Below are 262,500 nucleotides of genomic sequence, written 5' to 3' on the forward strand. Positions count from 1 at the left end.
AGATCAGTTCTGAGATCAACAAAGAGATCAGCTCAAAGATTAGCACAGAGATCAGTTCTGAGATCAGCTCAGAGATCAACAAAGAGATCAGCTCATAGATCAGCTTTGACATCAGCTCAGAGATCAGCACAAAGATCAACAAAGAGATCAGCTCAGAGATGAGCACAACAAAGATCAGCACAAAGATAAGTTCAGAGATCGGCTCAGAGATCAGCACAAATATCAGGTTTGAGATCAGCTCAAAGATCAGTTCAGAGATCAACAAAGAGATCAGCTCAAAGATCAGCACAGAGATCAGCTCAGAATTTAGCTCAGAGATCAGCTCAGAGATCAGGTCTGAGATCAGCACAAAGATCAGTTCAGAGATCAACAGAGAGATCAGCTCAAAGATCAGCTCAGAGATCATGTCTGAGATCAGCACAGAGATCGGTTCAGAGATCAGCACAGAGATCGGTTCAGAGATCAACTCAAAGATTAGCACAGATATCAGTTCTGAGATCAGCTCAGAGATCAACAAAGAGATCAGCTCATAGTTCAGCACAGGTATAAGCTCAGAGATCAGCACAGAGATCAGTTCTGAGATCAGCACAGAGATCAACAAAGAGATCAGTTCAGGGATCAGCACAGAAATCAGTTCAGAGATCAACAAAGAGATCAGTTCAGAGATCAGCATAGAGTTCAAAGAGATCAGTTCAGAGATCAGCTCCAGCCCTTTAACTCTCTCCTGCTGTGTGTTTGTGTTGTATTCAGTCGCCAGGTTTCGAAAAACAAGAAGAAGTCGTAGTAAAGGAGCTGGATGAGCCGCAGCTTATCTTTTCTATTTTTGTGTATCTTCTCTCCAGCTCTGTGCCCTCCACTCTTCACCTCGTCGCTCTAACCTCAAACCCTGATCTCAGGCAGCATCCATGTTGCTGCTGTTACTAATCACCTCATTGCTGTTTTTCTGCACTGTTTTTAAAGGTTTTGTTGTGTACCTGTGTTGTTCCGTCCCTGTGTGTGGTTCTGGTTGTGTTTCTGCACTGGGGATGTCGTGGAGAACCATAAACCTCACTGACAGTTTGATTGACGGCTTTAGAGCTGTTTGCTTGGACATTATTTAATTAAACCAATTTACATTTAAACTGATATGAGGTCAGTGTTTTTGTGCGTCTAACCTCCACTACATCCCTAATTTTTAATTTTTCTAACAATGTATGCTGTTTTTAAATAGTTATTTTTATTTTATTTCTGAGTTTCTAACTTCACACAGCCATATTTTGTAGAGTTATCATTCATTCACTCCTTTTAAGCCTCATCATTCCAATGAGGAGCAGCATTTCAGTGTCATTATACACTTTAAAGCACAGTTAAATTCCTGAGACTGAAATCCCACAAATCTGTAAAGTTCATCTTTAGTGTGAAAATGAGCATCAGCTCACTTAGCTGTTAGCTGTTAGCCTGTGACAGTGATGTAATCAGAAACTGTTACTGTGGTGTGTTACGAGGCATGCGTTTCCTTGTGCTTTTATGTTCGATTCGTGTGTGTTGAGTCGTGTGTTTGGAGGTATGTGCGTTGAGCTGTGTGTGCTGAGTTGTGTGTGTTGAATTGTTGTGTGTTGAGTCATGTGTTAAGTTGTGTGTGTAGAGTCATGTGTTTTAAGTTGTGTGTGTTAAGTTGTGTGTAGAGTCATGTGTTTCAAGTTGTGTTGACTTGTGTGTGATGAGTCGCATGTGCTGAGTTCTGTGTTGAGTCGCGTGTGTTGAGTTGCGTGTGCTGAGTCGTGTGTTAAGTTGTGTGTGATGAGTTGTGTGTTGAGTCATGTGTGTTGAGTCATGTGTTGAGTCGTATCTTGAGTCATGTGTGTTGAGTCATGTGTTGAGTTGTATGTTGAATCATGTGCTGAGTCGTGTGTTGAGTCGTGTGTGCTGAGTTGTGTGTGTGTTGAGTCGTATGTTGAGTTGTGTGTTGAGTCATGTGTTGAGTTGTTTGTTAAATCGTGTGTTGAGTCATGTGTGTTGAGACGTGTGTGATGAGTTGTGTGTGCTTTATGTTGAGTTGTGTTCATTGAGTTGTTGTGTATTGAGTCGTGTGTGCGAAGTTGTGTGTTGAGTTGTTGTGTGTTGAGTTGTGTGTGCTGAATTGTATGTTGAGTTGTTTTGTGTTGAGTTGTGTGTGTTAAGTCGTGTGTGTTGAGTCGTCTGTGTTGAGTCGTGTATGCGTTGAGTTGTGTGTTGAGTTGTTGTGCACTGAGTTGTTGTGTGTTGAGTTGATGTGTACCATGTCCAGGTTTAGCTTTTGCCCTGCATCATAAGACTGACAGAACCATGCTATAAACATGCTTTATTACGAGCCAGTTCCTGTCACGGTCAGTAGTGCTGAGGACAGTCCTGTATTTCACATGTTGTTTTTAATAAAACATTAATAGAAATGATGTTTGTGAAAGTCGGTTGTTACGAGGTGACAGCAGTCTTCACCAGATGTTCTCATGACAATCCTGAGACACGCTGCAGCCTGTCCATCTTTTAACAAGTATACTGTCCTAAAATATCTGCTAACCCAGCAAGCGGTTAGCAAAACTTTAGCATGTCACATGGCTGATGTGCAAAATGCCATCAAATGTTATGACAGCTGCCGTGACGACGGCTGCTAATGATAACAACACAACCACTGATTATTACACACTACGAGAGGAGAGTGTCACATGCAGAAAGTTTCAGTCTCCAGAAACTTTTAAAGCATTTCAGCACAAGATATAAGCAGGCGCACAGACGATAGCATGCTAATAAACAGCTTCATCTCTGAGCCACTGATCAGCTATTATAATAACTGCTGCTATTCATAATTCTTAAAGAACTGTTTCCATGCCGACCGTATTCCTCTATACCTTAGATGCCATTTTTTTTTAGAATTACTTTCCTTGCCTTTTAAAACTGAGTGTTTCACCGATGTTATTCTGTAGCAGAAAAAGTCTGACTTTGACTCGGCACAAACAAGCATGCGGGTTAAGACCTGAATGAGTTAGAGCTGTGGTGTTCCTCAGCGGGATGAGCTGAATGTGTGTGACGCAGGGAAGAGGATTAGCGCCAGACTCTAGGATTCACCACCGGTTCGGTGGATTTTGATGAATTTCTTCTTTGCCCTGTTTTGTTGTCCGTCTCTTTCTGTGTGCGTCCGTCACTCCGTCCCTCCCGTCTCGTTCTCCTGGTCGTTTGCAGTGGCTCGTTGGAGAAGTGTGAGGCGGGAGGGGGGACAGGGGCCGGCCCCAGTCGCAGTGACAGCTCCAGGAGTGTAGAGGCAGGAAGCAGCAAGGCTGGGAAGTGGCAAACCGTCAAGAGCCACATGCACTCCGGCATCTTGAGGCCCAGCAAGTGAGTGACAGCAAATAGGGCCAAGATACAAGCTACAGACTTGAAGATTCTCACACTCTCACTGACTGACGCACTATTCACAGGAAACTCGAGCTCAGATCATTCCTGAGTTAAAAGTCTATTTGTTGAAAAATAAAACTGACAGCCAAGACATGTTTAGTGAAGAGGTTAAAGGAAGGAAGTGTGTGTTTCTCACCTAAATCCACAAACCTGCGTCACATTTCACTGGTAGACAGTGATGTAGTGCTGCTAGGAGCCTGACTGCGGCTCGTATGGTGCACAGGATTATGGGAGGTAAAGATTACAGGAAATCAAACTGTTTCCTAATCCACATCAGCATTCCTGAGACGTTCCTCAAACCGTTCCTGATGCAGTTTGAAAAGAGAATTTATGGGTGATATTTTGGGCAGATTTCCGTCAGATATTACTTCATTAAACTTTAAGCTTGGCTGATCAGCTATTACAATTAAAGAAAATAACAGTGTGTATTTTATTAAAGATGATGATGGTGATGTCTGCAGGTAGCAGTGTGTGTGTTCACACACTGAGAAACACATAAAAACCTGATCAGAACTAACGGGTTAATGCTGAACATTAGTGCAGATGTTTACACACCACTACAGGATTATCTTCTCACAGCGGAGGAGAAACGAATCCTTTTAATTGAGATCTTATTAAAGACATTAGGCTGCTGTTAAGGGGAAGCATCGAAGCTTTCTGAGTGAGTTGTAATGGATTTGTGAAACGTAGCAAGACACCTGAAATGTAGCAGTTTTCATTTTTCCTTCATTTGTTAAAATTCTTATTGGTTGTTCCACATTATTATTATTATTATTATTATTATTATTATTATTATTATTATTATTATTAATATGTTCTTTCACATTCTTCTTCTCTCCCTTCAGTAGTTGATTCTGTTTTTAGGAATATACTGTATGAGTCACTCTGACATCATCACCACTCTGACATCATCACTCTGACATCATCACTCTGACATCATTACTCTGACACTATCACCACTGACATCATCACACTGACATCACCACTCTGACATCATTACTCTGACACTATCACCACTGACATCATCACACTGACATCATCACTCTGACATCATCATCACTCTGAAATCATCACCCCTCTGACATCATCATCATTCTGATATCATAACTCTGGTCATCGTCACCCTGACATCATAACTCTGAAGTCATCACCACTCTGACATCATCATCACTCTGACATCATCACTCTGAAATCATCACTCTGACATCATCACTCTGACATCATCACTCTGAAGTCATCACTACTCTGACATCATCACCACACTGACATCATCATCACTCTGACATCATAACTCTGAAGTCATCACTACTCTGACATCATCACCACACTGACATCATCATCACTCTGACATCATAACTCTGAAGTCATCACTACTCTGACATCATCATCACTCTGACATCAATCCAATCTGTTTGATTCCCTTGAAAGTTGAGCTGGAGGAATGAAGAGGATGTGAAGGGACTTTTTTTAACACTTCAGTAGTTTAGTACAGTTTCTGCTGCACGTGTGGTATTTACTGTATTTCTTCATTTCTCTGCAGTTAAAAGTGGATTTGATTTTCCAATCATTTTTGTGAAGGTTTCAGTCCAATCTAAAAAGTCTGAATCCATTAACAAGAACTGTTGTTTTTTTCTGGATTGACAAAATGCCTCATGTTTCTAGTCAAGAATTCTTCATTAAAATATTGAGAAATGGATCAAAAGTCACACAGAGCGTGAATCCGGCTGCTTTCAGAAGGATTTAGTTTGGTATTTTTTAGAAAACGTTCATGTACGCCGCACATTTTTTCAAATTCTTTGTGGGTGGAGCTTGATATCCTTGACCCCATACCCCATGCCCCCCCCCCAAATTGAAATTTTTGAAATACTTTGAGTCAAAAACAACAAACATCTTCCTGCATGCTGGCTTTAATATCAGAACCAAAATCAAATTAAACCTTTCAAATCACACAATATTAATTTTTTTAAAAAAAACCTCTTGATCTGAGCTCGCGATCACTTTCCTGCAACACTGATGTGTGTGTTTTTTCTGATGTCCTGTCAGAAGGTCAGCTCTTTTTAAAGGAAGACATATTTCCAGTGCTGGAGTGCCTGCTCTCTGTCAACAACCCTTTCTAATGTAAATGAAAGACTGGACGTTTTTTTTCCTGATGGACACCAGAATGTCCTCATGAAAGCAACCTAGCACATGGTGATGTGCCACTCTTAATGTTCCTCAGCCACATGGAACGTGGATTTAGTGAAGAATGAGTTCTTGTTCTTGATGAACGGAATAAACAGTTCTTGCTAGTGCACTCAGAGCCGACTGTGTTACTCACTCAGCTAATCAAACTACTGTAGATCCTCAGTGTGTAGTCTGTCCCCAACACACACACACACACACACACTTTCAGCAGCATGAAAAAGGAGAAAGCTGCCTTTTTTTTACTGCTGTTGTGTGGAATAATGAGAGAAGGGCAGTCAGAGGGCAGAGTCTGAGTTATTGCTGACATTAATTCACTTTGTAAAAGACACTGATCGCAGCTGCTGCGCCGCCTGAGCGCTGTGACAGAAATACAGCCTCACTTAGCCACTGGGCGCTGAATTCTCCAACAGCTTTAGCATCATCACGGCGGCTCACTGTTTATCCTGAACACACGCCAACAACAGTGCAGTTACAGGACACACAGATTATCACTGCCCATATGATGACCTGAAAAGATAGAGAGAGAGAGAGAGTTTGACAAGAAATAAATACTATTATTATTATTATTATTATTATTATTTTAAAAGTTTACTTTTACAGTGAGAAATTAAAAACTGTCAGTGTTAATTTTTAATGTTTTATTTGTTCATAAATAAGTGAACAGTGACAAAGAGTGAGTGTGTGTGTAGAAATGTGGACATGTCTTTGTGTCCATATATGGAAGTGTCACAGTAATAAGAATGAGGTCATATTTTACTAATTAGCTATCTGATATTTTTTTTGTCCATAATTATCATTGATAACACTAACTAGTTAGCTTAGAGGATGAAAAGCTTTATGACTCATCAGGGCTCGAGGACATGGCCAGTCCAGTCTGTGGTCAGTCCGAGCCTCATCACGGTGTCAGTTATCCGCTGCTGCTTAACTTTGTTCTCTCTCTCTTTTTTCTTCATCAATCCATCGTTGCCTGAAATGTCTCTTCTCTCTCATGTTGGAACTCTGTCCTCGTCCTCCTCATGCCTTTGTACCCTTACCCCTCTAAAATATCCCTTTTCTGCCCCTCTTTTTTCCCTCCGTTTTGCTCTCTCATCTCCCTGAGTTTCCTCGTTCCTCTCCTAATCCATGACTCATTGGTCATTCCCTTCACTTTACACCCTCCTTCTCCTTCGTTCTTCTATATGTGGTCTGCAGTTTTGGGGACACGTCCCCGCTGTCCACAGCATCCACTTTGGAGCACATCGCACCATCGGCGTGTCGTCCACGGCCACTCGTCAGACAGCAGAGCCTCCAGCAGCCCCTGACCCCCCGGCCCCCTCCGCCGCCCAACGACCCTCCTGCCACCTCACAGAGCCTGGGGCAGTTACACAGTAGCTCCGGGGGCGGCGGGGGGCAGCGGGGGGGCGCAAGACCGGGGGCAAGGGGCAGCCCAGCCGCACCCGGGGCATCTCGCTACAGAGCGGGCGCAGGGGCACGGTCCCGCTCCAACCCGGGCAGCTGGGATCACATGATGGGGCAAATACGCACCAGGGGCATGGACGTCAAATCCTTCTTGTGAGTACATGACCTGAAATCTTATTTTCTTATTCTCTATTGTCTCTTTATTACCCACTTTACCACTTTATCCAGTTTTACCCTTTAACACTTAAAGGTGTTGGTCATCTAAAATAGTGTTAGCTATTCCTTCCAGAAGAAGGTCACCTGCAGTGTCCAGTGTGGGGGGAAAGTCGTCCTCAGTTCCCCAGGGTTCTGACTGTCTTTCTTATGTACTTGCAATTTCAAAACCCCTCAAAATCCAGGAGATTGCGTATCTGCATCTTTATATTCTTGTTTAGAAACAGTTTTGAGTTATTGTGGGTGTGCGTTTGTCAATGTCTTGTTGAATCATCTTTCTGTTATTGAGATTAAATTCTTCTCTAATGAGTCTAATATCGCTCCATTCATGTTCTCTGATGCTGTTTAATGCCCAAAATAACTTCTGCAGAGAATCAGCTCCATATCATGATGCTCCCACCACTGCTTCACTGTTTGTTTGTTTGTTTGTTATTTATTTGATTGGGTTTTTAGTTTTAGTTTTTGGAATCATACACACAACCCTTCCTTCTCCAAAGCTGAACTTTCACCTAGTGAGCTCTAGTTTTGCGAGAGGTCAGGTATCAGATTTCAGGTGGAAACATTAGTGGACCAGTGCAAGACTCGCAGTTTGAGGTAGGAAGGTAAGCTAAAGGTGCAGGTACAGCATGGCTCTCTGAATTCTGTGCGTTAATGTGATTCATAAGAACACAACAAAGTAGGGTTTGATCTTTTGAAGAAGAAGCCTTCATTATTGGGAGTGGAATTCTTTTCTTAGCATTTCCCTGCTGAGGTCAGAGCACAGGGGCAGCTATGATGCAGCACCCTGGAGCAGGGAGGGCTAAGGGCCTTACTCAATTGCCCAACAGTGGAGCTTGGTGGTGCTAGGGCTTGAACCCCAATCCTCCAATCAACAACCCAGAGCCTTAACCACTTCAGCCACCACTGTTATTATCCAAGTAGGCGGAGAAGAGATCATGGTTTGTCCTGCATGTTGTTGATGAGGCCAGTCACCTTCTGTGATTTGCAGCCAATCACCTTCTCAGCAGAGTGAATGACACTAGTGGGAGCTTCGTGCCAGGTGGTGATGGAGGAGGTGAATATGGACTCGATAATGGATATCTCCAGTTCTGGGAGATCTGGGAGTCCAGGGTTCCAGTTTTGAAGTGTTCCACAAATCCAAACGAAACAAAACCGCCTACTGTTATTTCTGAGCTCATATTCATTTGCAACACATTATCTCTTATCTGTAATCACTGTATTTCAGTACAGCCATAACTCCCAGAGCCATACGTAGATGCAGATATGACTACAATACAGCATTCTTTTATTTTTTTTTGTTGCTGTTGTGTAGTATGTAGCTGATGACACCGCCCTGCTGTAAATAAGAGCTCAGTCTCATTAGGTATGTCACAGTATAAATAAAAAATAAAATCGTAGCTTTTTATCAGTATTGCTCTCACAGCGTGTGCACATCCACACCATCTGCAAAACCCTGTTCCTGTCACTGCCGCTAGCTCCTCTTTAGCCCATGAATATGCATTTCACCGCGCGTATATCGGGACTGGGGTGAATTATAAAGACGTCCTTTAAGCCTCGCACGTCCACCAGCATTGTGTTACCTTGATCACTTTCGCTGTCAGGTTTTCCTTTTGCTTTGTCGTCACACCTCAACCGTTGCACAGCATCTACAAATCAAGCAGATAATTTTTTTCTGATAATTTACAATTCTCTTTCTTTCTCAGTCGGTCACAGAGTCGCTAGGTTTCTCAGTCTGGTTTTGTACTAATCACAGCTACCATTTGCGTCACATCATTTGTGGCCTCGGTTTCCTCACAGGCAAAAATTCTATTCTTTTTTTTTAAGAAAAATGATTCAGTTACAGAGGACACTGAAAAGCAGAGACAGGTTTTGCATTTTGTTGGATGAGAAAATAATCATACAGTAAATGTCAGTTCTATTGCTTTATTAGAGAACAGCAAGCTTTTAGAGCTATATTAAAGTGCATTGTGTGTTTTCGGTGCATGAGTGCATCACTGTTGTCAAAATGTGGAACGTTTTTTAGGCTGTAAATTTGTTAGGATACAAAGTAAACAGGTTTTTTTTTAGCGTCATGTGTTAGCACAAGCCTTCCCAGAGAGACAGCCTGATATTTCCAGAGCCTTCAGAGCTCAGAGGTGTGTAGTGAGTCTGGTGCATTGTGGCCATCCTGATTGTTATACAGAGCCTCAAGCAGTTTCTGATTATTACAGGCGGAAAGTGGAGTTTATGGAAACAAGTCTGCTTCCTAACCCTTTCTCGATCTTTCTTAGTAGGCTGGAAATGAAAGGATATACTTTAAGGGTTATGAGGTTAGCAGAGTCCTATTTCACGCCTCTTAACTAGCAGGTACAAAGCAAGTGAATGCTTCCTTGTGCATGAGCGTACGATGTACGATTCAATTCAATTTATTTGTATTAGCGCTTTTAATAATGGACATTGTCTCAAAGCAGCTTTACAGAAGTATAGAAAATGATAAAAATAAAGATAAGTTAACATTTAACATCTGAGGCGACGGTGGTGAGGAAAAACTCCATGAGATGATATAAGGAAGAAACCTTGAGAGGTACTAAGCTTAGAAGAGAACCTCATCCTCATTTTGGTGACATGGGACACTAAATAATGTAAATGTTGATAATGTCCTTTCTACAACAGCAACCATGAGCTCTAAAGGAACTAATTGGTCAGTGTAGTTTCTGAGTTCATTATAGACTTAGCTCTAATTCTTTGACTGATGGAACAGCAGTTCAGAGATGGCATGATAGTGTCCACAGCAGTCCCCTGGGTCACAGGCTGTCCACGCAGATCTATCCCCAGCAGCAGTGAGCACCACCAAGCCACGAGACTGCAACCAGGGGTAGATTGTCTGATGATCATTACTGCCATCTCACCCTTAATATATGTATATATATCTGACCACACACTCGTTATCTGGAGCTTAATGACCGTCGTCCTGTCCTCCACAGCTCGACTAACCTCCTGTTGTTCCTTTATACCTCTGTCAGTGTGTTTTCTTCGCTATTACAAGAACTTACATTACAATGCTGTGGACACCTGCAACTTCCACTAGATTTTTTTTGTTTATTACCGTCCAGTGTTTAAATCATCTCTCAGTGGTGTGCTGTGTGTGAGTCCAGGATTTGAAGCTGGACTCAGAGTCAAATAGGAAGCCAGCATCTTAGACCTTAGCTTGAACAACATGATGATCACACATCCCCCCTTTAAGTGTAAGTACCTTAAGAAGCTTTCTCGTGTGTGTGTGTGTGCGTGTGTGTGTGTGTGTGTGCACTACACCTTCTCTGATGAGTGTCTCTGCCGACAGATAAACATGTTGGAGAGGTACACTCACGTGTCCAAGTGTGCCAAGGTCATATAAACCACTGATATAAATCACTACTCTGTGTGTGCATGTGTGTGTGTGTGTGTGTGTGTGTATCAGTGGTGATCTGCTGTTTTCAGCATCATTACCCCCCTCAGCTTACTGCCCCATACGAGAGCTCCAGCAGGCAGACCAAAGGAGAGAAAAAAAATCTGTCCATGACACACTGATGTAGTGAACACACAAACACACACACACACATACACACACACACATACATGCACACTGATACACTGAGACAGTGAATACACACACTCTGATATAGTGAACACTGGGGTTGCAAAGGTGGAAAACTTCATCTCGGAATTTTGGAAATATTCCAAGTTGGAAACTTAACAGGAATTTACGGGAATTTATGGGAATTTATTTAAATTATTGAAATTTGGGGAAATTCATATAAACTGTATATACAAACATAAATATAAACATTTTGTTTGGTCATAAGCTGGCATGCAAGCAAACTAATGCATAAATGAGATTTTTGCCTTTGATTTAATTGTAAGTATAACTTTAATTCACTTTAATAGTGAACACACACTCTGATACAGTGAACACACACACTGATGTATAATGAACTTTAATTCATTCTTTCACTGAAAAACACAAAAGCAGAAACGTTGAATGTAAAAAAAACATATTTTCCTATGTTTGCTGTAAAATGAAAGCATCCCTCACGAAAATGAAAAAATGAAACAGCCTTATTTGTCACATATACAGCACAGTGAAATTCTTTCTTCGCAGATCCCATCCTTGGAGGTTGGGGTCAGAGCGCAGGGTCAGCCATGATACGGCGCCCCTGGAGCAGAGAGGGTTAAGGGCCTTGCTCAAGGGCCCAACAGTGGCAACTTGGCGGTGCTGGGGCTTGAACCCCTGATCTTCCGGTCAACGACCCAGAGCCTTAACCCTTTCCCTTCCAATAAAAGTCCCATTCAAAATTGTAATCTTCGGGTTCAAATGCAGAACTGTGGCAGAGTGTGTGTTCACTGTGATACAGGGAACACACACTGTGATATAGTGAATACACACACTGATATAGTGAACACACACTATGATATAGTGAATACACACTGTGATATAGTGAACACACACTATGATTTAGTGAATACACACTGTGATATAGTGAATACACACACTGATATAGTGAACACACACTGTGATATAGTGAATACACACTGTGATATAGTGAACACACACTGTGATATAGTGAATACACACTGTGATATAGTGAATACACACACTGATATAGTGAACACACACTGTGATATAGTGAACACACACTGTGATATAGTGAACACACACTATGATTTAGTGAATACACACTGTGATATAGTGAATACACACTGTGATATAGTGAATACACACACTGATATAGTGAACACACACTATGATATAGTGAATACACACTGTGATGTAGTGAACACACACTGTGATGTAGTGAACACACGCTATGATGTAGTGAACACACACTATGATATAGTGAACACACACTGTGATATAGTGAATACACACACTGATATAGTGAATACACACTGTGATATAGTGAACACACACTGTAATATAGTGAACACACACTATGATATAGTGAACACACACTGTGATATAGTGAATACACACACTGATATAGTGAATACACACTGTGATATAGTGAACACACACTGTAATATAGTGAACACACACACATACCCTGTGATATAGTGAACACAGACTGTGATATAGTGAATACACACACTGATATAGTGAACACACACTATGATGTAGTGAACACACACTGTGATATAGTGAATACACACACTGATATATGAACACACACTATGATATAGTGAATATATACTGTGATGTAGTGAACACACGCTATGATATAGTGAATACACACTATGATATAGTGAATACACACACTGATATAGTGAATACACACTGTGATATAGTGAATACACACTGAGATATAGTGAACACACACACACACCCTGTGATATAGTGAACACACACTCTAATATAGTGAACACACACACACACACCCTGTGATATAGTGAATACACACTGTGATATAGTGTACACACTCTGTGATATAGTGAATACACACTGTGATATAGTGAACACACCCTGTGATATAGTGAATACACACTGTGATATAGTGAACACACACACTGTGATATAGTGAACACAAACTATGATAAAGTGAACACACACAGACTGTGATATAGTGAACACACTGTGATATAGTGAACACAAACTGTGATAAAGTGAACACATACACTCTGATATAGTAAACACATATTGTGATATAGTGAACACACACACTGTGATATAGAGAAACACACACACTGATATAGTGAATACACACTGTGATATAGTGAACATACACACTGATATAGTGAACACACACTGTGATATAGTGAATTACACTGTGCTATAGTGAACACACTGATATAGTGAATACACACTGTGATATAGTGAACATACACACTGATATAGTGAACACACACTGTGATATAGTGAATTACACTGTGCTATAGTGAACACACTGATATAGTGAATACACACTGTGATACAGTGAACATACACACTGATATAGTGAACACACACTGTGATATAGTGAATTACACTGTGCTATAGTGAACACACACTGATATAGTGAACACACACAGTGATATAGTGAACACACACACAGACTGTGATATAGTGAACAGACACACTCTGATATAGTGAACACACACTGTGATATAATGAATACACACTGTGATATAGTGAACACACACTGTGATATAATGAATACACACTGTGATATAGTGAACACACACTGTGATATAATGAATACACACTGTGATATAGTGAACACACACACAGACTGTGATATAGTGAACACACTGTGATATAGTGAACACACACTATGATATAATGAATACACACTGTGATATAGTGAACACACACACAGACTGTGATATAGTGAACACACACACAGACTGTGATATAGTGAATACACACTGTGATATAGTGAATACACACTGTGATATAGTGAACACACACACAGACTGTGATATAGTGAACACACACTGTGATATAGTGAATACACACTGTGATATAGTGAACACACACTGTGATATAGTGAACACACACTGTGATATAGTGAATATACACACTGTGATATAGTGAATACACACACAGACTGTGATATAGTGAACAGACACACTCTGATATAGTGAACACACACTCTGATATAGTGAACACATATTGTGATATAGAGAACACACATTGTGATAGTGAACACACACACTGTGATTAGTGAACACACACACCCTGTGATATAGTGAACACACACTGTGATGTAGTGAACACACACACTCACTTTTATCACAGGGTGTGTGTTCACTATATCACAGTGAACACATGTAATGTTGTGAACACACACACTGATATAGTGAAAACACACACTCTGATATAGAGAACAAACTCTTATATAGTGAAAACACACACTCTGATATAGAGAACACACTCTGATATAGTGAAAACACATGCTCTGATGCAGAGAACACACTCTGATATAGTGAACACACACACACACTGATATAGTGAACACACACACTGACATAGTGAACATACACTCTGATATAGTGAACACACTCTGATATAGTGAATATACACTCTGATATAGTGAACATACACTCTGATATAGTGAACACATACTCAGATATAGTGAATACACACACACACACACACTGACATAGTGAACATACACTCTGATATAGTGTATATACACTCTGATATAGTGAACATACACTCTGATATAGTGAACACACACACTCTGATATAGTGAATACACACTCAGATATAGTGAACATACACTCTGATATAGTGAACATACACTGTGATATAGTGAATACACACACAGACTGTGATATAGTGAACAGACACACACTGATATAGTGAACATACACTGTGATATAGTGAACACATACACTGATATAGTGATTACACACTCTGATATAGTGAACATACACTGTGATATAGTGAATACACATACACTGATATAGTGAACACACACAAACTTATATAGTGAACACACACACTGATATAGTGAACTCACGAAAACTTATATAGTGAACACACACACTCTGATATAGTGAACACATACACTGATATAGTGATTACACACTCTGATATAGTGAACACATACACTGATATAGTGAACACACATACACTGATATAGTGAACACACACACACACTGATATAGTGAACACACACAAACTTATATAGTGAACACACGAAAACTTGTATAATGAACACACACTCTGATATAGTGAACACATACACTAATATAGTGAACACATACACTGATATAGTGAACACACACACACACTGATATAGTGAACACACACAAACTTATATAGTGAACACACGAAAACTTATATAATGAACACACACTCTGATATAGTGAACACATACACTGATATAGTGAACACACGAAAACTTATATAATGAACACACACTCTGATATAGTGAACACATACACTGATATAGTGAACACACGAAAACTTATATAATGAACACACACTGTGATATAGTGAACACACACTGTGATATAGTGAATATACACACTGTGATATAGTGAATACACACACAGACTGTGATATAGTGAACAGACACACTCTGATATAGTGAACACACACTCTGATATAGTGAACACACATTGTGATATAGAGAACACACATTGTGATAGTGAACACACACACTGTGATTAGTGAATACACACTCTGATATAGTGAACACACACACCCTGTGATATAGTGAACACACACTGTGATGTAGTGAACACACACACTCACTTTTATCACAGGGTGTGTGTTCACTATATCACAGTGAACACATGTAATGTTGTGAACACACACACTGATATAGTGAAAACACACACTCTGATATAGAGAACACACTCTTATATAGTGAAAACACACACTCTGATATAGAGAACACACTCTGATATAGTGAAAACACATGCTCTGATGCAGAGAACACACTCTGATATAGTGAACACACACACTGACATAGTGAACATACACTCTGATATAGTGAACACACTCTGATATAGTGAATATACACTCTGATATAGTGAACATACACTCTGATATAGTGAACACATACTCAGATATAGTGAATACACACACACACACACACTGACATAGTGAACATACACTCTGATATAGTGTATATACACTCTGATATGGTGAATATACACTCTGATATAGTGAACATACACTCTGATATAGTGAACACACACACTCTGATATAGTGAATACACACTCAGATATAGTGAACATACACTCTGATATAGTGAACATACACTGTGATATAGTGAATACACACACAGACTGTGATATAGTGAACAGACACACACTGATATAGTGAACATACACTGTGATATAGTGAACACATACACTGATATAGTGATTACACACTCTGATATAGTGAACATACACTGTGATATAGTGAATACACATACACTGATATAGTGAACACACACAAACTTATATAGTGAACACACACACTGATATAGTGAACTCACGAAAACTTATATAGTGAACACACACACTCTGATATAGTGAACACATACACTGATATAGTGATTACACACTCTGATATAGTGAACACATACACTGATATAGTGAACACACATACACTGATATAGTGAACACACACACACACTGATATAGTGAACACACACACACACTGATATAGTGAACACACACAAACTTATATAGTGAACACACGAAAACTTATATAATGAACACACACTCTGATATAGTGAACACATACACTGATATAGTGAACACACGAAAACTTATATAATGAACACACACTCTGATATAGTGAACACATACACTGATATAGTGAACACACGAAAACTTATATAATGAACACACACAAACTTATATAGTGAACACACGAAAACTTATATAATGAACACACACTCTGATATAGTGAAGACATACACTGATATAGTGAACACACGAAAACTTATATAATGAACACACACTCTGATATAGTGAACACACACACTCTGATATAGTGAACACACACTGATATAGTGAACACATACACTGATATAGTGAAGACACTCTGATATAGTGAACACATACACTGATATAGTGAACACACGAAAACTTATATAATGAACACACACTCTGATATAGTGAACACACACACTCTGATATAGTGAACACACACTGATATAGTGAACACATACACTGATATAGTGAACACACTCTGATATAGTGAACACATACACTGATATAGTGAACACACACACACACTGATATAGTGAACACACACAAACTTATATAGTGAACACACGAAAACTTATATAATGAACACACACTCTGATATAGTGAACACATACACTGATATAGTGAACACACACACACACTGATATAGTGAACACACACACTGCTAATATGAACTTCTTCCTTTTGTAATATCTCATTTAGACTAAAGAAGCAGATCATCATGGACAACATCATGTTTAAAAAAATACATTCATGGAAAGTGAATATACACTTTAGATTACATGTGTATTACAAACCGCTTCTGATGTACAGTTCCCTTTCCTCTTTTCAAACTGGTCCAGTTCTGCCTCCCACAGAACCCAGCGCTGGCTCTTCTGCAGCGTGACACCAAACTGTGAGCTGAGGAAGAAAGTAACTAGTGTAGAATTCCTTCCTACTGTTTTTAGCTCGGTGCTTTTCTATTTTTGTAGACGCCGTGTTTCTGTGTCCTTGTCAGAATCTACATAAACGAGTTAGTTTGGAGAAGTGAAACAGCGGATGATTTCGGCATGCAGGACATCCTGGATGATTGACAGTCTCGCACATTGCCTTAGAACATTCATCTGCAGAGCAGAACTGTGGAATTGGCTTCTCCAGGAAGGACCCATGCGATGCTGCTATTAAATCTGTCCAAAAAAAGAATATTTTTTGAAGTACTCTGGAGCTGAAGACATGAACTGGATTATTTAGAAATGCTTATGATGCTTACCAGATGAATTATTATATAATCAGTTAATGAAACTGACCAAAAAAGACAAGAAAACCAGCAGGACGAGTCTGAGGAAAGAGTGAGTCACTACAGTGTTCAAGGACCATCAGGAGCTGCAGGACTGTGCATGTGTGTGTGTGTGTGTGTGTGTGTTAATTACACACAAATAAATACTTCATTAGAACTACAAATCTCCATTCTGCTGCTTTCTAGAAATAAAACCAAACTCCACATGTATAGTTTTGTTTTGTTTCTTTTGTCTGTCAACTTATGACATTGTATGTGAACAGAAATATTGACCCTGTTGCATGTTTACACCCAGATTTCCCCCAAATTTTCTCATAAGAAATTATGTAAATGCAGATAATCCGTTCTAGCCACCCAACAATATGAGTAATATTCCCAATACGAAGCATAGGTAAACTGTACGGCTGCTTACAAAGAACTGACCCAAGCCAAGCATTCCATGTCAAGTGTCCTCACAGGAAGTCGTGCCACCAAGCTTGGTCTAAAAATAGAACAGACCACCCACACCACCAATCTGTCAACAAAAAACACCCAAAATCACCTAGCTTTTGAACGCATGCTGAAGGCAACATTGGTGTCTTGGGTTGGCTCTTCCCTAACAGCTTTCACTGACTGAAAAAAAAATCATAAACTTCAGTTGGCTTGGCTTTCCACTGACGCTAACAAGTTTTGAATGGCTCCCGGACAAACGCGCGACTTAGCTGGTTGTTCGGTTCTTACGCCGAAAATGCTTCATATGCCGATGCAAAATTTAAATTCTTAAGATAAAAATTAATTAAGGAGGACATTCGTATGCTGAGGTTCCACAGTATATAAATTTAAAAATAAAAAACTTTTGACAAAATTATTGGCATCTCAACGATATTGACAGATTTGGGGAATTTTGTTTCGAAGTTGTTTCTCCACTTCGCCTTCACTTTCAGGTGAGGTACATCACAAGCTACATGTTGCAGTGTGTAAAGTTTATAATTGTTTTTAATATTGTTTTTAAAATAAAAAATAAACTAAAAATAATATTGTTTTTAAAATAAAAAATTAATTACAAATAATATTGTTTTTAAAATAAAAAATAAATTAAAAATAATATTGCTTTCAAAATAAAAAAAATAAATTAAAAATAATATTGTTTTTAAAATGAAAAAAATTAAAATAATATTGTTTTTAAAATGAAAAAAATTAAAATAATATTGTTTTTAAAATAAGTTTTTTGTTTTTTTCTGCAATAATTAACCTTGTGAAAGTGAAATGTGTGTGATGTGAATTAGATTAAGTGTCCAATTAAAATAGTATTTAAAAAATAAATGTTTAGTATGTTCTGTTCGGTGGTAAAACATCAAATCGACGTTTAATCTCCTGCTCTGATCTTCTTTTATATCACTCCATCAGGTTTCTTACTTTCATTTCTTATCTTATCTTTCTTTAGGGAAGGTAAGATGGTGGTGTTGTCTCTGGCGATTGGCCTGGCCGAGCAGGATGACTTCGCCAACCTGCCAGACCTGCAGGAGAAACCAGCGAACCAAGAAACTCCTCCTGGAGACAAGAGGTAGAGTTCAGCGCTTTAGAGCTTCAGGTGTTTCGTGTTTGCCGAGCATTTTTGAAAGCTAGCTACGAGGTGACATCATCAACAAGCGTGCCATCTAAACACGTTATGGCATCATTTATTCCAAAACTTTGGATTAATAATAATTTCATCGCCGTACAAGTGACTTCTGCACCTCAGACACAACACAGTATTGAGTCATTTCTACTGAGAATTAATTGGAATAATATAAAAAGTCCACTAGTGATAATTGGAAAATGAGTGTGTCTGTGTGAGTGTGTTTAATCTAGACAGATATTTTAGTCACTGCTCCTCGGCCCCACAGAAATCATTGTTTACAGGAAACAGTCATGTTTTTCAGGGATGTTTGTGTTCTTGTGTCTGTGCACACATAAAAACTAAAGAAATTAGTTTGGTTCAAATCAAGCTTTAGGTTTTGTGTCTTTCTTTAAACGCCATTGTGTTCACTGAGAAGAAAGACGTAGAATGCTTCTCAGTGTGGCGGATCTCATGGACCTTTGGTTTGCAGTCGATGTTAAATATATATATTTAATAGAATAGAATATTTAATACACAGAACCAGCATAAAATTATGCCAGGTGAAGTGAATAAGACTGATGATCTCCTCATCATGGCACCTGTTAGTGGGTGGGATATATTAGGCAGCAAGTGAACATTTTGTCCTCAAAGTTGATGTTAGAAGCAGGAAAAATGGACAAGCGTAAGGATTTGAGTGAATTTGACCAAAAGGGCCAAATTGTGATGGTTAGACCACTGGATCAGAGCATCTCCAAAACTGCAGCTCTTGTGGGGTGTTCCCGGTCTGCAGTGGTCAGTATCTATCAAAAGTGGTCCAAGGAAGGAACAGTGGTGAACCGGAGACAGGGCCTTATTAGTTACTGGAGACTTTCACCTGTTCTCCTTCCCATAAACACAAGTCCAGATATTTGACAGGAATGTACCGTTCCCTCTGGATGCAGTTCAGTCACATAACCCAGTGGATGTTAGCTTAGCTAGCAGAACTGAAACTGACAGCAGAATAATGATCAGCACTTCCTTTTGTGTTGGATGATGTTCTAACTTAAATGGCACCGTTTCCTTGGCAACACTCCAACACCAGCATCTTAATTTGGTCCAGGCCCAAAATTTTGAAGGACATTTAAACACCTGCCCAAAACCAGCAGCCTGAAGAAGTCAAAAACACCAGAGCCCGAAAGAACTGAACCAAATCCCAAAATACTGGAGGCCTGAAATCAGCCCATGAGCTCATGCTGGGTTCATCAGCCAGAACAGAGAGCATGATGGGATGGCACGGGGAATATACAGTTCAAAAGTCTTAGCACCTTTATATTAGTAATAGAAATTTGGGTCTGTAAAAAAAACATTTCCAAAAATTCTGTTTACAAGCTGAAATACATAGAAGTGTTTTTTATGTCAGTAAAATAAAAAAGTAGCATCTTAGATAACAAACTGTTTTTCCTCTGTTTGTCTGTCACTCTGTCTGTCTGTCTGTTCCTCTGTTTGTCTGTCACTCTGTCTGTCTGTCTGTCTGTTCCTCTGTTTGTCTGTCACTCTCTCTGTCTGTCTGTTCCTCTGTGTCTGTCTGTTGCTCTGCCTGTCTGTCGCGCTGTCTGTTCATTGCTCCATCCTTCTGTCACCCCGCCTGTCTATCTGTTGCTCTGACTGCCTGTCTGTCACTCTGTCTTTCTGTCACTCTGCTTATCTGTCTGTCACTCTGTCTGTCTGTCACTCTGTCTGTCTGTCTCAGATCCTCAGAAAACACTTATTATTTTAGACCATACTTTATACTATATACTAAATAATGCATACTGATATTCCGACACGTCTTTCACTGCATGTATTCCTTCTCGTTTAGACTCACAGCACCTCTCAGTCTTCTGTTCTTTATTTTATTGCTCAACCTGCAGATTTCATAGCAAAATGATTCCAGATTTAATTGCTGTAATTAATTCTAATAATACTGTTTATATTACCTTACACGTGTATATATCGTATACGTTTATATGTCTGAGAAGATATTAATAAGCACAACACTTGCAGGATGAAGTATGGATCCAGGATAATATCTGAGTGGATAAATTGTCTAAATCTATTGTTATATTGAGATTTGAGTGAGACCCAGCACTGTGGAGTTGCCGGGCAACAAAAACCTGGTGAAGACCTTGAACGTTCTGAGTTTCTGATTTCTTCACTCAGAGGTTAGAGGGAAGCTCATTGAGCAGGATTTCATTCTGAAGAGCAGAGTGTGGAGATGTTGATATGGAAGCAGGATCTAACAGCTGAGATTATTAAGGAATTGCAGTAATTGCTGCTAGAGGCAAAGGCATGGACGAGGCTGTTTGACTCTCAGCGGCATGAACACACACACAAACTAGATGTTAATAGGGCCAGGAGGAACGTTCATTTCCATAATACAGGTGTGTGTGAGAGAGAGAAAGGACCAGCTTGTTAGCAGTCAGAAATATCTAATGATCTTCAGCTGGGAATCACATGCTCCAGAGAGCTCGGAGTGGCTGCAACTGGTGGCAACCTGTGATTAACAGCCCACTGCTTCACACATGTATCTGCTCTGAAAAGCTGTTGGAGGAACCACGGGCTTTGTTAGAGTGCAACTTTATACACCTGGGTTCATTTCATATCTATAATAAGTCCCTTTGTTTCCCAAATACAGAGTTTACACCTGTGTATACAGGCCAGTCTGGAAGGTCCCTGTTGAGGCAGAAGACGTTATTCTCCATCCACCTGATCTTCACAGATACAGGTTCTCCAGGTTTCCATGAGGCTGCGGCGTTAGCAATAACCAGTGTTGAACTTTTGCTTAACCGAACCTTTTTCTCATGGATGTGCAAGGAATAATTCAATTATTTCGATCAGGTGGAATTTGAGGTGTGAATTTGAGTCTCTTCTTTTTGCAGCAGGATGGAAAGCTGTAGGTATCATTTATTTAAGAAATGTATATATATATACAGACAGGTCATAAATATTTGGACACCGACAAAGTTTATGGTTATTGTAGCTGTCATCCTATCACACAATACTGGATTTGGAATGAAATAAAGCTCAAAGTGCAAACTTTCTTCATTAATAAGAGGATTGAACATTATAGGAATTCAGCAGTGCCCCTCCCATCACCCTCTTTGACAGGAACCATAAATAAACATCATCATAAATGAAATCATCATCCTTAATTCTTGGTTGCAAATCTTTTGCATTCATTGACTGACATTCTGGAGCCCAGAGACGTCACCAGATGCTGGGTTTCTTCCCTGGTGCTGATCTACCAGCTCTTTACTGCAGCTGTCTTCACTTCCTGTTTGTTCTTGGAGCATTTTATCTTCAGGTTTAGCTTCGGCGAACTGGATTCAGAGCGAGAACATTTTCACTTCTCTCCGTCCATCTGCAAAGCGAATTCTGATGAATTTAGAAGCTTTTGGCTGAATGCGAGCACACGCTATATCGCTCCACACTGCTTTTCGTAGCAGTCACGTCATCAGTAAATATAAGGGAAGCTGCCGTAAACACACCCACACCGAAGGATGAGATGCTACGCTTTAGATTATGAGCAGTTCCTTCATTTCTTCATACGCCTCCTTTCCCATCATTCTGCTACATGATGATCTACACCGCATCCCTCCAGAGAATAGTGTGCAGGCTTGTTTTTTTTGGCATTCTGATCTATCTATTTTTGAGCCTCTGGTGAAGCCTTTTTGTGATTGTTGACTTTGACTTTGGGCTTCATCTGGCCAACTGTTGTGAAATAGTTTTTCTCCAAGGAAAGTAGTCATACTCCATAGCTGTTTTTTTTTTCATGGTCTTTCATTGTTAGGATAATTTACATTTGTTGCTATCTCTTTGGTAAATTTGTTTAGCCTAATGATGGCTTTGGATTTCTGATTGAGAATTAACAATAACAGACTCCCAATGCTACACAATGCTTCTAGATGTTTGCTTAGATGTAAGTGAAATAATGAGGGACTAACACAATAACAGTTCTTAATGAATAAAAACTATTCTTTTACCAATAAGTCTTCATCACAACTGAAAGACGAAGAAGAAGAACTGAGGGCCTTTATTATCACCACGTGTACTTTACAGCACAGTGGAATTCATTTCTTTGTGTATTCCAGCTGTGGAAGTTGTGTTCAGAGCGCAGGGGCAGCTTTGATACAGCACCCCTGGAGCAGGGAGGGTTAAGGGCCTTGCTCAGTTGCTCCCAACAGTGGAGTTTGGTAGTGCTGAGGCTTGAACCCTGATCCTCCAAGCAACAACCCAGAGCCTTAACCACTTGAACCACCACTGCCCCGTATAAAGAAGGCACCATAGTTATGGCAAAGCTTAAATCATATAATAACTGAAGATGTCAATTTCCCATAAAAAAAGTAGGAGCGTTATGAAGATAAGATAGATGATACCTAAATACCTGAAGGATCCCAGTGAAAGATTTGGTGAGAGGCAGAAAATGAGAGCAAGATTAAGTAAGAGAAAACTTTACAGCCAAAGAGAGCTTTTACAGCCTCCTCCACTGGGAACTCGGCTCTTATTTAAACCTCAGATACTCAGATTTAAAATAAAATAATCATCTTGATCATGCGAGCCCCATCCCACTGCCCCCTTTTTCCAGCCCCATGGTGTGTGTCCCAGTTTAAAATGAATCACACATCTCAGTCTCTAATCTGATGCAGCTCACTTCTCGGCTTTCTCTGCTGAGTGGGAGTGTAATTATGATGAAAAAGAGTGCAGTAAACGTGTGTTGTTATAAACCATTTTGTTTTCTTGGCACAGCTGTTTGCCTGCGAGTTAATGGTTGCATTTTGTTTGCATTCAAAGTGAAACCGTAGATCTCCATATCAGAGCTCTGTAGAGATAACAGTGTTGTTCTGTTCACAGTGCAGTGAACCACTTGAAGAAAAAATAAATAAATAAATAATGAAATCTTTATTTAAACATATTTCCAAACGATGTAGCTGGTATGAGTAGAGAGTTTCCATCTTCATGTCATCTCAGTTTCAGCCATCTCCAGGAATGGCTGAAACCATCCAGCTGAAAGTTTTCTGCCAAATTGGTATATAATTTAAACACATGGTTTTGATAAGTATACTGACTGTAGCACCTTGAGTTGAGGAAGGGGACGATATGGTGTTACATACACACTGCACTCTTATTTTGTCTTCTTTGCTTTATGTGTGCATTATCACTGGAGCACACAGTGTGAGGGATTTATTTCAGGTGAATCGGTGATTCTGTAGGTAGCTAATTTATGCTAGTTTATGTGGGTGTGTGTCCTTGGCTATGGCACATGAGGATTAGCTTGGAATAGTGCAAGTTAAGCAGAGATGTTGTGATTGGCCAGGCATTGATTAAGAAATTGAAACCGTGCTTAAAGACTCAGAGAAATGGTTGCAGCCTGTGACTTGCACTTGATGGGCTCTGTTACAACTCCAGATGAAGTCGACTCAAAATGATTCGTTTTTTGGAGGGGATGATGATGATAACTACAGATAACAGCCCGTAATATGTGTCTATGAATCCTGTCACCTTCTTTAGGGAGTGGAGTATTCACCACATTACATTTACAGCATTTGGTAGACAGCCTTATCCAGAGCAACTTACACTTATCTCATTTTTTTATACGACTGAGCAATTGAGGGTTAAGGGCCTTGCTCAGGAGCCCAACAGCTTGGTGGACCTGGATTTAAACTCACCACCTTCCGATCATTAGTCCAACAACCTTATGAACTGAGTTACCACAGTAACAGTAACATCATCACATCACCATTACATCATCACATCACATCACATCACATGACCACATTCCATCACCAAATCACATCACCACATCACATGACCACATTCCATCACCAAATCACATCACCACATCACATCACCACATCACATGACCACATTCTATTACCAAATCAAAACACTGCATCACATCACCATATCACCATGCCATCACCATCACATCACATCACATCCTTACATCATTCAGTGTGAACTGTGATTCTGTGGCAGTAGATAAACTCCATGCTTCCTAATCATTAGGGAAGTGCAGACCAAACAAGAAACCAGTAAGAGATCTCAGAGAAAGGTTCTCTCTCTCTCTCTTTCTCTCTCTCTCTCTCTCTCTCTCTCTCTTTCTCTCTCTCTCTCTTTCTCCCTGTGTCTCACACACACACTGGATTGTTGTGTCATTTCGTCAGCAGATGCAGCAGACCCGAGACAGACAGCTTAAATCACTGTCGGAAAAGTTTTTCCCATCTCTTTCATACACATATTGTCTCTGTCTCTCTCTCCCTCCCTCTGTCTCTCTCTTTTTCTTACACACACACATAGGCAATGGCCAGGGAGGGAGTGCTTGGTATCTTCATACTTATGAAATGGAAATAAACACAAGTGTGACAGCAGCAGCTTTAAGAAGCTCTGCCCTGCATATACATGCCTCGTCAATCTGTCTCTAACACTCATGCTAACGTATGCTAAGCTGAACGCTTCAGAGACCACATATGAGAACAGCGGGTTAGCGACTGTGTGGTAAGGCTAAGCGATGCTAGCGTGACCCAGTGCTTAGCCTTTACATGCTCTAGCACTCCATTTAGAAACCTTTATCCAGGACTCTGAAACACAGAGTGAGATGAAGCTATCTATTATTATTATTAGTAGTAGTAGTAGTAGCATTTTATTATTATTATATGAATCATTATACCTCATATCTGGTACAAAAAGCTTAATAATAATAATAACAACAAGCAAAAGACAGTAGTTGCATAATCCTACACTCTTAAAGACTCTCCATTTCTGCATGTGTGTGTGTGTGTGTTCAGCTGGTCTCTATAAGGCAGTGGAAGATAATTGAATGGAAATGAGATGGAGGTGTGCAGTGGCAGGTGTCCAGCTAACTAACAGTGACGTGTGATCAAAGGTGAAACACACAGCGCCGGCGCCGTCATTCTGATCTATTTTTAAACCGTTTCTCATAAAAATACTGAAAATGCTGCAGCTTCAGCCAGCAGAGGAATGTGACTTTAAAAAAAAAAGCAGATCCTTCCGCATTGTCTCCTGTGCTATTGTTTTATTACCTTTATTCTTTTCTATTTTCCGGCGGGGTTTTTTTTTGTTAGCGTTGCATGTACTTTGCCATTCTTATGGTATTATTCCGCTGTATCGGTTATTGAGATATATTTCTAATCATGGAGACATTTGATCTTGCTGTGATCTTGGGAATCCATTGGATCTGTGGATCGAGTAGTTCAGTCACTCAGTCGGATTGATTGCAAAAAAAATCACAACTAGGTATCATGGACACCAGAAACAATTCCCCTCCAGACCACCAGAGGACACCATTATTCATTTCTGTTGATTGTGCTCATTGTATGTCTTGTTGTTCACTTGGTTATAGTTTGCTTGAGCATTAAACGTCACCTGCATATGTTCATCTGTGTTTGTGATTTCTGTTATGTTCAAGCTTTCCTAGCCTAGCCTAGCCTTCTGTCTGTGTTCTTTTATTTATTGCATATTGAAACCTTCTGCCTTCAATTCCACTAGCACAAATGAGCCCCGGGTTCCTAAATGAACATGTGAGAAACATCATTGTATGCCAAATAGAAAGATAGGTATTTAAACTAAAACAAATGATTGTCTATATTTGACCTTGCTGTGAATTTGACCCTGTTTGGATCGATTATAAGGTTATAACACTGATAGTTCATATAACTCCTTCAAACATCCATCCACTGAGACAACTTGGAAATACACTATATTGCCAAAAGTATTCGCTCACCCATCCAAATAATCAGAATCAGGTGTTCCAATCACTTCCATGGTCACAGGTGTATAAAATCAAGCACCTAGGCATGCAGACTGTTTTTACAAACATTTGTGAAAGAATGGGTCGCTCTCAGGAGCTCAGTGAATTCCAGCGTGGAACTGTGATAGGATGCCACCTGTGCAACAAATCCAGTCGTGAAATTTCCTCGCTCCTAAATATTCCACAGTCAACTGTCAGCTGTATTATAAGAACGTGGAAGTGTTTGGGAACGACAGCAACTCAGCCACGAAGTGGTAGGCCACGTAAACTGACGGAGCGGGGTCAGCGGATGCTGAGGCGCATAGTGCGAAGAGGTCGCCAACTTTCTGCAGAGTCAATCGCTACAGACCTCCAAACTTCATGTGGCCTTCAGATTAGCTCAAGAACAGTGCGCAGGGAGCTTCATGGAATGGGTTTCCATGGCCGAGCAGCTGCATCCAAGCCATACATCACCAAGTGCAATGCAAAGCGTCGGATGCAGTGGTGTAAAGCACGCCGCCACTGGACTCTAGAGCAGTGGAGACGCGTTCTCTGGAGTGACGAATCGTGCTTCTCCATCTGGCAATCTGATGGACGAGTCTGGGTTTGGCGGTTGCCAGGAGAACGGTACTTGTCTGACTGCATTGTGCCAAGTGTAAAGTTCGGTGGAGGGGGGATTATGGTGTGGGGTTGTTTTTCAGGAGCTGGGCTTTTAGTTCCAGTGAAAGGAACTCTGAATGCTTCAGCATACCAAGACATTTTGGACAATTCCATGCTCCCAACTTTGTGGGAACAGTTTGGAGCTGGCCCCTTCCTCTTCCAACATGACTGTGCACCAGTGCACAAAGCAAGGTCCATAAAGACATGGATGACAGAGTCTGGTGTGGATGAACTTGACTGGCCTGCACAGAGTCCTGACCTCAACCCGATAGAACACCTTTGGGATGAATTAGAGCGGAGACTGAGAGCCAGGCCTTCTCGTCCAACATCAGTGTGTGACCTCACAAATGCGCTTCTGGAAGAATGGTCAAAAATTCCCATAAACACACTCCTAAACCTTGTGGACAGCCTTCCCAGAAGAGTTGAAGCTGTTAGAGCTGCAAAGGGTGGACCGACGTCATATTGAACCCTATGGATTAGGAATGGGATGTCACTTAAGTTCATATGCGAGTCAAGGCAGGTGAGCGAATACTTTTGGCAATATAGTGTATAACACACAACAGAAAAATGTCCCTGCCCATCTACATGAACCTTTACTCTATACATTAATGAACCATGAAAGCAGAAAAGCTGTGTGTGAGACCTGTCCGTCTGAATCATTTTGATGTACAAAAAAAGATGATAATGTTTAATCCATCCTTACACCAGACCGTGGCTTGACCTCGGGAAGCACTGACCGGAGCAGAAGCTAAGAAGCAGGTTACTAAAGGCTGCTCCTAACATCAACATGCTTCTCAATGCTAATGCATAGTGTATTAGCATGTTAGCTTGTGGAAAACAGTAGTGGCTCTAGACAGCAGCAAGCAGGAGCTGAAATATTCCCCCCAAATCTGATGTAAGGGAGACTTGAGAGCCATACATAGTACTAAACCAGAACCTCACACAGGAAGGTTCTTCAGCCAGTGATTTCAGATGGGATCAGGAAAGTTTTTTAACATTTTTAGTCAGTGCTTATTTTTGCTGTGTTGAAAAATCTGTTGCTTTCACACACTGCTGTCGCATTTGAAGTCCTTTGCTCTCTAATGAAAAAGGAGAAAGGAGAAGTCAGGTATAGCAGCAGCTATACTTTTTTACTGATCAGAGATAACATAATGACCACCTGATTAATACTGTGTTGGACCCCTTTTGCTGCCAAAACAGCCCAGACCCATCGAGGCATGGACTCCACTAGATCCCTGAAGGTGTGCAGTGGCACCAAGATGTTAGCAGCAGATCCATTAAGTCCTGTAAGTTGAGAGGTGGAGCCTCCATGGATGCTTAAAGGATACTGACCACTGCAGACTGGGAACACCCCACAAGAGCTGTAATTTTGGAGATGCTCTGATCCAGTGGTCTAGCCATCACAATTTGGCCCTTCAAACTCAAACTCGCTCAAATCCTTACACTTGTCCATTTTTCCTGCTTCTAACATCAACTTTGAGGACGAAATGTTGACTTGCTGCCTAATATATCCCACCCACTAACAGGTGCCATGATGAGGAGATCATCAGTCTTATTCACTTCACCTCTCAGTGCTCAGAATGCTAGGCCTGATCGGTGTATATTATTTTTGGAATGCTGAGAGAAAAAGCCAGAGAGAAGCCACTTGTGATATTTGCTTCATCTCTGTTACACAGTCTCTTCATCCTCTTGTTTTTGTTCTACTACATCCTACTCACAAGACTTCAGATGTTACTCCAGACTCGTTGTGTGTAGGATTAAGTAGTGTTTATCTTGTTTCTCATTTCTCCCTCCTACATTCCCTTCTTTTTCCTTCCTCCTGGTTTCCTGCCCTCGTCCCTTTGTCTTGAGCTCTGCTCTGATATTAACACGTAGACGTCAGAAAGTCATCTTGTCTTGAACGAGAGATGTTTGGGTGCATCCTTGGTTTTCGATGAAGGATTAAAACCTGAGCTCCCACTCCTCTTACACAAGTGCTCGTCCTGAATAACACACTCACCCCCACACACACACACACACACACACTGCCTCATAACAATGCATCTAATCACAAACAGACATTTTCCACATGTGTTTCTCAGTTTTTAGCTGCTTTTTACACTCAGCGTGTCTCTGAATCGGCCCTGATGATGATAACAGAGTGAATCATTAATGCCGTCATGTGTGTGTGTGTGTGTGTGTTTCATAGTGATTAGGAATGCTGAGTGTTTTATTCCAAGCTCATATGTTACATGGTCTTTGCTTCTGTGATGCAGAATGGACTGCATGTGTGAAGCGCATCGTTGTGGTACCGAGCCTAAACTTTCCACCAAAAAAAGACAAGATGTTCTGTAAAAAGGTTTTAACTAACCTCTAGCAGTCGAGAAAATGTTTTATTTATTTATTTTTTTTATGTATACTACTCATTTAAAAAGACAGAACCAAAAAAAAAGTCCATCACAAAATAAGGCAGCGTGTGTGTGTGTGTGTGTGTGTGTGTGTGACCTCTTTAGTCTCCGTCTAAATTATTTTGATGTACAAAAAAGGATGGAATAAGGATGATGATAATGATGATGATGTTAAATCCATCCTTACACCAGACTTGACCTCAGGAAGCATTGACCGTAGTAGAAGCTCAGAAGCAGGTTACTAAAGGCTAAAAATCTCTGGACAGAAAGAAAAAGCTTTGTCTTCTTCGAGTGAAACGGTTGCATAATCGCGCTTCGTCCTGAAGGAACGTTACGACAGCAGCATCCTGACTTTCACTCCCACGCTGAGCGAAGAACTGCAACAAAACAAAACAAAACAAAAAAAAGGTTAAGTTCGGACCTCTTCAGGAATATTTACATTTAGAAGAGCAAATCCAGTCTTTATTACTTTCGCTCTGTCTTGCAGATGTAAAGCCTGTTGCTGTTTTTTCTTAATGAATCTCTGAAAAGTGTACTCATTAGCGAGCGACTCGAGGCACTGTGTGTATTTCTGTCAAACTCAAACAAACAGTGTGTATGCAGGGAGTCATTTATATTCATACTGTTGTCTCAGAGAGATTGCAAATCTGCTAACATGGCTTATAGTGAAGGAAAGGAAAGTCTATCAGCATGGTTTCATTCAGACAATACTAAACTGATGGATCAGTATGGAAGAATAGCTCATACTATCAAAAGCATACACCGATCAGACATAACATTCTGAGCAGTGACCGGTGAAGTGAGTATCTCCTCATCATGGCACCTGTTAGTGGGTGGGATATATTAGGCAGCAAGTGAACATTTTGTCCTCAAAGTTGATGTTAGAAGCAGGAAAAATGGACAAGTGTAAGGATTTGAGCAAGTTTGACGAAGGGCCACATTGGATCAGAGCATCTCTGTTCTGTTGTAGAAAGGACATTAATCAGCTACAGTTACATTATTTTCTGTTTAGTGTCACCCAAATGAGGATGGGTTCCCTTCTGAGCCTGGTTCCTCTCAAGGTTTCTTCCTTATTCCATCCCAGGGAGTTTTTCCTTGCCACCATCGCCACAGGCTTGCTCATTAGGGATAAAATAGTTTAATTATTAAATGTAATGATTTACCCTTATTTCTAGTTATTTAGTTATTTTTATTTTCATTTTTCCCCTCCCCTTTCTCTGTTTTTCTTCTTTTGTAAAGCTGCTTTGAGACAATGTTCATTGTAAAAGGGACTATACAAAATAAATTGAATTGAATTGAATCTCCAAAACTGCAGCTCTTGTGGGGTGCCGGTCTGCACTGGCCAGTATATATCAAAAGTGGTCCAAGGAAGGAACAGTGGTGAACCGGAGACTCATTGATGCACGTGGGGAGCGAAGGCTGGCTCAAATTGGCTGTTGCTCAAATTGCTGAAGAAGTTAATGCTGGTTCTGATAGAAATGTGTCAGGATATACAGTGCAGGATGGGTCAGGGCTATTTTGGCAGCAAAAGGTGGACCAACACCGATATTAGGCAGGTGTTCATAATGTTATGCCTAGGCTGTGTATATAAAAATCCAAAACTGAAATCTCTTATTGAGATATGTTTACAGACTGCAAATGAAGCTCAGGTTTGCTCTGATGATCTGGAAATATTTTCCTGACCCCACTATAGTGCTGTGTAGAGGGTGCGATATTAACTCAGGGCATGTGATTATTTAGTCAGCCTGATTATTTAGAGAGCTTATTTTAAATGTAAAATTATTATTATTATTATTATTATTATTATTATTAATATTATATATCATTAAATATTCTTTTTGCTATATTAGTTAGTCAAAATAACACAGACTTCTGTTTTTTTTAGCTTTACCCTGATCTCTCATTTCATGCTCCTAGCTGCCTGCGCACTTTACCTTTTATGGAGTTTTATGGGTGTCACTATATGCAAATGAGCTGAGCCATGAACATTTACATACAACTTTAGAGCAAGATTGAAAACGATGATATTCTTATTAGTTATAAATTACAGGAGCTCTAAAACGGGAGTTAAATTGTACTTTTAGGGAAAAATCTTGCTTTTTATCAGTTAAAAACAGATCAGGCGAATGTTTTTAATTCGCACCCCAAATCTTTCCATTGTTCAAAAATATCATCGGAAGGAAATCCACCACCTTTACAGAGCCAGTGAGAAGTATTCCAGATGACGTGACTGAAGTGTAATCAGTGATATTACACAGATCCGGTCCCTTCATCATTAGACTCAAATGCTTCTGGCCACCTGTGGAGATGAAGATAGACTTACAGTATCCATTATTCCTGAGAATTAGCCTGGAAAAAAGGGAGAGCGGTACTTTTCTGTAGTTTGATTCGGCTGCACTGGTCACACTGACCACAGATCATCATCATCATCCTCCTCATCATCATCATCATCATCATCATCATCATCATCACTCCCCGCAGAAAATGACACTTTAATGCAATTTCTGATGGAACTACTTTCAAAATGGAATTGAGTGTGTGTGTGTGTGTGTGTGTGTAGAGGAGATGTTATATGCCAGATTCTAGCCCTGCGATTTCAGCTAACCGATCAGTGACCCAGATCATCCCTCGAGCAAAGGCCACCGAAGTTACTGCAACTCTTTTGACACCTTGTAAAGACGTGATCACAGGAAATCTTCCTGAGCGTGTGCTGTAGACACCGTGTGAGGAACATGTCAGTCATCCCATGGTGTTTGGAAGTCTCTTGTGTTTGATCATTCTTGCAGCCGGGAAATGATGCATCTAGACTGTATTGGTTACATCACTGGATCTTCATATGGTCTTCACTGGGGATCAAAGGAAAGGAAAAATAACTGCAATGACTACATCAATACCGGATCACTGGTCACATTCTGAGAAAATCATCAATCTAACACGGTGTGGAGGAAACACAGCAAGAAGAGCGCACAGTAAACACCTTAATCTGTATGAAACTCCACAGAGAAGATCTTAAAATGTTGAAGCGAATGCCATTTTGGTATTCTGTCATCATCACTGCTGAATGCTGGATACTGATTGGTCAGAAGGTGCAGATTAATGGTCAGTTAGATTTGAGGTTTCTGAGAAAACATTAGGGCTGAACTGTCTTATTCATGATGTTAGAGATAAGTCATAAACCTATTTGTCATGTTTCATCTGCTCTATAATATCAGAGCTCTGAGTCTTAGCTTAATAGTGACCCGTATTGATGTGAGGCTAGCATTAGCTACTTCACATGCTGGTTAGTACTTATTATTCATCACCATGTCTTTTCTTTGGTGTAACTTTCATGTTCTGTAGCTTTCCTGTCCTGTGTAGAAGCGATGAGTTCACCAATACTGAAATATTTTACTTGCAGTGTTGTTGATTATGAGAATCAGAGGGTCAAAACCATACAGTTTAATAGAATGCACCTTGTTATCTCCTATAGCTAACAGGATCAACACACACACACACACACGCACACACATACATTTTTTATTTGGATTATATTTTTAGCACCTCTATGATCCATGAATAGTGTTAAAATGTGTGTGTGTGTGTGTGTGTGTGTATAGAGAAATGCTGACTGAGAAGTGATAGTTCTCTCACACACACACATTTTTGAATTATGATTCATTGGCATATATGCTGATGTAAATTAAAATGTGTGTGTGTGTGTGTGCGCAGATGCCAACCTCCTGGTTTTCTCTGATTAATAACACTCACAGATGCTCGGCGCCCCCCTCCGCCGACTCCATGTTACTGCAGGATGCTTTATAAAACATTTCATTACACTGATTTGAGGTAAAAGTTCTGCTACTGTTGAAATAATTTCATTGCCACAGACTCTGGCTCTGAACACGTCATCTGGTGAAAATATAACCAATAAATATTTTACACATCACTTTTTTTTTCTACAGCTGAAGAAAAGGAATAGCTAGCTAACTTAGCTAAATGTTTTAAGTATGCTAGGTTTGTGAGCGAGTTAACATGCTCATCCTCAATCATACACGTTATTAGCTACTTAGCTCACATACACTATATTGGCAAAAGTTTTGGGACACCCCTCCAAATCATTGAGTTCAGGTGTAGTTTTTCAGGGATTGGACTCGGCCCCTTAGTTCCAGTGAAAGGAACTCTTAATGCTTCAGCTTCATACCAAGACATTTTGGACAATTTCATGCTCTTTGTGTGAACAGTTTGGGGATGACCCCTTCCTGTTCCAACATGACTGCACACCAGTGACCAAATCAAGCTCCATAAAGAACCCCATAGAACACCTTTGGGATGAATTAGAGTGGAGACTGTGAGCCAGACCAAAACTGGGACGTCTGCCTTTACATGCACATGAATGTAATATGGAGTTGTCCCGCCCTTTGCAGCTATAACAGCTTCAACTCTTCTGGGAAGGCTTTCCACAATGTTTAGGAGTGTGTTTATGGGAATTTTTGACCATTCCTCTAGAAGGGCATTTGTGAGGTCAGGCACTGATGTTGGACAAGAAGGTCTGGCTCACAGTCTCCACTCTAATTCATCCCAAAGGTGTTCTATGGGGTTGAGGTCAGGACTCTGTGCAGGTCAGTCAAGTTCCTCCACACCAAACTCACTCATCCATGTCTTTATGGACCTTGCTTTGGTCACTGGTGTGCAGTCATGTTGGAACAGGAAGGGGTCATCCCCAAACTGTTCCCACAAAGAGCATGAAATGGTCCAAAATGTCTTGGTATGAAGCTGAAGCATTAAGAGTTCCTTTCACTGGAACGAAGGGGCCGAGTCCAACCCCTGAAAAAAGATTTGGAGGGGTGTCCCAAAACTTTTGGCAATACAGTGTAGCTTTCATTATCTATTCTCTTTTGAACATAATCCTTACTGACATCTTGAGTTTAATACAGAGCTTTTATACTGACCAGCGAGTCCAGCTCGCTCAGCATGCTGTGCTGTGAAATCTCCACAGCTTTTGGGCTCAGAACATTATCATGCTGTTTAATATGCCTTTAAAGCTGAAGGAAGCTGATGGATTGGATCAGAGATCCTCATAGGACTTTTATCATGGACCTGCTTTCCTTTGATTTAAAAACCTTCTGACAAAATTCATAAACAAAATCATACTTTCAGGAATAATGTGGTTATTTCCTGGTCTTGTCCTAAGGCTGGTTTGTATCTGAGAACAGCATTGTAACAGTATTGTATATACACTGACCGCTCACGTTTGCCTGCAGAGCCATCGGGAACAAGGCCAACAGCAGTCCTAAAGGTCAGACCCCAGATGAGAGCAACCGCCGCACGGACCCTAACTCCTCCGTCTCTGACCTCGCCAACTCCGTCACCAGCGACATGCTCATGGTAAGAACAAACAACGTGTGGAGAAGTGCTTTTGTCTGTTTTGTGGACCATCTGCTTCATCCATCTTTAACCAGTTTTGAGTTGGATAAAACTTTAACCACATGATGTGATAAGTAAGGGGTGGAAGTGGTGCTTTCTCTCTCCCACTCCAATCACACACACACACACATGTTGAAAAGAGCTGTTTCTGGGGAGAGCCTGGTAATTAAAATAGAAGCACATCACCATGGGGGCAGTCAGGAAACATCTTTACCAGGTCTGTCTGGCATTATGTGGGTGGCATGGTGTTCTTTCTTTCTGTTTTTTTTTTCGTCCATGCCTAATGATGGTGTTTCCACTTGCAGCAGTGAACTTTCCCCAGACTCTGATTCCAGCTTTGGCTAATTTAACAAGTCACTCGCCCTTTCTTTATTAATTTGTTGCCTGGAAGAAAGAACTCCTGTATCTTCACTTCCTGTTGCTCTGGACATCACCTCATCTGTTGACCTTAAACCTCTGCACAATTGCTTTATGTTAGAACTTTGAAATAAATATCTTTTTTTTCCTACAGCTCTGATTTCCAGGGTATAGTGGTAGAGTTCACATAAAAGCCACACCCATGTCCAGGCTAGACCACAGCCACTTACACACACACACACACACATACACACACACTTATTTATTTATTGTACATTTACTGTAAAATTCATCACCTCTGAAGCTTTGTGTAGCTTTGTTTCTCTAAAATGTGAGTGTGAAATAGAGAGAAAAAGCTGAAACAAAACACAGTCTTTCTCTCTCTCTCTCTGTCTCTCTCTCTCTGTCTCTCTCTGTCTCTGTCTCTCTTGCTCTTTGCCTCTCTCTCTGTCTGTCTCTCCCTGTTTCTCTCTGTCTCTCTCTGTCTCTCTGTATCTCTCTCTCGGTCTCTCTCTTGCTGTTTGTCTCTCTCGCTCTCTGTCTCTCTATTTTGCTCTTTGTCTCTCTCTCTGTCTCTCTGTCTCTCTCTCTCTCTGTCTCTCTCTCTGTCTGTCTCTCTCTCTCTCTATCTCTGTCTCTCTCTCTCTCTCTCTCTCTCTCTCACAGTTGTCTCCAGGCTCTGAAGAGGAGGAACATGAGGGTCCAGTGTGTGAGAAACTTGGTCGAATACAGTTCAGCGTAGGCTACAGCTTCCAGGACTCCACACTTACCGTGAAGATTCTTAAAGGCCAGGATCTACCAGCAAAAGATTTCTCCGGAACCTCAGACCCGTTTGTTAAAATCTATCTGCTACCAGACAAGAAGCACAAACTGGAGACTAAAGTGAAGAGAAAAAACCTGAACCCTCACTGGAATGAAACTTTCCTGTTTGAAGGTAAACAATCTCTCTCTCTCTCTCTCTCTCTCTCTCTCTCTCTCTCTATCTATCTATATATCTATCTATCCATCTATCTTTCTCTCTAACTCTCTCAACATCTCTATCTTTCTCTACATCTCTCTCTGTCTCTATCTCTCTCTATGTCTCTATCTTTCTCTCTATCTCTCTCTACATCTCTAACTCTCTCTCCATCTCTCTCTACATCACTATCTCTCCCTCCCTCTCTCTATCTCTCTCTGTGTCTCTCTCTCTCTCGCTCTTTCTCTCTCTCTTTGTGTGTCTATAAAATTCATAATACTTCCACACAGCTATTATGACCATAATCTCAGTTTTTTATCTCGCTGCATATTGTCCAGAAAACAGAGTTACACCCTTTACTTGATATTATTATTATTATTATTGTTGTTGTTGTTGTTGTTGTTGTTATTTAAAGAGGGTTAAGCTAGTGGATCTGAAATTGATTCACAAATCACGACCGTGGAATTATATTGGTTTCCCTCTGATGTCTGTTAGAAATAAATGAATGTGCAACAGATGGTGCCACAGCTATCCGTGGTCAGGAGTCCAAGAGAGCAAAAGTGTCTGAGGGGAGGGGCTTGGTCCGTCTGCTCTGTCCATCAGAGCGATACTGGTCCGTTACTGGACATCTGTGAGCTCAGAGAGGAGCTGGCACATTTATGTTAAAAAAGATAGTTGTTACTGAATCAGTGTGATGGCCAGCTTGTGGTTAAGAAATCTGACCAAATATGGGGTAAAGAAGGAGTTAATATTCTAGTTTTTGATAGTACATGCCATCGGGTATACAGACGGGTGAAAAAAAATAAAATAAAAAAATCATGGCTTTCGGCTAGCATGGTTTTGGGCCAGTTCTTTCAGCAGAGGAAAAGGTCATGTCACTTCAGAACAGAACTCATTTTGACTGATCATTTCCATCCTGATGGGATTCCAAAAATCACACAGCCATCTAAGGATCCAAAACAAACCTTGTTTTTATGTCATATATATAATAAATTGTGTAACTTTAACACCAACCCTGTGACTTTGTGGTAGAAGTGCTATTCCGGTATATACAGTCATTTGCTGCTGTCACCTCAAGTGAAAACACTCGCTTCAACAATTCAACAAAACCAACTTATAGCAGTGGCAGAAAATTTCCAGACTGTCACCAAACTACATTCAAGCTGAAGCCTAGCTAGCTGATATTTCAGCAGTGACTGATGCAGACTGAGCTAAAAATATTGTGTAGAAGGCAGCCAGGTTCAGAAATATCTGTATTTGTCGCCTCATGCGTGTTTCTGTTCCAGGTTTCCCGTATGAGAAGGTGGTCCAGCGCACTCTGTACCTGCAGGTGCTGGATTATGACCGATTTAGCAGGAATGACCCCATCGGTGAGGTGTCCATTCCACTCAACAAGATCAACCTTGCTCACATGGAGACTGTCTGGAAAGAGCTGAAACCGTGCAGCGATGGCAGCGTGAGTCACATCCAGCATTTCCGTATGTGTGCAATTCCTTATTTAAAAAGGAAGGAAAGTGGACAGAATCAGATTGACAGAGCTCAAAAGGAATTAAAGATAATTGCTTAATCGTGTTTTGGCTCGCTGGAATAGTGATGCTCAACCTTCAGGCTTCACGCTGCTCACTGTCACCAGTCTAAGCCAGCAAAGCATACAAGCAAGTCATTAGCCTGTCACCGTACACACTTCCCAGGTTACAGTGAGCCACAGTCTGTATAATAGGCCTCATTCAGGGCTGTAAAGATCTGAGGTTAGCGCAAGCATGTGTCTTCCTCCTCACCCGCTGAGGTGCAAAACATACTGACGCTGAGGTGCTGAGGTTAGCATTATCATCCGCTTTAAGGTAACTGATGCTGTAATTAATACACTCTCCTAACAGCCAAGCATGAAAATATCACCATTTTACATCTACACTCAAGGATGTTTATCCCTAATGAGCAAGCTTGAGGTGACGGTGGTGAGGAAAATCTCCCTGAGATGATATGAGGAAGAAACCTTGAGAGGAACCAGGCTCAGAAGGGAACCTCCTCCTCATTTGGATGACACTGGACAGTAAATAATGTCCTTTCTTTAACAGTGGCGGAACTATAGAATTGGGAAGATATCTTGATCTTGGGTCAGGTTTGTAAGCAGGATGTCCTTCCTGACGCAACCCTCCCGTTTTGGGACCAAGCGCTGAGAGTTAATCCCTCATCGGTTGGGTCGATTCCTGTCTCTGAACCACCAGGGAACCAATGGTGTTATTATATATCTATATAAATTTTAAATTATCTCTGGATTTGCTATCTCTGGTCAAATTGTGATGGCTAGACCACTGGATCAGAACATCTCTAAAACTGCAGCTCTTGTGGAGTGTTCCCGGTCTGCAGTGGTCAGTATCTATCAAAAGTAACCTTTAAGTCCTGTAAGTACCCATGGAGGGCCCACCTCACAACTTACAGGATTTGAAGGATCTGCTGCTAACATCTTGGTGCCAGATACCACAGCACAGATACCACCAACACAATATGAGGCAGGTGGTAATAATGTTATGCCTGATCGGTGTGACTCAGCAAGTAGCTTTGTCAGCTTCACAGCTTCAGAGTCCCTGGTTTGATCCTGAGCTCAGGTTACTCTCAGTTCAGAGATTGAAATGTTCTTCTCGTGTCTGTGTGGGTCTCCGGTTTCTTCTCAAAAGCATACCATAAGTTGATTAGGTACTATAACTGTCCCTGTGTGTGTGTGTGTGTGTGTGTATGTGTGTGTGTGTGTGTGTGTGTGTGTGGTGGCCTGTGAGTGTATTCCCATCTTACACCACCTTCTGGATCCTTCCTGAAGATGAAAGCTGTGTAGATAATGACATGATGGTGAAGCTACACTGACTGCTGTTGTGTTGTTTTATTGTTGTTGTTTTTTTCTCATCCAGAACCATGTGATTCTCTGTGATGTTCACTAATCTCTAACTCAAAATCCTGCTTCCTTCTGAAACAATCAAATACTAATGTGTGTGTGTGTGTGTAGGGGAGTCGAGGTGACCTATTGGTGTCGTTGTGTTACAATCCCACGGCTAACACCATCACTGTGAACATCATAAAGGCACGCAATCTAAAAGCCATGGACATTGGCGGCACCTCAGGTGAGTCTGTAAACCGTGCACCAGCTCACTGTCAGCATCAGTGAGGAACTTAAAGGAGAAGTTCAGTTCCAGAACAAAACTCTACAAATAATTTCCTCACCCCCTCGTCATCCAAGATGTTCATGTCTTTCTTTCTTCAGTCGTAAGGAAATGATGTTTTTTGAGGAAAACATTTCAGGATGTTTCTCCATGTAGTGGACTTCAGTGGTGCCTGTGAGTTTGACCTTCTACAATACAGTTTAAATGCAGCTTCAAAGAGCTCTAAACCTCGATCCCAGCCCAGGAAGAATGCTCTTATCTAGCCACACCATCGCTCATTTTCACAGAAAAATAAAAAATTTTATACTTTTTAACCAGAAAAGCTCGTCTAGCACTAGATCTGAGATGTGCGTCCACAACGCTACGTATTACGTAATCACGTCGGTAGGTCACGCGTGACGTAGGCGGAGCTACAGACCCGGTGTTTAAAAGGCAAACTTACAAAAACCAAGGAAGTGCAAATAAGTCACACGCTCTTTATTAACAAAAAGGTACATATAACTTTGCGTCATTTCACACGCAACAACTTCGAAGCAGTCCTCCTTCTCCATACTAGTAAACACTGGGTCTGTAGCTCCGCCTATGTAATTTCTTTACGACTGAAAAAAGAAAGACATGAACATCTTGCATGACAAGGGGGTGAAGAAATTATTTGTAATATTTTTGGTCTGAAAGTGAACTTCTCCTTTAAGCACAATAAAATGTACAGCTGTCCTTTATGTGATCACAAGTAGCATGAAATCCTGCTTTAGAAACAAAATGAGGTAGCAGTAGACCAGTGCCAGGAGGAAGTACAGTTGTGTAGCTGTAGTTTTTATTAGTGTTAAAGACACAATCAGGACACATTACTGACTCTAGCCACTAGTATTATGCATTCTTTATATAAAATTGAGTGAAATGTGTGTACACTGTGTGCACTTTAGACCCCTATGTGAAAGTGTGGCTAATGCACAAAGACAAACGAGTGGAAAAGAAGAAGACGGTCGTAATGAAGAGGTGTCTGAACCCAGTGTTTAACGAGTCCTTTCCTTTCGATGTTCCTGCTCATGTGCTGAGAGAGACCACCATCGTCATCACAGTCATGGATAAGGACAGGCTCAGTCGAAATGATGTCATAGGCAAGGTACTGTTGTGAGGTTACAGTCTCATACACACATATACATTTCTCCTGTGAGTAGGGTTGCCAGATCCCACACATAATATCTGCTGTATTAATATATATTATGACTGATATGTCTCCTGTGTGTACGGTTGCCGGATTCGACATACTGCTTAATTAACAGATATTATAATTTATATTTCTCCTGTGAGTATGGTTGCCAGATCCCACTAATATTATCTGCTTTATTAGTAGATATTATTACTGATATTTCTCCTGTGAGTAGGGTTGCCAGATCCCAAATAATATCAGCTTTATTAGAAGATATTGTGATTGATATTTTTCCTGTAGGTAGGGTTGCCAGATCCCATATATAATATTTGCTTTATTAGTGGATACGATGATTGGAATTTTGTCCTGCAGAAAGGGTTGCCAGATCCCACATATATTATATGCTTTATTAGCAGTTATGATTGATATTTTTCCTATGAGTAGGGTTGCCAGATCCCACATACACAGTATCTTCTTTATTAGTAGATTTTATGATTGTTATTTCTCCTGGGAGTAGGGTTGCCAGATCCCATGAAACTATTCTCTCTCTCTCTCTCTTTCTCTCTCAGATCTATCTCTCATGGAAGAGTGGCCCTGCAGAGGTGAAACACTGGAAGGATATGATGGGCCATCCTCGCACTTTCGTTGCCCAGTGGCATGCCCTCAAAGCTTAATGGACCCACTCAATATCCCTGCCCCAAGATTAAACCCACACCCACAAGCCCCTGTTAATATGCACAAGCTTGAACACGGGTACCAAAAGCCATCCAACATTTTCTCCTTTTCTGTCTTTTCTTCTACGTGTGACTTCTTTATCTAGTTCTTTCCCGTTTTTCCTGATTTGCACCTGCTAAGATTCCTCTTTCCCTTTTTGCCAAAAAAAGAGGCTAAGCACTGCCAAGAAGATTGTAAAAGTCCTGTGTTATGTAATGGAAAGCAGGCTTGTCTTCCTTCAGATTATTTATTTTGACTGTTCAGTTGTCCGGGGAACAACCCAACGTCCAAACCAGGACGATGGGACTTCCAACCAGCCGAAAAAAAGTTCTGCCCTTCTACTGCCATGTTTTTGTATTCCTTCCTGCATTCCTCATATCCCCCTCATGAAGATCCACATGGATCGCCTCGCAGTGCAATACTTGATGGACGGAGAGATGAACTCTACTTGAACCTCTTCACCATCTCTTGCCGGTTTTTACCGGCACCAAGTGTAGAAACCCATGTTTGCTGGAATTCCTTGTCATATGTTTGTACCGTGGGTGCCGTGATGTGACAAAAAAAGTTGGTGTTTAAAAAAAAAACTTTCTTTTTATGGCTGGATAAAAGGCTTACGGCGTTTGCAGACCTAATTTGTTTTGAGTTTTGGTTTGAATGAAAATGGTGGGAACAATTTTTGTCAAGATACAGATAAAGTTGGTGAAACCGGGATGTTCCTGAATCCGTTTTCCTTCGTTGTGCCCGGATCAACTCCTGAGCCACTTAAAAACCTCCTCCAGAGCATGAGTTATTGTGTAGCTGTACATTTCAGTTTCTAAATATAAAACCAAATCTGAAATTGTTTTGATATTGATCATGCATTACTTTTATTATAGGGTGAAATGAGGACGGTTAGGGTTTATAATTCGTAGCTAGGTAGCCTGCTGAGCTGAGTGGTGCTACACATCCTAACATAATATTTTCAATGATCAGCTGGTCAGTAGTTTTCCTCTGTGGATGCTGAATGCTGAGACCTTTAAGTGGCTCAGGAAAGGGCTGTTGATACTGGTACAATGAAGAGTTCACCCAGGAATGGGTGAACTCTAATCATGCTGATTAGCTGAGCTCACACATCTGGATCTTTATGTGAATCAGATATCTTTATTCTTAAATCAAACCTCACCTGATTTATATCCGTACCTTCAGCTGCATCCACCCAAACCAACAGATACCAGTCTGATACGACCAAAAGAACCAAATAATGAAGCGCCCTCGGTGCAAATTACAATCCAAAAGATGCAAAACATTCCAATAATATATCAGGCAGGGCAGGAGGAGAAGGACTTTTCAACTTCTTGTTGTTTTGAAGTCGATTAAAAGGCTTCCATGGAAGAGAGGTTATGTGATTGGTGGCAGCAGGGTGTGTGTGTGTGTGTGTGTGATATTAGACCAGTAGAACTGCACTATTATTAGCAGCTGCAAACCTGATGCAGTGTGTGTGCTGCATCACCCGCATTATTTTCTTAACCAGATCACTGCCAGTGTTAAACAAATCTTCTTAGTAGAGTTTATTTTTTACGAGCCAAAGTAGTACTTTAAAACAAAAAAAAATCCCACCTGCTGAGCAAAGGATGAGCTTGAAGGGAAGTAGCAGTGCAAAAATATCATGTATCTCGTGTGTGAAAGTTGTAATTTATCCAGTCTTTGTCCTTATGTCTGACTAGTGTAAGTAAGAGAGGTAGATATGTGAATGTTCGTAACAGGAGCGAACCGATTCAGGTGGAACTCGGCTCATTAATGCCGCTTAAAGCAAATTAATAATAATAATTATTCTAGAATCCTTATTTTACATTCCAATAGTTTACTGTATTTTCTGGATCGTAACCTTTTTAAATGATGCGAAGGCTAGCTTGTCTGGATTGAAATCACAGCATTCCTTCATTCCGATTGCTAATTTTGCTAGCACTGGTTTGAGCTAACAATGCTAACAGATTTAGCTACGGTAAAAATGCAGCGTAACGTAACGAAACAAGGGTAGTGCCGTAACCGTGACAAAAGTTTCTGGTCTCATTTGTCTGTATCTTGTAAATGAAGGTATGATACATATCAGAGCAGGCACTACTGTTAGCTTGGTGCTAATCAGAAATAGCATCAGAAATCTCACAGCAGTGCTAGCGGATTTTTTTTTTGTGCTAGAGAGATTCATTGTCCAGAAAGTACAGTATCTATTGTTGCTCTTTAAATAGACAAGTATAAGCTGTGTGTGTGTGTGTGTGTGTGTGTGTGTGTGTGGCTTGAGGGCCTCTCATGTTTGACTTTTGGGTTCTTTATTTATGGAACCTCTGGGTAGTGTTCCAGTCTCTACAGTAGGCATGTTATATTTTTAGATCTCTGACGCTTCATGAATTCTCTCAACACTTTGTCCTGGAAGATAGCCTAGCTCCTTCTAAATTAAATGCAGATATATTTGTTGATTTAACATTATCACATGTTGCCTTTAATAACATGAATTGTGTGATTTTGGTTATCGGCACAAAACCTATGGTGGCCGAGAAGTGCAAAACAAAATCAGAAAACATAAACAAATCCGAAAAACAAAATAACAAATCCGGAAACAAAACAAATCAGAAAACAAAAACAAAACAAACCCGGAAACAAAAACAAAACAAATCCGGAAACAAAACAAATAAAAAAATATTTAAAAAAACAAAGCCAAAAACAAAATAACAAATCAGAAAACACAAGGAGAATTCAGACAACGCGGGAAATAGTAGGAATAGTTTTTGTGAATGGAATTCTTCCCTCTGATTGGACGAGACATCTGTCACTCAGGATATACAGGAAGTAGGAAATTATGTATCTAACTTTATTTCTTGTACATGTGTAGAGTTCTGCCTTCACTTTAAACCAGTTTTTCTTTAAATCTTTTAAAGACAATAACAAACATATATTTATCTTTATTAGAGTTCATTCAGCGCTACTGTGAGGAATACGGTGTGATGTTGGATATACTGATAGTGTATCATGGAGTAAAGATTAGTTTGTGATCTCTAAAAACACACCAGGAATGTTTCGGAGACCAAACTATTCCAGATTAAAGGATGTAAGGAGCGCTATAAGAGCAGAGCTGTGTTCATACACACACCAATCCACTTTCTACTGCTGCAGATACTGCTGGACTTCCTGTAGATCCTGAGAGACAGAGGTCTCGTCCAATCAGAGGGAAGAATTCCTTTCGCAAAAACTTTTTCACCTACCTTTTTCACTTTGTTTGAATCGTCCTTGTGTTTTCTGATTTATCATGTTTTCAGATTTGTTATTCTGTTCCACTTCTCAGACACCGTACTCTAAACGTTCTCTAAATAGTGATCTAAATAATTTCTTATGTATGAGAGAACCTTAGCAGAAATGAAATGAGAAACAAAACTACTGGTATAATTTTCCTAAAACAAAATAATACAGTAAACCTGGTTAATACAGGTAGCAGAAGATGGGTATTAAAGGAATATTTAAGATAAAAAATTAAATACAATTCTTCTCCTTATCCCAAGTAGAGTCCAGCAGCCAAACCACCTTTGTTCAACGTTCAATAGTTTCTTCTTTAGTTTGTTGCTGAAGGTGCTTAATAAACACATCTTCATCTACTTGCTTCAGGTGACTTTAAGCTGTGGAATAGATTTCAATTAAATTTGTAAAGTATGTCACATTATCATAAAACAATTCCAGTTTAATTATATTGTGATTATAAAACATTTCACTGAATTTTTAAATTTGAATTTTTTTTTATATCCAACTTTAGATTGCTCTAAATTGCGTTAAAGGGAAAACCTAAAGTTTCTGGTTGAATATATATGCTGTATTTCATTTATTAGCTGCATTAGAATCATCACTCACGCTTGTCTTGGTTGTTTGACTACATGTGTAGTGTTGCTTTGATGAGAACAAATTCCTGACAGCGAACTATTTCATAGAAGAGACACACAGTGAACACAGAGATGATGAATCCTGGGAGTAAATAAGAAAGAAGGAGGTAGGATTCGCACCAGTGTACGTCTGCAGTCACACACTCGGTGTGTCTGGAGTATCTGTAACATCGCACTGACATTTCGTCCTCCATATTCTGACTGGAAGTGTCAGGCAGGAAGGGTGAGAGACATCAGGCGTGAGAATCTCTGGCAGGAATCTCTTGCTTTTTATCCTCCTTACGCGTAACGAGCTGTGACAAGCACGACCTTCGCCATACTGGCTGGGAGAGCTGAGCGTGTTAAGGACAAATCCAGGCTGAAGTAAAATGATGGCATGGTAGGGAGGAGCTGTCACTGGGAATTTAGATGGAAAAAAAAATGTGTAAAAGAAAATTGACAGGCCAAACGTTTTCCCTCACGTTGCAGGAGTTTGCATTTGATCAGGTTTTAGCGAAAGCTATGAGATTTCTGTTTTTATTTATTACAGTGGATCAGATTATCAATGGGACAAAACTTCACATGCTCTTTCTTAGTATTCTGTATCCGTTCACAAAACTGTGCTGGAAAGTTCTTCTCATTCTTCACCACAGAACTTGTGTAACTCGGTCAGGACCTTCTCAGGACCCTACAGACACATTTTCTCTGGGTTTCTTCAGGTCAGGGCTTTGTGATGGCCACTCCAATACCTTCACTGTGTTGTCTTTTAGCCATTGTGTTACATTCATCCTGATGGAAGATCCAGCTAGTAACTTTCTGACTGATATCTTGAGATGTTTCTTCAGTATACTTCTACTTATCCTCCTTCCTTTAGTTTCTGTGAACCAGTAAAACACGATGCTACCAGTCCCATGCTTCACAGTTAGGATGATGTTCTTCAGATTAAAAGCCTCACCCTTTTTTCCCCCCACACACAGAGCTGACCATTACGCTCTAACAGTTATGTCTTTGTTTCATCTGACCAGAGAACACTCCTCTACAAGATTAGAGATCTCCTTCACACTTCACTCTGGCTCTTTTACACTGCTCCTGGAGAGGAACTTCTTCCCTGAACACCAGTCTTTAAGACCATGGTGATGTAGGACTCTCTTGATGCCTCCAACTCCTTCAGCAGTTCCTTGGTTGTTGTCAGTTGAACCTTTCAGTCCAAAAGCCTTTCAGTTCTGGGAGTTCCTTTTTACTGAATGCTGCATCTGTGTGTTCACAAATGGTTTATATTCTTATACAGATGTTCATACAGATGCTTGTGATGTCTTCAGGTGTTTGGATATTGCTCAGAAGGAAAAGCCAGGTCCAAGATTTTGTTTCTGAGGTTTTGGGAAAAAGCGCTGACTCTAAAGGTAGAGCCTTAAATACAGCAACAGCTCGTTTCCAAATGAACTCCTTCTTGTAACAACTGTCCACTCAGAAACTTTTACATTTCTGGAATCGTCCAGATTGTTTAAGAGACAGTGAACTTTGGGGTATGTAAACTTTTGGCCCACTGGAATTCTGATATAGTGAATTAAAGCTGAAAAAAATCCCATTCTAATGAACTGTTTTGAAATGATGCTGATGTAACTGACCAAAACTGGGATTAATATCTTTGACGTTTAACCTAAACCTAGTAGATGAGATGAGGTTAAAGTACTGAACTTAAAGTACTAAAATGTCTGTTAATCTCTTTCATTGAATACACAGGACATGAATAACCTAAATTCCTAGGCCACTTCCAAGTGGAAACTCAGGGTGAGGTGAGTGTCATAGAGAACACATTATTTACCTTCATTGGGACTTCATAACACATGCATAAGTACTGCCTGAATAAACGTGTTATAGAAAGCTCCATTTTTTTTCCACATTATGACTTACTTTGTCATATTTTTTTCATTTGTTTGTCCCTCAGCCAACACCTTGTGTCCTCAGGTTAGCATTTATCCGTACATTTAGATGCTTCATGAAGGTTTGAACAGAAGCCTGTACAAAAATAAATAAATAATAATTATGAACCTATTAAAATAAGATTTTAATTCATTCATTCATATTTTTCCCAATTTAAAAAATATTCCTCTGCCTCACAATGTAACAGAAAGCTTTGGTTGCTAAGCATTTTTAATCTCAGACACTTTTTATACTTTAAAGCTATTCTTTGAACATGTGTGTGTGTGTGTGTGTGTGTGTGTGTGTGTGTGTGTGTGTGTGTGTGTGTACAGGTTGCAGTATTGTTAATGTTGTGTGTTTGGATAATGAATCCCACCCTCTCTTACTTCCCTTGATCAAAAGTTCAGTATGTGATGTGCACAATATAATTTGACATGTTGATTTATTTTGGCATAAATGTACAGTGTACATACGTATAAATGTGTATATAAAATGAGGAAACCAAAAAAACGCTTCTATCTTTATTGTATTCATTTTATAAACTTTGGGGTTTTATATATTTATTTATGTCCCTGCTTGACCAAATGAAGAAAGACATGAAACAGATTAAAGGAATAACCAAGAGGAAGGTGGTGTAGTAATGAGGTTGTAACAAAGGATAAACACACACACACACACACACACACACACCCCAAATACTGGAACATGTAAGAGGAAAATGAAGGGAGTGGGTGTCAGCTAAGCCCAGGTTCACATGTAGCATGAGTTTAGTAGAATGAACACCATCTGAATGAAAGAGAGTCGTAGTGTGCACAAGAGAATCAAAAGTGGAAAAAACACAGTATGATGGAGAGTCCTAACATGACTAACCGTATCAGAAATAAAGTCTCCAGACAGAGACAAAACAGGGCCAGAACCAAGCAAGAACAGGGGCAAGCCCAGAACAGGGCCAAGCCCAGAACAGAGCCAGAACCAAAACAGGACCAGGCACAGAACAAGGCCAGAACCAAAACAGGACAAGAACTTAAACAGGGCCAGGCACAGAGCAGGGCCAGAACCAAAACAGGACAAGAACTTAAACAGGGCCAGGCACAGAGCAGGGCCAGAACTAAAACAGGGCTAGAACCAAAACAGGGCTAAACCACAAACTAGGCCAGCTCTGGGCTAACCTTCAGGATAAACTGGGTTCCTACTTACCAGAATCACTCATTTTGCTTTGGCTCCATCCTCATATGGTGGCAGATAAACGCCTGTATTTATTCCCACAGGATGAACAGAATGAATACAGTTCTGCTTCAATATTAATAGAAAGTGAGCTCATTATTATGTGACTGGACATGAATTTATCCGTCCCCAATGTGTTACTATGAATCAGGGGTCTACCTGTAGCTCACAAGTGACGTGTTGGAGACTCCTGATTTATAAAATAATATTAATTAATAAAGTAACAGAACATGTAAATAAATGGTACTGATAATATGACATGAGGAACTCTCGGCCACCTTCATGTTGTTAAAGTGGCGCTCAAAATATTGCTGTAAATATTACTTTTTCGGCTGTTTCACACACAAAGATTTGAGTTTAAAGATTTACATTTTGATATGAAAAACCTGGAGAATGAGACATCACACACACACACACACACACATCCAGGTAGTATCAGCTGACCATCTAGCCATGGTTGTTATTGAATGTAGAGGGAATTATGAGTAGATGAGCTGGAGACTGGTCTAAATGTCCAAAAATAGCCCAGTTGATATTTTTTGATATCCTGTATTGCTGGAACACCATAAATATTTTTTATTCACCATATTATAAATCTTCTCATATTTGTTTACTAAAGTCTGGTTTATAAGATGATCTGCTCGTGCTGACCGGTCCACCCCTGACGCTGCATCACAAACATTATGTTCCTTTGACTTATACTGGCCTAAAAGCAATTCTGTAATATTTCAGGCTGTAAAAACATTCAAAATTAATGAATATCTGAAAGAATATTCATGAGCACCTTTAAGGACGTCACTTTTCAGGCTGGCCAGGAGCAGACCGAGTGCACTTCACGCAAGTGGATTAGAGGAAAAAAAACAAAAGGCTTAATCATGTGACGCAGCATTTCCACAGAGACAGATGGTGTAGAGGTCAGGATGATCACACAGCACGATTTCTGCTATTTAAAGCCACGTCTCACCTGCAAGCCAGGTGATATCACACGTCAAACCTCACTGAGGAGGAGAGTTCAGTGTGGACTTTGGGGGCAAATGAATAGCAGAATGAATTCTGTCTCACTAAAGGCAAGGTCAATCCTACGTTGAAAAGACGTTCAGCGGTTAGGAATTCACAATTTTTCTTTTTCCAGCAGTTTAGGAGATCTTTATACCTGGATTTAAGTGTATGAATAAATATATAACCACATTTTGAATTTGCAGACCTCAATGAGGTAAAGTGCAACCATTAGCAAATTTCATTTAGTATTATTTTTTTGGGCCCAGTTTTCAGCAGAGCTATACCGCCCTCTGGTGGAGGCTCAGCAGTTCTACAAGTTCAAAATGAAACCAAGGGATTAGTAAAATTTTATTAATCTCAGGCACGTTGTGTTACAGCAACGTGGAATAAACATAAATTAAATACTCACAACGCCATGGATTTAATATGGAGATCTGTACATTATATTCTTATTATGAGAGAGCAGAAGTACGAGCATATTGATTTGTTGATTGTAAGATAAGAATCTTGTATTTTTGCATGAAGCAGATTTGTACAGTAGCTGTCATGATGACTAAAGGAGGGGCATATGAAAACAGAAGCAGAATGAAAAAAGGCTTCTCAGCGTCCCAGAAAACAAAAGAAGAAGCAGCTCAGAGTTCTTCTGCCACACGGTGAGCAGCCGAGCACGCCCGTCACTGCAGATCTCCATGACGGTAAGTCTTTAAAATAAAATGAACCTGTAATATTTGACCACGTTTACACCACTGGTCTTTTTGGTGTATCAGTACTCTGTATCCTGTGCTTTAAATAAGAACAGATGATGATAACGATTGTGTTTATGATATTAGCTGATGATTTTTAAAGAGTGTGATGATGTTTAAGAGTTTTATCCATACCTGCACCATGTGTCCTGATAATCAGCTATAAAACAGCAGTTGTTGTCATTTTGCTGTAACTCTGCTTCTTCTCATTTTCAGCCTCACACAGAGGATTGAAGACTTCACGATCCATCTTCAAGAACGCTCGCAGAACGCTGGGCAGGTTCTTCTCCAACATCTCCAAGACCTTCACCAGCTGCTTCAGCTCTCCAACTGCTGTGTCAGAATAGACCTGTACCCGGTGACCATTGACCATGTTACCATGGTAACAGATAGCAGTGACAGAAACATTAGCAAAAAGAAATAAAACAAAAAAAATAACCTCTGATAAATAAATAAACAAACCAAAAACTAAAATGGCTTTGTGTCTATTGGATTATTCTAATACTGAGTTTTTCTGCTTTTTATCTCATTTTTCTATTCTAGTCTATTCTACACATTTTGAATTCACTTTCTACAGATATGAATAACTTTACATCTATTAGTGCATTTAGCTGTGTGTTTATTTGTAAATGTTTATAGGGTGTATTTAGATTAGATTAGATTAGATTAGATTAGATTAGATTAGATTAGATTAGATTAGATTAGATTAGATTAGATTCGATTCGATTCAACTTTATTGTCACTGCACATGGGGACAAGGCAACGAAATGCAGTTAGCATCTAACCAGAAGTCCAAAGCAGTAGTGAAATATCAACATATGTACAGATATACAGACTAAATATACTATATATATAATCTACAGTGCTGCTTGAAAGTTTGTGAACCCACTGAGCTGTTCAGACTTTTCTGTTGTTTTACCTTGATTTTCTTATTTTATCATCACCTGCCTTTTATAAATTAAATGTCAGATGTATGTTGATCAGTTGCATATGTTTGTTGAGGGAATTTTGTGAATAGCCAAAAAACTACATAAAAGATGGAATTATTGTATGTGCAAAAGTAAGTGAAGCCTGACCTGCATTGGTAAAGTCCAGTGGGTAACAGATTCAGGTGAAACACATTTGGGTGCTTAATTAATCAGTTAAGCAGACCAATCAAATTAGACATCCTTAGGAAAGTGATTGAGCAACACTGATTAAAAGAGAGAGGAAACCAACCAAACCACTGTAGTGCTAAGGAGTCAAACAATGCCAAAAAAAAAGGAGACATCAGAGGACATCAGGAAGAAGGTGGTGACAGCCCATCAGTCTGGGCAAGGCTATAAGACCATCTCCAAGAGATTCCAACGCCATCCATCCATCCGTAAGACAAATCATCTACCAATGGATGGCATTCAACATGACCCCAACTCTGCCTAGAAGTGGATGCCCATCAAAACTGTCATCAAGAAGCACCAGAAAAATAATAAATGAGGTAAAGGCCAACCCACACGTCACCTCTAGAGAGTTGCAGACCTCTCTGGCAGCATCTGGGGTAAATGTACATGCGTCTCCATCAGACAAAATTTGAACAGACATGACATTTATGGGAGGGCTGCTAGAAAGAAGCCTCTTCTCTCGAAAAAGAACAAAGCTGCCCGTTTCAAACCAGAGGCCTTTTGGAAGTCCATTCTTTGGACAGATGAGTCCAAAATAGATTTATTTGGTCATAATTAAAGCCACCATGTCTGGAGAAAAGCCAGCACTGAATTCCAGGAAAAGAACCTCCTCCCAACAGTGAAGCATGGTGGTGGAAATGTGAAGTTCTGGGGCTGCTTTTCTGCCTCCGGGCCAGAGTGACTCCATATTATTCATTATTCACTGTCAAGAATCCACTATCGTCACACCATGTTACTGAAAAGAAAAAGGAATTTAGTGATCTTGGCCCACGACAAATCCAAACAAATACTTTAGACATGGATAAATTTGTAAGGATCTTTGCCAAGGGAAACAGGAGACTAATGCAGTAGACAGACGGATGTACAGAACAATAGCTAAACAGATTTAAAAAATATAACTGATATATAGATAGAACTGATAAACTGTACATATAGAGATTCAGGTTGCTTTTGGTTAAGTAATAAAGTGTAGAAAAAACTGCCCCTTTAAAATTTTTTTAAGTAAAACATCACATTAAAAGTCTCATGATGAAGTCTGTGACCAATGAAATTTGAGGTGGGTGTGGGTTTGACCTTTCGTCTGGGAGTGGAACAGTCCTTTTTGGGACCATAGCCTGCTTGAACACACTGCTAGCAGAAGGTAAGATAAATTTCACCTTTTAACATGTTTAAATTTAAATAACTTTGTATAAGTAATATCTGTGATGTGCATGAATATGTGAAGAAGCATATTTGATTGAGTAAATATGCTTTTTGTCTTTATTTATATACTAAAATGGTAGTTTTTTATTCATTGCCTCAGGGCAACATTGTGCAGTTAGACCACTTTTGTTTGAACAATAACATGCTCATGGATGGAGATGTGCAGGGATGCATAGTTATCACCATAATCAATTTTTTTGCTGTATTATCTACTATTATTCACAGGAAATGGATGCACGGGTGTAAGGAACATGATCGAGCAGTTAGTCTCATTCCTTCCGACAGTGAGGACAGTGAGCTTGAGGAGAGTGAGGAAGAGTGGACCCCAGAATCAGGTTTGAGGAAAAGTTAGGAGATCAGGGTTCAGTCAGTAGAGTAAGATACTGCATATAATGAACGTGCGTGTATGTGTGTGTATGTGTGTGTGTGTGTGTGTGTGTGTGTGCACGTGCACACATCAGTGGGTGAAGAGAGGTATATGACCTATTCTAATTTTATGCTTCCTGGTTTCTTTGAAAAACAGATGGCCTGTCTGATGACAATGGGTCTGTGGATGAAGAGGAACATGAAGATGATGAATCAAAGGAAGATGTTCCACGCTTACCCCGGTGGAGAACACCCCACAATGCCAACATCACTGATTACCCAGAATGGCACGCCAACCTTCCAAAATCAGACAATATCATGTCTCCCTATGAATACTTCAAGATGTTTTTTTCTGAAGACATTCTGGAAGTAGTTGTAGAGCAGTCAAATTTATATGCCATTCAGTGTGACACCAACAAGCCCCTTAACCTCACTACTAAAGAACTGGAGCAGTTCATGGGTACAGCAGTGTACATGTCGTTGTTTGGATTACCGGGCACCCGCATGTTTTGGAACAAAGTTCCGAGTGTCCCAGGTAGCTGACACCATGGCACTAAACAGATGGGAGTTCATCAAAAAATCCTTGCACTTCAACAACAATGAAGTGAGACAAGGAGAAAATGATCCACTCCACAAAATCCGACCACTGGTCACTCATCTTACCTCAAAGCTGCAGACGATCCCAGTGGATGAGAAGCTGGCTGTAGACGAGCAAATGGTCCCTTTTAAGGGAAGAAATAGCCTCAAGCAATACCTGCCAGCAAAACCAAAGAAATGAGGCTACAAGTTACTCATCTTGGCTGGCTGCGATGGTGTTCCGCACAAGTTTGAGATCTACACAGGGAGAGTTGTGCAACCCCCTGAGCTGCCAGATACCAGGGGGGGCATTTTACGATCGATATATTATCAGGGACCCCAAAGCTCCCAAAAACTAGGGTGAAATAATTTTTTCCTCCTAAAAAAAAAATTCATGCCATAGAGGGTTAGGAATCACCGATATTAGGGCACTGTTAAAAGAAGAGGGGAGAGATCCACTAGCATATGCCTCATTATATACTTCTGTTAATTTGGGTGCAAGTAAATCTATATACTGTTTATAATATTCAACCGGGAGCCCATCTAACCCTGCTGACTTCCCATTCCGCATAATAGATACAACTTTTCTGACTTCCTGTTCTGTTATTGGGCCTTCTAACATATTCATCTGCTCTAGGGACAATTCAGGCATTTTAAGCTTGCATAAAAACCTAAGCAGTTCTTCCTGTTTAGGACTAATATCAGAAGAGTATAAATCTTTGTAAAACCTCTGTACTACGTTATTTATCTCCATTGTTGATGTTACTATTGTGTTTCCTTTCTTAATAGCTGTTATTAAATTACATGCATTCTTTTGCTTCAGCTGTCTCGCCAGCAGTTTACCAGTCTTCTCCCCTTCCTCACAGAAAGTAGTTCCCAATCTAAATAAGGCGTATTCCACCTTTTTTATTATAAATTTCCTGGAGTTCAAATTTGAGTTTACAAATATCTTGATATAATTGATTTGAGAAACATTGGTATAATTCTTTTTCAAAATTCTTAATTTTGTTATCTAATTCCTGTATTCTGTCCCGATCCTCCCTTTTCCTTTTAGATGCATAAAACTATCTTCCCTCTGAAATATGTCTTAGATGCTTCCCATTCAGTTGATCTTTTATCAGTACATTGCAAAAAAAGACTTTAAATCCTCCTTTTTCATGATACCATCTATCTTAACAAGGTTACCTGTACCACTGGCAGAGAAGCATCCCCATAGCATGATGTGACCACCGCCATGCTTGACCGCTGGGATGGTATTCTTGGGTGATTCTCACGAAACCATTGAAACACCACGGCACTAATGATTTTAAATATAAAATGTGTAATTTAGTAATATAAAAAAGCATCAGAATAAAGACAGTACTGTTCTCTATCTTGCACAATGTGGAATTTCAACATGAGAATGAATTATTTTTCTATTTTACTGCATTTTCTGCTGAAATTCTCATTACCGCAACGCGTCCGGCTGTGTCTGAATGTGTGTTATGTTTTAATTTTAAACAAATTAACATAAAAAAAAATTAGGAAAAAAAATAAATGGATGTTCTACTAGATTATTCTAGATGACAGAAATATTTTTTACTGAATATTCATGTATAATAATCATGAAAAAAAGTAGGAAAATGATGTGTCCATGCCTGATGTTCTCATCCTCTGCAACATTTTTTGAGGACTGTTTAAACACACATACAGAATGGAAATAAAGTTTGATTATGAGTGATGGAGCACATGGGACAGTTACTTCAAGATGGTGACCAGTTAAGATCATCTCTTCATATCTCTCCAGTTAAATCTTAAATATTCTATTGTCAGAAATTTAACACCACTTTTTGATTATCATTACCCAAACAGGAAGTTTTCTACATTTCGAAAATTTTTAGAGTTACAGTTTTTTTATGAAAATGTACTTTTATTGAGGTCTAATTATATGCATTGAGAAAAAAATTGTAAAGCCATCATGGCTTCTCTATTGTTAGCAAAACATCCTGAGGCACCTCCTCCTCCGCAACACCATTCTCATACACCGCAACCATTTAAGGCCAGTTGTGGTAAAGAGAAGATATGTTTCAGGAATGAGAATTTAAGCATATTGTTTATGACTTTTAAATATCTCTTATGAATTTAATATTAATTTCAAATTTCCTAAATGTTATTTTGCTTTATGATTTGTTTCATTGTAGACAGTCAGCAAGTGAGAAAAAAAAAGCTTTAGCAAAGGCCAGGGTGACAAAGTTCAGGGAAAAATTCTACAGAAACCCAGAACTGCTGGAGGAGTACAGAAGAGAGAGAGAGAGAGAGGTTAGGTTTGGAGATGTTACAGCAGGGATAATTAGCAAAAAATACCATACAGTGTTAGGAAATGTACATGAGAGTACACACACACACACACACACACACACACACACACACCCCTTCAGCCACTACTATAACAGGACTTTGGTGCTGGATTGAGTGTAGTGGTCATACTGTGGGAAATTCCCGCCACACTAAGGCATGGAGGTTGTGTGATTCTTAAAGTGGCAGCAGCCTAATAAAAACAGTTATTTGTTCTTCTGTTTGTAATTTGTTTGTTTTTTTTATTTTCTTGTTTACTTTACTTTTCAATTCATTTAAAAGACTAAAATTAAGCTCTACCCCACCCCACAACTTCAGGCCCAGTATAGAACACACACACACACACACACAGAGTAAGCATCAAGTCTGTATTATTTGATGATGTATACATAAAATGTTTTTCCCCATGTTATGAGAATAATTTAATGTAATGCTTTCTTTCCGCTTCCAGGAATCAAAAACGAAAACATGGTAAAATGGTTCATGTTTTTTAGGTAATCGTTGAAATGTTGTCCTGTTTATTCCTGTTTTAATGTTTTTCTTAATTTTTTTTTTATTTTTGGCTTTTGTATTTTTGAAGCACTGGACAATAAAACTGTTTTGAACTTGAATGCATGATTGTATAAATATTATCTGTTTCTTTCTGCATTATCTCAGACTAGTATACAAGTCTCAGTATAAAACTCAGACTAGTATACTTATTATCATTACCGAAATAATTAACCTCATTACCGAAACCTATACATCATTACCGAAACAGATGTTTATTAGATGTTAATTTAATTAATAGAAATACAGTACTTTGATTTTAAATGCATGTGCAGAATCTTAAAATTATGTTCTTTCAGGTTTGTCACATCATTTTGAAAAAATCTCAGGTTTCTTCGAAATATTTAACAAAACATGGTTGTAAATTGTGGACGGTGTCAGTCAGAAATCAGTCAAAATTTTAAAAACTGTTAAACTAAAAATAAATATTATTTCAGAACTTGAAGTAACTGTGCATGACTATTAATAATCCACTTTTACAACTGTGAAAATGTATTTACTTTTCTGACAGTGTTGATGTTTTCACACTGTTGCAGTAATGAGATTTTTTAGGACTTATTTTGGAAAGTATGTTCAAAAAAGTGTTAAATGGTAAGTAAAAGTTTTTAAATTAATGTTCACAAATATTCCAGATTTTGTTGCTAATGTCTGAAAATAAAAGTTAATTTAAGCATTTTTAAAATTTTCATGTTTGAAATTTTAAAAGTGAGCATCAGAATTAGACCATGGAAGAAGCTGGCCTGGTCTGATGAATCACGTTTACTTTTACATCACGTGGATGACCGAGTGCCTGTGCGTCTCTTACCTGGGGAACACATGGCACCAGGATGCACTATGGGAAGAAGGAGAGTCGGTGGAGGCAGTGTCATGCTCAGGGCAATGTTCTGCTGGGAAACCTTGGGTCCTGCATCCATGTGGATGTCACTCTGACACGTACCACCTACCTAAGCATCGTTACAGACCATGTACACCCTTTCATGGAAACAGTATTCCCTGATGGCTGTGGCCTCTTTCAGCAGCATAATGCACCATGCCACAAAGCAGAAATGGTTCAGGAATGGTTTGATGACCACAACAACCAGTTTGAGGTGTTGACCTGGCCTCCAAATTCCCCAGACCTCAATCAAATCAAATATCTGTGGGATGCGCTGGACAAACAAGTCCGATCCATGGAGGCCCTACCTCGTGACTTAAGCATGAGCATAAGTATAGGAAATATTGACGCAAAGTTAACCCAAAATGTTGGGGCTGCCAGGTTATAAGTATATGGATGTGGCAAACAAGATCCAGCCATCCGTATAATAAACAAAAAACAAGTTCATTATGAAAGAGCCAGTTATGGTAACAGAAGCGGTGATACAGTGACATCACAGCACAGTGGACATTCTGTTGTCAGTAAATCACCTCAGAGAAAAGATCAACATGAATCTGGTCAGTATAATGAATGTGGTCTTCCAAAAACTGTACAGCATGTGTACGGTGCCAAGAATCCAGTTAAAAGACGAATTAAAAATCTACTGGCAGGAACTCTTCGACATTAAACACTGCTCTGAATGTTTTAAAGTTTCTTGAAAGCAACAAATTTGTATTAAAAAAAATTGTATTTGTAGTGTTTCCGCGTGATATCGCCGCCCCACGCTCCATACCAGTAGGTGGCGGAATATGCACCTAAAGCTTGTTTGCGTACCGCCATCGAAGGAGACAGAAAGAAAGACTTAGCTTTAGCCTTTTAGCGCTTCACCAATAGTCGTGTATTAGCCTGATCACGTGACCATGGCTGACGCTACGTCCGGCTCCCGAGCCCGGTCCACTTCCTTTCCGCCTGCACGCGCTCTGTGGTGAACACGCGTTACCTCATTACTCTCTCGCGAAGTGAGTGTTTTAATCTAACTCTTTGTTGGTTAAAATGATCCAAATAAATTCTCTTGTGCTCATTTTGTGTGTGTAAAGTTACTGGATGTGTCATGAGACCGCGCACTTGATGATGTCGAGCTGGAATTATGCGAAAAAGAGCAGTTTCTCACATTGCCGTTAGCTTTAAGCTAATCGCCAGGTTAGCTCCTGGTATATATACACACGGGGTGATCTGAGGTTCGAGGAATATTTGTAGAACTAACCACTGACAAAAATAAAAGATATAAGATTAACAATGAAACTTTTTTTTGGGAGTCTTAAACCTTAATCCCTAATACCGGTAATAAAAATCAGTAATGGAGTTTATCTTTCAGATTGTTCTGGTGATTAGTCTGTATTTTGCGTGTCGGATGATTGTAAACTGGTCTAAAATAAGCTTATTAGTTTAATTATTACTTCTAACTATTACTAAAGAGTAGAATTGTGTATGTTGGAATAGGAAAAGAGCAGCATTCATACACATGGATACAGGTTACATTATTGTGCTGTGATTTCTGACCGGCCCTGTGTCCTCTTCTTTTGTTTCCTTTAATAAATAAAGGATGCGTTACGTAGCTGCTTACCTGCTGGCTGCCCTCGGTGGCAAAGAGAACCCCAGCGCCAACGACATCAAGAAGATCCTGGATAGCGTCGGCATCGAGGCTGATGACACTCGCATGGGGAAGGTGAGCAGTGGAGGAAATGGTCCTGCTGTATTTAAAGAGAACTGTTCAAGTGTCATTTGCTTTAACATAAGTGTAGCTTCATTTTGACATGATTGTGTAGTTACACCACAGAACAGTACTCAAATCTGTCATTTCTGTATAATGGTGAACAGGTTTAAGATGTCTTTAGTTGTCACAGATACATTACTGCACAGTGAAATGCTTTCTTCACATATTCCATCCTTGGTTGTGGTCAGAGCGCAGGGTCAGCCATGATGCAGCACCCCCTGGAGCAGGGTGGGTTGCTCAAGCGCTCAACAGTAGCAGCTTGGCAGTGCTGGGGCTTGAACCCTGATTTTCTGGTCACAGCCCAGAGCTTTAACCACTTAAGCCACTACCACCCCCTAACACGTTAACACGCCATACCTGTAATGCCTTACTGTTTCCTATAGTAACGTATGCAGGTACAGTGAATGTTCCATATTAATAGATTTAGAACATAGAAAGTTTGATGTGGTGACTTGTTTGGAGATATGTTTATGGAAGGAGTCTCCAGTGTCAGGACCGAGATAGGAGAAACTCCCCTTAACCATCCTGCAGCTATGAATTAACAGAATCGGATGTTTCTTGTCCTTTGTACACGTGCTGTCCATCTCAGCTGTGTGTGGTCATCAGGGAAGCTTTAAAACAGTGCGTCTGTTTATACAGCAATTCTGTTTGTATTTAATTTTCACTACAATACCACAATTTTGTGTGTTTAGTTGATATACAAAAGTAATCCGGTGTGATCCTCTTAGAAAACCTTTGGAAACTTTCTTGCGATTTCCTATGCATTCTTTTACATGCTTATTTGTTGTTGTGCTTTGTGCCAACATGAACAGAATAACATTTTAATTCTATTTGTGTTTTAACAGGTCGTGTCCGAGCTCAGTGGCAAATCGGTTGAGGATGTGATCGCTCAAGGTGAGTCGCACTCCATCGAAATTTTAACTTTTTCCTTCTGGGCAAATCGTTTAAAGAAGGCCCGAAGGTGTGAATTTGTTCACATGACTTCATTCATTGTGAGATTCATTTTATGATTAACAAAACTGAGGAAATTAAAGGATTCTCTATCCAGGAGTTGTTACAGGTTATCTGACCTGTGGATAAATGAAATCTAAAATTATAATGGATGATGTAGAATCAATTGAAATGATCATGTGCATCAGATCAATGTGGGTAAAGGTCTGCATGCGAAAAGTGTCTTATAGATTAGACTCAGAGTTTCTGATAGTCTGTAGCTGATCTAAAACACTTTGATAAAATTTACACTTTAAATCTTTACGATTGTCTGTACATTAATTATGCAATGTTTTACTGATCCCCTCTCTCCTGTCTCTGGCAGGTTACAGTAAACTGGCCAGCGTGCCAGCTGGTGGCGCTGTTGCAGTGGCGGCATCCGGTGCTCCTGCTGCTGGAGGTGCAGCAGCTCCTGCAGGTTAGTGTGGCTCTTTTACACCCCTGACATCTGCACCACATGGTCATGCCAAGATACTGTACACAAAATGACCGCCCGTGTCCGAGTGTCACCGTGTGTTCAGTAGCTCACTTCTCCTTCTGTCCTGTTTCAGCTGCAGCGGAGGAGAAGAAGGAGGAGAAGAAAGAGGAGTCTGAAGAATCTGATGACGACATGGGATTCGGACTGTTCGACTAAACCGTTAATTCGGGACCAAAATAAAATTTGTTTAAAAAAAAAAAAAAAGCAAGTGGTTTTATTTTTTAAAAAGAACTTTTGAAAAGTAGAGTACACGTATAACTCTCTCACTCCTCACATAGGATTCTCCTGGGTTTCATTTTCTCTCATAATGCACTAACTAGTTCTCATAAAATCCTGGATTATTAAATTTTCATCCTTTTTGAAGTTCTTGACTGTAGTAGCCTAGCATGACCTTTACAGAATGTTCCAAAAAAACTGGGAATGAATCAAATAATGTTTTAAAACAGGACTTGACAATGGACCTGCTTTAAGAAATGGTCCAATAAATCTGCACTAAAATTAGTTCTGGGATCTGGGTGGATAAAGATCACGTTCCTTTGCACATTATTAAATCAGTTCACCTGGATTTAGTTCAGTTCTTTCTTGTTCACAGAAGTGGATTTCGTTTTCTCTCTTTTTTGCAGAATGAGGAAAAAATTTTAAAGTACTAACCTGTTTACGGTTGGCAGGAAAATTGGTTCTGATGAAGAATTTAACATTCTAATGATTTATTCTTAAATTATTTACCATAGAGTTACAAAAAGCCATGACTTTAGGTCTCATTGGCAAGCTCTGTGGTTTGGAGCAGGTTTTTAGCCCTGCCTGGTCCTCATATGGAGGATGGTTTCATATGGTGTTGACTTTCTGCTGTCAACAATGTTGATGTTTCTCTATACATCACCTGTCTTTTATTCTCTCCATTAGAAAGTTACAGACCTGCTATGAACTTTATTCCATTTCACTTGCTCAGACAATAAGCCAAGAGAGGGGTACTTATACTCCAAACCATGGTACTATAAGTAAGTTTTGTTGAATGCAGAACTATGCAATGACAATAAAAAGGCTTTCTCTTCTATTCTGTGTACAAAAAATAATAAAATAAAAGGGGGAGTGGCTTTAGTTATCAATTAGTTACCATTGCTGTGACTCAATCACATGACTACATATTGATAAGTAAATTTTAAGATTTATTCTTATTAGGAAGTGCGATAATTAAGGTCATTTGTTTGGACAGGATTTCTTCAGGAACTGTAAAACTCTACACGATGTTTTCAGTAATAAAACGAACAGCAACGTGAACAGTACACTGATCAGGCATAACATTATGACCACCTGCCTAATATTGTGTGGGTCCTTATTTTCAGCCCTGACCTGTCAAGGCATGGACTCCACTAGATCCCTGAAGGTGTGCTGTGGCAACAAGATGTTCCTTTAAGTCCTGTAAAGGATACTTTTGATAGATACTGACCACTGCAGACCGGGAACACCCCCCAAGAGCTGCAGTTTTGGAGATGCTCTGATCCAGTGGTCTAGCCATCACAATTTGGCCCTTCGTCAAACTCGCTCAAATCCTTACGCTTGCCCATTTTTCCTGCTTCTAACATCAACTTTGAGGACAAAATGTTGACTTGCTGCCTAATATATCCCACCCACTAACAGGTGCCATGATGAGGAGATACTCAGTCTTATTCACGTCATCTCACAGTGCTCATAATGTTATGGCTGATCGGTGTATATGGATGTTATGATGGTTAAGTGTCCACTGGATGGCAGTATAACATTGTTTGTGATCTCATCTGCAACAACGAATCAGAGTAGAGCTGAAAAGTGGAAGTGAATCTGTATTTCAGATCTGAACATGGGCTTTTTTTTTTTTTTTTAATTATATTTATTTTTCAGGTGTTGCTCCTAAAACAGAGCTGGGTTTATGATTCTGTAAAGTGCAGGTGTGTAAAAAGAAACAAGACTGGAACAGTGGACAAGATTAAATAAAATGACTGTATAAATTAGTAATTTAATAGAAACTGATTCTGAGTTTAACCTTAATAATGTATGATGTAAGAGGAGTGTGGATATGTGCTGCAGACTGGAAAACCCCTAGAATGAGGACATTTTGATATTTTCCACTGCGCAGATTTACAAACTACAAACTTTCTTGATCATATATATTTCTCTTTGTTGTGAAGGAACTGGACATTCCTTGACAACAACAGTGACGAATAAATAACCAACAATAAGATGAGATAGAAAACACATGGGGGGAAAGACATATATTTCTCTTTTCTCAGCCAAAAGTAAAGATCTGGCACTTCATGGCTACACATGTAGTTTAGAGAAAAGGGAGAAAATTGCACTTAAATGTTTCTTTCCTTCTCTACTGAGGTGGACAGGCATCATTGTGAGAGTCAGCATCTGATTATTTGATTTGGCTTATGTCCATGTATTTTTCTGCAGCTATGAGAAAATGTCATCTAATTGGTGTGAGAATAGCACACTTAGCTAGCAAGATTTTAGACATCCTTGACCAAACATTTGTTAAACTAAAACTATATTGCCATAAGTTTTGGGACACCCCTCCAAATCATTGAATTCAGGTGTTGTGTTTCAGGGGTTGGGCTCGGCCCCTTAGTTCCAGTGAAAGGAACTCTTAATGCTTCAGCTTCATACCAAGACATTTTGGACAGTTTCATACTCCCAACTTCATGTGGGACAGTTTGGGGATGACCCCTTCCTGTTCCAACATGACTGCACACCAGTGACCAAAGCAAGGAACTTTCACTGGAACTAAGGGGCCGAGTCCAACCCCTGAACAACAACACCTGGACTCAGTGATTTGGAGGGGTGTCCCAAAACTTATGGCAATATAGTGTAGGTCCTTACTGAACATGATGATTTTTGGTCATTTGCCAGAATTCAGCCGCAGTGACATCTGACAAGTTTACTTCCTCTTTCCTTTTTTACTTTAAATGTTGAAGTGTTTTATTTTGTTTCTGTCTAATCTCCAGGACTCTTGGTGTTTTTGTATGAAAATGGAAAACCATTCTTATGTGCAAAAACAACAACTCCGTCTGTACCTAAGGCATTAAAATCCTTAAAGATGGTCAGGAGTATATTTGGTGGTCAAGGCTTCATGGCACCATGTGATATAAGACAGAAAAAGTAGAAAGATTATGTTGTGGATCCAAGAGAAAAATGATAATGAGAAGAGTTATAGACACATTATTAATTCAGTCTATGCAGCCTTTGTTTCAGGATGTCCTGCCCAGTTTACAAAAATAAATAAATAAATATTGAATACTTATTTTTTTTACTTATTATTATTATATTTTTTATTCATGTGCTCATGATTTAAGATACTTACCAGATATTCTTGTGTCTCCTTTAATCTTGCTGTAGGTTTCTCGGCATCATCGCCTCCCTTTTTTCCATCTAATATCGTAGGGACGTCCTGTTCTTGGTGATGTCACTGTACTGCCCCATGAAGTTCTTTTGGAATGATTTTGTACCCCTCTCCTTCAGTCACATGAATGTCAGAAGATTACAAAATCAATTCCACAGAAACAGCTGCTTTCATTAGGGTTGAATCAGAATTACTGATGTGTGTGATAATTCATTTTGAATTGATTAATTCATTTTAAAGATTCTAAAATCCCATTATTAAAGGGTGCACTCTTCTGAAACCAGGTTGTTGTCCAGCCATCCATTCTCTATAGTGTTTATCCCACACAGGGTTGCAGGGAACCTGGAGTCTATCCCCAGGGGACTCGGGGCACAAGGCGTGGGACACCCTGGACAGAGTACCATCCTATAACAGGGATTTATTGAATGAATGGATGAATGGACACAGACAGATCCAGGAAGAACATGCACACAGGGGATTGGACTTGAGTCCAGTTTCACTTCTGAGATGTGTGTGCTGAACATTATAGTAGCATTTTTTTCCCTTCTTAGTTTCATGTGGAATTAACATATTGACTCAATACTCTATGCATGATCATACACCGATCAGGTATAACATTATGAGCAGTGCCAGGTGAAGTGAATAAGACTGATCTCTTCATGGCACCTGTTAGTGGGTGGGATATATTAGGCAGCAAGTCAACATTTTGTCCTCAAAGTTGATGTTAGAAGCAGGAAAAATGGACAAGCGTAAGGATTTGAGCGAGTTTGACCAAAAGGGCCAAATTGTGATGGCTAGACCACTGGATCAGAGCATCTCCAAAACTGCAGCTCTTATGGGGTGTTCCCGGTCTGCAGTGGTCAGTATCAAAAAGTATCCTTTAAGTATCCATGGAGGCCCCACTTCATAACTTGCAGCACATAAAGGATCTGCTGCCAACATCTTGGTGCCAGCACACCTTCAGGGATCTAGTGGAGTCCATGCCTCAATGGGTCAGGGCTGTTTTGGCAGCAAAAGGCAGGTGGTCATAATGTTATGCCTGTTCAGTATAATTCACACTACTGAACCTTTCAGAAACTCTTTGGCACATGCACTCCGTTCACAAAGGAGTCACAGCACCTTATAATTTTAACTGCCTCAGCATGCTTCAAGAAAAACATGCAGATAAAAAGCTTAAAAGAAACCCAGACGAAATGTACAGGATCCAACGATTTGTTTATTTGATTGGAATACAACTTCAGGAGTAACATAGCACACACACAGGAAGGTAAATGACAAGAATCAGCAACAGAAGCAGGGGGGGAGCTGAAAACAGCGAGCGCTTTAATTAGACCAAAAATATTAAGATGGTAGGACGGTATATCGCGTTGTAGCAGGGGTTTAGCTGCTCTCACTGCCCAGTGTGTGTTTATCAAACAGATATTCAGCCATGCCGTTCTGAGGCGCTCCCATACGGCGCAGATTAGCGACCCAATCAGCAAGCTCCTTAATGGACTTCACCTGTTCGTCCAGGTAGTGGGTCTCAATGAAGTCACACATCTAAAAAAGAAAAAAAAAAAGTTTAAACATGCTTTGGCCAGCCCGTGTCACATGATTTATTATTTGAGGAAAGGTTAAAGTCCAGTTTCCTCTACCACAACTGACTCGACTCAGATTACACTGGAAATTTATAGCCGATTTGCACCCATTGTTTTTAAGAGCAGATAAAACCCCACAAAACATGTTTAGCAACAAGTTCCTGCTCTTGAATAGGAAGTTATTCTTCTGACCACAGCAAACCTGGCCAAATCAGACTTCCTCATAATTCATTTCATCAGATCAAATCTGTCCTGATCCTTTATCTCATGTGGCAATGGGATTCAGAATGAAGCAGCAGATCCATCCATCTTTAGTTTAAGGATTTTATAAGCTTGGGGTCATGACCTCATGCGAGGTTGCTTGATTTATCAAAAAGTTTAACGACCGAAATTCGTACGTGTTACATTTAGAATTTAGAGATACTGAAGATGGATGTGCTTGCTAATATTATGAAATTGTCCTGGGAGTCACATTCAGGTCAAGTCTCATTTCCCAGTCCATCTCCATCCTCTAAACAAACTAGCACCAGGTCTCAGCTCATATTCCAGCATCTTATTAGCTGCCCAAACGGACCGCTTTTCTTATTCCTGATCCTGAAACCTGACTGATATCAGTGTTCAGATGTTACAGTAAAGCTTCCTCTGAGTGCACTTACATGAGGGTCGTTGTGATCGGAAGCCACCTTGTGCAGGTCCAACAGGGATTGGTTGACGTTCTTCTCCAGCTGTAGCGCACACTCCAGAGCTTCCACACCACTGCCCCACTCGTCACGCTCGGGTTTCTGTCACACACAAAAGTACATACATTATTTACCAGTTTGTTCCTTTTGTACAAAGACCTTTCGTGTTTATCTTTCTTCACCATGCTGCCTGTTTTAAGCAGCTTCAAGCTTTAGCGACTCTGATAAGAACTCCACCCAGACAAACTCAATATCAGCACCTCACTTCATACCACTCCCTAACCGATCCCGCGCTCCATGTGTTTACTGCCACAACACTAAAACCAACTTCAAAATCAAAGTATATATTATAAATTTTGTAAAAGAACAGCATGCTACTGTAGCTACCTGAAAAGTAAAACAATGGACTGTTAGTAACTGCTAATTCACCAACATGAGAGCGCAGCACACTGGTTTATTTCATTATACCCCTGTCCAAATGCTTTATTTGCAAAAATATGCATTGTGGGTAATGAGCATCAAGTCCCCTGCTCCATAAGGGATAAAATAATTGCAACGCAGTGCACCAGTATAAGTGCTTCCTCTGCTAGAAAAACAGTTATTTAGGCTTTTAAATCACTGAGGTGAACAAAAAAAGTTGATAAAACCTGGAAACTGATCACATACCCTGATGTCCTGCAGGAAGATTCTTCCTCCCCTCTGGTTCTGGAGCTTCATCAGTTTCTCTGCATGCTCACGCTCCTCATGGGACTGCTTATGGAAAAACTTGGCAAAGTTGTGCAGAGCCTGGTCGTCTCGGTCGAAGTAGTACGACTTGGGGGGCAATTAAAAGAAGGAAAGTCAGAAAACTGAAGTGGGGCAACAGAACCTTTACACCCTGAACCCAGTGCTCCTTCCCATCATGCCTCACTCTATGGCTTACTGCCTCTTGTTTGCACAGATTAGATAACTAAACATTTGCTTCCACAAATCCGTCAAGCTTTTACCAACAGACACCTTGTGTCTTCTTACTATAGAATTTCATTTTTTTCCTTCTTAAAGGATTTTTATTTTTATTTAGATGGAGACTCTTACCATGGACAGGTAGACATAGGAGGCGTACAACTCCAGGTTGATTTGGCGGTTGATGCCAGCCTCGCAGTCCTGGTGGTAATTCTGTCTCACCTGAGAGCTCATGTTGCTGCATGTGTGGAAACACACACACACACACACACACACACACACACACACACACACACACACACACACACACACACACACACACACACACACACACACACACACACACACACACACACACACACACACACACGGGGGGGGGGGGGGGAGAGAAAAAGAGAGAGAACCTTAGAGAACAGTACACACTACGCAGTGCAACATTTCAACTCCTCTTGGTCTTAAATGGTTAATAGGACATATTTAGCAGATTGTTATTGTGGAGACGTCATTGTAACATCCTGTAGGAAGCACTTATGCAATCTTGTTTGGAACAAAAATCCAGGGTTAAGAAACAGACACTGAATTCCACCTACAACTAACTCCTGTTAGTCATGCTAGGTGACTAAAGCACAGTACTGAAGCAATAAATAAATCACGTCTCTGCCTGAATCATAGAGTGACTGCGCAAATTTTTTTTTTTTTATTTAATTTACACAGGATATAATTCAACAGGAAATCATAACACCTGCTCAGATAATCCATCCTACAATAAATCTTCTTATTAGTTTAACATTACTCGCCGTGATACTCCCTGGACGAGGCACGGACACTCGGGGTTAAAGTCCAGGAGATAAACACTGTTCATGGTTTACACAACACCCTTTACATGGTCATAATACACACTCTGTAATAGGCACACACCCCTAGAGTCCCTGCGAACACTAAAACACTAAGGTGTGACATTACAGGTGTGTTCTAATTACAGACTTTTCAAAAGCTGCTATAAACAGTCATAACTGCTCATGTCACAGACACAGGTCTGGGGTGATTTCCAAACAATCAGGAAATAAGAAAAAAGAAAAAAGAAAAAAAAAAAAAAAAAAAAAATCAGTGAAGCTTTACAAGGCGTATGTACAAAGCCTTTGTTATACAAGCAGTTCAAGGTGTAATGTTTCTTTTCCCTCTCCAAGTCTTGCTCTGACTATAATTGGGTTTGTTTTACTGCCCCTCATGATGATGCAGCTTTTCTGCTGATGTTATCACTGCTCTTTGTGATAAAGGACACCATCACAAGGCCAACACAGCCGCCTGGTTTCTCAGATATCACCTTCAGCTGGACTGCAGTTCAGGTTTCTCTGGCAGGATGACGTGCAAAGTCCACTGTAACCTGGACTACAGACTGGACGAGTGTTTCTCATTCACCTCTCTGTCACAGGATCATGAAAGCTGCCATCCTGGCACTGATCCAGGGACTGTTTACTGACCGCGCCGCATACAAACCAGTATGAATGTTTTCTGTAAATGTTTATCAAAGGCTGTATAACTAGGTTATTTGTTCTTAAACCGTGTTATTGAAATCTACTCTAGCAGCAGTGTTGCTCTGTAAATAAATCACCTTATTGTTGAGCAACCGTTACGTGCGCGCGCTCGCGTGCAATGCAGCCTTTCCCGTATTTCTGAACGTTATTTATAGAATATTCCCCAAAATACAGCTCAGTTTTGTATCGCTGGGTTTAAACCATTACAGATTTACTCATATGTTCAAAAAGATGATATTTTTTTTTAGTTACGTGATCAGGCCCTAATGCGCCAGCGAGCAAACAAAGCGGGGATTTTTTTTCTCCAACCATATTCTGGCAACTCCCAGTCCCTGGGCTGGGATTGGTCGGTTCCATTCACGAGTCAGTGCTACGATTGGTGCACTGTAAACAGCCCCAGTTTATTAACCAATCAGAATCCCGCCTTTACGGACACGACCAATCTTTGAGCATGAGGGAGGATTTACTGGAATATACGTGGACTAAAAAAAAAAACAACGCATGGCGTGGTATAGTCAGTTTTTGCTGTGCTTCTAATTCATGTTTTGTTAAAAATAGAAATAAAAAAAACAACAACAAAAGAAACGCTTACCTTCGTTGGTTTAGTTTTGTAATTTAGCGATGATGGACGGCTTCAAGCGAAGGATTTACGGCTTTTTTTTTCAGCGAAGAAAGCAAAATTCTTAGGGTTTTTTTAATGATCGGAATTAAAAGTAGGTAATTGCGATGAAAGACAGAAGCTAAGGTTGCCGTTCAAGCACTGTTGAAGCGGAGAACCTTCTCTCTGTCCGTGAACGATAATCGATTTGACATTGAGCCGTGGCTCAGCGCATTTTGTTAGCGCAGCTCATGCATATTCATGACGCAGGAGGTGGCGTCTTTCTGCAAGCCAATCATATACGACTTCAGCGCATATGTATGATGCAAATGACGGTGGGAGGAGTCCCGTTTCGTGCCAATGAGCCAATGAGGTTTTTATACCAGGAACGCGGTTAGATGGAAATGTTAGAAATTGAAATATTTTCATTTATAATAGGGGAAATGTCGTATTCGTGTTTGTTATGGAGTTAAAAGAATGGAACAAAACTTATGTTAGAAGATTAAATCCAGACGTTAAAGGCCAAAATCACTGCAGTAAACAAAATGACATGGATCTAAATAAACATCAGACATTAATAGATCCAATAGATCAAATGTCAATATAAACATTTTCGAATTCGTACTTTCACTTTGTACTGACCTTTTTTTTCTTTTTTCTTTTTTTACATTTTTTATTTTACTCTGACACCCAACTAAACAAACCAAAGCAATACATTCACAATTGTAGTTAAAATATTTCAGAAATGAAGAATATTTACTGTTAAAATTAAACTGTTTTTTAATTACTTAAGTTAACAATGTGAATATCAGTACATTACAGAGCAAAAAATGTGACTTGTGCAACTACAATTACACAAACATGTCCTTTACATCTGCTTGAATCATCTAGCGGTGAGTAATATCCCCAGAGTGACTGTGCAGAAAAAGTTAGTCCAACATACATTTCAGTAAAAGTCTATCCATTGAGAGCATCTTCATAGAAAAACTAAATATTTTATTACTGTCAAAGACCTTATACCTGTTCTTTACCCTAATCAACTCTAGTGTACTGTGGCTTTTATTCACATCAGCATTAAAAAAAAAAGAAAGAAAAGAAAAAAAAACTCAATTCCAGGGTTTGGGGTTGTCTCGCTAGAACGTCTAGACTGTATGACAGCAGGCCTTCCTACAATACCTTACAGTTAATTAGAGGTCTGGATCTAATAACAGGTTATGACGTGTATCCTTGTGCCATAATGACACATCAGACCAGCTCTGTCACGTACATTCCTCCTCTGGAATAAAGTGCAGGTTAATATACAGTGTTATATATTTTACAACCGTTTATTGGAGCACAGCTCAATCCTGATATATGATGTGAACATGCACAAGCTGTATGTTTGTGTCACTTTAAATGGTGATAAAGCCTGTATGAAGTGTGTTGTGTCCATGCGGAGCAGCTGCCGTAGATATATGCAAGCACTTAGTGTCACAAGGTCATGCTCAAGCTTCACACATGACCACTGAGTATTACACGGCTGAATATGGTATTACGTTCAGAATTACATGGTCATAAACCACAGAGTGTGATAGAAGTACCTGTCTAGATTTGGATACAACGGTGGAGTGAAATTCAGTAAAATCAATGTTGGGTGTTGAGAAACAGAAGGAATTCCAGCTTTGACCAGAAGAAAAGTTATCCAAAGTTGTGTAATGTTCTCATTCAGCGTGACTCGGACTGAGCGTCAAGTCACGCTGCTCTGAAGACGTGCGTGTGTTGTGGACGTTTCTAGGGGAAATACAGTTGAAAAGTGAGAAGTGTGTGGACCTAATGTGTGTGTGTGTGTGTGTGTGTGTGTACTCTTTTTAACTTCTATTATCTTTATAAAGCATCTATTTTCTTTGGAAACTTCCTCCATAACCTGAAATTGTTATTCTTTGTTATTGTACCTTTTGCTGCCTAAACTCTTTTTCCTCTTTCTCTTCCCATCATCACAGTGACTCATCCTAAGGTCACCACAATAGCCTTCACAAAACACACATTTGCACACAGACTTTTATTACACACGTTCATCGTAAGTGATAAAAGTTGTTTTGAAAGGTTAAAGGCATGTCTAGTCACAATCTATGACCTAATATTTACCTCTATATATGTAAACTGTCTCTGCACAACACCTGTTTAATTATTGTTATATTTATATTTAACGTATAATTATATAGGATTCCTTTAAAATGTATGAAATAAATTGACTCAATTTAAACACATTTTTATTGTCAAGCTATAGATAAATATTGAACTCTAATATAACTTCACACATCTAACAGTTTGGGATATAATTAAATAATATAAATTGTGGTTTCTATTAAACACAACTTAATGTTACATGCTTTTTCTTATTATTCTGTTGAAGTGTATAATAAATAATGTAATTAAACTTGTGAAACTGTATGTACAAATTTTTACATGCCTGAAATAATATGAACTATATAAAATAGGTAGTGGAGGTGTTCGCTTCTACACAGCTCTCTTAGTTAGTACACAATCTTCACAAAGGTGTCTGGTTTGTGTCAGGTGTATATATATATATATATATATATATATATATATATATATATATACACCTTGAATAAATGTTGTTTTGGGTCTGCATTATCCCCAAAGATTTTCCACTGCTGATGTTTGTGTGGGTTTTTGGTTGGGCTGGGGAGGTGGGAGGTGGAATTGTTACTCACCTCAGACCAAGAGGATCGGAGCCGGTAATGATTAGAGTAATGCCGAGCTGGATTTCAATATAGTTGAAGAAGGAAGACAACAATCAGCACAAACATAAACTGAGACTTCGTGTTTAATGACACTTCTCCGCTTTGCCCCGAATGAAACAGGCGCCATCTAGAGGTGGGATTTAAAAGCTGCATTTCTGTGAAGTAACAGTTTTAAAACTTTGCACTTATAAAGCTATGAATGTAACCCTTGTAATTGTGATGTGTAATTATTATTTTTCGTAATTATTCTAATGGGGGGGTCCTTCTGTTCATGCATTTCTACCCATTACACTCTCTCCTACTTTGTTTTTTTTTTTTTTACTATATTCCGACTTTACGGTAACAATAACAACAAAGGTGGCTCCGCACATAAGGATTTCACCTCTGCTCTCCAAGGTCTACAAGAAGGTTTACCCAGCGTGTCATATGTGAACCCTTCTTTTGGCCTCGTAACCCTCTAAAACCTCCTCACCTCCCCATTTCTCATCTCCCCTGTTATTCTGCATCCTACCCTCCAGTCCTGATCCCTGTCTAGAGTCACTGACCCTGTACTCTTGTTGGTCAGACCTGCTTACCGGGTAGAACTTGTCAGGCAGCTGGGCAGAGATCAGAGTGGTTCTGTGATGTCGAGGAAACATGGTTCGTTTTCTTATTATCTTATCTTTTCTATATTATCTAATTTGTAGTAGGGAATTGTCTTTTGTAGGTTACAGGAATATTCCTGCTTGACTCTCTTTTTTTCTTTGCAAGCCATCACCTGTTCCCCAAAGGGCAATTTATTAACGGCCATTAAGAGGTTGTGATGAAGTACATGGAAAGTCTTACTGCCTGTCTCTGGTTGGAACTTGTACACATTCTAAGGCATTCCACAATGTGGTGTACTTCCTTCTACCAATAAGTGCTTATAAGAATAAGAATAAGTCTTATAAGAATAAGTCTTATTCTTTGTTGGATATGCCTGGGCGAACCAAGTGAAATGGTCTATGAGAATGAAAATATACTCATAACCACCTTTCTAGGCTTGAGGTGTAAGAAATCCACACTTACAAGTTCAAATGGTGCACTTGAGGAAATGGATACTGTTGGTGCCCTTTAATGGACATGAAGATGCTTTTGCTTAATACAGGGACATTTTGTCGTCACCTACTCCTCAATCTCTTTCTGCACTGAGGGCCAGTAGATCCGTTCACGGGCGAGGTGAACTTTCTCTTCTCCCACATGCCCCATTTCAGCACCCTGGTTTTGAACTTTTGGGGAACTGTTTGTTTGTACCAACTGTTTGTATTGATTATTTACTCGGTACAGTATCCCATTCTCCACTTTCAGCTTATTTCATTCATAGAAAAGTTGTCTTGTTTTCCTTTTTAGCTAATGCCTGTCATGTTTGTTGGGCTCCTAACCTTTTCCTTTCAATGAGATAACTTCACTAATGGTACAGTCTTCATGGTGAGCAGCCTTGATATTTTCAGGGGTGATACTAGAGACAGAACTCTCCCCCTTTGAAGGGCCTTTACTGTGAGTATGTTGCAATACAGCTAGCCAAGAAACATTGTCATCTGCAAGTGCTTTACTGCCCTGCCATACTGCAGACACAAATTTTTGGTGACAGTGGTTGATATTTGGTGACAATGCTCACTCATGCTATCTTGCAGCTTCAGAGGATATCTTGCCAATGTATCAGCATCAGTGTTTGCCTTTCCTGGTCTGTATCTTATGTCAAAGTGAAAGTCAGCTAACTCACCCACCCAATGATGCCCCACAACATTCAGCCTGGCCGTGGTGAGAACATACACTACTCAAAAAAAGTTAAGGATATTTGGCTTTTGGGTGAAATTTATGGAAAATGTAAAAAGTTCACGCTACAATGATATTATATCATGAAAGTCGGGCATTTAAGTAGAAGCTGCAATGGTGATTTCCTCATCTCAAACAATTTATTGAAACAAAAGCCAACAACAGTGGTGGGTATACCACAACAAAAAATCTCAATGTCTCAATAATTTGTCATGTGCCCTTGACCATCAATTACAGCTTGACAACAACGTCTCATGCTGTTCACGAGTCGACTTATTGTCTGCTGAGGCATGGCATTCCACTCTTCTTGAAGGGCGGCCCTCAGGTCATTGAGGTTCTGGGGTGCAGGGTTACGAGCCTCTACACGGTGACTCGGCTGATCCCATAGGTTTTCTATGGGATTCAGGTCTGGAGACCATTTGAGGTACCCAGCCTCCAGCAGCTGTTCCCTAATGATGCAACCTCAATGAGCTGGAGCATTGTCGTCCATGAAGATGAAATTAAGCCTGTGTTGTTCATGCAGGGCAGGGGTGTAGCCCCAATTTTTGGGCCCTATGCAAAGACAGAGTATGGGGGGCCTCTTTCCCATATCTCATGATCCATGCTATTTATAAATTTTATTAAAAAAATGATAATAATATAAAAGTGTACACACTTCACTCACTGATACAGTAATTGTTGTGAAATCAGCAGAGGTGGACGAAGTACACAACTTCCTTACTTGAGTGAAAGTACAAATACTACTGGTCAAACATTACTCCATTACAAGTAAAAGTTGTAAAGACAGATTTTTACTTAAGTAAAAGTACAGAAGTACTTATTTTTAAAAGTACTTAAGTATCAAAAGTAAATGTCAACGCATTGTTTTATTATTGTTGCATTGTTGTATGCAATACTTACAGTACCTTTTGTAGCAACCTAGTGAATATACTGACCAGTTTGTAGTATCTGTGGAATTAAGAGCTTTTAGAATGTTACAAAACCTATAGAAATTAAACAACTGAATTGACAAAAAAGACAGGTATAATCATTTTCATTTTTAATTTCACACTCCTACCACCCCCAACAAAAAAGTACAGGTACATCTCAAAAAATTAGAATATCATGAAAAAGGTCAATATTTTTTATCACTCAGTTCAGAAAGTGAAACCCATATATTATATAGATTCATCACACAGAGTGAAATATTTCAAGCCTTTATTTCTTGAAATTGTGATGATTATGGCTTACAGATAAGGAAAACCCAAAATTCTGTGTCTCAGAAAATTAGAATATTACATAAGATCAATAAAAAAGGATATTTCAAAGAGAAATGTCAGACTTCTGAAAAGTATGTTCGTTTCTATGCACTCAATACTTGGTTGGGCCTCCTTTTGCATCAATGCGGCGTGGCATAGATTCTCTATGGGGTTCAGGTCAGGTGAGTTTGCTGGCCAATCAAGCACAGTAACACCATGGTCTTACTGTGGTAATACCAGCTTATGGTACCTTTAGCAGTGTAGGCAGGTGCCAAGTCCTGCTGGAAAATGAAATCAGCATCTCCACAAAGCTTGTCCCTTTTGCTGGTGCACCTTTTCCTACCACACTTTTTCCTTCCACTCAACTTTCTGTGAATATGCTTGGATACAGCACTCTGTGAACAACCAGCTTCTTTAGCAATGACCTTTTGTGGCTTACCCTCCTTGTGGAGGGTGTCAATGACTGTCTTCTGGACAACTGTCAAGTCAGCAGTCTTCCCCATGATTGTGTAGCCTACTGACCCAGACTGAGAGACCATTTAAAAGCTCAGGAAACCTTTGCAGGTATTTTGAGGTAATTAGCTGATTAGGGTTTGACACCATGACTTTCCAGTATTGAACTTTTTCACAATATTCTAATTCTCTGAGACACAGAATTTTGGGTTTTCCTTATCTGTAAGCCATAATCATCACAATTTCAAGAAATAAAGGCTTGAAATATTTCACTCTATGTGTAATGAATCTATATAATATATGGGTTTCACTTTCTGAACTGAGCAACAAAAAATATTGGCCTTTTTCATTATATTCTAAATTTTGACATGTACCTGTACACATCTATGTGTATCCACTCATGAACATTTCAATCAAATGGTCTGTAAATGAAGACTGGTCAGAAAAAAAACTAACCTGATTTAAAACCCAGCTACACAACTGTAGCTGTACAACCAGCCAACAGCAACACTGCTTTAACAAAGAGTTATATATATTTCCACAATTCATTTACACCGTTTTAATATGCATTTACACCATTGTCCAGGCTCCTCCCTCCTGTGTACAATGCGTTGTGGGCAATATTACCCATTAGAGTGTGCACTGTTCTGCACTTTGAATTTCTACCGGAAGTAGTAGACCATCCAGGAATTTTTGGAATACTCTTTTCAGTATACTACGATTTGGGGCATACTAATTCTATTTTTGAATACTATTTAGGACACAGCATACGTTTTTGTGTGTTAACTAACATCATTACCAATGTGTTGGTGGTGTATAATATACAAAGCATATATTCGTCCATTTTGTCAGCAATTGATCAATTGAGAAATTGAGTTAAAAAAATTATGGAAAACCACTGAACTTTACAACACGTGACGCTACAAGAGTGAAAAAAATCATCCTATGATTAATGTAACTACTTTCTACTCAATGACCTGGACAGAAATGTAGTGGAGTAAAAGTAGAGTATTTGTCTTTCAAATGTAGTGAAGTTAAAGTAAAAAGTATCCAGAAAAAATAATACTCAAGTAAAGTACAGATACTCAAAAAGTGTACTTAAGTACAGTACTCAAGTAAATGTACTTCTTTACTGTCCACCTCTGGTGACGTGTCTCGACTCTTCTGTGACAAAGCCTTGGTGGTAAGCACTCCCTTGATCTAAGATGGAAAACCAATTGTTACCCCTAAACTATCCAGAAGGTCTTGGATCCTGGACAGAGGATGTCAATCTGGTACGGTTTTGCGGTTCTGATATGAGAACACGGTTGAAGACTTCTTTATCCAGGTTCAGAAGATTCTGCACATACTCCTTAACTTCCTTATACAAGGGTTTTGGTATAGAGTTATAGCATTTCCGAACTGGAATGTTATCTACAAGGTTGACTGGAGGCTGGCTATACACCCAATGTTTCCCACATCATGGGCCAATACATCAGACTCCTCAAACAACATTTGCCTTACAATCTGCTGCTCCTGTTCCCTCAGATGCTCTAGATCTACAAGTGGGTGCCACTTTTTTCCAGCCCTTGAATACTTGTGCTGTTTTTCTGTTTGAAATTTTCATGTTCTTCCATCCTTTGAGCATGAGGCTGTATACACACTGATGTAAAGCCTGTCAGTGGCTCTATGTTACCTAAAACCTTTGAGGCAGGTAAATGTCATGATGTGTCGGGTTCTGAACAAGGATTTTCACTTTCTTTGAAGCCCCTGGAGGTACGTTCACAACTGCAGGCAACAGCTCCAATCTTTCAGGAATACTTCCTCCAGGAACTGGTTCAAACATAATTGTACCACCCCTAGGGAACGCCCTAGTGTATCTCCTGGATCTGGCCACGAGGAATGTTAATTCCAATCTTCCCAATCTTTATGGCATGACTCACTGGAACTTTTGGAAGTGAGTTTAAACACACTGCATTGACCAGAGTTTTAGTTGTATCCTTTTGCAAATTCATGGCCTGTGAGAGGAGGTCAACTAGGTTCGTTTTAGCTGTCAGCCTGCCATTCTCTCTAATTAGCTCTTCTATCACATTGAAACCAATTAATGGACAATCTAAAGCATCTTGGCTTACCAGCATGGGCACCTTGATAGCTATGTTTCCATGACTGGCACTGGTCATCACAAGTAGGACCTCAACCCACCCATCAAATGGCACAGCTGTTCCATTTGCTGCAGTCAGCTTCAGCTAAATGTTTGCTAGTAATGACTTAAGCTGATGGACTTTGACATTGGGTAAGTTTTGCTTGAGGTACTGGATCCAACAATACTGACTTTGGCCCCACTGTCTAAGAGCATCTAAATGTGGGCACCGTTTAAGTGGCAAGTGATCATACAGCATCTGCCAACTTTGCTACTCGTCCTTCTGTTTTCATACCATCTCTTCTATATGGTCTCTTAGTGGATGGCACTTTGTCTTGGGTTGCATTTACAGGAGGTTGGGACTTTCTTCGGTCACTAGTGGTCCCTCCCCAGTGACCTCATTCCTTTTACCGTTTGGCTTGTTTTCAGAAGGCAACTTATAGCTCTGTGTCCTGTTTGACCACATTGAAAACAATGAGTACAAATGTTACTTCCACTGTTATACACTGTTTGCATTTACCCTCAGTTTCAGGTCAGGATTTTGATTTTGGACTTTTGAAACCATAGCATCTGCTGGCTGGTGATTATTTGCTCCAAGGGACATTACAACTTTCTCTACATTTTTGGTAAGAGCAGCCACTTCAGTAGACAATTTGTGAATGTCCTCCCGATTGGCTGTAACTTCCATGTGCCTCTTCAAGTCATGCTGCCCATTACCGTTATCCTGCTGTGTTACACTAGCTATAGTGACTTTGGACCTACATGACCCCATGTGTTTTTGTCTCTCAACCTCTTCACTCACAGACTGGGTTATCAGTTCTAGGATTTGGTCATCACTGTGTTGAGATTACTGGCTTAATGTCTCTCCTAAGATAAGTGTATAGTTTATTCAGACCCTGATACAAAGAATGAAGGAATACCCCTTGGACTAATTTGCTGTCATACTAAAAATAAGCTATTTTACAAAATTCTACAAAATTTTCTGCTAATCTTTCATCAATCTGTTTACAAATACTGTTATAGCTTAGGTCAGAATTAGAATCACCAATTTAACCTCCAAAAAGCTTAAATTCTTTTTGTGGCAAATATGATGCTACATCTGAAAATCTAATTAAACCAGTCACTTGTTCAGATACCACTGAGGGTACAATCACATCAGTCCTTAAGTGTATATCTGGAGTTTGCTCTACCTGTACCCTGGCTTGTAGGTTCTCCCGATGCAATGTTCTCTTCCTTGGAGAGAACAGAACCTGAGATTGTAGGCCATTCCCTGGTTCTCCAGGCTTTGTAGTTGCTCTCCTCGCAGGTAGCCAACTATCAAACCTTAGAGTTCCACTACTGTAGCACCCATACTTGGTAACATTCCTTCCCACTCCTCCTGGCTAACCACTGCTCGTCTGAAGAGTGCCTTGGTGTTTGAAGTGCTGACGAGCTGATGGAGTCGCATCTCTATGTCTCAGCATAAATGGCAAAGGGTAGCCATGACTGGAGTGCTGGGATCTGTAACTCAATCGACTGGTCCCAAAGGTGCTAGGCAGTGCTAATCCCATACAAGCCCCCAAATTGTTACTCGCTTAGACCAAGGCGGTCGGATTAGAGTAATACCGAGCTGGATTTCTATATTGTTGAAGAAGAATGAAAACAATCAGCACAAACATAAACTCAGGTTTTGTGTTTAATGACGCTTCTTCACTTTGCCTAAGCATGATCTGTGTGACTGTTGTCCCTGAATGAGACAGGCACCATCTAGAGGTGGGATTTAGAATCTGCATTTCTATGAACTAAGCTACTTCGTACTTGTGAATGTATAAAGTGTAACCCTTGTAATTTTGATGTGTAATTATTATTTTCATAATTATACTAATTTGCGCCTACAAAAACCAACCCATGGATGAACTCAAAGCAGGATCAATCAAACAAATATTCATACCTGGAACAAGGAAGAAAATGAAAACAACCAAACAAAAGGGGGGGGGGCTTCCGTTCATGCGTTTCTACCCATTACAAGTCAAGCTCAAGTGATTAAGGCTTTAAGTTGTTGATAAGAAGGTCAGGTTTCATGCCCCAGCCCCACTAAGCTCCACTGTCGGGCAATTGAGCAAGGCCCTTAACCCTGCCTGTTCCAGGGGCGCTGTACTAATAATAATAATAATAATAATGGCTTGAACTTCTTTAATCTTACCCGAGGCATTTTTGTTCACCTTTTATTTCATTGAGGTGAATTATTCCTACATTAGCAGAACACTTACTCTGCTTTTTACTCCCCAGCTTCTACCATGTTGATCAGACTCCAGAAGAAACTGAGAGCTGTAGATTTATGTGCAGGAGCTCTTTGTGATTTTTTTGGTGTTTAATCCTGAGCTTGACTTCAGTGTTATTCCTTTTGAAAGTTTTGCCTTGGTGTATATCTGTGAATGTGTGTAACATTTTTGAAAAGATCATGTGGGGAGGCTGGTGTGTATGGAGTCAATTCAATGCCACATACACTAAACAAAATTATAAACACAACACTTTTGTTTTTGCCCACATTTTTCATGAGCTGAACTCAAAGATCTAAGACTTTTTCTATGTACAAAAAAGGCCTATTTCTCTCAAATATTGTTCACAAATCTGTCTAAATCTGTGTTAGTGAGCACTTCTCCTTTGCCAAGGTAATCCATCCACCTCACAGGGGTGGCATATCAAGATGCTGATTAGACAGCATGATTATTGCACAGGTGTGCCTTAGGCGGGCCACAATAAAAGGTCACTCTAAAATGTGCAGTTTTACTGTACTGGGGGGTCCAGGGGGGTGTGTGAAAACTAGTCAGTATCTGGTGTGAACACCATTTGCCTCACGCAGTGCAACACATCTCTTTCTCATAGAGTTGATCAGGTTGTTGATTGTGGCCTGTGGAATGTTGGTCCACTCCTCTTCAATGGCTGTGTGAAGTTGCTGGATATTGGCAGGAACTGTTACACGCTGTCGTATACGCCGATCCAGATCATCCCAAACATGCTCAATGGGTGACATGTCCGGTGAGTATGCTGGCCATGCAAGAACTGGGATGTTTTCAGCTTCCAGGAATTGTGTATAGATCCTTGCAACATGGGGCCGTGCATTATCATGCTGCAACATGAGGTGATGGTCGTGGATGAATGGCACAACAATGGGCCTCAGGATCTCGTCACGGTATCTCTGTGCATTCAAAATGCCATCAATAAAATGCACCTGTGTTCGTTGTCCATAACATATGCCTGACCATACCATAACCCCACCGCCACCATGGGCCACTCGATCCACAACATTGACATCAGCAAACCGCTCACCCACACGACACCATACACGCTGTCTGCCATCTGCCCTGTACAGAAAAAAACGGGATTCATCCATGAAGAGAACACCTCTCCAAAATGCCATACGCCATCGAATGTGAGAATTTGCCCACTCGAGTCGGTTACGACGACGAACTGCAGACCCCGATGAGGACAACGAGCATGCAGATGAGCTTCCCTGAGACGGTTTCTGACAGTTTGTGCAGAAATTCTTTGGTTGTGCAAACCAATTGTTGCAGCAGCTGTCCGGGTGGCTGGTCTCACCTGGACAGCTGATCTTGGAGGTGAAGATGCTGGATGTGGAGGTCCTGGGCTGGTGTGGTTACATGTGGTCTGCAGTTGTGAGGCCGGTTGGATGTACTGCCAAATTCTCTGAAACGCCTTTGGAGACGGCTTATGGTAGAGAAATGAACATTCAATTCATGGGCAACAGCTCTGGTGGACATTCCTGCAGTCATCATGCCAATTGCACGCTCCCTGAAAACTTGCGACATCTGTGGCATTGTGCTGTGTGATAAAACTGCACATTTTAGAGTGGCCTTTTATTGCGGTCAGCCTAAGGCACACCTGTGCAATAATCATGCTGTCTAATCAGCATCTTGATATGCCACACCTGTGAGGTGGATGAATTATCTCAGCAAAGGAGAAGTGCTCACTAACACAGATGTAGACAGATTTGTGAACAATATTTGAGAGAAATAGGCCTTTTGTGTACATAGAAAAAGTCTTAGATCTTTGAGTTCAGCTCATGAAAAATGTGGGCAAAAACAAAAGTGTTGCGTTTATAATTTTGTTATATATCCGCAAAAGAATTTATGTATTACCAAAGAAAATAAAGTTTTGCAAACGGAAAAATGAAATTTGTGAGAAGTTTTGCAAAACAAAAATAAAGAGTTGCAAAATATAAATGACTTCAATTTATTTGCGACGCTGCTTTTATTTTGCTTTTCAGTGAAATGTGAGTTTGCGTTTCCGTTTTTTCTTTGCGTATGGCGTCAAATCCACGCCATAAGTATCGTACTCGTAAAATGAAAAATCTTACTTTTAAAAAAAATATCGTGCTCGTAAAAAAATAAAACACGTGTATCGCAAGGATGCTAGTTTGTTCTTTCAAGCATGCTAGTGTTTGTTATTACGCGGGATAAAAGTCCCCATTGGTCCACTGCTTTTCAACCTACTGCCCTTCACTAGCCAAGCAGTAAAGTGACGTCACTGACACGCGACTCTGCTGGTTAGTGTTTGAACCTGCCTTAAGTAGGTGAGAAGATTTAATTAATACATTTAAGATTTCTTATGTGTGTGTCTATTGTAGTATCGTGTCAAACCTCCTGTTATTATGCTAAAGAGTATTTTAATGAACTGGACAAGTGTATCATTGTACAATCATTAGCATCATAGCATAACATTATTGTTGCTCAAACAGTAGAGTAGTGCACTAGCAGCACTAAGCTCATGTGTTCAGTTTCATCATGATGAAATGTAGAGCTTTAAAGTAATGTCCTTCACCTTGTGTTTACTCTGATCTCTGTATTAACCCAGATATAATCAGAGTCCTGTATCACCATGTCCACAGGCTCAGGTCAGTCAGATACAGGGTCAGATACAGGCTCAGATACAAGCTCAGGTCAGTCAGATACAGGGTCAGGGTCAGCAGGATCAGAGACGGACATATGCACTGATCAGGACATGGTCAAGTGCATGCTGGTGCTGTAATGAAGTATAGATTCCCCATGCAATGTTTTCAAGATGACTGTTAATAAAAGCTAGATATTCAGTTTTATATGATTATATGAAAGTCTGCTGCTTTTCTCTTTATCACATTTTTGGCTCTTTCCCCGATATTTTCAGGAGGCAGACTGCCTGTGGAAAAAGAAGAATAAACACTGTTCCAGAAACCAGGAAAGATAAAAGCTTTAGTCTGAATGTTCAGGGCTGCCATTACAGCAGTGTTCTTGTTTATACAAGATGTACATGTTTGATATATAAAATACAGTTGTTGGTGTTTTTTTTTGCATAATGTTTTTAAAGTATTTGACCCTGCACTTCTGTTTCTGCCCACTGCAGTAGTTTTATTGCTGCAGTTTTTATAATTCTGTGTCGATGGCTGTTACTGCTAGTTCTGTCCTATGTTGAAAAAAAGAAATAAATAAAAGTTTTATTAAAGCAGTTACAGAGAGAGAGAGAGAGAGCTGTTTATTCATATCATAAAAATGGCTTCTTGTCAGAGTCAAGCTCAAAATAAGTCTTTAAATTAGAAATGATTTCTAGGCTCTTTATTTCTGTCTGTGTGTTAGAGACAGATCAACGTTATTATGGAGTTGCATGCCACCACAAAAGGTGCAGAAGGATTTGGGGTTAAATGAATTGCAAAGTGATGCTATAAACACGTTTATTCCACAATTTGCTGCACATAGTTTAAAAGTAAATACAGATATCCTCCAAAGTCTCAGGATGGGGAGTTTGGGTCAGTGTGTGTCCTAAACTGTGCCTGTGGTCAAAACATCCACTTAGTCTCTGTAAGCAGAACCTCAGCACTCTGCTCTTCTAGGAGGAAAGCAATGCCCTCCACACCTGCACAAAACAACTGGAACATTTAAGAACTATTTTAGACATATTACAACTGATTCCTTGGACAATTAAGTCACCTAACTAACGTATACATTGATATCGATTACATGTAGCTGTGTGTAATCGCCCATCTTCTCACTTACTTACACAGACAGGTTCAAATACTAACCGGCAGAGTCGCACATCAGTGACGTCACTTTACTGATTGGCTAAAGAAGGGCAGTAGGTTGAGAAGTCGATTCAAGATGGCGGCATGACTAGTTGTATTTGCATGGCTGCGTAGAATAAACTTCGGGTATATCTTACTAATGTTGATATAAGAAATAAGTCACACTTGTCTTATGTGTTACTGAGATTCTAGCATAAATTCATGTTGTTTACTGCTAGTTCTGGCATTTCCTTAATTCTACAGAAGAGTTTGAGTTAACTTACCATGGATTTGACAGTTCCCGAAGTGATGGACGTGGAGGTTCGAAAGATGACGGAAAAAAGACTTATTGATGACACACACTCCTACACTTGCCGAAGCAAAAAAGGAGGTGAATGTGACTCTTTTCCAAACACACCGTCCAAAGCACATCCGCCAAAGAAGCTTGCAATGGGAGATGCATCAAACGACTTGACCTTAAGTCAGGTACAGCGCAGCATCATTCACATAATCAAACAGTCGTCTGAGGAAATAAAAGCATCAACCTCTTGAAAGAAGCACTGGAAGTTGTACATTCTGAAACATTTGACATCCGGAAAGAAAACGAAGATTTGAAAAACAAAAATGAAGAGTTTATGAAGTGGGTCTCTGAGTTGGAGGATAAATTGAATGATCAAGATCGATACTGTCGGAGATGGAATCTTCGTTTGGAGGGGCTGACTGAACGTACCGAGGATAATGTCAAGGTTACACGGCGTCTCCTCTGGCCTATGATTGAACAAGCACGTAAAGAAGGCAAGAGCGCCTTCTATGTGGGAGTCAAGGCAATAGTGGATGGTAAAGAAATCAAACATTAAATTATGCTTCTATATGTCATTGGTCTAGAATCATAGTACAATCTGATACAGAAGATCTGTTTGCTGCAGTAATACATAATTAGGATGTTTTGTTTCTATTTCTAATGTAACTTAAAGCTTATGTTAAAGCGGATGTTATTGTTTAATGCTCCTGTGACATAAGACCTAGGTAAGGATGTTACTTGACTTGTTTTTTGTGATACTGGGACTATATAAATGTCACTTTAATTTGTTTTTGTTACACTCAAGCAAACAGGATCTCAACATTTGAATCTGAAGTGTGACTGGTGTATGAAAAGTTGGAAACAGGAGTACCCTTTATACTCTCTCAACACTTACATTCCATTCTAGTCATTGTTCATTTCATTGTTCTATCAAGGTTTTTTTTTTTATTTTATTGACATGAACTGGTAAGAAAAATAAGTATTTTTTGTTAAGTCAAGATTCAAGAAGCTTTATTGTCATTTCAACCACATATAGCTGACGCTGTACTGCAACGTTTCTCCAGGTAAACATACAACAACATAGAGTTCAAACACAAAAAACAACAACACAGAGCTAGAAAAGCTCTGTTTTTGGTTTTTAAAGGAAAACAAGCTGGTTTTTGTGTCATTCAAGAAACTCATGCTTGTAAAGATGATTAAAGATGCTTTTCTGGAAGAATCAGTGGGGGTCTGACATTTGGTTCTCTTTTGGTGCCTCAAATAGAACAGCAGGTGTCGCCATTTTAAAGGACAGATTTTCAGGGAAAGTTCTAAATCACAAACCAGATAATCAAGGTCACTGGATCGCTCTACTTATTGATATAAACCAAGTTAAAATTATTATAATAAATATATATGCCACCAGTAATAAAAAAACAAATGAGTTAATCTTTCAAGATATTGAAGGCCATATTAATCACTTACATTCAAAACTGCATTACATTACATTTCCCACTGCTGAAGTGATCTGGGGTGGTGACTTTAATACAGTGTTTGATGGAAAACAAGATCGATGGCCACCTAGAACTGACAATATGGCACGTGAATTAAAGACCGTTTGTTTACGACTGAACATAATTGACATATGGAGATGTAAAAATCCACAATCACTTTTGTATACATGGAGCAATAGGGACAGGTCTCAGCAATCACGTATTGATTTTTGGCTTATTACAGAACATATAAAAGAGAAAGTTGAATTTGTTACTACTGAACCATCAGTTTTAACAGATCACAAAGGCATATTTATTAAAATTAATATATTAGTTTGTCAGTCAGGTAGAGTTAAGAGAGGATATTGGAAGTTAAATAATAGTCTATTGAAACATGATGAAATTTGTGACCAAATGAAGAATATAATTGTTAAGTATTGGCAACAGGCTTCTTTGATTCAAACTTATGGGAAGTTAACAGAACAAACAAAATTTGAAATAAGGGAATTCACAATATCATATGGAAAATTTACTAAGAAAAAGAAAATGAAAACAAAATAATTAATGAAATAATATCTATCACCTGTAAAAATAACCAAAATATGTCAAGCACTGAATTATTAGAACTTGCTACAGTGCAGGATGAGCTGGATGACATTTATGAAGAGAAAGCTAAGGGTGCTTTCGTTAGGTCAAGACAAAAATGGATGGAAGCAGGAGAAAAAAATACTAAATACTTTAGAAAAAAGAAATAGAGAAACAACTGTAAACAAATTAATAATAAATGGACTTACTAATGATAATCCCAAGGATATATCTCATTTTGTTAATCAATTTTATAGTAAATTGTATAATTCAAATAATCTACTAAATGATGCAGATTTTTTCGTAAAAATTTATCAACCAATATTAATAAGATTACTTCAGATTACAAAAGTTTATGCGATAAAGATTTAAATATTCAGGAAATCATTAACTGTATAAATAGCCTTAAAGAAAATAAGTCTCCTGGAAATGATGGCCTGACAGGGGAGTTTTATAAAACAAAGACAAATTGCTCTTGGAAAATTGGAGACCAATTAGTTTGTTAAATAATGATACTAAAATCTTTTCATTAATTTTTGCAAAACAACTTAAGAAAAATTTAAACTCAATAATTGATGAAGAGCAGTCAGGTTTTCTGAAAGGCCGTTATATTGGAAATAATATCAGATTAATTTTGGACTTAATTGATTATAGCACCTTATTTCACCTTATTTCAGATGATTCTTTCATATTATTTATTGATTTCTATAAAGCATTTGACACTATTGAACATTCATTTATGTTCAAACTTATTGACTTTTTTGGTTTTGGTAAATTTTTTCAAAAAGCAGTTCATACGCTTTATAATGGTGCCAACAGCTCAGTCCAGCTGTCTTATGGTACCTGTCAGAGATTTGATATGGGCCGTGGGATAAGACAAGGATGTCCTATATCACCTTTTCTCTTTATATTGGTTACTCAGGTCATGGCTGCTCATATCAAAAAAGCGTGTTTTCAAGGAGTTTCAGTGTTTGGTAAAGAAATTAAACTTTAAATTAAGCCAATTAGCAGATGATACCACAATTTTTGTCAAAAAATTAGTGACGAAATGGATAAAGTTATTAAATGTATTGAAGAATTTTCTGGAATCTCTGGATTGGAGATGAACAAGAATAAGTCCACCATATTCGCTCTTAAAGATTGTCTCCTGAAAGAAATTTGTGGGATACCAATTAAAGATAATGTCGCATACCTTGGGATAAAGGTGTGTAAAGATTTGAATCAGAGAAGCCGGTTAAATTTTGACTCTATTATTAAGAAAATTAGTAATAGGTTCAATATGTGGCTTATCTGTCCCTATATGGACGTGTTCTACTCTCAAAAGCAGAAGGGATCTCAAGGTCTGTTTATATATCGATGTCAGCAGATGTTCCAAACAATGTTGTCAGGGAATTAGATAAGATAATCTATGATTTTATTTGAAGGAAGAAAATACACTATTTACGGAAAGATATTATTATTAATAATAGAGACTTTGGTGGCCTTGAAGTTTTAAGTTTTACAGACCTTAATAATGTGTTTAAGATAAAATGGATAATTGAATTTACTAAAAATTAAGATAATATATGGAATGTTTTCCCCAATTACATATTTAACTCTTTGGGTGGCATTAATTTCCTTTTAAAATGTAATTTTTCGGTTGGAAAAATCCCAGTTAAATTGACAAATTTTCATAAGCAGGCACTGCTGGCTTGGCAATTCATCTGTAAACATAACTTTTCACCGCATCGATGTTTTATATGGAATAATAAAGATATCTTGTACAAAAAAAGTCAATCTTCAATCAGGCATGGTACGACAATGGACTTCTTACTGTCAGTCAGTTGCTTAATGAACGGGGTCTACTTTTAACATATTCTGAATTTCTCAATAAAATTATGATTCCTGTGAGACCAAAAGAATTTTCTATTATTTTTGATGCAATTCCTGGCAAAGTCATATCTTATATCAAAATCCTGGATTTTCTCCTGTGGACGTTGATCTTCAGACCAGTTTTTGTAGTGATACTATATTTATTGGGGATATTAATATGGTAATAGATAGATGTAGTAACAAATATATTAGAAATATTTTAAAACCAAACTATTTACCTTGCTCAATAATGTTCTGGTCTGCTAGATATGAAAATGTCAACTGGAAAAAAGTATGGTCAATAACAAATAAGTTTTTTATTGATAATAAAATGAGAGAATTTACCGTCAAGGAGATGTTAAAACCTTTCAGTCTGAATCTTGATAACTTATGTGGATTTTGTAGCAATGCCAAAGAATCTGTCACTCATCTTTTTTTTGATTGTATATAGTCACAAATGTTCTGTTTGGATGTTTCTAATTTTATTTCTAGCTTGTTTGGAACATGTATAAAAATTGATTTGTATGATGTTTTTTTTCTTTGTACAGGATGATGTTAATTCCAAAAGTACAATTTGTTTTATTATACAACTTTTTATTTTACTTGGGAAGTATCACATTCATGTGAAAAAAATGGACTAAAGCTAAGCCAAACTTTAATCATTTTATAAAAGAGAGAAAACAATATGGTACCACATTAGACACGAGTACGAAATTTTATTTTACGCATACAATATTTTTTTTACGAGTACGATATTTACGATATTGTATTACGAGTACGATATTTTATTACGAGTACGATATTTTTTACGAGTACGATATTTACGATATTGTATTACGAGTACGATATTGTATTACGAGTACGATATTTTATTACAAGTACGATATTTTATTACGAGTACGATATTTTTTACGAGTACGATATTTACGATATTGTATTACAAGTACGATATTTTATTACAAGTACGATATTTTATTATGAGTACGATATTTTTTACGAGTACGATATTTACGATATTGTATTATGAGTACGATATTGCATTACGAGTACGATATTTTATTACAAGTACGATATTTTATTATGAGTACGATATTTTTTACGAGTACGATATTTACGATATTGTATTATGAGTACGATATTGCATTACGAGTACGATATTTTATTACAAGTACGATATTTTATTATGAGTACGATATTTTTTACGAGTACGATATTTACGATATTGTATTACGAGTACGATATTTTATTACGAGTATGATACTTATGGCACGGATTTGACGCCATGTTTGTGCTTCACATTTCTTTGCACTTGACTTTCTGGCACTGTTTTGACGTGGGGGTGGAGTCAAGGTATTGGGCATGGTAAGCAGGCCCGTGCAGGCTTCCTTCGAAGCTACGTCATCAGCTAGAGACTCAAATCGCAACAGTTTGGATTTATCCTTTCCTTTTATATCACTCATGTTAAAATGAGTATTGTTTTGTTAATGTCTATAGATTTTATTTACATCTATAGATATTCGGACATTAGACAGACATTCGGAAGCGGTATTAGGGACCGTCGATAAATTTCTGTTCGACTGAAATGTGGTACTTGTTCCTTACCTGGCTACGTGCCCCAGTTATTCTAATTTCTTCTTAAATATACATATGCCATGCGTCACTGCATACTGCTTTTGTTCATTTATTATTAATAATTTAATTAATAGATAGTATTAATTATGCAACATGTATTTTGCAATTATTTATTTATTTTTTAATGTAAAAAATCACTACTCCTTCAATACCTTCTAGTTCATGTGACCCTGTGACCCAAAACTAGTACCAAAATAATTTACTTGGTCATGCCCACAAGGTACACCTGTTGGTATCCCAAAATATGGCTTCATTGATTTTTTATTTATTTGTTTATTTTCTTCATTTGTTTAATTCCTTTCTTATTTAAACAAACAAGTCATTTTTTTCCTCACGATTAAACACAGATTTTAGTGTTATTACCCAGTGGTCTTCTTAAACACACAAGCAGCATTTCCATATTTGTTTCTGGCTGTTTGAAGCTGCAAAGTGTCCCCAAAAATTTTCCACTGCTGCTGTTTGTGTGTGGGATTTTTTCACTTATTGTAAATACTGTGTATAATTTGTCTTTAGTGGTTTATATCCACACTCACAAAAAGCACATCGTCTATAATCCACTCCACTTTGCTAAAGCTGGACTGGTTTGGTGGTGAATTTTAGTTTGCTGCCTTTGTTTTTGTGTGTGTATGCTGTGTTTTTACTCTGAGGGCTCCTGAATTATCTTCATCATCATCATCATCATCATCATCATCATGTGACCTTCTTTTACACAAACATTACACTACAAATGACCTGGTGATCTGAAAGCACAGAAACACACTGTGTTAAAATTTTCTCCAAGCTCTATTTCTAACACTAGAGTGCAGTAAGGGTTTATTTCTGCCTAGTGCACTGACATTACAGACATTTCAGATATGCCCAAACCCAGCTAACTTCAGGGTCAGAGGGTCATGTGAACCGAATCATGTAAAATTATTTATTAAAAAAGTTGTAATGTCAGACTCAGACATTGGTGACACTTTATTGTTGATCTTTACCTTATTTTACTTCCACCCTGCAGGTATATGGAGTATAATACAGTCCCTTTTCTCTGTCACCTGTATACAATGTTAACACGCCATCACACCATGTCCCTGTACATGCCACAGTACCCGAGCGATCTTTTGGTTATTTGTGATCCGCCACACCTACTCCAAACAAAGGGTGCAGGTTATTTGGGAGTACTTCAAGTAGCAAAGGCTACAGCAGGGGGAGAGCTTTTTATTACAAAGCCCCAAAGTTATGGAACAGCCTTCCAATTAGTGTTGGGGATTCAGACACAGTCTCAACGTTTAAGTCTAGGCTGAAGACACATTTGTTCAGTCAAGCTTTCAGTGTATAGTTTTTCTTAGGTAAAGGAGCAGATCTGGAAGGTTCATGGTCATAGAGTGTTTGGTGTACTGGGATGTGTTGGATGCTGTCATCTTACCACCCTCACAAGTCTCTCAGGTTTGCTGACTGTGAAGTGGTTGGACGCTTTATGTCCCGGGAAGCCTTCATGTCTGTGACATTCTGGCTCTCCCTTTTAGTTATGCTGTCATAGCTAGTCTTGCCGCATATTTAATATCTTTCTCTCTCTCTCTGTCTTTCTCTGTCGAGCTATACGTCCTACTCCCGAGCTCCCAGTGTTCTGAATTTCCAGTGTGACCATGGATCTGTGTGCATGGCCTGTGACCAGAAGACAGCCGTGGACAGAGTCACTTGGGGATTTTCACACCGTCACAGATCTGCCATTACATCGGTCAGCTTCTGACAGCAAGGAATTAGTGATAAGTCTATAATGAACTCAGAAACTACACTGACCTAATAGTTCCTCATGGGCCCTTGGTTGCTGTTCAGTTGCTGTATTAATCAGTCACAGTTACATTATTTAGTGTCCAGTGTCACCAAAATGAGGATGGGTTCCTTTCTGAGCTTGGTTCCTCTCAAGGTTTCTTCCTCATATCATCACCTGGAGTTTTTCCTTGCCACCATCACCTCAGGCTTGCATTAGGGATAAAATAGTAACTTTAATTTAAATCCATTGTAAAAGGCACTATACAAATAAACTGAATTTAATTGAAAAATTGGGCTGCTGCCATGTGATTGGATGATTGCATTATTGCATAATTGAGCAGGTTCCTAATAAAGTGGACAGTGTGTGTACAAGAATGTCATCCTCTCCAAGCTGATCACTAAACTTGGTGACCAATAACCTGCTCCTTAACACCTGCAAGATCAAGGAGCTTATTGTGGACTTTAGGAAGAAAAGAGGTCACACACACACACACACACACATAGACACACACACACCTATTCACATAAATGGGATTATGGTTGAATGTGTTACCAGCTTCAAGTTCCTGGGGATCCACATCTCTGAGGACTTGGTCTTGGTTCACCAACACTTCCAGCTTGATCAAGAAAGCTCACCAGCGCCTCTTCTTCCTGAGATTACTGAGGAAGTAATTCCACCTTTCTTCAGCTATCTTGGAGAGCTGTGCAGTTGAGAGCATCCTGACCAGCTGTATCTCAGTCTGGTGCAGGAATTTCTCTGTTATGGAATGAAAAGCACTACAGAGGGTGGTGAAAATCGTCCAGTGCATTATTGGGACCCTACTTCCTGCCGTTGTGGACGTTCAGAGGAAGCGGTGTCCAGCAGGCTAAGGAACAGCTTTTACCCCTCAGCGGTCTCCTTACTGAACTCTTCAACTCACTTTAACTCACTCAACTCAACCACCCTTCACACTGATAAACCCCTCAAAACTGCAATATACACTACCAGTCAAAAGTTTGGACACATCTTCTAATTCCATGGTCTTTCCTGATGTTTATTTCTTTCTACATTGTAAAACAATGCTGAAAGCGGCCGAAATCCACAATAATGTCCTTTGAACAGTTGATATTGAGATATGTCTGCTACTGATGCTCTGTAAAGCCTTCATAACGGCTCTAATCTGAGGTGATGTTATTTGGTGATTTCTGAGGCTGGTCACTCTAAATGAACTTCTCCTCTGCAGCAGAGGTAAATTTTGGTCTTGTTTTCCTGGGATGGTCTTCATGTGAGATAGTTTCATCATGGTGCTTGATGGGTTTTGCAAATGCACTTGACAATACTGTTCTTGCTGACCTTCGTGTCCTAAAATAACAACTGACTGGTGTTTGTTGTCATTACATATGGGTTACTTAAGTCCATGTGTGTTATATATATATATATATATATATGAATGTACAGAGAATACATACAGTGATACACTACCAGTCAAAAGTTTGGACACACCTGTCCAAACAGTACTGGAGATTTGAAATATACTATGAAATATATATATATATATATATATATATATATATATATATATATATATATATATATATATATATATATACACTATAATGCCAAAAGTATTCGCTCACCCATCTAAATAATCAGAATCAGGTGTTCCAATCACTTCCATGGCCACAGGTGTATAAAATCAAGCACCTAGGCATGCAGACTGTTTTTACAAACATTTGTGAAAGAATGGGTCGCTCTCAGGAGCTCAGTGAATTCCAGCGTGGAACTGTGATAGGATGCCACCTGTGCAACAAATCCAGTCGTGAAATTTCCTCGTTCCTAAATATTCCACAGTCAACTGTCAGCTGTATTATAAGAACGTGGAAGTGTTTGGGAACGACAGCAACTCAGCCACGAAGTGGTAGGCCACGTAAACTGACGGAGCGGGGTCAGCGGATGCTGAGGCGCATAGTGCGAAGAGGTCGCCAACTTTCTGCAGAGTCAATCGCTACAGACCTCCAAACTTCATGTGGCCTTCAGATTAGCTCAAGAACAGTGCGCAGGGAGCTTCATGGAATGGGTTTCCATGGCCGAGCAGCTGCATCCAAGCCATACATCACCAAGTGCAATGCAAAGCGTCGGATGCAGTGGTGTAAAGCACGCCGCCACTGGACTCTAGAGCAGTGGAGACGCGTTCTCTGGAGTGACGAATCGCGCTTCTCCATCTGGCAATCTGATGGACGAGTCTGGGTTTGGCGGTTGCCAGGAGAACGGTACTTGTCTGACTGCATTGTGCCAAGTGTAAAGTTTGGTGGAGGGGGGATTATGGTGTGGGGTTGTTTTTCAGGAGCTGGGCTTGGCCTCTTAGTTCCAGTGAAAGGAACTCTGAATGCTTCAGCATACCAAGACATTTTGGACAATTCCATGCTCCCAACTTTGTGGGAACAGTTTGGAGCTGGCCCCTTCCTCTTCCAACATGACTGTGCACCAGTGCACAAAGCAAGGTCCATAAAGACATGGATGACAGAGTCTGGTGTGGAGGAACTTGACTGGCCTGCACAGAGTCCTGACCTCAACCCGATAGAACACCTTTGGGATGAATTAGAGCGGAGACTGAGAGCCAGGCCTTCTCGTCCAACATCAGTGTGTGACCTCACAAATGTGCTTCTGGAAGAATGGTCAAAAATTCCCATAAACACACTCCTAAACCTTGTAGACAGCCTTCCCAGAAGAGTTGAAGCTGTTATAGCTGCAAAGGGTGGACCGACGTCATATTGAACCCTATGGATTAGGAATGGGATGTCACTTAAGTTCATATGCGAGTCAAGGCAGGTGAGCGAATACTTTTGGCAATATTTACTTAAGTGACATCCCATTCCTAATCCATAGGGTTCAATATGACGTCAGTATATATATATATATTATGTATGTTCATAAACATTCTGTATAGTCATACATATTTTCTATATATTCATATTTATATTCTGTATGTTCATATATCTACATTCTCTGTATATTCTTATATAGATTATATATATAGTATATTTAGTCTGTATATCTGTACATATGTTGATATTTCACTACTGCTTTGGACTTCTGGTTAGATGCTAACTGCATTTCGTTGCCTTGTACCCATGTGCAGTGACAATAAAGTTGAATCAAATCTAATCTAATCTAATCTAATCTAATCTAATCTAATCTAATCTAATCTAAATACACCCTATAAACATTTACTAATAAACACACAGCTAAATGCACTAATAGATGTAAAGTTATTCATATCTGTAGAAAGTGAATTCAAAATGTGTAGAATAGACTGTAAAGATAAAAATGAGATAAAAAGCAGAAAAACTCAGTATTAGAATAATAAAAATAGACACAAAGCCATTTTAGTTTTTGGTTTGTTTATTTATTTATCAGAGGTTTTTTTTTTGGTTATTTCTTTTTCTGTTTGCTAATGTTTCTGTCACTGCTATCTGTTACCACGGTAACATGGTCAATGGTCACCGGGTACAGGTCTATTCTGACACAGCAGTTGGAGAGCTGAAGCAGCTGGTGAAGGTCTTGGAGATGTTGGAGAAGAACCTGCCCAGCGTTCTGCGAGCGTTCTTGAAGATGGATCGTGAAGTCTTCAATCCTCTGTGTGAGGCTGAAAATGAGAAGAAGCAGAGTTACAGCAAAATGACAACAACTGCTGTTTTATAGCTGATTATCAGGACACATGGTGCAGGTATGGATAAAACTCTTAAACATCATCACACTCTTTAAAAATCATCAGCTAATATCATAAACACAATCGTTATCATCATCTGTTCTTATTTAAAGCACAGGATACAGAGTACTGATACACCAAAAAGACCAGTGGTGTAAACGTGGTCAAATATTACAGGTTCATTTTATTTTAAAGACTTACCGTCATGGAGATCTGCAGTGACGGGCGTGCTCGGCTGCTCACCGTGTGGCAGAGGAACTCTGAGCTGCTTCTTCTTTTGTTTTCTGGGACGCTGAGAATTAAGAAAAAGGCAAATCAGGAAGCAGAACTGCACGTCTAAGATGACTAATAACCTTCAAGATCATAATTAATGAAATAAATCTAGTGACTGATGCCATAAACCTTTCAATGATCACTAAATGCAAATGAAATCTCAGAACCATGGGAGAAGATTTAGGAGGAAAAGTCCTGCGTACCTTTACAACCACGTGCCTGCTGGTCTTCAAAACATAGCGAACTCTAGGCCTCTTCTTCTTCTCCTGAACCTCGGCTGCTTCAGAGGAGTGTCCATCGCTTCCATTGGTTCCATCAATTCCATAGCTTCCATCGCTCGATCTGTTGTTTAGCACATTCCGCAGCAAACCCTTGACGGACTCGTCTACAAACCTGTAAATGAGCTCAGAAGGAAACCGCATGGAGCGTAACATGCTGTTCCTTCTCAGCAGAACAGAATCTGATAAACTACGGCCAATGCCCAGCTCATGAACCGAGCCATCCCCACTGATGTGAATGGGAGTGACATGGTCCTCATTACTCTCTGAGTGTGCTGACACTTCTGTCGATTGATCATCAGCGGCACATTTAGAGAAGAAAGTGAAGAAAGCCTTCAGTTGATTGCGCACCACAGTGAAAAGGTGCAGAGGAACATATGGACTGTTCTGGTCTGAAGGCTTCCTCTCTGCATCTAGAACACTCTCTTCCAGTCCAGAAAGACTTTGGATGTTTGAGGGGCTCCTTGAGTCGGGAGCTGAGTGAACATCAGCGTCACCAACCTGAGCTTCACTTACCCAAGCTTCTGATCCGTTTACCATGGCAGACGTCCCGATCTGCAGAGGAACTCCACTGAACCGCTCGTTTGTGCTACCAGAAGCGACTCGATCCAGATCTACTGACGCCGTCGATGACGCCGCCGTGCAGGAAGCCAAGCCTTTAGCACTGATCAAACCTGTGGAAATCTGTGAATTTAACCTATTTACCAAGATATCGCTAGCAACCTGAGTAGCTTTATCGAGGAGCTGTTCAGCAGCAGCAACAGATTTCCAGGCGTTCTCCCTGCCGACGTCGAGCTCGGCATCAGTTTCGGTACAGACGTCCAAGAGCGTCTTGCTTTTCTTTGGAACAGCTTGTTTCCGTTTAGAGATGAATGAAAACACCGCCTTGTGGATGTCCGCGTGGATCCTTTGAGCAAAAGAGAGGATCTGCTGCCCTTCTGTTCCAGACTGGTCAGCATCACTGCAATCGACAACTACACACATGAATTTCTGTAGAATTTCCAAGGCTGTGTTCCTGGCCAGCTCTATCAGTAAATCCATTTCGGTATCATTGGAGGCAGTGAAGGAGCTTTGAGACGACACGGATGAGGAGGACAATTTTTGATTCATCTTTAGAAGGACTTCACTGATGACTTGTGGGACTATGCTAAAAAACTCATCACTGAAAAGGCTCATAGACTGAGGAATTGATGAAATATAATCAGAAGATGTCACTTCAGTTGTCGTGGAGACCAGGTCAGAGGTCGAGGATACAGTAATCCACGAAGAGGACCTGCTGACGGAGACAGCTTTTTCCAAGCTCTTCATCAGGAGGGACAATACTGAAGTTGACGCTCCTCCAGATCTTTGGAGCTCTTTAGTGTGAAACAGGATCTTATCACAGATCTCATTGGTGCATGCGGTGCTGAGCTCATGCAGCTGTAAGATCGGATCTTCTGCAGGTGTTGAAGGACTCGGTGCTGACGCCGTGCTCCGGATCGCCTCCAGCATCGCACCTTTAACTTCCGTGACGACTCTCTGACCGAGATGACAAATGAAATCGGACACCTCCATAGGGGATCTTTATACACACACAGGAAAGAGAGTACAGTAACAGGAATGAATATTATTTTCTCGTCAAGGCACACATGGACTGAAATAAATGAATGCAAGTGAAATAGGACAATCAATGTTAAATTCATTTTCTCTTTTTAAACAGCCAATGGATCAGAAAACCCATGTGATTAATCATTCCAACACCATGGTGCTGAATCCTGGATTCTGATTGGTCAGAAGGTGTTGATGAAGCAGTGCAGTAAAGTTGATGATTGTAAATATTAAGAGTGAAATCTGAGCAGCAGCTTGGTGAAGTTTACCTTTGAGCTGAGGCGTCTGAGGCAGAGCACTTGCTCGATTTCGACTCAGCCATTTCCTTCAGTTTGTCACTCGCCTCGAGAATCGCTTCCATCCCGAAGCTCCTGCTGAGAGGCTTCAGTAAACGCCGAACCACAGCAGACGACACCTCTGTCACGATTTTAGAGCACACAGAAGCAAACTCCAACCTTGTGAGCTTTTGAAGGAAAAGAAAGAACATCAGCAACGTGATCAGTGACATGACAGAGTGTTCAACCAAATGAAAGCAGTTTCTGAACTCTGCTGTGGTTCAAACCCAGTTTTAAATGAGCCACATGATGTGATGCTTACAACAGCATCAGTTAACTCTTCACATAACAATGAATAAGACTACTATAAATCGTAGAGATTTACACACATGACTGAATCTAACTGACTCTTTCTCACATCAATAAAGCCAATAGAATATTACACAATACACCGATTCATCTCTTCATTAGCCAGATCAATCAACTCATTCTCATATTTACATCCCATTCATTATTCCTTATTCTCACACTCTTACCTTCTTGGTCATGCCCCTGCTCACAGCTGTCCATTCCCTTTAAACACACACACACAGAGTAAATCAGCATCTACTCATTCATTCACATGTAAATGAACTGAATAAAACATTATTGAGAGTCAGAGATCGAGCATACTCATCGCTCAGATGAAGAACCAGCTCCATAATGTCCCTGAAACACTTGGGTCTATGGTCAGATGTGGTGCTCAGAGTGGACACTCCAGCTCTTCCACTCTGGCTTCTTCTCTTCTTCTCATTCATCTGTAAAAAGGACATGGAGTTCAGCAGAGTCCTTGCTTTAACTCAGAGTTTTTAATCATTACAACAGTGAGCATAAATATTAGCACTCATCCTGTTTCAGTCCCAGAATCAAATGAATCAACATCCAGTTGATGCGCCAACTGATTCACATGGACCTGACTCACCTTTGAATCACGTGAGTAGAAATTTTCCATTGCTTTATCTACAAAAACACAAACAGATCGTTATTAAAGTAGATTCTCTTAGAAACATCTACAACTGTAAGAAAGCGGAAAACACACAATAACGAACAGCGCTCTAAAAAAAGATCAACAGCGGGCGGGTTTGTGTTCAGAACCGATTCATCAGTGACTCTTTTCAACATAGTGAACTAAAACGAGCCGCACACATGAGGACTGTAAAGTTTAGTCTTCAGTCCTACAGCAAAGTGATGAGAATAAAGTCAGTGTTCAGGAGCGGCTTCCTTTACACGCCATGTTTAAACTCAGGCCTCATCTCATCTCTCACATCTGTCACACCAACAAGTGGGCCTTCTTAATAACCGCATTTTTACATCTTTTCATCAAAGAAAAAGAAAATATTGGCACGTGAAGAAGCGCTACCTTGGCTCCACATAACAACAACAATAATAATAGCAGAATAATAATATGAGTTATTATTAATGATAATAATAAGAGTGAGGATTGTCGGAGCTTACCTGTCTTGTGATCTGTATAACACAGTAAATGATCTGGTACAGTCGGAAGTCGGATTAAGAATCTTCTACTCGGTAACCCGGTATCCTTCTGTGACGTCATGGCTCCCTACTACTACGCTTTTAGAAGCCAATCACGTTACGTTGTTTCAACCGTCAGCCAATCACGTAGCAGCTCCACTTTGTCCTCTGTAGCTCAGCGCTGCTGAAGCGAGCGGCGGTTTTTAGCCGCGAGGCTTTGAGGCGAACCTTAAGGGACTGTGTGAAACACCGCGTTATATTAGCTTTCTACCGCTAACATCACTTCAATAAAACCTTACTTTCACAGACCTTTACTGTAAACATCAAGTGAACAAAAATAAATAAAAAAAACTGGCCAAGGTTTGCTAATTAATGTTGCTGGTTTGAATGAAGCCCGTAGCAAGGATGCTAAATGTTTGTGTTTTTTTTAACCCTCATGTACTATCGAGGATGTTTTCATCCACTAGGGTTCATTTTTACTCTTAATTTGGTCATAACTTTACTGGGTTTCACCAGATGGAATGATTTTTGGTGACAAACCTTAATTTGACATCAATATTTGAACTATTTTTGAATGTTCAGTAGGTCAGTAATACACTGTGGTCAAATTCACTACACCTTCGTTATGTTCAGGATGAAAACATCCACTAAATTAAACTGCTGTAAAAATAGATCAGATAAATATTAAATTTAATATATTAAATCTGTTAATCAATCTCAGTTCTGATCAAAACTACTAAATATTTTATAAAAATCCAGGATTTTAACCCTTTAAATGCCAATTTCTTAAGTGATGTCACTGATTTGGGGATAAACACACACAGTGACTGATTTTCAATATAAAAAGTCATTGTGGACTGGATATTTTTTAGTTTTTATCACAGTCTTGGATATGTCAAAGATTACTAACAACACTGACTCTGATGTATTATATGTATTCAAACTGGCTTTACCATCAAGAAAAGACAAGCATTTCATACACAGGCCTATGTAAAGGGTCAATGGGGCCACTTGGTTGTCAACAGTAAAAATTTGACCTCTTCCCACAGGAAAAACCACCAACAATCAAGAATGTATGATTATATAGTGTCATGGCTGTCCAGTCAAAAAATGTTCTTATAATGGAAGTCTATGGGGCAAAAACATCCAGAAAAAGTAAATGAGGGAGGTTTCGGCAGCAAAAGGGGGACCCACACAATATTAGGCAGGTGGTCATAATGTTATGCCTGGTTGGTGTATAAGTCAATGATGTGGCAGCAGCACATTAGCACATTGTATAAAATCCTGCAGATCCAGGTCAAGAGCTTCAGGCATGATGATTGTTGGTGTCAGATGGGCTGGTTTGAGTATTTTTTATAACTTCTGATCTGCTGGGATTTTCACACAAAACACTTTACACTTTATACAAAATGGTGCATTAAATCCAAAGCATCCAGTGAGCAGCAGTCCAGTGGAGAATGCTTTCTCTGCACGCTGTGAGACGTTAATACCAATCAGTCACGGCTGAACACCACAGCCTTTTTAAGTATCATTACTGAGCATGTGCATCCCTTCATGGCCACAGTTTACCATCTTCTAATGTCTACTTCCAGCTTGATAATGCACAATGCACCATGCACCATTCTCTATTAAATTATTATTTCTTCTTTATTTGACTGTATGAAATTAATGTTGTAATTATGGAAGTTACAATTCAACAATCATCATTTTTTTTCTGAAACCTTTTGTTTATATTTTGCTGATGAACCGAGTATTTCTTTATCCAAGCAGTGATGATGTAAATAAAGCGTATTGATGTTCTGCTCTGTGCAGGTGGATTCGGTTCCCAGCCGTCCTCACAGTCCTTCACCTCAGTTTGTGCGACTCTCTCTCTCTCTCTCTCTCTGACCCAGGTGAGATGACATGATAAACCTGTACATGGACAAAGAAAGATGGAGAAGTTGAAAGGTTAGGTGACCGTGTTGGACGTTACCTCCTCAGTTATAGCTGGACTGGTTTGATGGTGAGTTTGTCTTTTTTGTGTGTGTATGCTGTGTTTTTACTCTAATGGCTCCTGAATTATCTTAATCATCATAATCATCATCATCATCATCATCATGTGACCTTCTTTTACACAAACATTACACTACAAATGACCTGGTGATCTGAAAGCACAGAAACACACTGTGTTAAAATTTTCTCCAAGCTCTATTTCTAACACTAGAGTGCAGTAAGGGTTTATTTCTGCCTAGTGCACTGACATTACAGACATTTCAGATATGCCCAAACCCAGCTAACTTCAGGGTCAGAGGGTCATGTGACCATGTAAAATTATTTATTAAAAAAGTTTTTATGTCAGACTCAGACACTGGTGACACTTTATTGTTGATATTTACCTTATTTTACTACCACCCTGCAGGTATATGGAGTATAATACAGTCCCTTTTCTCTGTCACCTGTATACAATGTTAACACGCCATGCTGGACATATTGTAAACTGCAGTACTAAAAATATTTCAAATCTCAAAATGTGTTATTAATGCCTCTGAGTGAGCAGTATGATGATATTGTTAGATCCTGATAAATTATTTCTCATTGCATTTCTCAGTGTCATGGATTAAAATTCAGAGTGAATGTTTAGTTATTGTGTGTTATGTTTAATGTCCCTACATGTGTGTGAATGCTGAAGTTCACCTCTCTGCCAGTGGCTCCTTGTTAACACTGCAAGGTTTTCACAGCCACTTCAGCAGAATCAGATGCACCATGTAGTGGATAGAGACCGTTCACCCCAGCAGATGACCCCGATGCAGGCCAACAAACTTCTACTGGGTGGAATTCTCTTCGGATGTGACTTCTACCAATACCGCCTTCTACAAGGAAAAGCTTGAAGCTTCTACACAAGCTCTTTGAATGCTCCACAACATCTTCTCTTCACTACTCGACCCCCCAGCTCCACTTGCTTCCTCCTCTCTGACCACTGAAGACTCCACCACCTTTTACAGCGAGAAGATTGAGAAGATCTGCCAGACCTTCACTTCTGCCCCAACTTCACCTACATTACACAGCCAGGACTTCCGTACTCCTTCATTGTGGCATCTCTCAACCGTAGCATCCGAAGAGATTCTGCAAATCATCCAGTCTTTCAATCCTACCACCTGCCCACTAGATCCAATCCCTTTCACTATGCTCCAGACAATCTTACTTGACTTCCTGCTCTTCATCACCACAGTCATCAGTGGATCTATAGCATCTGGCCATGTACCAGCTACCTTCAAAAGAGCAAGGGTTATCCCCATCCTGAGGAAACCTGCTCTGGATCCCTCAGACATGAGCAACTACAGCCCAGTATCACTTTTCTTCTTTCTTTCTAAAATTCTTGAAAGCATTGTTTATAATCAACTATCTGTCTATCTCTCACAGATGAAGCTCCAAGATCCCAACCAGTCTGGATTGAACCAGTCTCTCTCAGATCTACTAGCACTGCCCGAATGGTCCCACCATCTCTCAGGGTAAGAGGTAGGTACACATCTAGACTCTTCTCATAAACTTCCCCTAGATGTCCGAACAGCCAAGTCACTGACTTCATCTTCAAACGACTGATGAAGTCCTACCTCTTTCTGAAACACTTAAACTAGCTCTTATTGTCCCTGTTTGTTTTTCATGTAGTGTATGTATAGTATTTAAAAAAAACTCCCAACAGTTTTAGGCCAATGGTGTCCTGTCTGTGACCTACTGAACCAGTGTTAATGTATTCATTGATAGACTTCAAAGCACTTTTGTACGTCTCTCTGGATAAGAGCGTCTGCCAAATGCCGGAAAATGTAAATTTGAAAGGGAAATCTTTTGGTGTCCTTTAGGTATCTCCTGGTCTGTGTCCTCAAGGTGTCCTTACGTCTAGTTTTCATCCTTACAGTGACCCCAGGTAGTGTTTCTATGTTCTTGATGTGCCCCTAAATCTGTGCCCTTATGCCTTATTTTGTGTCCTTATGTTGTCCCCAAATCTGATTTTTTATGATTTCGTGTCCTCACGGTGTGCCCAGGTCTTTTTTTTCTGTCTTTGCAGTGTTCCCATGTCTGTTTTTGTATCCTTTATGTGTCCCAAGGTTTGTTTTTGTGTCCTTGAGGTGTCCCCAGGTCTGAATTTGTGTCCTTAAGGTGTGCTCAGGTCTGCTTTTGTGTCCTTAATGTGTCCTCAGGTCTGCTTTTGTGTCCTTGAGGTGTCCCTAGGTTTGTTTTTGTGTCCTTGAGGTGTCCCTAGGTTTGTTTTTGTGTCCTTGAGGTGTCCCTAGGTTTGTTTTTGTGTCCTTGAGGTGTCCCTAGGTCTGCTTTTGTGTCCTTGAGGTGTCCCTAGGTTTGTTTTTGTGTCCTTGAGGTGTCCCTAGGTTTGTTTTTGTGTCCTTGAGGTGTCCCTAGGTTTGTTTTTGTGTCCTTGAGGTGTCCCTAGGTTTGTTTTTGTGTCCTTGAGGTGTCCCTAGGTTTGTTTTTGTGTCCTTGAGGTGTCCCTAGGTTTGTTTTTGTGTCTTTGAGGTGTCCCTAGGTTTGTTTTTGTGTCCTTGAGGTGTCCCTAAGTTTGTTTTTGTGTCTTTAAGGTGCCCGCAGGTCTGTTTTTGTGAGGTGTCCCCAAATGTGTTTTTGTGTCCTTACGTCGTCACTAGATCTGTTTTTGTGTCCTTAAAGTGTCACCAGATTTGTTTTTGTGTCGTTAATATATCCCCAGGTCTGTTTCTGTGTTCTTAAGGTGTCCTCAGGTCTGTGGTTTAGCTTTTTAGGGTTGTCCAAAAAAGTTGACATTGTCTGATTTGCCCTGTCTGTTAGGGGGTCAAGACTAACATTGTGGTTTAGTTAATTTCCTGCTCTCATGCTCAACAGCTGAGATTTCAGCTACATTTACATTAATGTCATTTGGCAGACGCCCTTATCCAGAGGGCCTTGCTCAGGGGCCCAGCAGAGTTGGCTTGGTGGACCTGGGGTTTGAGCTCAATTCTCTGCTCAGTAGTCCAACACCTTAACCACTGAGCCACCACATCCCCAGCTAGTATTCTGTATTATACTGTAATACAACATCATCAAATAATTTCACAGGATATTTGCATGACAGGAACTAATCACCTTCTCATGTTGACCTCCTTAACATGCATATATAATTAATATCACACAATGAGGACAGCTGTCCTACTGATTATTAGCAATGGCCGATTCACAGCAGTCCTTCTTATGTAATATTAATGATATCACAGCTTCTAAAGTCTCATGTCTTGTCTAAGGTCAGACAGTCCTGATACTGGAATCAGTAATAAACTTTGGAGTTAAGAATTTCTAGCCCCGTCATTCTCTAACGTTGTCCAGGGTCCATGAAGCATCACTTTGTTTTTGTTTTATAGTATATCAAACAAAAGTGTATAGTATACATTTTTAATATATAGTATCATCTCAATTTTAATCAGCATGTATTGTGACAACTTCATATGTAATGTGTAGTTGTCCTTGTTATATACACACCCACTGTGAAAATGAATTTCCTCTCTGAGGACAAATCTATCTACCTATCTATCTACCTATCTATTCATCCATCTACCTACACTATATTGCCAAAAGTTTTGGGACGTCTGCCTTTACAGGCACATGAATGTAATATGGAGTTGTCCCACCCTTTGCGGGCTATAACAGCTTCAACTCTTCTGGGAAGGCTTTCCACAAGGTTTAGGAGTGTGTTTATGGGAATTTTTGACCATTCCTCTAGAAGCACATTGTGAGGTCAGTCACTGATGTTGGACGAGAAGGTCTGGCTCACAGTCTCCGCTCTAATTCATCCCAAAGGTGTTCTATGGGGTTGAGGTCAGGACTTTGTGAAGTTCCTCCACACCAAACTCACTCACCCATGTCTTTATGGAGCTTGCTTTGGTCACTGGTGTGCAGTCATGTTGGAACAGGAAGGGGTCATCCCCAAACTGTTCCCACAAAGAGCATGAAATTGTCCAAAATGTCTTGGTAAGAAGCTGAAGCATTAAGAGTTCCTTTCACTGGAACTAAGGGGCCGAGTCCAACCCCTGAAAAACAACATCTGAACTCGATGATTTGGAGGGGCAATATAGAGTATCTGTCTATCTATTTCAATGAGAGATTACTTTACAATAAAGTGACTTGGTATAGTATGTGTGTAAAATAAAACGCAATTTAACTTCTGATATAAATCTATAAAAAGCATCGATATCTTCAGCAGGAAGAATGATAAACCAGATTTGAATTTATTATATTTTCATATGTTTACAGTTGAAACTCTGAAGTTATATTAATTACACAAAAGACAGTTATAAAAATGTAAACTTCTAAAAACAAAACACAAAAAAAAGGGAAAAAAACTACATTAAATCTTTGTTAAAACTGAAAGCAACAAATGTATAACCTACTATACATAAGCAAGCAGGACAAAGCTTAGCATGGGAAAAAAAAAGAAAAGAAAAGGAAAAATACCCTTCAAACACGGGCAGCATATATCTGATGTCATTCCAAGTAATCTGTTTCATTTGTGAAATTTTTTGCATTAGTCTGAAATACATGATTGGCTTTAAGCAGTATACTGTATTACTCTTTCACATTTGGAACATTTTTTCCTCCGAAAACAGTCAGGATTCCCATCTTAACGTATGCGCAATTTCAAACTCCAAGTGTCAAGCGAATAAACTGCACTTCTTTTTCGACATACTTTGAAAAACAAAGAAAAAACCCCCAATATATTTAATATATTCATATTTCAAATAAAATTAATTCACACAAAACACATTTGGGATTAAATAAGAGAAATAAGTCAGGGAGGTGTCGGGGAAAACTGTTGTACACAATCCCTCAAGATACCGCAAAAGCCACGCATTTTCATAGAACACATTTAACACATATTTAAATTAATATTAATTTAGGCAATCCCCCAGCAATGCCCATACTCCTACTCCTACTTCTAGTTTTGAGTAACTCATTTGAGTGGAATAAGTTTCATTGTTAAGGTTTTATCAAAAAAAAGAAAAGAAAAAAAAAAAGCAATTCACACACACACATATTCTAGCAGTGATACAAGTGTCATTTGTAACACCATTATAAAAGGTAGAATTATTATATATTATTGTGTACTAAATGTACCAAAATCCCTAAAAATGAACATATGTATAGATGCGGAGGTAGACGTGTATTTCCTGAGATGATGCCTTGTTTCCAAGAAAGAAAAAAAAAAAGTTGTTGTATGTGTATGAAACATACGTTTGTTAATTCTTCCACGGCTGGAGAGGATATCCAGCATTTCATCAGAATATAAAGCACGTGTTGAAAAGCTATCCAGAAAAGAAAGAAGAAAATGTTATCTCTTGGGAACCTTAAAGAAAATAAAATCAATCAAGGCGATTTCCTTTTCGAACCTGAAAATGTCTAACTGTTAAAACCACATCTCTCTTAGTGTAACATTAAATTCTATGGAAAGAGAAAAAAAAATAAAAATAATAATAATAATTGTCAAAGCATAAGGCATCCTATAATAATGTGTGAGATGTTCTGGTTGTCGTTGCAATACACAGTGAAGTCAAAATTGTCAATATGATCTTGGGGGGGGGAAATCCACATTTCTCAAAACAAAAAAATAATAATTAAATGCACTTAACTCGTCACACTATCTTTAGATGGTGACTGGAGCGAAGGTTAAAATATCTATAGCTGTATAGAACAGAAACACTACCGCGATACATGACAACGGAGCTATATCTCAAATATCTTAAATCTCAAAAAGATCTTGCGTGTCCCTGACGGAGACAAAGGGAACGATTTTAATTCACAAAATCAACTGATGTTGACACAAGAATAAATGCAGCAGGCATGGAGGGCACTCTATCCACTAAAAGGCAGCAAGATATCTGGTAAATGCCACCTCAGATCATACAGCAGAGGAAGAACAGAGCAGTCAGAACTTATAGCTCTATAGAGGAGACTTCTACATCTGGTTACGAGATGGTTATAAGGCGGCACAGACTGTACGTGTGACGTGATGTGAACCTGGCTCTGTATAAACTACTGTATACCATCCAAACTGTTTTCGTGTAAAGTGGTTGAGTTAATGGGGTCGCCTGAGGGTACAACTGAGTAAAATGAATGGTTGAGGTAGATAGAATGAGTCTAGTAATAAGAACATTATGCCTCGAAAGCTACGAGGTAACTACTGCTGTCGCTTCCTGAAAAAGCTTTTTGTTTATTATGAATAAACACCTTTTGCTTGCAGAGATGCTGAAGTAACCTATACGCCAGTGAATAGAAGAAATCAGCCAGATGCAATAGAGCTAAGGCTGGGGAAAAAACACTGTCAAAGTCTGTTTTGAGGTTTGCATTTGACATTTTTCAGCTTTTAGCGTGTCCGGAAAGCTGCAAATGCTACTAATAAAGACCTGTGTTAGAAAGCCATGCCCTCTGATACCCGCAATAAAAGTTATACAATCAATACGCAACCTGACCCTGAATATAGTGTAACACTAAAGTTTGTACAACAAAAAGCATCACAACCGCATAATGATTAGTGAACATCCCTCCAACGTCTAGTCAAATAATGAAATAATGCCAGGAAGAAAATATTGTATTGCTGACACATCGTCTCCATCATTCTCTCTAATGCACTCAACAACAACAACAACAACAAGATTCGCTATAAGGTCAAAGCTGTTCGTTACGGGCTAAAAAAATATATATCGCTTTCAGTGCTAGCTCAGTGATGTTTAACTGTCTGCCAGAATGAACGAAAAATAAAGCCTACAAGATGAAATAGCTCACACACATCCACTGTGCGAGTGAACCTGCAGTATTTTCTCTTTAAGGATAACGTTTTCGTGTGTGTGTGTGTGTGTGTGTGTGCTTAGATTACAGTGTTCAGTGAGACAACTATGGAAATATAGAATTCTGCATTATAACAAATCTGTGTAAGAATGAATATATTATGTATGTGAATTTGGCAAGTTTCTCTATAAGAAAGATTTTTTTAACAGTCTAATATATTCAAGGATGATGTGGGTTTGCTTAAAATATATTTTGATTAACAAGTTCCTTCTATTGTTTCTACATGATTCGACAGAGATGTTTCTCCTGAATAATAGCTAAACAAAGTGATTAATAGCGGTCTTTACTCTCTTTGTCCTATATTTTGAAAAATTCTTTTTCCACTAGGCCACTTAATAAATCTACCTGTTGAAGAGTTTTCAGAAACATGGTTTATATACACAGACACGTCTATGCTGGCTTGCAAAAATATATCCTCCATAATGTCTGTAATGCATTATGCTTCTGCCTCGCTAAGTAATGCCTCTAAATCGATCAGACTTTTTTTTATTTTACAGCTGAAATAATTGGCATTTCGTTTCTGAAAACTGGTAAAAAAAAATGGTTTCCACCGTTCTTTTCCGTAATGCCGAGTGGTCAGGCACTCAGCATGTGGGATCAGAAAACAGGCAGGAAGTTGCATGCGGTCATCGTCGTAGTTTTGTCACGCCACCGTAACGGTTGCTCCGAAAACGGAGAGGTTGTAGGGGGTTCACAGCAAGGCACTCTAGATATAGATGTATAGTTTAGAACCTTATTTGCTCCTTATTAACACTCGTGAAAAATTGCATTCATAATGTTTTTCCAGAAAGCATCATTGTCAGTCTGAATATGTGTAAAAGTGTGTAAACAGTGTGCTACCATTTTCTACTGCTCTACTAATTCCAAGTATTCTGTATCCAGAAAAGAAATAAATTATTCACAGGTTTTCCATCCATCATACATGAATATATATATATATATATATATATATATACTCATATATATATATTCATATATATATATATATATATATATATATACATATATATATATATATATATATATATATATATACATACATATATATATTCATATATATATATATATATATATATATATATATATATATATATATATATATATATATATATATATATATATATATATATATATATAGGTCTGCTTTAACCATAAAACTCTTTTGTTGCTTTAATCTTTTAGTTCATTTTGGCTACTGAACAAAAGAGTAAATAAAAGCGTAGAGAACCTGAGATAGTGTATGTCAAGGGGTCTGGAAACTTGTTATTCCTGCTAGTTTTCTGTTGTTTTTTTGGCATAAGCTCTAAAAAATGAGGTTGATTTTTGGCTTTAGCTAGCTTTGAGACGGGGAGGTTGTGAGGTGTTTAGGGCGACGGGTTGGTGGAGCTGGATGAGGTAGGTGTCTGAGGGAGCTGCTGAGAGGTGCTGCGCTCTCCAGTCATTTTGTTAGCCGTTCCTGAGGAGTTTAGACTGGTAGCTTGAGCAAAAAGCACGCCTGCAACAAAACAAAGCACAGGGACAAATGTAGGTACATGATTAAATCCACAACTGTCTTTCATATCTTCTTTCTTCTTAGTGTTCTATTTCTGATTATATATTATATATATATATTATGTGTGTGTGTATATATGTGTATATATATATTTTTGTGTGTGTGTTGTATCTTGTAACAGACTAAGCTGCTGTAAAGCAAGAATTTCCCTCATGGGATCAAGTAAGTAAGTCAGTCAGTGAGTGAGTCAGTCTGTGAGTCAGTGAGTCTGTCAGTAAGTCAGACTGACAGAGTGACTCACTCACAGGCAGTCACTGAGTCAGTCTATCTGTCCATCTGTCTGTCAGTGAGTCAGTCTATCTGTCCGTCAGTGACCGTGAGTCAGTCAACCTGTCCGTCAGTGACCGTGAGTTAGTCTATCAGTCAGTCGGTCTGTCAGTGAGTCAGTCTATCAGTCAGTCGGTCTGTCAGTGAGTCAGTCTATCAGTCAGTCAGTCTGTCAGTGAGTCAGTCTATCTGTCTGACTAAACAAAATTTTTCATTCATATACAGAATTCATACAATAAATGGACTTCTTTTGTAAATAGGTCTGTTTAAACACAACTTGTAGCATTTATTTTCACTCTACACGAGGGCCATTGCAAGCAGACTGCAAAGCAAACGTTTTGTAAAATTATTACATGAAATATATAACAACAGGCCTGACCACTGAATTTCAACATACAACATTTGTTGCATCTGCCACTCACCAGCATAGATGACGCCGTTGAGCTCCACTGACATACTAATGCTGTTCAGGCCATTCGTGGTGAGGTTGAGGGCAGAATCCTGTCTACTTTCTGAAACAGGAAAAAAACACAACACCTTGATAAACACAATCAAATACACTTTATATTACTCATTCATTAATTTCTAATTTCTCTTCAATAACAGCTTCATCCTGGTCAGGGTACAGGTGGATCCAATTCAATTTAATTTTACACTGATCAGCAACATTGTGAGCAGCGACAGGTGACAGGGTGGGATATATTAGGCAGCATGTGAACATTTTGTCCTCAAAGTTCATGTTTTAGAAGCAGGAAAAATGGACAAGTGTAAGGATTTGAGCGAGTTTGACGAAGGGACGAATTGTGATGGCTAGACCACTGGATCAGAGCATCTCCAAAACTGCAGATCTTGTGGGATGTTCCCGGTCTGCAGTGGTCAGTATCTATTAAAAAAAATATATATATCCTGTAAGTCTCCATGGAGGCCCCACCTCGCAACTTACAGGACTTAAAGGATCTGCTGCTAACATCTTGGTGCCAAATACCACAGCACACCTTCAGGGATCTAGTGGAGTCCATGCCTCGTGGACCAACACAATAGGTCATAATGTTATGCCTGATCGGTGTATTTATAGAGCTTTTAATAATGATCATTGCCACAAAGCAGCTTTACAGAAATCTGTTAATTCAGACAATAAATTTTAAATGAGCTGGCCAAAGGTGATGGTGGTTGTGAAAAACTCCCTGAGATGATATGAGGAAGGAAACACTAAATAAGCTCACGTTTACTATGAATTTTATCAGATAAAACCGCAACTGAATCACTTAGATTTAGGTTACAACATGATGTTTATTTCTACTGCTCAGCACAGAGGGGATTTCCCCACCACCACACAGCCAACACTGGAGAGGCATCTATTCAGGTGAAAAATGGGTCAGCACCTTGACTTCATTTTTTCTGTCTCATTCTCACACAGACTATTGTTTAGCGTAGGAATACTACTACAGTTTTTCCCCCAATCTTTTTTTTTTTTTTTGATCACACGGACTTGGGGGGAAATTTCAGGCCAGTTACCATGAAAGCACTTGTAGATTTACATAGATTAAGAATAGAAACACGCTTATGCGTCATGGCCTGAAGTGAGAAAATAAATGAGTCGCGTGATTCATGTCAGTACTATACTACAATGAAACTAGTAAATGAAAGCCAGGGAAGGACTGGCTTCACACCAGGAGGATAGAAGCAGTACATGTTGTTTAATGAAAATGATGGGGGTTACATCACCACGCTTTACCACAACAAATAATTGCTGGAAATTTCTTAAGTAAGGTTTCCCCCAAAAATAATCAACTTCAGCATCGCTCAAGAGTAACAGCTTGTCGATTCAGGGAAAGCCTGGCATTTTTTCTATAAATCATTCTTTTGGCATTTCTTCACATTTTCCCCTTTATATACAAAGAAATGAGGGGAAAATATAAATAGACTATGAAAATTTTTTGTTTATCTTCTGATGTATATATCACAATTAAAAATATAGAAAATTACACCAGATGTACAAAAACTCAATCAATTTCACCAGAAGTAGACCTTCTCACATTAAGAAATGTTAGAACGTTATTTAGCAACACAACACATCACCGCACCCGAAAAGGACAAAATATGGAAGGCAAAACTGAGGGAAAATTGAGGTGAATTTGATATTGTACACCGATCAGGCATAAAATTATGACCATGTGCCTAATATTGTATTGGTCCCCCTGACCCTGTGAGACTGTGTATTGTGACCCCTTTCTATCAGAACCAGCATTAACTTCTTCAGTAATTTGAGCAACAGTAGCTTGTCTGTTGGATCAGATCGCACGGGCCAGCCTTCTCTCCCCACGTGCATCAGTGAGCCCTGACTGTCCATGACCCTGGCTCCGGTTCACCACTGTTCCTTCCTTGGACCACTTTTGATAGATACTGACCACTGCAGACCGGGAACACCCCACAAGAGCTGCAGTTTTGGAGATGCTCTGATCCAGCGGTCTAGCCATCACAATTTGGCCCTTTTGGTCAAACTCGCTCAAATCCTTACGCTTGTCCATTTTTCCTGCTTCTAACACATCAACTTTGAGGGCAAAATGTTCACTTGCTGCCTAATATATCCCACCCACTAACAGGTGCCATGATGAGGAGAGGTTCACTCTTCTGTCACATTCTTAAGATGCTCACTAGTACTCATTGGGACATGTCTCAAGCTTTGTTACCTTGACTGTTGATGCGGATGTTCATAGGCATCTGGGTGCTCATCGCTAGCAGGTTCTGCTGCAGTGCCCTTTGCAGGAACCGCTGGTGGTCATCTGTAGGCACAGCCATCTTCTTCTCGGGCGGCTCGCCGGATTCCAGCTTTTCCCTCAGCTGCTCAAGCGCAGCAACCTGAGCAGCCATGGCCGCCTGCACCGCCACCGCCTGAGCTGCCGCTACTGACTGAGCTGCCAGAGTACCGGGCAGTCTGTTGGCCTGTGCGGTCAGAGACTGACTCGCATCATCTTCTAGGTAAAGCAGAGAAAAGGCAAGTGAGGTCAAAAAGATAGGAAGTGAGGAATGAAGTTCTTAATACTATCAAAATCTCAATATTGTCTCAAGCCTATTTAACCATTAGGGAGAAGTAAATTCATGACATGCAATTTTTTCACTTAAACATCAAGTACACATGAGTTTGCAAGCCTGTTCTTACCCTTCTTGACCTTTTGAACAGAGCTAAGTGAGGTATCACTGGTGCCCACAGCCATACCAATGGTGGGCACAGAGATTTTCGGGGAGGACAGCATAGTGGGAGCCCCGTTGGGCGAGTAGGTGAAAAGAGAACCGCCGAATGCCGGGCGCCGTCCCTCTCTCCGGTTACTGTCTATGGCAGCCTGGAGCTCGTTGGGGTTGCTGAGACCCCGCTTTTCACATTCGTAGGGGTAAAGGTACTTCATGTATCTGGAAGAAGAAGGGGTTACAAATGTGAGGTCCAGGAGAACAGATTATAAACTCAACAAGAACAACCTGCAGCACCACTTCATGTGCAGGAGATGTATGGTTCCTTTAACTTTTCTGACCACAGAGGATTATTCAGGACTTCCTTAGAAGGTTGTGTATTGTATAGACGTGTCACATCATGAAATAATAATCTGATCAAAGCCCCAGCACCACCAAGCTCCACTGTTGGGCAATTGAGCAAGGACCTTAACCCTCTCTGCTCCAGGGGTGCTGTATCATAACTGCCCCTGCGCTCTGACCCCAACTTCCGTAGCTGGGATTCGCAAAGAAAAGAATTACGCTGTGCTGTAATGTAACTTTGAGGTATCACAACATCTACACAACCTTACCTTTATTTATTTTCTTTACTTATAATTCTTTGCAGAGGAAAACATTCTTTACATCAGAAAACGTCATGTATATAACACTCACTGTGTTCTGAGAGTGAAGGCAGCGCTGGTGATTGAGGTGGGCAGGTTCAGACCTTTGGTGATCTCCCTCCATAACTTTTTATTGATCACCTCCACCAGGCCACCCTTCTCTGTCACCAGCTGGTAGAGCATATAGAGATCTAGCACCTGCTTGGCCATGATGGGGATCCTGTTCACTGGAGTACCTGAAAAGAAACAATGAGAATGGATTTACAATGGGAATTTCTACATTTGGACAGCATTGCAATTCCATTAAGATGTGCATGTGTGCTCTCACTATGGGGTGAGAATTATGAGGGGGATGTGGAGGAGTCGTTTGTCTGCTTGTCCCTAGGGGGCAGTATTAGGTTAAATAACTGTATATACACATATCAGCCGTAACATTAAAATCAACTGCCTAATATTGTGTGGGTTAGGTTCAGGGTTTCGTTTGCTTCGTTGAGGCACAGATCCCATAAGAGCCCTGAAGGTATTTGGTACCAAGACAGATCCTTTAAGTCCTGGTGGGGCCTCCATGGATCAGACCTGTTTGTCCAGCACATCCCACAGATGTTGGATCAGATTGAAATCTGGACAATTTGGAGGTGAACTCAACACCTCAATCTCTGTCAGACCCAAAGTTTCCCAGAAGCACATTTCCCAGAGCATTATACTGCCTCTGCAGGCTTGCCTTCTTCCCATAATGCATCCTGATGCCATCTTCACACCAGACCCTTTCCATGACATGAATCATCAGACCTTCTTCCATTGCTCCATGGTGATGCTCACATGCCCATTATAGCTGCTTTCAAAGGTGGACATAGGTTCAGCATGGACGCTAACTGCTCTGTGGCAAAGCAGCCCACTATACAACTGTGATGGAGTTTGTGTGTGCTGCCACCTGTCCAGCATAGCCAGCGTTACCTTTTTTAGCAGTTTGTGCTACAGTTGCTATGTAGGATCGAAACAGACTGGCTAGCCTTAATTCCACATGAGCATCAACAAGCTTTGGTCACTCATAGCACACTCACTGGTAAAAATCACTCAGATCCTTATACGTGCCCATTTCTCCTGCTTCCAACTCATTAACTCTGAGAACTGACTGTTCACTTGTTGTCTAAATATATCCCACCCCTTGACAGGTGCTATTGTAACAAGACCAATGTTATTCACTTCACCAGTCAAGTGTTTACAGCTGATCTGTGTTTGTATGGTACACATTATAAACAATAAAGCTGCTGCTTCTTCTTTTTTTCAAATAAATAATAAATAGGGAACTTCAATGCTGCTTATATGAGGGGGGAAAATATCTGTGTACACTTTTATATGTTGGAGCCTATTTAATAGAAAGGTCAGATGATAAACGTTCTGATAAGTCCAAGGCCAAGCTAGAGCATGTGCTCGTTTTCACACATATATGGCAGCTTTCTGTATGTTCAGAGGCCATAGATCAACTCCGTCATACTATAAGCAGTAAAAGAACGTCAGCAGCTATAAAGCAGTTGCTTCATCAGGCTGAAACTTGAGCTGGGAGCTCATTCATTAGAGGAAGAGAAACCTAGGGGTATAAATGTAGATATAACTTTGAAAATTTGTAGGGTGTAAACAGTTAAATGCCTCAACAAGGCAGACAAAGCCATGAGGAAATGTCTGTTAAAACATGTAAAACATTCAGACTGAACTGAAAGTGTTCATGGACCATGACCGTTTGCAAGGCACATTTTGTGCCCAAGGACTGCTGCTATGCCACATTTACTAAACAAACGCAGATTTGGGAATCAACTCAAATCAAATGCCACAGTGATGTCTGATAAATAAATGTTCATTTCCAGGCTGATTATGTACCTCTCTTCTGCATGAAGCTGAACAAATCATCCAGGAACTCTTTCCTCTTGGGATCACTGTCCAGTTCATAAAGCTGTGAGGAGAGAGGGAGAGAGGTATAGAGGGAGGCGGAGGGAGGAGGAAGAAGGGGGAAGTGAGGGAGGGAGGGAGAGAGAGCGAGAGCGAGAGCGCGAGCAAGAGCAAGAGCGAGAGAGAGAGCGAGAGCGAGAGAGAACATAAATGATGAGTTAGGGCAGTCAGTGTAATCTTGATTTAAAAAAAATAAAAAATAAAAAATTAACCAGAAAAACTATAAATCACAGAATTATTATATAATTGTGCTAATTGAGATTATTAAACCATTAAATTCCACGTGTATTAACATAAATAAACCTAATCATTCAAACACATTCGTTTTAAATTGGCTCCTTGTTAAATCGCATAAACATTATTTATAATATTTTATAAACTAAATACATTTTATAAAAATAAAAATAGATGTATTAAGTCTCCTTTGCAACGGTTTAAAAACAAAGAGAATTTAATGGCGGTGTATTTGCATTATCACACTTCTTTTCTGTTTATTACACAAGTGGAACGAAATCCACGGAAAAGACAAACCAACTCATTTGTCGTTATTAAGCACAAAGACAAATGAACCATCAGCCAAAATTTCACAAGCATGACAGGACTAATTGCCAGTTCCTCCAATTGTGGTTTAAGCCAGAGCTGGTTGAAAATCTGAGATGGGTGTGTAATTTTCTTCTGTGTATATGTAGGCTGTGGTTGTGAAATGTTATTTAGATTTCAAGCGGTAGACGCCTTTGATATATCTGTAGGCACCTAATGGAGCATTGTTTCGCTGCACACTGAAAAACATGGGCAGGCCCAGACAAGAGCCAACAAAACTCGGGGTTCAGTTTCCTGAGTAAAAGCAAGTGCATTGTCATTACGGTGTGCCACATCACAACGGTTAAATTCAACAATGAAGTTGCTCGGATTTAGCAAAAGGTGTGAGCAGACACAGAGCAGCACTCAACACGCTGGCTGTATACCACAGTTTCTACCACAAAGTAGCAAAAAGAGCTAGCGGTTTAGGATATTAGCAGAAAAATGTTGGACCAGATTCTTACACATATGCAAAGACCAAGGCTGCTTTGCTTGAGCTGAAAGTCTGAGCAACTTGTGGGCCAAAGAGACAGAGATCACATAAAAAAAGCCCGTTATCAGATTTTATGATGGCATTTTGTTTCTGATATATTGGTCTCCCACATCAAGCAGATCTTGTATGAGTAGAAAAATGACTGCCTTGGGGTTGCTTTCCAAGATAGCCGTGCCTTGATGACTTTTGATTAAGAAAAAGGGAGTTCAATTCTTGTTGATATTAAAGGCAAGATTTTAAAAAAATGATTAAATGATTTCATTGTAAGGCTGTTATCAGTGCAGGAAGACCTGTAGAGCTGGTATTTCATCCACATATACTTCTTTTTTTTTTTTTGCTGTTCTGCTACAACATTAAGAACATTTTTTGGTAACACCAAAAAACTAAGAACCACAAGTGATGCCAATCAATCTAGCGAAAAGTAAACCAGGTGGAACTATTGGTACTGGACTGGGGGATAAAGAAGAAAACACACACACACACTTCCCAACCGTCACCCGCTACATTTATTAGTAGCGCACTGGAACATATTAGTCATGTAGAAACTAGCAACAATCCATGAAGATATCAGATTCTAAAATATGCGTTAGCAATGAACTATATAGTCAAATATTCTGAAATCTGGAATTACTGCATACTAGAGAGCGTTTTCATTTTCACTAAAAGCTGACAGGATCATCTGTGAAGGCTTCACTGTGATAATGGCATATCAAGGCTGCCAGAGAGGAAGAGGAAGGCAGATACCAACGCCTCACGCTGTTAGCCATTAGATCGTGCTCATAGTCACACGACCTCTTATTTTTTATCCAGGGAGCAATAGGAAAGGTTAATTATTACATCTCTTGGGGACAAAACAAGGAGAGTAAGACTTCAAGGGACGGACACTGAGGTAAAGTAGTCCCAGAGGGCTACTGGAAAGTGGGGGAGGGGAGGGGGGGAGGAGTCGGATGACCGAGCAGGGGGTGGGGGTATGACAAGGGTTGTGTGTGTGTGTGGGGGGGCTGTTAATGCAGCGTAGGCTTAATTACAGGATGCATGCACTTTGAGAAATTTATGGCATGGTGCTTCTCAAAAGAGCTTCCTCCTAGTCAGTCAGTCTCTCTCTCTCTCTCTCTCTCTCTCTCTCTCGTTTTCCTAATGGAATTCCATAAGTGTCTCCTTCTCATTTACAAACAGTCCTTCCTTTTCCCAGCATGCCAAAGCACATCAGTGGATACTTATCAGCTTTGGTGATTATCACAATCAAAAAGAATTTATAAACCCCCTCCTGCTTCCTCCAAAAAAAATTCCATAATTCCTTTTTAACTGATGCTGGTCTAAAGCTGTTAAACACACACACACACACACACACACACACACACACGTCAATACACATTATTGAATATATGCCTTGAATGCAAAAACAAAAGCATTGAAGCTTTGCACAGGAATACAGCAGAAACCCTGAGACTATTCTGAACAGCGTTATCTACACCAATGCAGCAGCCAAAGCTTGTTAACGTCGAGCTCCAAAATAAAAACCAAATCGACTCCTTCATTGTTCTGCATGCTTCCCTTCACACAGCGCAGGCTTTATGACAGGATATTTGGCAGGATATTTGGCCTGCCAACATCCTAACTTTTACAGTGGAAACACATCCCTGGACCAAGGACAAACCATCCCCATGTATGTGCTGTCATTAATGGAATTAGCTGTGTGATGGAAAACATTTACAGAGCAAACCAGATGTTAGCTTGTTGGTCTAATAAGCGCAATGGCTTTCAAATTTTATATTCTAATTCTTTTTAAAAACAATAAATAAATAAACACACACAGATGCTGAAATAAAGTCAACAGACCACAACACAGGGCAGATTTCAGTGTAATGCAAATACTTTTCACACAAAGCTTTATGCTACAGCTGCTAGCAAGATAATTCGGTAGTGTGACAGAAGTATAATTAAACCAAGACCAAACCCTATATCTTAAGTAAACCGAGGGGGGAAGAAAAAAAATCCTACAAAAGAACCAATATATTAAAGCAGTAATTTGCCTTCAGAAGATTATCCAAATCGCTAGCTACCTAACTTTGCTAGCTAAGTATTCAAATATATTTTGTGTTGACAGTGGCTAGCTGTTAGCTACATTATTTAGTGTTAATGTAATACAGCACTATTATGTCTACATTTCAGTAATATTACTGAAATAACTACATATCAAAGACTGTGATTTTATAAGATCATCTTCATTTCTGTGGTATCAAATATAACACTATTTTTTGGTTCTTTGTGTAAAATTTTTTGTCACATTTGATCTTATGGGAGAGAGGATAAAATCTATGCTAGTTGAATGTCTAATTAAAGCAATAATATTTTTCACACTCCTATGCAGGCATTAGCTTGGCTGTTTATTTTAAGTATAATTATAATATTTATACTGACTCTATTTTACTCTCTCACACTCTCCCCTGATTGGCTGCTGGCTCCTGCCAGTCAATATAGAGTCAAATTATTTTTTGTGCCTGAAGTCGAACTGGAAAATACAACTGTCTTCAATCTGAACCAATAACCTAACTACTTAGGCTTACTACTACAGCATCTCAGCTACCTTGCTATACAATTAAGTCGATTTGCCGGATAATTAAGTTTATCTATCTCCATCTCTTTCTATCTATCTATCCATCTATCCCCATCTCCATCTATCCATCTATCTATTTATCCATCTATCCACCTACCTCTCTCTCTCTCATATACACACTGGTCTAAATACATAGCCATTCAGTGAACACTATACATACACACACCTATCTATCTATACATGTATACACATACATATATAGAAAGACAGACAGATAGATGGATGTGTATTTATGTGTGGCAATGTATTCGATGTATTTAGACCAGTATAATACTTTTTGTTTGTTAAAATGTATATATAGATTGTGTGTTTGTGTGTATAGATAGATAGATAGATAGATAGATAGATAGAGTGTTTTAACAAACAAAGCATAATAAAATTAATAAACTGGTCGGAACACAGTATTTTATTGTAGAAATACACCATGTGTACATCAATGCCGTTCAGTGAACACGAATCCATCACCATGGTCACAGAGAAGGCCCCTCAACACGCTTTTATGACATACAAGACACCGGTGTCGAAACCCTGTAACGGCATTTCACACCTGCCATACGCAGCATGGGGGAAGGGCAAGAAATCAACCGGTGAGCCAGTTTCAGTCTTACAGAGCGAATTTACTCAACATGCCCCAGAATCATAATAAAAGAGGACGAGAACTCCAACGCTGAAGGGCGGGCAGGCCCTGCGAACGTCTCTGCTAAAAGGGAGAGGCATTGTGTGAAAACAATAGCGCTGGCTTCCGTAACCATGGCCTTATTCTCTTCAACTGAATCAGCAGCACAGACAGGGCTGTAACAAACACCTGCATGGTGCGAATGTTACTGTGCGTGTGTATCACGGTATCAGAGCGAAACCTGAAACTCAAAGATCTGCACCATTTAATAATTCAAATCACTTTGGAATTTGGCAATCTTGCAAATCAGACATTAAACAAGACCGTTTTAGCTCCTTGCGGGGCAGGAAACGAAATTTTAAGCAGTAGCGGTTTTGCGTCTTTTCCCGAGAGAGGTACAGTACACCTGCAGCCCTGAGCGGGGAATGAGTTGGCACAAAAAAGAAAAAAGAAAAAAGAAAAAAGAAAGAAAAGACGACCGAGCCTGGGGCCTCTTTAATTTTTCGCAACCTCCATGAAATTCTGAATAGGCAGATAAGAGACAAAAGAGGCTCAGATAAGAGACAAAATACAAATGAATTTGCAAATTAGCACTCTTTCCTGTGCTTCATTCGTACTGCCTGCAAATTTCCTACAGTTTGTTTACGTTCTGAGCTCCCAAAAACAACAAAAAATGAAGTTAAATGCTCTGTTTTTCCACCCGATATAAATGTACAAATTTCATCATCGAGACAAGTGTAAGGATGCAACTGTTTACACTGAGAATTAGACAGAGACCAAGTAAAACTCCTGCATTTTCACTTCCCTTTTTTTTGTCTCAATATTAAACAAAAAGGGGGAAAAAAACCCTGCTTTTAATGTGTTATGATGTGCAAAAACAAGCCAAGAAGGAACTCGCATATTAATAATCAATGGCTTAGTAAGGCTCTTGTGGCTTGGCCTTTCAACCCCCTTCCAAATGTCACAAAACCTCTTATTTGCATCTAATGACATCCTCCCTGCTCCCAAAGCCTGTACAAATCAATCAATACTAAGATGGACAAACGATTAACCTCGGACAGACCCCCAGTTCATCATTGAAACACTGACTTAACTGTATGTGTTGGTATTTTTTTTTTTTAATAAATGGTAGATTCAGTTGTACCTCAGATCCAAGGTTCTTTGGAGTTTTTAAAAAACCATATATTTGTGTATATTCGCTTCCTTTCTTCAAAGTCCTTCTTCCTATTACGAACAATGTAAGAAAATTTGAGGAAGATCCCAAAGACCCCATTTTGTTTACCTCTTCAATTTTTACCACCACCTTGGATTGATAAAGTGCTTCTGTCAAGCCATGACATTTTTCGAATAGGTTATCATGTGTTGAAAATTTCAGTCCAACACCAAACAAAACACCATATTTTGGAGCTAGATAAGGGTCCAACAGATATCCACCAGGATATCTACTTAAACACAGCTCCAGCCCTTATACAAGAGGCTGATTACTTGCTGTAGGTGTGTTAGATTTAGGGTTGATTTGCACTTTGTACAGCAATTTGAGAACTAATTACGCTTACATAGCTAATGAACAAAAGGCTAAACATTCCGAGTCGCACAAAGCTAATCTAAGACACAACTGAATGAAGAAATTCAGTGATGCCACATCCACACAATGTGCATTTCATGCATGTTACAGCAGAGGATGTGATGCACGAGGCAAAAACAGGAAGGAAGTTGAACGCAAGAAATGATCCTGAGTAAAGTAAAAGGCACAGCAAGCCCAGGAAAACTGCTGTGCTAAGCCTCGGTGCCTTCTTTATTTACGTTCCAGCGGATCTCCCCATCTCTTTCTGCTCTACGCCGAACGCCTGGCAGTTTTTCAAACCGCAGGTTATGTGGCTCTGACGTCAGCCTGGCTGCTGCATGCGGAATACTTCGCATGGATTTGCTGCCAGTGAGCAACTCCTCATGGCAGTGTGTACACTTTGGCAAGAATTCAACTAGGGGAGAAATCAAATGGACTTTTTCCCAGGTCGTTTTGCACCTTCTGATCTAAACGCAGCTTCCTTAAACAAATCATATGAAGATGTAATGGTCACAATATGATTAAAAACACATATACACAAGGCGTTAAAACACGGATGTGGAAGATACTAGGAAATACTAGCACATTTTGTCCATATCAGAGGTACATCAGACTGCTTTCAGATAAGACCTATTCCCTTTTCTGCATGTTTCTCACAATAAGCATTTTATGTGATCAGTGTCTGATTTCTTCAAGAGCAGCATTTCTAGTGAGTCATCTCCCTTTAGTTTGGCTGCATGCTGCGAGTGTTCTGAGAAAAGCACTCAGTAAGAAACCAGAGTCAGAGGAAGAAATCAGCTACATGACAACAAAGTGACAACGGGTAAAAAAAACAAAAAAAAAACAAGCGGTTTGTGTCGATCACTGAATCTTAAAACTCTATATTTACAAAAGAAGATATGAAATAGATACTAGTCAAATATTATAAAAATAAATAAAACAGTTTCAGTTATGCATCATGAAAATGAGCCACACACACACACACACACACACACACAGAGTATAATATCTAATTTAGTGCAATGGTTTCAGTCGGCGCTGCCTCCTGCTATCCACCTCAATGCATCAATGTTTAATACAAAAGCCTTTAAATGGGAGCTCACCGGGGAGGGAGGTGATGAATTTTTAAAGACATGTCTGCTTTACTGTCCATCTGGGCTCCATTTGTCCTACTGCGGATATTTACAATACAGATGAGACATCAAAGGCCGTTTCTGCCTCCTCTTTTGCCTCAGAAAGATATGCGAAAACAATCATTTTAACACTTCTAAAATTTTTTGCTTGACGCAGATAGCAGAGAACAGACTGGTCACATGACTGTGTGTGTGTGTGTGTGTGCGCATGAGTGCACTTGCTCCAGTGTCATGATCTACAAGCCGTTGTGACGAGCTCATAGCTAAAATCGTGACTCAACCAGAGAGTGTATTTTGCTTCAAAAGCGATGATGACCATATGCAAACTGAAGTTATATGTAAAACATGTAAATGGCAGGTGGCAGCGCAAAGAGGAAACACTGCATATCTTTACAGTCACCTCAAGTCAAAGCATAATTCGTATCCTGCAAGCTCTCGGTCACAGAGAGAAAAAAAACCCACAGGCTATAAAACACTTTTTAGCCAAGAAGACATGGTGAAGAATACCACAAGCAATCATCAAAGCAATCACAGAGCAATCATCTACGACAGGTCTCTGGTTCAACAGGATATATATTTTATATTATATATATAAAAACATAAATGTACATATAAAGGTAATTTGACACTTCTCGTTATTATCATATTTTATATACATTTTTGGTGTATATATATCGCACTGTGTTTATAATCACGTTATAACAAGTCATTGCATATCACATTCTTCTTCAATATATACACACAATTTTTCACCACAGCAATGTTAAAGGTGTGCAAAAGTAAATGATTTTTTAGCATTTATAGAAGTTGTCTCCAGCTTCAGACTCTGGATAAAAAAATAAAATAAAAAAGTGTGTGTGTTATGGTTTCTCTGCAACGTGACGAGCAGTGTTTTTTATTCTTGTTTTTGTCTTATTGTCTGAAGAGTGAAGGAACAATGGATTGTTAATATCTACTGTAACGTAATTGATGACAGGAGCGACAGGTTGTCTTGCAAATCTTTCATGAAGGTAACGGCATAAAATATAACAAACAGTTAAAAAGCACTAACAAATGTTAAATAATTCAGATTGGAAGTCACTGCAGTTTAAGAGAAACACTACACCATGATATGCTCAACATACACCGTGGATTAATTTCCTAAAAACAGCACAACCCAGTGTGTGTTACTCCTAAACACAATGCGATAAATATACACACTGATCAGGCATAACATTATGACCACCTGCCTAATATTGTGTTGGTCCCCCTTTTTGCCACCAAAACAGACCTGACCCGTCCTGCACTGTGTATTCTGACCCCTTTCTATCAGAACTTCTTCATCAGTTTGAGCAACAGTAGCTCTTCTGTTGGATCAGATCACACGGGTCAGCCTTCTCTCCCCACGTGCATCAATGAGCCTCGGCCGCCCATGACCCTGTCACCGGTTCACCACTGTTCCTTCCTTGGACCACTTCTGCTAGATACTGACCACTGCAGACTGGAAACTGCCCTGTTGTTTAATACCTGATTTTTTTTTTTTTTTTTTAAATGAGATAAAATTGTATTTAAAATCTACTAACACTAGAATGATTTTTGTCACAAAGGTCATGTTTGATTTTCTTTTCAGTCACTTGCGAGGGGTTTTCAAGAATCCATGTAGTAAGCGGTTGCATATTTGAAATGGAGAAAAAAAAAAGTCAACAGTCTATAAAGCAAGGATTTGCTTAACCAAAACCACAAACTTGGCTCACGAAAGGCTTCGCCAACAAGAGTGAGTGTAAGCCTTGTTGAATGCAGCCTGTTATATTTTGATAGCAATTAAAAAAAATCACTTTCTTTGTATTCATTTAGGAACATGGCCAGGTCTGACAGCACTATCAGAAGAGAAAGCTTTATTTAATAGGACCGTATCACGATGATGGACGCTCGCTGGACGAACCGATAATCTGAAGCCGAGAGATTCCTCTGTTTTAATGGTTTGCTCCATATCAGTTTCCCCACTTGTGAAATTGAATTTTGTCATGTCTAGCCAGAAAACATTTGGGCGGGGTTCCAACTGAAACGTGCCGAGAGACACGCTGGCGAGTATTGGCAGAGTCTGTGTCCAGAGTGACAGATTATCACTTTCCCCTCAGGCACATTCCTATCCGCTTCCACCCACCTGCCCAAAATAAACTGCAGTGCATTAACCCTTTCCTTTCCAAAACCCACACACTCAATACACTACTTTAAAAAATCACCACACACACACACACACACAACATAATGCAACCTTTATTGGACATGCTTACATAAGCAGCCACTTACGATTATGTAATATTATCTCAACAGACTTGCAGCCCCTTATTAACAGTCACCAAGACCCATGTGTTCTGGCGCCAGTATGATATGAAGCTCTATCTCCATAGCTTAAAACTGCAGTACCATCTGATCGCAATACCTTCTGATTATCTCTAGTAAATAGGTTATGAAGAAACACACAAACTGCCTTGAGGTTTTCTTATTAACAACACGAATCCTTTTCGGTTCCTCTAATAAAGCACTGAACCACAACACAAGGTTTGACAACAGCTGCATAAAAAGCGAGACTCTGGGCAATGTGTAGACATCATAATTGCAGTGTGAGGTTTTCTATGCACACAGTGTTTAAAGTAACAGAGTTTAACACCACATGGCATGGCATGTGACTCTAGCCTGTATCTTGAATGCATAACCATAAAACCTGCCATCAGCATTGCAAATATGATTTAATTTAGAAATCTGGCATGAGATGTATTAAATATCACTTTAAGTGGTTGATTTAAGCAAAAAAAAAAAAAGGTCTGTAATGGATTTTTAAAGAAAATCATCTGTGTGTTTATAGAGTTTCACAGTTAGAAATGAATTAAAAATCGAACTACGGTGGCTGAAAAGTGCAAAACACAATAACAAATCCGACAAAAACACAAGGAAGATTCAGACAAAGCAGAATTTTTTTGCGAATGGAATTTTGACCTCTGATAGGACAAGATCTCTGGTCACTCAGGATCTACAGGAAGTCCAGCAGTATCTGCAGCAGTAGAAAGTGGATTGGTGTGTGTATGAACACAGCTCTGCTCTTATAGCGCTCCTTACATCCTTTAATCTGGAATAGTTTGGTCTCCGAAACATTCCTGGTGTGTTTTTAGAGATCACAAACTAATCTTTACTCCATGATACACTATCAGTATATCCAACATCACACCATATTCCTCACAGTAGCGCTGAATGAATTCCATTTTCTCATAAACATAAATGTTTCTTTATTTTCTTTAAAAGGTTTATGGTTGCACTATCGAAAGAAAAATGGTTTAAAGTGAAGTGTGAACTCCACACAGGTACAAGAAATAAAGTTAGATACACAATTTCCTACTGCCTGTATATCCTGAGTGACAGATGTCTCGTCCAATCAGAGAGAAGAATTTACTGTTCCTACCTTTTCCTCTTTGTCTGAATCGTCCATGTGGTTTTTTTTTGGATTTTGTTTTGTACTTCTTGGCCACTGTAGAAGAACTGAGGGCAAGATGTCCATCACCACACATACATTACAATGGAATGCTTTTCTTGGTGTATCCCAGCTAAGGGAAGTTGGGGTCAGAGCACGGGAGCAGCTATGATACAGTGTCCCTGGAGCAGAGAGGGTTAAGGACCTTGCTCAACAGTGGAGCTTGGTGGTGCTGGGGCTTCAACCCCGATCCTCCCATCAACAACCCAGAGCCTTAACCACTCGAGCCACCACTGCCCCGCACCTGGAGTCCACTCTTTATTTCATTTCTAAAAATGTGAAACTCTATACGTTCTGTTCTGAACGTTTTTTCTTGCTTTCAATTCACCCATGAAAAATAGACTGATGATTTAATCATCCGATAAAACAAAAAAAAAACAAAAAAAAAAAAAAAAGGAAAAGCATGCATTTCCACCACTTCAGAATGTAAGGAAAGAGCAGGAGGGTGTAATAATATTCCCAGCTGTGTGGTAGGAAACAGATTGCTGGCAGGAGCAATTACAAAAAAAAAAAAAAAAACCCAGCTCAATGGTGGATTTCATGGTTGTTCTCCAATAACGTGCAGAAAGCAGGATATCTGTAACTAAAATAGCATGATATTTTCAACATGTGCAACGTCAACATTGCTGAGATCTTTTTTCTCTTTCACACAGTCTTAAAGTTTTTGAAACATCAGTGCATTTTATTGGACTTTGAGTAAGTAACCTACAGAGAAACCCTGCACCCTTTTCTGCATGTTTTTTCCGTAATTAGTATTTTATGTGATCAGTGTCTGATTTCTACATTAGCTGCATTAGTATTGAGTCATCTCTCTAGTTCAGCTGTAATGCAGCGAGTGTTTTGCGCTCCCGCTCCCGCTCATTCTGAGAAATAAGAAAGCAGAAAAGTACATTTCTTTCTGTTTGCGCTGAAGCAGCCACAGGACGACAAACGAAAGGTGAAAAACCAACGGTTTGTGTCAGTCTTCTCTTTTCTCATCGTTGAATGCGATCTAAAAGTACTTATTAAATAGAATCTAATGATATATTTACGAAGACCTAGTCAAATATTGTACAACCAAAAACACACACACACACGCGATATTCAGGTGCTTGTGCAGAAAGCAGGGGAAAAAATAAATAAATCAACAGTGCATTTTCAATATAATCTTTTTACCAATCGGTGGTGTAACGTCTACGCTGCTGACATGTTCATGACACAAATGAACATTTCCGTTGTCTCCCTCACAGAAAACAAGTTTTGTTTTGACTAAAATAGTTGTCTAACACTTTTAGTTAAGTGATGTTAAATACGTACGGTTCTAATGTTAGTGAAGCCTAATATACATAAAATATACATAACTAGTGACGGTGCCATATGAATCTACGCAAGAGTGTTAACAGAGTAAGTTAATATTGTAGAGCTCAAAAACCCCAGACTCTATATGTCTCTAATCGGCTCATCTACTGACAAGGCAGAGAGAAAAATCACTGCTTTTGGCTGATTACTGGTAACAGCGTGCTTTAAAATGAAACGTTGTCGATTGTCAGAACAATGAAATAATATCCATCATTTTTTTCTCAAATTCAAGGCAGATTTCTGAAAATTCAGCAACTTTGAAACACACACACACACACACACACACACACACACACAAACATACCTGTCTGAACTGCTCTTCATAGGTCCAGTCAGTGTGGTCCTGGCCGTGTTGCTGGCCTTGAGAGGGCGGAGTTGGGAAAACTGGTGCTCGCTGTTCAGGTTCATGCCCCGATCGCGCCTTCAGCACCTGAGAGTTAGGATGGAGCTGACGATGAGGCAGTAGCAGGATGCCTTGACCCGGGTTGACGGATTCGCGGCTCATCTGCAGGCCTTCCTCGGCCATGTCGTCATCGTAGTCGTCTTCCATCTCCCCCTCAAAGTCGTCCTCGTCCCATTTCTGCTTACTAGAATTGATTGAAATGTGGATTATTGATCCGTGCAAGCTAAGGCATACAACCCGAGCAGAGAAAACTTTGATAAAGTAAACTTCTGTAATCATTATAAAGTTTATGATTAGTCAGATGCTGGGATGCAACTAAACAGACTCGTACGAATGAATGAATGAACGCTTTTGCCGTAATCCTTATCCTTAACAACAACAACATTACTGTGTATCATATACACAATGACAAGCAGTTGCCTAGTTACAGCAATAATGCTTTAATCTTTACACTAAACCAATAACAAATACACAAATTAGCCTTGGCAATTACGACCACACATACATTTGCTCCTCCTCGTCAGATCCCATCATGTCTTTGTAATGCTCCTCTCCCTCCTCCTCCTCCTCGTCTCCATCACCTTCATCCTCCTCTCCAGCGGTGCTGTGCTCGGACCTAGGACTGTCAGGCATCGGCCGCCTCTGCAGTCCGGCTGCGGCGGCCCTCATGGCTGCCAGAGCCGCTATCTGAGCGCGCTCCGTTTCCGAGCTGGAGCTTAGCTTCAGCTCATCGCTTGCAGGGGAGGAGCTCTGAAACGAACCTGTCTGCTGCTGCTGCTCCATTTCCATGAGCAACCTGGCTCGCTGTTGCCTGTGCAAGTTCTCCATGACTGCCTGCAGCTTCATCTCCAGGTGAACAGGACGCTTAGAAATATTGCTTCCTTTGCCCCCCTTCTTCACCAGAAAAGCACAGATCAGGTTTTTTTTTTTTTATTCTAACGGATACAGCCTTCACCCTGACGACCTCGAAGAACGGAAAGCAGCCTCACAGAACTCCGGGAAAGGTCTTCTACTTCAACCTGAGGATTGCCGAAGTTGTTAAGACACTTCAAACACTACAGACGGAAGCAGGCTTTAGAGAGGAGACGCTCCATCCGACGCTGAGCGGTGAGCTCTAGCAGAGCCTAGATAAGAACCGTAGAAAGCGTTAGAACAAATGATCCTAGAATTTCTCAATGGTCCAATAGCATTCTTCTCTTTTAACCTGTTCTATATGGCATATAAGAAAAAAAAATAAAAAATTATATTATATATATATATATATATATATATATATATATATATATATATATATATATATATATATATATATATATATATATATATATATATATATATATTCTGACAAATCATCAATCAGCATCAATTACAGAAGATATATTCTATATAAATAAATGACAAGTCATACGTGTATATGGATATCAGACATCACACACAGAGCATGTGTCATTAATATTACCATAATAACAAACTCTGTTTTTTTTTTATTCATAGCTGTGTACAGATCCAACATGAAGTGGACTGGGTGACACTTTCCAAAATCAAGTCCACGGCTCTATGACGTGAATGTAATGTTGACTGTAATAACACCTATTATTGTTCCCATCTTGCCTTCTGAGTATCCTCTTTCCCCCTTATTAGCTGTTGTTCGGTGCAATTTCAGCTAATCGCTAGGCTTATGATTTCATCATCTCCAGACATTATTACAGCGTCATGAGATTCAGTAAAGCTAGTATTTATAGGCATTACCCAGTCATTCCCCATCTGTGCGACAATTTAACTTCAGAATATATTAACAAGAGGCACACAAAAGAGCGGACCTTTTCCTTCCTAATAAAAGGGAATATGAGCTGGAGTAATAAATCTGGAATGATTCGTGTGGGTGTTTTGAACTCGTCCCTGTCACATACATCATGTGTTCTTACTTTCTGTTGGTGTAGACGTTCATTAATGCGATCTACCGAATGCATGTTCATGTTTTAACAAGCATTCTTTAGTATACTAGGGTTGTGCCATATTGGATCATCCGTGACATTCTGGGAGAATTTGTCTCAAGACAGTGAAAGACAAGAAAGTCTTGAATTTCACCATTTTCATATTGTCAGTTACATTCTTAAAGCAAAAATAAATATCATGAAATATCGCAATATAGGTTTAAACTGTATCTATCGCCCATCCTATGTATTTATTAAGTTACTATACACCGATCAGGCATAACATTATGACCACCTGCCTAATAGTGTGTTGGTCCTTGCCAAAACAGCCCTGACCCGTCCTGCACTGTGTATTCTGACCCCTTTCTATCAGAACCAGCATTAACTTCTTCAGCAGTTTGATCAACAGTAGCTCGTCTGTTGGATCGGATCACACGGGTCAGCCTTCTCTCCCCACATGCATCAATGATCCTTGACCGCCCATGACCCTGTCACCAGTTCACCACTGTTCCTTCCTTGGACCACTTTTGATAGATACTGACCACTGCAGACCAGGAACACTCCACAAGAGCTGCAGTTTTGGAGATGCTCTGATCCAGTGGTCTAGCCATCACAGTTTGGCCAATTTGGTCAAACTCGCCCAAATCCTTACACTTGTCCATTTTTCCTGCTTCTAACATCAACTTTGAGGACAAAATGTTCACTTATTGCCTAATATATCCCACCCACTAACAGGTGCCATGATGAGGAGATCATCAGTCTTATTCACGTCACCTCTCACTGTTCAGAATGTTATGGTTGAACAGTATATCAGCTAATACAATATTATATATATATATATCCATTTATCTAGCTTAATAGTTTTTGGTCAAGAGAAAAAAACATTTTAGTCGCACAAACCTACCCTGGATATTTTGGGACATCAGTGACTTGTATGCATTCTAAACACTACTTACTTCCAACAACAAGAAAAAGTGCACTAGAAGAACTCGGATGACGCATTTATTCGACTGAATTGTGGAATGTTAGCATGGACACTTCCTGAACTCAACTCTCACAGCTTTGCTTACATTGAGGAAAAGAGGCGAGGCTACCAGGCGCCGATGCTGGATGAGAATAAAATTTTCATGATGGCCAACGACACACATCTTACAAATGTCCTGTTTAAATTACCATATGTGTTTGCCAACGACGGACAAAGAGATTCTACTTTCAGTTGAAAAAAAAAACCTTTGTGCACTATTTGAGACAATACGACCTTTCTAAAATACCCTAGACGATTGAGTTTATAGTGTATAGTGTAAGAGTATAGAGTATTGCATGTCATCAGGATGCAGCTTTTCGAAATTGATTGCAAAAAAAAATTGATAAACGACAAAATCGGGGCGAATCGTTATCTTTAGCACCTCAAAGTCACATAATTGTGTACACAATAAACCATTAGGCAAACTTAACGTCTCAAAACAATGACTTGTTTTCACCCCTATAGACTTCATGAACTTAACACACACTTGTGTCTGTTTGCGCATGATATTATTAACTTTTACCTGTGTTATTCTTGAAGTGTAATTACACGTGTGTATCCGAGAGTCTGTATATTTTAAACAGTCATGGCCACCAGTTAACACACACACACACACACACACACACACACACACGCACACACACCTCATTTAAATGAATGTTTAAATTTTTCCCTATGCAAAAGTACACATTTTAAGAAGAGCTTCTTTTTTTTGCTTAGTAAATCAGAGCTGGAGTCTATTGGCCGATTCGGTCATCAGACGGGATAGTTTTAGTTTGGTAATCCTGCGACGCTGAACATAAATCTAATCTGTTGAGAAATTGTCTTCCCATAACATGAGAAAGAAAACAAACACAGAGATTGTGAGATCCGAGCAAACAGGACAAGAGATAAGCAAGGGTCTAATTCCACACATATACAGACCCAAATCCACATCCCTTAGGCTTTAGTACAGTCTACATACACCTACACACACAACCTGGGCAAACTAGCACACGAGACACATCTCAAATCACCGGCTAGCACAGAGACACTTTATTTGACCAAACTGAGTGGCCTTTTTAACAGCAGCCTGAGAGGACAAAAATAAGTCTGTGAGTAAGGATTCTAATTATGGCACGTGAATATTAAATAAAGAGCAAGTGCTAGCTAAATTAGTGGCTGAATGTTTACCGTGTTGGCCGGCTTGCAAAGGCTGACTGTTCTTTGTTTACACCAGTCACTCAGGCCTCTGTTTACGAACAGGATGCAACGTCACAGTCTTTCGACTGCACTCCTAACCAGGGGGATATGCTCAGCCGTGAGCCACACAATGAGAAACACAGCCGCAGCACAGCGGTACAAAGCGGTATGTGAGCGTGAGAGGAAAATCAAACAAAATAAAATCCCCTTTCATTCACTCGACTCTAGACTGACAGAAAGCATACAGTAGCCTTTCACGTTTCTGAGCGCACCAGCGCTTGTGGAAAGTGAAACGATCTCACCGGTGTAGCATGAAGTCGGAGGATTACCGACACGTTTAAGAGTCCAGAAAAGGAAATGCTCGTTGGATTAACATGTATAGCAGTGCATATGTTCAGTAATCTAATTTATCTTTAGATGTTTTCGTGCACCCTGGAGTGTGTCATGAAGTGAAAAGTCACTAGAAAAAGGCAGGCACCATGACAGTTTCCTCTAAATACACAGAGGAACACGTTGTTCGTGAGGAGGGGAAACAGAAATGTAAACTTTAAGGGCAGAAACCTCGCCTCAAGAAACTGAAGATGTCTGTCTGGGGGGTTCGGGGGGGAGGGGTTTCTGCTACTATCTAACAAACTGTAGCTTCAAGCTGTTAACCAAAAAAAGTCTGCTATAAGGAAACGGGCTTAAATTAAACGCCTCCTGATAACGCAACAAATGAGATATTCATTTATTATATGAACATGCTTATCAGTGTTATGTTTTCTCTTCAATGCAATACTCAAAGCTTTTGTCTTAAAAACCAGGCATGTCATAAGCTCAATATAATGTACAAATCAGCGTTATTAAAAAAATGCACGGTTTCAACAATGAGACAAAACAGCAACAACACTGTAAGGGTTGCTAAACAGCGCATTTTTCACTTTCACAGCCTAGAGGGCTATAATCACATACAAACACATTTTGGTCCATTTTTCATTGCGAAGGAGGACAAGGTTACAGTGATCAAGACGAAAACAATATGATTGGGATTCCAGTTTGGCCGGCTCGTCACAATGAGCTCAACCTATTTCAACAGACTTCTAGAAACTGAGACTATGTTACAATCAGAGAAACAGAGGCTTTTCAATGCCACGAGCACAAGCAGAGACCAGACTCTGGAGGTCATCTTCCCTGCTTAAAATAACAGAAGTCTGAAAGGATAAAGAATTTGGAAACGGGTACACCTGTGGACACTGGCTCTATTCTATATGAACATAACATCCTTCAGGAATCCTTTTCGGTCAAGGACAATTCCATGTAGGATGAAAATAATGCGACTAATATCCCAGAATGTTTATTGATCAAGCTTGTAATTTAGCAATCAATTTCCTTCCAGTGTGAGGCAAAAGAACGCCATGCTCAATATCGCCACTGTTGCAGAAATGTAGCTGAAACTTTCCAAACTGCCCAAGTTTTCCTTTACACATCGTTAGTTTTATGTAACAGCATTTTCCTAAGGAAATGTTTTTTTTTTTAACTCAAATTAAGCTGGAACGTTCTCTTCTTATGCGGCATGTTCTCAAAGAACAAAAAAAATCACTGCTTTCCTCGTCCTGTCTCTTGGCAGGAGCACAGACATTCGTGCCAAAACCCTCACGTGTGGATTATCTGACTCATAGCCAAGCCACTTGCCTTCCGACTGCAGCTGTAAAACATGCACACACCTTACTCAAGCTAAATCCTCTGTCTTAAACATGGATCTTCTGGTAATTATGTTAATTTGTAAGATGTCAGAACCAAAGATATATATATACATATATAGAGAGAGAGAGAGACAGCCTCTTAGAGCTGCTGGACCAGAAACCTGATGCGTGGTAACATGCCAAGTGGAAACCTGTTCAGCAAGCTAGATCGAGGATTTGCGATCCAAAACAAAAAGAAAAAAACCTAGAAATCAGATTGGCTTGAAGGTAGACTGCATTGATTGTCACAGATGGAACAATGTTAAGAACCTCGGGGCAAAATGCCAAGGACCTGCTGTTCTTATGTACTGTCTTATCACTAAGAAAAACCACACACTTCACCCGCTTTACAGAGAAGGGAGGGAAAAAAAGCGCGCTCTTGGCTAAGAAACAAATACTACATAGGCACGTTTTCATCCTTAGAAGTCGGCCTTATTTGAATAACAAAGTCGGATTAGGCAAAAGTCCCTTGGCCAGATTTCAGATGGAGATTCATCTGTCGCTTCTCACACCTCGAGGTGTTTCACCCTAAAGTGTACCCATCAACGGTACAGCCACCGCTGCAGACAGCCAGCTAACAACTCACTAATTATTGCATATTAAAGACACGTTCAAATGACACTTAGATACTAGTTTCTCCCAGGCTCTACTATCTGACACATCAACTTTTCACTTTCGTAATGAATCAAATTCAAATACGCGACAAGCTTATCAGAAAATGATCACATGAGGACATGATGTCCAAACACATTACGGTTCAGTGAGATATTGCCGAGTCAAAACAGATCCCGAGAACACAGAATCGTGAAGGATGATTTCACAGCCTTCGGGGAACCCAAAAGTCCCGGTACGGCTGAGACAAAACTGCAAACAGCTCATGATACACATCTTACAAGTACTTACTCTTGCAAATCCCGTTAACTGTTCAATATCATATAATATTTACATTCAGCAGGTTTCTCTAATTGTTCTAATTGTATTATATTATTATTATTATTATTATTTATTTATGTTTATATTATATACATACATACTTTTACTTTATATATATTTTTATATACACAAATATTTGTATATGTATATACGATAGGCTTTACATAACTATTGGTGTTTTTCATAATTTATCATGTCTTTAATTTCTACTATGATCCTTTTTATTCTTCCTATTTTACTATGCATATTTTTATTACCTATATCCCTATATTTTTCTTGTCCACACACTTTAAATTCTTTCTCCAAATGTAGGACAGTCGTAATAAGCATTTCCCTACATGTCGTACTGTGTATGATTTTGTATGTGACAAATAAAATTTGAATTTAATTCTAATCCTGATTCCTTTATGCTGGCTACTCATCCATGCAAGACATGAACCGAGGTCCGACTTGACGTGGCTAACGCGTCGCCATAATGAAAAAGGCCAAGTCTGACATTTGAATCCATTCCATGCATCGCTGCATGAACAAGTCTTGTAGTGCACTTTTAACAAGGCACACCATTCATTAAACAGCCTTCATTATGCACCCTGGCTCTTAAAAGACCTCGACTTGATCTCCACACGCTCCTCATCAGAGACAGAAGCCTTGTGTGTCACTGAAAATTCATTTCTTCTTCTTTGTTTAAGGATTTTATGAATATAGGTTGAATTTCAAGAGGCAAATATGTATATTACATCAAAAAAACATTCCAGTTGCGTCCCTAATGATGTAATATATACACTGCCTTCACACTATCGAGTGTGTGAATTTTATAAAGGTAATATCAAATAAAACAGTATCAATATTTACTAACCAAAGCTATAAGCCATTTTAAAATAAATCACATAACAGGAGCTCATTTAAAAGACAAATGACCACCCCAGTGTTGTCGGCCATCTTGAATTTTTTTCCCCCTCATACAGAGTGACCACCTGTAGTAGCCCTGCCCCTCTTCTGTTGACTAAACAAAACACACAATTTCTTCTTCTTCTTTTTGATGGAATAAATGCATCATCTTGTTCGAATTTCAGTGTTTCAGACTATTTTGACTACAAAATGGTGTCAAATTTTGCATAAGCAGTAGCAGTAGAAGTAATGTGATTTGGGATGCACCTTATTATTTGCTATTCAAGGTAATTCGAGAAAAATTGAATGCAAAAAAAGTAGACGAGCACAAAAGACCAGACGTGTGATCAGATTTTTCACTAACATTGCACAGGTACACCTCTATCGTTACAGCTTTTCTTAAGAAAATAAAATCTCAGTCTGTTGAAAAGCATTCAAAGTGACATCATGATCATGACAACACACACACACACAAACACACACACACAAACACACACACAGAACCTGACTCATCCTAAATTTCATTAGCTATCTTATGACAGACAAGACTCGTTCTTAATCAGCACTGATATCGAAATCCAAATCGGACAAAGCAAAGCACACAAACAAATAAATAAATACACAGGAGGAATAAAGAGATGGAAGATATTCATCCAGATCATAAGCATAAGCAGGAAGATTACAAAAACAGGTGTTGGCGTACATCACCTAATCACATTCCTATTACAGTTAGGTAAAAATAAGGCAGGTGCAGACTGGAGCACTATTATAATGCACATTTCTGTGTAAGCTGTTTGCAATAAACACTATACTATATATATATATGTGTGTGTGTGCATGAGAGCTGCAGTCGGACCACGTGGAGCTCAGATACATTTCCTGACATTCTGTTCACGTCACTACATTATGTTACATTTATATAATACGTGACAGAAACAGGAAAACTTACCATCTCATCCGATCACTGCTACATTAGACATTTAAAGCCTGGTATAGTAATATCAGAGGAGTTATATTATGTTAAGACGTAAACAAGGTAGTGTATGCAAAGCTGAGTCAAGCTTTTCTCTTATCTACAACTTCACACGGGTTTTTTTTTTTCCAATTTCGATGGAAAATTAACCAACAATCAATACACCACTTCCCCAACCAGCAACTAACCAACTAACTTACAGATTTCAAACAGTGCTAGGAAGCACGTTTCCTCTATAATTTAGTCCTCTGTCCATTCTAAGCCACATCTGACCGTCCGCATTTCTCCACAAAGGGCTCTTAATGTTTAATATACTGCCTGAGCTTTGTCAACCGGTTTGTGCTGGCCAATAGGGCAGGGCTGTATAAATATATCTGCTGTCCAAAACCCGCTTACTATCGTAGTAAGTTGTGGGTCAAAATAGTACACCAGCAAGACATGCAACCGTAGAAGCCTGAGTCCTGTTCACACACACACACACACACACACACACACTCACTCACACTCACACGCTTATTTACTGGATTATATTTTTTCTATTTTTGGTCGAACCGATTCGAATCAGTGGTCTAAATGAGTTAAATTAATGCGAAATGCTCAAATAAATAAATAAATAAACAATCAACAAACACGACTGATTAAGTACCCCCCCCCACACAACATAAATAAAAAAATAATAATAATAATAAACACAAATAAAAACTATTTATAAACCGAATTTTAAATTCCTCACCAATTCAGCTTCCGTTTTGTTTTTCGCACTCTTGGGAACCGGAAGAAACATTCCTGATCCCCCCCGTGCAAAAACAAGGCTGCGCGTGACGTCCTGCGCCTTATTCAATAATATTCAATCTTCTTACAATGAAGCCTGGAAATATAGCTGAACACCTAACCTCCGTGTAGCAAGATTAATTCGGCTTGATTTGAACATACGAGGTAATTTGGTCTTAGTGAGGCATCTTTGACTAATCTGAGGTGTGTCCACAGCCGTTGAGTCAAATCATTGGTCGACAAACAGCATTTAGATGCAAATTCCAAACCTGTGATTCAGAGGAGGCCAGGCTTCCCTGATCACTAGGGCACGGCGCAATTCCTACAATTTGTTCAAAGCGAAAAAAAGTAAATAAAGAAGTATCGCGTAATTTACTTTAAATGTGTAATTTGCTACTTACAAATCTTTCATTCTCACATCTACAAAACACCATTACAAACCTGGATCATTTTTTTTTGTGATATTATGTGTGTCTCTGTGGAATTAACGTTTTAGATTTAGATCTCACATTTGGTGACGTTCTCTAGATGGTTCCTGTCGCGTATCGTCAAGCTTTCCTATCAGCGTTCGTGCAACTTCCCGAAGTGTAAAGAAACCCTGTCAATTACGTTAAGTAATCCTGATATAATCAATATATTGTATATCGATATGTGTGTATAGAAGACGAAGAAGGACAAATTATTGGGATTGGGCTCAATATGAGTGTGGTGCTTATCGATTTTTATATGGCAGATCGAACAAAATAATTTCATTCAAAAAATTATTGAATTTCACAAAGTGACAAATATTTCAAACAAATTTTGTTTTGATTTAAGTTTTATATTTGTAACACAATTCATATGCATTAAACGACAAAATTAAAGTGGTGTTAAAAAGAATTGTTTATCACTCACTCACTCATTCACTCACACACACTCACACTCACTCACTCATTCACTCACACACACACTCACTCACTCACACACTCACTCACTCACTCACACACACACACACTCTCACACTCACTCATTCACTCACACACACTCTCACACTCACTCATTCATTCACTCACACACTCTCACACTCACTCACTCACTCACTCACTCACACACTCACTCATTCACTCACACACACACTCTCACACTCACTCACTCATTCACTCACACACTCACTCACACACACTCACTCACTCACACTCATTCACTCACACACACACTCTCACACTCACTCACTCACTCATTCACTCACACACACACTCACTCATTCACTCACACACACACTCACTCATTCACTCACACACTCACTCATTCACTCACTCACACACTCACTCATTCACTCACACTCACACTCACTCATTCACTCACACACTCACTCACTCATTCACTCACACACACACTCTCACACTCACACACACTCTCACACTCACTCATTCACTCACACACACACTCTCACACTCACTCATTCACTCACACACACACTCTCACACTCACTCATTCACTCACACACACACTCTCACACTCACTCATTCACTCACACACACACTCTCACACTCACTCACACACTCTCACACTCATTCACTCACACACACACTCACTCACTCATTCACTCACACACACACTCTCACACTCACTCATTCACTCACACACTCACTTTCACTCACACTCATTGTGTCTCATTGTAATCTATCTATCTATCTATCTATCTATCTATCTATCTATCTATCTATCTATCTATCTATCTATCTATCTATCTATACTTACAGTGGGTGACTCTCACGTGTACTTTTTTTAATCACAGGCATGAGATGCTGTTGGTTTTATGGCGCCACCTAGTGGAGAATGATTTCTAACCAGAATTCAGAATCACCATCCAAACATACTGTATACTGTACATAAATTCGACAACATTTATTTTACTAATAATTTATGACGTTTTATAATACTGACAAATTTATACTAAATTTATACTAAATGTGGACATTAGTAGATTTCACTGGTTAACATTAAACTGTGATTACTAGACACAAGAATTTCTGAAATGAAACATTCACTTCAATTAAAGACAAAAGATAGGAACAGTCTCAAATCATTTATTTCACATATCATTCTTGATATCAATATTTGCACTTATAGAAATAACAATTATTTTTCAATAAATATTTCTATTTAAGTTTTTAATGTACACTCAGTCATAACATTATGACCACCTGCCTAATATGTCATATGTCTGCTGTCATAGCTAGTCTTGCCGGAGTCCCTGCCTGCACTTTACACATAATTCTACATTGTCTTTAAGCATCACATGATCAGAAACTTAATATCTTTCTCTTTTCTCTCTACCTTCTCTGTCGAGCTATACACCCCACTCCTGAGCTCCCAGTGTTTGTCAGTTTCCAGTGTGACCGCTGCCCTACCCCTGGTCAGAGTCTCGCCGCTTGATGGTGCCCACTGGTGCTGTGGATGGATCTGTGTGGCCCAGGAGACAGCCATGGACAGAGCCACTTGGGGACTTTCACACCATCACAGATCTGCCATTTCATCTGTCAGCCCATGACAGCAAAGAACTAGTGTTTATAATGACCTTAGAAACTACACTGACCTAATAGTTCCTCATGGTCATTGATTGCTGTTGTAGAAAGGACATTAATCAGCTACAGTTACATTATTTTCTGTTTAGTGTCACCCAAATGAGGATGGTTCCCTTCTGAGCCTGGTTCCTCTCAAGGTTTCTTCCTTTCCATCCCAGGGAGTTTTTCCTTGCCACCATCGCCACAGGCTTGCTCATTAGGGATAAAATAGGATAAAATAGTCTAATTATAGAATTTAATAATTTATTCTTATTTCTAGTTAATTAGTTATTTTTTATTATTATTTTTCATTTTCCCCTCCCCTTTCTCTGTTTTCTTCTTTTGTAAAGCTGCTTTGAGACAATGTTCATTGTAAAAGGCGCTATACAAAATAAACTGAATTGAATTGAATTAATATCATGTTGGTCCCCCTTTTGCTGCCAAAACAGCCCTGACCTGTCCTGCACTGTGTATTCTGACCCCTTTCTATCAGAACCAGCAGTAACTTCTTCAGCAATTTGAGCAACAGTAGCTCGTCTGTTGGATCGGATCACACAGGTCAGCCTTCAGTCCCCAAGTGCATCAATGAGCCTTGACCGCCCATGACCCTGTCTCCGGTTCACCACTGTTCCTTCCTTGGACCACTTTTGATAGTTACTGACCACTGCAGACCAGGAACACCCCACAAGAGCTGCAGTTTTGGAGATGCTCTGATCCAGTGGTCTAGCCATCACAATTTGGCCCTTTTGGTCAAACTCGCCCAAATCCTTACACTTGTCCATTTTTCCTGCTTCTAACATCAACTTTGAGGACAAAATGTTGACTTGCTGCCTAATATATCCCACCCACTAACAGGTGCCATGATGAGGAGATACTCAGTCTTATTCACTTTACCTGGCAGTGGTCATATGGCCTGATGTCCAGTGTCTTCGTCCTCCACAGCCCGTATATGACTGACTTCAGCCTATTTGCACTAAGTTTTAACTATTTAACTAAAGTTTTAATTGACCATAATAACATTAATAGTAATGGCTGCCTGACGTACATCTCATTGCTACTCTGTTAAACCTAAAAATATATCTGTAATTTTAGGTCTGCTTCCTTTGTAAAAAAATATATTTGTTTTCTTCACAGAAAACAACAGAAAACAACAGAAAACAAAATATCCAATTTTCCCCAAAGGTTCAAAGGTCTCTCTCTCTCTCTCTCTCTCTCACACACACACACACACAGATAAGATATATACGCTACGAGACATCTACTCTATGACACATAGTGCATCTCAGTGTTTCCGTTGGCGTTTGGCTGCTGGGCAACGGTTACACGCTGTTTAAAGCAACAGTGACAAGTCTTCTTGAAGGCCTTGCGGAAGTTGGCACCCATAAAGGCGTACACTATGGGATTAATGCATGAGTTGCTGTAAGACATGCAGTGTGCCCAGATCTTCACTTTGTATGTGTAGTAGTTCTGACGGAAGTGTGGGCTGAATGCCTGTGCCAGGATGAACAGCTGGATGGGACCCCAGCACAGAATAAACAGCTGTACAATCACCAGCACCATACGGGATACTTTGGCTCTGACGGCTGTGCTGCGTTCTGTCTGAACCTGGAGCTGAGAAGTCAGAGTCACTTGTTTTAACGACGTTACTATTATTGCATTGATTTCTGAAATTAAGCATTCACTTCAATTAAAACAAAAGATAGATCATTTTTTTCAAAGATACATCACAGTTCTTGATATCAGTATTATTAATTATATTATTGATATCATATGAAATTACTGATATATATATATATATATATATATATATTATATATGATATTATTATTATTACATTAAATCAATTATTTTTCAACAATTATTTTTCAATAAATATTTCTATACATACAGTGAGGGAAAAAATGATTTGATCCCCTGCTGATTTTGTACGTTTGCCCACTGACAAAGAAATGATCAGTCTGTAATTTTAATGGTAGGTTTATCTGAACAGTGAGAGGCAGAATAATAACAAAAAAATCCAGAAAAACACATTTCAAAAAAGTTCTACATTGATTTGCATTTTATTGAGTGAAATAAGTATTTGACCCCTTTGCAAAACATGACTTAGTACTTGGTGGCAAACCCTTGTTGGCAATCACAGACGTCAGATATTTCTTGTAGTTGGCCACCAGGTTTGCACACATCTCACATCTCAAGGAATTTGGGCCCACTCCTCTTTGCAGATCCTCTCCAAGTCATTAAGGTTTTGTGGCTGACCCTTCAGCTCCCTCCACAGATTTTCTATGGGATTAAGGTCTGGAGACTGGCTAGGCCACTACAGGACCTTAATGTGCTTTTTGAACCACTCCTTTGTTGCCTTGGCCGTGTGTTTTGGGTCATTGTCAGGTTGGAATATCCATCCACGACCCATTTTCAATGCCCTGGCTGAAGGAAGGAGGTTCTCATCCAAGATTTAACGGTACATGGCTCTGTCCATCGTCCCTTTGATGCGGTGCAGTTGTCCTGTCACCTGGGGATGGTGTACTTGGGGTCATAGGCAGCATTCCTCCTCCTCCAAACACGGCAAGTTGAGTTGATGCCAAAGAGCTGGATTTTGGTCTCATTTGACCACAACACTTTCACCCAGTTCTTCTCTGAATCATTCAGATGTTCACTGGCAAACTTCAGATGAGCCTGTACATGTGCTTTCTTTAGCAGGGGGACGTTGCGGGCGCTACTGGATTTCAGTCTTTCACGGCGTAGCGTAGTTCTTGGTGACTATGGTCCCAGCTGCCTTGAGATCATTGACAAAATCCTCCAGTGTAATTCTGGGCTGATTCTCAACTCCATGAGGTGAGATCTTGCATGGAGCCCCAGACCGAGGAAGACTGACAGTCCTTTTGTGTTTCTTCCATTTGGGAATAATCGCACCAACTGTTGTCACCTTCTCACCAAGCTGCTTGGCGATGGTCTTGTAGCTCATTCCAGCCTTGTGTAGGTCTACAATCTTGTCCCTGACATCCATGGACAGCTCTTTGGTCTTGGCCATGATGGAGAGTTTGGAATCTGATTGATTGCTTTCTTCTGTGGACAGGTGTCTTTCATACAGTTAATGAGCTGAGATTAAGAGCACTCCCCGAGAGTGCTCCTACTGTAATCTCAGCTCCTTACCTGTATGAAAGACACCTGGGAACCAGAAATCTTTCTGATTGATAGGGGATCAAATACTTATTTCACTCATTAAAATGCAAATCAATGTAGAACTTTTTTGAAATGTGTTTTTCTGGATTTTTTTGTTGTTATTCTGCCTCTCACTGTTCAAATACATCTACCATTAAAATTACAGACTGATCATTTGTGTCAGTGGGCAAATGTACAAAATCAGCAGGGGATCAAATAATATTTTCCCTCAATGTAAGTTTTTTAAGTGTTGTATTGTACACCGATTAGGCATAACATAATGACCGCCTGCCTAATATTGTGTTTAATTAATTTTACATTTTTGTTTAAATGATTTGTTATATTTTATATTCTAGTTTTGCATTTTTATTTAAATTGTATTTCTTATATTTTATATTCTACTTTTACATTTTTATTTCCATCATAGAACAGTCGTATACAAAACGTCACTATATGTCTTTAAAAACTGTAAGGCAGCAATCCTACACCGAGTATAAACATCATTCTGGCTTGGCAGATAATCTTACCTGATAATTATTGTCAACAGGTTCCACAGCCGGCCGGCCCATTTGGTACAACATGACCAGATAGCACACGCAGATGGTCACCAGTGGGAGCATATACACAGCCAGGAAGTTGTACAGGATGAAGGCTTTCTTGTGAGTCGTTGTGGGAAAAATCTCAGTGCAGAATACCTGAGGACCAAACCATTCTCCGGCTAAAGTTCTGGTGTACAGTGGCACTGGCAGAGACACCAAGAAAGATCCTGAATGAGACACAGTGAGATAAGCAAAAATATCATTTGAAATGTCTTCTAGTCAAGGCAAGTGGACGTAAAGAAGACTAGAACAGACAGCTTGACTTATTTATCATTTACAGCAATCATACCGTATACTGTGGTCAGTACTTCACTCTGAAACACATTCAGTATTTTGGATGTATCTTAGTAATTCTGCTTGCAGGAAGTCCTGAGTGAGGAGAAAACTACAAACCTATCCAGATCCCCAGGTTCACCACGGTGGCAACTCTCGGCGTGCGACACTGCAGGGAGCGCAGCGGATACACGGTGACATACCAGCGATCCACACTCATCACTGTCAGTGTCACACATGTGGCCTGTGCAGATACCTGTCACAGATATACAAATGAACACCTTTCACACTGCTCATATACTTTAACATAATCCTGTTAAGCTGTTCATAATCTGACATTTCACACTGTACACATTTGACAAAACAGTACAGGTTTAACATCACAAAAGGACTGCTAGCTCTGTTTCAGTGCAGGGTTTAATAACTATGGGGTAAAAACGTTCCTCTACCCAGGGCAAAAGCACGGTTTAAACGACAAACCAAACACTAAACTGGGGTTAAAAAGCCCCATTATTTGTTAACCTTCATGCTTTTTTGGGTCAAATCCATCCAAACGCTCTACCCCGGTTAGAGTTTGGTCACTTGGTGGTGCTCCCTGCTGCTGGGGATAGATCTGAGTGGACAGCCTGTGACCCAGGGGACTGCTGTGGATAGAACCACTTGGACACTATCACACCGTTTCTGAACTGCCAGTGCATCGGTCAGCTTTCAGCAGGAAGGAATTAGAGCTAGAACTCCACTGACCTATTAGTTCCTCAAGAGCTCTAGGTTGATGTTGTAGAAAAGACATGATCAACATTTACATTATTTACTGTCCCATGTCACCAAAATGAGGTACACCTGCCTCACATGCTCTAAATATATATTATATATATATATATATATTATAAATAACACAATATTAAAAATCATATCTGTTTAAGAAACTCTGTGATTTGAGACCTTGGACATGACCTATGACCCGAGTCGGTGGATACTGACCGCTAAATAAAGCAGAATATAAAACAAGCACAATCATATTCTTTATATGAAAGAACTGTGCTGGATATTTATGAACAGAACCACGGCTAAAAGTCCAGAAACTGACCTGCTGAATGTAGCTGACGAATTTACACATGAAATTCCCAAAGATCCAGCTTGGTAAAGGATAAAGTACAGCAGTGAAAGGAACACAGCAGATCAGGAAGGTGATGTCCGTCATCGCCAGGTTAGCTGTAGAGAAAATCTATTCAGGGTTAGGGTTAGGTTCAGAGGACAAGGAACAACACAACTACATCACATTAATCCTCAGGGAACATTCCCACTGAGAGAGAGAGAGAGAGAGAGAGGGAGGGAGAGAGGGAGAGGGAGAGAGAGGGAGAGAGAGGGAGGGAGAGAGAGGGAGGGAGAGAGAGGGAGGGAGAGGGAGAGAGAGAGGGAGAGGGAGAGAGAGAGAGAGAGAGAGAGAGAGAGAGAGAGAGAGAGAGAGAGAGAGAGAGAGAGAGAGAGAGAGAGGGAGAAACAGAGAGAGAGAGAGAGAGAGAGAGAGAGAGAGAGAGAGAGAGAGAGAGAGAGAGAAAGAAAGACAGCGAGAGAGAGAGAGAGAGAGAGAGAGAGAGAGAGAGAGAGAGAGAGAGAGAGAGAGAGAGAGAGAGAGAGAGAGAGAGAAAGACAGCGAGAGAGAGAGAGAGAGAGAGAGAGAGAGAGAGAGAGAGAGAGAGAGCGAGAGAGAGAGAGAGAGAGAGAGAGAGAGAGAGCGAGAGAGAGAGAGAGAGAGAGATAGAGACAGAGAGAGAGAGATAGAGACAGAGAGAGAGAGACAGAGAGAGAGAGAGAGAGAGAGAGAGAGAGAGGGAGAGAGAGAGAAAGAGAGAGAGAGAGAGAGAGAGAGAGAGGGAGAGAGAGAGAGAGAGAGAGAGGGAGGGAGGGAGGGAGGGAGAGAGAGATGAATAAACACAAGAAAGAAAGAAAGAAAGAAAGAAAGAAAGAAAGGGGGAATGAATAAACAAACACAGAAGAAAGAAAGAAAGAAAGAAAGAAAGAAAGAAAGAAAGAAAGAAAGAAAGAAAGAAAGAAAGAAAGAAAGGGGGGATGAATAAACACAAACAGAGGAAAGAGAGAGAGAGAGAGAGAGGGGGGGGGGGTGAATAAACACGAGAGAGAGAGAGAGAGAGAGAGAGAGAGAGAGAGAGATGAATAAACACAGTAGAAAGAAAGAAAGAAAGAAAGAAAGAAAGAAAGAAAGAAAGAAAGAAAGAAAGAAAGAATTCTCACCTATATAGATATTTGTGGCTGTCCACATTTTCTTGTGTTTGGAAATCACGTACAGAACCAGAGAGTTACCGAACAGACCCAACACCATGATGAGCGCGAAGACCAGCGGCACGAGCCAAGCGTCCACCAGGTAGGGCATCGCGGGCACGAGCGCGTCTTCCTCACACACACCCGGAGAAGGACAAGACTCGTTGCTAGAATTAACTGAGCCGTTCATTGTGGATTTGTATCCTTGTGACTGTATCACGATACTGTGAGGGGAGTGTGTAGTATAACCGCCATGTCGCTCGGACACTGGTGTCTGTGTGTCTCTGTGGCTCAAACCCGAGCGCGCGCACTTTTGAGCGCTTAGTGGATGCCAAGCGAATCTTTTTAATGATTCGAATCTTTTAGCTCGATTCATCATTCAGACAGTTCAACACAACAGCCGTGTTCTGATAAACTGAGCATTATAAAATAAGGACAATACTGACCACTTTCAGAGGTGGACAGTAAAGAAGTACATTTACTTGAGTACTGTACTTAAGTACACTTTTTGAGTATCTGTACTTTACTTGAGTATTATTTTTTCTGGATACTTTTTACTTTAACTTCACTACATTTGAAAGACAAATACTCTACTTTTACTCCACTACATTTCTGTCCAGGTCATTGAGTAGAAAGTAGTTACATTAATCATAGGATGATTTTTTTCACTCTTGTAGCGTCACGTGTTGTAAAGTTCAGTGGTTTTCCATAAGTTTTTTGACTCAATTTCTCAATTGATCAATTGCTGACAAAATGGACGAATATATGCTTTGTATATTATACACCACCAACACATTGGTAATGATGTTAGTTAACACACAAAAACGTATGCTGTGTCCTAAATAGTATTCAAAAATAGAATTAGTATGCCCCAAATCGTAGTATACTGAAAAGAGTATTCCAAAAATTCCTGGATGGTCTACTACTTCCGGTAGAAATTCAAAGTGCAGAACAGTGCACACTCTAATGGGTAATATTGCCCACAACGCATTGTACACAGGAGGGAGGAGCCTGGACAATGGTGTAAATGCATATTAAAACGGTGTAAATGAATTGTGGAAATATATATAACTCTTTGTTAAAGCAGTGTTGCTGTTGGCTGGTTGTACAGCTACAGTTGTGTAGCTGGGTTTTAAATCAGGTTAGTTTTTTTTCTGACCAGTCTTCATTTACAGACCATTTGATTGAAATGTTCATGAGTGGATACACATAGATGCGTACAGGTACATGTCAAAATTTAGAATATCATGAAAAAGGTCAATATTTTTTGTTGCTCAGTTCAGAAAGTGAAACCCATATATTATATAGATTCATTACACATAGAGTGAAATATTTCAAGCCTTTATTTCTTGAAATTGTGATGATTATGGCTTACAGATAAGGAAAACCCAAAATTCTGTGTCTCAGAGAATTAGAATATTGTGAAAAAGTTCAATACTGGAAAGTCATGGTGTCAAACCCTAATCAGCTAATTACCTCAAAATACCTGCAAAGGTTTCCTGAGCTTTTAAATGGTCTCTCAGTCTGGGTCAGTAGGCTACACAATCATGGGGAAGACTGCTGACTTGACAGTTGTCCAGAAGACAGTCAATGGCACCCTCCACAAGGAGGGTAAGCCACAAAATGTCATTGCTAAAGAAGCTGGTTGTTCACAGAGTGCTGTATCCAAGCATATTCACAGAAAGTTGAGTGGAAGGAAAAAGTGTGGTAGGAAAAGGTGCACCAGCAAAAGGGATAACCGCAGCCTTGAGAGGACTGTCAGGCAAAATCCATTCAAGAATTTGGGGGAGCTTCAGACGAATCCTAGACATGGCCTACAAATGTCGCATTCCTCGTGTCAAGCCACTCCTGAACCAGAGACAACGTCAGAAGCATCTTACCTGGGCTGTGGAGAAAAAGAACTGGACTGTTGCTCAGTGGTCCAAAGTCCTCTTTTCAGATGAAAGTAAGTTTTGCATTTCATTTGGAAATCAAGGTCCCAGAGTCTGGAGTAAGAGTGGAGAGGCACAGAATCCATGTTGCTTGAAGTCCAGTGTGAAGTGTCCACAGTCAGTGATTTGGGCTGCCATGTCATCTGCTGGTGTTGGTCCACTGTGTCTTCTGAAGTCCACAGTCAATGCAGCCATCTACCAGGAAATCTTAGAGCACTTCATGCTTCCTTCTGCTGACAAGCTTTATGGAGATGCTGATTTCATTTTCCAGCAGGACTTGGCACCTGCCCACACTGCTAAAGGTACCATAAGCTGGTTCAATGACCATGGTGTTACTGTGCTTGATTGGCCAGCAAACTCACCTGACCTGAACCCCATAGAGAATCTATGCCACGCCGCATTGATGCAAAAAGAGGCCCAACCAAGTATTGAGTGCATAGAAACAAACATACTTTTCAGAAGTCTGACATTTCTCTTTGAAATATCCTTTTTTATTGATCTTATGTAATATTCTAATTTTCTGAGACACAGAATTTTGGGTTTTCCTTATCTGTAAGCCATAATCATCACAATTTCAAGAAATAAAGGCTTGAAATATTTCACTCTGTGTGATGAATCTATATAATATATGGGTTTCACTTTCTGAACTGAGTGATAAAAAATATTGACCTTTTTCATGATATTCTAATTTTTTGAGATGTACCTGTACTTTTTTGTTGGGGGTGGTAGGAGTGTGAAATTAAAAATGAAAATGATTATACCTGTCTTTTTTGTCAATTCAGTTGTTTAATTTCTATAGGTTTTGTAACATTCTAAAAGCTCTTAATTCCACAGATACTACAAACTGGTCAGTATATTCACTAGGTTGCTACAAAAGGTACTGTAAGTATTGCATACAACAATGCAACAATAATAAAACAATGCGTTGACATTTACTTTTGATACTTAAGTACTTTTAAAAATAAGTACTTCTGTACTTTTACTTAAGTAAAAATCTGTCTTTACAGCTTTTACTTGTAATGGAGTAATGTTTGACTGGTAGTATTTGTACTTTCACTCAAGTAAGGAAGCTGTGTACTTCGTCCACCTCTGACCACTTTATTAGGAACACTACACTAATAATCAGTAGAACCTTCATGGCATGGATTTAAGATGTTTCCTTGAGACTCTGGTCTTTGTTGACTTGACTGAATCATGCAATTCCTGCAGATTTTTCTGTTGCACTTTCATCTCCAGTTCTACCACATCCTAAAGGTGTTCTGTTGGACTCAGATCCCTTGACGGTGAAGGTCAGTGAAGAACACTGAACTCATCGTCATGTTCATGAAAGCAGTGCGAGACGACTTCTGCTTCATGACATGGTGCATTATCATGCTGGAAGTAAATATTAGAAGATGAAGGGAAGGGATGCACATGGGCAGAAACAATACTCAAATACATCACAGCATTCAAACCATGATTGATTCATATTAACACGTCCAAACTGTGCCAAGAAAACATTCCCCACACCATTACACCACCAGACTGGACTGTTGACAAAAGGCAAGTTGCACCCATTGATTCATGCTGTTGGTCCAAATTCTGACCCTATCATCTGTGTGCCTCAGCAGAAATCAAGATTCATCAGACCAGACTACATTTTTCTAGTCTTCAGCTATCCAGGGTCTGAGGTCACTGCAGCCTCAGATTTTGAGCTGCAGTTTTGGAGATGCTCTGATCCAGTGGTCTAGCCATCACAATTTGGCCCTTTGTCAAACTCAAAGCTCAAATCTTTACGCTTGTCCATTTTTCCTGCTTCTAACACATCAACTTTGAGGACAAAATGTTGACTTGCTGCCTAATATATCCCACCACAGGTGCCATGATGAGGAGATCATCAGTCTTATTCATGTCACCTCTCACTGCTCACAATGCTGATCAGTGTAAATGCCTCTACATGTGATATCCTGAGGTTTGGTATGATGTGGTGTTCCTAGAGGTGTACAGGCGACTCACGTATTCTCCCCGGTGCTCTCTTTGTGCTGGTCATCTTTTGTATATTTTTGCTTCTGTATTCCCTTTTGTTGTATATCAGGCAGTGTGTGTCTGTTATTATTCTGTAACGTGTCGAAAGCTTAAGAAACATATAAAGTGTAAATAAGAATAAACACATCATATTCAGAACTAAATAGATTTGAGATTTTATTCAAATGTAGGTACAGAGTCATTCATGCCTTGCATCACTCACAATGGTCATATAAATATGAAATAATTTTAACACCAATCATTTTGTTGCACAACTAAAGAAGCACACTTAAGCATCCTATGGTTCCTGGTGAATGTGCTATACTACCTCTACATACAGTGGAGTCCAAACATCTGAGAGCGCTCGTTTAATTTAATACAACGATCTTCAACACACATTATATTACTAACATCACCTTGAGAGAAAAGTAGAATCTCTGAAATACTGAGTTTTTTAGTATTCGTTTTTTCTTTTTCACTTCAATCACACTGTGCACTCTAGCTGCTCCACAATTTCTTCCAAATCCTTATGATCCATTATAGATCAGATCAATCGAAGTATCGTCCGAACACGTGCTTAGATCAGACATGAGCAGACATGATCTGACCTGCTTACATTTAAATAGCAACCTAGAAATAATGCAGAATCCTGAATATTAAATATTCACAATATCGAGTGCTTACTTTTTAAACATTTCCGAATCCTTCAGTTTTAAACAGGACAAAAAAAACCACCCTGATTTTTCATGTAGTCTCAGACTTTTGGACCTCACTGTTCACACATTATATTATATTTATATTACAGGTACAATAGAACAAGTGTAGATATTCTACAAAGGCGCCAAAGCCTAGTATTTACATCTAAAGAAACAAAATATGGAACACTTGGCTTGGTGTGAATAAAAACGTGTACAGAAACTCCACATTCATGAGGTTTGGTGCCTGAGAAAATGAGAGTCCATACACACGTACAATTTGGTTTGCGAAACTGATGCCCTACTGACTGGTCAGGTCTCTACAGATTCTTTTTTTATTCACAATGTAAACCACAGCAACCCTCGTGCTATGAATGTATGTAACGTGAGAAGAAAAGAAAAGACGTGACTGAGAAGATGGCATAGTGTAAGGCATAGTTGTAAGTGCAAGTCGGTTTGGATTTTTGGCAATTTCATGACAACAGGGTAAACATTAATGACGTCACACGCCTTGGAGGCTTTCTTAACTTTACACCGCCGTTATCCGTACCAAACGAGGAACCTACATTCGAATTATTTTTCATTTCTGTAAACAGTTGTGTAAAGTGATGCAGGATTCTTTTGAACACAAATGTAAAAAGTACAAAGCACCACATACAGCACAGGTATTGATTATGGAGACAGTTTCTACCTTACATCATTTCATGAGAAGGTGAGCATAAATATAAGAATTATTAAAGCATTAAACATGGCAGTTTGCTATGTATGGATGGCGAGTAAGGAAACAAAAACTGATGTCATTATAACATTCATTTTTTTTCCACTAACTATAAACATGACCAGAGTCAAGGGATTTTCAGCATCCTCCACATTTAAAGCCTCAGCTACTAAAATAGTTACACTTGAAACGGAAAAAAAATGTCTAAATGAACCATAATTAGCTTGAACGGTACCCCTATCTGAAGAACCTCGAGAAAGCAGGAACACTATGGTAAGAAGACATGTTTAATTATACTAAAGTCTATCAGCTGTGTCGCTGTTGCAGAAAGAAATACGTCAAGATGCTATCAGCAAGGCATAACACTAATACTTTTTTTTCCACCCCTAATCATGCAATCGTACAAAACGCCTACTAAACAATGCTTTTTAAAAAGCATCATGAGAATCAGGATCATTTAATTTCATTATGAATGAATGTGTGATTTTTTTGTAGTAAATATCTATCATTTAAAATGGACGGTAGCACCTATGAAAGCCCTTTTCTTGACTAAACAGTACATCTGCCTGGACGGCACTCAGAATTTAGACTGTGCTTTAAAGTTCGAGTTTAAGTTTATTTAAAGTTCAAGTAGCTAGTGCATGAGTCTAACAAACAAAGTGAAACAAAGCCTTTCTTTTGTAGCCGGAACAGACCAGGAATACAGACTGTTTATGTAAAGCTGCTTCTACGATTCATACTGGCCAGTTTGGTTGGCAGTGCGGGGATGGTGTCCTGCTCTCAGCTCCTCTGGTCCAAATAAGCCGAGAGCAATGGTGAAGGAGGGAGGAACCCCTCTTGCTTGTTGACGACCTTGGTCTGTCGTGCTCCATTACAGTCAGTACCTGTGAAATAAGACATGGACATCCACACTAATATGTTTTTGTTAAAAGCGCATATTTCTCTATCCGTTTTGGCCTTCAGTCCACGTTTTCCTGGGACGACGTTTTTTACTCAACGAAAACGCATCTTTTTGAAAACGCTCTCCAAAGTGGATAAATCTGAAAACTGTGTGTGGACTGTGAAAACGGAGGCTTTTGAAAAGGATGGCACATTTTCAGTCACGTGACGCAGTCAGCTAAGATGCTAAGCTTACATTCTAGCTCGCTTTTGCAACTGTATACTCCCGTGTTACTCACAGCAACAACTCCACCTCACTGTAAGTCCATTTAAAAAACTCTTCCTGCTTTTCCGTGACATACTGCTGCGACGTTTCAAAGAGCCAGAGAGTAAATAAACGCCAGGAAATGACGCGGGTGGAAGAGTCTTACATTTTACTCATACGCAACTTTAAACTTAAGTGTGTGAAAGGCTTTGTATGAAGCTTGCAAGTCAAAGACCATGTACATTAACACGAAGTATGGAAATGCCAAAGGTAGCAGTGCCAAAGCTACTAGTTTATTTATATTTATACTTATATCACAATCATGAACAAAAAACCCCTTCCAGAATAGGATTAGACTGGCAAATAGTCTTAGTCTTAGTAGAACTCCAAAATTGCAGGAAATAATTTCAGTGGAAAGAATCCTAGCATGAGAAATACACAAACATCTGATCGACTTACTGGCTGAGGCGAGGTCCATGTACTGACAAATGGCATGAAGCAACAGTCTCTCAAAACTGGTGAGAATAAACATGTTAGGAATGAAACGCTGCACTGTGTTGAATTTTTCCTCCATGAAACACAAGAACCATTACTGACCACTATCACTATCAGTGTTTGGAAAACATACCTGTTGCTCAGTTTGGCGACATATATAGATTGTGGGTGAGCTTCAAAAAAGGTCAGCAGGTCACTCTCCAGAAGCTCCAATGTAGTCTTCAATGGGACAGTGTACATATTGAGCACGGGGAACATGTGTACAGGATATTGTTCATTTGTACAATTTACAGAAAATACTTTGGTCTCACCTTGGGAATGTGTTTGCGTTTCAATGTAGCACGCAACTTCCGGTCAATTCTTTGGAAGCATTCCTGAGCGGTGAAGGCTGGGTTCACTGACGGGGGGAAAAAAATATAACTGTTAAATAAATGGCTGAGCGGATCATTTACTTTAAGAGACTTGCTCAAGTTCCTGGCAATGGCTTTCTGGTCTTTTGGTCGAGCAAAATCCTTAACCACTGAGCTAGCTCTGACCACAACTAAAAAATGTTGTGCAATTTGTTTAGGTTTATTCAAGTAAATAGGTGAGGAGTGAGTGAAGCCTCACACTCTCTCTGGTCTTTAGAGGCCTTGCTAGCGTTACTCTGTCTTGTTGTCTCCTCATCCAGCAGGGCCAACAGTTTCTCCTGCTCTTCTCCTGAGCGGTTCATGAAGTCACTCCAGTGCTGAGAGAGATGGGGAAAGGCTACTTTAAAGACACTATAAGATATTTAACCCGAATCACTGGAAGAGACCGTACCTCCATGTAGTTTCCGTTGGTGCACGCTTCAGTGAAAATGGTCGGCGAGGCTGTCTCCTGTACTTCGGTCTCATCTTTGGAACACTCATCCCGCTCCAGGAGATTGTGCAGGTAGCGAGCTGTTTATACATTAAAATAAAATATCAATAATTAATGATAGGATTAATCATAGCTTTAAAAAGGCAGATTTTAGGACAAAAAAATAAAAGTATGCCTGTATTGTTATAAAGCCAGTGATTGAGGCATGTATAATATATGCTTCCTGTACTACAAAGACACACTAAACCAAATAATAATAATAATAATAATAATAATAATAATAATAATAGCACTTACTGTTCTCCTGTCTTCTCAAACTTTTTTTACCCTTGGCTTTGGGGGTAAGGTCAGAGTTCCGTATGGCTTGGCTTATAAAGAACTGCTTCCTTTTGGCTGGAGACACGCGTTTGGCAGGAGAGCTGGGCAGTGAGGAGCAGCGCTCTTCAATCAGACTAAGAGAAAAAGTAAATATACAGACCTCCATCAGTTCCATTTCTTTAACACAACGATGAACTGGTATTTCATTTGTGACTAGTGAAAACTTTAAGCTGCTGCAGCCCTCCTTTCATAAACATGAAATTAATCTCCTTACTACGATGGCTGAGAAGTGCAAAACACAATTACAAATCCATAAACACAAGGAGAATTCAGACAAAGAGGAAAAGGTAGGAATAGTATGTGAATGGAATTCTTCCCTCTGATTGGACGAGACATCTGTCACTCAGGATATACAGGCAGTAGGAAATTGTGCATCTAACTTTATTTCTTGTACATGTGTGGAGTTCTGCCTTCACTTTAAACCTTTTTTTTTTTTGGGGCAACTTTGTTATTTTCTTTAAAAGATTTAAACATATATATTTATACTGATAGGAAAATGGAATTCATTCAGCGCTACTGTGAGGAATATGGTGTGATGTTGGATATACTGATAGTGTATCATGGAGTAAAGATTAGTTTGTGATCTCTAAAAACACACCAGGAATGTTTCGGAGACCAAACTATTCCAGATTAAAGGATGTAAGGAGCGCTATAAGAGCAGAGCTGTGTTCATACACACACCAATCCACTTTCTACTGCTGCAGATACTGCTGGACTTCCTGTAGATCCTGAGTGACCGATGTCTCATCCAATCAGAGGGAAGAATTTCATTCACAAAAACTATACCTACCTTTTCCGCTTTGTCTGAATCGTCCTTGTGTTTTCAGATTTGTTATTGTGTTGCACCTTAGAGAAAGCCTCAGCAATTCGGGCTGATTTAATTTTGTCTTAGAAGGAACTTCACAAGTTGTTTTTTTATTTTGCGACAGGAAAGTTTATTACATATTTAGGCACAATCATAGGCACAAATCAAGGTCCATAAAGACATGGATGAGTGAGTTTGGTGTGGAAGAACTTGACTGGCCTGCACAGAGTCCTGACCTCAACCCCATAGAACACCTTTGGGATGAATTAGAGTGGAGACTGTGAGCCAGACCTTCTCGTCCAACATCAGTGCCTGACCTCACAAATGCGCTTCTAGAGGAATGGTCAAAAATTCCCATAAACACACTCCTAAACCTTGTGGAAAGCCTTCCCAGAAGAGTTGAAGCTGTTATAGCTGCAAAGGGCAGGACAACTCCATATTACATTCATGTGCATGTAAAGGCAAAAATCCCAGTTTTGGTCTGGCTCACAGTCTCCACTTTAAATCATCCCAAATGTGTTCTATGGGGTTGAGGTCAGGATTCTGTGCAGGCCAGTCAAGTTCCTCCACACCAAACTCACTCATCCATGTCTTTATGGAGCTTGCTTTGTGCACTGGGGTCATCCCCAAACTGTTCCCACAAAGTTGGGAGCATGAACTTGTCCAAAATGTCTTGGTATGAAGCTGAAGCATTAAGAGTTCCTTTCACTGAAACTAAGGGGCCGAGTCCAACACCTGAATTCAATGATTTGGAGGGGTGTCCCAATACTTTTGGCAATGCAGTGTACTTTTTTTTTTTGTTTATCACCACAGCCAAGATTATCAGGGTGTATTTTTAGCTCGGGACCAGGGCTCAGACTAGACAGTGATTTATCATTTAAGCAGACATTTTGGCGTTAAATCATGTAATCGAGATAGACGAGAATACCCAGTGCATCGGTCAAACACTGTATTAAACAAGCTAGACCAGAGGAAACGCCTTGACCTATTTTTTTCTTCTGTGAACTGAAACTTCTCCATAGATTCCTAAATCTAATCTTCAAATGTAACTACCTTAAATAATATTTCTCATATGAAATAAATTAGCTTGGTTTGGTTAGAGTTACTCCGGCCATTAAATCATCATTCTGTATATAAATAAAAGCATAATTAGCCCATTAGCTAGCGGCTTTCTATCGTAGGGGTCAATTTAAAAGGCACATAAATACTGACAGCAGTAAATCTGAACATTTTTTCTTTTTCTTTCCTTTTAACTGATATTTTAATTTTAAGCAGCAACTACACCAATTATATACATTTAAACGATTTAGCTAGCAAAGCTAACGTCTGCTAAGGGTTAGCCATCTTGTTACCAACAACAATAACAATGTCAGGTTATATATTTTTTAAAAGCAACGCTATTTACTCACATTATATCATGTTCTTCATTACTGGCGTTACTGTTAAGTACAACCATCTCGAGCGGCACGGTTAAATACAATTAAATTGAAGTAAATATTAATTTGTCTTATGGTCAGAAAGCCGACTTGAAGGCTAACTAGCTGATAACAGCAGACAGGTGGGTTGCCAGATATAACATAATCCAGGCAACTCTGACAGAATAACAGCGTGTAACTATTTGTATACACTTTCTGCTTACTGACCAGTTCGTTATCCCTTGTATTCCTGTTTGCTGATCATTTAACCAGGCCAATCAATGAGATTTTGGTTCTGTGAGATTTTTGGTTCTGTGTCGTGTTTATTGTCTTAAATGTACAGTATATTGCCAAAAGTTTTGGGACACCCCTCCAAATAATTGAATTCAGGGGTTGGGCTCGGCCCCATAGTTCCAGTGAAAGGAACCCCACATGAGTGACCTTGCTTTGTGCACTGGTGTACACTCATGTTGGAACAGGAAGGGGGCATCCCCAAACCAAGTCGGGAGTATGAAGCTGAAGCATTAAGAGTTCCTTTCACTGGAACTAAGGGGCTGAGTCCAACCCCTGAATTCAATGTTTTGGAGGGGTGTCCCAAAACTTTTGGCAACACAGTGTATGAATGGATGAATGTTTTCCAGCACATACTAGCTAGATAGTCTTCCAATATAACCAGCATGAATTGCAATTCGGTCACACTGAGCTACATTTTTCATCAAGAATGACAGACTAATCTGGACTCATTAAAACAGAGTGATACTGAGCAACATTGCTCTGCCTGATACAGTCCATTGCCACACATGCTACAGTGTCAGTGCTGTGCTCAGAATAGTCCAACTTTCTAATAATATCTGCTCAGTCGTGGTGTTAGAGTTGTTCCTTTTTACTGATTAGGAACCCTGGTCTTGTCCCTGCACTCATAGTCTCTTCCAGTAAACGTTGGTACTTTGTAGGTGACGGTAATCCATAAGTTGCTGTGCCATGTACAATTTTTTTCAGCTGTTTTGTCAAGAAAAAGACCACTGATCGGTCATGGCCTGACACTGACATGGTAGTGGATTTAACCACACAAATTAAATGCTATATTGTGGTCCTATGGCTGTTCCTTTTTTCTTTTTTTTTTACTGGAGGACTGGATGCCAACCTCTAGCTCTGTATGACTAAAAATAGTCAAATTCTATAGAAAATTTTCTAGCATTCATGTTCAGCTTTATCTTAAAACATTAATCTAGTTTTGGGAGGCTGACTGTGAAAACAGAGGTTAACCTCCATCAGTAATAATCCACTGTGCTGCCGAAAGTTTTGGGACATCATGCACATGAACTTTAATGACATTGCTTTCTTAATCCGTAGGATACAATATAGAGTTGGCCCACCCTTTGCGGCTATAACAGCTACAACCCCACACCATAATTCCCCCTCTTCCAAACTTTACACTTGTCACAATGCAGTCAGGCAAGTAGCATTTTTCTGGTAAACCCAGACCCGTCCATCGGATTGCCAGATAGAGAAGTGTGACTGGTCACTCCAGAGAACATGTCTCCACTGCTCTAGAGTCCAGTGGCAGTCAGCTTTACACCACTGCATCCAAAACTTTGCATTGTACTTGGTGACGTAAAGCTCAGACACAGCTGCTCGGCCATGAAAACCCATTCCATGAAGCTCTCTACACGCTGATCTTGAGCTAATCTGAAGGCCACATTAAGTTTGGAGGTCTGTAGCTATTGACTCCGCAGAAAGTTGGGGTCTTCTGCGCTCTGTGCTCCTCAGCATGCGCTGACCCCGCTCTGTGATTTTACTTGGACTACCACTTTGTTGCTGCTGTTCCCCAATTGCTTCCACTTTGTTATATTACCACTAACAGTTGACTGTGGAATATTTAGTAGTGAGGAAATTTCACGAATGGACTTATTGCACAGATGGAAACCGATCATGGTACCATGATTGAATTCACTGAGCTCCTGAGAGTGACCCGTTCTTTCACAAATGTGTGTAGAAGCAGTCTGAATGCCTAGGGGCTGGATTTTATACACCTGTTGCAATGGAAGTGATTAGAACACCTGAATTCAATGATTTGGACGGGTGTCCCAAAACATTTGGCAATGTAGTGTATACTGCATTCCGAATATAAACTGAACAGAATGGCTTAATGTTGAAACTCACTAATGGGCAGAATATTTTTATACACAGTACTCGCTGTCCATATTTGAGACAAAGAACAATTCTGTTCTGTACCGAAGAACAATGTTCAGAGAAAAACACTGCAATTAAACGTAGTGCACATTTTCCCAGCAGAGAGCACAAAAAAGCACAGTGCTTTTAGGAGAAACATTAAATTGTCTTCAACTACTGGGTGACAAAGAAAAAATAAAAAAAAACTTTAGCAGGGTCACAGTGACCACATAAATAGCACGGGAAAAAATTGTCGAGTGATTGTGCTCGGGCTCAAAGTGATTGCTGTTGTCAGAGTGTCCCAACCTTCACTGCATTACTGCTCTTCCTAGAACACTTAAAACAGGACACGCAATCACACAGAAATAAACAAGTTTTTCCTCCCAAAGACTACTTCTCAGTCCTGCACCTGGAGTAGCATTGCAACACTAGTAGATATTAGTAAATTAGTAGAGTAAAAAGCAATCTGTGTGGATTTGCAACTGAGAAGCAAAACAAAACATACACCCATCAGGCATAACATTATGACCAGTGAAAGGTGACGTGAATAAGACTGATCTCCTCCTCATCATGGCACCTGTTAGTGGGTGGGATATATTAGGCAGTAAGTGAACATTTTGTCCTCAAAGTTGATGTTAGAAGCAGGGAAAATGGACAAGCGTAAGGATTTGAGCGAGTTTGATGAAGGACCAAATTGTGATGGCTAGACCACTGGATCAGAACATCTCCAAAACTGCAGCTCTTGCTGGGTGTTCCTGGTCTGCAGTGGTCAGTATCTATCAAAAGTATCCTTTAAGTCTTTATTTAGCATCCCTTAAGTTCTTTAAGTTGTGAAGCTAGCTTTGAGGGGTCAGGGCTAATTTGGCAGCAAAAGGGGGACCAACACAATGTTAGGCAGATGGTCATAATGTTATGCCTGATGGGTGTACATGTAAGCATACTAATATTCACACAAAACATGATGTCTGTTTTCAGCTTAGACATTTATTACAGTTCTTAAAAATATATAGGAATAAATAATAAGTGCAATATCATGGAGCTGAAAATTTGCACTTGACACAAATACTGAAACGTGAATCCTTGCAATGCCAGAATGCACAAATGTTCAGATATCAGATGATGATGAGCTTGTATTTTTCATATACTTTCATACAGCCTATGGAGGAGACGATGAAGATCTGAGCAAAATAAATACTTCATTTATAATAAAATAAAATAAAACAAACACATCATTTAACCTACTAATAGATTCTTCTCATGTAACTCGAGTGCATTTGCGGTTTTTGTTTTCCCGAACAAAGAAAGTGAACATCTCAGTGCATATCACTTTACATGTGCAATATACAACTTCTGCCATAATGATATTTTGATTCAAGAATACATTCCAGTGACACAGTTTTATCCTATGTGCATCCTACAGTTTGGTATTAAAGCTGCATCAGAGGTATGCAATAATAAGAATAGAAAAAAAATCTGACTTATTAAAGGCAGTTTCTGATCATAACATCATTTTCAGACTTATAGTTAATGATGAAAAAAAAATTCTAAAAAATAAGATTGGTCAATACTTGCACAAATATACATAGAGTAATGTAAAGTGCAATTTGTGTTATACATTATACAGGAGTTTTCGGACAACTAACAGAGTGGTCCTGAGAGTTCATAATATCTTCAATACAAGGATGGTAGTTTGAGATAAATACAGATGAAACTAAATTTATTATCATCAAGCAAAATATCAAGATCCAAGACAGAGAAGTCGCTCATGTCTTGACGACAAAAAGCTTGGTTATGTCTTTGCTCTGAGATTTCTCTTCTTCTGTGCACTTGATTCCATTAGCTGGGAAATCCATCAGAGGCTGCATTTGTATTTGCTGAGGTTGTTTTGTTTCGCTACATTTCCTCTCTTTAGTCTTCGACCCTGCAGCTCCTGGCTGACTGGATCTGGAGGACGATAATGGATGGGGTGACTGAGCAGCCATAACTTGAGACACTGACCTTTTAGGTTTAAAAGAAGTGGTTAGCAATGGAGAGAGAGTTTGACTGGAGTGCTGAGATGTGTGGGATTGTGCTGCATCTGATCCATTGTTTACAGCCACCTCTCTTAGTCGGTCATCATCATCCATTTGTTCCTTTGCAAAGTTGACAAACACCTGTGGGGAGAGAAACATCTCATTGTTAGTTTGTACACCAACATTCTGAGCAGTGACCGGTGAAGTGAATAAGACTGATGATCTCCTCATCATGGCACCTGTTAGTGGGTGGGATATATTAGGCAGCAAGTGAACATTTTGTCCTCAAAGTTGATGTTAGAAGCAGGAAAAATGGACAAGTATAAGGATTTGGGCGAGTTTGACCAAAAGGGCCAAATTGTGATGGCTAGACCACTGGATCAGAGCATCTCCAAAACTGCAGCTCTTGTGGGGTGTTCCCAGTCTGCAGTGGTCAGTATCTATCAAAAGTGGTCCAAGGAAGGAACAGTGATGAACCGGTGACAGGGTCATGGGCGGTCAAGGCTCACTGATGCACGTGGGGAGAGAAGGCTGGACCGTGTGATCCGATTCAACAGATGAGCTACTGTTGCTAACTTTATTCATCCCAGGGGGAAATTCCATTGCCATGTTACAGTTGCTCTAATGAAAATAAAAATATAAGAGAAAAAGAAAGAAATATATACACTGTTTTATAAACTGTAAAAAAGAATAAATAAATACAAATACTACACAAATACTGTACAAATACTAGTGTAGAGCTGTAATATTGCACAGAAGGATTGTAATTAGGTGATAATGGTATAGTTGTTTGTATATTATTGGAAAAAATGGTGAAATTGTAATGTGCATAAAAAGGCCTATAATTACTAAAGCACTATTGCGCATGAAATTGCACATGAAAAAGAAAATGTCCAACACTTAAAGGGAGGAATTGTACAGTTTTATTGCCACAGGGATGAAAGATTTCCTAAAGCGCTCAGTGCTACACTTGGCAGTGATCAGTCTCTGGCTGAATGTGCTCTTCTGATTAACCAGCACACTATGTAGTGGATGAGAAGGGTTGTCCAGGATTGAATGGAGTTTTGACAGCATTCTAGAAGTTAATGCTGGTTCTGATAGAAAGGTGTCAGAATACACAGTGCATCCCATGCTGACCCCTGTGCACCGCCGAAAGCGCCAACAATGGGCAGGTGAGCATCAGAACTGGACCACGGAGCAATGGAAGAAAGTGTCCTGGTCTGATGAATCACGTTTTCTTTTACATCACGTGGACGGCTGAGTGCGTGTGTGTCTCTTACTTGGGTAACACATGGCACCAGGATGCACTATGGGAAGAAGGCGAGCCAGCGGAGGCAGTGTCATGCTTTGGACAATGTGCTGCTGGGAAACCTTGGGTCCTGCATCCATGTGGACGTTACTTTGACATGTACCACCTACCTAAGCATTGTTGTAGACCATGTACACCCTTTCATGGAAACAGTATTCCCCGATGGCTGTGGCCTCTTTCAGCAGGATAATGCACCATGCCACAGAGCAGAAATGGTTCAGGAATGGTTTGATGAACACAACAACCAGTGTGAGGTGTTGACTTGGCCTCTAAATTCTGTTTTGGCAGCAAAAGGGGGACTAACATAATATGAGGCTATATACACTATATTGCCAAAAGTATTCGCTCACCTGCCTTGACTCGCATATGAACTTAAGTGACATCCCATTCCTAATCCATAGGGTTCAATATGACGTCGGTCCACCCTTTGTAGCTCTAACAGCTTCAACTCTTCTGGGAAGGCTGTCCACAAGGTTTAGGAGTGTGTTTATGGGAATTTTTGACCATTCTTCCAGAAGCGCATTTGTGAGGTCACACACTGATGTTGGACGAGAAGGCCTGGCTCTCAGTCTCCGCTCTAATTCATCCCAAAGGTGTTCTATCAGGTTGAGGTCAGGACTCTGTGCAGGCCAGTCAAGTTCATCCACACCAGACTCTGTCATCCATGTCTTTATGGACCTTGCTTTGTGCACTGGTGCACAGTCATGTTGGAAGAGGAAGGGGCCAGCTCCAAACTGTTCCCACAAAGTTGGGAGCATGGAATTGTCCAAAATGTCTTGGTATGCTGAAGCATTCAGAATTCCTTTCACTGGAACTAAGGGGCCAAGCCCAGCTCCTGAAAAACAACCCCACACCATAATCCCCCCTCCACCGAACTTTACACTTGGCACAATGCAGTCAGACAAGTACCGTTCTCCTGGCAACCGCCAAACCCAGACTCGTCCATCAGATTGCCAGATGGAGAAGCGCGATTCGTCACTCCAGAGAACGCGTCTCCACTGCTCTAGAGTCCAGTGGCGGCGTGCTTTACACCACTGCATCCGACGCTTTGCATTGCACTTGGTGATGTATGGCTTGGATGCAGCTGCTCGGCCATGGAAACCCATTCCATGAAGCTCTCTGCGCACTGTTCTTGAGCTAATCTGAAGGCCACATGAAGTTTGGAGGTCTGTAGCGATTGACTCTGCAGAAAGTCGGAGACCTCTTCGCACTATGCGCCTCAGCATCCGCTGATCCCGCTCCGTCAGTTTACGTGGCCTACCACTTCGTGGCTGAGTTGCTGTCGTTCCCAAACACTTCCACGTTCTTATAATACAGCTGACAGTTGACTGTGGAATATTTAGGAGCGAGGAAATTTCACGACTGGATTTGTTGCACAGGTGGCATCCTATCACAGTTCCACGCTGGAATTCACTGAGCTCCTGAGAGCGACCCATTCTTTCACAAATGTTTGTAAAAACAGTCTGCATGCCTAGGTGCTTGATTTTATACACCTGTGACCATGGAAGTGATTGGAACACCTGATTCTGATTATTTGGATGGGTGAGCGAATACTTTTGGCAATATAGTGTATGAGGCGGGTCATAATGTTATGCCTGATCGGTATAAATAATCACATACATCCATACAATAATTTCTGCTGATCTCTTACCTGGTCCAGTGTTGTCTGAGAGACGGAATATTCCGCAATTCCCAGCTCTTCGCTGTTGTTTGACAGAATGTCGAACACGTGTGCGAGGGAGCAGGCGTGAGTTGGCAGCTGATACTGCAGAACATTGTGGTGTCTTTCTTTCAGCTCTACTCCAGGAAAGCACTTCTGGATGTAGGTATCAATGGGGCAGGGGTCCAAAGATGGTGCAAACAAGCGAAGGATTATTGTATAACCATCGCCAAATCTGCAGGAAAGGAAACAGCATAAGATATTCATGCAACAAATGAAATATTATGGACAGTTATTACATAAGTTTCAGTATAACAGAAGGGTAGTAATTGTTTTCATCATTCAGCATGTGACCTTGTGGCATTAATGCATTGAGGTCTTCTATGTGTTGTGTATTACAGACATTGCTTTTCAGCATAAAATCACACAGAAAGGTTCTTGGTAGTAGATTGAGGTATATGAACGTTGTATTTATTTACTGTAAATGCACAGTATGCATATTTTATTTTTTGGTACTTGTTCTTGAGGTGCTGCACTGATCCCAGGCACTGGAACCTCCCATTGACCATGATGGCCATGCGAGTGCAGAGAGCTTCACACTCCTCCATGCTGCACAAAATAACAGCGATTAATATAACAAATCTCTACAGGAGATTATGCAGTCTTTTACTACTGACATCAAACATATTAAATATCATTATCCTGATATATGACATGCTGATCCTGTGATCTACACACACACACACACACACCACATATACTGTATACATACAGGATATACTGAGATAAATACTATAGGAATACACTACATTAAAAGTTTAGCCAAAAGTTTTGGGACACCCCTCCAGATCACTGAATTCAGGTGTTGTTTTTCAGGGGTTGGACTCGGCCCCTTAGTTCCAGTGAAAGGAACTCTTAATGCTTCAGCTTCATACCAAGACATTTTGAACAATTTCATGCTCTTTGTGGGAACAGTTTGGGGATGACCCCTTCCTGTTCCAACATGACTGCACACCAGTGACCAAAGCAAGGTCCATAAAGACATGGATGACAGAGTCTGGTGTGGAGGAACTTGACTGACCTGCACAGAGTCCTGACCTCAACCCCATAGAACACCTTTGGGATGAATTAGAGCGGACACTGCGAGCCAGACCTTCTCGTCCAACATCAGTGTCTGACCTCACAAATGCGCTTCTAGAGGAATGGTCAAAAATTCCCATAAACACACTCCTAAAACTTGTGGAAAGCCTTCCCAGAAGAGTTGAAGCTGTTATAGCTGCAAAGGGCAGGACAACTCCATATTACATTCATGTGCAGGTAAAGGCAGATGTCCCAGTATTGGTCTGGCTCACAGTCCCCACTTTAAATCATCCCAAAGGTGTTCTATGGGGTTGAGGTCAGGAATCTGTGCAGGCCAGTCAAGTTCGTCCACACCAAACTCACTCATCCATGTCTTTATGGAGCTTGCTTTGTGCACTGGGGTCATCCCCAAACTGTTCCCACAAAGTTGGGAGCATGAAATTGTCCAAAATGTCTTGGTATGAAGCTGAAGCATTAAGAGTTTCTTTCACTGAAACTAAGGGGCCGAGTCCAACGCCTGAAAAACAACACCTGAACTCAATGATTTGGAGGGGTGTCCCAAAACTTTTGCCAATATAGTGTATTTTTGTGTGACCACTTGATCACCTCAATACAATTTTTCTAGAATATTTATAATTGGAAAAAAAAACATTAGTGAAAATTGAAATCCTCCTTAATATTTATATTTATAAAATATTCTTTACTTAAGACGATCAACATGGTGGAACTGAACTGATTTTGCCACTGGAGAACTTGGTCTTTTGGTGTAGAAAAATGACTGAGGGATGCTTTAGGATCAGACGGTGACTTTGGTTGAGGCATCATTACTCTGTGTAAAAAAGGCTTAAGTCCTGTACCTGTGGGATGTGAGAACGACAGCTCGGCCTTCTTTGATGACGCTAAGGATACAGTTCCACAGGAAGCGCTTAGCCTTCGGGTCCATTCCTGTTGTAGGCTCGTCCTGAGAATCAAAAAGTTCCACAGAGACCTTTTTAAGCAGTTGACAAAACAAGAGGAATGTCGTTATAAAGAGATAAAAATTAATTCAAAGGCTGAGAAGGTCAACGTTTGCCTGTGACATTAATATATTTGATAAAGCAGTAGCCAAGTAAGACAGGGTTATATTACTGTGTATCACTGTTTAATAGTGTTTTGATAAATGCTGACCAGAAAAACAACTGGTGGAGCTCCGATAAGAGAAATGGCGGTCGAGAGTTTACGTTTATTTCCTCCACTGTATCCCCCAGCTTCCTGATCGGCGTACTGAGTCAGTCCCAGCTTTTTCACGCCCCACTGTGAGACCTATTGGACAAAAATCAATTATTAATGTTGGATGAGACTTCAAAAGACTGGAGGTTTCTTTTATTCATGTGAAAACCTAAAAGAAGTGTGTATCTTTAGGATTTTGACTTACACTCATGAGATCTAAACTGTCTAGTACCTTTGCTACATATGGCTCGGGGACTCCTCGCAATCGGGCATAGAACTCTAGGTGCTCTCTTCCAGTCAGAAGGTCATTGATGGCATCAAACTGAGGACAGTAGCCCATGAGCTGATGTACTCTGTCCATGTCGTTCAGCACACTGATGGTTCGGTTAGACAGTTTAGTTTGGAGTTTAAAGCAAAATGGTGTATTGTCATGTTATGAGCAATTAAAATGATCAGTGTCCGTATGACAGTCACAGACCTGTAACTGTTGAGATAAGCATCTCCATAGGTAATAGTGGTGTCTCCTGTCAGCATGCGAAAAGTCGAAGTCTTCCCAGCTCCATTAACCCCAAGAAGCCCAAAGCACTGTAATTAAAAAGCATAACAATAGAATGAAGAAGAATATTTTCATCCTAGTATCAGCTGACCAAATACTGAGATGACCATGTCAAACTCAAAATAGGCAATTCTCAGCAAATAAAATGTGACTTATTTATTACTGCTTATTCAACATATAATAATTAAATGTACAAGATGTTAATATATGAGCAAACTCTTAATTTGGAAGTGGTACACATGTCATTACAAAGCAAGACTAGGCAAGCCTTGGTTCTTTGTTGAACTGCAGTCTGATGACTGGCCAGTTGAGGAATTGTTCACAGCCATAACAAAACAGTGGACACTGAGAAAGCTTGTATTTATATTTCTGCTTATTTTCCATTAAATACCCATCATTTGAATAACTTCTTTTGCTAAACATTGGGCTTCACATGCCACAACCTGGCTTCTCATCTGTCTACAAGTGCTTGTATGTAAGCCCTATAAGCCTATGTTAGCACAGGAGGGTGGTAATACCACTAGAGACAAATTATTTGAATCTGAAAGGGGGAAAATGCATTAGCAAAAATTTCCTTCTAGTCTCGTCAGCAAGCATACTCATATTTTTGAGTGAAAGTGTAGGATATGTATAAGTTGACTGAATATCATCGCACCTCTCCCCGAGGAATACCAAGACAAAGCTGGTTCACTGCTGGCCTTTTGCCTGCTTTATAAACCTGCAGAGATTTGAGAAAAGAGAATAATTGATTAATTGTGGTTTACTGCAGTGCAGTACTAAGAAAAGTATCATTTAGTATCAAATAGCTTCTAAAGAGAGTAACAATTAAAAACAACTAGACATGTACATTTCCTGAAGAAAATGTGAGTGGTGCTTGCCGTGCCAAAACTCGTCCGTGACGCATTTCCCCACATTGTGCTGAGCGTTTTGATATGTCACGTGTATGTAGCAGACATTTTTCGATTAGCATTTATATTAGCATTGACATTAGCATTAGCGTTAGCAAAATGCGTTCCCATATATACACCGATCAGCCATAACATTATAAGCACTGACTGGTGAAGTGAATAAGACTGAGTATCTCCTCATCATGGCACCTGTTAGTGGGTGGGATATATTAGGCAGCAAGTGAACATGTTGTCCTCAAAGTTGATGTTAGAAGCAGGAAAAATGGACAAGCGTAAGGATTTGAGCGAGTTTGACCAAAAGGGCTAAACTGTGATGGCTAGACGACTGGATCTGCAGGTCTTGTGGGGTGTTCCCGGTCTGCAGTGGTCAGTATCTATCAAAAGTATCCTTTAAGAATCGCTGGAGGCTCCACCTCTCAACTTACAGGACTTAAAGGATCTGCTGCTAATATCTTGGTGCCAGATCCCACAGCACACCTTCAGGGATGTAGTGGAGTCAATTTTCAGTGGGAGAGATGACTGTGTGTCACTCTGTGTCCCTAATGAGCAAGCCATAGGTGACAGTGACAAGGAAAATCTCTGACATCATGAAAAACAAATCTTGACGGGAACCAGACTCAAAAGGGAACCCATCTTTACCTGGGTGACACCAGATAGTGTGATTATCCCTTCTATAAATCATTTACCCTCTATAACGTTGTACTGTACGCTCAGAAAGTGCAATTTTATAACCAGGAAATTCATTCTAGCCTCGCCATGACATCTATTTTATTGAAGTTATCGACTGTTTACTGATGGAGACTTTTGCAAACCTGCACTCAATTGCTCAAATTGTTACAATTTGCTGTTAAGTGTTAATTTCCCCTGTCAGTGGAGACTTTTGGGACACCCTGTTCACTGCAGACTCATGCAAATTTGGGCATTTGGATCTTACAAACCTTGCTTAGGTCTCTGACAGTAAGAATATCGTCCTGAGGTTTGTTGCTTTTCACACGTTCTCTTTCATTTGCTACATCCTCATCCTCAGGGCCCAGGGGTGGCAGGATGGGATCAGACCACAGCCTAGGAGAAAAGAAAATTATGTTTAAAGTATTTTGAATTAAACATTCATAGCAGTATTTCAATCAAAACAGTGAAACTCTGATGTACCTAAAGTGTATGAAGAACTTGTATTGAAGCAGTACGGTGAAAATGAAGAAGACAACACCCTCAACTGCCATAGCAAACAAGTTCTTCCCTACAAAATCCCATGCCAGTGGCTCCAATGTCTGCTTGTTTCCTGCAAACAAAAAATAAAAGTATCTCTTGTTGACATACTGAAAGATATTACCTCTAATTGGCAGAAAGAGGTCAAGGCCACTTACGTGACCATACAAAGATAACAATTTCATTCCGTTCTCTTGTGTTGCTGATATAAAGAATTTACCAAGCCTCTGGAAAGCATCTGCCATTGCCTGGTTTTTAGCCATGTCGATAAGACCTCGACCCAGACAGAAGTGAGGAAAGATCAAAAAGACCTTCTTGAGGATCCTGTTGACCTCATTTAAATGCTGGAACAGAACAAGGAAATGTACGACAATAGATTTTACATCTGTACTAGATAAATAAACAAAACTGTGGTTACGTTTCATCAATGTACACTGATCAGGCATAACATTAAGACCAGTGAAGCAGGAAAAATGGACAAGCATAAGGATTTGAGCGAGTTTGACCAAAAGGGCCAAATTGTGATGGCTAGACCACTGGATCAGAGCATCTCCAAAACTGCAGCTCTTGTGGGGTGTTCCCGGTCTGCAGTGGTCAGTATCTATCAAAAGTATCCTTTAAGTCCTGTAAGTTGCAAGGTGGGGCCCATGGGGGACTTAAAGGATCTGCTTTTAACATCTTGGTACCAGATACCACAGCATACCTTCAGGGTTTGAGTCCATGCCTCGATGGGTCAGGTCTGTTTTGGTGGCAAAAGGGGGACCAACACAATATTAGGCAGCTGGTCGTAATGTAATGCCTGATCGGTGTATAAGACTTTCGTTACTTCATCAACGAAGAGCTCAAGGACGAAGGTGGCTATGCTGCCATTGATGCCGATGAAAAGGTTGATGGAGGTGAGCACCACATAAGCTGTACTGGGCACAGAGAACAGGAACGAGGCAGGGTACATCAGGGGAGTGATGGACCACCTACAGTACGGCAAAAATGCACAGGATTAGCATCACTGTATTATTATATTATTATGCAAGAAATTAAACGCAATGCTACTGTATGCCTACAGAATGAAAAATGGGCTGGTGCAATAGGACCAGACAGATGTGCTCTATTCCTCTAAAATCACACCAATAAATTACAAATTTTCATTAATCACAGAAACAGACATAGTACATTTTATGCACTTATTGTATAGTAATGTTGAGGTTACTATAAAGTGTCTTGAAGTCAAAAAAGCTTGGAACCAAGAAGCTGTACAGGCCACCATGCTGAAGACCTTACTGTGCCAGAAAACCTAAAGTTAAACTTTTACGTCCGACTGTTCCTACAATCTCCTTCCATAAATGCAAAATAAAACATTTATTTGAAGCGCCAGTTATTCCTATAGAAATGATAACATAGAAAGATCACATTGCTCTAAAACTCACAGCTGAGGGCATGAAGCCCGTCGCCACACAAACATTACAGCACAGTGCATTTCTTTTCTTCACATATCCCAGCTAAGGAAGTTGGGGTCAGAGCACAGGGGCAGCTATGATACAGCACCTTGGAGCAGGGAATGTTAAGGACCTTGCTCAATTTCCCAACAGTGGAGCTTGGTGGTGCTGGGGCTTGAACCCTGATCCTTCAATCAACAACTCAGAGCCTTAACCACTTGTTTCCAGCTGAAACTAATATCTAATATTAGTACTAATACTAATATTAAAGGCTTAGCCCTATTACTTTTACTGACCTAAATACCTCAAATACTGTTTTAAATTCAGTTTTATTATCCATTACCCATAGAACAGGAGAAGCAGCACTAACGCGGGAAGGTTTTTTTCCGAGACATAAGACTGCTGTTGGAAGCTTATGAAGATGAAGACCACCATGGTAGCAGGAACCGTGTAGTTCAACTGCTCAAAGAGAAAACATTAGATGCATTTGACAGGTTCTGTTACAATGTATTATCCACTGTAGGACGAGAATGACATAAACTGACCATATCCCAAACAAAGTTTGCAGTCCAATAGAGAATGGGTTTGACCCCACTAACAAACTGAAGGTGCTTGGACTTGCTGACCCTCTCCTCAATCAGAAACAGTACGAAACTGGCTGGTACAAAGGACATGGCAAATATCACACATATAGACACCAGGACATCCACTGAGGTGGTCATTCTGGAGAGAGAAAAAGACTTACATCACAATAATGACTAATAAAAGCACAGATTTGACTAATTCACAGGAAGTATGGCTAAGTTTGCAAGAACACATGACAAAATAGACGTACAAGGCCAACTCGGTGAGCTGCTCCTTGGTGAGGTTAAGTGGATGATTATAGGCTGTTATTCCATGTTTCCTTCGGTCTGGTCCTGGAGGAAGACTGGCACGGAGCAGTCCGTTGTTCATGATGTTCACAAACGATACCATGGCATGCCAGCCTTTATTATTAAACCACACCTAGCATACAGAAATTGAAGATTCATGGCTAGTTGTATGAAATGCTACTGGGATACTGGGAAAGTCTTTGTTTCTCTCACCTTAACATTGTTTGTACTATTAATCCCAGTAAGAAGGTTTGGTAATCTGTCCAAAAGTTGATCCAGTGAACTGTTCTGTAAAAAGCAAGAAAAAACAATTCATTGCTAGCCTAGAAATGTAATAATCACTTTGGGTTCCTGCTAATGCTGTGCAAACTACAAGACTAGGTAAAAGACTGAGGAAGTAATAAATCGTACAGTCTTATTGTGCTTTTGACATGAAGACTGCGTACCTGTGCTATTTTGTAACGTGTTCTGATAGACATTACAGACTGCTCTAGCTGCTGGACGTCTGTCTGACTCTGTGAGCTTTTACTGCCCAGAGAGAATCCTCCATACCTGCAGAGACAGTTCATTCAAGCTGATGATATTTACTTGTTGCATTCATTTCCATATTAAGTGTTCGATCTAACACTGAAATGACTCACCTGAACTCATTCACCCACTTTTTAGTCTTCATGCTAGATGAGAAAACAAGAAAAACAGGCACTTATTGGGATGTGAAAGAAAAAAAATCCAGTTAGAAAAATCTGAATTCAGATAAAACCTTTTTTTCAGAATCTGTGGATAAGTCTTGATGAGGTAGTCAGAAATATTACGGCCGGTCAGATTCTGCAGCAGGTCACCTGTCTGTCTTTTGATCTGTGGCCAACAAGTGAAGAAACAACATTTAAAATGAAAGGATTTTAAAATTAAAATACATTTTGATGAAGATAAAATAACCTGTGGAGGAGGCAAGCCTCCTGCTCCCACTGGGCATTCGGGTAGCATTCTGCGAACATCCTCAGTGCTGCATTCACACTCAGGAGAAGGGTGCACATCTGTCCAGTTGCCATTGTTAAAAAACTGCCACGTGCTGTAGGAAATCTGGGGACGAAGAAACACTGTCCCCGCCTCGCTGTCCTCACACTGGGGCTCCCTGTGGATTCAGGATCATCTCATGTTATCACATCATAAGATAATATATGTCCATATATGGTGAGAAAGAAATGTATTACATGTCTGTCTCCATGCATTTGGTCCCGAATCCAGGTGGATCTAGAAGAGCTTGAAGCAGATTCTGGATTTCAAGGTTCTCTGGGGCATCGTTGCTGTGAGGAAAAGCAGTGTGAGAAAGACACAGGTTGCACATGGTAAAAACATCAATGAAGGCCAGCGATGATGTTGTGGATACCTAAAGAAAGTGTACTGTTCGCCGTACATCCATGGCTGCAGCTCCAGAGGGGGATACTTTCCAAAAGGAGGGACGATCAGGCTGAACAGAAGAGCCACCAGGACAAAGACTGCAGGTAGCACGATCTGAGGAATATTTGATAACCAAGCAAAGTGATCATCTTCCAAAAAAAAACTAGGGATGTGCATAATAAAAAAATGGAAAGTGGAATATCACATTATGAAAGCAATTGTACAACGTTGAACCTCATTTTAAAGCTACTTAAATAAACATTAGGGTCGTCAACTGCACCTGTCGCTCCTTAGAGGTTAATGAAAAGGGCATCTTTTCAGCAGTCTTATCCCATTGTCATTCATGTACACATCTATAATGTCTCTCTCAGCTTATTTCTCTGCTTATTGCTCATCAATGGTAATAATGTTTACTGTAATGCTAAAATTAATGTTAACACCATTACTTCCTGGCATTAAAAAGACCTGATGTTCAGTGATTCTAACTAGAGTGCATTTGCAGCAATGAACAGCCTGACAGCATGGAGATTGAATAAACCTCACCACTGTTGATTTCATGACACAGGACTCACATCTAAGCCAATCCACTACTTTTAGTCAAAAAATGCAACAGAGCACAAGGTTAAGATCAGGTTGCTGATACATTTTTCATTATATTTTCCCATTATATTTTCATTATATTTCAGCAAGGGTTTCAAGACCTACATAAAATAAATAAATAAAAAATAAAAATTACGATACACTATATTTCCAAAAGTTTTGGGACACCCCTCCAAATCATTGAATTCAGGTGTTGTTTTTCAGGGCTTGGACTCGGCCCCTTAGTTTTACTAAAAGGAACTCTTAATGCTTCAGCTTCATACCAAGACATTTTGGACAATTTCATGCTCTTTGTGGGAACAGTTTGGGGATGACCCCTTCCTGTTCCAACATGACTGCACACCAGTGACCAAAGCAAGGTCCATAAAGACACGGATGAGGAGGAACTTGACTGGCCTGACCTCAACCCAATAGAACACCTTTGGGATGAATTTGAGAGGAGACCAGACCTTCTCGTGCAACATCAGTGCCTGACCTCACAAAAGCTCTTCTAGAGGAATGGTCAAAAGAATTCTCAAAAACACACTTCTAAACCTTGTGGCCTAAACTGGGACGTCTGCCTTCACATGCATATGAATGTAATATGGTGTTGTCGCAGTTTCCACTCTAATTCATCCCAAAGGTGTTCTATGGGGTTGAGGTCAGGACTCCGTGCAGGCCAGTCAGGTTCCTCCACACCAAACTCACTCATCCATGTCTTTATGGACCTTGCTTTGTGCACTGGTGTACAGTCATGTTGGAACAGGAAGGGGTCATCCCCAAACTGTTCCCACAAAGAGCATGAAATTGTCCAAAATGTCTTGGTACGAAGCTGAAGCATTAAGAGTTCCTTTCACTGGAACTAAGGGGCCGAGTCCAAGCCCTGAAAAATGACACCTGAATTCAATGATTTGGAGGGGTGTCCCAAAACTTTTGGAAATATAGTGTAGGTAATACTGTTATGTAATGGATCAGGCTTCTTATTCTAGGCTTCTGTTTAAATTTTTTATGCCCTATGCTCAGACAGAGCAGACCTGCTAACCTCTATAGATTATCCTGAATCCATGAATTACAAACTACAAAACTTTGAAAAATGTATAAAAAGTATGAATAAGAGTTTTTGTAAACGCAATACTTCCCACCTGTGCTATGAAACCTCTTCGGCTGCGCAGGGCGTACTTTAGCCTCTTGGTAAAGAGCGCACGGAGCTGCTGCCAGGTCAGTCGCCAGCCTGTAAGGGTCATGCCACCCTGAACATTATTGCTCAGTGGGTCCGTTTCATTAGCATCTGTGTGTCAGAGAGGAGCCTTATGGTTAACTGCTAGACATTACCTTATTACAAACAAATTATGTGCAATTACAGATACAGGGACTGATGCAGCGGTAAGGTTTTCTGGTTTGTACCTGTTGTATAATGTTGATTCCTTTCTGTCAGCATTGAGAAAAGAGGAGAAGCTAAAATGATCTTCTAATCTTTGTTCTTTCAATCTCTACTCAAACAAGCTGCCTAGCTGTACACTGGCTGCTGCTGAATGAGGGATGTTGTTCTTTAATCCTTACCTGAGCTACATCACATAATACAATCTGAGCGAATAGAAAGGGCTTGAGTTTACCTGTGTCTCTGTCCTCAGGTGGTTCTTCCTCACCTCCTCTTTCTGGGTCAGCATCTACTCCTGTCTCTTCTGCCACCTTCAGAAAGATCTGAAACGTGCATATGGAATGCCTCTTTTTTATAATCTTATTGAATCTCAGTATAAAACCAAAGGCACAAACATCCTGCCTCTATATTCCACTGGACCAACATAATGGGACATGGTGAAAAACAATCTGATAATGGATATGAAACAATCCGCTGGGTTACAAAATGGGAACTAATGCTGTAGCTGCTTTTCCTTAACTATACACCGATCAGGCATAACATTATGACCAGTGAGAGGTGCCGTGAATAAGACTGAGTATCTCCTCATCATGGCACCTGTTAGTGGGTGAGATATATTAGACAGCAAGTGAACATTTTGTCCTCAAAGTTGATGTTAGAAGCAGGAAAAATGGACAAGCGTAAGGATTTGAGCAAGTTTGACGAAGGGCCAAATTGTGATGGCTAGACCACTGGATCAGAGCATCTCCAAAACTGCAGCTCTTGTGGGGTGTTCCCGGTCTGCAGTGGTCAGTATATATCAAAAGTATCCTTTATGTCTTTTAAGTATCCATGGAAGCCCCACCTCACAACTTACAGGACTTAAAGTATCTGTGCTAACATCTTGGTGCCAGATACCACAGCACACCTTCAAGGATCTAGTGGAGTCAGGGATCTCGACGGGTCAGGGCCGTTTTTGGCCGCAAAATGGGGAGGGACACAGTATTAGGCAGGTGGTCATAATGTTATGGCTGATCGCTGTATCTCATTATAAATTCTCTTCACCTGCTTTGCTTCAACCTTCTCACCTCCTCTAGTGTAGTATCTGAGAGTCCATAACTGATGATGCCCAACTCGCTCTGCCGTTTCTCCAGCTCTGCCAAGAAAAGGGCGAGAGTCCCATCCTCCGATGCAGCATGGGGGAAATTGATTACTGCCTCTCTGCCCACATCTTCCACAAGCCGAGCCCGAGCAATGTAGTGTTGGGCAAGAGCCACAAGGCCACTCACATCTGGAGGGGTGGAAAATAAAGCAGTGCTCAAAGATTCAAATCATGACTAGTAATTCACAAAGACAGCAGTTTTGTATATATCTTTGATCTCTGTAAAGGGGCAACTTTAACTGCCCCTTTTCCTGCTGTGCAAGAGCTACGTCTTAATGAAGAACTCAGTGGGGATGCCAATCAGTGGCAGAGGTTGAGTGGTATAACAATCAAGACAGACCCAGGTCTATAGACCAAGGTTCCATCTATAATGTGATTTATAATTAACTGAAATCTCTCAACTCACACAAAATCTAGAAAACGGCGTTTGGATCAGCAGTCGGTTCTATGTTTAACTATTTACTAGGGAAGTTCCAGCAGAATGCAAAACACAAGACTGTTCCCACCTGAGCCACAGATCTCATTTCCAAGTCCAGTGTCATCACTCACGGAGGAATCGCTCTCCTAAAACGCACATAGCCAACACAGTGTCCATCAAACCTACATCACAGAGCTCTGATATTCTGAGCTGAAATATGCAAACCTTCATGAGCGTAGATGCTGAGAGATTGGCTCCACTTGTACTGCTTGGTGTGAGACTCTGGAGCTCCTTCTTCACTACGGTGAGGTAATATCCTGTGCCCAGGTGAGCTTTTAAGAAAAGTGGAGAGCCACAGCAGCACAGCTTCCCCTGAGAGATAATGGCAATGCGGTCGCCGAGGAGATCAGCCTCATCCATGTAATGTGTTGATAAAATGATGGTACGATCTGAAAATAACAAGCAGGTTTATAGCACAAGGTTAAGGACTGACTATTAGATTTAATATTTCCTTATCAATCTATTTCTGTCAAAACTCAAATGGAACAACCTTTGCGGTATTTGAGCAGTAGGTCCCAGATCCCACGTCGTGAATACGGGTCCACTCCAGCAGTGGGCTCATCCAGGACAACGACTTTAGACCCTCCTATGAAGGCTATAGCTACTGAGAGCTTCCTCTGCATGCCGCCTGGAAAAAGTAAAGCAAAGCCGTGAGTAATGGCTGAGGCAAGTCTTACTGAGTAAACAGAAACATGACTCTCCCTGGCACTCTGACACACGGTGTGAATCCTACTGATAAGAGGACCTGAAAGGTTCTTGGTCTGCTCGTGCCGTTTGTGTAACAATCCCACATCCTCCAGCAGGGAGGCCATCTCCTCGTTGACCTCAGCACTGCTCATGCCTTTAAGACGGCCGTAGAACCATGCATGCTCTTCTACAGTTAGCCTAGAGAATAAACAGTCATTAAAACCACAATCAACCCTGATCAGGCATAACATTATGACCACCTGCCTAATATTGTGTTGGTCCCCATTTTGCTGCCAAAACAGCCCTGACCGGTCAAGGCATGGATTCCACTAGATCCCTGAAGGTGTGCAGTGGTATCTGGCACCAAGATGTTAGAAGATCCTTTAAATCCTGTAAGTTGCGAGGTGGAGCCTCCATGGGTAGTTACAGGACTTAAAGGATCCATCCTTTAACATGTGACGTCTAGCCATCACAATTTGACCCTTGTCAAACTCGCTCAAATCCTTACTCTTGCTTCTAACACATCAACTTTGAGGACAAAATGTTCACTTGCTGCCTAATATATCCCACCCACTAACAGATGCCATGATGAGGAGATCATCAGTCTTATTCACTCCACCGGTCAGTGCTCATAATGTTATGCCTGATCATTGCATAACTTTTACTTATATGAATACATCCGAGCTTTCAGATTTACTTTGGGAAAAGAACATTGTGTTGAGGACACACTCCCAGAGTTCTACGAATGATGTCCATGTCTGTGCGAATGTCTCTGCCTTTTATGTAAACTGTACCAGCAGTCGGTGGGAACAGGCCAGTCAGAATGGACCTGTTGTAAAGAAGGGACAGTATGTAAAAAAAAAAAAATCTGTTGCTAAACAAAAGATCTGATAAACATCACAGTTTGGCCTCTTACATCGTCGTTGTCTTGCCAGCTCCATTGTGACCCAAGAATGACGTGATCTGGCCCTCATAGAACTTGAGGCTCAGATGATTGACAGCAAGCTTGGCTCCTTTTTTATATATTTTCACCAAGTCATGTATGGCTACTCCAAGGACGAGATGGGAAGGTTCCGGTTCGATCTGATCTGTAAACGAAGAGTTAGGATCAACCAGCTTGAATTAGTTGAATTTAGTATATGTTGCTAATGTCTTCTTACTGTCTGGTTGATCACATGGTGCAGGAGGAATGGGAATGTCAGCCTCCAGCGGTACTCCTCCCCAGTAATTTAACTGGAAGAGAAAATTCCAAGGCCTGGGAATTCCATACTGCCCTGGAAAAAGGAAATAAATCATACCAAGACAAGATATGATATGATTATATAATTAAGTATTAATAATTATACAAAACCATTAATAAACATTCATTATTTGCAAAAAAAGAGCCTTATATCCTAGTCCCATCAATACAATTACACCTGACCTGGAAACACAGCTTCAATGTACCAAGTGGCCACTCCGTAGATGAAGGCATCCACATACAGCATTATGATTGAGGTAGTAAAGTTGTATTTGTCTCCTTCGGCAGGACTGGACAGTAGATTGTACCACTGAATACCCACTCCTTGCTCTTCATACTGAGAGAAATACTCGCAGCCAAATCCGAAGGCTACTGGAGAGAGGAAGCTCTATAGGACAAATAAATGTAATTTCCACCTTATGTAAAACAACAAAAAACAAATGTAATTGCTATGCTTTACGGGAGACAAATGAAAGTGAAGTGTCTTGTATGATGTTGCCGCATCACAAGCCACCTCAAATCTTTCAGTTATCAGAACATGATGTGGTCTTCAGCTGTTGTACATGGTACAACCAGTCTTCTCTGACCTCTCATCAACAGGGCATTTCTGCCCACAGAACTAGATCATACTTGGATGGTTTTCCCCATGATTTTGTTTAAACTGCTGTTGTGTAAAAATCCCAAACCAGCACTGAGTCACTGACATGATATTTTTCTCCCATTCTGATGTTTGATGTTAAAAATAACCAAAGCTCTTGACCTGTATCTCCAGAATTTAACGCACTGCACAGCAGCCACATGACTGGTTGATCAAATAACTGATAAATAAATGTGCAAGTGTTCCTAATAAAGTAGATAGAGAGCATATTTCCTGTAGATTTAAATGCAGACACTGTTTAATTATCGTTGTCTTTGCGACTAAAACTCCTGTGTCCATGTCAAAGTCAATTCGATCTTTTGCCATTGTCATCCAACCGTGAGGTCAGCAATTTTATACCAAAAGAATTGTTGGAATTTTGAATTTATATCACATTTGATGCATCTGCACATGTCATGTTTCTCTAATAATTATTCCAAATGTGTCTTTAATTCCATTCTTCAGAGTGAATTTTGGTTATTAAACTTGGTTCAGTACTCACTGCTAGGATTCTGTGTGTGCTGGTCAGATATTCCCTCCAGGCCACGCAGAGCACATAGGGCAGGTAGAGAGAGAAGTAGATGAGGCCTCCACAAGCTGCTGCCAGATTGGCGCGAGAGAAGAACGTGCTGATGAGGAAGCACAACATGATTGTGGCTGTAGCAAAGGCGGCCAGGAAGAAGAAGATCACCGCAGGATCGCTGTAGGGCAAGATGTCTCCCAACTGAAGAGAAGAAAACAATCAATACTGTTGCACAAGAGAGACATCAACCAATTTTCTACATCTCATAGCTTACGCAGAAAATCCATTACTAAGAAATAATTTTAGCGTATCACTTATGCCAGTTGTTTTCAAAGTGAGGTCTGGGCTCCCAAGAGGGTTCACGAAGCATAGCTTTCTTCCTTTATAATGATTAGTTCTTATAATTAGTTCATTTGACTGGTCACATAAATAGAAACTTAAATCTCATTACCTCAAAACAAGTAGGCCTTGTTTCTACAGATTTAAAATAAATCTGTGCTTAGAGAAAGGCTTGGATTTTTTTTCACAGTTAACGGGATTTCAGACGGCTGAGACCTGATGCTAAAGTTATATTTCTTTAACAAGACTCCAGAATATTTAGCTATATTTCAATATCATACTTCTTCGAAAGAGAACTAAAAGAGTCAAAAGTGCAATTTGTCTAACAAACCTCATAATCTTGTAATAAAACAAATATTTTGACCTAAAACAAATATTTTAATCTATAAATGGCTGCTGCTGATATCACAAGCCCACCTTCAGTGCAGTAATGAGAAGGCCAGAGCTGAAGAGAAAAGGCAGATAGCTGCTGATGAACCAGCTGAGCCAGAGAGTTCCCGAGCCCAAGCCCATGATCTTCATAGTCTCCTTCAGTCGTGCCTCCTTCTCATAAACCACACCTTTAATTATCATTGCCACTGAGTATATCCAGGCCAGCGTCATGAAGAGTGGGAGAGAACGATTCAAGACCCGCAGAAATCTGTAGAAGAAGGAATGAATTTAATAACGACTTGGTTTGTAAGGTGTATTGATACCTTGTAATGGAACCAGCACTACTAGTGCTGTAAAAGGCAAATGACAGCTTTTATTAACTGGCTTGTTCTAATATATCAGTCTTTCTATAGTGAGGGACTTATATGGAAGATGCACCACATAAATGGACAAAATAATCACTGCTGCGAGGAGATAAAGCTCTTCTGTCTTATTAACTGATGAACTGATCCAAATCAGCATTCAAAAACAGACTTGGGTCAGACAGAATATTAAAGAAAAAAAAAAACAGAATAAGAAAAGACAGCTACCAGAACCAGATCAATAAACAAAAAGCATGTGCACAATAATTAAAGGCTCGTGTCTAAACTCAGAGCGAGTTGTACAACTTCGGGTTGTACATATCTGTATGAGTCCAGGTGTCAGAGGTCATGATGCCTGGCTTTCTAGAGCGGTCAAGTTGAGAAGAACTGAGGGCACAAAGCCTTTATTGTCACCACACATCGACACACTGATCAGCCATAACATTCTGACCACTGACTGGTGAAATGAATAAGACTGGTGATCTCCTCATCATGGCACCTGTTAGTGGGTGGGATATATTAGGCAGAAAGTGAACATTTTGTCCTCAAAGTTGATGTTAGAAGCAGGAAAAATGGACAAGCGTGAGCGAATTTGACGAAGGGCCAAATTGCCCTGGCTAGACCACTGGATCAGAGCATCTCCAAAACGGGGTCATGTGTTGCAGCCATGGCAGCAGGACGTGTGTCAGTGAGCTCCGGGCTCGCCTCAACAGTTGCTACTATTTTATTAGCAATAATGTACCACAGTTTTTTAAATGTAAACCCCCACTACCTACTGGAAATTTTACAACTTATAGTGCGAGGAACTCAACAAAACGATTCAATATCCCCCCTGATGTCCCGGAAAGATGGCGGCTGAACAAGAAAATCTCTTATGAAAGCGATTCGAGACTCTAAAGAAGACGACCGACATCCAAAGTTCTCTGACTAAAATTGAGCTGTCACTTTCAACTCTAATCAAGCAGGTCGACGAGATGCGCTAACGAGGATAATTTGAGAGACACCTGCGCACAAATTGATAAGAAGGAAAAGGAGATCACTTATCTGAAAGACAAGTGCAAGATCTCAAAAACCGGAGCAGGAGATCAAATATAAAGATCACAAACCTCCCAGAGAAATCCGAGGGCAGTGACATGGTTGGATACTTGGAAAGTCTCATCCGGCAGTTGTTAGGGAATGATAACTTTACTTCTCCGATCACTCTGGAGACAGCCCACCGCCTCAGAATCATTGCGAAATTCCTAAACTACAGAGCATCTCCAAAACTGCAGGGAGCAGTTGCGTTTTATTTAAAGCGGCTTCAAATGCTCGGATTATTATTGAACAAGGCATTACTACAATGGCATTCCCTGTATCCTCTATGGATTTGCACATAATATCATATAAGCAAAGTACAGTGAACACCACACAAAACGCTTAGATACTTACACATCATCCACAAAGCATGGGTAGGGCATCTGTTGTACATATATTCCTGTAGTTGGTTGTTTGCCACTCAGCACCCGTGTTATTGCTCGCTCCACTAAATCCTGCACGTAAACAAAGCCACCCCAGATGTAGCGCAGATCACTGAAGGGCTCTGCGGCTGGACCAGGATCCCAGAACCTACAGAACACAGTTTTCAGGTTAACTCACATATATCACACATTTCTGTTAACACACAGCGTCAGAGCTTTGTGACAATCAGCCAGAAGGCTGTTAAGTTTTCCGAAATGGGAAAGTTGACAGGAGTGAATGCTTCATGATATTAAATATCACCATAAACAGATAAAAAAAAGTATTACGTGATTGTTTGATAAACAAAATTTGCTAGTGCAAATTATTACAGCATAAAAGGAATAAAAATGCTGTCTGCTTCATGTTGCAGAATATTGCAGCAGATTATTTTCTTGTTAATGTTATACCCTATTGCATTTAACCCTATTGTGTTCAATCTTATCTTTATCTTACCTATTGTCCCGGTTTTGGTGACTGACTGACTTTTTTGGGTGAATTCACTAATAGTTTACCAAAGACAATTTCACCCACTAGCATCACACTTACTTATCTTTGATCTTATTGGTGCGTGTGACATCATCTATGTCCATGCGGATCTTGTATTTGACGTGAGGAGGAAGCTCTGTGGAGGAAGGGTCCGGGAGGAGGAAGACTATTCCAGCCCAGAACTGCCGATCCTCCAGCAGCTCCAACGCCCGCTCCACCAGCTGCCCTTCTGTGGCCATTCCCTCTAGCTTATTCAGTGAAAAACACTACAACAGGCCACATGGGTTGCATTAAATATTTAAGCATTATATTGTGGTGGAACCACACATTGTGGCACACGTTTGTGTTATGTTACCTTTGTGAGTTGGGACAAGAGGCTTATAGTGCTATTGAAATCCTGATACAGATCCAGCCACGTAGCGGGCGCTCCTTCCTTCGCAGCAGTGTTTGGATTAGGTGTGGAGAGGAAGTGAGCGATGCGAGAAGCTGTCCAGGAAGTGTTCTCCAGTTGCAGATTCACCATAACAGCCACCTCAGGTCGCTTCAGCAAATCCTAGGACACACAAGATCTGGATGTATTATGCAGAAAACTACATAAAGACTGAACTTGACAATGTACATTTCCCTTCTCTTTGTGTACTCTATTCGACATTACCTAAACTATAAAATCAGGAGCAGTACCCCTTATTAGAATTCGCCACAGACTGTCACCTTGAAAGACACAGCGCATAAGAGATATTAGCAGGTATTTGGTGTAGAAGGGGTAATAATGCTGGAAACTTAAGGTGTGCTTTGGCATTGGGGGATCCTTCACAACAATCATAGGAAAGTACAATTTTTAAATAAATTATTTATTTTTTAAAATGAAGTTAATTTTTTTTTTAATTTTTATTATTATTATTATTATTATTATTATTATTATTATTATTATTATTATTTCTTTATTATTTTATTTTCATGTTTTTATTATTTTCATGTGCGTTAACATGAGAGCATAGTAAGTATGTATTAAGTATGTAAAAAAATATCACAGACAGGTGACAAACAATTACAAAATAAAACCAGCGGGTGGATTAAAAACCAGTAATACACACCTTCAGAGTGAATTATCCATAGAAAATAATCTGTCCACTGAGAATTCGGACACACCAAAAAAAAAATGGATGACCTAAATAGCGGACTATTTAAAACCTTTAAGGAACAAATTCAGGCACAGCGTGTTTGGACACTCATTGTGGATCCTGGATATGTCTAAATAGCACAAATAAGAAAATAGAGAAGTGGATTCTACTGAACTTCTACTTCAGTGAACTTCTACCTCAGAAACAAAGCTCAGATACTGATAGGTATGGTACCTGTAGCATACGGATCTCCACGCTGCTTTCCATGAAGCTCTTCAGCCTGGGTCCTACTTCCTCCCATGCGTCGTGTATTTGTGCAACAATCTCAAAGTCCTGGAAGGTCCTGTTCATCTAAGAAATGTGCCACAACTTTGAGAGACTGACTATTCTTAAACAGTTTTTGAACCAGTGTCCACAAAATAGTTTTTATGTCAGTGATGATAAAAAGATTATCTGAAAAAAATTAGTATTATTGCACATAAAATGATCTATGGTCCTAACAAATTATTCTTATTATACATTTATCAGGCATTACATTATGACCACCAAATTGTGAAGTGAATAAGACTGATGATCTCCCTATCATGGCACCTGTTAGTGGGTGGGATATATTAGGTAGCAAGTGAACATTTTGTCCTCAAAGTTGATGTTAGAAGCAGGAAAAATGGACAAGTGTAAGGATTTGAGCGAGTTTGACCAAAAGGACCAAATTGTGATGGCTAGACCACTGGATCAGAGCATCTCCAAAACTGCAGCTCTTGTGGGGTGTTTCCGGTCTGCAGTGGTCAGTATCTATCAAAGTGGTCCAAGGAAGGAACAGTGGTGAACCGGAGACAGGGTCATGGGCGGCCGAGGCTCTCTGATGCACGTGGGGAGCGAAGGCTGGCCTGTGTGATCCGATCCAACAGACGAGCGACTGTTGATCAAACTGCTGAAGAAGTTAATGCTGGTTCTGATAGAAAGGTGTCAGAATACACAGTGCAGTATGGGTCAGAGCTGTTTTGGAAGCAAAAGGGGGACCAACACAATATTAGGCAGGTGGTCATAATGTTATGCCTGATCGGTGTTGTCATCTATGCCATTTGCGTTGTTGTCAGATTTTTGGACCTTGGTCATCATCACAAGAACACAAAAAAACCAAAAGCATGAAATGGCTAAAACATATACGTACCTCGTTCATGATTCTCTGTGTAACAGGAGTATCCGGTGTGTACAGAAGCTTCCCAATGAAAAGTGGCTTAATGCCTCTCCATACAATGCGTGAGAGAGGATTCGACTCGAGGGTTTGAATCAGGTTTTTACAAAATGGAGCTAAAAAATACATCAAAGAAATTGAGCTGGTGTGATCGTAATTTGATTAATAATCCTATTTGCATGACTAGAATGCTTTTTTTTCCCAATAAGAGAATTTAAAAACCCTACTCACTGGTAGTGTTGTTATTTTCCAAGTCATCTTCCTCTGTCCCATCTTTACCCAAGAAGGACTTGATGTCCTGGTCCTCATACCAGTTAAAAGAAGGAATCTTCTCACCGCCCACCTCAGGATGCCCGCAAACAATCCTGGAGAAAGCTCGGAAACTCTCTCGCGGTTGCGTTGAGCCGTTCTCTGGAGAAATCAGCCTCAGTTCTGCATTCAACTCCGTGAAGCTGGATAAAGCAGACATCTGGAGCAAGATATTCAACAGGATACAAAACAGTACGCCAATAACATTCATTGGGTGTCAACTCAGCTATTCATTTACACTGATCAGGCATAACTCGTGACCACCTGCCTAATATTGTGTTGGTCCCCCCCTTTTGATGCCAAAACAGCCCTGCCCCATTGAGGCATGGACTCCACTAGATCCCTGAAGGTGAGCTGTGGTATCTGGCACCATAACAGATCCTTCAAGTCCTGAAAGTTACGAGGTGGGTCCTCCATGGGTACTTACAGGACTTAAAGGAAACTTTTGATATATACTGACCACTGCAGACCGGGAACACCCCACAAGAGCTGCAGTTTTGGAGATGCTCTGATCCAGTGGTCTAGCCATCACAATTTGGCCCTTTGTCAAACTCGCTCAAATCTTCTAACACATCAACTTTGAGGACAAAATGTTCACTTGCTGCCTAATATATCCCACCCACTAACAGGTGCCATGATGAGGAGATCATTAGTGTTATTCACTCAGAATGTTATGCCTGATTGGTGTATTATCTCATTAAACATGTTCTGTTAGGGCACTGGACACTTAATAATAACAGAAAGGACATACATCATTCAAAAGTGAGCTGAAGTCCCGAGCCACAGACGAGACTGTCCGGCTGAGCTGACGCACTTCAGCAGCATTGGAGCGCAGTCTCTCCCTCTGACAGGGACAGATGCAAATCAGTTGGTCAGAAAGCAAAGTAGGTTCAGCCACAAAATTCCGACTGTCTGTTCTATATGCTGGTGATGAACATTTTTTGTATGAATGTGTTTTCCTTTATCTATTATCTATCTAAGTTCAAAGAACACTGACTGTGATGATCTTGCTGAGGTTCAGTTGTGAAAGAAAGATTTGCTCAGCCTGCTGCAGCAAATCGGAGGGAACGGCACACAAGTTCTGCTGCAGTTCGGTGAATGAGGAGTTTCCTTCCACCGTGAGGTAGCTGTCCAGGAGTGTGGCGTTACAGACGATATCGGACAGACGCATCCCAGGACCTGCCAGTGACACCTAGGGAACAAGCAGAAGAAATTTTGTGCTTGTTCATGGGCGTGTAAACGTTTACACTTTTGTAGATGGATAAATAAAGTCTTACCACCTGGAGGCTGAGTTGTGCTTTCAGTAACTGGTCAACAGTTGAAGAAGGAAGGCTGCAGTTGGTCCGTAAAAAGGAAGAGAACGTCTCATTGGCTTTTAGGTACTCTCCAACTGGCAGATCTTTATCATTAAGGAGAGAAGATATAATACAGTAAATACATCTCATGTCAAAGTCACGTGTTATGCATAATGTGTTCATTTTTTCAGATTATTAATGATTAATACAGAAAGCTGATTTGCTTTGGATTTGCAAAGAAAACACTGCTACAGCCTCTAAGAATGATCTCAACAAGGTTATAAAGCACTCAACAAGTGCCAGAGAAATGATTCTAAGAAAGGAGCATTTCTCCTCCACTTGGCCCTTTTACTTTAATGTGTATTGATTTATTTGTGTCTTTTAAAACATATTAAAACTAAGTCCCACTTGGCCAAGCTTCCTGCCTCTGGACCAGTCTCCGAACAGCAAGCGAGAGGTTCTCTAAAGCTGAGAGGGTGGTCTGATTGCCAAGGTTGGCGAGAACGGTCCTGCCGTCCACAAATAGTCGAGAAAGGCTGAAAGTGACAGGATTCAAAATCAAGACACTGATATGAAGCAAATAATGTTTAAAAATATTAACAGAGGAATACACTGACATCGAGTTGTCAAAATTTCCCACTTCACCCGGTGTCTCTCCTGGAGTGGGGTAGTGGAAGCATGGATTTTGGATGTTGCAGATGATGCCCTGAACCCATGCTAGAGTGCCTGCAGATGGCAGAGCTTTGTTGGGGAAGTGACCTGAAATAGGAAACCCAGACTTTTCATTGAAACTTTACAGGCTGTAAATCCACCTTTTACAGACACTGACAAAGACTTTTTAGCTGTTGATCATAGTCTATAGGAGTTGAAAGTAAATAGCAGAAAGTTGTGCATAACATGTTGCTCAAAATATATCTCTGAGACTCTGTGCACACATTAAGGAACAGACCAAATCAAACAAATAGGTCAGAATGCGAAAGATATCCTGAAGTACTCCGGCTGCAGCTAATCAGCTTACATGATTTCACAAGCAGAGCAGGGCTCAAACAAACACATGGCCATGGCACTTACACTGGCTCTGCTTGTAAGGAGGGTGCGAGTGCCGTACAGCGATGAGGATGAGGAACAGGAAAAGCGGCCAAAGCAGCTCTATGATCAGCTGGATCTGTGGAGAAGCTCATTTTACCATGTTTAACTGTACAAAGCAACCTGACGATGACGACGAAGACAATGATGACGTATGCTTACCTTGTTCCTCCTGCGGTAGATGACGTTCTTCCAGAGCAGGAGTAAGAGCTGGGTTCCTAGGGCCATGGCGCTATCTAGATGACCATGATGGCTACAATTAAAACACAATACCACACAATTAAACCTCAAATCCAAGCAGTCAGTGATGAAATGTCTTCCCAGCACTAAAGATACTAATTAGAGTAATTGGCTTAGTTCATTAACACAAGTACACTTCCTCTCTTATCTGCACGTGCAGTCATTGAGGCACAATTACTAGTTACATTTAGACATGTTGTCAATATAGAGAGAAATGATTTGATTTTATCTTGTATTTTCAACTTTTGACATTGCACAGAATTACAGGAAGAAATGTAAGTGGAGTTTGTATGCAGTGTTTTTCCTGTATGTTAATAACTAATCAATAGGACACGTATAAATGACGCTTCACAACTATTTCTTCTTCTTATTATTATTATTATTATTATTTGTATTATTATGGTCTGTTTAATCTATAGTAGTGACCGTGCACTTTCCTAAACAACATAATCAACCTGCTAAACGGGTTAGCCTGCGATGCTCCGGCTTCTGTGTTTCACCTTCACCTCAAACTGCTGCTACAAGTCCGGCGTCGCCGTTTATAAATAACTTATAACATATTTACCTCTGGTGTCAAAATGCCTTCTTATATTTGCTTAGACAGTGCATTACACTGAAACATTCCTGTTCTGTACTGAAGCCGGTGTCGGAGTCGGTTCGTGCGAATACTTCAGAAAGGAAGCGCGAGAAAGACAGGAAAGTGGGAGGGGCTCAAAGGGAAAACATTTCAACCACATTTAGCCTTCAGCCAATCACTCGAGCGTTTCTGTTGTAGCCCCGCCCTTCCTGGTTAATGTTTACAACACCTACCGGCACTTTCCGGCAGCCAACGCAGTGTATTAAAGAAGGCTGTAGGTCCTGTTTGCGTTTGAATGAACATGGAAATAAATACAGTTCTTTGTGCGCGTTGAAATGAAGCTTAAAGATCACTAGTAACTAAAGACACCAACTTAATTTTCTGTTTTAGGTGTCCTTCTTCAACCTGCACATAGCTGCACATACACCGACCAGCCATAACATTATGACCACCTGCTTAATATCGTGTTGGTCCTCCTTTTGCTGCTGAAACAGCCCTGACCCCTCGAGGCATGATGGGCTCCACTAGATCCACTAAAGGTGTGCGGTGGTATCTGGCACCAAGATGTTATCAGCAGCAGATCCTTTAAGTCCTGTAAGGTGTGAGGTCGGGCCTCCATGGATACTGACCACTGCAGACCAGGAACACCCCACGAGAGCTTTTTTCCTGCTTCTAACATCAACTTTGAGGACAAAATGTTGACTTGCTGCCTAATATATCCCACCCACTAACAGGTGCCATGATGAGGAGATCATCAGTCTTATTCACGTCACCTCTCACTGCTCACAGTGTTATGGCTGATCTGTGTATATCAACTAAACCAAACATATAGGAGCAGACCAAGCATAAAATCATTCATATACTGTACATTGTAGTGTGGAATGGTTACAGATAAACTAGCAGTTGAGATAAACTAGCTTGAGTATTTCAGAATCAATCAAGTTTTCATGCTGAACTTTTTCTAGATTCTACAGAGAATGGCAAAAAAAAAAGGGAAGCAGTTTTTTAGCTGGAAAATCTTGTCGATACGAAGTGATCGTGTACATTAAGTCTAATTCTATCCTTGCACCAACCGGTTTACAAAAAAAAAAAAAAACAAGCACTCAAGTTAACTCATTAAAGACCTCCTGCTTTAATATAGGCGTCACAAACAAGATCACCGACAAGAGGATGTTTGAAAGCAGACACCCGTTAACCTATATGGCCGCTCAGTTATAGTAAACACTTTAGCTGAAAACTTTAAATAGCAGGGATTAGTGAGACGTATATGTAGTCTTACAAATGATGCATGAGCTACAAGTTGAGGTAGCGAGCCACCTGCAATATTTTTTGCATATGATAAAAATGACTCATATGATCATTACTATTTCATTAAAAAAATAATCTCATAAAAAGCACAAGATTCACAAGACATATTTTTAATCTAATACAGCACCTTAAAAATATATATAATGTATATATCCTATTGCTAAAAGCAGACAAGTTGCAGGCAGAACACAGCATGCAAGCCTACAACCCAAAGGGGATGCTCATGACCAGCTTGAAAATGCCAAGTTACTCAAATATACCGTATGAACAATTTTGCTGGAACACATTCACACGAACATATCAAAAAAGGCACAGTGGAATAGAAATGTGCATGCAGTGCAATTCATAAAAGTTTCTTCTGCTTCTTGAAGAAGAGCTGAAATTCCTGCTTGGCTTTAATTGGAAAAATAGTGCTCCATGTTTTTCAGCAGTGATTCGCAGGATATGAAGTGAAGTGCACTGAGTGACAGTTAATACCAAAGAGTCATTGCTTGGCAGTATGAAGAACTGCATTTGATGGTAAAGGTTTCCTCTTTTTCACAGGAACAGAGGCTGCTCTTGTCCGGTTAGGAGACGATATGTGGATGTTGGCATTGTCTTCAAATGAATCTATTAACAGAGCAAACAATTATTATTTCTTGTCAGTTTTAAATGTTTTTCTTTTTTCAGTCAAATTGTGTACACTCACCTCTCCTACTGCATTTGTGAGGATGTGGATGATTTTTTCGTGTGGCGTGGCTACAACGCTCTGCCCATTGATTTCAATAATGCGATGACCGACCCGAATGCCGCCCCTCTCTGCAATGCCTCCACGCATCAAACTGCAAATCTGATTGACGTTTAAAAAAATGATCAGTCAAACGTCAGAGGTTTATTACACAGCAGTAATCTGTCAGTAATGAAACATACAATTCCGTCCTCTACACTGAAGCCCAGCTGGTATTTTGGATCAGGTCGCTTAATGATGGCCATGGTGACCGGTGGACAGTGGACTATGCTGAGCTTCACCTGGGATTGGTTTTTCAAGTCCTGTTGAGGAAAGGAGACCAAATAAAAAATAACTCGTATATCGGCGTCATAAGTATAATGATATTAGCAAACTCTTGTCTTTGAGCTAATAAAGTACTACCAACAGACAATCCACAAAAAGGTCATTTTGCTTTAGATTTTATGTGCTCAGAACTCACTCGGATGATGTTGTGGCATGTGGTGATGGGAAGGCCCACCAGGCTGGCCCCGTTCACAGACATGATGCGATCTCCGATGCTCAGTTCCCCCGAGCGCTCGGCTACGCCTCCGTGCAGCAGGTTGGCCACCACCACCGTGGGCAGAATGGAGCCCCAGCCAGATTCTACTACAGCGATCCCCAGGATGTCCCCAACCTTCTTTATTATGCAAACCTTTCCAGCGATGAGTGGAAAAGACATTTTCAAAGTAAAATAAATCACTTGTCTGGAATTATGGCTCAAAGGTCAATTAGCAAACATGAGAAAACTGATACAGAGAAGAAAAATAGTGTAATGCAGGAACTTTTGCATGCACAAAATACACTAGGTGCGTCCCAAATCGCCTACTTATGCACTATTGTAGGGCATTGTGTAGTATAAATAGTGAGCATTGTGTTCACGCCAAAAAATTCCAAGAAGAGGTTCACCGGGACGATTCACTTATTCAACAGTGGACGCTTCATACACTCAACCCTTGCCAACGTAGCAGAAGAGAGGCAGGGCTATTCCATTTGAGACAATACAACCCTTCTACAATTCGCACACTAGGTGGATAAGTACATAGTGTATAGTATGTCATTTGGGACACAGCTACAGTATTTATGATATTCCTTTCGGAATTCTGGACCAGGTTTTCGGACTATGATGTCTGGAAGATTTTCATTTCAGTCAGCCATCTTACCTCTCTGATATTTTCAGACTGTGAAAAGTGCACCAGATCTCCGTTATAGAGTTCCTGTGAGCTGAGGCAGAACTCTCCCGGTTGGAAGTCACCGGCTTTTATTCCATTTGCTTGCAGGAATTGCTGATATGCCACGCCAAATGCCTGACCAATGGCCTGAGCTATAATCTGTGCCTATAGCAGATAAATACAATGGCTCAATAAGCTCTTTTAAACAATACAAAAGTCTGAGCATCTACAGGTAAACAATTAGGATATGTTTTCACTCATAGATACAGTCCCAACATATAAACTGGGAGAACTCACATCATCAGAGGAGAACACATGGCAAATCATCCAGCATTTCTTAGGGGGCGATGAGGACCAAGCAGCTGAATTTTCACTTTTATGATCTGCTGGCTTCCTTCGCACCATCAGCACCACAAGGCTTCCAATGTCAGCGATATACGAGATCATCTGCAGAGGATGGTCCATCATAGCTTCCTACGGGCATGAAAAAGGATTCGCAGGATGAGAAATGGAGATAAATAATGTAAAAGTCCACAGAGATGCCTGGTATTAACACAAACCTGAGTGTCTGCACTCAACACTTTGATTCTCTGAGTGGAGATAAAGAGGTCCACCTCCGTCATTGGCTGAGATTCTCCTTCAGGTGCCTGGTTCAGACATACAACAGCATCTGAGTTTACTTAAAGTGATTTCTCTACAGAACACACAAAAGCAATACTAAAGCTCAAGGTTTTCTGGCAAATATGGGGTTATTGGGTCAGGTTTAGACTGAAATGACATAATGTAGGCTAATCCTCTGTAAGATGAAGAGTATGGATCATGTGTAATGCCAATCAGGCAGAATGAAAGGGAGTGGTAACTCGGTGCTCAATCCCAGGCTCAAATCCCACCACCACCAAGCCACCATATCCCTATGCCCCTGAGCAAGGTCCCTAACCATCAACAGCTCACTTGTATAAAAATAAGATTTACAGAGGAACCTCGGCATCTCGTCCTCAGTTAAGGAGTTCTTAAGGTGCAAATTTGTACTGAAACGAATTCTCCCATAAGAAATTATGTAAATGCAGATAATCCGTTCCAGCCACCTAAACATATGACCCATAATCCCAATACGAAGCTTAGGTAAACTGTACGGCTGCTTACAAAGAACTGACCCAAGCCAAGCATCCCCATGTCACGGCTCCTCACAGGAAGTCGTTCCACCAAGCTAAAAATAGAACAGACCACCCACACCACCAATCTGTCAACAGAAAAACACCCAAAATCACCTAGCTTTTGAACACATGCTGAAGGCAACGTTGGTATCGTTGGTTGAGTCTTTCCAAACAGCTTTCGCTGACTAGAAGAAAATTTGTAAACTCGCTTCGGTTGGCTTGGCTTTCCACTGACGCAAACAAGTTTTGAATTTGCCGGCGTCTGGTTCGGTTCGGTCTTATGCCGGAAATGCTTTGTTTCCCAATGCAAAATTTCAATACTTAAGGCGAAAATTCGTAAAGGAGGACATTCATATGCCAAGGTTCCACTGTATGACTTCAATAGCAAAGGTAGCAGAGCACCATAGGTTAAAAGTCGATGATTTGTGTTTTGCATCATCAGCATGGAGAATATACACCGATCAGGCATAACATTATGACCACCTGCCCAATATTGTGTCGGTACTCCTTTTGCTGCCAACACAGCCCTGACCTGTCAAGGCATGGACTCCACTAGATCCCTGAAGGTGTGCAGTGGTATCTGGCACCAAGATGTTAGCAGCAGATCCTTTAAGTCCTGTAAGTTACAAGGTGTGGCCTCCATGGAGACTGGGAAGATAGCCATCACAATTTGGCCCTTTTGGTCAAACTCGCTCAAATCCTTACGTTTGTCCATTTTTCCTGCTTCTAACACATCAACTTTGAGGACAAAATGTTCACTTGCTGCCTAATATATCCCACCCACTAACAGGTGCCATGATGAGGAGATCATCAGTCTTATTCATTTCAACGGTCACTGCACACAATATTATACCTGATCGGTGTAAATTGTCAGAAACTCAAACAAGAATTGCCACTAATTTGACCATCAGCTTTACCTTGATGCGATCTACAGCCTCTTGTGCCTGAGCCATTCGAGCGTTAGTTGAAGGATTCTTATCTGTTTGGAGCTGTGTGGAACCAAGGTATTTAGCTCCAAATATGATCCCATCCAGCAGATCCTCGGTATCACAAGGACCAGGCACTACTAATAATAATAACAACAATAATAAACATCTATACTGAACATTGTCTACAGCCTTGTATAATCCATTTATTAAATTCTCCTACCAGATTTATATGAAGCCTGAGCTTCAGCCTCAGCGTCCTGTTAAAAAAAAAAAAAAAAAAAAAAGATTAAAAGGTTACACAATAGTGTCATTTTATTGATTTATGTAGCAATAAATAGATTTACCCACCACATCAGCTCCAGGAGAGGCCGACTCATCCGAGATCATGCATCTAGACTGCTGCCACTGTTCCATGCCTTCGTTCTCCGAGTAACCTGACATCATAAACTCATCCTCAAATGGGCTGTGCCAGACGTCTGTGCCATACGACACGGAAACCATTTCATCTGCCTCCCCACGTCTTGTGATGTACCTTGTCTGGCATTCAGGCAGCTGTGCGATGTTGCTCTCACTAGCCTGTTCTGTAGAAACAGAGTGATCTTCCTGAGATTCCTGAAATTCTTCTTGAGGTTCTGGGTCTTCCAGCAGTTCTAAAAGCTCCCTCTGTTGGCTCATGGTGAAGAGAAGGCCGGATACTGAGCTTCCCTCTGAGCATGTTGGATAAGCGCTAACCTCAGGCTCAGAGCATGACGAGGACAGGGTCTGGGTTGAAGGGTCAGCACTGAAGGTTGACTTTTCTGGTTCTGGTTCTTTACAAGGCAGTGATGGGTGAAAGAGTTGAAGCTGATTAAGCAAATCCTGAATGTGAGCGTGGTCTAGATCATGTTGTTGACGACTCTCCGTTGAATTTTTCTCAAAATCTTTCTCCGGTGTTTCAGGAACGTTCGATTCAGTCATTCTCTGCTTACTATTTGCACAATGTCCAGCTTCCTTATTTGAGAAATCCTCAGCTTCTGTTGGTGTACAGCTCGTATTGTGAGCACTATAGTCACTTAATTCCTCTGATGGTGTGTCCATGGAGAAAGATCCAGGTTCTTCGATATCTCGAAGTGAACACGCTTCACTGGAAGTGTCAGACCTCCAGTCCAGAGGAGGAGGCTCTAATGAGTTAAAGGACTCCGGGTCCTCCAGTTTCGAATGGTTCTCCGCTCGATCGGAGCTTTCTAGAACCTCGTCTTCGAATGATGATGATGATGATGCCACCTTATCGTCGCTGACGTCTGTCCGCTTCTCCATTCCAGCGCAAATGACAAGAAAATTAAAGGTCACGGTGCAGATAAGAAACCGTCCATGTTCCTTGATGCACAGGGAAAAAGAGGTAACAGGTCCAATGAGCTTGAAGGCATTAAATAGGATCAGGGATTGTAAGAAGAAATGATGGACTGATCATTACTCAATTTATTTGCTATGATCTCTGATACGATATCTGCTAAGATGAGGGTGACAGAAAAGTTCCTGCTTTTGACGACCGCTTCAATAATTTGGATCATGGACCATAATCACAGGATCAGAAACCTGCAATATGACACACACACACACACACACTATTGTTCATATTGTGTGGCCATAACATCCAACTATGAATATTATGATATAAACTTTGATCTTATGGACAACAAGTGTTCTGGATTATGGATTTACAGTTTTTAAATAATTAGAAAATATAAAAATATACACATTAAGACATAATTTATGCCTAAATACATGGACATATGTGTAGTGGGCCAAAGTGCAAAGCCCTGGCTTCCCTAAATCCAATGCTTATTCACATTCCCACCGGAAAAAATAGAATATTAACTAATATTTAAGCAGTAAACAAAACACATCTGTCTACAGTCAGTTTGTGTACACTGATTTCTCTTATCTTGTCCAAATCCCATCACTTTACACTTGACATTTAACTCACGCGCTCACCTTTATTTACCGAGAGAGCTGGAACTTTTCACCGGCACAACAAAGTTCATCTTAAAATCCGTTTCGTATGCATCAGCTCCCAAAGGTTCACTTATTAAATTAAAACTCCAGGAACACGCATCAGGATAACGCGAGGCAGAATTACGAGGAACTTTAAAGAACCCGACAAAACTCGACAAACCAAACGTTATAGTCTTAACACGGAATGCTGACTGCGCATGCGCGAGCCACGTAGTCGCGACTAATCGTCCACCATAGTGTCGATTTCTGCACAAAGAGGGGAACTGGGGGAAATAAATAAATAAAATAAAAATATTTATTATTATTATTATATAGATTTATGTAGTCGTGCGTTTCCTCACATCATTTATGTATTTATTTTCTCATTTAGATATAATTTATTATTATTTTTTTTTTTTTACAAAAAAACTTTATTTATTTATTCATTCATTCACTCACTCACTGCTCCGTACTGTTATAAGCACGTCAATAAATATAAAAAACAATTCAAATAATCGGTGTGATAAACAAGCAAACAAATAGGCAAATAAAAAGCAAATTCTTCAAGGGAAATTAATAAAATGGTAATAAAACACAGAAGCACTCTGTTTATTCCAGTTTCCATGTATAAATTAATTTCTGTGCTAATCTTTATTGTACTTTTTTTTAAATTGAATTCATTTTACTGTACAATCCTTCTCTTCATTACATATTACATAATTATTTATTATATACATCATGCTGATTATTTACATATTAATGGAATAGTGTACTATGTGAAATCATTGTAAAGTTTGCATCACCATGTAAACCTTAATAGGAACGTTAAATGTTAAAAAAAGATGTTCATTCAGGTCCCCACACTCCATCATGTCAGACACTGGCACTTTAATCGCTGCTACGCATGTGCAGCATGCCAAGCAGAGAGGAGGCGGTTCCTAACAGTCCCACCAGCCAATCAGGGAAGCATCCCGCCCATAGAAACCCAGGCGGCATCCAATGAACAGCGTTGCTCAGATCTGCGAGGCTGCTGAGAATATTAAGGAACTCTCCCCGAAGCTGCTTCTGAATCTCAGCAGTGGTGCTAGCAGCATTCTCCCTAAAATACATCCAAACACATTTATATTATAAATATCCATCCATCTGTCTGTCTGTCTATCTATCTATCTATCTATAATAAGACAGTTGTTACTGAATTATTCTCATGTGTAGTTATTATTCACAGCAGTTCATGCTGAAAACTCCAGAACTTAAACATGTTTAGATTAAAAAAATGGAGATAAAAAACCTACCTGCTGACCGCTTGTCCTGCTTCTCTGCATTTTTGGGCCTTCTTTCTTAATTTCCGGATTACTCTGAGCGATCTGAAACCAAGTCAAAGTCACAAAATCCAAATAAGATAATGAATAAGGGATGAAGTTTACATACCTGTATGGAAAAATGAATTAAAAATGACTTGATTTGCAATTTATAAAAGTTTAAATCGCAAGTTACAATATTAATAATGATAGATAGATAGATAGATAGATAGATAGATAGATAGATAGATAAATAAATGAATAAATGAATAAATGAATAAATACATAAATACATAAAATGAATTAAATATTTACATCTTACTTTCTGAATCTGTATTAATTTAGAGGAGAGGGATCATTTCACACTTATATGATACATGATTAAAAATAAATAAATAAATAAATAGAAAAACAATGAAATGTCTATAAAAAATAAAGTTAATATGGATGTAAAGGACAAAAGGTTATTCTCAGGAATCTTTACTAGGACATTGCCTTTAAAAAAAAAAAAAAACCCAGACATTATATTATCATTCTGCTCACTTCCAGCATTAATATTCTGTAATAATACTGTATAATAATAACAATTATCCTGTTCAAAAGTTTACACTCCCCCTGTCTCTTAATGCATCTTGTTGCCGTCTTGCGCATCCGTGAATGTTTACACCTCTTCAGTTCTAGCAGTAATGTAGTAATAGCAGTAATGTAACAGTTGTGTACGAGTCCCTCGGCTGTCCTCAGAGTGAAAAGATGGACCTCAGCGTCATATAGCTGCTGATAGAAAGCCATCTATATGCAGAAGATGCTGGAAAAGCAAAGACTGGAGGATTTTTCTGAAGAACAGTGGGCAGTTTAACAGCTTTTTTTACATATTCTCAGAGTTTTCATAAACTTCAAATTGATGCACACAAGCACAGGCGACTGTGTGAAGGAGAACTCATCCTGTTTTACCTGAAAATGCCCAGAAGTAAAGACACGCCCCACAGCACTGTGCTCAGTGTCCACCATTTTTCAGACTTGACTTTAATGAGCTCTGCATCAGCCGCCCAGGCTATGTGTTCACACGGATAATACAGCTGATCTGCCACGTTTATCAGAACCGACATGCACCGCAGCACCTTGTCCTCCTCCTGCAAATGGCATAGAATTACTATTCAGACATTTTTAGTACTATACAGCAATATTTATACCCCGTATCACACACAAGGCCCTTATAAGTAAGCTGGAGCTTGTACTTTACCGTGGATCCTAGACCGTAGCTCAGTGAGTAAGCAGCCATGGAAAGGTCATCAAAGAGGCGCAGTACTGTCCGGCAGTGACTGAGCTGAGCTGAGAAGAGCATAAGACTCTTGCAGAGTTGTGAGGAGTTGGATGTTTTTCTTGAAATGATGCCACCCACCAGCTGCGATGCATAACAAACTGTCCTTATCTAAAACCGTGGTGAGAAATACAGACAAAGATGTCATCTGATGTCTTTTATTGACCAAAATGTGTAGCCACTGACTACAGCCACAAAAATACAATCAAAATGAAACACAATGTGATTATTTTTTATTCTTCACCAAACCAATGCCTTAAATGTTTAACTGATTTTGTGTAAGGGGGAAAATAGTGTATATTTAATTTTGGAACAACGTTTGTAATTGTGTACGTTTTTAGGAAATATAGATCGACTATCATGGCAGTGAAGACAGTAGAACGCACTAGTGATGGGAGGTCCGGCTCTTTTAGCTCGGGACCCTTAGAAGAGTCGGCTCTTACGTCTCCCAAATGATTAATTTCGTATCACTGGGAGCCTTCTATTTTGGCACTCAGCTTTACAGTCTCCAATATCAATAAAATGCAGCCAGATGCTTCTTTTTCGATTTTCGCTCATTTCTTCACTTTTTCCCGACGCGCCTGCATTTAAACCCAGCTCCCCTGAGTCTCTTTGTCTCTGTGTACCTGGCCTGTACCACTACACTCGCTGTCTTTGCAGCGTCTGCCCCCAATTTCCTTCTTTCACATAATGGTATGATCCTAGTCTGTCCTCGCATGTGATTGGCCGCATTGCGTGCCTATCAAAATAAAGTCCCGCCCCTGCAGTGGATGGATTCTCAGCAGAGCTGAAGATTCGGCTCTCACGAACGGGAGTCGGCTCTTCTCGTTAGCTACAAAGAATCATTTGCTCATTCGCAAACGACACATCACTAATACGAGTCAAACAATTCTCCTGCATCTCTTATGATATGATGCAGCTATACAATGCTGAATTTTATATTTTATACACAAATTTCGCTCCATAATGTTACATTTTAACCGCAAGAAAGCCTATTTGGTGGCAAGCTCCATGCTAGTTGCATCACCCAATGCTAAACATTATTACCATGGCAACAAGTTGTTGGGAGGTCTGGCAACTTGTGTGTGAATGTAGCTTAAAATTTTTCTTGAAAAAGAAAAACTTGTTAATTATCAGGACACTGGGTTTTGTGTTTGGAGACACTGAAACATCGTTTAACGTTTTTTCCCGGACATTTATCTGTCTCTCAGTGAAAACTTGGTGTGTTCCCCAAATGGGACAGACTCCTCCTTTTGATATACCCTGAGCTCGAAATATAACTGATCACATAATACCTTTCAGGTTGTCTATCTGTAATGTGATAATTGACTTATTCAACACAAGAAATATTTTAAAAAAATGTACATACAACAATGCATAAAACAAACAGAGACAAATAAGAGTTTGAGACTCTGCTGTATGTACAGTCTACCGTGGAGCATCCTTCACAAAGCATGTACACAATCACACTTTGAGGGCATGCTTTATGAAAATTGGATGTAAAGTATTTGCAAAAGGACAGGAGAAACGAACAACCAGACAGACGATCTTATCCAGAGCGACTTAGAATTTATCTCACGTTACACAACTGAGCATTAAGGGCCTTGCTCAGGGGCCCAGCAGTGGCAGCTTTGATTGACCTGGGATTCGAACTCACAACCTTCTGATCAGGAACACAATGCCTTAGCCACTAAGCTACCACATCACCATCTATGTGAACAGCTGTACAGCGGACACACATTTTCTCTAGATACTCTTGCTCTCAGGAAGTTTGGGCATTGGTGGCTCAGTGGTAGGTTTCTCACCTACCCGGGTTCGATTTCGAGCCAGTGCCCAAACCCCAGCCACTGGATGCAGTGCCAGTCCCAAGCCCGGATAAAAATGGTAGGGTTGTGTCAAAACCTGTGCCAAGTTGTTATATGGACCAGTTGGTCCGCTGTGGCTACCCCTTACAGATGTAGGGAGCAGCTGAAAGATCAACAACTCTTGCTCTCAGGAAATTCCCAGACAAGCCACCTGGAACCAACAACCATGCCACCACAGTCACAAAGATTCCCACAATCTGATGTTCCATGTACACATAAACTCACACTTTTTGTCCTTTGTGGATCATTGGCTGATTAGCTAACTGTATAAATGAGCATGTGCAATTAAGTGTTCCTATTAAACTGAACAGTGGTGCCTTAATTGAGCACTGATTAATCTGATTGCAATGGACTGATTTTTGTGTGTGTGTGTGTGTGTGTGTGTGTGTATGTATGTGTGTGTGTGCATGGACTTTCTTCCAAAACATGGCAATTACCACCTTCATTGTAACATGCCCCTATATTACACATGCAAAACAACAAAACACTCACCACTTTATCTCTTCCTCGGTAGGACTCCAGCAAATTCACCACAGACTCAAATGAATTCTCCATGATTAGAATAACTCAGTGATATGATCCTAAAGCTACAGAAACACAAGAATGACTGACTGCTCCTCCTGACAGCTAGCTAACTATCGAATATCACTAGGTTATCTCATTATTGTCGCTGTGCAAAGAATATATTATACAGAGAAATGTTATTTTTTAAAAGAAAAATCCGCAACGAAAACCCAAAATGAACCGTTACACACAAGTGAGCATACAGTAAAACAACACACGAAGAAAGGGTGAACTTTGAACAGGAAATTCTGCCCCCAGACCAGAACAGTAGATTACCTATCTCATCCTTCAGACAAAAATACCAGCGCCTCAGTGTAAATCGATTTTTTTCGTTACTACTTTCAGTCATTTAAGGTTTATAAATCTGTTAATCATACATTATGAATATTAGTGATTTTTCTTTCACAACTTAAAATAATATCTTTGCTAAACCAAAAACGAATTGAAAAGCCAGCTAATATTTTCAGTCATTTTGGGAGCTGGCATAACATTATGACCTCCCGCCTAAATATTGGTGTTGGTCCCTTCCTTTTTGCTGACCCCTCATGTACTGTGTATTCTGACCCCTTAGATAGATAGATAGATAGATAGAACTTTATTGTCATTTCAAAGTACAGGTACATAGCAGCAAAATGCAAGAAGTGCAAATAGTAGAAATTGTGCAAATGAACAAGTGCAGATAAATATGTAAATATGTACATCAGTAAATAAGGCTATGGTCAGTATGTGCATAGAGAAGTGTGTGCAAGTTGTATTTACAACAGATAAAGTGTAAAGAAAAGAGTAATTATATTTTTGTGCAATATGTGTTCTGATAGAAAGGGGTTAGAATACACAGTGCATGATGGGTCAGATCTGTTTTGGCAGTAAAAGTGGGACCAACTCAATATTAGGCAGGTGGTCATAATGTTATGCCTGATCAGTGTGCATCAACTGTACTCCTCTGCATCAATATATTTTTCACCAAGGCCTTTAAATAGCATATTTTGTCCTAAATTAATGAATAAAGCAGATCACTGAGCACTTTAGGGCTGTGTTTGGTATTTTTGCTCAGTTTAGGAGTCGATACGCTTTGGGTAGAAATCAGCTATTTTGCTTGAATGAAAATATATTTGATCGTATAGAAATAATTCATATAATGTGCACACAAATGCATTTCTAAACTTTTGGGTTAGATTTTCTTTTCACTAGCATTATAATTCAGTAATGAATGATTTTCCCAATGATCCTAAACATTTCCCAGTTGATTAGTGATCTAGGGAAACAGGGTAGATCCTCATGGGGTAAATGTGGTTATTGTGGGACAGTAAGAGGGGGATATGGAGGGTCCTGCATGGGCAGTACGTGACCACCATCTGGGTGTTTCTGGGCTGTTTTACTTTACAGCTCCTATGAACCAGAATAAAGGAGCCAGAGGGCAGTGAACTTTTATCATTTACAATGGACAAAAAAGAAAAAGTAGATCAACAACAACACGGTGAGTGCTAATAATAATAATAACACCAATAATGTTGATACTGTATGTCTTTAATCATTTTCTATGACTTTATAAACTACATCTTAAAAAACATTTGGAATATTTACAGAGCGTGAGCAGCAGCTCTAAAAGGTGTGTCGGCCTGCACGTGTCTCAGAGGAAGAAGGTGCTAGCTTTAAACCTCCCTGACTGCTAGCTGTGTGAGAGAGGAGAGCGGAGAGAGCATCATAAAATATTCTACACAGTGAGCCTGGAGCTTCCTGTTTGCCTCCATGTCTCATTACTGAACAGAAGAAACAAAACTACATCCTTTCATTCAGACGCCACTGGGGAATAAAGTCATGCAGGAAAACATGAATATCAGAAAACAGAGAAGTGAGGCCACCTGACCCCTCCAGAGCCAAATTTAATCCCCCTGGGCTAAAAAACTGGGGTCATCAAACACACCGTATGTGTTTGATACACACACCGTATACAATTAAATGTAAATACCTCTAAATGCGTTTGTTCTATTTTCCTTCCACCAGCTTGCATCAACAGGGCTGCAGATGTCCCACAAAGCATGTCAATAGTTTTTTTTTTTTTTTAGAAATGATGAATCAAACTGTCATCTGGGTTTTTGCCTTTCTTTCTCTGCGTTTATTTGTTGATGAGACTCAATAGGGTTGTCATTTTATTCCTTTGGATATCATCTAGTGCTTGCTAATATTATGAACAGCAGCTAAGCTAATTCCTTTCCACTTGTTCCATTTTTCTACCCATCCTGAGGCATCTAGAGATCAACCAGCTCCAGTAGACCTTCAGCGAGAAGAGGCTAACCCTGTGAGGATCCTGAGGCATCCAGAGATGGACCAGCTCCAGCTGATTCTGCTTCATGAGGATTTGGGTTTTCAAAGCAATGCTGCCAACCCTATGTGGACTTTGAGGACGACAACAGCCTCCTCATTAATACACACAACAGCATTCTACATATGCTGTATCTGCATCACACTGTACACTGCAGAAAGGCTGTTGTAAATAATCACACTCTCCGGTGTCACCCAAATGAGGATGAGGTTCCTTTTTGAGTCTGGTTCCTTTCAAGGTTTCTTCCTCATACCATCTAATGGAGTTTTTCCTTGCCACCATGGGCTTGCTCACTAGGGATGATAGGGTCTTTTTCTGTGCAGACAACTGTATTTAGGGAGTCTAAGCATCTGTACAGTCTCAACAGCCTTATATATTGACAGCCAACACATCTCATGTACCTCAGTCGTTTTCAGCTTTGGTTCATCAAGTAATGGTGGCTTAGTGGTTAGCATGTTCACCTCACACCTCCAGCATCCTGGGTTTGAGTCTTGCTCATGCTCACTGTGTGTGGAGTTTGCATGTTCTTCACTGTGTGTGTAGAGTTTGCATGTTCTCCCTGTGCTTGGTGGGTTTCCTCCCACAATCCAAAGACATGCTTCTAGGCTGATTTGAGTCTCTAAATTGCATGAGTGTGTGCCCCCTGATGGGTTGGCACTCTGTCCAGGGTGTATGATGCCTGAGATAGGCACAGGCTCCCTGTGACCCGAGGATAGATCAGATAAGTGGTACAGACAATGAAAAAAAACAAAACAGGCCTGTAAGAATTCCAAACTGTTCCCACAAAGAGCATGAAATTGTCCTATCCATCCATCTATTGGAGGCTGTATAGTGACAGTGCACCCTGCCAGACAATAAAAAACTCACAAACAGTGCTGATGACACACTTTATTGAGGAAGAGAATCACTCAAAAATACTGAGACTGTTTTTATGTTTTTGAGCTCTATCTTCAATTGGGGATAAAAACTGAAATTCAAAGCCTTCAGAAACTCCTGACTGTCATCTGTGATACATATAATTATAGGAAATATTATTTCTTAAGACATTTAATCAAACTCAAACTCTATTGTTCTATTAATTAATATCTGCTATATCACCTAAAAAGTATCATTTAAAACAAAAAAAACAAGGGTTTGTTTATGGAAACACATGGTCTGCAGTCTGGTTGTTATTAAGTGATTGCTAATTTGTATTTGTAATACAAAATGTTAATAATGTAAAATATCGCAACTTCATAAAAAAACACATATTTATTTCTTCAATGTACAACATTGTCTTGAAGGATCCTCCTCATCCTCCTTCCTGTCCCCGTGCCCTCAAGACGCATGAACGAGTCTCATCAGGTCCTCTTTTTCATCCGTCTTCTCCATCATAGCGTTATTAATGGTGGTTAAGACCTCAGTGGAGGTGGACCACTCACATCATTATCATAAATATCTGTAAGAAAAAGGGAAAAAATGAAAGATATAAACTGTTAAATGTTAAAATGAGGTTTTAAGCAAAACATTAAGTCCGAGCTGTACTTTTTATAGCTAAAGCATGGAGACTGGATGCACTGATACACTATATTGCCAAAAGTTTTGGGACATCTGCCTTTACATGCACATGAATGTAATATGGAGTTGTCCCGCCCTTTGCAGCTATAACAGCTTCAACTCTTCTGGGAAGGCTTTCCACAAGGTTTAGGAGTGTGTTTATAGGAATTTTTGACCATTCCTCTAGAAGCGCATTTGTGAAATCAGGCACTGATGTTGGACGAGAAGGTCTGGCTCGCAGTCTCCACTCTAATTGTCCAAAATGTCTTGGTATGAAGCTGAAGCATTAAGAGTTCCTTTTAGTAAAACTAAGGGGCCGAGTCCAACCCCTGAAAAACAACACCTGAATTGGAGTGGTGCCCCAAAACTTTTGGCAATATAATATATTTTCAGCTATAAATCTCTGACCATTTCTTTGCACTCTCATACCTGTCATGTTGTCAATATCGTCATATATTTCGTTTTCCCTGAAGAAATTGAAGAAAAACATTGGTTCAGAATGACTACACCATGTACAGTAGTAATAATGATAATGATTACAGAATGAAACATACTCGTGTAGAAGGTAATGTCTGGGAACATATCCATCTGAAAAAACCAAACAAACATTTTAATATACTACACAGTGTATAGAGTATAAAAACTCTCATTAAAGATCTTAATAATTTATTGAACATGTATGAAAATTGAAATCAAATCAAATCATTATGCTATTCCAGTGTGTACCACAAGAGGGCGCACCACAACACGTACATTTGCCCTGATCATTTCGACAGAGTACTTTCTTCTCATTAGTCTGCTGAATGACTTCGAGAATTTCTCCCTTCACAACAGTCAGGTCCTTCCCACTGCCCTTCTTGATGTTGGCGTTCGGGTCCACCATCATGCAGCAGAGCACGTGGATGGGGCCTTCGAACTGTCAAAGCACATGACCATCGGTTACTGAGCTCATTCTTGTTAAGTTCATTGAGATGACAAACAGAGAAGAGCCAAAAATACAACACAGGAAGTTTACCTTAAACTTTTTTCTGAACTCCTTTTCCTCCTTCTCGAGCTTCTTGCTTCTTCTAGGGTCTTGGCTAAAAATACAGGACCAAAAATTATGAACACATCGATGCAACACATTTCTTGTTTTACTGTTTGTATTCTAACACACTGTACACCATACAGAATATTTGATATTAGATCTAGTCCTTTATTTTAGACTGTGCCAGAGATTTTACATAGATAACACCGCCAACAGAGGAAACAAAGGGTCTTTCACTGACACGTGGCTGTAAAGTTAGTTATTAACAAGAAGCAAAATGAGAAAAGAATTTCAGCTCTCATTTAACCAGGGCTCTCGTTATGCAGGTAGTTCATTATTAAGCAATACTGATTTCCTTCACTGCGTTATTGCTTGTTCGCTTTCTGTGCAGGTTTTAAAGGTAGCATTAGTGTTAAACGACAACAGGAAAGAAGGAGGTTAATTAAAGACGGCAGCCATTAGACAGCAACAGTTATGGATAGTTTCATTTATTGTGTGTACCATATCTCCGGAGGGGGTAGGGGGAAGTCATCTGGTATGACATGATCAACATCATCATATACCTCTGAGAGGAGAGGAGAATAAAAAAAAAAACGCATCAACTTGACGAACTAATGAAATGACACTTTCTCAATGTGGTGTGATCGCTAATTGACTTACCACCGCTCACATTAAGGCTGCTGCAAAAGGAAGAAAATACACAAGACTCTAATCTCTGCCAGCTAAGGTCTACTGACTACGAATGTCAATGAGATGGTGTTTTTTTCCTTCACGCTTGTTGTTTACCTGTTCAGAGGGTCTGCACCGACATCGTCGTAGACATCCTCGTCCAGTAAGGCAGGAGGAGGAAGGGCAGGAGGTGCGGCTTCGCTGAGAATCTTTCGCTTTATTTCCTCATAGTCCACATCTACACACGTGTTACTGATATATCCATCTGGAAAAGAAAAAAAAGAGTGAATAAATAAGGCTTCCATGTTCTTTTTCTGTCAGAGTTTCCACTTAACAATGTGATGCACTATAATATAATGTAATAATTAGCTAAGATAAAAAAACAACAACAACATTTAAGTATTTAAGAGATGCTTAAAATATTTCTAACTCAAGTTTATTTGTAGATGTACACTATATTGGCAAAAGTTTTGGGACACCCCTCTAAGTCATTGAGTTGAGGTGTTGTTTTTCAGGGGTTGGACTCGGCCCCTTAGTTCCAGTGAAAGGAACTCTTAATGCTTCAGCTTCATACCAAGACATTTTGGACAATTCCATGCTCTTTGTGTGAACAGTTTGGGGATGACCCCTTCCTGTTCCAACATGACTGTACACCAGTGACCAAAGCAAGGTCCATAAAGACATGGATGAGTGAGTTTGGTGTGGAGGAACTTGACTGGCCTGCACTGACTCCTGACCAAAACCCCATAGAACACCTTTGGGATGAATTAGAGCGGAGACTGTGAGCCAGACCTTCTCATCCAACATCAGTGCCTGACCTCACAAATGCACTTCTAGAGGAATGGTCAAAAATTCCTATAAACACACTCCTAAACCTTGTGGAAATCCTTCCCAGAAGAGTTGAAGCTGTTATAGCTGCAAAGGGCGGGGCAACTCCATATTACATTCATGTGCATGTAAAGGCAGATGTCCCAAAACCTTTGCCAATATAGTGTACATGGAACTGTTGAGCACAGGTTTGTGTATCCTACTGAAGTTTTAGTAGTTTTACTGAAGTAAAACCTACATTCCCCACTCATGTTTCGAGCCAGCCATCTTCCCTCGGGGTTGTTCTTCACACGCACGATCTCCACGGCCTCTCCCTGCCTCACGCGCAGATCGTTCTTCCCACCTTGCCAGTCCTCCCTCACCCGAGCTAGGTGGAGCACCTCGACTTCTCCAGTCAGCTACGGTAAAGAAAGATAAGCGAGCTTTGGATGGCAAAAAATATATATTACGCCAATCCTTCTCAAGTGATATATCTGCAATCAGTGGAAGTCAAATTATGAAAGATTAACATACGTTATCCAGTACTTTATAAACTTGCAATTTAGTGTAAAACATATCAGAATGTGTAATTCCTTCTGCTATGCAAATATCACACGTTAAAAATACACAATACATCGTTTCAGCTAATCTAATCAATTCAGATGTGTTTCACTTATGTGGAGGGTTAAAAATATCTGAAATACACTGTGTGTGAGTATATATACATTCATCGTCTATACCCGCTTTACTCCTAATCAGGGTCACGGGGATCTGCTGGAGCCTATCCCAGCACACATTGGGTGAAAGGCAGGGGTACACCCTGGACAGGTCACCAGTCCATCACAGGGCCACACATATAGACAGACAACCACACACTCTCACACTCACTCCTATGGGCAATTTAGAATTACCAATCAACCTAATGTACATGTTTTTGGACTGTGGGAGGAAACCGGAGTACCCGGATGAAAAACCCACGCAGGGGAGAACATGCAAACTCCACACAGAAAGACCCCCGTCTGTTTGAACCTGGGATTCGAACCTTCTTGCTGTGAGGCAACAGTGCTGACCACTAAGCCACCATGCTGCCTCTGTATATACACATTCATTTTATTTAAAAATGCATCCACATTTTAGTCTATCTTACAGTTACAAATAATAATATAGTGCATTTTTCAGATGACAATAAAAATATAAGGCTTAAAATGCACTTCTCAATGCAGAAAAGCTCACTTTGAATTTTTTTCGGTACTCGTTTTCCTTTTTCAGCCTCTCCTTCTGCTCTTTCTTTTCCACTTCATGTTGTCGTTTGTACTCTTTTTGTTTTTTCTTCTCCAAAACCACAGGCGGTGCACACTCCTGACTGCAACACAGCAGATCGCATGAGACAGATTGTTTAATCTGAGAACTGAAATCTGCCGCTGACAAAACAGGTATTGTATTACGCTGTACGAAGGCAGCTTACAGCTAAAGTAAAGAGGTTTATAAGTAAAACACTGTACATAACAGAGACTTACTCCACATGTTCGTAAATTTCACTATTATCACTGTCCTAGAAAAGAAGCATGAACACGTTTAGTGAAACACACACTGATTAAGGTGAATGATTTACAACTACATCAATTCCAACATTCAGAAATATGTTACGCATTAATAATTACAGACACAGACCTCATCAGCCTGAGACGAGAAACTGCTTGCCCATGATTCTGTAAAAGAACAAGACGTTAAACATTCAGGACTTTTTATATTTGCAAATGCTTCCGTGCAACATTTCTTAAGTCGATTAATTCATGAACCCACATGATGGGGTTTAATCACACTAACCCAGGAACAAGGCCAAAAGTATTAACTGACTGGTAATAACCAAAAAATAATAATATGCATTATGATAAAAATGGCTGCCTATTTCTACAAAAAACTGAAAATAACAGAAATATACTGTGAGATTTTTACCACTGGAAGATGGTTTTGGAGGAGGAGGAGGAGGTGGGGGCAAATCGATGTCATCGTACGTGTCCTGTTCGGGTTCGGTGATTCTAAATAAAAATTAAAAATCACATATTAATAGAGCTGAGTGAGATCTTACACAGATTGCAAAGCTACGATATTCATTTTTAATGTGAGGTCTGCTTAGACTCTGGTCATTTGTACAGAAATAACAAATAATTTGAATATTTCTCTGCGTTTTTTTATTCGGCTAATTCTCAGGAAGTTCCGATTGCGCTACCAGGAAATTTGCAGTGCAGCTATAGTTTTTACACCCACACATCCTAGAGACACTGAGATATGGAAATGCACCTATTTGATCACTTTGAGCACCGTGGTGGATGTCGTAATTAACAGTCGAAGAAAACTGATAGAACAATCCAGAAGGTCACTTGAGATCATCTGCTTTCTGATGGAGTTACGGTTAGCATCATGCAATAATGTGTATATAACATTATGTTTTTCTATTAAAAAATATTATGCTATTACTTATTATTATTATTATTATTATTATTATTATTATTATAGCAATAATAATAATAATAATAATAATAATTATTATTATTATTATTATTATTATTATTATTATAAATAATTTAATAATAATAATAATATTTAAAATTATTATTATTTATTTATAGGAAACAGAACAGCTAATGTTTCCCATTTTGTGGAGCAATAAATTGGAGTTAAAAATCATAAACCCCAGCCGCCCTTACCTGTGTGTGATGGGAGGTGTCGCAGACATGAATGTTGATTTTGGTGGTCGTGGTGGCCCTGTAAAAAAACACAGACATGCTGTGAGAAAGATTCTCTAGTCGACACATACCTGTACTCAGTTTCTCCCCACAAAAATAGATGTACGAAAAATGTAAAAAATATATATTTATATATAGATAGATACCTACGGACTGCACATATATGCACGTTTAAAATATAAGCAGTTAAACAAGGACATAGTCATAAGAAGTCAGTCTGTCTCCGTTGATGCCTAAGCAAGACACATTATAAATTCCTTTACACTATTAGAAATATTCATTTTGAATAATTATTTGAACATAATGTGTTTCGGGGTGTTTACAGGAATTTAGAAGAAAATGGTGTGCATGGTGGAATGGATTGTTGCATTACAGTCAAAAACAAGTCATAAGAATCTCCTTTCACTTTCTGAAACCTAACAATGACGCTACAGCTAGGCTACGCTTTTTTTTGTCAGAGAGGATTGTGGTGTCGGCGATGTCGCCGATCTGTTTTTCCTGCTGAAAATATCACAAATAAAAATGTTAGCACGAGCTAAAAGATAATTCTTGTCATTTTATAGTAATAAACATTACCATAATAAAAAATAAAATTCACAATATAACTGTTTTTTTTTTTTTTACTGTATTTTAAATTAAGTTCCATAACAGCGTCACAAATTATACAGTAAACTGCAGGAAGTCTCGCAAGCAGTTTTACTAGCAAACAACTATACAGTATTAAAGTATAATACAGTATAACAGTCACATTAATGACTATTTATTTATTTTACAGCTTGCATTAATAGTGCTTCATTGGAAAAGGTCCTGCCAGTTTTTTAATTATTTAATTTTTTTTTTCTTAAAGAAAATAAAACCTCTGATAATCTCATGACTAGCATTTGATTCATGCAGTGGGGTCAAAACATCTGAAATTTCCCTGATAATCCTATGATCAATATCTTTAATATTTCATATTTGAGACTCTGCACTATTTCTAGGTCCCTATTTAATTCTAATTTGTGATATCGATCATGCTAATAAAGGCTATTTCTATTTCTATTTTCAAATGCTTTTGCTCATGTCTAGTCTCTTCTTTTGAAGCGTGTTCAGATGACATTCGGGTGGATTTGATCTGAAACAGATCATAAAGCTTTGCACAAACTTACCAGCGTCTGTACCAGCTCGAGAGAACAAAAAAAATGGTATGAGGGATGCATTAAATCCTAATAATCTCTGAAATGCCAACAATATCATTTGTAATAAATTAGAAAAGAATGCAAAATAGAAATTTACACTAGTGCTCTAAGATATCTGGACTTGAAATAAGTACATGAATTTCATTAGTAATAAAGCTAGCATTACAGGATGTGTGACTACGTAGCGTGACTAGCATTACCGCTGATGCTTACTGATTACCGATGAAAATTCTAGCTCCGTTCTATGAACTATTACTTTTATTGACCTTCTGAGTAACAAATAGCATGAAATAACACACTGTGCATTACATCTGTTATACAAACTCCAGCAAAAAAAGCAAAAAAGAAAAGACCACTAAACGTTTCAATTTTTTTAATTGAATATTATAATGCTGCTTAATAAATAACATTATACCTCACATTGTATTTACTATAAAATCTAAATAAATGTCCAACTAGCAAGATATACACATTTGACAAATAAAATAAATAAATAAATCAATCAATCACAGCATGGTTTCAGATGTCGGGCCACAACAAATTCCCAGCTTTACAGCTTTAGTTCCTCGAGGAACTGATTCAACAAACTGTTGGAATGAGCACAGTTCTAAACAAAAAATTCCTTCTGTTAAGATGCTTTCACGCAGACAAATCGACTGGCAGTGACAAAGCAACTGGAGATCATACACTTTCAATGAGAAAGTGAAAGTGAGAAATTTTCAATGCGACTTTTGGTGACATGAGCAACAGCAAACATTGTGAGCATGTCCAGAACTTATATGAAATATGGAATGACTTGGTGAAGTGACTTCTATTGGGAGTGAAGACAGTAGAGCGCCTGTGATTTGTGGCAAAGAGCACACACTGCTTCTCCTTCATCTCTTATGATATAATGGATATTTACACTGATTTACGCCTATTCTCCCTCCAAACCGGTGACCTTCAGCAATAAAATCACTGCGTGTGTGAACGTAGCATTAGTCTTTTCATGATGGCGCACTGGAGAATGCCGTCATCCCAGAATCCCTCACGGAACAAATGGACCATGTCAAACCCCCACACCATAACAGACCCTGTCACCTGTCTGTGTTATTTTTTATTATTATAAGACATACATGTCAAACATGTGCTACAGTATGCGATTACGAATTAGGATGGGGCATTAGAGCCTCATAAACACAGAATACTGATAAATTCTAATAAAATGCACGAGTTAACACGAATGCAGAAATGGAATAAACACTGAGTACACTGAGATGTGGAAAGGCAAACTGCAGGTACGTACCTTCAGGTGCTTTGGTATCTAGATGGACCGGAGGCTGAAGAGCTGGACCCTTGACGCGAAAACGATCCAGATTGACAGACGGAGGTCGTTTGGGCTTCATAGGCCGTTGTCCGACATTAGGGAATGGTTTTCTCAGCGGAACTACATCTGAAAAGCTCTTCTGACTTGGCAGTACTGATCTGGGAGCGGCCTGGGGCTTCTTATCAAGATGTTGCAGCATCCTGTTCTGGAGAAGCTCTCCTGTCATTTTTACTCTCCTTGCGTTTTCAGAGTCATTGGCAGGTGGTACAGGATCCTCTTTACGGTGAGAGGGTGGAGGTTTGGGAAACACTCCTTGGGGACTCTGACTAAATCTCTTGGGTTCAGTGCTGGGGATAACTGGAAACACTGGTTTTGGTGTAGCGGGGGGAATCTTGTTCCGGACCGGTCCATTGTCCGACGACTCGGCGACTAGAGGCCTGGAGTAAGCTCCGCCACTGGACCCGGCTCTTTCTGCTTGAGCATGAAACTTGGCCCTCAGGGCCTTAAAGTCTACATTCTCCCCCTAATAAAAAAAAAGACATAAAACTGTTAAAATAATCATTCAAATATAATAACAAATCTAAAATCAACCACCCATGGTTTACACTGACTGAGTCATAATGTACTGAGAGCAGCCTTAGCCATCATGGTGCAAGTCAAGTCATCAAGTCAACCACACAGCTTCAGCACTAATGTCTCAGGTTCATAACAAGAGATCGTGGCCTTTGTTTCCTGAATATGAACGTGCACTTCTCTGTGCTACAGTGGCTCCATAATGATTATTTCTTTTATTTTTGTATTATTAATGGGAGATAATCCTATTATAACATGCTTAGGATTTATTTTGCAGTACAGAAAAAAAAGAAGAAATAAACAGTTTAGATGTCTTCAGAATTACTTGAAAATAAAAAAAGTATTCTCATGTGTGAAATTTCCAGCAGTTACAGATTAGAGTTTTGAAAATGTCATTCCTCGATATGAATTTTTTGCAGTTCAAATAAGATAAATTAGTTATATTAGATATTAGAAATTAGTTGGTATTATTTAACAGCAGTTTTCAGGTCACACCACAGACTTTCAAACCTTTTTCAACTAATTTCTCTGTAATGTCATCCCTGTGCTTCAGCTCATTGTTCTATTGGAAAATATATTTGTCCTATATATAGACATCTGGCTGATCATTATGAAAAGCAACCCTAGAAAACCGACATGCTTGATCATAGGACAGTTGTTACCTGGTTGTTGGGGCTATATTTGATTTGCACCAAACCAAACAGTTTGACCTTTGATCAAATGGCTCAACTTGGTCTCATCAGACCACAAAATCTTCTTTGATTTCTTTCTAAGACTTTCTTAGTAGTGGTTTCCTTCTGGTCACTCTTTCAGACAAGCCTGATACACTGATCGGACATAACATTCTGAGCACCAAGAGGTGAAGTGAATAAGACTGAGTATCTCCTCATCATGGCACCTGTTAGTGGGTGGAATATATTAGGCAGCAAGTCAACATTTTGTCCTCAAAGTTGATGTTAGAAGCAGGAAAAATGGACAAGTGTAAGGATTTGAGCGATCCTTGTCAGTTTTTTTTCCACATTAGGGATTTCATAGAGCTCAAACTGTTGCTGGTGCTTTTAATAATCTCCTCCATCTTCTCTCCCTTTCATAACAACGTCATCTCCAAGCATCGAGGGCAGCTCCTCAGTGCTCACGACAGCAGGATTGATCTGATCTGCCATTTTCGCTATGAGGCCTCCAAAATTCAGATATATTTATCGGAATACACAATCGGAGTGGATTTATAATTAACACTGGTCTACTATGCCTAACATATTTAAAGAGTGCTCTTATACATTAAACACTACTTGGCTACATGTAAATTTTTTCACAATTTTTTGAACACCTCAGAAAGCTTTATTTTCCTTAATTTAAGTTGCAATACAACAAAAAAAAAAAAAAAAAGAAGAGAGAACTAGCAAGACTCACAGGGGAAGGAATACTTTCCGGAGGCACTATATACTAATGAAATGTAGAATTTATGGGACTTTCACTACCTTTTAAAAATAAACCATGTGAATTTGGGTAGACAGCATAGCATGATCGTACCAGGTGTGTGTTCTGAGAGTGGCAGTGGTATGGCGTGATGAGGAACACGTGAAAACCCCTTAAAAATGAGGTTACATGTCTATCAGCTCTAAGTGTGTGCACTGTTCCCCAGTTTAACTTGTTACTGTGACTGTGCCGTTGCCATGTTATAAAACTGTACATGCAAAGCAGCACATTCATCATGGTGGGTCTAGGCTCTTTATTCCTGGGTTGAAAACAAGTGGTTAAAATTAAAATTGAATGGAACAGGAGTGTTGTCCTGTACAGTGAAACTTAATGACTTGCTTCATTTATTTCATCATGTATTACTTTATTATAATATTTTACTTCCTAACTGAAATGTAAACGGGTTAATACAAACGATCTACTTTTTTTAATCACGAAAAATTCCAGCTATAATAAGATTATATTAATAATAATAATAATAATAATAATAATAATAATAATAATAATAATAATAATAATAAAAAACTTGCCTCTTTTATCTCAATCTAAAGTAAAAGCACAAAGTGTGGGTGATAACTGCTTCTCTTCCCCGAATTCGAGACAAACTCATACAGGGACTTTTCCTGATACACTTCTATAAAAAATGAAACCAAACATTTGAGTTTTAAGTGAGAGATTTTTTTTTTGCCCAAATGTCATAAGTGCTTGCATTCTCTTTTAACGTGGTGTTGATAAAGGAGTAGAAAGCGTGTTGAGAACAATAGCGAGGTACAGGAAGTGCCTCCAACCACACACCTTTACAATTACAGATGCATCTTTTTTGCAACACTTGCCATAGAAGTGGGAGTCAGAGTTAAACCAATCATCAGCATGCCTTGCTACAGGCACTTCTTTTTTGTAAAGAGACAAAGGAAATTGTAAAGGCCTTTTCCTGCCATTTGATAAGCATTCTTATAAATCAAAATACACTTTACTTATTCATTATAGATTAACTAAATACACAGAAATGACATGCTGCACAGTTTGCTGTCACATGCTGTTTGTTTTTCCCTACCATGCCAGATTTTAGCCATCACACCTTCATTTTACGGTCCGTGTCCGAAATTAGGATACTAAAACTGTCTAAAGGGCCGCACGATGAACACCTCTAATATGAGATGAGGTATCTTTTGTACTAAAGATACAATATATTGACAAAAGTTTTGGGACAACCCTCTAAATAATTGAATTCAGGTGTGGTTTTTCAGGGGTGGGGCTCGGACTCTTAGTTCCATTGAAAGGAACTCTTAATGCTTCAGCTTCATACCAAGACATTTTGGACAATTTTCTCCCAACTTTGTCTTCACATGCACATGAATGTAATATGGAGTTGTCCCGCCCTTTGCAGCTATAACAGCTTCAACTCTTCTGGGAAGGCTTTCCACAAGGTTTAGGAGTGTGTTTATGGGAATTTTTGACCATTCCTCTAGAAGTGCATTTGTGAGGTCAGGCACTGATGTTGGACAAGAAGGTCTGGCTCACAGTCTCCACTCTAATTCATCCCAAAGGTGTTCTATGGGGTTGAGATCAGGACTCATCCATGTCTTTATGGACCTTGCTTTGGTCACTGGTGTGCAGTCATGTTGGAACAGGAAGGGGTCATCCCCAAACTGTTCCCACAAAGAGCATGAAATTGTCAAAAATGTGTTGGTATGAAGCTGAAGCATTAAGAGTTCCTTTCACTGGAACTAAGAGTCCAACACCTGAAAAACAACACCTGAACTCAATGACTTGGAAGGGTGTCCCAAAACCTTTGCCAATATAGTGTATGTAGTTGTCTTCAATTAGGAAGGTTACCTGATAGGAAATCTCGCCCTTTGAGGTATTTGGAAACATGTGTTTAAAACTGTAATAATGATTTAACACAGAAAAACATCCATAAGCTTCTTAGGCAAAACAAGCAACTTTCTGTATCTGTGAAGGATTTCTCCTTGGGCCAAGAACTCACTGGTGCTCTTTAAGGGATTCTTTTAGTATTCTTTCTTAGTATTCTAACTTTTCTGTATTTTATCTTTCTGTATATCTAAAAGTTTATATTGCTATAAATTTACATTTAGACACATTATCAATTCATCTAAACTCAATAAGTTACCAAGCTGATAGATTAACATGCTATATTTCTATTTTAAAGTTTGTTTATTTGTCCTGCCGTGACCCTGGTTTTTGCACAAAGCACCGCTGCATATAGAGTAAGTTGAATATAGTAGGTCAAAAACATGTAATAAAACATGTAATAAAGTTATAATACAAATCCTGTTGACTTCATGCTAAATTTAAAGGAGGAACTGGCACGTGAACTATTTTATGTACTTATCACTTGGAAATTGTATAGTGTTTGGAAATAATTTAAATCATTTTTCAATTGATAGGGTGTGCATATAAATGCATATCAAATAAATAATTCATACAATTAAAAGAAAATGGAAAGTCAACAAAATTCTGGCCAAAACAATGACATTTATCTCTCTGTAGTTCATCATATCCAAACAGCAACAATTGAAATATTTCACAATGTATAAAATAATGAATAAAACAAAATACAACCTCCAAAAAATAAAAAAAAAACATCTAAAGACATTCAAACAAACAACAAATACATTTTTGTCTTACCATGTATGTTAGAGTGGAGTTTTATTTCCGTGCAAACTCCATTCCATTTCTTGTGATCGACCTGAGATAAAGTTGGAGAGAGACAACTCTAAACAAGTGCCGCTTTTTGTTTCTCAAGAAAATGACAGGTAACGATGAGACAAAACCGACATCAGTACGTTCCTGTAGAATGGGACAGGAAAAAATAAATAAATATGAATAAACGCCTCGTTAGAGACAGGTCTCTGAGCTCGCATGCAGATGAGAATAGGTCTGCGGTGAAGCTAACCTCTATACACTACACAACAGTTTCCTCGTGCGTGCGTGCGTGGGTTTTAGTGTGTGTGTGTGCGCGCTGTGTGTGTGTGTGCGCGCTGTGTGTGTGTGTGTGTGCGCGCTGTGTGTGTGTGTGTGTGCGCGCTGTGTGTGTGCGCGCTGTGTGTGTGTGTGCGCGCGCTGTGTGTGTGTGTGTGTGCGCGCTGTGTGTGTGTGTGTGTGTGTGTGTGCGCGCGCTGTGTGTGTGTGTGTGTGTGCGTGCGTTCGTGCGCGCTTGTGTTTGCTGTGTAAAAAATATTACCCTAGTTAAATATTTCTCTAACCTCCGTTAAAAAATGATTGAAAAGTAAAGAAAAAAAGATGTTGCTTATTCTAAAGGAAAAAAAAAAGAAAAGCATCCAGAGAATGTTTAAATTCTTATCAGTGCTGGTGACGTCAACATTTTTAACATTTATTAAAGTTTGTACAGTTGACCAGTTTCGCTTACACAACCACGATATTCCTAAACTGATTTTATATGAAGTATAATAAACCCAGCTTTGTGGTACTGGTCAACTTGTCGACTTTGATCTTATAACAAAGCTTCCTTATGATATGATTAGTCTGACCAGTACATGCTTTCTGATTGGGTTAATGCTTTTGAAATAACTTGTCTATGTTGATATATCAGATATACACTGTATTGCCAAAGGTCTTGGGACAACCCATTCCCACAAAAAAAAAGAAAAAGAAAAAAAAAATTCATCGAGTTCAGGTGTTGTTTTTCAGGGGTTGGACTCGGTCCCTTAGTTCCAGTGAAAGGAACTCTTAATGCTTCAGCTTCATACCAAGACATTTTGGACAATTTCATGCTCTTTGTGGGAACAGTTTGGGGATGACCCCTTCCTGTTCCAACATGACTGCACACCAGTGACCAAAGCATAATGTGCTTCTAGAGGAACGGTCAAAAATTCCCATAAACACACTCCTAAACCTTGTGGAAAGCCTTCCCAGAAGAGTTGAAGCTGTTATAGCTGTAAAGGGCGGGGCAACTCCATATTACATTCATGTGCATGTAAAGGCAGATGTCCCAGTTTTGGTCTGGCTCACAGTCCCCACTCTAATTCATCCCAAAGGTGTTCTATCAGGTTGTGGTCAGGACTCTGTGCAGGCCAGTCAAGTTCCTCCACGCCAAACTCACTCATCCATATGTTTATGGACCATGCTTTGTGCACTGGTGTGCAGTCATGTTGGAACAGGAAGGGGTCATCCCCAAACTGTTCCCACAAAGTTGGAGGCATGAAATTGTCCAAAAATTGAAAATGTCTTGATATGAAGCTGAAGCATTGAGAGTTCCTTTCACTGGAACTAAGGGGCCCTACCCCTGAATTCAATGATTTGGCGCGGTGTCCCAAAACTTTTGGCGATATAGTGTAGGGATTTTTGAGATGATGTGATGACCACTACACTATAAAACCAATTAATTCCAATTTAATTTAACTAATACAATAAAAATGCAAGTTCTGGTCATCCAGGAACTGTTTACATTTCAGCTTGTACCAGCTGGCAAAGATAGTACCAGTCTGAAGTGTTCTGCAGAAGTTTATAGTTGTTCAGGTCTGAAAAGTGATTCTGAATCGATATATTAATATGAACATATCCGATAAATAAATAAATCCCCCATAAATACTCTTGTGTAAACAGAACCATCTTCAGATCTCCTTCATTATCAAGGGCCCTTCCCAATGCAGCAGAAGGATTAGACAGGTTTTGGTCTCCCTCTGCCATCCGAAAAGTGAATTACACCGCCTTTAAAATGTCACACTGCGGCGGAGTGAGAGCTTTTTAATACACTATTTCATTTACATAACCCCTTCTAAAAAGTTCTATTGAATATCAGGACTAACAGCTCATTATAGATTAGAATAAAGTAAAGCTATCTTCATAGTATACATCATTATTTACTATCATTTGAACCGTAAACTGGAAAACAAAGGCCTTACTGCATACTGTATAGTCTCTGCTTTAGTCTCTATAGTCGCTGTATACTATGAAAAAGAAATGAGAAGAGGTTTATACAGAGGTATTAAATAAAATGTGTCGAATCACATAAGCGAGTGTATTGGATCTCCTTCAAACTCCATTACTCCAAGTGGGCCTTATTCTGTATGTGTGTCTCATTTGATAATAGATTGTGAAATGATGCTACCCAAAGATTTTACTGACACAAGATGTGAAATGTCTGAATTACCCAAATTCCCCATCTCTGCTTGTGTGTCTTAGTGTCTAAGCACCAAGGTCACATGCCATTTTCACAGCAGCTTGTCTAAGATAATCCTGTTTTTTTGCAGACTCTTGAGTTACAGGCAAAAACTCTAATCTCAGGCCCAACGTTGGGGATAAAATAATAAAGGCTAATGCCTGATCTTACAAAAATCCTTGCTAAAAGATGATTAAAAATTCATCAAACATTGCTAGGGGTTTCTAATGTTCCTGGTGGTCTAATATTTAGACCAGTTTCTGATCCAAGTCCCTCTGATGGCACCATGTAGCAAAGAAAGGACATCCTTTTAGAGGTCTATGCTATTTAGCAGAAAATAAGCAGAACATTTCTAATGGAGCCGTTCAATCATCTCTTGGAAACCAGTAAGCCAATTTCCATTAAGGTCCATTATTTAATATATAGGGAATATACAGGGATTTTAATGGATTGGAATGTTTTAGCATGGGTTAAAAATATAATCAAATCAGCGTATTCAAAGACAAATAAATGAGGATGATGACACTGATCTGTACATCTCATAAAATTATTGATCATTACATGTTAATGATGAAATAAAACAAAGTGAATAATCAATGAAATAATTAAGAAAACAATGTATGCTGTCTGAAAATCCCTGAGCATGGGTAAGCCATTCAAATGAGCATCAGTGTCTTAACATTTCACTCGGCTTGAGGTCATTTGTGTGGTCTGCTGAACAACCTGAATTTATTCGAAGGCAGATGTGTCACAAGCTAAGATCACGTGTCCTGTCCATTGCAACACTGGCAGAGACACTCTGGACGAAGAATGCAGATCTCAAAGCCCAGGAACAGTGTGTTCTGGGTTAATGGAAAAACTTTATCAAGGTTAGAGCCTGACACAAACCTGGCTGAAGGGTGACACCTTAATATCATCAAAAAATATAAATCTCAGTGTCCCAAATCTCAATCGGCAACCATTATATATTTGAAGGATTTCTCTTTATTTACTAATATGATCAGTACCTGTAGACACCATGCTTAAATGGTGACCAAAACAGCTTAAGTGCCAAGGGTCCAAGCGATGTTTAGAGTCAGTCTTGTGTTGTGATGACCGTGAGGACGGATGGGTCTTTCTTTAGCACGGTGCATGTGGATAGCAAACAGCAGAGGTGCAGCTAAGGGCCGATAAAGAGTAAGAGGAAACCCAATGTATCATGTAGTACGCTCTCTCATAGTACTCCAGGTACATGTCACCTGGATCTTCCTACAAAACACACACACACACACACAATGGCAGTATCAGGAATCACTTGCCACAGCACAGAGCTGGTACCTGCTTTCCCTGCCTAACTTGGGGCATGTCCACTGAGAAGCGTCTGGAGTGCTAATCTCATAATAGGGGAAAGGGAAGTCTTCACTTTGAGTTTCACTCCGTTGCCTTAAAGCCATAAGATCCTCATAAAGCTCTCCTCCCAAACTATTTAGGTGGTACCACTACTCTAAACTGTGAGGCATGTATCAAATTAGTCACCAAATCAGTCACTATGAGAACTTAGAAAGAACCTTTTCCAGTTTGACTCTAACAGACCAGTGGTGTGATGACTGATACCCACTGACCTGGTACTATAGCGTGTCCACGCTTCCCTGACACACTACTGCACAGAAAAAACATTAAAATCACATCAGATGTTAGATCTGCTTGTCTTGTCGATTGTCAGTAAGACCATCATCCTTTTCATATGGGCTGAGAGCAACTCCTCTTGTGAGCGTGGTCCAAAAACAGCTGGCCATTCGTCTACAAAGCTTTGACAATCGTCTGATTTTGGTGCTCGACTTGTCCAGAAGCCTGAGGTCTATATGGACAATGATGTGTCCCCCGAACATGAATCATTCTCATGATGTCCTGCATGACTTGGGCAGAGAATAGAATGAAGGCATTCAGCAATCACCAGCGAGAGAAGAAATCTCTGACCGAGGATTGTGTTGTCTGCATGGCGGCCCAATGGGAAAATTTATCAACCACCATTAGCACGTCCCATTTTCCTTGACGCGGCAGAAGGGTGAGGTAATCAATGTGCAGGTGTTTGGACGGACCTGCAGGTGCTGGGGCAGGAATTGTTTCTGCAGAGGCTTTCTTGTTGGCCTGCCACAGGACACAGCATGTGGAACTTTGGTGAACCATACTCGAGCTCAGTTTGGCAGCAATGCTTGAGGACCTACATATTGTCCCCCTTTTCGCCCATGCACCAACTGAATCTACACTTTATCCAAACCTATATCCACCTAAGACCACACTTTTTTAGAATACAGGTCCATCAGGGAGGACCGTAAGTCACTGTATGACAGACTTACCCTATTTGGAGAGTTTTGAGGTTTGAATGACAGAAAAAACACTGCATGCTGATACATCAGGAAAACCATCACTTCGAGTTTGAATTGTGTCAGAGGAGCCATGAGCCTTAACCTTAACCACAGACAAATGTGTTAGACAGTCACACGCTGACAGAAAGTTAGATACGAGGCATGTTTGATATATGTGCCTGCAGCTGTCAAAAAGACATGTTGCTTCTAAAATCAGGAAGGTCACCAAAGGGGTATTGTCAATCTGTGTATATTGTAGCAGTAACAGATAACTGAGGCTCAGGCATGAGTTAAGCCCACAAGTTCAGAGACTTAATCAGAGAGACAGCCCTGAGCATTCACTGTGGGTGATAAAAACACAGCCAATCTAGCATTTAGCCTGAATCTGTGCATTGAACTTAACCATCTGTAAATAAAATCAGGTCTGAATTTCCCAGAGGAATCTCCTGAAGATGGTGAGTTTGAGAGCATCATTAAATACACACTCGTCTTATGTATCAGACACTGCAGACATCATTAACAATAAAGGATGGGTGATTTTAGCCCTTTTGCAGGGTAACGCCGGATGCTGAGAGAGTGTCGAGCCAATAGCGCCATCTCTGGGCAGTCACCGTAATCACATGAGGACAACATGAACCGCATGTAAAGATGGACTAAAACCATGAGCACCGATATCCAATAATCTAATTATTAATGCTGTATCTTCATCAACTTGAGCTTTAATAATTAAATAATTTCAACAGAGAAGACGAATAATTGTCATAGCCATAGAAGACCATGGACCCCAGGGTGCGAGTCAGGAGTCAAAACTCTAACATCATACAGTAAGATTAATGTGTTGTTTTAGTACCTAGAGAATATTTTGAGTGCGTGAAGAATAAAAGTGTGACATACAGTTACCCTTTGTTCCACTTCTGTGTGTGAGTGTACAGTATGTGACAGTACACCAATCAGCCATAACATTATGACCACCAGCCTAATATTGTGTTGGTCCCCCCTTTTGCTGCCGAACTAGCCGTGATCCGTCAAGGCTCGATCCCTGAAAGTGTGCTGTGGAATCTGGCACCAAGATGTTGGCAGCAGATCCTTTAAAGGGCCTCCATGGGTACTTACAGGACTTAAAGGATAGACTTTTGATAGATACTGACCACTGCAGACCGGGAACACCCCACAAGAGCTGCAGTTTTGGAGATGCTCTGATCCAGTGGTCTAGCCATCAGAATTTGGCCCTCTTTGTCAAGCTCGCTCAAATCCTTACACTTGTCCATTTTTCCTGCTTCTAACACAACAACTTTGAGGACAAAATGTTGACTTGCTGCCTGATATATCCCACCCACTAACAGGTGCCATGATGAGGAGATAGTCTTATTCACGTCACCTATCACTGGTCGTAATGTTATGCCTGATATGTGTATGTATAATTTTTTTTCCATAGATACACCATTTCTTCTTACACATTATTCGTCCTGCAGAGTTGACCTATTTAAGCTTGGAAAACACTGAAGCAGACTCAATAAATGTTACGGTTGCAACACCCTAAAAACCTTTAGATGACAAAACCCACTACAGCCTGCCCTAAATATAGCCTATTTCCCAGTAAAACCACAGCTCTAGTGACACTGACCTTTCTGCACCTGTAGAGTGGCTAACACCAAGGTCACACACCAGCAGCCTTCAAGAAAACTACCATGCAAACGAACACTCTCACACCTTCACCTATAGTAAAAACACCTGATAAAGACCAAAAGTGGTGCATTGCAAGAAATGAGAGCTCATCGTGAATAATCTTACAGCCTTTAATTCAATCATTCATTCATTCATACCGAGTAATGGAGTAAAAACCTCTATACTCGCATACGAAAACAATCACATGGAACCGTTACTCTAAAGCCGCAGAGAGAAATTTACATGCGCTTTATTAAAAACTGTGTCTAACTTCCCGGCAGTCAGACACCGACGGAGGAGCCGGTTTCCTTGATTAAGATAAAATAATAAAATAAATCTGCAAAATATTGATCAGATGAATTCAGAAAGCTTTATGGAGAAGAGACAACACAAACCGACACTGAATACTTGTGCAAAAATAAAATCAACAAGCTGTAAATTAAATATTCTGGCAAAAAAACAAAATACTTAAGCTAATAGACTAATTTATGCATCGCACCTTTCATTACAAGGCCAATGAGGCATACTGAGGCAAACGATTGACAAAACAGTAGATCTTTTTTTTTTCCTAAAGAAAACAATTACAATATACATGATCCTACTACCCAATATGTGTACTCTATGCTACTTAAAATGGATTTAAACTTAATCCACTTAAAATGTAAATCATTTCACTTATGCATCATCTCTTGAGGCAGTCCCTCAGAGCCTAAACATTCAGCTACACATTATATTTTGCAAAGAACACATATCTTAAGAATGGCTTCTGATGATCATGAAAGGTTTCCAAAAAACAAAACTGAATGTGCTGAAAAGATTCCTTATCATGTTTTGAACCAAAAAAAAAAGAAAGATAAGTAAAAAGAAACTGGATGATGAGAATGAATGTATAAGAATACTTGTGTATCACACCCACTGAGGAATTACCTGGCCATCCAAAACATACTGAATTCTGACTGATATCAATCAGTAGTGAAGACTGTAAAAATTGCACTGCGGCTTTCTGCCGAAGACGTGCGCCTATTGAACTTAATTTCACCCATTAAAAAATAAATAAAATGAAACCCTCGTCCAAAAAGGCTTAAACAAACAACACAAATAAACCTAATTCCTATGGGTCCGTGGGTCCATGATTTGAACTGGCTCGCAAACACTGATGACCAAAAAAAAAAACAAAAACAAATTATCGACCACTGCGTGAGCATGCCTTTAACAGGCATTACACATTCAAAGGCTTCATGATAAACCTCACCCAGAACTTCTACAAAAATAAATACATGAAAATATTTACAAATAGAAGCACTATTCCAATTTATCTGAATACATGAAATTGTCTTCTACGGACAATGATAATGTATGTTGTCCCAGTGTGTACCAGTTCCGATGTGTTCTCCGTTTCCGAGAGCAACACCGCATCGCCTTCGATTCATACACAGCATTATGATCGCGAACATCGTTATGTTTAGCCCACAAATGTATTCCACCAAAAAAAGACTGATTTGCACCCTCGATTAGTGAGAATTTTTTGTAAACTACCGTGAAAAAAAAAAAAAAGAGTGAAATAAATAGGAGGATCTGGCACAGAAAAAGCAAGTTCCACACTAAATACAGTGTCCTTTTACAGTTAAACGGGTTCATTCATCAGTTTCTCCACTCAGACGACGTATTGGTTAGAGGCGTAGTTCATTGTGTAGGCCTGCCTGCTGTACTGAAAGTGGTCGCTGAGCATGTTGGTCCGGCCATACTGAAATTCCGAGCCTTGTTTCGAGGACACTGAGCCATTAGACTGGGGCTTGTCGAATGAAACCATGTCCTGCGATGAAACCGGCAGCAATTTCTTCTTTGCTTCCTGGTTGGTGTCATATTTCGCCTGTTAAATAAAGAAAAATACCTTTCTGATTACCTGCTATGGAGCAAAGGTCACAGTTGAGAAATCATTTTAACATTCACACATTTCTAATTCCCATCTAAAACTGTTCTAATAAAATCTCAACAATGGACATAATATTTTCATATGAAATATAATCCTAATATTCATACCCCTGACCCTGAATAGTCAGGTACCAATAAGATCAAAACTACATACAATTAATTTTGTGTTTTATTTACAATACGTTTTCTCAGCTGCTATCCATCATATTCAGATCAACATTGATTCCTGACCAATTGGACATCCTGTAGATAATGAATACACACACATAACCTTTTATGACGTATATATTCAGGGATCCAAGTTGACTCAGGTCCAACCCTCTGCCACCCGTCACTTTATTTGAATTGAGTCAAACTGCAGCTCGAATCTCAATATAAATACACCAGCTCCTCCAACGCCCCACACACAAGCCATTAGACAACTTCTTATGTACACAAACAGTGCCAAGAGGACCAGTCTATAAGTGAGCCATTACAAAAGTTCATGTTTAATGTTTGATTAAAAGACAAACATCCCCAACTTCAAACATTACACAGAGCTCCATTAAATCTATTATTTACATAAGCAAAGTATACGGCACAACCCTGAACCTGCTGAGGGGGGCCGAAGGAGTTGGAGAGACATGCACTCAAATGGAAAAAGCTGTTCACAGGCCAACCACAGCCCAGACAGAGATGAGCTTTGTGGAAAATCGGCAATAAGAAAGCCATTAGTGAAAAAAATCAATATGCTGGAGACTGTGAGAACGTGTCGGGAAATGGTTTGCTGCTCTTATGAAATAAACTTTTTGACACAAAATGCTACATTTGAAACCCAAAACAGATCACCCTGAAAAAACCATGCCCAAAGCGAAGCATGGTGGTGATAGCATCATGTTGTAGGAATGCTTTTTAACGGGTCAAGGGCAAAGACAAAAAGAATAGAAAGCATCCTAGAAGCAAACCCGCTCTTGTCTGCAATGGTTTAAGAGCCAGAACTGCCAAACTGATACCATTAGGGCCCTCTAGGCTCTTAACGCTCTCCTTCAACTTCAGCTTTGATACAGTTAGGGCCCTCTAAACCTCTCCTCCGACTCCAGCTTCCTAACATTTACATTGCTGGCATTTGGCAGACGTCCTTATCCAGAGCGATGGCCTTGCTCAAGTACCCTGCACTTGGCAGCTTGGCGGACCTGGGATTTGAACTCACAACCTTCTCATCAGTAGTCCAAAGCCTTAACCACATCCCCTAACAAGCTAGCATATACAAAGAAAAACATTTCACTATTCTGTAATACCTATGTGACAAATATAGACTTCTTTATATGGGGCGGAGGTTCCGTTTCCAGCAGGACAATAACCATACAGTGACCAAGCCTACAGCTGAAGGTTTAGAATGGCCCGGTCAAAGTCCAGACCTCATTCTGATTCAAAAAGACTTTTGTACGTGTGGGCTAATTTCTACTCGTAATTTCAGGCATGAAAACTTGACACCTAAGATTCTTACCTTGTTGTATAGAAAGACACCAAGGATGGCAGTCATCATCCCCAAGATGTTGGACAAGCTGACAGGGTTCCTCAGCATCAGTAGTGATATACTGATCACCATGATCCTCTTCGTAGCATTAGCAACCGCATAGCTGAGAGGACTGACTAGGTTCAACACGCTAAAGGCAATCATGTTCTGTGCAAAGTTGCAGACCCCACTCAGGATGAGCAGCACAAACGTTCCACTCCAGTTGGAGATCTCGGACTGGGTGTTAAAAAAAAAGGAGAGGAAAGGCTGCTGTTATAATAATCATGATAGAAATATTACAGTGCAGATTTATACAAAAATTCCACTGAACTTTATTTCTACCCTTAATGCCCACAAGCTATTTGTCCTATTCACAGGGGCAGTTGTAGGTAAAGACTGGGAAAGAGAAATGAAATGCTTGGGGCTGTTGAATTACTCAGAAAGTGTTGGTTTAGTTCTGAAAGAAATTATTTCATGAAATTACATCTGACATGTTATTCTTTAATAAATAAAAAATGGTTTTAATAGATTGCTTTGGGATAAAAAGATATAACTTGGGTATTACTGTTCATTTCACTGCATTGTACACTGATCAGCCATAACATTATGAGCAGTGAGAGGTGAAGTGAATAAGACTGATGATCTCCTCATCATGGCACCCGTTAGTGGGTGGGATATATTAGGCAGCAAGTGAACATTTTGTCCTCAAAGTTGATGTTAGAAACAGGAAAAATGGACAAGTGTAAGGATTTGAGCGAGTTTGATGAAGGACCAACTTGTGATGGTTAGACCACTGGATCAGAGCATCTCCAAAACTGCAGCTCTTGTGGGGTGTTCCCGGTCTGCAGTGGTCAGTATCTATCAAAAGTGGTCCAAGGAAGGAACAGTGATGAACCGGCGACAGGGTCATGGGTGGTCAAGGCTCACTGATGCACGTGGGGAGCGAAGGCTGGCCCATGTGATCCGATCCAACAGACGAGCTACTGTTGCTCAAATTGCTGAAAAAGTTAATGCTGTTTCTGATAGAAAGGGGTCAGAATACACAGTGCATCACAGTTTGTTGTGTATGGGGCTGCATACCCACAGACCGGTCAGGGTGCCCATGCTGACCCCTGTGCACCACCCAAAGCGCCAGTGAGCATCAGAACTGGACCACAGATCAGTGGAAGAAGCTGGCCTGGTCTGATGAATCACGTTTTCTTTTACATCACGTGGATGGCCGGGTGCATGTGCGTCTCTTACCTGTGGAACACATGGCACCAGGATGCACTATGGGAAGACGGCGAGCCGGAAGAGGCAAATGTCATGCATTGGTCAATGTTCTGCTGGGAAACCTTGGGTCCTGCATCCATGTGGATGTTACATTGACATGTACCACCTACCTAAGCGTTGTTGCAGACCATGTACACCCTTTCATGGAAACAGTATTCCCTGATGGCTGTGGCCTCTTTCAGCAGGATAATGCACCGTGCCACAAAGCAGAAATGGTTCAGGAATGGTTTGATGACCACAACAACCAGTTTGAGGTGTTGACTCCGCCTCCAAATTTCCCAGATCTCAATCCAATCCAGCATCTGTGGGATGTGCTGGACAAACAAGTACAATCCATGGAGGCTCCACCTCACAACTTACAGGACTTAAAGGATCTGCTGCTAACATCTTGGTGTCAGATCCCACAGCACACCTTCAGGGATCTAGTGAAGTGCAGGCCTCAACGGGTCAGGGCTGTTTTGGCAGCAAAAGGAGTACCGACAGAATATTAGGCAGGTGCTCATAATGTTATGCCTGATTGGTGTATGTGGCAGTTTAAATCTTGAATCAAATTCTCTATTTTTAACAGAGGTCGAATGACCACAACTGGCTGTTTAATGTCATTTACTTACAAAGTCTCCATCCACCAGAAATGCAGGCAGGTCAACTAAAACCCACGTGGGCAGCATGAACAAAACTGCATTGAAGCCGAGAGTGTTGAGCAGATAGAGGTGGTGTATCCTTGTGTCACGCAAAACCTAAGACATGCACACAGTCATGTAGTAAAGAGTATGGTAGATACATTAAAGGAACATTTCACATTCATCTGAATAAACTCTTTCTGGCTAAAGGGATTGCTTGTGTGGGGAAATCATGTGTTGTGTACTTATTCATCTCTCAACTGTGGTCAGCTTCAAACAACACCAACACATTTAGTCATTCATGCAATACAAGTGTTCAATGTTTATATAAAGATGCAAAAATATGAGCTAACTGTCCGGTACGATCATTCCACTTTAATGAACTTACCTTTTTGGAGAATATGTTTTGCAAAGAGAAGCAAAGTGTCGCTGCCAGAGCACTGACTAATCCTGACAGGTCAAATGAAAGCTCGGTCACTGTAGCCAACAGAACACCACCTATGATGGGTATGAGTGAGACATAGACCTACAAAAGACAAACAGGGCGTAAGCTTCTGACGACAATAACCAAAAAAAATGCACAACACAATACAACATAAGGTCATGGTACAACAAAACAACACAGACTATTGTTATAAGATATGCAGGCTGTTTTACGTATCAGTAATATGAGAAGTAAATTCCAACAAATGACATGACTAAAAAAAAAGCTTTAAATAGATTTATTTTGAAAATCTTGCCTTTGTGGTTTGTTTCTCCTTCATAATTATCCGTGATAACAACACGACCCATATTGGCATGGTGGCTTTTACTGTGGAAACAGAGAAAGGAGGACACAAAGCATGGACTTATTTGTAATACACTATATTGCCAAAAGTTTTGGGACACCCCTCTAAATCATTGAGTTCAGGTGTTGGACTCGGCCCCTTAGTTCCAGTGAAAGGAACTCTTAATGCTTCAGCTTCATACCAAGACATTTTGGACAATTTCATGCTCTTTGTGTGAACAGTTTGGGGATGACCCCTTCCTGTTCCAACATGACTGCACACCAGTGACCAAAGCAAGGTCCATAAAGACATGGATGAGTGAGTTTGGTGTGGAGGAACTTGACTGGCCTGCACAGAGTCATGACCTCAACCCCATAGAACACCTTTGGGATGAATTAGAGTGGAGACTGTGAGCCAGACCTTCTCGTCCAACATCAGTGCCTGACCTCACAAATGTGCTTCTAGAGGAATGGTCAAAAATTCCCATAAACACACTCCTAAACCTTGTGGAAATCCTTCCCAGAAGAGTTGAAGCTGTTATAGCTGCAAAGGGCGGGACAACTCCATATTACATTCATGTGCATGGAAAGGCAGACATTCCAGTTTTGGTCTAGCTCTCAGTTTCCGCTCCAATTCATCCCAAAGGTGTTCTGTGGGGTTGAGGTCAGGACTCTGTGCAGGCCAGTCAAGTTCCTCCACACCAAACTCACTCATCCATGTCTTTATGGTGCTTGCTTTGTGCACTGGTGTACAGTCATGTTGGAACCAAATAAATAAGGTTTATCTAGGAAAATACAAACAGTGCTACTTTCTAGCAGAACAGCTGGAGTCTAAATAATAACAGGGTGGGCTTTAATTTTTTAACGCCTTCCTTTACCTGGCCAGGTAGACTGTGTTTAAACTTAAAGGGTGTAAAAACATGACTTTTCCTTATTATATGCATAATTTAGTGAACGCTCAGGTAAACACACACAGGCCTCAACACTGTACCTACGTTGCAACACCGGAACTCAAGACATTTTTTTTTCTCCATGTTTAGCTCGTGAGCTAATTGTAGCTATGTGCAGTCCTGACAGCTGTTCATTTACAAAGAGTTAAAAATAATTAAATAAATCACGCAAATAACCGAGTCCCAATAAATAAAAAAAAAAACTAATTTGCTACTAGTGTCGTTTTCATTCAAATCTTAAACAGTTACTTAAGTGTAGTACAAGCCTCCGGATGACGTCACGATAGCTACATGCTAACTAACTTAGCCACGTAACATAAATAAATAAATAAAAAATAAAACTGGGCTGATTCTTACCGGTGTGAGCGTAAGACACGGGCACCTTCCATATACTGAAGTGAGCCGACACCGAGGCGAAATATTTACCAAACGCCAGCGGAAGAATGTACCAGCGGTAGTATGGGGCCGGCACTTCAGATTTCGGGACGCCCCAAGCGCGCAGCAACGGCGGCAGAAAGAGCACGATGGAAAAGATGTGGAAAAGCGAGACGGTGACCGGATACGGGAATCCGTTCAGGATGATTTTATTGATGACGTTGCCGCCTGAGCTGACCGCATACCAGCAGGTACACAGCAGCGCGATCCGCACCGCCTCCTTCGCTGGCGGACGCTCCACCGCCGCCATCTTCCCTCCCCGAGTGTCGGTGTGAGGCGCTGCTGCTGCTGCTGCTGCGAGGAGCTTCCTGCGTGGAGCTCCAACTTCCTAAAGCAAGCGAAAAGGGGGGCGGAGAAGGAAAGAAGGGGTGGAGACAGAGAGAAAGAGGAGGGATGGAGGGATGGAGGGATAGATAGATAGATAGATAGATAGATAGTCAACGCTGTCATCTCATGAACGCGTTACAACCCTTCACTTAAATCTTATTGTTAGTATTACATGATTATAGGCAGAATAGTACTTGCCTCCCACTAGTGATGAGAGGTCTGACTCTTTTCAAAGATTCGGCTCTTTTGGTTCGGCTCCCTCAGAAGAGCCGGCTCTTATGGCTCCTAACTGACTCCCAAAGGCTCTTCATTTCGTATCACTCGGAGCCTTCTATTTTAACCTAATTTTATAACAATTATGAATGGTTTGCGTGTTGGAAGGCAATTCTTTTATTCAGTGTTTTCATAAAAGCCCTATTTTTTATACATTTTCTTTTCGTTACCAAAATTACACATGGCCCTGATCTGACGGATATTTTCATTTTTGCAAATTCTCCACTCAGCTTTGCAGTCTCAAATATCAATAAAATGCAGCCAGATGCTGCTTATTTTCGGTTTTCGCTCATTTCCTCATTTTCACCCGACGCGCTTGCACTTAAATCTGGCTCCCTGCTTTTCTCTGTCCCTCTGTGGACCTGGTATGATGCTAGTCTCTCCTCGCATGTGATTGGCCGGATGGTGTGCCCATCAAAATAAAGTCCCGCCCCAGCCTGCATGGATTCTCAGTAGAGCTGAGCGGGAGAGGCTGAAGATTCGGCTCTTCCCGACGGGAGTCGGCTCTTCTCGTTCGCTACAAAGAATCGGCTCTTAGAGTCGGGTTAGGGTAAAAGACATTACATTAGTATTATTGACTGTAAGAGCCAGGAAATGGTCACGTGATAAACTAATCACGTTTCAGTCATATTAAGGATTCGTTCAAAATGAACGAATCGTTCATGAAGATACACTTCAGCACTAGAAGATACAAACATACTGCTTCAACAATACTAGAAAATGGCAAACACTATTATTATTGAGTAATGGTATGTAAATGGAGAAGCCTCTCCAGTTCAGGTCTGGTCTTGAAACAGCTTCTGCAGCATTTTTCTGCTCTACCACGTCCAGAGAATGAATCGTACATATTATCCCGTGTTCAGGCAAACTGTATAATGGGTGTATAAAACTTGCATGCTATTCCATTGTTTGAAAGGCTAAACTAAAGTGTAACGATAATGAATGAGGAACTTAACGTTGCCTTTTAGCATTCTTAATCATTTAAAATGAATCATAAAACCTCTTATTGTATGGGATTCACAGGATTGTTCGTTGTCACAAACACACACCCCTCTCGTTATACTTCTTTTTTTTTTTTTTAATAACCTCATCATCAAAAGCAAATAGAACGAAATGTTATAAATAGATACAAAATATTATAAAGCAGTTATTACAGGAACATTTCTGAAACAAGACCTTTTGAGATCCACGATCATTTTATTCATAGACGTGTTTTCAGTCGATGCAAACGTACGGCAGGATATGAAGTTTACTTCCGTCTCCGTACGTGTCTAAAGATATGCATTCGGTCCAGCCGTACCACTGGCCCTGGCTGTCATAACAGCCATTAACCCCGGGCCAGTGCTTGTTGTTTATTTTGTGGACGTCCTCTGTCGTGACGTCTCGGTTTATCCCTGGCAAGTCGGTCTCTGTAACATTTTGCACCTGGACATAAGTTTTGCTGGCCTCCCTCATGCCGTCTTCCTCACATTTCAAGTACTCATTCATAAAAAAGTGCGCCCCTGGGACTTGACTTCCGGACGTTTTTAACAAACTGTTCTGGAGGTTCAGGTAATATTTGACGATTTCATTTTGCGCCATATCTTTCCAGTTCATTTTGTGCAAAGCGCTGGGTGAAGATGCAGATGGGCTTTGCTTCACGTTCACTGATTCGTTAACATCCACCGCTGGATTGTGTTGCTCCTCGCTCTGATTCACTGCAGAAGGTCTAATTTGTAGCGTGAGGGGATCGAAAGTCAATTTACGATTTTTCACTCGAGCGGGTTTACACACGTCGTCCGATGAACGACCTTCCACGTTGACGGTGTGGTCTCTCAACTGATTCTTCCTCCTCTTGCCATCGGATATTTTGATATCTTTTTCCGTTTCCATATTGGTTACCTCGCTGAGTAAACCTGGTTGAACCCGTGCTAGCTTGTTTTGCAGGTTATTGGTTTGTTCAAGCGTCCTTTCATTGTGTAGGAGCGATTCCTTCTCTGGGTGTGAAAGGTTTGACTGATGACACTCTGTGTGCATACCTTGGACGGAAGAGTGTAACAGCAGTGCAGGAAGAGGCTCGGATTCAGGGACAGAAAACGACGTTGGCTGCTTGCTTGAAACTAACTGCTTTACCGATCTAGGACTCGGGTTGTTGTAGTGACTCTGGGATTTGTGCTTTACTTTCTCACCAGCTGTTATGTCCCTTTGTCCCTGTTGTTGTAATACTGATTTTCTGAGGATCGTGGGTTCTTTGTTGAGTTCAGGAGAACTAAAGTGAGGTTTGACGGCACTGGGGTGTATTTGAAGATCCTCTGGACCACCGCTGCTTCCACTGGCTGTTGACAGTGCAGATCTTTTTGTGGCCTTTAACGTCGCCAGGTTCTTTTCCGCTTTTTGCGTACCCACGTGTTTAACAGGGTAGAATTTATCAGTGCTTGAAGAGTGAATACTGTGCAAAACAGGCATTTTGTCATTATCTGTCGCAGTCTGAGGAGACCTAGAAACCGGTAACGTCTGAGAGCGGTTGGATCCCACAAAAGTGCTTGAAAGTTCCTTCGGCAGTACTTCAGGTTGCTGTGGGTCAATCAGCTTCTGCCAGTTGCGCAGGAGCTTCTTTGCACGCTTTGCAAGATCCTCATCTCTGGTCTTCTTCCTCAAGTCGTTGATCAACTTCCCAAGCCGTGTTTCCTGTAAAAACAAATCGCATAAACTCAGTTAATCCAAAATCAATTGAAAAAGAAGTACAATACAATAGGATGTGCTGTTATAGGGAAATGATCAATGATGTGGTGGTGCGGTGCCGCCAGTTACCACCCTAAAATGTTCAAAAGAAGTGACTCTCTTTTTTCCCCTCCTTTACAAAGTGCAAATACCTGAGACTCCACAAATATTAAATAAACCATATTGTATTTGAATGACTGCATTAATATAAACCTGTGATTTATTCAAGATGGTGACTATGTTTTTAAAGCATTTCATTACATGTCATACTGTGTATGAGACAAATAAAATTGGAATCTGATGTAAATTAAAGCCAGAACTAAACAAATCCTTCAGAATCGAAAGTCCAACAGCTTGTTATACAGTCACAAGTTCTGACTTTCTATACTATAAGGGAGACCTGTTGTGTAGATAAGACAATTATAGCAAAGACTATGGCTTGTTAAACATCCCGTTCCAGATGTATTTGCCCCATTGCTGTTAGAATAACCTCCACACTTCTTAGCAGAGTTTTTAATAGATGTTGCAGCGTGCCTTTTGGTATTTGTGCTCATTCAGTTGTAAGAACATTAGCGAGGTCAGGCGAGGAGCCCTGCTGCACCTAGACCTTGAACACTTCTCACCTCAAGTGCTTCCTTTGTGATGGGGAACTTCTCTAGGCTGGAGATCACATCCAATACAGCCACCATATTGCTGATCTGTTAAAATACGTTATTGGATTAATGTTGGAACATTCTTTATTCAGCATGCACATTTATTACACTAAGCTACACACAAGGTACTTCACAGTAAGTCAAAAGCTGCAGAATTTATACCAACAGAAGTCCAAAATATACTCTAAAATGTCTACAGTAATATTTTATGTTTATTCATTTAGCAGACACTTTTATCCCACGCAGCTTACAAATGAGGAAATACCTGATGTAAACGTGATATAATCAAGCAAAGTAGTGTTATCATACAAGGCTTTTAATTAATTAAGTACTTAATTATTTAATAAATTATTCATTCATCCTCACTGAACAGGCACTACCAGGCGTCGGCCATTCTGACTTTTATTTATTTGATTTGTTCCATACTGAGCTTTTCATTTCTGCATTTAACTGAAAATGAACAAGTAAAAATAAATTTATAGGCATTTTATTGCCTTTGAGATATTGAACATTGTTTTGTTTTTTATTGTTGTTTAGGTATGTTTTTGAACACACTGGTTTGTGTAATATAGCCAGGAGTCGTTACAGACGCTCAAACCACAAAACCACAAAGTAAAATAAAACAAAACAAAACAAAAAAAACAAACAAAAAAAATCTCTTTAGACAGTAAACAAAGCTCATCCTACACATTAAACAAATCTCCTCGTTTACACAGTAAACAAATCTCCTCATTTACACAGTAAACAAATCTCCTCATTTACACAGTAAACAAATCTCCTCATTTACACAGTAAACAAATCTCCTCATTTACACAGTAAACAAATCTCCTCATTTACACAGTAAACAAATCTCATTTTACACAGTAAACAAATCTCCTCATTTACACAGTAAACAAATCTCCTCATTTACACAGTAAACAAATCTCCTCTTTGTTTACACAGTAAACAAATCTCCTCTTTGTTTACACAGTAAACAAATCTCCTCTTTGTTTACACAGTAAACAAATCTCCTCTTTGTTTACACAGTAAACAAATCTCCTCTTTGTTTACACAGTAAACAAATCTCCTCTTTGTTTACACAGTAAACCAATCTCCTCCTTGTTTACACTGTAAACAAATCTCCTCTTCGTTTACACAGTAACAAATATCAAGTAAACAAATATCATTTACACAGTAAACAAATCTCATTTTACACAGTAAACAAATCTCCCCGTTTACACAGTAAACAAATCTCCCCGTTTACACAGTAAACAAATCCCCTCTTCATTTACAAAGTAAACAAATCCCCTCTTCATTTACAAAGTAAACAAATCTCATCTTTGTTTACACAGTAAACCAATCTCCTCCTTGTTTACACAGTAAACCAATCTCCTCCTTGTTTACACAGTAAACCAATCTCCTCCTTGTTTACACTGTAAACCAATCTCCTCCTTGTTTACACTGTAAACCAATCTCCTCCTTGTTTACACTGTAAACCAATCTCCTCCTTGTTTACACTGTAAACCAATCTCCTCCTTGTTTACACTGTAAACCAATCTCCTCCTTGTTTACACTGTAAACCAATCTCCTCCTTGTTTACACTGTAAACCAATCTCCTCCTTGTTTACACTGTAAACCAATCTCCTCCTTGTTTACACTGTAAACCAATCTCCTCCTTGTTTACACTGTAAACCAATCTCCTCCTTGTTTACACTGTAAACCAATCTCCTCCTTGTTTACACTGTAAACCAATCTCCTCCTTGTTTACACTGTAAACCAATCTCCTCCTTGTTTACACTGTAAACCAATCTCCTCCTTGTTTACACTGTAAACCAATCTCCTCCTTGTTTACACTGTAAACCAATCTCCTCCTTGTTTACACTGTAAACCAATCTCCTCCTTGTTTACACTGTAAACCAATCTCCTCCTTGTTTACACAGTAAACCAATCTCCTCCTTGTTTACACAGTAAACCAATCTCCTCCTTGTTTACACAGTAAACAAATCTCCTCTTCGTTTACACAGTAAACAAATCTCCTCTTCGTTTACACAGTAAACAAATCTCCTCTTCGTTTACACAGTAAACAAATCTCCTCTTCGTTTACACAGTAAACAAATCTCCTCTTCGTTTACACAGTAAACAAATCTCCTCTTCGTTTACACAGTAAACAAATCTCCTCTTCGTTTACACAGTAAACAAATTTCCTCTTCGTTTACACAGTAAACAAATTTCCTCTTCGTTTACACAGTAAACAAATTTCCTCTTCGTTTACACAGTAAACAAATTTCCTCTTCGTTTACACAGTAAACAAATTTCCTCTTCGTTTACACAGTAAACAAATTTCCTCTTCGTTTACACAGTAAACAAATTTCCTCTTCGTTTACACAGTAAACAAATTTCCTCTTCGTTTACACAGTAAACAAATTTCCTCTTCGTTTACACAGTAAACAAATTTCCTCTTCGTTTACACAGTAAACAAATTTCCTCTTCGTTTACACAGTAAACAAATTTCCTCTTCGTTTACACAGTAAACAAATTTCCTCTTCGTTTACACAGTAAACAAATTTCCTCTTCGTTTACACAGTAAACAAATTTCCTCTTCGTTTACACAGTAAACAAATTTCCTCTTCGTTTACACAGTAAACAAATTTCCTCTTCGTTTACACAGTAAACAAATTTCCTCTTCGTTTACACCGTAAACAAATTTCCTCTTCATTTACACCGTAAACAAATCTCCTTGTTTACACTGTAAACGAATCTCATCTTACACAGTAAACAAATCTCCTTATTTAGACAGTAAACAATTCTTCTCTATGTTTACACAGTAAAGAAGTCTACTTTTTGTGCAAAAGGTGCTGCTTGCTTTGCCTGAGATGAAGAAGCTCACAGAAGAGAAGAGACTAAACCCAATGTTTTCTCTGTGACATATTTACTGACTCGTCAGACGCTTGATGAGTCTGAGGACATCTGGCTTCAGACATGGAAACTGAAGCCTATTTAAATGTGCACCTGCAAGTGATGGGCTTAAACGGTTTCAAGTTTCTGTTCATAAAAATGCAAATTCATACATTCCAGTAATTAGTGTGTGAAGCATGCAAAAGCTGATCATGGAGCTGATAGATCGACATCAGACATCAGATCTGCTCACAACATGCTGATCATTAGAGCTACACACTTTTTTTTAGAAATTAATAAAGCCTTTTATTACGATTGTCACTGTGCATTTTACAATCTTTACAGAAAGCAGCACAATTGTTATTTATATTGTCTGGCTTATAAGAGTTAATCACTAACATGGACTAACCTTATAAGGTGCTGACTAGTGTATTTAGTTTTTGTACATTTGTTTCTACATTTGAGGTTTATAATTTTGCACAAACAAGCCTGTCAATTTACATATTCGTTCATGATTATTTAGGTACGTTCCCAAACGCACTGCTTCTCACTGAGCTCCCAGAAGTGGTCCAAGTAATATATCCAAGAGTTCCCTGTGGTTTCTTTATAATATTACACTCGGCAAAACCACAAGTCAACATTAATTAATGAATGATTGAGTTGTTAGACGTTTTGACTGGTTGATTGAATAAAATGGGTTAGAAAAACCACATGTTCTGTTTGTGGAACAATTAAAAGGTCTATCACTCCCAAATATATAGGCAGAATATTACTAAACAAATAGGGTCTAATATTTAAATAGTAGAATTATGTTGGTAAAATAATTCTATACTGAGGGGCTTTCATTCTGCAGAAAGGCCAACAAGAGAGAGATCATGGTAACCAAATCTGAGACCTTTCAGGAACAGGTGTATTTATAAATGAGGTCATGTGACACTTTCATTTTACACACACACACACACACACACTTACACACACACAGCTTCAGCATACCAAGACATTTTGGACAATTTCATGCTCTTTGTGGGAACAGTTTGGGGATGACCCTACCTGTTCCAACATGACTGCACACCTGTGACCAAAGCAAGGTCCATAAAGACATGGACGAGTGAGTTTGGTGTGGACGACCTTGACTGACCTGCTCAGAGTCCTGACCTCAACCCCATAGAACACCTTTAGGATGAATTAGAGTGGACACTGTGAGCCAGGTCAAAACTGGGACGTCTGCCTTTACATGCACATGAATGTAATATGGAGTTGTAACCCCGCCCTTTAACAGCTTCAACTCTTCTGGGAAGGCTTTCCACAAGGTTTAGGAGTGTGTTTATGGGAATTTTTGACCATTCCTCTAGAAGCACATTGTGAGGTCAGGCACTGATGTTGGACGAGAAGGTCTGGCTCACAGTCTCCACTCTAATTCATCCCAAAGGTGTTCTATCTCCTTGAGGTCAGGACTCTGTGAAGTTCCTCCACACCAAACTCACTCATCCGTGTCTTTATGGACCTTGCTTTGGTCACTGGTGTGCAGTCATGTTGGAACAGGAAGGGGTCATCCCCAAACTGTTCCCACAAAGAGCATGAAATTGTCCAAAATGTCTTGGTATGAAGCTGAAGCATTAAGAGTTCCTTTCCTTTCAAGCCCAACCCTGAAAAACAACACCTGAATTCAATGACTTGGAGGAGTGTCCAAAAACTTTTGTCAATATAGTGTATATTAAAAACAATCCCAGTTAAGTCTATTTCCGGTCCAAGCTGTAACATTGCAAAATGTGGGAAAAGTTCATAGGGGGTGAATACTTATGCAAGGCGCTTTAAATGGAGACATTATTAAATACAGAGATTCACAGAGATCACAATACAAACTATGATACAATGTTTTAAGAGGATAACTCCATTGTTTTAGCAGGTACAGATACATTTCCCACCTTTAGTGATGCAGGTTAAGCCTTTCACTAGAGGTTGTTTAACGGTGGCTAAACCGGAAGTGCTAGCTGAGCAATACAAGAGGTGGACAGGCTGCAAATGTATTTTATTGTCAGCAATAATAATAAAACTGAAGGGAAGAAAAATAAGAAATGCAACAGCAACAAAAAAAATGATGATGTTACTTACGTTGCAGTGAGCGTCAGTCGCCTGAAGCAGCCGGTCTCTGATTAGCTGTGCTGTTTCCGTCACCGACGCCGTTGTCATGGTCATTCTAGGCAAAGCGTCTCGCGCACTGTCTAAGTCCTAATCTACCGCTGATTAGAATCGCTGTGAGAGATTTAACATTGTACAGTCCATCGCTGAATATCTGCTCGCTCGAACTTCGGTGATCCAAATAAAGGGAAAGTTGTTCAAGTTAACAAAAGAACACTTTAACCCTGTCGCTATGAAGCGTCCTCTCTGCCTCGGTTTCTCTGTCAGCTGCCGCGGCTAAACCAATAGCTATAAATCCAGCTCGCGTTGCCTGATGGGAAATTTCAGTCCTTTCATCAGGCTGAATTCCAAATAGATCTCTTTAGAGACGGAGTGCACTACGTAGGCTGCCTATACTATTATTTCGGACCACGTGTAGTGCACTTATACCTCGAGTATAGCTGTATTTGGGATTCAGCCAAAGAAAGACGCTAGAAATAGAAATATCCCTCGGCTACAGAACCCGAAGCGTGTCTGACAGAAATGTAAACGTTTATGAAGAGTCATAAATATGTCAAAACGAATCATAAAAATAAACGAATGACTAATAAATTATTTCAAATTTAAGGAATAGGAAACGGTAGCAATTCAGGTATGTAAAAAATACGTGTAAGTAGGTAATTCTATTTAAAATGTATTAATACTAATTTTAATTCTTCCAGCGGCTACGTGTGAATGCCTGGCTTCCTACACTGAGCATGCGCAGTAGGAGATTTTCGCTTGTTTATACGGTTTCTAGGCTTCAAGGTCTCCTACTTTGTTTTGAAATCCATGTTAGTGATTATGTCATTTAAATGCTGTATATATGTTCCCTATATACAAACAAATTCTTTGGATTTTAAAAACTGACACCAAACCTCAGCAAAAACATAGCTTTACATTTCCTTGTAAACCCCCCCCCACACACACATTTCTTTTCCTACTTCAAATGTACTTGTATTTTGCTATACAGTGAAGACATTTGAGTTTATAAATTTTAAAAAAAATTTAAGCCTACAGTAAAGTAGACTTTGCTTTAAACCACATCTCAGCATTTAGGAATCAGTTTTTAATGACAGTATACACTATAACCATGTTACAATAGTATTGTTGCAGATATATTTCATGTCCATATACACCGATCAGGCATAGCATTATGACCACCTGCCTAACATAGTGTTGGTCCCTGCTAAAACAGCCCTGACCCGTCCTGCATTGTGTATTCTGACCCCTTTCTATCAGAACCAGCATTAACTTCAGCAATCTGAGCAACAGTAGCTCGTCTGTCGGATCACACGGGCCAGCCTTCTCTCCCCACATGCATCAGTGAGCCTCGGACGCCCATGACCCTGTTGCCAGTTCACCACTGTTCCTTCCTTGGACCAGGATAAGGTCTGGATCCACACTGACCCTTAAAGCAGTTTACTGTTTTGTTATCTGTTCAGTTTCAAACCTCTGGACACACACACACACACACACCATGACCAGATCAGATAGCAAAGATTAATGCAAGTCACTTTTAATAGAAGGTCAGTGTTTTTCTTGCAAAGAACAAAAAATGACTTTTGCATCTAAACTGAATAAAACCATCAGATATTCTTTTAATATTTATACAATAAGCAATTTGTATTAAAACAATTCTCATGTAACAAAGGAATCAGAGAAATATTAGCCATTTTACTTGCTGGAACTTCCCAAATTTAACAGAAAATATTAAAAAGAAAAAGAAAACAGATTACTTCATGGTGCTGTTCTATTAGCCAATGTGTGTGCAGCTGATATTCACAAAAACGCTTCATATCTGCTGACGATCACAAGCACATCAACTGACAAGCAATATGTCAGTTTGAAATTATAAAGACACCACAGTCAACATCAGTCCTGAAGACCTTCAAAATGACCATTAGTTGACCCATAAGACACTGGCGTAATGGATACGATGGAGGAAACGAAATTTCCCACTCCAAAGGCTCTTGAGAAGACAAAGCCAGAGTTGAAGATCCCAGTACCGAAAAAGAAAAGTGTTGAGGATTGTCCTTCATGTCCAGGTTGAGAATGGATTGGGTTACGATCCGAATAACCTGATAACAAAATTTGGGGGTCAAAACACACAATATATAATGGCAGATACACTATATTGCCAAAAGTTTTGGGACACCCCTCCAAATCATTGAATTCAGGTTGTTTTTTTTGTTTTTTTTTTTCAGGGGTTGGGTTCGGCCCCTTAGTTCCAGTGAAAGGAACTCTTAATGCTTCTTCATACCAAGACATTTTGGACACTTTCATGCTCCCAACTTTGTGGGAACAGTTTGGGGATGACCCCTTCCTGTTCCAACATGACTGCACCCCAGTGCACAAAGCAAGCTCCATAAAGACATGGATGAGTGAGTTTGGTGTGGATGTTCTCATCCAGCATCAGTGTCTGACCTCACAAATGCACTTCTAGAGAGGAATGGTCACAAATTCCCATAAACACACTCCTAAACCTTGTGGAAAACCTTCCCAGAAGAGTTGAAGCTGTTATAGTTGCAAAGGATGGGACAACTCCATATTACATTCATGTGCATGTGAAGGCAGATGTCCCAGTTTTGGTCTGGCTCACAGTCTCCGCTCTAATTCATCCCAAAGGTGTTCTATGGGGTTGAGGTCAGGACTCTGTGCAGGTCAGTCAAGTTCCTCCACACCAAACTCACTCATCCGTGTCTTTATGGACCTTGCTTTGTGCACTGGTGTACAGTTATGTTGGAACAGGAAGGGGTCATCCCCAAACTGTTCCCACAAAGTTGGGAGCATGAAATTGTCCAAAATGTCTTGGTATGAAGCTGAAGCATTAAGGGTTCCTTTCACTGGAACTAAGGGGCCGAGTCCAACCCCTGAAAAACCACACCTCAACTCAATGCTTTGGAGGGGTGTCCCAAAACTTTTGGCAATGCAGTGTATAACAACTGAGATATTTGTTGAATCCCCTGACAGCACTGTGGATAACTCACAGGATCATGCAGAACATGATGAAGATGTTCCAGAGCGCTATAAAAATGCGGAAGTAGCGCAGACTCAGTAAAAACTCCCGGATGTTGTCACCTGGGTGGAAACAGGTAGATCACCGGAACATGTTAGACTTCCCTCACACGGAAATGGTCAGGAATTATGAGTCTATATATTTTTTAGTACCTGTTGTTGATCGGCTGGGATCATCGCCGAATCCGTGCGTTTGAGACTCTTTCCTTTTCCTGTCATTTATACACACACACACACACACACAGAATATCAAGCAGCTATGACAGATTTGGATTTAAATACCATCTAAAAGGTGTACTTACAGTTTAAAGTTTAAAACAGCCCCGGCGTTCATTAGCAAAGTGCTAAAAAACAACAACAACGAAAAGCAGATCAGATGCGTGACGTGGATCAACACTGCGCAGCTCTCTAGCTCTTTTACACCACAGATCAGATTACATTATGAATCTAAAAAATCCTTATCGAAAACTAAGAATCAATGATAGTTACATGTGCATAAGGAATTTTATTTAATTGTTTAATTTTACCAGAAAATTAACAGATCGCCGATCATCTTGTCTCGTCTCAATCTCCCCTTCTTCTGGCAGCATTAAAGTGTTCAACGTTGACGGTAAACTCACCGTCGCCACCTGGTGGTCAAGACTGAATTACAACAACAACAGAATAATAATACGTAATAATAATCCTCCTCCTCATCGTCATCATCAAGTCAAAAAGCTTTTATTGTCATTTGAACCACATTTAGCTGACGCAGTACACAGTGAAACGAGACATCGTTTCTCCAGGACCCTGGTGCACCATAGAATAACACGACAACATACACCTATCAAGCATAACATTATGAAGTAAATAAGACTGATGATCTCCTCATCATGGCACAGGGTTTGTGGGTGAGATATATGTGTTAGAAGCAGGAAAAATGGGCAAGCGTAAGGACCACTTTTGATAGATACTGACCACTACAGACTGGAACACCCCACAAGAGCTGCAGTTTTGGAGATGCTCTGATCCAGTGGTCTAGCCATCAAAATTTGGCCCTTCGTCAAACTCGCTCAAATCCTTACACTTGTCCATTTTTCCTGCTTCTAACATCAACTTTGAGGACAAAATGTTGACTTGCTGCCTAATATATCCCACCCACTAACAGGTGCCATGATGAGGAGATCATCATGCTCAGAATGTCTGATGCATGCCCTCATCCGAACAGTTTATCTGGTTGGAGTAGGTGTGGTATTAGCCTACACTTTAGATCCTGCAGGATGTGAGCTGGAGGTCAGTCTTCCTGTTCGGCAGGTTTCCTCACTTATTTACCTAGGCTGTGTAGCCTACACTTTTCCTGTGCCACCCATAAGAGGCAGTATAACACCGCAGTGCTCTGTCCCAGATCTCCTGCTCCGTGCCATCCTGAAGTCTTCATTTAAGCTTGGGGGTGCAGATGAGCTGCAGTATATTAATAGGAGGCTATAGGTGTCCAGATCTCTTTCATTCTCGCAGGCTTTTGCTCGGACACACCATCCACGGGCCTTTAACCAGCTCTCTGTGCATGCGCTAATACTGCAAACCACCATGGAGGTACTGGACGCCCTAAATCTGGGCGAATTTGCCCAATATTTCTCAAAAATGGCCATGTTTCCTGTATTTGATCTGGCCTATTACATCGTGTCCATACTCTACCTCAAGTATGAGCCAGGTAAGTGGTACAGATTTGCTTTTATTATTCATTTGCGTTTATTTCTGCCTATTCAGTTGCACGAAACGGAACCTATGTCCGTCTGACACTTGTTTGTTTTTAATGTTTTGCCAAATTATCCACGGATAAGTGCTTTAAACATGTCACTCCCACTACGCCATGTGTATCCCAGTCTAAGGGTTAATATTAGAGCAAGCACGCGCCATGATATTTAGGATTTGCGCGTTATTGCGCGTTATTCGTTTCTCCACATTTTAATGCTCAGAGCAATGCTGTCGACCCCCCTGCTCGAAATCTGATAGATGCTCTACACATGCCAGAGCTGGAATAAATAGACCTGCCCTAAATAGACAACAGCAAGAGAGCAAGTGTCCACAACTTTGCCCTGTTTTAAAAGGGAAGCCTATATACAACGACTGCAATAAATATTAAAGCAGCGGATAGTAAACTGTTTCTATAGCAACCGTGTGATGATATTGCTACAACTCTGTGTCAGGGTTGAAACACAATGGTCATTTCATAACAAAGCTTGTAATGTCAATAAAAAACAAAACAAAAAGGTGCACCAGTAATGACCCAGATATATATACTGTACATACATACATAGTGCTGCTTGGTCAGTGGTCAGTTCTGTCCATGTGTTGTTATGTAAGGAATAAAACACAACAGGCTATTGTGATGTCACCCAACAAATGCTTTCCCTATGTGGGTTACGTCTTACTCTATTTTTGTATGTATTAAAAAACCGTTTATTATTTGTTTATACGCCTCAACTGTTAAGAAAGTTAAGAGGACAAAATGTTGTTTATCATCTTACAGAGACCTCAGAGAAACCTCAAAGCACAGATTTACCTCGGAGACTCCTTCTCTAAATGTTACGTAAACGTGTCCTCACAGAAAGCATCACCGTATCAACACTCCCTTTATGCAGAGCGTCCACTATAGAAGTCTTTGTGATTAACTGTGCATTAATCTACTTTACCAGTCAGATCGAAGACCGTCATGATTAGATATCATTCACAGGACCTTGCTTTTCTGAATCAAGTTTCCGGGACTTTAACAATTGCTTTAACGAGGATTCAGACATTTGTGAGACTCGATAGAAAAACAACCCAGTGCTTTATACAGTATGTGATTTCCAAGGTTGACAGGCTTGCAAACAATTTGCATACGACTGCAGTTCATTTGTCTAGAGAAGGAAAAAAAAAGCTAAATGGACGTAGTTTCTTTCACATGACTCGCACAATTCGATAAGTCTCATGCACAAATGCTACGGCTTTGGCCATGCTGGAGGTCACAGATCGCAGCCAGTTGCCATGAATGAGTTGCCACAGACTGATGTTTATTTTTAGTCAACATTTGATAGGATCACTTCTCCTTTAAAATGGCTGATGGTCACACCTGTTCCATAAGATCTGTTTGTCCATTACTCTTAGATTTCTGCTATCATTTCTAACGATTAAACACCGACTGGTGTGTAGTGACATTTAGACACATTACTATTCGTATCTTTTGTTTATGTATTGTTCATATATCTTGCCAGGTTACACAACTCCGATCCAGGTAAATCTGTAGAAACACTAAGTACATGGCACTAAGTACAAGTGCCTAAAGTGTTGGATTCTCCTGAACCATTAACCCCGTAGAAAGACACTAATTAGGGATAATTATATGAGTCTCTGTTGGCCAGGCTCAGTGGAAGTGTCCCGCAGAAGCCCCGTGGCCTCCTGGCTCTGCGCAATGCTCTACTGCTTCGGGAGCTACATCCTAGCTGACATCATGCTCGGACACAGCCCCATCGACTATTTCCATAATAACAGCCACATCCTCCTGGCCTCAGCTGTCTGGTAAGTCTCTATGGTTCAGGAAGCAGATACTCTGTAGCCACGTGCAGAGTGATTTACATTAAATTTACATCTAGGAACTACGTTGCTGTGTCCTGCAGCTTTGACGTGCCCTAAATGAAGAGTGAAGAATTAAAGCAAGACGTTTATTATAATGATTGATTAAGTTCCATAATTACACTGTATTTACATCATGCAGCACATTAAATAAAAAGGCAAACAATTCAGGCTCCAATGGAAAAGTCTCAGTGGACATGGACAGGGATGTTCTGAGAGCTTCCTAGCCTATTTAAAGTCAATAGCATTAGCATGAGGAGAGATGTGTCTCTGCAGCCTTATAGTAAGTTAAGTGATCACATATGCATTACTACACAGTGAAATTCTTTCTTCGCATATCCCATCCTCAAGGGTTGGGATCATAGCACATGGTCAGCCATGATGTAGTGCCGGAGGAGCAGTGAGGATTGAAGGCCATGCTCATGGGTCTAACGCCAGCAGCTTGGCAGTGCTTTGGCTTGAACCCCGATCTTCAACCCAGAACCTTAACCATTTGAGCTTCCACCGCCTACAACATTAGTATTAATATAATATTTGATTAAATTCACAATAAACAATTTTCTCATAACACTTTGTCTTACAAAAATGTAGTACAAATATACAGTAGCAACATCATTAGCACTATCGATGAATAAAAGACATAAAGAATGATCTTGAATGATTCATTTGAAAGTACTTTATCCTGTTTGGGAAGGAATTAAGGAACCATATTTTGATCAGACTGTATAACAATTTCAAACACTTATCCTACACATGGTCACAGGGTACATGGAGCCTATTCCCAAGGGGCAGAGGGGACACCCTGGTTAGGATGCCAACCCATTGCATCTCACAATCAGAACACACACACACACACTACAGACAATTTAGATATGCTAATCAGCTTACACTGCATGTCTATGGACTGGGGAGAAAACCAAAGTACCTGGAAAAGTGCCTACTCATGAAGCTCATATAAACAGTTAAATCGAACCTGCAGTCTTGGAGGCTGCCTAATGCCGTAAATGTAGGCATGAGGCAATCATGCTAACCAATAAGTCACCAAAAGTCTCAGGATTAAAATCATACCAGGCTATCTATCTAGTTAGTTGAGGTACAATATTCCAGGCCCTGTGCAAGACATGGGTATGACATTACATTATATTTATCTATAAAGTAAATTCCCATTTTCTAAAATAACATTAGTATTATTTCAAAAAATTGAGATTTCATTCAATTGGCAGTTCTTTCGTTTGACTGTATGTTTTAACATATACAGTATATAAATTTTGGGAGATAGACCATAGTAGCTGAAACTCCGCCCTCTTCCTAGTTAACCTCCTGTTCCATTCTATCTCTGTCTCTTTTGTTCCATCTTCTCCATAGTATTTAAACTCATACACAGGCCTCTTAAGTGGCTTAGCTGTCTTGTGCAAAGTTCTAGTTCTTTCCCCCCTTTTTAAAGGTCCATATTCCCTACCACCATTTATAAATGCTTCTTTTTCTCTTTCTCTCCCTACAGGTATCTCATCTTCTACTGCCCGCTAAACTTGTTCTACAAATGTGTCTCATTCCTGCCCATTAAACTGGTGCTAGTAGGTATGAAGGAAGTTGTCCGTACTCGCAAAATCGCTGCCGGAGTGCACCACGCTCATCATGCTTACCACCACGGCTATTTCATCATGATCATCACTGGTTATGTTAAGGGTAAGTAAGGGAAGCTTTAAATTAAAGTCACTCTGAAGAGCTGCTCATTTTATCTGTGACTGTGATTGATTTGGCTGTAAAGATTTGGGAGAATTTCGCAGGGCAAACAAGAAAGCTTCAAAGTGTTGTCAAAGAAAGCAGTTTGTTTCATTGCCCTGTAAATGTACTCCTACATAAACAGTTATGATACTGATGTCTGGAAGAAGTCATGCCCTTGTGTATCGAATGTCATCCTGTGGCATGATCCTCAAGAGAGTATCACTTTCTCTCCAACTGTTAAGGAGATTATTTTAAATGGCCACGTGCAATCCCGATCCCAGCCTGGAAGGGAAAATCACTTCTTCTGACATGACACACTTTCTTCTTATGTCCTTGTAGGATCTGGAGTAGCTCTCATGTCAAATTTTGAGCAGCTCTTGCGTGGAGTGTGGAGACCAGAGACCAATGAAATTCTCAACATGTCATTGTGAGTGTTTCTTTACTTCAGCACCTAGTGTAGGATGTGTCACCTTGAGTAAAACATAAAACAGGTAGAAAAATGCTCAACAATGTGGTAGCAGAGGAAGTTTCCAATAAACTTGTCCGTGATCCTGATGTTCCTGATATCACTTGCATTACAGCAGCTATAAACAGAATAAGGTTTCTTGCATAGATTTCCTTCATAGACTTTAATTTAAAAAAAAAAACGTCTCTATATTGCAAATGCTCCCATATCTGCCTGGGTGTTCCCGGTCTGCAGTGGTCAGTATCTATCAAAAGTTCTCCAAGGAAGGAACAGTGACAGGGTCATGGGCGGCCGAGGCTCATTGATGCACATGGGGAGAGAAGGCTGACCCGTGTGATCCGATCCAACAGACGAGCTACTGTTGCTCAAACTGCTGAAGAAGTTAATGCTGGTTCTGATAGAAAGGGGTCAGAATACACAGTGCAGGACGGGTCAGGGCTGTTTTGGCAGGGACCAACACAATATTAGGCAGATGGTCATAATGTTATGCCTGATTATTGTGTAATTTGGGCAGTGTCTGTTGGATAACAGTGTTGTGGGATTGGTTGTGAGCTCAGTGTTTTATTTTTTAATTCAGTTCGTTGAAGATACACACTTAAATCATGTTCATGGATTAAAATTATTCTATTGGTCTTGCATTTGATGTGCAACAGGCAGGCAATAAAACAGGCTGGTGGCATTAAACAAGGAATATCCATAATAAAAATCAGGCTAGGGTCAAATTCAGGAAACTATAAAAATGAGGCACGAGCACAAATACACAAATGCACAAGACTTTTTAATGAAAGCCAGAAACAGCTAAAACAGTTTAAACTAAGAAACCAAAGTTTACCTGCTGCCTTACAAATGTGAGTAAACTCAACTTTAAGATGTTTAACTCAATGGATTTCATTAAATTTGGAAACTAAACTTGTGTTCAATATTCAAAACTGGAATTACAGAGAAGAAGAAGTTTCACATAACTTCTAATAAATGGAGCTATCAGTGTAGGGTATTACGTTCTTAAAACTGGACACAACTGGGCAACACACCAATGACCGGACAGGGGTGGAGACAGGATTAGGGCTGTTATGACGTGTCATGGGTTCAAAACCAAATGAATGGATGCACTTAGAGGAAGAATGACACACTGATTATAGCAATACAAAAGTTTCTATACATATATTGTACTATAACTATATTTCACTGCAGCACGTTGCTGTATGGTCAGTATTCTTAAAAATCTGTCTCTGTATGTATTTGCAGCCCTACTAAAGCCAGTCTGTATGGAGCCATTCTGTTTACACTTCAGGAGGCACACTGGCTTCCTGTGTCCAAGAGCACCCTCATTTGCATCTTCACTCTGTTCATGGCTACATCTAAGGTATGGTCTTTTGTCAAAGAAGACTGGACTACTTTAACAGATTAACATCGACCGATGTTTCTTCTCTAGGTGGTCATGACAGCTCGCCACTCTCACGGATCTCCCTTCACTCTCGTCGAGTCCTGGGTTTCCCACCTGCTCTTCGGATCTCCTCTCGCTGTCGAAGAGGCTCATAATCACCACCACACTGCCCCGGCTGCTGCCTCTGCCCCTGCCTCTCCAGCCAAAACCAAGGAGGAACTGAGCGAAGGCACTCGCAAGAGAAAAGCCAAGAAAGCGGAGTAGACACTCAGCTACACCACCAACAGTCTGTTCTCCGGCTATTTTTTTGATACCTGGGTTTATAGTCCTTATCTTGAAAGATTTTGCTGTTCACTGACTAAAGTTTGTTTTTTTAATGGTGCTTTAAATGACAGATACTTTGTAGGGACTCTGTAAATAGTTCACCAGTAATTATCATCCTTCCTGTTAATATATAGTGTATAACTCTATTTATTATGTACATTGTAGTTGGTCAGTGGAGCTCCTGTCAGTGGTGAACTATTTTATAGACAGAAGAAAAATCTTGGGATTATTAAGCCCAGTGAAAGGTGTGAAACGGTCCTTTTCCCCATACAGAACAACATCTGGCTTCTGAATGAAGCAGAGTACACACTTTATATCACACTGCATTTGACAGTACGACATTTTCAGAAGTAAATATATTTTCCAATCACATCTGTTTCTGTGTCATTACATGCTCCCGAAAAACGAGTGGTCTTGTTACCAGTAAAGCCTGATACAGCTGTTATACTCTATACTCTTGTTTCTTTATGGTCTCATTCACACTGAATGTCAAAGATGAAGAGCTGAGGGCACGATACCTTTATTATCACCGCACATAGACCGAACAGGCATAATATTATGACCACCTGCCTAATATCGTGTTGGTTCCCCTTTTGCCGCCAACACAGCCCTGACCCATCATGTACTGTGTATTCTGACACCTTTCTATGACCCTGTCGCTGCTTCACCACTGTTCCTTCTATCGGACCACTTTTGATAGATACTGACCACTGCAGACCGGGAACACCCCACAAGAGCTGCAGTTTTGGAGATGCTCGGATCCAGTGGTCTAGCCATCACAATTTGGCCCTTTTGATCAAACTCGAAGCTCAAATCCTTACCCTTGTCCATTTTTCCTGCTTCTAACATCAACTTTGAGGACAAAATGTTGACTTGCTGCCTAATATATCCCACCCACTAACAGGTGCCATGATGAGGAGATCATCAGTCTTGGGTTGGGGGGGGGTGTTAAGGGCCTTGCTCAATTGCCCAACAGTGAAGCTTGGTGGCTTGGTGGTGCTGGGGCCTTCACACACCAAGAGATCAATAGTTTGTGTGCTGTTTGTACACTAAATATGAAAGAAATGTTCCTGTACTAAAAGACTCACAATGCCACCAGATTACTCAAATCAAATCTTCATGCAGCTAACACTCTAATACTGACGGCTTAAAAGGCAGAAGACCGGCTGGAAGAAAAAACAATAAAGCTGCTTTAAATGAAATCCAGAGGTAGGAATTCATTTTTTTCAGTCCAAAACTATATTTTCTGTTATGACATTACATTAACAAATATCAAAGTCATGAGTTCATAGCCCTCACTTTGCCAAGACATAACCAATTTATTAATGATACAAAGTAAACAAAATAAAGCATGCAGTATTGCATGGCTAGATTTCTTTGAAAATGTTCCCATTGTTGGAGTGAAAACATCAGTATTTATTTATATCTTGTGATTAATTCGGGGACCGTGCTCTCACCAGGGCCCTGTGTTTCACCATTAAGATAAATCTTCTCCCTCACACTTAGGCTGACTTTAGAAACCTTGAAAGGTCAGTTAAATGGCAGGACATCCCTCAAAGTCTTGTTTTGTTTTTCCATTTCTGGGAAAAAGGGAATGCACTTCAAGCTGGTTAAAGAGCGTCAGTGTGCCACACAGAACCCCAAGAGCCGATGAACTGGAACCAGCCCAACATCTGTGGATGCAATCACTGACCACCAAGGCACTCACTATAAGCACTATGCTGTGATTCTTATGCTGAAGACTTCAAGTAATAGCAAGACTTTTCGTTTTTTTTTTCTGTTTATCAAACGAGCTTGTATCTGTAACATCTGGGAATTTCATCTGTTTTATTTATTATCTGCCAGAAAGATCAACACAAGAAAAAGAAACACATTCTGGCACAAAAGATCCTTGTCATGTGAAAAAAAGCCATATTCCCGACTTCAGTGATGTCACAGGTCCAGAGAAATATAAATGCAGAGGAGGAGACTGGAAGCAAGTCACAAAGCAGGCAAACACTCACACAGCTCCAGCCTGCTAGAGAAGAAAACCAAAGATGTTAATACCCGTATTTCTTCTTTTGTTATTATCTGGATTCCTTAATACAGGAAGGAGTGTAGTGTCCAGTCAAGGAGCATCAAAAGGTCAGCAGCTTCAATTCACACATTCCTCTTATCATTTTTGAAATAATAAGCATGATCACTGATGATCAACTTTTCACTTCATCACCTTAGTCCTGCTGCATCATTTTGTTTCATAGCTGTTTTAATTTTTATCCTATCAAATATTTGTCTGAGTAATTTTCTGGAGTAGCGATGCTGCTTAAAGATCAGATTTCTTAACCGTTTATAATGGCATTTAGTGGGTTAACTTTTCATATATTTGCCTTAATGGTTACAAATAGCACTAAGTGAGAACAGTGTATAGTCAGGTAATAGTAAATAATATGACAGGAGTCAATAATAATATTATAAACATATATAATAATACATAAAAATGTTTAACATTTGCATTATTTTCACCTTTTGCATTTATTTATAACCGCCTCCATTATCTATTGTATCGTCTGATCGTTTCTCAGTTATGTTATTCCCAGTTTTCTTGAAAAGCTGGATTATGTGAGGAAAAGAACTGTGCTGTAATGTGTATGTGAAAAATAAAGGCTTCTTCTTCTTCTTCTTCTTCTTCTTCTTCTTCTTCTTCATTTCCTGATATATCTGTTATAATTCCACCAGATATCTCGCACAAATCAAGCAGGTCATGGAAAATGTTTTGCTTTAACAGCATTCTGTTGCCTTCTGTTTCAGATTATTGCCCTGTTATCAAATACACCTGGACATTTTTCACTTCTTAGAATGATATATTTTCCATTTTTCCACTCTGAAACCGAACCTTCCCACTCGGCGGTAATATATCAGTGTTGTTATGGTCTCCTACAAGCAGCTTTAGCAGAACTATTGACTGGAATGTATGTTGCAGACTCTGACACAGTTAATGGAAACACCACATTTCCATCCCAGCACCAGAGAGGCGCAGTGGGGTCCCTAGGGGAAAGCAATAAGCTGAGATATAAATTTTCTTCTAGAGATCAGCTTCATCCTGAGAGACGGCAGGAGCAGAGGTGAAGGCGAAGCGTGACTGATGCTCCTTCTGCCTGAAATATGACCCTTGCTGTTTCGCCCCATCCAGCACAGCCATTAACACTTCCCTTCAGTGATTCCTTCATTTCATTCTTTGGAAACATACTTAAGGTAGAAAGGTACACAGGTTCCAGGAAATCCTGGTGTAGAAAGATCTGACTTTTCTCAGTTAACATCAAACCGTCCTCTGTCAGAGAGCTCAGACACCAGAGACTCCCAAAAGCCTGGTGGAAAACTCATTGCAGCACAAAGGAGTGAAAGTCAACATACTGTATAATACCTTATGGGTCTGTTTCGTTCATTATTCAGTGTATGATACTTTCATTTATGAATGTCTCGGTTTTCGCTTATGGCTGCTTTTTTGACGGTATCTTTTCAAATATTTTTTTTATTTTTTTCTACAGATGAAGAGATTATAAAACAGATTAAAGGTACAAACCAGGCTCTGGCTGAAATTAAGGAACTGTTTAAGCAACAGGTAAAAAGCAAACTGAAATCCATCGTTTGTCACGAGTGGTGTAGATAGTAATCTGTTTCAGTGGCACGGGGGTTATTGATATAGGCTAAATAAGCTAGCTCATGGTGTATGAGTACAGTTTATCAATAAGTGACACATTTTGGTTGGATTCCAGACAATAGTAAAAGTGTTGGATGCGTGATTTACTGTAACTCAGTGACGTCATATTAGCATTATAATTGGTACTATCTGAGTCAAAACGACCCAGGACATTATTGGGGTTTTAAAAGCACTACAGAAACAATAATAATAATAATAATAATAAAATACCCTAAAAGCCTTTTATATACACCAATAACAGTGATAATCTCATCATGGCACCTGTTAGTGGGTGGGATATATTAGGCAGCAAGTCAACATTTTGTCCTCAAAGTTGATGTTAGAAGCAGGAACAATGGACAAGTGTAAGGATTTGAGCGAGTTTGACCAAAAGGGCCAAACTGTGATGGTTAGACCACTGGATCAGAGCATCTCCAAAACTGCAGCTCTTGTGGGGTGTTCCCGGTCTGTATCTATCAGTATCTATCAAAAGTGGGTCAAGGAAGGAACAGTGGTTACCTGGTGAACAGGGTCATGGGTGGTCAAGGCTCATTGGGGATCGAAGGCTAACCCGTGTGATCTGATCCAGCAGATGAGCTGGTGGTCATAATGTTATGTCTGGTCAGTGTATCTTTCTGTGCTTTAAGCAAACTTGAATAAACGGGTTCGATTCTGAGCGTTTCCCAAAAACTTGCTTCTATGCTAAATTTTCTCTAGGTGTGAATGTTTGTGTTCATGGTATCCTGTGATACTGGTGTCCTATTGCAAATGTAGTCCTACCTTGCTCCCAGTGTTCCCAGTTTAAGCTCTGGATCTACTACGGCTGTGACCAGGATTAAACAATTACCGAAGATGAATGAATGAATGAATGAATGAATGAATGAATGCTCATCTACACCTCTGTGTGCTATTCACATTTCTATGCTGATTGCTGATAGCTGACATTACACTCTATTACACTGTTGATTTATTGTTATTTCTTCATGTACCAGATTGAGGAAATTGTGTTTTTAAAGAACACTGTTATGGAGTGTGAAGCTTGTGGTGAGTAAAATGTTGCTTGCATTTTTATGCTGTAAATACAAAAAGGGAAAGTCATTTCATGAATTGTTAGATTGCTTTGTTCCATCAGTTTTGTTATCTTATGTTTTCTTTAAAACATCTTTCTTTCTGGGTTTTTTTTTCACTCAAAAGTGTTACAATGTAATAGGACATAATGCTCATATTTATTTATTTAAAATGTATTTATCTATTTTACATTTATTTATTTATTTCAAATTTATTTATTTTACATTTATTTATTTTACATTCATTTTTTAAATTTGTTTTTAAATTGTATTTATTTTTCTTGTAGGCATGCGCACAGATGTTAAAGAACCCAAACCATCCTGTGATCCCAATCCCTGCCACCCAGGCGTGACTTGCACCGAGACAGTTAATGGTATCAGATGTGGGCCATGTCCTCAAGGCATGGAGGGAAACGGCACCCACTGCACAGACATCGATGAGGTATGGTCACAGGAAACCACACTGCAATGCTTTTTCCACTATGATCTCTCTGAAATTTATACGGGTGAGGTGTTTGTTCTAGTCTTGAAAGTTTATAGGGAGCACTGTGCTTTGTCCGCTGTCAATCAAAATTACGGCGCTAACCCATTATATGCATCTGTGAGGTCATGTATGTGCAAGAGTGTAGATAGCGATTTCCTCCGAGTGTGTTACACTGCCCTGTGATGCAGCAGGAACAGCAGTTTGAAAAGACTTCATGTGTCTTAAAGGAAACATGTGTTGACCTTCACTTACACCAGTTGGGAAGTGGTAGCTCAGTGGTCAAGGTGTTGGACTTCGGATTGGACGGTTGTGAGTTCAAATCCCAGGTGGCGGCTGCTGGGCCCTTGAGGAAGGCCCTTAATGCTCTGTTATATAAATAGGATGAGTGTGGATAAGTGTGTCTGGCAAATGTAAATAAATGTAGCTGTCATAAGTGAGCATTTGTTAGGAATTGGCAGGAGCAAATAAATTTATACAGGCTGTTTTTATTGTAATCTGAACTTCTAGCATGTTGTGTGTTTTTTGTGGTTGTAGTGCACTGTGAAGCCATGCCACATGGGTGTGAGATGCATCAACACGTCTCCTGGTTTCCGCTGTGGTCAGTGTCCTGCTGGTTACGCAGGTCCCCCAGTGCAGGGAGCTGGAATTGACTACGCCATCTCCAACAAACAGGTTTCCACTTCTGGATCTGAACATTATTCAAATAATGAGTTTAAGGGGTTTTTTTTCTTTCATACATTGATGCTTAATACATTCAATACTTAAACGCTTAATAGACTCAATTATTGAGCCTCAATTTTCTCTGTCCCTTCATTCCTTCATTCCAGGTTTGCCGAGACATAAACGAGTGCGAAATCTCAAACGGAGGCTGTGTGGAGAACTCCATCTGTTTAAACACAGCAGTGAGTAAAAGACTAAGACTTGCAGAAGTCACAAATCATCACCAGTACAATGTATGGTTTTTAAACTGTGTGTCCACAAAGGGGATTAGAATATTTGCCTCCAGAGTTTGGGGTTTGATTCCCGTCTCTGTCTGATAAGCACAGAGCTTACATGTTCTCCCCTGCTTTCAGGAGATTCCTCTCCCAGTCCAAAGACATGTGCTGCAGGCTGATTCCCATGACTAAACTGTCCGTAGTGTGTGTTGGATAATTAGACCGTAAACCTAAGCCAGAAACTAAGCTTCTCTGCCATCGTCTTATTCATATCCTTGAAGCTGTATGCTGGAGGTATTTGATAAGGAGAACAGCTGAAATTTCAGATGTTGTTTTAAAGGCATTAATGATATGGTCAGACCTTTATTTTTAATCCTCTTTTCCCAAAAGACATCCACACTTATAAATTACCCAATTTACTGTCGATAAGCAATAATAAGCAGTACATGATAGTATCCATAGATAGATAGATAGATAGATAGATAGATAGATAGATAGATAGATAGATAGATAGATAGATAGATAGATAGATAGATAGATAGATAGATAGATAGATCCCTTTTCTGAAACCTTCTCTTGTTGGATGTAGGCTTTGCCTATATAATACATGATGTATATATGACAGGCACATTCTACTTTCTACTTTTAAAAAAAGGCAAAACATTTTAAAAGCATTAGGTAAGGACTGTAGGAGGTCAGAGAAAACAATTTCAGTCTTACTATTCTGAGTGCGAGTTAGCGCGTTAAAAATAACTCGTTAAAAAGAAAAAGTGACGCCAGCGTCTCTATTCATGTGACTAATGAGAATGAGCTAACTGAATATGCCTTCTCCCTGAGAGGAAGGTGTTTTAGCCCTTACTTGAAAAAGTGAGTATTTATTTTTTTAATTAAGGAGAAGAAAAAATAATTAATTAATTTAATAATATTAAATCTAATCTAATCTAATAATAATAATAATAATACAATCTGGTGACAAATGAAGTAAGAATTAAGAAATTGTAAAAAAAAAAAAAAAAAAAAAAAAAGTTAATTAAAAAAGTATAGACAATACCATAAACAAACAAGTGGAAGATCAAGATTATGTTCCAGACCTACACACATTCACTTTTTTTCTTTTTTTTTTTTACAGAACACAGGTTCACCCAAACTGGACAGTTTGGCCACATTTGGTGAGCCTGAGCTTAATAGAGCCTCAGATTCCTCAAGGTTGGATGTATTGTACAAACTCACTCATCCATGTCTTTATGGACCTTGCTTTGGTCACTGGTGTACAGTCATGTTGGAACAGGAAGGGGTCATCCCCAAATTGTTCCCACAAAGAGCATGAAATTGTCCAAAATGTCTTGGTATGAAGCTGAAGCATTAAGAGTTCCTTTCACTGGAACTAAGGGGCCGAGTCCAACCCCTGAAAAACAACACCTGAACTCAATGATTTGGAGGGGTGTCCCAAAACTTTTGGCAATATAGCACATGTGTCTATGTGTGTGACAGGGGTCTTTCCGGTGTGGTCGCTGCAAGCCTGGATTCATAGGAGACCAGACGCAGGGCTGTAGACCTGAGAGAGCATGTGGAAATGGACAGCCCAACCCTTGCCACGAGAGTGCTGAGTGTATTGTCCATCGGGATGGCAATATCGAGTGTGTTGTAAGGACTTCAAAAGCACTATGATATGTGTTGAAGTTGAGATCTATGCATTGTCATTTGTCTAAAACACCAAATCTGACTAGAACCTCAAACATCTGTATTTAGTGTGGAGTTGGTATGGCTGGCAATGGATACCTATGTGGAACTGACACAGATATCGATGGCCTCCCCGATGAAGAACTGCAGTGCTTTGACCGAAACTGCGCTAAGGTGAGAATAGAGTTTCTCAGAACATCTGAATCGGTAATCCAAGTCCAACAAACTCAACAGAAAGGGCTTTGCAGGACAACTGTCTTACAGTACCCAACTCCGGCCAAGAAGATGCTGATAAGGATGGCATTGGAGATGCTTGTGATGATGATGCAGATGGAGATGGGATCCTGAACACAGAGGTCATTTAGACCAAATTTCTAAAATCGGTGTAAAGACTGGTTATTATCATTTCTACTAACATGCTGCTCTGTTTCATTAGGACAACTGTGTGCTCGTGCCAAATGTAAACCAGAAGAACACTGACCAAGATGATTATGGAGATGCTTGTGATAACTGTCGATTAATTAAAAACAATGACCAAAGGGACACTGACAGTGATGGCAATGGTGACGAATGTGACGATGACATTGACGGTGATGGTATGTTTGGAATGAGTGTAACCCTTTGGTTTGGATTATATTAAATTGGGTTTTGTTCTGATTTAGCTGAAATTCTGTTCAGGCATAAAAAACGACAAGGACAACTGTGTGAAGGTTCCCAATGCTGACCAGATCGATCGTGACGGCGATAATGTTGGTGACGCGTGTGACAGCTGTCCATATATTCGCAATCCTGACCAGGTCTTTTTCTCATGCTGTACATTACTTCAGTCTATATGGTACACACTTTCCCTCAGTGATGAACTCTTGTGCACTTTCAGATGGATGTTGATAATGATTTGATTGGTGATCCATGTGACACTAACAAAGACAGGTACGGACAAATTCCTGGAACTGATTTGATTGGTCATCCATGTGACACTGACAAAAACCGGTTTGGACCGGTAATCTGGTTGATTACTCGTTTCCTTTTCCCCCCAGTGATGGAGATGGTCATCAGGACTCACGAGACAACTGTCCCGCAGTCATAAACAGCTCTCAATTAGACACAGACAAAGATGGAAAAGGCGACGAGTGTGATGATGACGATGACAACGATGGCATTCCTGACCTCCTTCCTCCGGGACCGGATAACTGCAGGCTCATCCCCAACCCACTCCAGGAAGACTGGGATGGTCAGTTTGACCTCCTTAGCTTTTTAGTCAAATGTTATTTCTTTTTAAATCTGAAGATACCTCCACAAATAAATTACAGGGGACGGAATCGGAAATGCCTGTCAAGTTGACTTTGACAACGACACAATCATAGACTCAATTGATGTGTGCCCTGAGAATGCTGAGGTCACCCTTACTGACTTCCGTGCCTACCAGACTGTGGTGCTGGACCCAGAAGGAGATGCCCAGATTGATCCAAACTGGGTGGTGCTTAATCAGGTCTGATTTGCAACCTCCGACCATTAAAATACTGAAGTTGAGCTGACCATAATCCAACTGTTGTTTTTTTTTAACAGGGAAAAGAGATCATTCAAACCATGAACAGTGATCCTGGACTAGCTGTTGGTAATATGTTTATAAAGCTCTGGAATTAAATCCTTCATTAGAGAAATCTCAATTTATGGACACATGTATCCTCCTTTTTTTCTTGCACGCAGGTTACACAGCATTCAACGGTGTGGACTTTGAAGGGACGTTCCATGTAAATACAGTAACGGATGATGACTATGCTGGGTTTATCTTCGGCTATCAGGACAGCTCTAGTTTTTATGTAGTCATGTGGAAGCAGGTGGAGCAGATCTACTGGCAGGCCAATCCTTTCCGAGCTGTCGCCGAACCGGGAATACAACTCAAGGTGCAGTGTGTTTCCATTCATTTAACATCAAAAATATCCACTTGGCAGACACCGATTACAGGTCAGTGTGCTGAATCTGCTGGTTAGGATCCCACAGAAAACGTAACTAGTGGGACGTCTGCTGGCGTTCAAAGAGATCACCCAAAAACAGTTTGCATGAAATGAATGAACGGCGAGATATACTGGATCATTTGATTCGCTGAAATATTGCATTTCACCAAGAATTACGAATAATTTAAAATTTTGATGTGGAAGCATTTTTACTTCTGCATTTGAAGGAGGCTCATTTATTCTCAAAAAAAAAAAAAAATCACCTGTGGTCAGGGTTTCAATAGCTCAAGAAGGGCTACTACACTTATAAAATGTACTATAATAATAATGTAAAAATAAAAATAATAATTGCTAATAATAATAATAATAATAATAACTATTATTATATTAAATTCCAAATTGGTTTAATCTTGAGAAGACCTTTTTGACAAATTTTCCCACTCATGCATGAGAACAGAAATATCTGTAGGCATACAAATATTTTTAGAAAAGATACTGCTTCGTCTTCAATTCCACATGGAGTGCAGCAGCGTGTCTACAAACCATCATAAATATATATAGTATACAGATCCTGTATACCATTATATTATTAGAATATTTCAGCACTCTGAGACAGACACAGAGGGTGGGGTTGTGTTACACCCCTAATAAGGATTTTTCCTTGCGGTAAAGTGTCAGCTGGTTACCCGAGGGACAATAACAGCTGAACCTGTCAATCTCCAGGAAAAGTTTAAATTGATCCAGTGTTGCTTTGCTTTGTTTTTTTTACTGATACTCTTGGTAGGCTGTGAAATCCAACACAGGGCCAGGAGAGAATCTGCGCAACTCGCTGTGGCACACAGGTGACACTGCCAACCAGGTGAAGCTGCTGTGGAAAGATCCCAGAAACGTGGGCTGGAAGGACAAGACATCTTATCGCTGGTTCCTCCAGCACAGACCCCATGATGGGTACATCAGGTATGACATTAAGTGCTTCATTTACATAAGTAAGTCCCTAACTCACAAAAAAACGATGTTGAATTTTCGGTCACACATACAGGGTTCGGTTCTATGAAGGTCAGAAGATGGTTGCAGACACAGGAATTATTATTGACACGACCATGAGAGGAGGCAGGCTTGGAGTCTTCTGCTTCTCCCAGGAGAACATCATCTGGGCCAACCTGCGCTACCGATGCAATGGTATTTACGTGTTTGAACTAAATAATCAACAAATTGAATAAAATAATATGAGAATGAAGCTGACAGTGTTAGCGTACATGAACTGGGGGAAATAAGCAGATAATAAGATACTGTAGTTAAAGGCCTGTATTACCTGTGATCCATGTTATACTGAACTAAACCTGCCTTGCTAAGCTACAGAAGCTACATTCAGCAGCCATGTGTTGCTTTTTGTGTTGAAACCTCTTTATATTTCTTTGTGGTGATCTATCTATCTATCTGTCTATCCGTCCGTCCGTCCGTCTATCTATAAGATTAAAGATTATTTAAAAATAGAAATTCTGATCTGTTCACAATGATTCTGTCAGAGTCTATTCTCCAGCCCTGATATCTTTCCTTTGCTCTTCAGACACCATTCCAGAGGACTTGGACACATACAGAGCCCAACAAATCCAGCTTCAGGTTTAGCCACAGTTGTCAGCCCACGTCTCCAAGTCATGTTGTCCATTCCTTCACAGTGACCAGTGGCTCTCCTACACCAGTGCTTTACAAAGTGGGATTTGGAGACCTGCAGTGGTCAGTGCAGCAATACCAGGAGGTCCCTGATTTTGTATTTGTTTTTTCATTTTAGTTACAGCAGTGGAAATCCCAACCTACCATAAGAGTGTTCAATGTAATATTACACTTTTATAGTTATTAAATGTTTGAATGAGTTTAATCCAAATCTCAAAAAACTCAAAAATGAACAACTATTAATGATTAAAAAATGTCTTAATATGTCCAGTCTGTGAAAATTTCAGGAATAGAAGCTCTGTAAGTCATATATATAGACTAAATATTATTGTACACACGTAAACTATGCTCACGAAATAAATCAGTGTTGAGGAAGTCCATTGAATTTCATGTAGAGAGAAAAGGAAAGTTAGTTACTAAAAGTTTGAGAACCCATAACATAGACCATACACCAATCAGCCATAACATTATGACCACCTGCCTAACGTTGCTTCGAGGCATGGACTCTACTAGATCCCTGAAGGTGTGCTGTGGTACCTGGCACCAAGATGTTCGCAGCAGATTCTTGCAAGGTCAGGCCTGTGTGAATACTTACAGGATACTTTTGATAGATACTGACCACTGCAGACCGGGAACACCCCACAAGAGCTACAGTTTTGGAGATGCTCTGATCCAGTGGTCTAGCCATCACAATTTGGCCCTTGGTGAAAATTGCTCAAATCCTTACACTTGTCCATTTTTCCTGCTTCTAACATCAACTTTGAGGACAAAATGTTGACTTGCTGCCTAATATATCCCACCCACTAACAGGTGCCATGATGAGGTCATCGGTCTTGTTCACGTCAATGGTCATAATGTTATGCCGGATCTTTACCGTACCAGCCGATCTACACTGTAATGGAAATAAACATATCATTTTGCTACTGAGCTAAGACTTTTTCACGCTTTTCTTTTTTCCCCCCTCTGAAGCATCTGTGAAAAAGACCCCAATGGTACGGCCCCACTGAAATCACAGGCACGGCAGTTTGAATGTATATATTTTAAAAACACATACAGAAATACAGATTACAAAATAGAAAGGATGTAATAAGAACGATCTGATATATGC

At 39.9% G+C, this 262,500-nt stretch overlaps 16 protein-coding genes across 32 annotated transcripts in view; 4 read left to right on the plus strand and 12 right to left on the minus strand.

Moving 5' to 3' along the window:
- syt7b (synaptotagmin VIIb) overlaps positions 1-48,050 on the plus strand; it is a 130,990-nt gene extending 82,940 nt beyond the window's left edge. The window contains exons 5-13 of one of the 4 annotated variants that reach the window (XM_058401068.1): positions 3,196-3,348; positions 6,784-7,143; positions 19,054-19,173; positions 35,262-35,385; positions 36,448-36,715; positions 38,023-38,192; positions 39,735-39,849; positions 40,812-41,011; positions 41,608-48,050. In XM_058401068.1, the coding sequence (XP_058257051.1) occupies positions 3,196-3,348; positions 6,784-7,143; positions 19,054-19,173; positions 35,262-35,385; positions 36,448-36,715; positions 38,023-38,192; positions 39,735-39,849; positions 40,812-41,011; positions 41,608-41,712 (1,615 nt within the window). In that variant the 3' untranslated portion in view covers positions 41,713-48,050. The remainder of the gene's footprint in view (positions 1-3,195; positions 3,349-6,783; positions 7,144-19,053; positions 19,174-35,261; positions 35,386-36,447; positions 36,716-38,022; positions 38,193-39,734; positions 39,850-40,811; positions 41,012-41,607) is intronic. The other 3 variants (XM_058401069.1, XM_058401070.1, XM_058401071.1) reach the window with 3 other exon arrangements.
- A 10,377-nt stretch (positions 48,051-58,427) lies between these two features.
- Positions 58,428-61,003, plus strand: rplp2l (ribosomal protein, large P2, like). The gene is made up of 5 exons (XM_058400266.1): positions 58,428-58,576; positions 59,160-59,283; positions 60,177-60,225; positions 60,647-60,739; positions 60,873-61,003. The coding sequence occupies exons 2-5, from the start codon at positions 59,161-59,163 to the stop codon at positions 60,953-60,955; spliced, it is 348 nt and encodes a 115-aa protein (XP_058256249.1). The 5' UTR covers positions 58,428-58,576; position 59,160; the 3' UTR covers positions 60,956-61,003.
- A 4,371-nt stretch (positions 61,004-65,374) lies between these two features.
- On the minus strand, positions 65,375-69,727 carry fth1a (ferritin, heavy polypeptide 1a). Its single transcript, XM_058401135.1, has 5 exons — positions 69,505-69,727; positions 67,510-67,615; positions 67,102-67,248; positions 66,412-66,537; positions 65,375-65,717 (listed from the first exon to the last, which is right to left on the minus strand). The coding sequence occupies exons 2-5, from the start codon at positions 67,609-67,611 to the stop codon at positions 65,559-65,561; spliced, it is 534 nt and encodes a 177-aa protein (XP_058257118.1). The 5' UTR covers positions 67,612-67,615; positions 69,505-69,727; the 3' UTR covers positions 65,375-65,558.
- A 25,188-nt stretch (positions 69,728-94,915) lies between these two features.
- LOC131360715 (uncharacterized) lies at positions 94,916-98,638 on the minus strand. The gene is made up of 7 exons (XM_058401380.1): positions 98,549-98,638; positions 98,260-98,384; positions 98,124-98,160; positions 97,582-97,775; positions 95,651-97,286; positions 95,376-95,466; positions 94,916-95,111 (listed from the first exon to the last, which is right to left on the minus strand). Exons 1-7 carry the CDS (start codon positions 98,576-98,578, stop codon positions 94,981-94,983), a joined length of 2,244 nt encoding a protein of 747 aa, XP_058257363.1. The 5' UTR covers positions 98,579-98,638; the 3' UTR covers positions 94,916-94,980.
- A 10,442-nt stretch (positions 98,639-109,080) lies between these two features.
- arid3a (AT-rich interactive domain 3A) lies at positions 109,081-137,439 on the minus strand. 2 transcript variants are annotated; one of them, XM_058401778.1, is made up of 9 exons: positions 137,164-137,439; positions 128,281-128,899; positions 127,677-127,959; positions 115,459-115,531; positions 113,636-113,819; positions 112,917-113,164; positions 112,447-112,731; positions 110,179-110,268; positions 109,081-109,432 (listed from the first exon to the last, which is right to left on the minus strand). In XM_058401778.1, exons 2-9 carry the CDS (start codon positions 128,619-128,621, stop codon positions 109,302-109,304), a joined length of 1,635 nt encoding a protein of 544 aa, XP_058257761.1. In that variant the 5' UTR covers positions 128,622-128,899; positions 137,164-137,439; the 3' UTR covers positions 109,081-109,301. The 2 variants fall into 2 exon arrangements, with proteins under 2 accessions (XP_058257761.1, XP_058257762.1); XM_058401779.1 differs by having other exon boundaries at positions 128,281-128,984.
- A 1,951-nt stretch (positions 137,440-139,390) lies between these two features.
- On the minus strand, positions 139,391-146,331 carry LOC131360226 (G-protein coupled receptor 54-like). The gene is made up of 5 exons (XM_058400455.1): positions 146,032-146,331; positions 144,866-144,990; positions 143,899-144,034; positions 143,434-143,672; positions 139,391-141,358 (listed from the first exon to the last, which is right to left on the minus strand). Exons 1-5 carry the CDS (start codon positions 146,246-146,248, stop codon positions 141,011-141,013), a joined length of 1,065 nt encoding a protein of 354 aa, XP_058256438.1. The 5' UTR covers positions 146,249-146,331; the 3' UTR covers positions 139,391-141,010.
- Positions 146,332-150,145: 3,814 nt separating this feature from the next.
- Positions 150,146-156,651, minus strand: r3hdm4 (R3H domain containing 4). Of its 4 annotated transcripts, XM_058401220.1 has the most exons (8): positions 156,478-156,649; positions 154,183-154,337; positions 153,847-153,965; positions 153,655-153,772; positions 153,357-153,442; positions 153,179-153,264; positions 153,010-153,065; positions 150,146-152,290 (listed from the first exon to the last, which is right to left on the minus strand). In XM_058401220.1, the coding sequence occupies exons 1-8, from the start codon at positions 156,522-156,524 to the stop codon at positions 152,187-152,189; spliced, it is 771 nt and encodes a 256-aa protein (XP_058257203.1). In that variant the 5' UTR covers positions 156,525-156,649; the 3' UTR covers positions 150,146-152,186. The 4 variants fall into 4 exon arrangements, with proteins under 4 accessions (XP_058257203.1, XP_058257202.1, XP_058257204.1 ...); XM_058401219.1 differs by having other exon boundaries at positions 153,010-153,264; positions 156,478-156,650; XM_058401218.1 differs by having other exon boundaries at positions 152,147-153,065; positions 156,478-156,651.
- Positions 156,652-159,838: 3,187 nt separating this feature from the next.
- Positions 159,839-187,968, minus strand: abca7 (ATP-binding cassette, sub-family A (ABC1), member 7). Of its 4 annotated transcripts, none has more exons than XM_058401288.1 (50): positions 187,829-187,968; positions 187,186-187,276; positions 187,009-187,102; positions 186,555-186,696; positions 186,346-186,473; positions 185,923-186,041; positions 185,640-185,834; positions 185,394-185,486; positions 184,565-184,802; positions 184,310-184,449; positions 183,373-183,489; positions 182,373-182,570; positions 182,078-182,283; positions 181,463-181,639; positions 179,718-179,940; positions 178,941-179,162; positions 177,985-178,189; positions 177,722-177,835; positions 177,478-177,649; positions 177,259-177,390; positions 176,620-176,759; positions 176,365-176,502; positions 176,040-176,263; positions 175,903-175,960; positions 175,323-175,525; positions 174,491-174,578; positions 174,282-174,305; positions 174,020-174,165; positions 172,288-172,412; positions 172,112-172,204; positions 171,837-172,032; positions 171,661-171,755; positions 171,542-171,574; positions 171,347-171,452; positions 171,114-171,188; positions 170,864-171,033; positions 170,574-170,751; positions 170,372-170,487; positions 169,422-169,566; positions 168,816-168,939; positions 168,539-168,668; positions 168,328-168,451; positions 167,137-167,199; positions 166,404-166,510; positions 166,158-166,299; positions 165,884-166,018; positions 165,574-165,677; positions 164,153-164,245; positions 163,628-163,871; positions 159,839-160,808 (listed from the first exon to the last, which is right to left on the minus strand). In XM_058401288.1, exons 2-50 carry the CDS (start codon positions 187,249-187,251, stop codon positions 160,419-160,421), a joined length of 6,990 nt encoding a protein of 2,329 aa, XP_058257271.1. In that variant the 5' UTR covers positions 187,252-187,276; positions 187,829-187,968; the 3' UTR covers positions 159,839-160,418. The 4 variants fall into 4 exon arrangements, with proteins under 4 accessions (XP_058257271.1, XP_058257270.1, XP_058257273.1 ...); XM_058401287.1 differs by having other exon boundaries at positions 185,920-186,041; XM_058401290.1 differs by lacking the exon at positions 174,282-174,305.
- A 1,003-nt stretch (positions 187,969-188,971) lies between these two features.
- Positions 188,972-195,346, minus strand: si:ch73-40i7.5 (amyloid-beta A4 precursor protein-binding family A member 3). 4 transcript variants are annotated; one of them, XM_058401396.1, is made up of 12 exons: positions 195,123-195,346; positions 194,602-194,723; positions 193,497-194,504; positions 193,369-193,405; positions 193,137-193,285; positions 191,626-191,712; positions 191,363-191,539; positions 191,057-191,230; positions 190,336-190,548; positions 190,058-190,177; positions 189,837-189,977; positions 188,973-189,757 (listed from the first exon to the last, which is right to left on the minus strand). In XM_058401396.1, exons 3-12 carry the CDS (start codon positions 194,442-194,444, stop codon positions 189,686-189,688), a joined length of 2,118 nt encoding a protein of 705 aa, XP_058257379.1. In that variant the 5' UTR covers positions 194,445-194,504; positions 194,602-194,723; positions 195,123-195,346; the 3' UTR covers positions 188,973-189,685. The 4 variants fall into 4 exon arrangements, with proteins under 4 accessions (XP_058257381.1, XP_058257379.1, XP_058257380.1 ...); XM_058401398.1 differs by having other exon boundaries at positions 188,972-189,757; positions 193,137-193,282; positions 193,497-194,723; XM_058401397.1 differs by lacking the exon at positions 194,602-194,723.
- Positions 195,347-195,710: 364 nt separating this feature from the next.
- Positions 195,711-200,425, minus strand: pex11g (peroxisomal biogenesis factor 11 gamma). Its single transcript, XM_058401399.1, has 5 exons — positions 200,096-200,425; positions 197,661-197,849; positions 197,372-197,550; positions 196,415-196,486; positions 195,711-196,221 (listed from the first exon to the last, which is right to left on the minus strand). Exons 1-5 carry the CDS (start codon positions 200,156-200,158, stop codon positions 196,011-196,013), a joined length of 714 nt encoding a protein of 237 aa, XP_058257382.1. The 5' UTR covers positions 200,159-200,425; the 3' UTR covers positions 195,711-196,010.
- Positions 200,426-203,363: 2,938 nt separating this feature from the next.
- si:ch73-40i7.2 (FYN-binding protein 1) lies at positions 203,364-216,782 on the minus strand. Of its 3 annotated transcripts, none has more exons than XM_058401854.1 (16): positions 216,459-216,782; positions 211,740-212,283; positions 209,238-209,295; positions 208,486-208,568; positions 208,201-208,238; positions 208,047-208,081; positions 207,763-207,892; positions 206,789-206,948; positions 205,840-205,987; positions 205,714-205,730; positions 205,555-205,618; positions 205,042-205,105; positions 204,780-204,942; positions 204,581-204,614; positions 204,456-204,493; positions 203,364-203,928 (listed from the first exon to the last, which is right to left on the minus strand). In XM_058401854.1, the coding sequence occupies exons 1-16, from the start codon at positions 216,459-216,461 to the stop codon at positions 203,882-203,884; spliced, it is 1,626 nt and encodes a 541-aa protein (XP_058257837.1). In that variant the 5' UTR covers positions 216,462-216,782; the 3' UTR covers positions 203,364-203,881. The 3 variants fall into 3 exon arrangements, with proteins under 3 accessions (XP_058257837.1, XP_058257836.1, XP_058257838.1); XM_058401853.1 differs by having other exon boundaries at positions 205,714-205,733; positions 216,459-216,781; XM_058401855.1 differs by lacking the exons at positions 205,555-205,618; positions 205,714-205,730.
- Positions 216,783-223,313: 6,531 nt separating this feature from the next.
- Positions 223,314-230,760, minus strand: slc35e1 (solute carrier family 35 member E1). Its single transcript, XM_058401409.1, has 6 exons — positions 230,355-230,760; positions 229,022-229,092; positions 228,670-228,807; positions 228,273-228,398; positions 226,381-226,626; positions 223,314-224,832 (listed from the first exon to the last, which is right to left on the minus strand). Exons 1-6 carry the CDS (start codon positions 230,680-230,682, stop codon positions 224,617-224,619), a joined length of 1,125 nt encoding a protein of 374 aa, XP_058257392.1. The 5' UTR covers positions 230,683-230,760; the 3' UTR covers positions 223,314-224,616.
- Positions 230,761-232,112: 1,352 nt separating this feature from the next.
- Positions 232,113-239,683, minus strand: LOC131360120 (mediator of RNA polymerase II transcription subunit 26-like). The gene is made up of 3 exons (XM_058400227.1): positions 239,372-239,683; positions 234,356-234,430; positions 232,113-233,699 (listed from the first exon to the last, which is right to left on the minus strand). The coding sequence occupies exons 1-3, from the start codon at positions 239,453-239,455 to the stop codon at positions 232,248-232,250; spliced, it is 1,611 nt and encodes a 536-aa protein (XP_058256210.1). The 5' UTR covers positions 239,456-239,683; the 3' UTR covers positions 232,113-232,247.
- A 1,476-nt stretch (positions 239,684-241,159) lies between these two features.
- Positions 241,160-243,073, minus strand: smim7 (small integral membrane protein 7). Its single transcript, XM_058400880.1, has 5 exons — positions 242,962-243,073; positions 242,737-242,778; positions 242,588-242,646; positions 242,407-242,497; positions 241,160-241,497 (listed from the first exon to the last, which is right to left on the minus strand). Exons 1-5 carry the CDS (start codon positions 242,985-242,987, stop codon positions 241,482-241,484), a joined length of 234 nt encoding a protein of 77 aa, XP_058256863.1. The 5' UTR covers positions 242,988-243,073; the 3' UTR covers positions 241,160-241,481.
- Positions 243,074-243,822: 749 nt separating this feature from the next.
- tmem38a (transmembrane protein 38A) lies at positions 243,823-250,294 on the plus strand. The gene is made up of 6 exons (XM_058400879.1): positions 243,823-244,124; positions 245,815-245,971; positions 247,527-247,711; positions 248,090-248,177; positions 249,462-249,579; positions 249,649-250,294. Exons 1-6 carry the CDS (start codon positions 244,001-244,003, stop codon positions 249,862-249,864), a joined length of 888 nt encoding a protein of 295 aa, XP_058256862.1. The 5' UTR covers positions 243,823-244,000; the 3' UTR covers positions 249,865-250,294.
- Positions 250,295-250,447: 153 nt separating this feature from the next.
- comp (cartilage oligomeric matrix protein) overlaps positions 250,448-262,500 on the plus strand; it is a 12,494-nt gene continuing 441 nt past the window's right edge. Inside the window, exons 1-20 of one of the 2 annotated variants that reach the window (XM_058400877.1) lie at positions 250,448-251,133; positions 251,516-252,048; positions 253,449-253,522; positions 254,593-254,644; positions 254,955-255,109; positions 255,686-255,823; positions 255,979-256,053; positions 257,578-257,730; positions 257,836-257,940; positions 258,015-258,122; positions 258,203-258,362; positions 258,445-258,563; positions 258,644-258,696; positions 258,804-258,997; positions 259,077-259,255; positions 259,333-259,381; positions 259,474-259,670; positions 260,506-260,678; positions 260,761-260,900; positions 261,289-262,500. The exon at positions 261,289-262,500 is cut by the window's right edge and continues 441 nt beyond it. In XM_058400877.1, the coding sequence (XP_058256860.1) occupies positions 251,961-252,048; positions 253,449-253,522; positions 254,593-254,644; positions 254,955-255,109; positions 255,686-255,823; positions 255,979-256,053; positions 257,578-257,730; positions 257,836-257,940; positions 258,015-258,122; positions 258,203-258,362; positions 258,445-258,563; positions 258,644-258,696; positions 258,804-258,997; positions 259,077-259,255; positions 259,333-259,381; positions 259,474-259,670; positions 260,506-260,678; positions 260,761-260,900; positions 261,289-261,347 (2,271 nt within the window). In that variant the 5' untranslated portion in view covers positions 250,448-251,133; positions 251,516-251,960 and the 3' untranslated portion in view covers positions 261,348-262,500. Of the gene's footprint in view, positions 252,049-253,448; positions 253,523-254,592; positions 254,645-254,954; positions 255,110-255,685; positions 255,824-255,978; positions 256,054-257,577; positions 257,731-257,835; positions 257,941-258,014; positions 258,123-258,202; positions 258,363-258,444; positions 258,564-258,643; positions 258,697-258,803; positions 258,998-259,076; positions 259,256-259,332; positions 259,382-259,473; positions 259,671-260,505; positions 260,679-260,760; positions 260,901-261,288 lie in introns of both variants that reach the window. The other variant, XM_058400878.1, reaches the window with a different exon arrangement.

Source organism: Hemibagrus wyckioides, linkage group LG10 (assembly GCF_019097595.1).
Source record: "Hemibagrus wyckioides isolate EC202008001 linkage group LG10, SWU_Hwy_1.0, whole genome shotgun sequence".
Classification (NCBI taxonomy): domain Eukaryota; kingdom Metazoa; phylum Chordata; class Actinopteri; order Siluriformes; family Bagridae; genus Hemibagrus; species Hemibagrus wyckioides.

Bases quoted from the DNA above. Each gene is read 5' to 3' on its own strand.
- rplp2l (XM_058400266.1), top strand. From the start codon at position 59,161: ATGCGTTACGTAGCTGCTTACCTGCTGGCTGCCCTCGGTGGCAAAGAG. The intron at 59,284-60,176 runs GTGAGCAGTGGA...GTGTTTTAACAG, and splicing joins ATGACACTCGCATGGGGAAG to GTCGTGTCCGAGCTCAGTGG. The intron at 60,226-60,646 runs GTGAGTCGCACT...TGTCTCTGGCAG, and splicing joins TGAGGATGTGATCGCTCAAG to GTTACAGTAAACTGGCCAGC.
- fth1a (XM_058401135.1), bottom strand. From the start codon at position 67,611: ATGAGCTCTCAGGTGAGACAGAATTACCACCAGGACTGCGAGGCTGGC. The intron at 66,538-67,101 runs GTATGTGATCAG...TGTGTGTGACAG, and splicing joins TCTTCCTGCAGGACATCAGG to AAACCCGAGCGTGACGAGTG. The intron at 65,718-66,411 runs GTAAGTGCACTC...TTTCTTTTTTAG, and splicing joins CCGATCACAACGACCCTCAT to ATGTGTGACTTCATTGAGAC.
- LOC131360715 (XM_058401380.1), bottom strand. From the start codon at position 98,578: ATGGAAAATTTCTACTCACGTGATTCAAAG. The intron at 98,161-98,259 runs GTATGCTCGATC...GTGTGTTTAAAG, and splicing joins GTTCTTCATCTGAGCGATGA to GGAATGGACAGCTGTGAGCA. The intron at 97,776-98,123 runs GTAAGAGTGTGA...TTCCTTCAAAAG, and splicing joins GCAGGGGCATGACCAAGAAG to CTCACAAGGTTGGAGTTTGC.
- arid3a (XM_058401778.1), bottom strand. From the start codon at position 128,621: ATGAAGCTGCAGGCAGTCATGGAGAACTTGCACAGGCAACAGCGAGCC. The intron at 115,532-127,676 runs GTATGTTTGTGT...CTCTCCTCACAG, and splicing joins ATGAAGAGCAGTTCAGACAG to CTTTATGAACTGGACAGTGA. The intron at 113,820-115,458 runs GTACATAATCAG...GTTTCTTTTCAG, and splicing joins CAGCTTCATGCAGAAGAGAG to GTACTCCAGTGAACAGGATC.
- LOC131360226 (XM_058400455.1), bottom strand. From the start codon at position 146,248: ATGAACGGCTCAGTTAATTCTAGCAACGAGTCTTGTCCTTCTCCGGGT. The intron at 144,035-144,865 runs GTCAGTTTCTGG...TATCTGTGACAG, and splicing joins TCGTCAGCTACATTCAGCAG to GTATCTGCACAGGCCACATG. The intron at 143,673-143,898 runs GTTTGTAGTTTT...TGTCTCATTCAG, and splicing joins GAACCTGGGGATCTGGATAG to GATCTTTCTTGGTGTCTCTG.
- r3hdm4 (XM_058401218.1), bottom strand. From the start codon at position 156,524: ATGGTTGTACTTAACAGTAACGCCAGTAATGAAGAACATGATATAAT. The intron at 153,773-153,846 runs GTACGGTCTCTT...CATCTCTCTCAG, and splicing joins CCAACGGAAACTACATGGAG to CACTGGAGTGACTTCATGAA. The intron at 153,443-153,654 runs GTGAGGCTTCAC...TCCCCCCGTCAG, and splicing joins CTCTAAAGACCAGAGAGAGT to TGAACCCAGCCTTCACCGCT.
- abca7 (XM_058401287.1), bottom strand. From the start codon at position 187,251: ATGGCCCTAGGAACCCAGCTCTTACTCCTGCTCTGGAAGAACGTCATC. The intron at 182,571-183,372 runs GTACCATACCTA...TGTGTGTCCTAG, and splicing joins TGGAGATCCGTATGCTACAG to GATTTGCTGAAGCGACCTGA. The intron at 171,756-171,836 runs GTTATTTTATCT...TGTTGGCCACAG, and splicing joins GAGGCTTGCCTCCTCCACAG to ATCAAAAGACAGACAGGTGA.
- si:ch73-40i7.5 (XM_058401397.1), bottom strand. From the start codon at position 194,444: ATGGAGAAGCGGACAGACGTCAGCGACGATAAGGTGGCATCATCATCA. The intron at 193,286-193,368 runs GTAGGAGAATTT...TATTATTATTAG, and splicing joins TCAGGCTTCATATAAATCTG to TAGTGCCTGGTCCTTGTGAT. The intron at 189,758-189,836 runs GTGAGTGTACAC...CTCTGTTAATAG, and splicing joins TCACAAATGCAGTAGGAGAG to ATTCATTTGAAGACAATGCC.
- pex11g (XM_058401399.1), bottom strand. From the start codon at position 200,158: ATGGAGAATTCATTTGAGTCTGTGGTGAATTTGCTGGAGTCCTACCGA. The intron at 197,551-197,660 runs GTAAAGTACAAG...TGCCATTTGCAG, and splicing joins GCTACGGTCTAGGATCCACG to GAGGAGGACAAGGTGCTGCG. The intron at 196,222-196,414 runs GTAGGTTTTTTA...GATGTATTTTAG, and splicing joins GCAGGACAAGCGGTCAGCAG to GGAGAATGCTGCTAGCACCA.
- si:ch73-40i7.2 (XM_058401853.1), bottom strand. The intron at 208,569-209,237 runs GTAAGGGCGGCT...ATTTTTATTTAG, and splicing joins ACACCTCCCATCACACACAG to AATCACCGAACCCGAACAGG. The intron at 208,082-208,200 runs GTCTGTGTCTGT...CTTCTTTTCTAG, and splicing joins TCTCGTCTCAGGCTGATGAG to GACAGTGATAATAGTGAAAT.
- slc35e1 (XM_058401409.1), bottom strand. From the start codon at position 230,682: ATGGCGGCGGTGGAGCGTCCGCCAGCGAAGGAGGCGGTGCGGATCGCG. The intron at 229,093-230,354 runs GTAAGAATCAGC...CTGTTTCCACAG, and splicing joins CGTGTCTTACGCTCACACCG to TAAAAGCCACCATGCCAATA. The intron at 228,399-228,669 runs GTAAGTTCATTA...TGCATGTCTTAG, and splicing joins AAAACATATTCTCCAAAAAG to GTTTTGCGTGACACAAGGAT.
- LOC131360120 (XM_058400227.1), bottom strand. From the start codon at position 239,455: ATGACCATGACAACGGCGTCGGTGACGGAAACAGCACAGCTAATCAGA. The intron at 234,431-239,371 runs GTAAGTAACATC...GTATTTTAACAG, and splicing joins CGACTGACGCTCACTGCAAC to ATCAGCAATATGGTGGCTGT. The intron at 233,700-234,355 runs GTGAGAAGTGTT...TTGTTTTTACAG, and splicing joins TCACAAAGGAAGCACTTGAG to GAAACACGGCTTGGGAAGTT.
- smim7 (XM_058400880.1), bottom strand. From the start codon at position 242,987: ATGATCGGCGATCTGTTAATTTTCTG. The intron at 242,779-242,961 runs GTAAAATTAAAC...GTTGTTTTTTAG, and splicing joins GGCGATCTGTTAATTTTCTG to CACTTTGCTAATGAACGCCG. The intron at 242,647-242,736 runs GTAAGTACACCT...TATAAATGACAG, and splicing joins GCTGTTTTAAACTTTAAACT to GAAAAGGAAAGAGTCTCAAA.
- tmem38a (XM_058400879.1), top strand. From the start codon at position 244,001: ATGGAGGTACTGGACGCCCTAAATCTGGGCGAATTTGCCCAATATTTC. The intron at 245,972-247,526 runs GTAAGTCTCTAT...CTCTCCCTACAG, and splicing joins CTCCTGGCCTCAGCTGTCTG to GTATCTCATCTTCTACTGCC. The intron at 247,712-248,089 runs GTAAGTAAGGGA...ATGTCCTTGTAG, and splicing joins CATCACTGGTTATGTTAAGG to GATCTGGAGTAGCTCTCATG.